At 41.2% G+C, this 271,372-nt stretch overlaps 4 protein-coding genes and 1 long non-coding RNA gene across 12 annotated transcripts; 2 read left to right on the plus strand and 3 right to left on the minus strand.

Moving 5' to 3' along the window:
- Positions 1-27,060: 27,060 nt before the first annotated feature.
- Positions 27,061-34,391, plus strand: LOC309360757 (fructosamine-3-kinase-like). 3 transcript variants are annotated; one of them, XM_081895610.1, is made up of 6 exons: positions 27,061-27,355; positions 28,266-28,417; positions 29,955-30,046; positions 31,383-31,465; positions 32,375-32,497; positions 34,041-34,391. In XM_081895610.1, the coding sequence occupies exons 1-6, from the start codon at positions 27,215-27,217 to the stop codon at positions 34,377-34,379; spliced, it is 930 nt and encodes a 309-aa protein (XP_081751736.1). In that variant the 5' UTR covers positions 27,061-27,214; the 3' UTR covers positions 34,380-34,391. The 3 variants fall into 3 exon arrangements, with proteins under 3 accessions (XP_081751736.1, XP_081751737.1, XP_081751738.1); XM_081895611.1 differs by having other exon boundaries at positions 27,173-27,321; XM_081895612.1 differs by lacking the exon at positions 27,061-27,355 and adding an exon at positions 27,430-27,647.
- A 4,800-nt stretch (positions 34,392-39,191) lies between these two features.
- Positions 39,192-157,519, plus strand: TBCD (tubulin folding cofactor D). Its single transcript, XM_081895015.1, has 39 exons — positions 39,192-39,421; positions 42,671-42,721; positions 43,852-43,949; positions 45,978-46,079; positions 47,358-47,504; positions 48,481-48,536; positions 50,237-50,369; positions 60,852-60,897; positions 63,230-63,362; positions 65,456-65,604; positions 66,455-66,515; positions 67,689-67,763; positions 68,709-68,803; positions 96,118-96,274; positions 102,123-102,180; positions 108,221-108,250; positions 117,768-117,853; positions 121,314-121,394; positions 122,803-122,876; positions 123,409-123,526; positions 124,371-124,431; positions 125,342-125,364; positions 127,334-127,365; positions 128,231-128,293; positions 129,082-129,158; positions 131,047-131,128; positions 133,782-133,900; positions 134,968-135,059; positions 136,323-136,463; positions 139,876-139,959; positions 140,659-140,817; positions 142,060-142,198; positions 145,749-145,870; positions 147,885-147,962; positions 150,171-150,260; positions 151,857-151,944; positions 152,443-152,552; positions 153,222-153,306; positions 157,195-157,519. The coding sequence occupies exons 1-39, from the start codon at positions 39,229-39,231 to the stop codon at positions 157,201-157,203; spliced, it is 3,597 nt and encodes a 1,198-aa protein (XP_081751141.1). The 5' UTR covers positions 39,192-39,228; the 3' UTR covers positions 157,204-157,519.
- LOC309361078 lies at positions 59,076-60,845 on the minus strand. The gene is made up of 2 exons (XR_014164344.1): positions 60,612-60,845; positions 59,076-60,569 (listed from the first exon to the last, which is right to left on the minus strand). It is a non-coding gene; the product is annotated as an uncharacterized lncRNA (long non-coding RNA).
- On the minus strand, positions 69,897-82,268 carry ZNF750 (zinc finger protein 750). Of its 2 annotated transcripts, none has more exons than XM_081895163.1 (3): positions 82,071-82,268; positions 75,778-77,354; positions 69,897-73,616 (listed from the first exon to the last, which is right to left on the minus strand). In XM_081895163.1, the coding sequence occupies exons 2-3, from the start codon at positions 77,181-77,183 to the stop codon at positions 72,911-72,913; spliced, it is 2,112 nt and encodes a 703-aa protein (XP_081751289.1). In that variant the 5' UTR covers positions 77,184-77,354; positions 82,071-82,268; the 3' UTR covers positions 69,897-72,910. The 2 variants fall into 2 exon arrangements, with proteins under 2 accessions (XP_081751289.1, XP_081751288.1); XM_081895162.1 differs by having other exon boundaries at positions 69,897-73,619; positions 82,071-82,259.
- B3GNTL1 (UDP-GlcNAc:betaGal beta-1,3-N-acetylglucosaminyltransferase like 1) lies at positions 148,985-243,343 on the minus strand. 5 transcript variants are annotated; one of them, XR_014164245.1, is made up of 7 exons: positions 202,772-203,034; positions 194,154-194,278; positions 176,393-176,528; positions 169,543-169,611; positions 167,908-167,982; positions 159,001-159,178; positions 148,985-149,779 (listed from the first exon to the last, which is right to left on the minus strand). XR_014164245.1 is itself a non-coding variant. In XM_081895762.1 (7 exons), the coding sequence occupies exons 2-7, from the start codon at positions 202,835-202,837 to the stop codon at positions 159,098-159,100; spliced, it is 552 nt and encodes a 183-aa protein (XP_081751888.1). In that variant the 5' UTR covers positions 202,838-202,867; positions 243,325-243,343; the 3' UTR covers positions 158,549-159,097. The 5 variants fall into 5 exon arrangements, 4 of the variants coding, with proteins under 4 accessions (XP_081751888.1, XP_081751889.1, XP_081751887.1 ...); XM_081895762.1 differs by lacking the exon at positions 148,985-149,779 and adding an exon at positions 243,325-243,343 and having other exon boundaries at positions 158,549-159,178; positions 202,772-202,867; XM_081895763.1 differs by lacking the exon at positions 148,985-149,779 and adding an exon at positions 211,408-211,599 and having other exon boundaries at positions 158,549-159,178; positions 202,772-202,867.
- Between the last annotated feature and the right edge of the window lie 28,029 nt (positions 243,344-271,372).

A 271,372-nucleotide genomic window follows, 5' to 3' on the forward strand; every position in this document is an offset into this window, starting at 1 on the left:
TTGAACATCAGTAACCCTAAGTGGATCTGAGAAGCTCAGTTTGCTACAAAGAAACAGCAAAATGCTCTGATGTGTAGGCTAAAAGCCAGGTCAGATGGATGCTTGAGGACAGTTAATAGTTAAGAACAGGCAAAGAGTCAACTTATCTCAAGACTTGGAAAACTAGGCAAGCAACCAATAAGAACCTGGCACAGTATAATAAGAATTAATACTTTGGTGTTCTTCATAGGTTCAAGAGCAGCTGTGTTTTAAAATTAAACTTTGAGAAGAATAAAAAATGTGTTTAAGTTACCACATGTAAGTTTGTACCAAGGCAGAATAAACTTTCAGTGTTGCACCAGCAAGATTCTGACTGTTCTCAGACAAAATGACTAGCTGGCAATTGCCTGAACTCTTTCTGAGTTAATGTAGTGTGAAGCAAGCTAGCATCAAGCTCTTGCAGAGTCAGTGTCTACTGGGCTAACTTACTGTGTTCCATTCCCTTCCTGCCCTTTTTGTTCCCTCAGCACTTCAGCCAGTTGAGAATAATGTTCATTTTGGAATAATACACATTACTAACTCCTATTAAAGAAAGTGCCAACTGCAGAACCAGTTCCAGAATCTTGAAATTCGTAGAGCTTTCTTTGATCTAAGTGCCTGCAATTAACCAGACAACCGTTTTATGTGCCTTTTTAATAAACAGTTCTTGCTAGGTTGGTCCCAAAGTTTTCTAAGGAAAAGAGCACCCTATATGTTAAGGCATAGAAGTGACTGAAACAGAGCAAAGTGCTGCCTGTATACATGTATAAGGTTTCCTAAGCTCATTGATCTGTCTTTGTTACCTCCAAGATTTATGTACAATATGCACATATCTCCTCTTTGCACAGCACAAGGAGCAGCTCCACTTCTGAGAAAGAAGGAAGAAAAGAAGGGTTGCAATTGGATAGCCTGGCAAAAGACTCCGCCAATGAGAGACAGATAAGCACTCATTGAACAGCATGCCAGCTTGTCATGTAAAGAAACCAGCTGTTGGAGAAGAGGTTGACTCCTTGCATTTAACCACAGCTCCACCCATTACCTTCTCAACATCAGGAACATTTCCAAGCGTAAAAGGGGTGCAGGTAATAGGCTGAGGCTGGCAAAAAAGAAAACTCTTCAAGCTGCAACAAACAACTCTATAATTTATGCAAAAGGAATAAATCTTCCAACAATTGTTGAAATGGAGCCCACACCTGCAGATATTGAAGTTTCTTTTGAGTTTGCGAAAGTCACATGCTCAGGAGCCAAATGGCTGAACCTATAAATCCTGCCTGGGTTGTTTTTTATTATTATTATCAGCCTGTACTGATTCAGTTGCACTGCCATGAACTGAGCTGGTTTCAAGAGTCACCTGTTATAAGATGTGCCAATATCACATTGTAATATGCCATGGTAACCACAGATTTTCAGATGGTTTGCAATGGTCTGGGAAAGTCAAGTGGGCAGCTTTCACACAACCATCCCAGCCCATGGCAATCCAGCTAAAAGCAAACTAAAAGCCATGGCAGCTAAACAGTTATCTGAATGATATGCTGACTTTTTAAAAAGAGGGGGCTGTATACACACGCATTTAGTCAAATTTGTGAACTTTCCAGAGAAGTTCTGCAATAACTTATTTGCATTAAAAATTTGTAAAAGAGATGGATAGCAAGCTGGTAAGCAGCTCCCCATCTCTTGTTCTTTTTCTCCTTTCCCTCTCATTTTACCAGTTAGGCCCCCATCAGTACAGATGAAGGGTGGCTTACAAACCATTTAAATAATAAAACACACAAAGAAATCATTGCAGCCACAACTGTGAGGCCTGTGTTTATGATGACACCTCCCCAGCTGCTGCCATTGGCTATGGACTACCTGTGATGTCAGCAAAGCGCATGGCAACCTCAGCTATAACAATCAGCATTACCTTGTCTTCTTCCTCTTGGAGGAGGTGAATTGGTAGGTGAAGATGATCATCTAGCTGCAGGGTGCTATGGTGTGACAGTTCACTTGCTGAGCGGGATCACCCTTCAAGGTGGATGATATCCAGGGTCGGAAGTTAGCCAATGTCTAGTGATGGACTTGGCAGAAGCTGGCAGATGTTCTTGGGCGAAAGCTACTGGAGCTCACTTTCAGAAGCTGGTGGATGCTGCAAGTCTGAAGCAGATGGATATTTGCGGATGTAAGCTGGTTGAAATTCACCTTCAGAAGTTGGTGGATATTTGTGGGTTGAAGCCAGGCACAAATGTGAATGAATGGTGAGTGAATGTGTCCACTGGCATTCTTCATGGATGCTGGCTGGTGTATGTTTGTGTGTGAGAATGGGAGGTTTGGAGGGTGAATGGTTGAGGCAAATATGTGTATGTACATCAATGTGATATGTGAAAGGAAACTGGTGGGTATTCATGAATAGATTAAACCAACGGAAGTTGGCAGGCTGAAGCCAGTGGTGGTGCCTGGGGGATGTTGTTGGGTGGTAACCATCCCTCTCCTTGTCTTGGTTTTTTTTTCCTTGAGGGATGTCTGACATTGGTTAGGTTTTTTCAAGAACAGTTGCGAAAGCCATGAAGAGAACTGCCACACTTAAGCAAGTCTGCTTATATTTCTGAACAAAATGGCTTTCTAAATGCATCTAGCTTTAGTGTGCATGCTAGCTTTTTCTCCAAAGACAGATAATGGAAGATCAAACACCTGAACATTATGTTATGCTCCCTTGCCTGGTATCAGTACTCATGAAGTGTTGCCTGGACGAGAAGTAAGTAATAAATGAATAAATTGATGTTAAGGTGCCCCACAATTGTCAAGTCTGGGGAAGTTATGCTGATGTTTCCCCTAGCTGTTGCCATCGGCTGAGAATGGCCTGTGATGTCACAAAAGGACATGGTGGCTGAGGCGAAAGAGACAGTTGCTAGTGGAAGGTTGTTAGGAGTGAAAAGCCTCAGGGAAAGGAGGCTATGGGGAAACTGAGGCATGGTCAGCTAGAGACACAGAAAGGAAACCTTGTTCGGCTCCCTCCTGTCTACTTGAGTTGCCAACTTTTTCCCTCAGGGCTCCTGTGACTGTCAGTGTCTCAGCTGCATAGCTGTCAAAAAAAGTCACAACTGATTTCGTCAGAGAATCCAGCTGCCCCAGCGAACAACCGAGGCTCCTTAGTTTGCAAAACTGTCTTTTAGCTGAAATATTCCTGAAAGGTCTCTTTAGTGTTATGTTTCTTAAAAAAGAGGTGCCGGAACTCACCATGAACGCCTCCCTCGTTCTCTTATAATGGCAATGGAGCCACCTGAGAGGCATCGGAACTGAATTCCGGCTCAAAAAAAGCCCTGGGCCTAGTGAGGTACTTCAGGATCAATAGATGAGAGTTTTCAGAAAAGCCTCAGGGAAATGTAGGGGGTGAACTCAATATGTAATCTGTGATAAATCAGAGGCCCAGGCACTTCTTCTTCCATTCAAAAACTGGAAGCATGTGGGTGGGTGTTTGTGTGTGTGAGATAGATTCTTGGTTTAGGCCCATAACACGAAATGGCCCTGTGAGGAAAATAATGTGCTATGAATTAGGTATGAATTAGGTGGCACTGTCATTAGTCTAAAGTTAGGTGGAGCCAGGACTTTCTGTTTTGCTTCCCTCCAGGTGTTGCAGCATCTTCTGACTCCTCTGCTTCACACACCCAGGTGCTCTTTCTCTCTCACACACACCCCAAACCTTCTCCTGTCACAAGCAGTCTCCTATCAGGTCAAGAAGCCTCTTCTGTAAAACTGGAGAGCGTGTGTGTGTGTTTGTCCATGGCCCATAAAGGGATGGAAGAACAGAAGTGGAGCTTAGAAGATGTTCTAGGGTGGGACTTCCCTGAGGAGAAAGGGCTGGCATTTGAAGGAAATAAGTTAAATGTGAATATTTAAACAACAGCAAACCAGAATTGAGAAGGAAGCTGCTGAAATGCGGTAAAATGAATGTAAAGGGGACGGTGTACTTTGAGGTATGTGTAATGCAATTTTTTTTAAAAAAAAAAACCCTCTGGATTAGCAAAATATGCTTAAAGTTGGGAACTTAAAGAAACTTTAACCACAGAATGTGTGGCCACAAGGAGATTTCTGTGGCAAATAATTTCTGTGGCAAACCTCTAGATGCTGCCATTTTGTAAGAGGTAGGCCTCAATAAGCTTCATCCCTCTCAAGAGGGCTCTGCGGCTAAAGAGTTTGAGAAATCCTAGACTGTAGCAAATAGTTGTGATTATCTGATATTTTAAAATTTGCATGTGGCCTCAGCCTGCTACACACAGTCTGTACAAAGTGCTTTTTTTCTAGAAAAAGAGGTGCTGGAGCTCACTATGAATGCCCACCTTGTTCTTTTATAATGGCAATGGTGCCCACCTGAGAGGAGCTAGAACTGAGTTCTGGCGAGTTCCAGCTGAAATAAAAGCCCTGACTGTGCACATTAAGACATGCTTGCCTTTCCTTCCTGCAGCAATTGTTCAGCCTTCTTCTGGCCTACGATCAGCAACAAGATCTATTCCTGAAACATAGTCCACCTGCTAACATAGTGTAGCCAAATGGGAGTGTACCATTCTCATCAACCCTCCATTCCTCCTCTCATGTGATGATTCCCACTCCCTTTTTCTGAGCTAACTGGTTAGCTTTATATTTGCACAATCATCTTTGCTGACTGTAGTTATCCATTCAGGTAGGTAGCCTTGTTGGTCTAATGCAGTTGAAATAAAAATAAAAACATTGTCCAGTAGCACCTTAGAGACCAACTAAGTTTGTTCTTGGTATAAGCTTTTGTGTGTGTGCATGCATGCATGTGTAGAAGAAATGCCTCTACATATCTATGCTGCACCAGCTATTAAATGGACAGATGGACATTATGGTAGAGGACATGGTCTCATTGTCAGCACCTCATGAGGAATTTACTTTTCCTATGGCCTTTTGCCACACCAGCTCTATAAATAAGAAAAGTGTAAGAAAAGGCCAATACAGCTATGTGGGGCACATACAGTCAGAAGCAAGCCCTGCCTTATATACATTATTAGGAAACCTGTTTTTCTCAGTGTGACAGCAAAGGACCATTTGTATGAAAAAGCAACATAGCCACCTCATTGCTTTTTCAAAACATATACAAATGTGAATTCTGCTTGTAGGAGGGCTGGAGCACCTCTGGAAGTCAAGATAAATCTGCTTATACACACATGGCATAATTCTTAGGAAAGGCAAGGTTTATACAAGAAATTGAAGCTTTAAACCTCAAGTACCATAAATAGTATATTTTAAGGGTTTCAACTCAGTTGCAGGCCTGGGTCCAGACTCCATATTTGGCAGCTGTCGTTGTTTTATGATTAATTAAAATGAGGTAACAAACCAAGACATGTCTATTAACAAGGGGGTTTGCAACATCAGTGGAGTATTCCAAAAACTGATCCTTTTGCCTTTTAATCTGCAAATATCTTAGTAGGAAAGCAGTCTTTCTTTCGGCTGCATAAAGAGGAACAAGCTGCAACCTTCATCTCCTCTGGTAGCAAGAGACAAGTGACTCACATACTCAGCTTTATCTTTATTGTTTCTCTTTTATTAAACAAAAAGAAAGCTCAACAAAATTTTTACCAGGTTTTTTAATTTTCTTTTTAAGCTAGTTTCAGTATAGTACATATCTAGGCAGACAAACCTCAGCTTGTCTTGTTTGGCAAAATGTACACATTTATTAGGAAATGAATCTCCCTCTATTAGCACACATATGTAGTAAGTAAGCCCCAACAATTTCTACAGTAATTGTGTACAGTATATGATTACAACCCAAGTATAACGTGCCTGCATTCTCTCGCATTCATATCATGTTACATCATCCTATTCCTTCCATCCTTGTCAAAATTTATCCTTGAAGCAAAGATCTTCCTTCTTGCTTACATTACTCTCCAAAATGCCACGGATGTTATTTGCGTGTTCAGACCCAGAAACCTCCCCTCTAAATAAATTCACACATGACTCAAATTTTGGTTTTGGTTTTTGGCAGAATTTAGGCCACAACTTTATTGATTACAGAAAGTGACTGGTTGCATAGGCTCTGATTTGACTAGCTCCCTGCCATGCAGGTAGCGCTGACCCAGGGTTCCAGCATAGGTCAACCAAGGGTGAACACCTGGATAAGCGGAAAGCCAGGAATGGGCTAATTCCACCACCCAAATGTCCCCCTTTCAGGGGTTGACCAAACCATCGAGTCCCTGGATTCCTTTAATGGAATACCCTTCACAAAGGGATGGCGAGAGCGTTCTCCCATTCCTATCCCCTGAACCAGCCTATTCACAACCTTACAAGTTGTGACGATTTGCTATGTGGCAGGCGAAACCCAAATGGCAACAGCCAATCAGCCAAGTGGGGAAAATTCCTGCTGTGCCCCTGTCCCAACAACAGATGACACACGACAGCATAGCAAGGTCAAACGCAAAGCCCTAAAAGTAGGGAGAGGTGGGCGGGTGTTCTGAATGCACACACCAAAGGAGGAAGCCCTGGGTCACGTGCATGGGCATAAATAGGTCCCTTGAACCATTTGGACTGTGTCCCATTGGCCAGGTTGCACCCAGCTTAGAGGGACCTACCAACTGGGTATTATGGCTGTCCAAGCGTACCCACCCACAACACAGTGTGTCGGTTTTCCAGGTCTCACCGCAATACATGCCCTCTTTAAGGGAGGACCCGATTTGCCACTACTCGGCAGTGTGTGTGTCCAACTTTTGTAATATTAGCATTATACCTTTGCTACTTGGGGGGGGGTGTCTTTAAAAAGCAAAGTAATTAAAACTCCTACCTCCCCAAAATATTGCTCAGGTTCCCTTGATTAAACCATTCAGTAATGCATTATGCTTAAAAGGATACAGTGGTACCTAGGGTTAAGTACTTAATTTGTTCCGGAGGTCCGTACTTAACCTGAAACTGTTCTTAACCTGAAGCACCACTTTAGCTAATGGGGCCTCCTGCTGTTGCCACGTCGCCAGAGCACGATTTCTGTTCTCATCCTGAAGCAAAGTTCTTAACCCGAGGTACTATTTCTGGGTTAGCAGAGTCTGTAACCTGAAGCATATATAACCTGAAGCGTATGTAACCTGAAGTACCACTGTATAAACAAACCACTCAGACAGCCAAACCAGCCATTTCTTCCCTGGGTGCATTTCAGTTCCAGGAACGCCAGCTATTTTAGATAAGTAGTGACTTCCTGTTCCAGGATGCAGCTTTACAGATGCCTGAAAAGAAACTTTCTGTTTCATCCTATACCAATTAATATGTCCCTTCCCTCCCCCCCCCCAAAAAAAAATCCAAAGCAATAAGCTTGCATCTCAGTTCTGGTACTGAAAACAAATTCCTGGGCTGAGCATGTGGTCAGAGGCACCCTGCTTTGGGGTTGCCATATGTCCTCTTTTTCCAGGACATTTTCTCTTTTTCATGGGCAGAGTAATCATAACGATCCATAGTTAAAAGTGGAAGTGGGTAAATGTGTCCTCTTTTTTGCTCTTCAAAATATGGCAACCCTACCAGGCTATGGGTATACAGTATATGCATCTCTTCCTTGAGCTGCTATTTTGTACTTGGCTCTGGTGGGAAGACTTTCGGGTTCTAGTGAAAAGCAAAGCAGATGCCACAACTCCAAAGGCTGCCCTGTAGAATAATGCAGAGAGATGGTATATTCCAGCAGGTATTTCCAGCAGGCCATACTGTCACCATATTTAAAATAATAAAAAAGATAGCACCCCCCTCTCTTTGAGCAATCAGTTGTAATGCCAAGCTAGCTTATCATAGGGAAGTTTGCCCACTTGAAAGTTAACATATCTGCCATGTTTGAGTCTGTAGCATACAAGAAGACAGGTTCACCCTTCTCATGGCTCCAGAGAGTTAGCCACTTGGGAAAACACCCAAGTCTGAGGAAAAAGGAAAAGCAGACTAAAATAGTTTAGTCTTGTTTTATTTTATTTTATTTTTTTCCCTTCACAGAGGCTTCCAGACAGGGTGGGAGTCTTTGGTTGTGTCTGAGCTAAAATTACAGTAAATAGAGTAGTGACTGGAAAGCTCTGTGTTTGGGATAAGAGCAACTTGTACAAATTGCCAAAGAGCAGAAAAGGAAGGGTGTTTTGTTTGAGGGACAAGTAGCTCATAGAATCATAGGACTGTAGAGTCGGAAGAGACCCCTAGTGCCATCTAGTCCAACCCCCCGCAATGCAGGAATCTCAACTAAAGCATCCATGACAGATGGCCATCCAACCTCTTGTTTAAAAACCTCCAAGGAAGGAGAGTCCACAATCTCCTGAGGGAGTCCGTTCCACTGACGGATATTTCTTTCTGTCAGAAAGTTTTTTCTGATGTTTAGTTGGAATTTCCTTTCTTGTAGCTTGAAGCCACTGGTTCAAGTCCTACCTTCCAGACACTGGCAGAGGAAGAGGTGTGCGGGGGGAGCACACTGCCCCAGACAGCGTGATCCCAGTGGGGTGCCATCGCGGCTCCCCCCTGCCCACGCTGGGCGTCACGCTCCCAGGATGCGTGCCAGCCCCACCCCCGCCTGCCAGAGCATGAAGCTCCGCCCAGTGGCGTAGCGTGGGTTGTCAGCACCCGGTGCAAGGCAAGTAATTTGCGCCCCCTAACCCGTGGATTTGCGCCCCCTACCCCCAGATGTTGCGCCTGGTGCGGCCAGCCCCCCTACACCCCCCACGCTACGCCACTGGCTCCGCCACTGCTTCCAGAGCAGAAGAAAACAAGCTTGCTCCATGTGAAAGCCTTTGAGATGGCTATCATATCTCCTCTCAGTTAAACATACTCAGCTCCTTCAACCATTCTCCGTAAGGCTTGGTGATAGAGCACCTATGTAGCAAGTCCCAAATTCAGTTCCCAAAATCTCCAGGTAGGGTTGGAAGGGGCCCCTGAAGTGCAACTGGCAATGTTGAGTTAGGTGTACCAGTGGCATGCAGCAGTTTCCTATGCTTCAGTGTATCACATAGAACCGGAATGGAGGGCCCAGTAGGAAGATTTCAGAGGTGCATCCCCCAAAACAGCTGGTCAGAGCACACATGCTTTCCTAGCCCTGTGCCATGGACACCAGGGTTCTTCATTTGCTGTTCCTACAACTCACATTATTTAGAGATCCTTGTGGAAACATTCTGTATTCAATTAAATTAGATTCGGGGATGCAGTTGCTGTGTGGAAGCTCATAGGCAGTGTTTTAGGGAGCTGCTGTAGGGTTGGGAGGAATCATAGAGTTGGAAAGGACTGTGAGGGTCATCTAGTCCAACCCCCTGCAATACAGGAATCTTTTGCCCAATGTGGAGGCTTGAACCCACAGACCTGAGATAAAAGTCTCGTGCTCTACTGACTGAGCTATGTAGAAGAGGGAAAGGCAAAAGCCAGCTTTATGAATAGCTTTGAATCCTAGAATGCTATTTGTAAAATCTAAATTTCTTTTGCAAAAACATTGGGGAGAGGGAGAGAAAGGGTGGGATTCCCAAATTAGTAAATGCTGTATTAGATGCAGACAGGGTGGTGTCTGCTATTCCCAAGAACATGAAGTCTTCATAATTTATCTTCTAAGGGAAAGGAATTGAAGGGGCATCCCTCCAGAGGGTTTTTACAAAAAATATTGGCAGAAATTTCTGTGTCTGGATTTTTACTTCTTGAAATGTGGCAACCCTAAGTTGGAGTCCAAAAGCCTTTGGAGGGCCACAGTTTAACCACCCCTTTTTTACATTATACCTGATTTAAATTTTGCATACTGCATACTGAAGCAGACCAGAAGCCAACAGGACTAGCAGGCTTATTAAACAAGGAGAAGGAGAAATGGGGTCTAGCTGAGTAGTGTTGTGCCATCAGGATGGTGCCCATCATCCACTGGAAGATACCCCCCCTATAGGATACAGGACTTCTGATATCCTCATGCACAGAGAACACCCTATAATTCATGGGGCCCTTGCGATCCAAAATGAACCTGGGTCACCAGCACATACCTATCCTTTTGCTGTCGCAGCTTCACTTACAGGACTGCATTCTGGAGAGGAAAACAGCAATGCCCATCATGATGACCTATTAGGCTGCCACCTTGCTTGCTGGCCTTGACCCTGCATCAATAACAGCAGCCCAGCACAGAGGTGTTGAGGAGGCAGAAGTTTTCTTCACATATCAGGAAAGCATTCCCCTGCTCAGTTGGAAATCACCAGAGTAAGTCACAGCTTCCAACATTGATTTTGCCCCTAACCGCTGCATAATCTTATTTGTTTCATAGGAGCTGTTCCTGGGTAATAGTGGTGTGTTTTAAACCTTAGGAATGATGAAGACCTATGCAAACCTTTCTTAAGACATAACTAGCTTTGGGGGAAGATATGGGATCTAGTGAATGAAACGAGTTAAATGCTCAGGTGGTGGCAATTAGAGAGCCAGAAATTTGGACTCTGCTTTGCTACTGAACCATAAGAAATGATGAAGGCAAAAACAGCAGCCTTTTTGTTTCTTTTTTTCTTTTGAAAACTGCTGAAAGTTTTAGCTAGGATCTAAGGAACTCTGACTTTTGTGCACCTAAGAGGGATATTTTGGACTTGCATTTCTGAAACATCAATGCTGTATTGAATTGTTACTTCGGTAAAGGGGGAATGTGAATACTGAGGGGCTATTGGCGGGCTTGGCTTTAACCCTCAGCCCTCTTGCTGTGCAGGGTCTTGATGTGATCTTGAACCATGATGGTGCAGGGTTCTAGATCATGTGATGAGCCTATGAATACAGAAGAGTCTCCACTGCAGATGTTTGCCCTGAACATGTTGGAAGTTGGAAAGCACTATTTGATTATGTCTCTCTGTGTGTGGCTAAATGCTTAGTTTCAGTGCAAGCTCCGTGGGCATTACTTAAGTGGTAGTTTGTGGCCAACTGTGCATATGAGTATACTTCCATCTACGATAAGCAGCATAGGTCTGCTGCTGAACTCATGTAGGAAAAGTTTGCAGTGGTGGCAAAAATTATGGACAGTGCTCCAGAGGAACAGCTAACACGACCACAAGTCTATTTCAGCCCAGATTGAAAACAAGCAGGCTTGCCATAAACACAAGGAATGTTTGGATTGGCCCTCAGAATCTCAGCACAAGAATGCTTAATAAACCCAATGCTTAAGGAATCCTTTCTCTTTAAAACTATTTACAGTCCAGGGATCCCCTTCATAAGAGTCTCTCACAAAAGTCCTGTGGTGTGGTCCCCTCCCTGTGTAGCAATCACTGCCCTTTTGCGCCCTCCCTTTCTCAGTGCACAGATCCGAACTCTCAGTGCAGGTGCATTGCGGCTAGGCCAAGAGAAGCTGAAGAGTATCAGAGCTGTCAGATGTGAACAGTTTTAAACCAACAGATAGTATATGCTGCCACCTTGAGGAAGCTTCAACCATCCAGGCAAACTAAACATAGAAAGAGGGAGTGGGAAGATCAGGATTGAGACAGAGCATTAACCTGCAGTCTTCAGCTGGTTTAACTGCTGACCCTTCTTCCCTAAATACTCTGGGAGTTGTAGTTCTGTGAGGGAGAAGGCCAAGGGATCTTATACAGTTTACTGAATACTGCCCCCATCTACAGCTCTCAGGATTCTTTGGGAGAAATCAGGAGAGCTAAACTGGTATAAAACTGATGCATTCCCCGTGTAAGGTTTCTGCAGGCTGTATTAATGCACTAACCAGGATGAAGCACTAATAAATTGTACTTGGTGGTTAATAGATTGAAATTGATGATCACATCCCTCTTATTACACTCACAGGCAGTGCTGGGTTTATAAAAAGGGAGCTGTCGAGAGACAATCCTGCCTAGAAGTAATGCTCTACTTATTCCCCGCCCCTCCGCCCCCCGCTGCCATTGGTGTGTGTTTGGTTTCTGCGAGTGTATTCTGCAACATGTTATTTATTGGTGGATTTATACTGGACTGTCCACACATCATTCCACTATATTAGCTGTTCTGTGATGCTTCCCTAATGCTGCTGCATTATTGCTGCCTGGAAGGGCACTCTTGTGCAACAGTGCAAGAAAAGTGGGACAAACTACCACCAGCCCTGGAACATTTGTGGAATGAAAAGTTATAGGATTTCAACAATGCTGTGTATTGAATCTAGGACTTTCTGCATGCAAAACAGATGCAGTGCCATGAGCTACAGCCCTTCCAAGGATAAGGAGACAGAACCGATTGTCTGGAAGAGAACTTTTGCATAGCAGGCAATCTCCTCTATTCCACAGATGCACAGATACTCAGCTTATGTGGCTCCCTTGTGTTCAGCAGTCTGCAGAAAAATGTGGAATCCATTAAATATTCCAATAGAGACTTTGGACATAGTAAAGGTAAAGGTAAAGGTACCCCTCCCCATACGGGCCAGTCTTGCCAGACTCTGGGGTTGTGCGCCCATCTCACTCAAGAGGCCAGGGGCCAGCACTGTCCGAAGACACTTCCGGGTCACGTGGCCAGCGTGACATCGCTGCTCTGGCGAGCCAGAGCTGCACACGGAAACACTGTTTACCTTCCCGCTAGAAAGCGGTCCCTATTTATCTACTTGCACCCGAGGGTGCTTTCGAACTGCTAGGTTGGCAGGCGCTGGGACCGAACAACGGGAGCGCACCCCGCCGCGGGGATTCGAACCGCCGACCTTTCAATCGGCAAGCCCTAGGCGCTGAGGCTTTAACCCACAGCGCCACCCGCGTACATACTGTAGAATAAAATTCTCATAATAGCAACTAGATAATGGCAATTTCTCCTAAGAAGCTGCTGCTCTCTCTGTGTATGTGTGTGTATCGTGCCCTTTCTATGAAGGGGGGGGCACAGAGGAAAGGAGGAAATGCTGGAAAGGGTGGATAGTTTTATGACACCGAACTCTGATGGGTTCCTGGCTCCATTTCCTGGTATCCTGATTATCAGGGATAGTCCCCGTCCCCCCCCCTTTTCAGTTCAGCAATTTTAAAATTCCTGGCTTGTCTCACCTCTCTAGCATGATAAGAGAGCCATGCCTGTGATAGCAGTATCAGCACACCACAGCTATCAGGTAATAGTTGTAATTGCCATATGGGAAACCTGTCCTGTGAAATCTAATGACAGAAAAAGCCATTTGTGAGATCAGCGCACTGCTGCTTTCCCCTTACGATGGACGTCTGCATACCAGAGATTATGCTAAGCATAGCCCCAGAGAGTTTATCTGACCCACATTGTTCTGGCTTTACACCCAGTCAGCCCAACACGCCAAGATGTGCCTTGCCCTTTTCCACCCATGCATCATGCTGCGTTCAAATCCACTCATTTCTCGATTCCCCGTTGGCAAAAGCAACAGGGCGTGTTCTCAGAGCCCTGCGTAACTGGAGACATGAATCTTTCCCAGGGTGAGCCCTACGTGAGGAATTGTCTGGAATCTCACTTGTCGCTGTGAGCGACAGTGTCAGGGTCGAGAAAGGAGGGTGGGTAGGATTGATCCCGTTTGTTGTGCGGACTTGGAAGGGTGATGTCCCTGAATCCAAACGCAGTCTCTCCATCCAGTTTTGGGAGGTTATTTTGAGATTCGCATATTTCTTTACAAACAAAAATGTCTATTTCTAGATTTGCCGTCCCTGACTTGGTTGGGATTCAGACTGGGGAATGCAAGGCTCCCTGCCAGCACTAGAATGAAGCAAATGCTTGCTTTGGTCAACATGGCAAAAGTGGGACAGAGCGACCGATGCTGCTGTGAGGAGAGAAAGCCAGCCCCAAAGTCTTTTGCCCCCTGGTTGGGGCTTATCCCCCTCAGAGACATGCAAGCGGAAGGCAGACACACTCCCAAGGAAGCCATTCTTCCTGGGAGTGTAGGAAGTCTTCTCTAGGGGATGGTATACACCCTGTGAGTTGTACAGCATATTCCAAGTGGAGCTGGACTGTCTTCTCATCTGATTTCTATCAAAATCTTGCTGGGGAAAACTTGTGGCCCCTGTAAACTTTGCAGCAAGGCAAGGCAAATCCTGCATGCTACATATGATTCTTCCAGTGTCAAGATTCTGCAAGCACAAACTTCAGATTTTGTGTCTAAGCTAACGATTTGTACCAAACTAGTGTTGTGTCTTTATGTCACCTATCTGGTTGCAAAATCTACATCTCCTCTCTCTCCTTACACCTCAGGGTGTGGGATAACATCCAGCGGCTTCATTAACTGCAAATCCCCAAATCTCAGAAGCCAAAATTTTGCAGTCGTTCTGCAGCGAAAACCCTGTGTTTTGCGGCACCCCACAAACAGAGTAATTGATACAGCAAAACCAAGTTTGTTGTTAATGGCCAAAAACACAACGTTGCCCAATTCACTCCAAACTGGCACCAAACATTGGCAAAAAATTGCAGCATTTTGCAGTGGAAACCCCATGTTTTGCAACGCCCCAGAAATGGAGCAATAGCCACTCAAACCTGGGGTTCAAAAGCTCACCGAAAATCCATCATTGTCCGATTCACTCCAAACCGGCACCAAACTTTGGGAAAGTTTTGCAGGAAGAATCCCGTGTTTTGCAGCGCCCAAGAAACGGAGCAATGGCCAATCAAACCCAAGGGTCAAAAGCTCACCAAAAAACCAAAAACATGAGGTGTCCTACTCATATTAAAGTGAATGCAAGAACAAGCCCATGTAACTACTACCTATATGGATAGGCTTGCCTAAGCAAAAACATTTTAAGCAGGTCCCAGTTATGGTGCCTACTGAATGTCAATAGACGGAGTTCCAATAAATTAAAATACCAATGAATGAATATGTCAGCATCCAAAGAGATGGCATTTTAAACTTCTTATTTTGGCATATTGCCGTTGTTTCATGACCAACCACAAATTGATAAAACAGACAACCCTGCTTCCCAGAACAGAAAGCATTTTATTAATTGGATCTATATACATACTGCCTTCCTGCTGTCACCACCTTTCCTTTCCATTGAAAAGCTCCTAAGTTCTATTCCAATTTGCTGTTGTTTTTCGGAGAGGTGGCCGATATGGCCTTGCAATAAATAAAACAAAATATTAGCTAGAAACACTTTCTGTAATGCCATGGCCATGGAAGAGGGGACTTGTGTTGCGCAGTTCTGGTGACACCATAGGCACCGTGCAATAGATGCTCGTTCTATTTGTACATCCACTGTCCACACATAACTCAGCATCACATGAAAAGCATTAACTGGAAATGAGGTGAAAGGCGATTTTCATTTCCCCAATGACACAGATTAGTGTTTTGAGTACAGGGGTGCAAAATGTGGGGTTTTCACTGAAAAACACTGAAAAACTGTTGCCAATGTTTGGCACCAGTTTGGAGTGAATCAGACAATTTTGAGTTTTGGGTTGCCCTTTGGCCCCTGGGTTTGAGTGGCTATTGCTCTGCTTTTTTGGGTGCTGCAGTACACACGGGTTTTGCTTCAAAACGACTGCAAAACTTTGGCACTGGTTTTGAGGTGATCCCAGATTTGGGGATTCATAATTAATCCAGCAATATGATGCGGGCCTGTGAGGCACATCTGCGAACCAGATAAACTGTTGTGGGCACCACACACACAATATAATCACACCCACTTACTTCTTCCACATCACTACACATAAAGTTTCTTTCATCCTATTTTCTGCAAAAGAATGGCACTCTGCAGCTTTTCACCAGGAAAGGCCTCTGCAGATACATGTGCACTAGCAGGCTCCTTGCCGGAGACTGTTATTGGTCCTGAATAGGGTAACTGTGCCCCTGAAGGACCAGGTGCGCAGCCTGGGAGTCATTTTGGACTCACAGCTGTCCATGGAGGCACAGGTCAATTCTGTACCCAGGGCAGCTGTCTACCAACTCCACCTGGTACGCAGGCTGAGACCCTACCTGCCCGTGGTGCATGCTCTAGTTATCTCCCGCTTGGACTACTGCAATGCACTCTACGTGGGGCTACCTTTGAAGGTGACTCGGAAACTACAAGTAATCCAGAATGCGGCAGCTAGACTGGTGACTGGGGGCGGCCGCTGAGACCACATAACACCGGTCTTGAAAGACCTACATTGGCTCCCACTACATTTCCAAGCACAATTCAAAGTGCTGGTGTTGACCTTTAAAGCCCTAAACGGCCTTGGCCCAGTATACCTGAAGGAGCATCTCCACCCCCATCGTTCTGCCCGGACGCTGAGGTCCAGCGCTGAGGGCCTTCTGGCAGTTCCCTCATTGCGAGAAGCAAAGCTACATGGAACCAGGCAGAGGGCCTTCTTGGTAGTGGCGCCCGCCCTGTGGAACGCCCTCCCATCAGATGTTAAAGCGATAAACAACTACCTGACATTCAGAAGACATCTTAAGGCAGCCCTGCTCAGGGAAGTTTTTAATGTGTGATATTTTAGTGTATTTTTGGTTTCTATGGAAGCCGCCCAGAGTGGCTGGGGAAACCCAGCCAGATGGGCGGGGTACAAATAATAAATAAAATTATTATTATTATTATTTACTATTATATTAATATCCTACCTTTTATCCAAGGAACTCAAGGTGGCTTACCCACTTCTCCCCCTCCTCATTTTATCCTTAAAGCAACCCTGCTACTAGAGGGAGACTGTGACAAGCCCAAAGTCACCCAGTGATCTTCTTGGTTGAGTGGAGATTTGCACCCTGGTATCCTAGGTCCTAGTTCAACACTCAAAACCTGACTGACTTATACACTAGATCCTAGTGCTTTGCTATTCCGAACCTACAGGCTAGGTTCTATCCAAATTCTGCCAATCCTTGGAAGTCTTTGGAAAATGTATATGATTGTAAAGCTGCATAAACATTAGTTGCGCGGTCGCACCTCTTACCTTATTAACAAGATGAATCAATAAACATAGTGTAATGGAAGTATCAAGTTCAATGGCAGCTGATGGAGTCTTTCCATGCATAATTTTTTAATGCGTGGTTCATTGATGTTTCACTCTACTTCAAACTAGCTCTACATGACACCAGTCAAGCTTGCAAAAATATATCATTTGCCCGATAATAAGTGTTGGAAATGTAAAGATAATGAAGGTACATTCTTTCACCTTTGGTGGACGTGCCCAAGGATTAAGGCTTTCTGGGAGATGATCTATAATGAAATGAAAAAGGTATTTAAATATACCTTCCTGAAGAAACCAGAGGCCTTTCTCCTGGGCATAGTCGGCCAATTGGTGCCAAAGAAGGATAGAACTTTCTTTATGTATGCAACAACAGCAGCAAGAATACTCATTGCAAAGTATTGGAAGACACAAGATTTACCCACCCAGGAAGAATGGCAGATGAAGTTGATGGACTACATGGAACTGGCGGAAATGACTGGCAGAATCCGAGACCAGGGAGAAGAGTTGGTAGAAGAAGATTGGAAGAAATTTAAAGACTATTTACAGAAACACTGTAAAATTAAGGAATGTTAGAAGGATGCTGGAATGAAGTTATGTGGTTTTAGCAATAATGTTACAAAGGGGCATGTAAAAATGGATTGTTAACAGGTGATAAGGTAAAGTTACAATATATTAAGATAAAATACCAAGATAAAAGCAAAAATGGTAAGGACTTGCTGAAACAACTATTGAACTAGAATACAAAAAAGGGAGGTGTGAGGAGGTCAGGGAAACAAGCAAATGAAACATAAGACATGGAAAGACTGATTTGTTTTTAATTGTTTTTATTTTTCCGTATTTTGTATTTTTTGTTTCTTTCTCTTTTTTCTTCTTTTCATTTTTGTAACTTCTTTGAAACTTTAATAAATATTATTTAAAAAAACAAACAAACTAGCTCTATTCAACATGAAAGACTTGGTATATTTTCTGTAGAACTCAGGTGAGATGTATGTTGCATGGGCGCCAAGGCAGTGCTATAATGGAATAAACAAATGGCACAGATCAAGTCCTAAAATACTTGAAGAGTCTCAAGCCTTATCTTGCTGCCTAGGATGTTAATAGGTTCTTTTAGTCCTGAAAATGGCAGGGCCTCACAGACTTATAGTTAAAGGATCTTAGCTAGTAGTATTGCTAAACATGGTTTCTAGATAACCTGTTTATTGACAACTCAAGAGGCATGAAGAGGTCTGTTTTGGGGTTTCTTTTAGGAGGGGGTGGCTGCTTCACAGTTTTAGCAACTGCATGTATATACACATGGTGCGTACATGCACTCTGCAATGCGTGTAGTGGCCAAACACAATTATTTGAATATACACACACCATAAAAAGACACTACAGAAGAGCTATGTTTCTGCAGAATACACTTGGCAAAATAAATGTGCAACTCTGGCTTGTTGTTCATTATACCTGCAGTGTACCTCATCTACTGAACTGAAACATATTCTTCCTGAAAGTGTAACATGTGAAGCTTCCCTCAGGCACGTAGGCACACAAAATGCACTTTTTACATTGTGTTTTTTATTAATCTTGAAAGGGCTCCAGTGTACCAATGATAACACAGGCTAATCCAGAGTGGGAGGAAATTTGAAAGAATGTGTCTGGAGGGAGAAGTCTAGACGTTCAGCTAAAGCAGAGACCCCGTCCCTGTATGCCCCCATCTCTCAATGGCTACACTGAAGACTGCAATTAGAGATATAAGACCAAGATCAGAAAGCGCAGAGGCTGTGGATGGATGTGCAAGGACATGCAGAACCATTAGCTCAACCAGGGCACTTAGTATTTTGTTCTTTAAAAAAATGAAGGCATGTTAAGAGCTAAAATTGTATGTTGTTTCAGAGTGAGCGTTGAAGAGTGCCTACTCTGTAGGCATTATTACCTAAGTTTACCAAACGTGCCATGGATTTCGCATGCTATAATATCGCACAAAATATATATGGAAAAGTGGAAAGGTTGATTTTCAAACCCTAGAGCAAATCCTTCCACATGCCCAGGCACAGCAGTGGGGAGGCCAACCAAGGACAGAAATAAGACATTGGATATCGGTGTTGGGTTGCAATAGGCCACAACTTTATTGGTTCCAGATGTAAGTAGGTTTTGGTGAAGGCATTGGGTATGTATCCAGTATCAAGCAACCCGCCTGCTGGTTGATCAAATAGGGTGGATCACCCCTGGATTGAGGGTAGACCCTAGAAAAACATCAAGTGTGATGATCCAATTTAATGCATTAAAAATATCTCCCTGGTCCCGAATATGGTCCTCACACTGTGATTGTACCTTTGGGCAGAACACAAATAAACACTGCAGGAGGGTGGGTAGTCTCATGATGATCTGTACAGAAGGAGTCCAAGTGTGGCCTGAATGTAATATGAATAAGTGGACCTGGTTGAAGCCAGGCTGCTGCCATGACCCTGCCCCCTTGTTGCCTTCCGATTGGCCCATCTGAACGGGCTTTGGTGTCGAAACTGTGCGGCCGCCAGGGGAGGTCCCAGCACCACCAAATGGCCTCAGGGGAGGAAAAGGCCCTGACACTGAGCCACGGCTGCACCATGCAGCAAACCACCACTTCCCCGGATCCCCAGATAATCAGCTATTATCACAACCAAGAGTATATGCTGCACATGGCTTTGTGTTGGTCCTCCATGCTGGGAAAAACGTACAGCTCCTTCCAGTCTGAATTAGATTTCCAAGCCTTTATGAAGAGGGTTTTCGTATCACCCATTGAAAAAAGCTGATGTGTGGACATATCAGAGCTTGCATTATAATTAATGCTATTGGCTGAAAGTTCAAGGACAGGGCAGATCTGAGATAGAAAAGGAGATCTAAACAGTATAGGAGCCCTTGGATAGGAAACCTTCTTTTAGCCTTTTCTGTGTTTTCATAGAATACATATTTCTTTGCCGGACCTGCCACATACTGTGTAAACAGACCTTTGGGTAATTCTTTACAGCTGACACATTTTTGCTAACAAATGTCAAAGTCCATTTGTCTCATAAGAAAGGCTCACTCCAGGCAAAAATGCACACACCGCTGTAGCAAAGGTGTGTGCATGTGTGCACAATAGGCAGTGCTCTCTGAAAGCAGGGAGCCCAGAAGAAGACATAATAATAAGGCCAAACTCATGCTGAATTTCAGCATGGATTGCCAAAAGCTGGCTAGAGTAGGTGTTGGGTGGTGCTTTGTTTTTTCAAAATGATAATGCACATTTAAATAGACTAGAAAATACAATTCAGCAGCGGCTTCTTTTGAACCACAAGTGACAACCACACACTACCCCAGCAAAGATCAGGAATAATATGTGGCCATTCATACTGTCATTTAATGTGAATAGGAAGCTTTCTGTGCCTTCATTAATTATCCATTGTCTGTAGGACGCGCAACATGGGGGGGGGCGCGCTCGCACTCGCAGCTCTCTGCCCCCTGCTAAAATCCACGGGTTAGGGGGCGCAAATTACTTTCCTTGCCCCGGGTGCTGACAACCCGCGCTATGCCACTGGTAGAACATCCTCCTCCAAATCTCTTTCCACCACTGCACAAACAATGTGCAGTGTGATAAGGGTGTATAAATATGTACACATCCATGTTATATACATAGTACATAGTGGTGGACCAGCCATCGGAATACATCTACAGCAGTGCAAATATACATGTTTCACATTGGCTTTGAATCGGGTAGCTGGTCAGCACTGTAGATGGCTTAGCAGCGAAGAACTAAACTGCATGTTCCACATGGAAGGACAATGAGCTGATGAAATGGATATTGTGCCAGTTTCCATATGGGGGTCAGGAGTGGTGTTTGCATCAGTTTTCCCCTTAGTGGTGCAGCAGTAGAACTGCTGGTGCATTTGCAAAGCTAAGCAGCGTCTAATGTGGTTTCAATGTTGGATGGGAGATTGCAAGTTGAGATTCTTACACAGCAGTGGGGTTGGACCAGATGGTTCTCAGTGTGTCTTCCAACTCTATCACTATACCATGGGTAGGCAAACTAAGGCCCAGGGGCCAGACCCGGCCCAATCACCTTCGAAATCCGGCCCACAGACGGTCCAGGAATCAGCATGTTTTTACAAGAGTAGAATGTGTCCTTTTATTTAAAATGCATCTCTGGGTTATCGGTGGGTCATAGGAATTCGTTCATATATATTTTTTCAAAATATAGTCCGGTCCCCCACAAGGTTTGAGGGACAGTGGACCGGTCCCCTGCTGAAAAAGTTTGCTGACCCCTGTTCTATACCTGCTTTTACAAGTGTCATGTACAACATGGCTGGCTCTGCTTTTCAGTGCCCTGTCTTGTTGGAACAGAGGGCATATGCTGTGTAAAGACAAGGCATCAGGTAACCATACCCATTTTTTTTAGCCTTTCCACATTTTCATGAAGCAAAGCAAAGCATTGTGCTGCAAGCTAATAGTGCAGAACAGTTCCTATGCAGAATGAGCTAGTTTATTCAAGTGACATGTGGGACATTCAAAACATAATCAGACATTTGGATTAACGGGAATACCATTTACAAAGAATGGCAATGATGTAGAACTGGGTACTTAACAGAAATGGAAATTTTAGACATGGGAAAGAAGCTAATGCATTTGAAATATGAATGTTGGATTATGTATTTAAGACCACTGGTCCTTGTCTTTAGGTAGAGTTATAGACCAGTCTCTGCACAAATAATAACAATATCTAAACTGTGTACGTACCACAAAGCCCCAAATGCTGTGTTCTCAATAAGTTATGAAAATATACAGGAATTGTGTTTATTTAACACAGAGAAGAATGGAATGGTAAAGGGCAAGGAAGAAGGAACCTAGTACTTGAATTATGGGAGAGGAGCAGCAGAGGGTGCTTCACGAGGTTCATAAATCCTATCCTTTTAAAATAATGTTTTTTTATTTATTTTCATGGTACAGAAGACACAAACCCTATCCTTTTAATCAAACCATGTAGCCTTCAGTAGCCTTCTGCAACCAGTAGCTAGGGAGTGCATCACATTTGAGCTGTAAGATCTGCTGGCCTTGTTGTAATGTTTCAGTACTGGGAGGATCCCAGAATGAAGATGGGAAAACATAAAAGAAATAGAAGGTCTAACTCTCCCTTTCCAAACAAATCTTCTTGCTTGGAAATTGAGTTTTTAATTAGCTCCTAAGGAAACCACATAACCAGCCAGATTTCAGGCACATGAATAGTTCAATGTTATAGCGCAACTTATTCAGTTGTATTTGACAATCTATTAGAAAAACAGCTATGAAAGGCCAAACAACAACAACAAGTGCCTCCTGACAATTTTGGTCCAACATTTGGGAGTTGCTGGGCCTTTCTTTCTAGCTGCTAGTTCTCATGTTATCTTCCTTGGCTAAATTAAAGAGCCCGTTAGTACCCAGCATTATCACTCCACAAGAGTACTTAGCCATTGTAAACACTCTGGCATCATCACTGACTTAGCACTGGGAAATGAGAAAAAAGGAGGAAGCAGCTACACCGCCCCCCCCCCCTCACTAAATCACTCTAAGGACTGATGGGAGCACATCTAGGGAAAGAGGAGGCCACATGATCATGTCTTTCTTCTACTATGCTATTTTTATACTCCCTTCCACTTCACTAATCTCATAATGGCCCAGCACTACAAACACCAGTCCTAGAACATGTCAAATGCGAACTCTTACCCAGCAAGCTTGTATGAAAGTAAGTGCTCAGAAAGGTCAGGTGAGGCCTCATGCGGTGGTATGTACGCTGAATCTCACAGTATTCCCACCATATGGTCACTTCAAGTCTCCCAATTAACACGCCGCATTTCTTAGCCTATCTTCAACTATGAAAACTTTTTTACAATGTGTATTTTGAAAGCTGCTGGTTTTATTTATATTGGGTGTGTGTGGAAACTAGGCTAACTTAAAAAAAAATCTAATTTCATTAATAATTTTAATGCATATTTCATATTTTATGTAAACTGCTTAGATGTTTTGATAAATAAGCATTATATAATAAAATAAATAAGACATAATTGTGGGCCCAATATTAAAAATGGCAGAAATATGCCAAACTCCGTCTTGTCTCCTCCACAATAATTAATAGTATTTACATACATTGTGACATCATAGTGTTCTGTATTCCATCAGCAGCAGTAGTGAATGATGTTGATGGGAAACATGACGTATAATGATGTCCTCATGACATGACACAGGTAATTACTACAAGAGAATATGGTGGAAAGAGAAGGGAGTTCAGTGCATGGCTGCCATTCCATTAGCAGACATACACTGAGAATCACTTCAGTCTAGCTAGGTCTCTTACCATGCAGCTTAGACTATTCTAATGTGCCCAACACGGGGATGCATTTGAAAAGTGTCCAGTTGGTGCAAAATGCTAGGTCGATGTTGGGAGTACATCTACACTATACCAAATTAATTGGCTTCTGATCTCTTTTAAGGCCCAATTCAAAGTGCTGATCTTTAGAGACCTACATAGTTAAGGACCTGTAGACCTAAAAGCCGTTGAACTTGCCTGCTTATTTTGTTCTCCACATTCCACTACTAAGTGAAGTGGTGAGTACGTGGGACAGGGGCTTCTCAGTGGTGGCGCCTTAGCTGTTGAACTCTCTGATGTGGAAGATTCAGCTAGTTCCCTTTCTTGCGCCTCAAGATTCTAGCTGAAAACATGTTATTGACATGTGGTTTACAGAAGGCTGTCATTCTTGCCTTTCGGTATTTCTAGTTATTGTTTTATATTAATTGTTGCTCTATGATCATGGTTAGTGCGAGGATGAGATTTTAGGGTGGGAAGATGGGATGGAAATGTAGAAAAAATATTATATAAATGACATGCTGCTGAACTCTCCCTGCATGACACACACAATCTTGGGGCAAAAGGGTCGTCTACATCCAGGGCCCTCTCAGATGCTCTTCTTCAACCGTATTTATTTCTTTGTCCCTTTTCTGCTCTTCCGTGGCTCAATTAGTGCCCTCCATTTCTTGCTCTAGGGATTCTTTCCTCTCTTCATCTTTTCTGACCAGTTCTCTTTCCAAATCATCTAAGTTCATAATTATTTTTGCTGCCCCCTCTGCACCTCCTAATCTTTTCATATTGTTCTGTTTTTCATCTAATCTACTTTTAAATCTGCTCTGCAATAAAACCTTAACCTATAGAGGATATTGGATAAGCATTGTTGTATAGGAGCTTCGGAATTAGCAAACCTATTGCAGTATCAGTGTCATCAGTCGGGTAATGGTGGATGGAGTCGCAGGGATAATCAGCATCCCCGTGTATTTTTGGCTTATCTAGAGGGATATTGCTTTTATATCTCTTTCCATGATATACCTGATGCTATCTCTTAAATTCAATTAGTTAACCAAACCAGGCATTACTCTTGTTTACGGTACAGGCAAAACCAGATGTGGCTTGTTTCAGATTTCTCTCTTTAGACCTGGGACAACATCTGGGGAAATGCTTCTGTAATTACTCTCTAAGCTAGAAGTCATTACCTCAGTTGATCTATATGAGCTCACAAGATTAGACATTAAGGGGAAATTAGACCAGAGTTGACCACATCAAACAACAACTGAAAGGTTGAGCATCTGTACATGTTTCTCTCCCCTCTGACCACTGATTGCCTCATGATCCAGTCAGCACAGCAATTTCCAAACAATGTGAGACTACGCACTCAACCATATAGCAGCCATTGAGACCAAGAGCCGTCAGCTGTGGAAGGAACACAAAATACAGTTTGGGGGAAGAGAATGGGGGGACGGGACATAAATGAAATTCGAAGCTGTTATGATCTATTTAACCCAGTATTGAATCCTCTAACATCAGGATAACCAATTTCTTTGGGCAAGTGGGCACATTGGAATTTTGAGGAGAGTGTCACAAAATGGATGCAATGGGGGCATAAAACTGCTGGTGGTGTAGCATAACACAAAATAGCTGTCACACCTGAAAGAACAGAAAAAGAGACAGCATCACAAAATGGTGTATGTGGTGTGTGTGTGTGTGAAAACATCTATATCAGCCACTGCTGCGCTCACTCACAGAAATAAGCTCTGTGCACTTCTCCTGAATTCAGAATGGAAGGGACAATGGTGTCCAATTCTGGCTTTCAACTGAATGGGGTTATGTTTAAGAGGGAGTGTTCAATGCAGGACATACTGGGACACTGGAAGGAATTCATTGTCATACTCTTCTGATTGTTTTTGTCAGTGCAAATGAAGCAACCCCCCCTTCCCTCCACCAGTGTGCCAGTCTGGGGGTTATCCCAATCCTCCTGAGTCAATTTAAGGGGGCGCAGGGGTACACTCAGAGAGAGGAGGGAGGAAAGCCCCATTATACAAGCAGAAGTCCTTTGTGCAGGGCTTCCACCTATGAGACTCATTAGGTGAATCCCACCCGCTGCAAATAGTAACTGAGCAGGAAAAACAAACAGCGTTCTTTAAATTTACGGAGACTTTTGCAGATGTCATGTGCTGGTGACCCTCTTAGAGTCTCTCCAAGGCGAAGCATTTTCCAGCCCTCCTACCTGAGATCCGTTAAGGGTGAAGACAGACGTACAGTACATAATTTTGGTAGTGAGCCTGATCTGGAAGTGCAATTACCTTGTATTTTTAAAAGTCATAGCTATGGTGTTAATTTCAGATTTCTTGGCTGGCACATAGCCCATATAAACTGGACATGTAAATAATCCTGACTCTATGATTCTATATGTCTCCACAGTGGGGATGCAGGAACGATTTGTAGCTGTACCAGTTTTCCAGAATCCCTGTTTTGGTCAGCCACTGGAGGGCAGTGAGATGACTGCAAGAAGTGATGCTTCATGCAGGCTTTTTTTTGGTACAAAGTCTGTTGCTGTTGGCAGCGGGAAGACAATACTGTATAGATGGCAGAGTACCTTTTCTATCCTGTTTTCTAACATTCCAACATATCTCCTAAAATTCTGGCAAGACTGAGAACAGAAACTCGGAAGCAGCTGGGCAGGAGCAGGCCATATTCTTAATGGCTGAGGTCGGAAGGACTACAAATACATTGTATCTGAAGAAGTGTGCATGCACACGAAAGCTCATACCAATAACAAACGTAGTTGGTCTGTAAGGTGCTACTGGAAGGAATTCTTTTGTTTCGACTACGGCAGACCAACACGGCTACCTACCAGTATACAGACACACTGTTCCTGTGAACAGCTGTTATTTGTTCCTATGAGAGGAAAGCCCAGCACTGCACTTGGGGGCAATGGTTCAGTGCCACAGTGCCAGACTGCTGATGCAGGCAGAAATTCCACTGGAAGAACAGCAGCAATTCCTTTCCCGTCTGAAGGAAGTTTTGGGCTTGTAGGGTTAGGGGGTAGTTATGTTCCTGATGCCCCCTCCCAAATCAGGTGCTTGGTTTGGGAGAGAGAAAGCTGCAATGGAGAAGGTTGATTCTTTCTCACTGAGCAAAGCTTCTGGTTTGAAAGGGGGGCTGTTTTCCTTACACCTCATAACTAGGAGGCCATGTTTGCTTGAGGGGAAATGGGGTTGGGGAGCAGCAGAGCCCACAATAGATGAAGGCTGGAGAAAGGAGGCAGGTAGTTTATGTTGGAGTTCATGGCACAGCAGCAACTAAGATATCATTATCATGCCCCGAGGTATTTGCTCGAGTGTGAACACTAAGCAGCCCACACTCCTACTTGCATTTTCATAACGTGAGCCTGGAATACATAGTTTGCGAATGGTGCTGATAAATGGGGGGCGGGAAGCAGAAGAGAGCCATTTTAGGTATGCAGCCTGCCTAACCAGAATAAGTTTGGGAAATTATAGCTGCAGCAGGAAATGCAAAAGCCGATTTTTGCGTTGTTTACAAAAACAGCTTTGAAATGTCCCAGCCTAATTCTCACTGGGGTTTTTTAATGTCCTTTTTATCCCATCTCGTTGCTGTAATCCCCAGCCGCAGTCTGTAAAATGTGATTCGATGGGTTAAAATTGAGGCGCGCTCCATCTAGTGGCTTGTTTTTAAAATGCTATCTCTCGTGCCCGTGTGAGGATAAGGGAGGGGGGCGGAGTGCGGGGGGGGGAGTAAGTCCAAAGCAGGGCGGGGGGGGGGGAATCAGGCTGACGAACTACAAATACCAGAAGCTCTCAGGGCAGCGTCGGAAGGCCTCGGAAAGTAGGCCGGCCAACCCCGTTGGATTGCAGCAAATTTAATGTTATTTAATTTGCTTTATTGCACGGTTACCCCTTGTAGATGAGAACAGCATTTTGCAGAATAATATCCCCGAATTTCTCTCCCCGCTTATTCATATTGTGCATCCCCCTCCACTCGCCTGCCCGCCCCGCTTGCTTCGCGTCAGCTCTGCTTGCCTTTTGCCGCAAAGGCTGCTGAGACCCGCATAAAGCTGCAGGCGGAGGGAAGGCGCGCAGCGGCCGCGGCCAGCATTTCAGAGCCATGGAAAAACTGCTGAAATCCGAACTGAAAACCACCGTGCTGAAGGCATTTGGGAGCTCGGGAGGAGGGTGCATAAGCCAAGGGCAGAGCTATGAAACCGACCACGGGCGAGTGTTCGTTAAAATCAACAAGAAGGCTCAGGTTCACGGCGATATTGCTAGAGCTCCCTAAATACTAATATATGGCTGCAGTTGGGGATGAGGGGAGACTGGGAGGGGGGCGTAACTTGGCAACAGACGGTGATTGGCTAGTTGAAAGCTCGTATGTTGGGCGAATTCTGGGGAGAGGTCTGTATTCCAATCTGCGTCACAATCAAACTCGTTCGAAAAGAGTTTCCAACTCTTGACTGCACAGGGGGCGCGATAAGTTTTCTATAGCGGGATCATCGAGTGTAATCTTTAGAAGATATATAGCTATGCAGCGATTTTAACGGGCGTGTATGTCTGAAATAAGAATCCAATTGGGGCTGCCCCAAACTTCAAAGCACTTGCCCTAAAAGCCCCATGTTTTTTGCCTCTAGAAATTTGCAGCCAAAGCGAAATACTGTGTTGCAAACATTTAGATGTAATGTTGTAATCTGGATGCCTGTATGGTGGTGGATACCTGCCTCCTCCTTTAACCAGCCTCAGCTCTTTCCAAGCATTTTTTATGGTGCGAATTTTGACGTGGGAAATCAAGCAGAATAAACATACGTAGATTCGTTTGTCCAAAGTGAGAAACGCCTACTGTATTGTGCTGATTTCCCCGTAGGTGTGCAAATGAATGTGCAGATCTATTCAAAAAGAATGTTCAGGTCAACGTTATGCTGATCAGCCAAATGAATTCAAACTGCAGCAGATGTTATCTCACTTTGTACACAAGGCTTAATAATTCTCTCATTGGCCTACTTTCCCCATGTACATTTCTCTCTCTCTCTCTCTCTCTCTCTGTGTGTGTGTAGATATATATTTTCTTGGGGTAGGACAAGACACAAATCTAAATAACTGATGCACACACAGTCCTAATGCACAGCCAAATAAGTGTTCTCAGTAACGTTATTCTTTCTGACCAGGCTAGGACAATGTTTGAGGGTGAAATGGCAAGCTTAATAGCTATTCAGCAAACCAACACTCTGCGGGTTCCCCAGCCCATTAAAGTGATAGATCTTCCAGGAGGTGGAGCAGCATTTGCCATGGAGTACCTCAAAATGAAGAGTCTCGGCAAGTAAGACAGTGCCACACGGCTGTCCCCTTGTTAAAATATTGGCCACTTGGATTTATAGTTCTGCTCTGTTGTCTCTCAGTTCTGAAAAGTGTCTGTTTTACTGTCTTTAAATAACATGTCTCTGGAAGTGAATTTAAGGGAATTAACAAGCGCGCATCCACATCGCATTATGGGATGCCTTCAGTGAAGTTATGCCAGCGGGGGACTTCTCTCTTCACTTGCTTCGGCAACATGTATGCTGTATCTTGACAATTATATGCATCTGTCAGAAGTCTGAGAATGTCCATACTATGTTATCTGTCTTATATGGAATGTTTTGGCTAGATTGGCCTCCTGAGGTTTACTGGGCCAACTGCTAGCATTCAGACTTCACAGAAAAAAATAATCTATAAAATGTTAAAGTTTGATCTTGTTATTTGGTCTTGACTGAAGTGTGGATACAGCTATCCAAAGGCCAGCAATGCACAAGTCATAGCTACGTAAGGCTTTTCTCACTCAGAAGTTTCCAGCCCTTCCACTTCGGCAGTTCAGCTCAAAATTAAAAGTAGATGTAGCACCTAAAACAAAATTAATGCCATTCCTGTTGGAAATGTAAAGAAAATGAAGGTACTTTCTTTCACCTTTGGTGGACGTACCCAAAGATTAAGGCGTTCTGGGAAATGGTATATAATGAACTGGAAAAGGTATTTAAATATACCTTTCTGAAGAAACCAGAGGCCTTTCTCTTGGGTATTGTCGGCCAATTGGTGCTAAAGAAGGATAGAGCATTCTTTATGTACGCCACAACAGCAGCAAGAATACTCATCGCAAGGTATTGGAAGACACAAGATCTACCCACCTTGGAAGAATGGCAGATGAAGGTGATAGACTACATGGGACTGGCAGAAATGACTGGCAGAATCCGAGACCAGGGGAGAGAGACAGCGGAAGAAGATTGGAAGAAATTTAAGGACTATCTCAAGAAACATTGCAAAATTAATGAATGTTAGAATGACGTTGGTTTAGAAATTATGTGGTTTCCAGCGGGAATGGATAAGTAATAAGAAAAGAAGGGCCAAAAAAATTAAGGGAAAGGATTTGCTGAACTAATAAGATAGAAATTGGAATACAGAGAGGGGAGGTATGAGGAAGTCGGGAAAGTAAGTTATAAGAAAAAAAGGGATTGAAACTATACTTGTTGTTTATTTTTGTCTGTTTTTATTATTGTTTTGTTTTGTCTTTATATAATTTCTGAAAAATTAAATAAAAATCTTTTAAAAAAACCAAAAACAAAATTAATGCCATTCCCATAAGGTTTTGGCTTTGAGTTACCTCAAGAGTGCCATGCAAAGACATTCCAGGTTCTGTTGTTTAGAGATAGTGATGCTTTAGCTGAGATTCCTGCATTGCAGGGGATTGGACTAGAATGACTCTTGGGGTTCCTTCTAACTCTTTGATTCTATACGTTGGTGTGAAATGTTTGGTTTGTATATAAAATCAAGCTGGTTTTGAAATTTCCTGATACATAATATTGGGATATGTTTCTTTGTTCTTCTAGATATTCTGCAAAACTTGGAGAGCAAGTAGCAGATCTTCACCTTCACAACCAAAAACTTGGAGAAAAAATAAAGAAAGAAGAAAACACAGTTGGTAAAGTATAGTTTCTATGCACCAACATAACTTTGTACAGTGGTGCCCCGCAAGACGAATGCCTCGCAAGACGAAAAACCCGCAAGACGAAAGGGTTTTCCGTTTGCGAGTTGCTTCGCAAGACGAATTTCCCTATGGGCTTGCTTCGCAAGCCGCCCGCCAGCATTTTAAAAAACCCCGGGACAGCGGAGGAATTCTCCGCTGTCCGGGGCGATCTTAAAATGCTGGCGGGTGCAGTGAAGCCTTCGCTGCCACCCGCCAGCATTTTAAAAAACCCCGGGACAGCGGAGAAGTCCTCTGCTGTCCCGGGGTTTTTTAAAATGCTGGGAAGAAAAGCCCTTGTCCCCCCCCCCCAGCCTTCAGAAGAGGTCGGGGGACAGACTGTCCCCGGACCTGGTCTGAAGGCGGTTTCCATAGGAACGCATTGATTGATTTTCAATGCATTCCTATGGGAAACCGTGCTTCGCAAGACGAAAAACTCGCAAGACGAGAAAACTTGCGGAACGAATTAATTTCGTCTTGCGAGGCACCACTGTAATAGTATCATTACAAAAGAATTGCAGAAACAGACCTGAAAGAGAAGTTGCTGAATTGCAACTGAAAACTATGGAGGGACCTGGTCTTAATAGAGATATTGGATTCCTGTCTCATTACATATGCTAATCATCTGCATACTATCCCTTGCTTTTTCCTGTAGGTCTAATTGCAGTCTTTAACAGTCGTCCACAGGTTTACCATACCCATTGAGTCAATCACGCATCTACTACTACCCTCCTGAGGAAAACCCCACCCCACCCTCCCATTATATATAAGGGTCTGGTGACTTCTGTTTCAGTGTATCTGAAGAAGTGTGCATGCACACGAAAGCTTATACCCAGAACAAACTTAGTTGGTCTCTAAGGTGCTACTGGACAAATTTTTATTTTTATATATATATTTTGACTGCTTCAGACCAACATGGCTACCTACCTGAATTTGTAATAGTAGTTCCTACTTTGGTTGGTGACATCCCAAGAAAGTTGCTTGTTGCACTTAAGTGCTTCTTAAATTAGCAGGACTTGCACACAGCTGTTGTTGTTTTTTTCTGGATGAAAATTGAGGTGTTTGTTAGGTACCACGGTGTTAGGAGCAATTTGAACAGCATGCAGCTAGGGATAGTGGTACAAATAATTTGCTGCTTAGTTCGAGTTTAAGGTTTTATCATGTACTACAACGTCAAAAACACTTTTGCAGATATAATGATGATACAAAAAGTAGCCACTTTCTGCATCAAGAGGGATTGGCTGCTTTTACATTTTGCACCCTTGCTTTGATTAGTTTTGTTGTTGTTGAACAGGGAAAGGTGCAGGCCAGACAGAATCTCATCATGTGGATAAGTTTGGATTCCACATTGTCACCTGCTGTGGCTATATAGCTCAGGTAAGCTCCTCCTTTTATTTATTAAAAAGAAAGAGAAGTTGGAAGGGACCCTTAAAGACATCTAGACCAGGCGTCAGCAAACTTTTTCAGCAGGGGCCTGGTCCACTGTCCCTCAGAACTTGTGGGGGGCCAGACTATATTTTTTTTGGGGGGGGGGGGGAAGAACAAATTCCTATAACCCACAAGTAACCCAGAGATGCATTTTAAATAAAAGCACACATTCTACTTACGTAAAAACACCAGGAAGGCCCCACAAATAACTCAGAGATGCATTTTAAATGAAAGGGCACATTCTACTCATGTAAAAACATGCTGATTCCTGGACCATCCGTGGGCCGGATTTCGAAGGCGATTGGGCCGGATCCAGCCCCCAGGCCTTAGTTTGCCTACCCATGATCTAGACCAGGGATCTGCAACCCGCGGCTCCGGAGCCGCATGTGGCTCTTTTACACCTTTGCCGTGGCTCCGGGGCGGATACTAGCGAGGGGAGGGGGCGCATTGTGCGCCCCGACACTCCCCACTGTGGCGGGCGCTGTACTGGCTGTGACGTCGCATGGGGGCGATGCGTGCGTTAGTCACGCACCGTCCCAACGTCACCTTCCCGCCCGCCTGCCCGCTACATTGTAAGGGGCATGTACGCTGGTCACTGTTTTGAAGGGGAGTGAAGAACACACACACAAAAAAAGGTAACTTGTTAATTTAACGTTTATTGCTATGAGGAGGAGAAATTCTGAGGGGTCAAACAAAGAAATAATAAAAAAGTGACAAAAAAATGTTATTTTTATAATGACGAGTTTTGCGACTCCCAGGTTTTTTTTTCTTTGGAAACGGGTCCAAGTGGCTCTTTTTGTCTTAAAGGTTGCAGACCCCTGATCTAGACCAACCCCCTGGCATATTTTTGCTTTGTAGGTGAATGAATGGCAAAGTGACTGGCCCACTTTCTTCATACGTCACCGTCTCCAAGCCCAAATGGATTTGATTGAGAGAGATTACGGAGACAGAGAAGCGAGGGAATTGTGGTCTCAGTTAAAGGTAGGTGAGAGATGCTAGACTGCCACAATATGAGAAAGAGAGAGTGAGAGAGAAGGCACTGAGGCTAAGTTGGAACCATGCTTGCATCTCCAACTTGCCACCTCACTCTGACAGGATTTTACTATAGATGTGAGGTCTCCTTCCTATCCAGCCTGCTTTCTCAAGCAAGTGCCCAGTCTATACATTTGCACTTTAGTTTGTCTGCTGCTCCCCATCAAGGATGGTATTATTTAGTTAGTTTAGTTACTTTCGGAGCTTGACTAGCATGCCAGTGGGGTTTTGTTTATTTAAATCTTGGACCACCTTTCAAGTAGATACAAGCCAGGGCTGAGCCAAGTTTCCCAGAAGGATGGGCCTAAACTTTGCTGGACTTAAAACCCACGGTCTCCATTGGGTTCCTCTACCTCAAACACCTGTTCCCTGCCGTTTTCATAATTTAGAATTGCATTCACCCATGAATGTATTAACTTTTATTGTATTTGTGTAGCCCTGTTTCCAAATTTGTTGTAATAGAAGAATGAGGGGGGGGGGGCTGGTTTATTATTTTATTTTTATTTTTCAAAATTTATAATTTATAAATGAATAATTTATTATTCAAAATTAAAACAAGGCATATTATCCAAAAGCATACCATCCTTATTTTTTCCCAATTTTCCATTACAAGGTTTTATTTTCTTTCACTGAGCAAGCATAAAGACCTTATGGTGTCTTTGCAATATTTGTTGTATATTTGTATATAAAATAAATATTACAAAGAGACCATAAGGTCTTTATGCTTGCTCAATGAAAGCAGAGCATGTTGGAGGCAAATAGGCACTCCTACAGGATGCAGGAAAACTGATGATCCAGTAGTGGATTCTCAAGAGGGATTTCTTGGCCCACTGCAGGCTCCCTCTCAGCTGCTTCTAATTCAGCTAAAAGCAGAGCTGTTGACCTTCTGATTCTAAATTCTTACGCCACATTTTTCTGCCATTGCCCCTAGCTCTGATCAGTGTCACATTCCAAAGTCAGGTGATAGATTCCCAATTAATGAAGAAAAATATCCCGGTCATTACCCATTACAGTGGTACCTCAGGTTACATACGCTTCAGGTTACATACTCTTCAGGTTACAGACTCCGCTAACCCAGAAATAGTGCTTCAGTTTAAGAACTTTGCTTCAGGATGAGAACAGAAATTGTGCTCTGGCGGCGCGGCAGCAGCAGGAGGTCCCATTAGCTAAAGTAGTGCTTCAGGTTAAGAACAGTTTCAGGTTAAGTATGTACCTCCGGAACGAATTAAGTACTTAACCCGAGGTACCACTGTAGTCCATCAGGCAAAATCATAGTGATAGGTTAAATCATGTTATTCAAACCAGCAAAACTCATAGTATATATATAAAATGTAAAAATTATGCTAAAAGCAAATAAAAAGACAAAACATTCAGGACTTCATATACATTCTGATTTATATGTTTTGAGGCCTTATATTTGTCTTATTAAGCAATGTTCTACTTCTTTTCTTTAGACAGTTTTAAAGCTTTTTTTGTTTATGCTTTTTTACAGCCAAAGATTCCGGAGATGTTTTGTGACCTGGAGATAATTCCTGCCCTCCTACATGGGGACCTGTGGGCAGGAAATGTAGCTGAAGATGACTCCGGTCCAATTCTTTTTGACCCTGCTTGTTTCTACGGTCATTCAGAATTTGAACTTGCAATTTCTACGATGTTTGGTGGCTTTAGCAGTTCTTTCTTCTCTGCTTATCACAGCAAAATCCCCAAAGCTCCAGGCTTTGAAAAGCGTAACAAACTTTACCAGCTATTTAACTATATTAACCACTGGAACCATTTTGGGACAGGATACCGGGGGCCCACTCTTAATGTTATGCGAAAGCTTTTAAAGTAACCCTCAAACATGGTCATCCTGAGTAAGTGATCTCCTGTTTGATGTTAGAACAACATCTGCTACAATGTTTTAAAGAGGATGAGAAGTCACCTGAAAGTTACAAAAGGCAAGAGCTAAGGTGACATTTGTACACATTTAATTCCTCACAAAATGCTTGCAGTGGTTTTGTATTTTTTGCATTCTCTTAATTGTCAACCAGCATATTAATGACCACTTTGATAAGGTAGGAAAACTGTGTGCTGTTTGTTGTTCCAGGGAGTGAACTCTGTAGCAAAGTGTACAAGCAGGATAAATGAGAGTTCCAGAATAGTAGATTTCAAAAAACAGCATTTGCAGAAATGCAGTGGAGAAGATCCCGTCTCTGTGCCAGTGGATGTGATGTTATTCTCCTTCCTCTCCTTCCTCCTGCATTCTTTACTCTGCTCAGGAGGGTCCCACAACTTTATTTTGTGGGGATATAGGAGCAGAAGGGTGGCGGAGGGGAGAATGATGGAGTCATTCCGTTTGCACAAATGGAAGACTGTTGGGCAAATGGGATGTCACAACTGGATATCAACAAAGACTGCAAACCTGAGAGCCCATGTAAACATGTACACCAGCTTGTGTGGATGTAATGACTCCCTTGCTCAAACAGTTTAAAATAAATAACAACAACAACAACAACAACAACAACAATAATAATAATATAATTTATACCCCGCCCATCTGGCAGGGCCTCCCCAGCCACTCTGGGTGGCTTCCAACAGGATATTAAAAACACAAGAAAACATCAAACATTAAAAACGTCCCTAAACAGGGCTGCCTTCAGATGTCTTCTAAAAGTCAGATAGTTGTTTATTTCATTGACATCTGGTGAGAGAGTGTTCTACAGGGTGGGCGCCACTACCAAGAAGACCCTCAGTACATTCGTGATTAAAATAGACAACAAAACAAATACCGTATTTTTCGCACCATAGGACGCACTTTTCCCCCTCCAAAAATGAAGGGGAAATGTGTGTGCGTCCTATGGTGCGAATGCAGGCTTTCGCTGAAGCCTGGAGAGTGAGAGGGGTCGGTGCGCACCAACCCCTCACGCTCTCCAGGCTTCGCACACCTCTCCGCAAGCAGCGGGAGCCCAGCGCTGGGCTCCCGCTGCTTGCGGAGAGTTGCCTGCATGCCGAAGCCTGCGCGCGCTGAGATCAGCGCGCCCAGGCTTCGCGGACCTCTCCGCAAGCAGCGGGAGCGCTCCCATGGCTTGAAGAGAGCTGCCTGTTTGGGGGCTGGGGTCGGGGGAAGCTCGAGCTTCCCCCGCCCCAGCCCCGCGCCTGGGGGGGGGAAATAATTTTTCCCCCTTTATTTCCCCCCCCCCCAACAAAACTGGGTGCGTCCTATGGTCCGGTGCGTCCTATGGTGCGAAAAATACGGTAATTAAACAGAAAACAGTTAAAGCAATAAAATATCAACTTTAATTCAAGGGAATCCTTGCCTAAACAGGTATGTTTTCAGGAGCCAGCAGATTGCCAACACTGCAGCTGTAGTCCTAGTACTATAACACTAATTTCTTCTTCCTTTTTAAAAACCAGTTTAATACGGATAAGGCTGCAGGTTGACAACAGTGATGGGGAACCCACTATGGCCTTCCAGAGGGTGCTGAACTACAACTTCCATCATCCTTGATGACTAGCTGTGCTGGCTGGGTCTAATGGGAACTGGAATCCAGTATCACCAAACACAGTGGGAGTTACTGCTGAATTAAAAAATGGGATTGCATTACACGGATAAACTCATAAATGTTAAAAGGATTGGGTCAATAAATTGCATTCCTTACATACAACTGCAAGTGACTGAAACATGTTAGAAGTATTTCAAAGCGTGCTTATTTTGTTTTAGTGTTAGGGTTGTCTGCCCTGGTTATTGTGCATAATGAAATAATAAAGAAAGTAAGTGAGTACAGGCATACCTCAGAGATATTGCTGGTTCGGTTCCAGCCCACCACAAGAAAGCGAATATTGCAATAAAGTGAGTCGCTTTTTTGTTTGTTTCCCTGTGAAAAGTTACCTTTTCACTATAATGTAGTCTATTGACCCAGCCCGTCCCCCTTGGCTGCATGGGTGGGAGGGGAGAAACCCAGCTCCAGTCCTAGCCGCTCCATTATCGTGGCCAGAAGAGGGTTGATGGCAGCAGGGGGCTTGCTTCCTAATTTTTTAAAAGAGCAATACTGTATCTGCGACGTGCAATAAAATGAGGTATGCATGTACAAGTACTGAAATAAACATTAGGTATCATTGTTGGGCATGCTTTACCCATGATGTGCATTTTCATAGCGCAGGACATGTAGCATGTAGAATTTTAAAGTAATTTTTTTCCAATTTTGTGATAGTGTGAGAATAATCATTCTGGGTTAAATGGAATGTTTGAGCAATCCTCATTTATGATAGGAAAGTGGAAATTAAAGCTGTCAAGTGATCGAAGGCTTAGCAAGCTCACTTTTTAAGTATACAGAATTTGAATGAAAATTGTTGTGCTACACTTACTATGTATGTGATATGCAATCCAAATAAAATGTTGTCATTGCACACAGAATTTGTAACTATAATTGCCATCAGCAAATAAGTGAGAGTGGGTTCAACATACGGTAGTTGTGAGACTGGAAAAATAATTATGAGCGTATATCCCCTCACCATTGACAATTGCAGATTGCAACCAAACCATCCTTTCTCTAGCCATGAAGCTCACTTTATGGGTGATCTCAAGCCAATCAACATATCTATATCTCAGGGTTGTTCTGTAGATGAAAAGTAGTGTGGGAAGAGAATGATGCATATTGTCCTGAGTTTCTTGGAGGATAAGCAGGATAAAAACCATGGAAACAATAGTCTCAAATCTGTTTACAGGTAAGCATAGGGACCTGCAGGACACCTGATGGCAGTATGGTTTACATTAGTTAAGCACTGTAAAGATCTGAAAGGAGCTACAATTGAGTACCACAAAATGTGATTCTTAGCATTGGTAATGATGCAAACGACCCGGTTCCTTAGAGAACAAGTAAATAGATATTTTTGGCCAGATAAGGCATGATTTTATTAGTTTTGGGAAAAAGGGCATAACAGACACACACCAATGCAGGGATTTTTATTACTGAAACAGTCAACACCTGTCCAAACACTGATTTCTTTTTCCCGCCTGCTAAGCTCAAGAAACTGGACTTTCACCGGGAATTGTGATTTCGATGGATTGAGGTCATTTTCAGATCTGTGGTACATGATTATGACTGGCAGTATTTTTTTATTGTTTTCCTTTTCCACCGTTGTTTTTGCTGCAAAAGTTATGCGATCAACAACAACAATAAATGACAATGTCGTTCTACTGCGGGGTCTTCGTTTCCTGCACCTCAACAGTGCTTCCAATCCGGCACATTTATATCCTGCACATCTGTTTTAAAAACTCCCAGGGCGGCTCATGCACCTTTTATGCTTTTTACAGACTCTTATTGTTATTATTTCGCGGTTTATAACCAGCGCTCTAGCATCCAAGGAAACGCCTCCTGCACAGCCCAGGACAAGCAGCTCTTCTTTGCCTTGGCGTTTAAAGCAAGACTTTCCCGCGATGTAGCTCCACCAGAAAAAAAACACACACCTACATCCCGTCCCTGCCACAGAAAGAGAAAACGCACACAGCCGCGCGCTTTCCTCCTTCCCAGCCAATCCCCTTCCTCGCCCGCCCTCCCTCTGCTGCCGGACTCCTCCCCTTTTCGCAGCTCAGGCGCGGACGTCCACCGAGCCCTTCTGTCCCGCGCGAGGAGCCGTACCTGGAGAGGCCTCTTCTGAGCGCAGGCGCCAACGACGAAAGGTAAATCTTGCAAGCGGCGAGCTGTTGTGGGAGAGGCGCTGAGCTTGGCTCGGGGCTTTCCGTGGTTCGCAGGAGCCTGGGCGAGGCGAGGGTAGGGCCAGGGCCTTCAGGGCGAGATGGCGAGCCGCCTTGGGAAACGGGAAGAGGCTCTCTCGCGATAAGGTCGCCCGGGGGGTGTCTTGGACGCCAGGCCCCGGGGAAGGAGGGCGGTGCGCGGCTCGGCTGCAAATGTTAAAAAACCGCCCTCAGCCTCAGCCTTGCAGCTCCATTAAGGCGGCAAAAGGCGGAATTCTCATGCTTTTGAGTTCGTGCGAAGTGCTTTGCCCTGCCTCAGCCCTGAAAAACGAATGCACAGTATTAACTCTCTTTCAGTATGGCAACAAAAGCCCTGGTAATAGGTCGGGGGTTAAAGGGAAGGATTCCAGGTTCAGGGGTGTAGCTTCCCCGCTGGGCTTGAACGCAGCTTCAATCGCTATACATTTTTATTTGCAAAGGAACAGTGCATTCCCGAGCAATCCTCATGGCGTGCATACAGCTATACTGCATCAAGGCCTTATTTATATTTTAAAAGCTTAACTAACCTTCTTTCCATCCCTGTCAAGATAGAAACGTATCCTCTGGAAGCGCATAGGATTTGGAAGAGATGGGAGAACGGGCTCTTGTTAAATTGCGTGTGGAACAAGAGATGTATATAGCAAGGGAAGGAAATCCCTTTTATACAGTGTCCTGTTATTTTTCTATGGGGAAAGAACGGACACAGGCCAGCACAGATTTCAGCCCACTGAAAATAATTGAGCTTAAGTGCAGTTCTCTTATGTGCACTTGGATTGCCTCCATCATGCAAGGCAAATGTGCAGCGTAGTTGTACACAAGTCTACTTGGAAGAATTCCCCATTGAATTCAATGGGTCTTGCTTTCAGGAAGCTCAGTATAGGGTTGTAACATTAATTGTGGAATTTAACTGTAATGGTAAATGCTGGTTTGCTGTGCCTTTCCCTAGAAACTTTTTCACGAGCTGAAGATGGTTTTAAATGAGATGAACGGAGATGGGTCTGAGCAAGAGGATAGCAAATGCCTGGAGCCTGATGTCATCGCCAAGGGAAACATACTTGAGACCTTTTCAGAGAGTCAGGAAATACAGGAGTTGATTAATTCTCTTAGATCAATGCATGGAGACCTATCATTGAGAGAGACGGCGCTTGAAAAATTTAAAGGTATGAGCTCTTCCTTTTAGTATGTACAACTGATGATTGGGATGTTGTCACCAGATCCTACTAAGTGTAATGGTTAAGCATTTGAATTGTGAATTAAGACAACTCTTGTTCACCTTATCCATTAACTCTATAGGCCTACAATCCTCCACACTTACTAAAGAGTAAGTTCCACTGGATACAATGGAACTTATTCTGAGTAAAAGATTGATCAATATTGCCTTGTAGGTGACTATAGGAAAGCAATAGCAATTTACAATATGCAAACAGTAATGCTTATTTGAAATTTTTCAAGTTTTGATAATATTCTCAAAATGTTAATCTCTTTATTGCTGAAATAAATTGCTGAAGTGGACTGGTTGCTCTCTAAAAATGCCATTGTTACCATTCTCTCTGAGCTTTGTTCTAAATAAAACCACAAAGGAAAGTTGGGATACAAGCTTTTGTGATTACAGACATGGTTGCAATAAAACATTTTTGACTGGTCTCGTGGTCTGTTATAGAATATGGCAGATGATTGTCTCCTATAACTCTCCAACAGTTGCATTTGGCAGTTCAACATTACTGAATAATAGAACATTTAAAATGACTTACTGACCTGCTTCACATGTCACCCTGAGCCAAATCATGGCATAGTGCAAATGTGCAAACACTTGGAGAAGAGATCCCAGCCACTTCTCTCCCACCCAGTTTTGTTGCTGTGCTGACCTATGCCATGGTTTGACCAGTGGTTTAGCTCTCACCATAGGTTTTATCCAAGAATGAATGCAGGTTCAGATGGCTTAGCTCAACATTGCGCAGTAGCAAAGTGGCTGGGTTCCCTTGTCCACACACTCCTGTGTTCACATTAAACCATGGTGTGACATGCAAACTAGTCCATTGTGGAAATGCAATAAAAAACAGAGAAGCAATAATAACATTAGAGCAAAGCGGCTAAATGGGGTTGTTAAATTTATACAAAAAATGAATATCCTCTAGCACAGTAGTGGGGAACTTCCATCCCGTGGGCCTAATTAGTTATCTGATTTTGGCTTGTGGGCCATATTCACAAACCACATCCACCTGGTAGTTACTCAGTGTCAGGTGCTGTGATCTGTTAAATCCAATTCAAGCACTTAGTTATAGGTAAGCCTCTGCTGCCACCTTGTACTCTCAAGGAGCAATCACATAATAGCTCTAGTATTGGAGATAAGCCTGTTCCTGCAGCCTGAGTTTAGTGTTGCCTGATGTCACGTGATTGTCAGGTGGATGGATTCGCCCCCCCCCCAATGTCTCAGAAGTGGCACCTTGGAGAGTGGGCCACTTCTGAATCCAGTCCTATGACTCAGTCTAGTTCCTCACCCCTGCTATACCAATAACACCTTTAGAAGGTTCAAAAGAGCATTTCACCAATATTATTATTTATTCATAGATCAAGAACAGGATACAGTCAGAAAATGAGTGTATCTTTTTAGGCATTTTGGTGTAAGCTGCAGTTTTGATTATTAGGGTTTTTCAAATACAGTGGTACCTCGGGTTACATACGCTTCAGGTTACAGACTCCACTAACCCAGAAATATTACCTTGGGTTAAGAACTTTGCTTCAGGATGAGAACAGAAATCGTGCTTCAATGGCGTGGCGGCAGCTGGAGGCCCCATTAGCTAAAGTGGTGTCTCAGGTTAAGAACAGTTTCAGGTTAAGAATGGACCTCCGGAACGAATTAAGTACTTAACCCGAGGTACCACTGTACAGTATTTAGTTGGCCTTGGACTGCCACCTAGTGATGATTTAGTGTAGCATCATTGAAGTGTATGTATTATGAATGAATGAACTTTACAGGAAAATTTTTAAAACATTTCTATTTACCCAGGCATTTGGTGGCTGAAGGAAGGCCATGGCAACTTTGAAATTAGTAACTGTGAGGGTATATAATTTCTAGATGGCTTTTAAATTGTTTTGAAATTGTTTTGAATATGTTGGTATTTTATTTTAAATAGTGCAGTGGTACCATGGTTTAAGAACAGCCCAGTTTAAGAATGATTTGGTTTACAAACTCCGCAAAACTGGAAATAGTGTATTGGTTTGAGAACTTTACCTTGGTCTAAGAATGGAATCCGAACAGTGGAAGGGCACCGGCCGCGGGAGGCCTCATTAGGGAAAGCGCGCCTCAGTTTAAGAATGGTTTTGGTTTAAGAACGAACTTCCGGAATGGATTAAGTTCATAAACCGAGGAACCACTGTATTATTTTAACTTTTTGATGTTTACCAAACTGGGCTCCTGTAGAAAAGAGGGCAGGGATAGAAATGCCATAAATAATAATAAATGTTGACAAAAACTAATTTTGTCTAATATAAAGATGGAACATATATGGAGAAAATAGAAACTGCCATATAGTGAGTCAGACTATTGATCCATCTAGCTTAATATTGTCTGCACTGACAAGCAATAGCTTTCCATGGTTTCAGGGAGAGAGTCTCTCTCAGCCCTACCTGGAGATGTAGGGGATTGAACTTGGGACCTTCTGCATGCCCTGAAACAAAGACGAATGATAAGAACGGTAGGCTTTGCCAACTGAGTGTGAAATAAGAGAGCAGAAGTAACAACAATAATAATAATGATAATAATAATAATATTTATACCCCGCCCATCTGGCTGGGTTTCCCCAGCCACTCTTCCAGCAAAATATTAAAATACAGTAGTCCATCAAACATTAAAAGCTTCCCTAAATAGGGCTGCCTTCAGATATCTTTTAAAATTTGGTAGTTGTTGTTCTTTTTGACATCTGGTGGGAGGGTGTTCCACAGGGCGGGTGCCACTACCGAGAAGGCCCTCCCTGGTATAGACTGATAGACTGCTTGAAGTATAGACTAATGAGCCAATGAGAGGAGCATTTGCTCTGGGGACATAGCACTGGCTAATTATGAGAGTGACTCCAGATCCCTGTTGGAACAAAATTAATTCTTGGTAGTTGGGAAGCTTAGGAAGGGGAATAAGGGGTGGAATGGTCTAGTATGCTCTGGCCTACCAGTTCCCCTGGTAAGAGACTTTTTAGGGATTCAAAAGAGGACATAAATCCTTTGATTTAATAATATATTTCCACTTGCCTTTTAAAAAAGCAAATGGTACTCCTTTGCTTCTCAGGATAACTATTGACATGTTATTTTTTAAAGATACAGTAGTTTCACGCTAGGAATGTTAATGCTGTTTCCTTTTAAAACAACATTCTCAGATTGATTCCAGATTTTCCACTGGATATGCTTTTATCTTTCAGTTATATTGAACAATTATCAGGAACAGCCTCACCTTTTGGATCCACATTTAGGTAAGTTTTGTTGTGCTGTTTTTGAAGATTTTGATAGAATAGAATCTTAGAATACTGGTCAGCATGGACAACAGGTGAAGAAGCTTTGCTTTGTTTAAGTATGGGGCGGGGCAGATTCTCTTTGGTGAGAGTGTGTTGGATTTCACCACACTTCCCCCAGCAGCTTTATCATATTTAATCTAGCAGGCTTCCCTGAAAAGTGAGAAGCAGACTGGGGTAGTTTTGTGTTATTTCCCAACTCACAGGTTGCTGTCCTGGAAAAGGAGAGTTCATCTTGGGGGAGCTTCTGTAAAGATGCATATCTCCTGGGCAATTGAAAGCAGCCTACAGTTCTCTGGGGTGACCTCCTTATTTCTCAGGAAGTGCACCTGCAAAGTAAGAAATGGTGCATTACTCTCTTCTAGGCCTTTTCTGCCTTGCATTTCTTACCTTGCAGGTGCCTCTCCTGGGTTATGCAATAGTTAGTCAAAATGGTTTGAGAGTGTGAGGTGCTGCAGTTGTTCTTATCTTGCTGACACATGAACTTTGAAATGAAGGAACTGCTGTCAGGTAAGACATATAGTAATAGTAAAATAAACTATATTACTACATTGCTAATATATATTTAGCATATAGTACTATACTAAGAATTTAGTTTATTTAAACTGAAATGAGACAACAGAATATAGCAAGAGCATATTTGCCTTTAATGGGAGCTATAGTAATTTCTTGCTGTCCTCTGGCCTTATAAAAGCTAACCATTACATTTTGTAGAATCGTTCTTCCATATTTTATTAGACCGAAGGATATCTTAAATGTATTTATCTTGATTTAAAGGAGGCTGTATTATGATAACTTTGCAAAAGGGAGACAAAGTTCCAGTGAATGATTCAGCAGTATGAGCCAATGACTGCAGATCAAGTCTCTGGCAAGTCTAGTGCCTTAGTCCCCTTGAAATAGATGAGCCAGGACTAAGGGGGGGGGGGGAACCCTTGGCAGCTCCCCAATTATAATGTGTATGTCACTCATTTTCTCACAAATATGTTCCTGAAGTAGTCTTCTGACATTGCCTTTTTCAGACATGTGTAAAAATAATGAAACAAATTTGCAGACTAATGTATTTTCTACCATTTTGCCTGTGTTTCCTCTAGAGTCGATGTTGAATTCACTGCTGCTTATTATCCAGGATGAAGCATCTCCCTGTTCTTTAATTCATCTGACCTTTCAATTTCTTTACATCATTTCAAAGGTAACATGTTAGAAATGGGATTCTCCACCCCAGGGGATATGTTTCAGTAAGCTCTAGAAATATTTGGTGTTTAATCTGGATTTGTTAATAATTTGGGTTCCACTTTCACAGTTTATTATCGGGAAGTCAGTACTTCATGTTTTCTGAACAAATGTTGGTAATAAGAATATTGTTTACAAGCTTGTTGCTTGTAATACTACATACGCATAAATGACTCTAATTATGGGTTATTCCCCAGTTTTTTGCCTTGTGTATTAGACTGTGAAATACAGAAAGACGAGCTTGTGACTGTTGGCACAGGGAAGTGCAAACAGGAAAAGAAAGGAAATGAGACAATGAACAATGGAATGGACATTGGTTGCCATAGTCCTAAAATGGTTCCCTATTCTTTTATGAAAGCAGTTGCTATAAATTCTCAGCACAGCATGACTGATTTGTTAATATCAAATAGTCATACTATCTTTGTTCTGCTGTAATGGCAGAATGCTAACCACTAATTGTTCTGATTTCCCCCCCTCCCCTTGATCTATGTGCCTGACAAAACAAAAAGTAGTGTGAGATTACAGATAATTTTATGTTTTGTTGATCATATGTTTATACATTCTCAAGGGCTCTGGGTTTCCAAAAGTCTAGGTTGGGGACCCACTGGGATTTCCGATGGAGAGAAACTAAATGGCAAGTCCTTGATTGCTACAATCCTTTTTACCTTTTAGAAAACAAAGTGGTACAGAGAAGGTGTTGGTTGGAGTTAGGGAGGGAAGAGATGGTAACAGGATGACTGAAATAGTTTTGGGGGGTATGTAGGAGCTTGGTAGGTACCGTAATACCTAATGAAACTGATTCCTTAATGATTGTGAGCTACTGCCATCAATCAGAAATAAGCCAGAATGTTTTGCAATCCAGTTTCTGGTGTTCCAGCAAAGAGAAACATGCAGAGTTACTTGTCTTGTACAAGTGCTGCAACCATCACAGGCTGGTATTTTTAAGAACATGGCTTCATGGTGGAAAAACATACGGAGGAAAATGTGGATATTGATTGCTGTTGAGGACTTTTCCTGCTACCCTTGTTAAAGTGATACTTAGGTATTATACTTTACCAAGCTCAAATTAAAGTCACATAGCTTAAGTGGCCAAAGAGATCCCAGTATCTACCAGCTACTGATTGAGGGGCACATAAATGGCAGGCATGAGAGACAGAAGAACTAGAAACAGAACATGCTTCTAAAAAATTATTATTATTATTACTATTATTATTATTATTATTGTTAATAATAATAATAGAGCAGCTATACTAGAAGCTGAATGGCTGTGATCCAGACAGCATACCATGTGTTGTCTACACATCTCATCACGCCCTCTCAGTTTCCACAAGTGCTCATAAATCACTCTTTATATGCCTCTGAGTATACAAAAAACGTTTTGGGATTTGATGCAAGATCTCTTTTTACAGGGAATGTCGCTAGTATGGGTTTCTGTTTTCCAGAATGGTTTGCTGCCAAGTCTCATTGCCACAGATGCTCTTCCTCTGCACTCTTCCTGCATCTGTGGGGCCTGATGGCATCAATTATGGGGGTGGATTTTGCCAGGGGACGGGGGACAGACCATTTGCTATCTCTTTTGTCTTCCTTGATGTTATCTTAGCATTCTCTTACTTTGTTTTCATTGTTACAGAGGTGGTAATCCTTTGATTTGCACCACTTCGGATGCAGGTGCCAGCTTACACAGACAACTAGTATATTAGGAAGAATCGTTATAGCCTAGCCTTCTCCATATCATATCAATTTTTTGTAGGAATGTTGATTCATGGAGGATTACCCTATTGTGTGAATCCCTATGCGCAGCCCAAAATGGTGTTGTCTAGACACAAGTTGACCACCTCGGTGAAAACTAGGCCTAGTATACCATAAATTAAACCTGGTACCTCAGGGGTTTTTTTTGGGGGGGGGAGGGGGGAATACTGCACAACCTCATTTTTATAGTACTATAACGAAATGAATTATTTACTTAAGAAACTCTTTTTTTTGCTAGGTACGAGGGTATAAAACTTTCCTTCGCATGTTTCCTCATGAAGTAGTTGATGTCCAACCTGTCTTGGATATGCTGGAATCTCAGAATCCTAAAGACCATGAGGTGAGTTCATGTCTGCCCCTGCTTGTGTTGCTCACCAACCCCACCTCTAATTCTGCCTGCATCTCTCCCAGCAACCCCCCTCTCCCCACCACCACAACTCATTAGACCAGGAACGGGGAAGCTTTTTCTCCCCACCTCATAGGCTAACTTTGAATTACATGAGGTAATTAGGATGCTACATGACTGACAAGCGGGTTGTCCCGCTCACCTGCCCAAAGCCCCACATCAGAGGGGCAGTGTGAGAAGGGTTGCACAAGGCAGGCTTTTCAACTTTTTGTGATCCTTCTCCTTTCCACTTTCCCCACTGACATCAGGCGTGCAGAAGACTGCCATTTCACCCACCCCCACCCCTCACCAAAACCTCTGTATGTAAATGAAAGAGACTGATAGGGGAATGCTATTAAAATTTACAGTGCTTGTATCAAATGTTAATCCTACTCGGGAGAGAACAACTGAAAGTAATAAACCTGACTTAGATCCATGCATTTCAGTGGGTCTACTCTGAGTTGGACTAGCACATTGCCCGTTTCATGTGGAACATGTGCAAATATGATTGCATGTGTGCTGGATGGGGCCATAGCTTAGTAGTGGAGCTCATACATTGTATGCAGAAGCTCCTAGTTTCAGCTCCTAGCGCTTTCAGGTAAGGCTTGGAAGGAACCCCATCTGAAACCTTGGGCGAATTGCTGCCAGTCCATGTGGTTTACACTAAATGGAAGGAGGGGGGCAGTGGTCTGTTTTGCTAAAAGACAGCTTTGTAGGTTCACAGGTGTGCTTTCACTCACACTGTTTTGAAACTGTTGTCATATCTGCATGCTTTATGTACCCTTTTAGCAAAAGTTGTTGCTTACCTTGTATTCTAAGGAGGCAATTGCATTCTCACTTATTTTTTAAAGGTCCAGGGAACTGCACTTTGAAAATTTCAAGCTGTTATCTTGATAAAAAGATATGGGAATGAGCAAACTACTTCTGGAGCATTCAATCTATGTCTTCAGGAGCCATGATTTGTTTGGCAGGGTTCATGGCTTGTGTGTGAATAAAGTATTCTAGCTGAACCATGTTCCATTTAAATTTGTGTAACTGTCCTTCCATAGTCAATTAAAACTAAATCTTGGAGGTCCTATTTCATTCCTACATCTTTCCTATTTTTTGTAATAGTGGTCTACATTTTGCATATGGAGATGGTTTTCACAAGTGTGTGCTGCAAACTTTCTGGGGGCACAAACTATTTTTAAAAACGACTTTCATGATAAATATTTTTTTTCTGTGTTTCGTTAGACCTGGGAGACACGCTACATGCTCTTGTTGTGGTTGTCTGTAACATGCCTGATCCCGTTCGATTTGGCACGGCTGGATGGAAACATCTCTTCCCAAGAAGGATGCCCTCGAGTGCCAACAATGGATCGCATTCTCAAAGTGGCAAAAGCAAGTATTTCTGGATCTGTTCAGCAATCTGTAGAAAGCAGAATGTCTTTTGTAATATTAATAAGCCTTTACGGTTGTTCGGGGTTGTTCTGGGGTACTAGCTTTAGTCTTGGACTTGGGTGTGGGAAACCTCATTTAAAGGTTTATATTTGCCATGATGTTGTATGTTGTTTGGCAAGTCACTGTTTCTTAATTTGAATATCTCATCTGTCAAATGGTAAAACAATAACTTGTATTATTTATTTATTTATTACATTTCTACAGTGCCCTTCAACTGAGGATCACAGGGCAGTTTAGAATATAAAAACACAAAAATACATAACATATCATTTACAAATAAATTAAACAGTGCAGGAGCTAGGATACAACCTTGCTTAACTTCCTTTGTAGCTGGTACGGATCCTGTGAGCTGCCCATTTGTAGAGCAGTGCACCTTCAGCACAGTGCTTTTATATAGATGTTTAATCAAGAACAATAATCTTTTATCTGTACTGGAAGAGTTTAAACTTATCAGAACATAATATATAAAAATATATTTTAGACAAAACAAGATACTTTCCAAAAATACCCCAATATAAAAATACAGTATAAATTCCTCATAATGTTGTTTATATTAAGAAAATGTGTAGTTGGAATCTTATTCATCTGTAAACTTGAATTCTTGTGAATATATTATATTTATTGTGAATTTATTATATTTATTAAATATACCAGTATTTAATTTTCACTTTGAATAAGATGAAACTGAGGGTGTTTGCAAAAGGGCTTCCAACAGCCCTATACTGCACTTTGAAGTTCCAACCATTTGCACTTCAGTTAACTCTCTGTATGAAGTCCATACTTTTATATCCCTTCTGTAGTTTCTCCTCGTTCTGACTTGCATAGATACTTAGGTGAAGTGTTTGCATACAAACATTGTGCACATTTGGTTTTAATGTTGCAAACTCCTCTAACTCAATTTTGTTTTTGTTTTTAGTCCTATTTGATTGTAAGTGACAAAGCTCGAGATTCAGCTGCAGTTTTGGTCTCAAAGTAAGTCACTTAAGCTGATATTGACAGAAAATGTACTGTCTCATTACTGTTGGTGTATGTACAAGAATATCCTCACTGCCTAATGGGAGGACTCCTGTTCAGGGTTCTAGCTAGCCATGCTCTCATCCCACGACATATAAGCTGTAATACGCTCAAGCAGTTCAGTTGAAGCTAGCTTCCCACCAAACTTTCCATTTCTCTTTTTCAATGGACACTCAACGCTCATTGGTTCCTTGAAACCACTGAGCTGTTCACACTGGGCCATGTGTGTGTGTGTGTCTCCTTTTTGTGTTATTTTGAAAAACGTTTTGTTCAGCTGAGCATCACTTGAACCTGCTAATACTTTCCTCTTGTTTCTTTTGGCTGGAACCCAAACAAGGACACTATCAGCACTCAGCCACCTAAATTTGCAGTTTGTGGGGAACAAAATTACACATCTAAACTGAAGCCTCTTCGCATCCTGGGTCATTGAGAATTGCCTTCTTCTTTTCCCTGTCTGGAATAAATGGAGAGTTGCAATATTTCTGCCATAGGTGCTGACTTTAAGGAAGCAATCTCTTTTTCACAGTATAATCTTATGAAGTGATGCAACAATTTATAAGTGAAATGAGGGTTTCCTTATGTTAATGGTGTGCAAGCATATCCAGATATCTTCCACCACTTTTAAATACTCCCCCAACATTTGTACAAAACCTCCCATTGAATTCAGTGATGAGATCCCCTCCCTCCTCCTGCCCAGCACCTATTTGTCAAATGGACTTGTGAAATCCATGGTAAAAATTAAAAAGATATCCTTCTGGCAATGTCTGGCGCCTATCACACTTTGTAATGCTGGTTTTATGGTGGCAAAATTGTTTGGAAGTTTAGAATTAACAATATTATCATTGGCTCTATTGTAAGAATGTGGTTATGGAATATCGCCTGTAGCAAAAGGCTTTTCAGGCGGCACAGAAAATGCATTGTATTATGAAACTGGCCTCAGAGCATTGGAGTAAAGTACCTACATGTAGATTTCTAGTGACATCTAGTGGGAATTCTAAGCGAACTGACTAACATTTTATTTTGGATTGGTCAATGGTACATAGTGACAGATGAACCTTTTGACAGCAGTGCATGTTGGTATATATCTTTGTTGTTTGTTTGTTTAAAAAATATCGCTATAAAGCACTTGTCATTCCAGTTCTGTTTTTGGTAAAAAAAGAAGTGGGGACATATACCTTTCTTGATAAGAATGGTGGAAACTAATACTGTTGTTTTCTGCTAATATTAGCATGTAAGAAGAATAGAAGCTGTCTTCTGCTCCTAAGATTGTTCTGCTACCTTTCTGGTTATTTGCAGTTTTCCTTAGTGGCTAAGTATTCACTCTGTCTCCTGATTTGCTTCTAGCTTTTCAGATAGTAGTAAGGCAAAACACACAACAAATTATTCCCTTTATGTAAATAAAGTGTCCAACTCTAATTTTAAGACAATTTGGCTGTTAACAGTGACAGTATAAATTGTTGGGTTATAAGCTTCTTTAGAAAAAGACAGGGTTATATTGCTGACAGTTGGAATGTTCCCATCCAAAATATGTTGGAAAGCATCCATTGGCCAGTTGCCTTTAGGAACAAAAAAACCAGTTTGTCTAACAGGAAAAATGAGTTACCAACTGAACTGCTGTGAATAGGTAACTTGCAATGTTTCTTTTTTTTCTGCAACAGGTTTATTACCCGCCCTGATGTCAAACAAAAAAGAATGGCAGACTTCCTGGACTGGACCCTTTCAATGTTATCTAAATCCTCCTTTCAGACTATGGAGGGAACTATTGTAATGGATGGCATGCTTCAAGCCCTGGTAAACAATGCTATTTCTTTCAAAGATAATCTGAAATATTTTCCCTCTAAATGCTCTTGTTGGCAGAAATCCAGTAGATGGCATTCAATTACCTTCCCATCCCTTAAGCTTTGGAAACATTTATCATTATTTAAGAACAGTATGTGGTTGCCAGATGCAATATGAAACAAAAATTCTCTGCTATTAATAGTTGCATAGCAGAGAGTGATACAGATACAGGTTTTTTCATCTTGACAACACTGTGGCAGGAGAAGTTGCAGCTGTGAAAGCTATGTAAGTATTAAATATACAGAAAACCTGTTTTCCACTATTATATGCACCATCCCCAGAAGAAGACTTGCACGTTGCCAGTCATACCATTAATGCATTGTGCAACTGAAGGACACATAATTTGCCACTGAAAATGGATTGATTACATTAGTTTTAATTGATCATATTTGCGGCTTTATTTATTACCAATTTGGTTGTGACTGAAATGAATTTGATAATTGCAAATCAACTAAGATAAACATTCTGGATTGTATCCAATGTAGTACTGGGCACGTTGCTGCATGGTAGGTCACACAATATTTTTCTCAACAAATTTTCGCTTTCCCTCCTTCCCTCATTCACTCCACTCATGCACTCAACTTTGGCACTTCTGTTCTGATTTGTTAAACTACATAGGTTCCCTTGACATCTAAATCAGGAAGCTGCATTTAATTGTTGCTTGTAAACCAGCATCTTAAACCGGGATCTAATCTGGGTTGTGTTATAACTGGGCCAGCATTAGGCTTGTCAAATTTTATGTGCAGGCTACGTTCCTTACACACCCATTCTGTATGTGGGCAAGCTGGCCTAACTGCCCATTGCTCTTTGCTGCAATGAACTCAACAGTACAAGGGATTAAAAGGAAGGGTGGATGAAAAATTCTTCCTCTGCTCCACTATACTCTGGTTCATCACTAAAACCATTGCCCTCAAATGCTTTGTTTTCTACATAGTAATGAATGTCAAGCATTTACTTTTATTGAGGAAAGTAAATGGTTGTATTCACAGGCATTACTCAAGCAGTTCTCCCCCCACCACAAATATTAGCCCATATTGTAGTCCATTAATTTCCCCCCAGTAGCATTAATAGTAAACACTAAAGTTTATATTCATCTCATTTATATTCATAGTAGGCTCATTGAAACCAGTAGGCTTATACTATTTGGGTCCATTGATTTCAGTGGATCTAATTTTGTATGGCTTGGTTGGATATAGCCCCCAAACCCCGCTGGCTTCTATATGGATAGCTCTTTGCCTCCATCTGTAAATACCTGCGCAGGTTTCATTGTTTGGTTGAACTATAGTGTAACACTAGTGGAGTTTCACAGACATTTTGCTATTAGTAGTAGAAAAAGCTTTTATATGCAATTCTTTCCCTTTCCCTTTCTTACCCTATCAGATTCCTGTTTTGCAAGTTTTAAGGGTTAAATGCCACCTTCATCCACTTAACAAAGGCTGCTGCTGGTGCATGATGAAACATGTAGGACACAAAATGTGCATCATAATTCCTTTGTTCCGTGTGGTTTTATTTCTCCTGTTATTAGTGTCTGTTAAACGAAACAGGTGAAAACTTAACAAGTTGAATCGAAACTGGAATGATTTATAATTTTCTTGAAACCAGGAACCTTAAGCCTGTCTTGTCTATGTATGGGTTTTGCTTCCTCTTAAGGAGCGGCATACATATTATATTGAGCAACTTCATTGATTAGGTTGCCCTTTTGGTTATATCTCTCTGCTGTTGATAGATTGACTGCTTGCAGCATAATCCTATGCATGTCTATCCAGAAGTAAGTCTCATTAAATGGGATTTACTTCCAGTTTAGTGTATATGATTGCAGCCACACATCCAGGGGGCTAATATTAGTTGCCCAATATATTCAGTGGCTCTTCTCCTTTTACAATGAAAGGTAAAGTTACAGGTGACAGGCAAATGGTATTATGGAGTAGGTGAGTACAGTGGTACCTCGGGTTAAGTACTTAATTCGTTCCGGAGGTCTGTACTTAACCTGAAACTGTTCATAACCTGAAGCACCACTTTAGCTAATGGGGCCTCCTGCTGCCGCCGTGCCACCGGAGCACGATTTCTGTTCTCATCCTGAAGTAAAGTTCTTAACCCGAGGTACTATTTCTGGGTTAGCGGAGTCTGTAACCTGAAGCGTATGTAACCCGAGGTACCACTGTATTATAGAAAAGGAAATGAACAACAATTAGTGTTATGAATGTTGAATGGTGTTTATATAAATATATTACATTTGATATATTTGCTCACGTTGTATTTGCATAGTTGTAGAATTTGCATTGGTTACTCTACACATTTTAGTCTCATTGCTTAGCAGGTGTTTTTTTTAACTAGATGGCCCTCCCTAAAATAATTAAGCCTGCCCAAGTAGGATAACATTCAAGTTCTTCCACTTTTGACATGCCCCAATAGGATAGTATACTAGCCCAATTACATCTGGGAAGAGTATAGAAAGCAGACACTGTCTACACAGAGCACTCCAATCTTGGCCTATCTAGATAGACAGTAGAAAACAGGACTGGAGCAAGGATAGAGATAATATGCAAGATCTGATGCAGAAATAGCTGGAACCCTCCTTCCCTACCTTAAACACCAAACACTTTCCATTAACCCATCCATAAAATTCCATGGGCACTTTGCTAGTGGTAGTGAGTAGTGCTTGAAAAAAGTAGTGTGTTTTTCCTTTTAGAGTTCAGGCTTCTTAAAGCATTACATATGGTGTCCTTACACAAACCTTGTAAGAGATGTAGCTGGTAGTGTGAAGGAAGATTGAACTGAGGCTGAGAAGGCAAGGCTTCAGGGAGTGTGGCATGCCTAAGATAATCTTCTTAGTCCAGGTTCAACATCTCCAGCTAAAGATGACTCAAAATATCAGGTCTGAGGAAAAAGATTTGTATGGTATCTTGAAAACAGTAGATACAGTTTAATGTATCAATGGACTACAGTGGTACCTCTTGATGCGAACGGGATCTGTTCCGGAGCCCCGTTCGCATCCTGAAGCGAACGTAAGACGCGTGTCGCATTTTGCTGCTTCCGCGCATGCGCGTGACGTCATTTTGAGTGCATGCGCGAGCGGCAAAACCCGGAAGTAACACGCTCCTTTTCAGAGCGCAACCTGAAAATATTCATCCCGAAGCTACTTCAACTCAAGGTATGACTGTACCAGTAGTCTGTCTCTGTGTAAAGTAAGATTTGGCTTGGGGGTGCCATTTACAGCAGTTATTTCACATTAATGAATACAACTCCCTGAAGCCTTTGACATATGTTGGAGATTATGAAGCGACATAACTTGCTGAAATGGCATAACAAAATGGAAGAGGGCTTCATTTCTGGATTTAGCCATGTAAAAATAGGTGATAAACAGCTACATCCTCGTGACTTCATCAGAGCAGATTCAGTGGCCAAGTTATCTTGGCAATCTTTATATCAAAGTGGTTCAGCTTTTGTGGAAAGATGCAGGCTCTTAGAGCTTGTTCAGTTGCTACTTTTTATGCAAAGGTGGATATGAATCTTGGGTTTGTGAGCTGCACCCCTGACACCTCACAACGCACGGAAGGTAATGGCTGTATTTAAATGAATGCTATATCTTTCTCCTCAAACCTTGTGATATAGAAGCCACTAGAAAAGCAGGTTCTACCTCAGGGAATCAGGGTCGTACATTTAAATAAACATAGCACTGTACAGATGAAGTATTCTAACTAAAATGCAGCAGTAGCTGCTGAACATAGGCTAAGACACACACTCAGTTTCACCATGTGTTGAAGTTTGACAGGGAGGGGTAGAGTGGGGAGAGAAGTAGCATCTGAACAGTTCCTGAGCTTTGAAATGTTTCTTCCTGAATCGGTCTGAGCAGACAGGAATGCTGCTGTTTAATTTGTAATTTAATGCGTTGTGTTTAACACTGACATAGTTCTTGTTGAAACATGCATTGCATATTGCACAACTTGATTCCACTTATGGGCTTGTTTTTCTGCACCTGTTGATAGCGCACCTGTTGTGAAATGATGGATTGCCAACAGGTAGCACTACTTGATTTCTTTCAGATACACTTTTGAAATAAGGCATGTCTGTATTGAATGTAAAACGCAGCATTGGCTGCTGAATGTACTCTCCTGTTGACAGACAATATTTGCATTATGTGCCTTTGTTGGCTGTGTGTTCTGTGAGCCTGTGCTGGTTGCCAGCATGACACTGACGGAGGCTAGGAAAAGTGTAGCATGAGGACCTATGTGATACTTTTCTGGTTTGGGAAACTTTAGTTAACCTTAGTTAAAGATTTGATGACCAAACGAGATAAGACTTTTAAAAATGCAAATTGCATGGGGGGGTCATTAGTACACTAATGGGAGATGTTCTCTCAGTAACACTAGCTCAGAAAAGGGGTTTTGCTCAGGATTGCATCAGGCAAAGGAAAGGTTAAATTCCCTCTGCATGTCTTTGATCCCATTGGTTTTCAGCCTCCCCTCCCATTGATTAATTTGCTTTAATCTGCACATTAGGTGCAGTGATGCCTGAGGCTCTGATATCTGTGCATGTTGACTTATGGATACGTTTGAAATAGTTTGTGGCAAAGCTCCTGCAATTGGCCTATAACTACGAGAAGCTTCTACTGAATAACTTTACAATACAAAACGCTCTGTGTTGGCAGGCTTTTTTCTAAACCTGCCCCTGTGTAACCAGCAACTTTTTTTGTTAGCCCTGCAGGGCGTAGCACACCAAGTTCTTGCGTGACAGCGATGTCCTCATCTTGAAGTAGCCTGGGGCATAGAAACTTATTAAGTTGTGCTTAATTTCTTTTCATAAGAGATACAGTACACAAATGTGAGTAATGACTTTAAAATAAAGTATTCTAGGCAGCAAGTTAGTGAAAAGAAGTACCTTAAGAACTATTTTTATTTGTGTCTTAAGAAAAGGGCATTTCTCTGAGAATTGTCCCTGCTCTCAAGCACTGTTTGGTAAATACTGCTGTGCTTTGGTAGACTGTGCCCCAGGTTAGAGATAGCCCTGCTATGCAGTTCTTTAGTCCCAGGGGCACAAAAAACAGAAGTGTAGCTATGAGGGTTGCCCATATACCTATGTTTGATGTCTCTAATTGTGAAGAGCCTTTAACCTAGATTTTTAGACACATTGATGTGGAGGTTTGCTGCCTGCCTTTGGCTCTTAGATGGGTGGAGGGTAGGTTCTAAGCTGATTCCCTTCTTTGTCCCTTCCCTTTCTTCTTGGAAGAAAGTGACAAGAAGTGCACTATCCTGCCCCCCACCCTCACTCACCACCAGACCATTTTGGAGGTTCAATTCCAGTTTGGTTTTAATCCTACTTAACAGCTTTTCAGTTTGGGCTTAAATTAAGTTCATTCAAAAATTTATGTGAATTGCTAAGTTCCTGATTTGTATGCTCATTTAAATTGGGTACAATGAAAGTTGTTTTATTCCATGTTGTACCATTGATCTAACCATCTCTGTATGATCTACTCTGACTGGCAATATCTGTGCAGGGTTTCAGCAAAGTTTTCCCCTCCAGTCCTACTTGGAGAATCTGAGGATGAAGTCTGGAGCATCCTCCCCTAAATTGTGTCAAGAAACTATTTTTTATAGAACAATGTTATCGATCCTGTGAGCAGAAGAAAGTTCACCAAAGGGGCCTTGTAGTCCCTTCCTCTCCCCTGTGTTCCCTTAAAGAGGGAAGTGAGGGAGTGGGAAGCTGGTCAGAACTGGATGAAGGTTGCTTGTAGCAGTGGGGTTCTGCTTGCACAAAGTACTTGCCTAAGTTTGGTCACTTTCCCCCTTTCCATCAACATCATGGCCCATCCCATGCTCTTCATGGGGGTCCCCCAGTCCTTTGGACAAGATTTTCAGGTGGTGCAGGGTGCTGCAGAGTGAAGGAGGGAATGGGAAGTTCCCTTCATGTAAGAAAACCAAAGCTGAGAGCCTCCGGATTCTAATAGTAGCCAGCCCAAGTGCATGCTTCCTGTGGCTTATATGAAACTTGTCCTAATTTGGGTATAGGCTCCTCCTTGACCCAGGTGATTTCCTCTTGAAATCATTCCTCAACTGTTATACTCTCCTTCACTTTTAGTAATGTGTGGTGGGCAAATGGGACTAGAGATGGTGAATTGCTTGTCTGACCTGTGAGGGGTGCTGAAGAGCAATTGACTGTGCTCTCTTCAATCTTCCCTTAAGGTTGGGCACAGCCCATTGCTCATAGTTTACTGGAGCCAGAGGGTAACTGCAAATTCCCATCTGTTTGGCAGCAAGATGTACCTGCTGCCAAGCAGTCATGCCAGTCTTAAATAGTGATGATTTGTATAGCTTGGGGAAGATTTCCCAGAGGTAATGCTGATTCTTACATCTTACAAAGGCAAAACCAAAGTGGGTTATGCAGACAATTAGGAGGTGTGTCAGGTTTTACCCTGATTACTAAGAAACTAGTTCTTGTTTGTACCTTGCACCATGTTATTTCAAAAGCAACAAAACCAGATCTGACACTTCTGTCGCTAGGATACGCCAATGGTTTTCTTTAATTTGTAGGTGGTGTAATTATTTAAAAGAGAGAGAGCTGCATTCCTCTCAGCAGGCTGGCTAGTTTGCCACATGTTATGCGCCCCCATTAATATGGAAGGAACGTGGTGTAACTTTGGAATGCCCAAGGCATATAATACACACCTTCCCCTGCTTTAAACATAATGTGCTGTGGCCTTTTAAAGTTCCTGAAGACAAGACAAAGCAAACATATTATTGGCTTCCTAATTAGAAATAGGTTTCTTCAGCTGAGACCTTTGCACACCTTTTGTTGCTTCAGGAGAGAGTCAGTATGAAAGCACCACCTCTCTCTCATCTATGCTATAAAATGAGTTCCAAGTCTCATTGAACTTGGTGGAATGTAGTTTGAATGCACCTGGATAGGCTCTTACAAGCAAATAATCTAGATATATCCCCATGTGATAGTTTTCCACCCTGACTATTTCACCCATCTCTGCTTTACAGTGGTACCTCGAGTTAAGAACTTACTTCGTTCTGGAGGTCCGTTCTTAACCTGAAGCTGTTCTTAACCTGAGGTACCACTTTAGCTAATGGGGCTTCCCACTGCTGCCACGTTGCTGCCGTGTGATTTCTGTTCTCATCCTGAAGCAAAGTTCTTAACCCGAGGTACTATTTCTGGGTTAGCGGAGTCTGTAACCTGAAGCGTCTGTAACCTGAAGTACCACTGTGTTGTCATTATTCATCCAAACTCTAAAACACATCTATGTTGTAACTAAGTATAGAACTCCTGATCTGTAGTTATTGTCAAAGATAACCAACTATTTTATGTATGTGCTTTAGGAACTTTATTAGGCTTTTTTTTATAACAACTCTATGAATTTGAGAAGTACTTCTCCCATGTTACAGATGTGGAGTTGGGGAGAGAGTGAGTCACCTAGCCTGAAAAAATTTCCTCCAGAGAAGCCACGGCTCTAAAAAGACAAGCGAGTCCAAAAACATTTGGGAAGAAATTAAAATCAAATGAAATGCCTTCTAAAAAGGATATTTTTTTTTTACGCTGCTGCAAAATAAAATTGCAGAGTGCAAAGTAGGCTGCCTTAGCAGGGAACCTAGGCCTGGCCACAGAAAAGATCCTCTCCCGTGTCTGTTCTAAGTGCAGATCAGATGTTAGGGGGACACATTGTTTAGCCTTAACTGATGATCTCAATGAGAGAGTAAGCCTGCAATGTGAAAAAACTTTATCTCTTTTCTGATAAACTATTCTGCTCTTGGCTCATGTTAAGTTGATACTTCAGCATGTGGTTCTTAGCCCTATAGTTGATTCACTTCGTGTTGGGAATGAAAGGACACGTTGGGAGGTCCTAAGGGACTTTAGTTCTGGCCTTGAGTCCTGTGTACATATTGCCATCTTAACTGACGGAATGTGGAACTAATTCCAACTCCTTTTAGCTGATTAGAATCATAGAATGGTAGAGCTGGAAGGGACAGTGAGGGTCATCTAGTCCAGTCCCCTTCAATGCTGGAATATGTCACCCACTGTGGGGCTTGAAGACACAGCTCTGAGATTGAGAGTCTCATGGTCTACTGAGTGAGCTATCCCAGACTTAAGAAGAGTCCTGCCAATGACTTGCAGCCAGCCAAGGCCTTATGTTTATGTACACTGACAAACCAAAAGGTATTCTGAATCAGAAAGATCCAGCTATGTCTATGATTACATCTTTTATGCAGTCAAGCCTATTGGTTTAACCTCTTTTCATGGATTTATGTCACAGGTGAAAATCCCTATATAGTCTGGTGATTGCTCAACAATGTTTATGATGTGAACATCTCTCTAAAAGCTCCGTCAAGATCTTGAGCTCCGAAAGATTTAAGTAATATTACATATATCTCTGCAAGGCTCCTGATTTTAGGGGGGGGGACACCCTTCTTTCTGGCACAAATATAGCTGGCATTTTTAACATTGTTAGCAGGGAAGTGTCAAGGTCTGTTGAAAGTCCTCTGCTACTAGCATCCTTTTTATTTAAAAGCCTTAAACTGATCCTAATCCTCAAGGTGTTCTCTGTACGTTGCAATGTAGTCTTCATTAATGCTACTTTTAAGATCATGAAATGCTGTTCATTAAAACCTAAAACAAAGCAGGTGCATAGCCTCGGGGAGTTTTTGTTGCATATGCACTGTAGTTGAAATTACTTAAGTCTGTAAATAGTTGTTCCATAGGAGGAAATACTTCTAGGGTTGGGCTATGTTCCTTTAATTTTAACTCCTGGCCATATTTATCTGGAAGGTTTCCTTCCTACTGGAGTGACAAAACATAGGCTAAAATAAAGTACCCAGTCTGGAGTCTCTGAACATTTAAATGAATGGGTAAAAATGAATAACTCATAGGGATATTCTTTGGGTTGCTTTACTCATTGCTCTTTTAGTTTAAGAAACTTCTGGCACGATCCAGCCCACACTTTCATAATTAAATACAACACTATCATTCAGACTGCAACACTGACTTGCACAGTTTCCCTTGTGAAATGCTTTCTTCTCAGCTCCAATAGAGCTTGTTTTTGTGTCCTATTGAGCCATACCCATGGTGACTTGTATGATTCGATGGTGGATGCTACTGCTAGAAAAAAAAGTGGTGTTCACTTGCAGTAGTATAAAATTTCAGTATATCCATACATATAAGTGTCTCTTGTTCCATGTACATATTTACATATAATAACTTAGGGAAGGAGAAAAGTTCTTTCTTTCTTTTGATATACATTCTAAGGCTAGTTTAGATTGCATTGCAAATGACTGTATCCTCAGTGCATTTGGTTAAACAAACTAAACCTGCTACCAGTCCAAAATCCCAGATAGCAGCCATGATTATTATTTTGTTTCTCGGTTAATTCATGTTGTGCAAGAGCACTGGGAGTAGCCAGAAATGTGCAGTTTGGGTGGACATTGGCTAGTGTGTGTCATAGCTTCACAGTCTTGAGGCTTACATTTGATGACAGGTTTACTGACTAAAACAGGTGAAGATTGCGAAATTGCTTAAATCATAACAATGTATAACAATATATTGTAGACTCAGATTGCATCTGGCCCCTGAGCAGTAGAGAATAAAACCCAAGCGAGAGCCATCAAAATGTTAACATTCTGCTTCTCATATTTTCTTTGCTATCTTGAACATTTTGGCCATGTCTAGTTTTTTCTTCTTTTATGGTGATTCCCATTTTGGCATCCTAAAGCTGTCAACATTTGTTGCCTGTATGTTGGACTCCAAATGAGCATATTTTTGTATTGCTCCCTCCATCCGTTTCTTATGTGGTGAAGATGCATCATAGAGATTTGCAAAGCCATGAGGGCTTTTAAGTCCTACAGAACTAGCAGGGTGGTAGCGCTCTCTGCCAAAGTAGAGAGTGGGTAAATATGAGACTAAACCAGTTTACACAGTTTCCTTTTGGCTAGGCTGAATGATTACGCGTCCGGAAATTGCTAAGGCAAGAACGGAGAAGATAGAAAGGCTTTCAGCATAGAAGTTATTATCTGTAGCAAACTAAGCCACTTAGGTTATAGGATTACTTTACATCTTGCATTTCCCCAAATTTGGGATATGTTTTGAAAATGCAACAAGGTCCCATAGGAACAGGGATTTATCTGAAGCAAGACAGATCAAAAGCCTGAATTTGGAGACATGCTGAGCTAAACCATGGTTTGGCCATTGGAAATGTGACAGGACCAGGACCAGGGGAGGAGTGAAGTGGCTACATTCTCATCTCTGGAAACACACGTTTGTGCTAATACATGGTTTTGCTTGGTGTTCCGTGCGAACCAGACTATATTCTACTTACAGCTTCTGTATCAAGCCTAAAAAAATTGATTCTTTTAAAAAAACAAAAACAAAAAAATCCTGTCTTTTAGGATCGTCTCTTCCTGTTCCATCATTTTTAGTAACACATTTTTTTCTTTCACTTTTCAGGCACAACTTTTTAAACACGGCAAAAGGGAAGACTGTTTGCCGTATGGTAAGACACTTCGTAATATTATAAATATCTTAATTCCCGTTACGGGAATGACAATGATCGTAAGGTAGCCAAAGTTACTTGTTTATTTTATTCATTTATCCGAAGATCGCAGGGCGGCTCACAACATAAAAATACAAAATAAGAACACAAAATACATAATAAAACAAAAACATTGTTAAGTCCTGTTGGTTTCACAGAGAGAGTTTTGAAGCATCTGCTTGGATTCTGAGAACTGTGAACAGGAAAGGTTAACCCCCTGGGTCCCCAAAAGCTTTGGTAGAGGTTGTGGGCCCCTGTTGAACAACATGGGATGGAGTGTGGGGTGCTGTTGGGAAGAAAAAATCACCCAGAATTGGATAGAGGCAACATGTTTGGGCAAGTTTGGTCCAATATGAGTCAATTTCTTCTATGTCTCATCCTATGCTGTTCTAGGGGAGCTTTTGTTGGGAGGAGTGTGGAAGAGGGGAAGTCAGTTTCTATGGACTTTTGCTGATGGTTCTTCAAATCCAAGTCAATGAACTTAAGTGCTACCCTTTGGTGGAAATGTGCCCAACTTTTTTCACTTTTATAGTGAATTTGGGCATGACTTAAAATAGCTAAATTGCTTTATTTTTCTGTACATATTAGCCCATCTCTCACATTGTTTCCTACATAAACATATGTATGTGAGTATGACAGTTGCTGAAAGAGTACCTCTGTTGACCAGTGACATTTTATCACTACTGAATAACACAGATTGACACTAGCCATAAGCATCAATGTATTTATACGGATAGAGGAAAATAGTGGCTGAATTCAGATGATCGTATCGCAGCTTAATAAACTGACATAAAAATGAGCCCTTTTTGCATGAGCTGACAAACAAACCAGTAAAGCTTTCATCAATTTTAGTTTTCTATTTTGTCTGAACTAGAAAGCTGTCATTAACAGCTTCAAAGCAAGCAAGAATATGCAGCCATCTTCATATCTGAATGAGATCCACAGCACCTTTTAAAATCGGCATATTTACTATGTATTCTGGAAGAATGCTAACTGAATTACAGAGCTATGCAGGTTTTCTGGTTCTTCTATTAATATGGTAGCCTTAGGGACATTCTTTAACATAGTTAAGCATTGCTTCAGGTGACAAATATAGCCAGCCTTTCCCCCCTCTTCCTTTGACTATTAGTAGTATCATCTTCACTTCAAGTATATTTTCATTCTCTTATGTATAGGAAGGATTCTAGAGAGATAGTAAAGAAAGTACTTTTTTTTCTATTCACGTTGTAACAAAATCCACAACACACTCAGTGTGTATCTCTGGTAATAATAAAATATATTCTTAAAATCCGTCTAACTAGAGATAGGCGAAAATATATTTATGTTTACTTCAAAAGCCTTCTCAAGGTGGTCCACATTCAGAATCATACAAACCAAAAATATAAAATATGTAAGGTTTTAAACCAGGCATAGGCAAACGTGGTCCTCCAGATGTTTTGCGACTACAACTCCCACCATCCCTGACCACTGATCCTGTTAGCTAGGAATGATGGGAGTTGTAGTCCCAAAACATCTGGAGGGCCGAGTTTGCCTATGCCTGTTTCAAACTAAAACAGTAGCATAAAACTGGAAATAATTATCCTGAGGGAAAGCTATAACAACGGGTGAAATCCAGTGCCCACCGGTAGAATGGGCATCTACTTGTGAAATGCAACTTGCCCTTCCTCTCCTCTTCTCTGCATTCCTGTGCACCCACAAATCTGTTTTGGAAGGTTGCTATGTCTTCTGGAACAGCTTGGGGTGTGTGCGCGCGCAGCAAGTAGAGAGGAAAGGCAAGTGCCATTGTATGAATGGCAAGATTTTGGAGATCACCCAGTATGTTTAAGGATTAAAAAAGGGAAGATATTGTTTAATGAGAACAACTCAAATACTTCTCAACGTTAGTTCCCTTCAGAATTAATCACTCATTTAGAAAAAGGGTGGGTAAGGGAGGGAAAGGTTAGTTAAGCCTTCTACAAAATGTATGGATTTGCTCCTCTGAAACCACAGGTTGCCTAAAGTTTATAGCTAAATGTTTTCCTTCAAAATATGCTTTGAATTTTATTAATCTTTCAGCCTGATCCTAATTGGGGCCAATAGAGTTTATAACACACATGCATGTTCACTGAGTTGTGACTACTATACTGAAAGCTGTAAATATCATAACTAACACTTTATAAAGGAATATAGATAAAAGTCTTGGAGTTAGACTTGGAGTTAGAACTTCCCAGAACCTTGTGTCTATCATGGATTAAAGTAATATGAAAAAATAAAAGTATGTCACATTTATTCATGAGACGTTTGTTCACTGCAGCTTCTACAGTACTTGACTGCCTTGATAACTGCAAGCTCTCTGAAAGTAACCAAACACTCCTTCGCAAGCTGGGAGTGAAACTTGTTCAGCGACTTGGCCTGACATTTCTTAAGCCAAAGGTGGCAAAGTGGAGGTTTGTTCTTTTCAGACTCATGTTTTTACTTGCCTCTTCCTTTTATTGGACTAAGGTGAACTATAAAACTATCTTTCATTGTTAGGGGCGGATGAGTAATATATCACCACATGTTCATTTGGTGATCAGAAGTTATGCTTTAAATATACATGGGTATTCCAGAGATAGAAGCGACTGCTTCCCTGTATTACGATAGATTTGTATTTTTGTATTACATTATCAGTTCAGTATTTTGCATATTTTGTTCTGGATTTAAATAATCTTTCCACGGATAAATTCAGGTCAACGTGGAAACTAAAATCCAAGGTGATACGGTGTTCCTGCCCCACACCTTCAAAAGCAAAACAAAATAAAGTTAGGAATTAGATGTGTGCAGTGTAATCCAACCAGTTTACAGAATTTCCAGTCTTATTCACACTTTGCTTACATTTAAAAAGTCACAATCTCATGGAAATTTATATTCTCAGCCAATGATTGCTTTCTTCATTTTGCTTATTACTTGGGAGGGGGGGCTCCCTCCCCTTTTATATCTCTTTTCATTAATGAGTTACTATTTTTAGCTTTTTCTGTTGTGTTAGCTGGAAAAAGACATAGGAAACAGCTTCAAATGAAGTCCAAGCTGTCTATTTCCCTTTTGTCAAAACTGACTAGCAACAGTTTTCCAGTGTTTCAGGTGGGAATGTTTACTAGCCCTGCGAGGACATACTGGGGATTGATCTTGAGACACCTGTGCAGGCAAAGCATTTGCTTGGCCGCCCAGCTACAGTCCTACCAGTACAACAAAGCATGTTGTACCTTGTCCTGGTATCACTGTTGATGATACATTCCACTTTTTATCCTTAGTGGAGCTGAATATTTTACCTTTAAGAGTTACCTTAAGAAAAGTGTTTATTGTTGCACATTGCGATCTTTTTACTGCAAAACCCAGATCCTAGTTTGGCATCTTAAATGCATTTTGTGTTGCTGTAATTTGCTGTTGTTTTTAATTTTTCAAAATTTAAACATAAGGTTTTATTCAAACACTTGAGTTGGAGAGCTTTATTTTCTATGGCTGGATCTAAAGAAGTGCACTAGTTCTCTATGCCTAGAGGTGGTAACATTCAGACTTTTCTCAAACGATCACCCATCTGTTGCTACGTGTGAAACCTTTTTGAAACTCCCATTTGAAGGGGTGAATATCAAAAATTCCATGGGGCACACCCTAGATGTTGAGTATGCCTAAAGTATATATTTTGGGGTCTGAAAGATTCTCACAGTCCTAATAAACAAAATGAGTACTTATCTCATGAGGACACAAAAGGGATTTTTTTTTAAAGAGTTATGGTTTACATATTGCTTGTATGAATCCCCTGATATTTATGCCATTAGGCATATGAGCAGTCATTGCTTGAATTAATGTGCTGTATTCCTTTGGAAATAAACAGATGAGTGTTTTTGTTATTTAAAGTGTTTTATTATTTTAATAAGTGGGACGCGGGTGGCGCTGTGGGTAAAACCTCAGTGCCTAGGACTTGCCGATGGTATGGTCGGCGGTTCGAATCCCCGCGGCGGGTGAGCTCCCGTTGTTCGGTCCCAGCTCCTGCCCACCTAGCAGTTCGAAAGCACCCCTAAGTGCAAGTAGATAAATAGGGACTGCTTTATAGTGGGAAGGTAAACGGCATTTCCGTGTGCTGCGCTGGTGCTGGCTCGCCAGCTACAGCTTCGTCACGCTGGCCACATGACCCGGAAGTGTCTTCGGCCGGCGCCGGCTCACGGCCTCTAGAGCGAGATGAGCACACAACCCTAGAGTCGGACACGACTGGCCCGTATGGGCAGGGGTACCTTTACCTTTACTTTATTATTTTAATAAGTGATGCAACAGTAAGCAAGCAGCAACTGACCACAGGCAACTTCCCTGAGGAACATTGAAGAAGCCTTCTTAAGTTGTGGCTGCTAGGTGCTATTCCCCACAGAAGAGAAATGCATTTGAAAGTTAATATCTTACATTTTTGAAGTACACTACATTGATGTTTTTGAAGGGGATACGTATAATGTATGAGAAAACTCTTTGACCTTTTCGGAATATAATAAATATTCCAAGTTTCTCTTTCTAGGTATCAACGGGGTTTCCGATCTTTAGCTGCAAACTTGCAGTTTTCTGCAAGTAGTCCTGCTGTACAGGAAGCAATAAATGCAACGGCTGTCAAGGAGGAGGAGGAAGAAGAGGAATATGACATCCCAGGAGAGGTTGAAAATGTTATAGGTGTGTTTGATGAAAATGGGAAGCAGTGTAAAGTCTGATACCATAGCCAGTGTGAACATGGGGTTGTATCCCATTAGTGTAAGGACTTCTGGCTGTATAGCAGGCCTTTCTTTTTTCTTCCTGCAAACCCCCTCCCCCCATCTAATCTGGGGGAAACCTGCAGAACAGATTTGGGTAAGGTGGGGGGGGGCACACAGGGAGAGAAGAGGGAGAGGAAATCACTTTGTGCAGGCTTATCTCTTCAGATGGGATGGCTTCACTAAATACAGCTGTGGTTTCTTTGTTTGCTTCTAAGGATCACCTTCCTCCTTATGGTTAACCTGCAAAGCAAGAATATAAATGATTTAAGCCAAGGTCTCTTTTAACATTTAAGGGGTAATAGTGCTATAATTCTTGTAGGTGCTCTTGACTTTTGCTTTTCTCTCTGCCTCCCTTTTCTGTCGGTGGTTGCTGGTAGCGTCACTTTGTGCTGCGTTGTGCGTCCTTTCCTGCCTTCTTACAATGTTTTGAATGTTCTATCATTCTTAAAAGGATGTATTTCCCCCTCACTTTTTTGAATAAAAAGGTGTCTGCTCACCGTCCATTGTATTCTCTTCAGCAAAGATAAATAAAAGCTTTTATTTCCTTCCAATGCCACCCTCAGGAGGAAGGCACCACAAATACCTTTCATTGAGACGGGTTTGAGGATATCTCTTGATGTGGCTAGAACTAGTGAAGCGGTGAATGAAGGCCACTTATTTTCCCCAGGATAAGGAGCCTGATCTAGAAAAGGCCTGTGACAAAATATAGACCTATGGATGCTTTTAGCTTCCTACTGTGATTTATATTTCAAAAACATATGTTTTTCCAGAGCAATTGCTGATTGGACTGAAAGACAAGGACACCATTGTCAGATGGTCTGCAGCAAAAGGGTGGGTATCCTCCAATCAAGTGATTACAGTGATTAATATGTAAATATCCATTAACTAAAGCCACATGGTTGGTTGGTTATTTGAATTCAGTACCTGGAATTCAGTGCCAGCTCTTACTACCACCTACCTCCTGTTTTCTAGGCTCCCAAGTCCACAGATCTTCCCTTTGTACTAATTAATTACTGGACTTTTTGGGAGGTTTGTCCTCACGCAGCCATATTGGGCAGCTGATTCTAGAGGCGGTACTGTATTCTTTAAAGTATTCTTAAACACTTTAAAGGAAAATGAGCTCCAGTTCAGAGTAAGGAAGCATCATCTTTATTTTTTTATGTCAGGGCAAATGTCTGTTGAGACCTGTAGCATGCAGTGGCTAGGGATGCTGGGAGTTGTGGTTTTCAGCATCTGAAGGGCCACTGATTAGCCCTGGATCTCTGGCCTGGATGTTACACAAAGCAGGTATGGGGGGGTGGACAAGGAAAACAGAAGCAGAAAATCCAAAGACTGGGTGTTGAAGTGAGTTCTGCACTTCAGTCTCAGTCTGAAAATGGAGACTACAGATCAGTTTAGATTCTACTAGGTGCCTTCAGGTATCGGGCTACACCTAGGATGAGATGAAGAAGCAATGGCTGATCCCCATCTTGGAAAATCAGATGTGTCTCATGCCTTAAGCAAAACACACAGGTTCCTGATAAATCAGACAGCAGATGTAAAGTGACGCATAACAGTATTTATATTATTAAAGCCAGATATTAATTTTGGGCGGTGTACTAGGTAAGAGCAAATTGAAGCCAAATAAGTTTTACCTAGTGGTTGGAGGACAGGCACCAAAATGCAAAATTCCTCTTTAGGTAGTAGGAAATCATCTTCCTTTGGTTGCACTTTCCTCCTTGAATGGCTAAATAGGGCTATTATTCAAGGTACATAAAAAAGCAAAAGTAATCATGCTGGTCTACGAGGAAAGAACTCCACAGTTGGGCAAAATCTTTATTAGGACCACCCAAAAAGCTGTGTAAACAAGAACCTGCAAGAATAGAGGGGGCACAAGTTCTGTTCCTAGAACTCTGGAAGGTCTAAAAGAATGCACAGGGTGATACCAGCTTCATTGTAGCATGTGACCAATAACAATTTGTGCATTGTTGAATCTAAGCCTTCATGAATTACTGCTTTTTGCAGGATCGGGAGACTGACTGGAAGGCTACCAAAAGAGCTGGCTGATGATGTAGTTGGATCTGTCTTAGATTGCTTCAGGTACCACTTTACATTGTGTAGAATGTTTTTCATATGGCATGCAAACTGCAGTGAACTACATCTAGCTCTGGTGTAGTAAGGAGGATATGGATACAACAATTAGAGCAGATGCACATGAGTTAAGGAGTGGAAACTCTCATTGAAAACACTAGCTATTTTAAAAAAACATTGGCATGAAGAATGGAAATAAGAATATCCTTTACATTGGTTTCTGATGTTTAAAAATTGCGCAATAAATAAAATATCATCATATTAAATAAATAAGTTTGATATCCCTTGAATATTAATTTTAGTAGAAAGTCCCATTGAATGGGTTGTGCTGTGGGTTAAACCACAGAGCCTAGGGCTTGGTGATAAGAAGGTCGGCGGTTCAAATCCCTGCAGCAGGGTGAGCTCCTGTTGCTCAGTTCCTGCTCCTGCCAACCTAGCAGATCAAAAGCATGAAGTGCAAGTAGTTAAATAGGTACTGCCCCGGCAGGAAAGTAAACGGCGTTTCCATGCACTGCTCTGGTTTCGCCAGAAGCAGCTTAGTCATGCTGGCCACATGACCTGGAAGTTGTATGCTGGCTCCCTAGGCCAGTAAAGCGAGATGAGTGCTGCAACCCCAGAGTCGTCCGTGACTGGACCTAACGGTCAGGGGTCCCTTTACCTTTACCCATTGAACATAATGGGGATTATTTCTCAGTATAAAAGTGCTTAGGCTTGGGTTGCACATTTTTAAAACGGGGGTCAAAAGAAACAGTTTGGGAGAAATTGTTTTGCAGTTAGGGGAAAATTTAATATATTACTGTTATTGTTTGATGCCTGAAATATTTAGTTGCTATTGTCATGCTTTTGAAAGCATGCAATTACTGTGTACAACCAGCTTTCAGACAATAATATATCATCTTATTAAATTCAGAAAAATTAGTTTGAATGCAATCCTTACGTTTTCTAAAATTATAGTTTCCAGGAAACTGATAATGCTTGGCATGGTGGATGTTTGGCTCTGGCGGAATTAGGAAGAAGAGGGTTGTTACTTCCCTCCCGGCTCTCAGATGGTAAGTATCTTGTCATTTAACTAGGTCCTATCTATACTGCTTAACAAAAACAAAACAAAATAGATGACTTGTACAATACAAGGTAATAAGCACAATCAAATGCATGAAAGATTTGATACACTTTTGTCAGCTTCTGGTCTTGAGAATTTCTTACAGACTGGCAAGTATATTTTTCTTCCCTTAGTATCTTTCTCCCCTCCCCCCCTTATATATCTTGCTGACTTTGCTTTTATCTCCTGCTATTTCACAGGATTACAGTCATACCTTGGATTGCAGATGCTTCAGGTTGTGTTTTTTCGGATTATGGACCCGCCAAAACCTGGAAGTACCGGAACGGGTTACTTCCGGGTTTTGGGGGTTGCGCATGCGCAGAAATGCTAAATCGCGCTATGCGCAGAAGCGCTGTATCGCAACCCGCGAGTGTGCAGACGCACCAATGTGGGTTGCGAACGCTGCGGGTTGCAAACGTGCATCCTGCACGGATCACGTTCGCAACCCAAGCGTCCACTGTACAAACTTGCTTTACTTTTTGGATCTTGTTTCCTTCTCCCATATTCTAGTATTGCCAGACTCTGTTACCTCCCCCCTGCAGCAATGCCTTTGATACGCTGCAGTATTCTTTGTGAGTGCTTCCTTTGGAATGTATTTGAAAAAGTCAGTTAGTTCCACAGTGCTGCACTTGAACAGTGTATAAGGAGCATGTGGTTCCCTTGCTAACAACAGTTACATTAGATACCAGTTCGTTTCCAAACCCAATTCAAATGCTGGTTTTGACCTTCATAGCCCTCATTGGCTTTGGACCAGGATACCTGAAGGATGTCTGCTCCAATACGAACTGCCTGTTTATTTAAATCTGCAAGTGGACTCTGTGTCCTGTGAAGTTAGATATCAGTTTAGTGAGAATGTGCAAGAGGGCCTTTTCAATGACTAAATAAATTTTGAAAATGTGTTTGTGTGTGTGTATAAGAATGTGCAATAAACTACAAGAAGAAGTGCAATATCTCTATACAGTACTTGAACAAATGTAAGCTTTCTTTTTTGTAGTCTTGTTTTGGATTTTGTTTTTGATCACAAGACACATAATAAAACAAAAGCGATGTAAACACTTTTATTTTAATTTGCAAGTATAATACAAAGCATTTTACTGCAAGAGTAGAAAAGTTGTCATGGTAAAACTCATGAAATAGAAAATTGCTCTCACCAGGTTTGCAAAACAGACCCCCCCAGCTTAGCATGCCATTATTTCATTGCTTACAAATTAGTATGGATGAAAAGTACAGAAATAACTCCTTCACCACAGTGTACTTTCTTATATGAACTAAAATAAATATCCCCTTGGTCTTGTGTTCAGCAGGTGCTTGGTGTCTAAGGATATGCTCTTACAAGCATGAAAGCATTTGTGCGGGAGCATCACTCCACCTCTGTCATTTCAAACTCCTTTGAAAATCCCAACCTCGAGATTTGAATTAGTTTAAGGTGTGGTTTAAGTAATCCGTTTGTTAAAGATGTTCAAAGGCTGCATGGTAGCCCATTCATATGTGTGAGGTACAAATAGTAAAATTATTAATTAATTAATTAATTAATTAATTAAGATGACAGTTCAGTTGCAATGCTGTAATGCCAGTAAAATCAATTCTAGTTCATAAGCTTACTGTTCTAGCCAAAGGCCATAACAAACTTGTAGCAATAGTATTACTAAAACAATACAGAACATATATCCATAATATGTCAACATCTGTGTTGTAAGAGAGAGAAAGAAGATACCAGAGACGCCAACAAGCTTAAATCTAGCTTGATTTCGGTTTAAACCTCCGAATCAGCACAACATGTAGCTATTTTATTTAACTTTTTTCCTGATTTGTCTTGCAGCCAGTGCATAGAGGGCCACTCTCTGTGTTAGAAAGCTATTATTCTCACTCAAAAGAAGCTGAACCATTTCTGCCGGAATGTTCCCCATTGCTTGTGTAAACAAAGGTTTCAGAAAGCGATCTCTTTGGTTTCTGTATAAGGGGCAGGCTAACAGATAATGAGTGATGTCTCCCACCTGAGGTTGACCACAGATATGAAATCTGCATACAGGAAACATGACTTGGAAACACAGCTCAATATAGGCTTCTCTTAAGGAAACTGGTGTTTCTAATTAGTTGCAGGTGCCTTCTAGATTCTGTGCAGAAGAGCTAATCCTTTAGATAGCACTTATTCAGGGTCAGCACAGAGCCCAGTTCTGGAAAATAAAAATAGTCTAAAGCAACTTGACAGGCTGCTTTCCATTGTTGGTTATCACCCAGTTCCATAACAGAACAGAGCAGGAAAATGCTCCGTTGGCATAGTAGCAATTCCTTTAATAACCTTTTAACTGAGCGCAATCTGCTCTTGCCTTGATTGTTGGCTACCTGAGTTTGGTATGAAGAACAGCTGCTGATATTTCTAATGTTAGTGTGTATAGTTTCTGAAAAAAATATACCGTATTCTGCACTGTTTCCAAAGCTTTAATGGAGTTTGAATCAGATCCCCAGATTTCAATGCCACAGAGCATTTGAGTAAAAACTTTGGTACTAAATATCTTTAGGGCAGTTTCAATCAGCTGCTCTCCCTTGTCGTAACAGAACTTCATCAATGACCCAATATTTTTCTGCCTCCAAGAAGACATTTCCAAGAGAGGGCTTCACTAAAGAGAACACTCTTAATGAGTAAGTTTGTTCTATAGCTGGCAGATCTAAATATCATTTATACCTAGGACTCTGTTAGCCAAGAATCATAATCTTGTCTTAGAGTAATTTATAGATAGGCTTTCTTATAAATAGACTTTCTTGTTTGCAGTATGTGCTGAACACCTGCAAGAGAATTTTGAGGCTCAATCGGGAAAGAGAGAAGAGCACTAAATCATCTGCATACATCATGATTGAGATATTCCTGTTCCTAATTACTGAAGAGGGGCAGTTTTTACTGGTTAAATATGGTACCAGATCATTAATATAATAGCTAAAAAGATTGGGAGCCAGAATACAACCTTGCTTGACTCCCTGCAATGTTTTGAAGGCATAGCACCATTTAAACCTACTCTGACCCTCATTTTTGTGCTGCTTTATAGTTCTTGGATGAATAGCAGAAGTCTGCAATCAATATTGGAAATTTGAAATTTCTCTCGCTGTCTATTTCAATTAATAGAGTTGAGTGCAGCAGAAAGATCAATGAAGGCTTCATAAAGATTATTCATAATATTCTTAGTGTATTTGTTTTAGTATGTTTCAGAGTAGAATGTTGATCAATGGTACAGTGTCCTTCTTTGAACCCCGCTTGTTCTTCACATATGTTATCTGTCCCACGAATAATATCTGTAACATCAGTGAAATCAAACTATTGTAGGTATTGCTGAACTGACAAATGAGTTTTAGGATAGTGTATTAGTGCTGTCCAACATTGCTTCACACATTTCTACACACTAGATTAAGAAGGATTTACAGTAGGATTATAAAAAGACATGACAGCACAGTTTAGATTTTGATTCATGGATGGCATCTTTGCTTTGTGCTGTTTGATTTTGGATAAAACTGACGCAAATCTGTATGTTAGCAAGAATTAATATGAAGACTTCCAGGTCCAGAACTCAGCAACTACTAAGCTTTAAAAGCAAATGGAAATTGTCACAATTAGTTAAATTATAGAATAATCAACAAAAGCATGTTGAATAACAAAAACTAAACTAAAAAGATTTGAGAACATTATGTGAGTCACAAGCAACGTATGATACTCCAATGTCATGGATAAGATATTCTTAATTTTATAGTTTACACCTTTGGTAATAAAGGTGGATGTAAAAGTCATTCCACCATAGTGCATTTTAGAAACATATAATTAGCTTCAGTTTACTTTTAAACGTTCACTCAAAAAATCAGGATACAGTCAGAAAATATTCAGGATGCTTTAAAACATAAATACAAAATTAAGAACAGTTTATATTTACATGTTTCAACCTATATGGATCAAATGAGTCTGCCTGATTGGAAAAATAGGAATTGTTACTGGAAACTTGTCTTTGCTTCCTGGTGGACAGCGTGCTTGTCAACTGCTCTTGTATGTAGTTGGTAGTGGATTAAACGTGAAGTATTACGATACTCTGGTTCTTTTTCTCAGAGTAAATACCCTACTGCAGTCATTTGTTTGTACTCGCTTTGTTCCTTGTTGCAGTTTTGCCACTTGTCTTTGATTGGTCCTTTTTTGTCCTTTTCCTTTTTGACTACTGTGACAGTCCTGAGTATCTGATGGTTCAGGAGCTGAATCTGTATACTGAGAATTGCTGTCCTGATTACTTTTCTGTACAGTCTCTATTTGGACTTTACTAGGACTATAGGCAGCTAACTGACAAAGAGCAACAGCTGCAGTTTGTTTCTGCTCATCACAATGGTCAATTGTCCTAACTTCCTGAATGTCTTTCCTCTGCATCACGGTAGGGACCTTATCACAAGAACCTTTCTCCATATGATCCTTAGGGCTGCAGTCCTCAGCTTCCAAATGTCCATTTTCAGTTTTCTGAGGTCCACTGTCTTCAGCTTCATATGATGACCTCTGGAGGGGTTGTTTTATGTTGCAGTTGTCTTTTACGGAGAGATTCAGAGGCATTTCCTGAAGTTCCATAAAGTTTTGGTTTTCCACATGGAGAGCGTTTTTGTACATATGTTCATTAACAACATTTGCATCTGGCTTCTTGGAAAGATTAAGTGGTACTATCCCCGTGTCGTCATCAGAATTGGACAGAGGGTCATCGTTCTCATTACTTTCGTGCTGTATATTTTCATTTTCATTAGTGACATCACTACTGGGGAAGAAAAGAAAAGAAAAATCATTGAAAAATTCCATTATGTAATTAAAATCCGATATAGGACTAGTATGATATTTTGATTTACATACTGTGGCAGTAAAAGCAATGAAATGAATTGATTTAAAAGGTAACAGAATAAATTGTGCTATGGAGTAAATTTGTTACAGTGAGTAATGTTTGGTTTGCATGTAAGAAACCTAGTTTTAAATCTCTATAGAGATGAGCAATTTTTACATTTTTACTGCGATAAATTAAAATAATTTGTTGCAGCCAACCTATTCTCCTGGAACATATTGAGAAGGAAATATCAACAATGTTTGAGGTCTATGAGAGCAGGACACAATAAATTGTATGCTCTACAGGTATTTTATATTGCAATACAAACAGCTGTTTAAGAGTGACATTAACCCATTTGACCATCCTTCTGTAATGAAAATGGTCCCAGGCTGATCCATCACAGGACTTATAAGATCAAGTTTGTTACACTTCTCTGCCTCGGAGGCCTAGTCTGGATATAAATTCAAAAGTGAAATAAAATAATAAATCTTAGTGTTTATTGGAAAGCTGGCAAGTCGCTGCAGTGGTCCGGTCTGCACATCATTGTAAACCATATTTAATGATTGACTGTGTATATGTCAATCTCATCCACTTTGCTCCTCTCTGTTAGTGCACAGGAGAAACAGACAGTGACTCCTGGCTTAGTGTTACATTTGGACCAGGGATTTTGGTTTGTTCTGTCCAAAGAGACTATGATCTGTAGCCAAGGTTTGTTCTTGGGCTTTCTGGTTATGATTTATTGAAGTGAAACAAACCATAACCCATGGTTTGAGTATAATACGATGGTGCGAATCATGATTTGATCCTCGTGTGTGCAAACAGAGAAGAGTAAAGTGGGCAAAATTGGCAGTTCACTATGTTGTACCATATCAGGAGACCATTACCTTCTACCCTTCTTTAAAGATTGGGAAAATAATGAGAGAGAGAGCTCACCATATCCTTCAGTCTTGTTGCATGGGAAAGCAAAAAGGCTTATTTCATATTAAATGGCCTTCCCACTGAGATCATCAGCAGAGGTCTTCCTCTATATCCCACCACTGTCATGAATGCAGGTGTTAGGGACATAAGCTGGCCTTTGCTGTTCTAGCTCTTGAACTCATTCCCTTAGGAGATTAGCTCAGTCCCCTTCAACAATAAGAAGAGTTACATTTGCCATGCCTATGGCTTTATTTTTTTTCTGCCTGGTATGTTGCTTTGACATGGGTTACTTTGTGCTACTTTCTTGGTTTCTTCCTGGTTGGTATTTTATCATTTTAATAGGTCTCCATTTTTATTATTACAGAATTTAAATCTTTTTTAAAAAAATCATATTCAATAGATGAATGTCTGCCTCTACCTGAAAAACAATAATCTAAGGCTATACTATGCATTCTTTACTCAGGAACAAGCCCCGTTTAGTTCAGTGGAACTTTGTTCTGAGTAAAAGTGCATAACATTAGGTTGTGAATAGTAACATTCAGATTCAAATAGGAAAAACAGCAGAGATGTTAAATGCAACGATGATCAGTATAAAAATTAATAGAGCAAATATCATTTTACTATAATTCTGAATAACCACTATAATTACACCATCTCCAAGCATATTTCATCCACCCTTTGTCCACTTCCATATTTTTTAAAAAACCCAGCTGTAGGGAACCTATGCCCGCCCCAGATGTTGCTGAACCCATCACCTCTGGCTGTTGGCCATATTTGCTGGGACTGAATGGAATTGTAGTTCAGCAACATCTGTAGGGCCAAATGTTTCTCACAACCTACTCTAAACTGATAAGGCAATCCTAACAAAGTTTACTCAGAAGTAAGCCTTACTGAATTCAGTTATATTTACTTGCAGGTAGTGGGGCTAAACATAAGTCTCATTCAATTTGATAGGACTTACTCCTGAGTAGACATGGCTAGGCTTATACTGCTTGCCACTTGCATATGTCCTACCTGCCTTGGGTTTACAAGTTTGACATGTAATAAAAACTGTCCCGGGAGTCCTTGTGTGATGTAACCTAAGGGCATGTTTGCTCTCTCTCTCTCTCTCTCTAGTGTTTTGAAGAAACCCCACACAGATTAGAAATATCTTTATATATATATAACTTTATATATGTACCTCCTGGGTGTGTTTCCTCTATCCTCCTTTGTAAGAGCCTGAGTGGATTCATCCGTACTTTTCCTTACAGGTCTGAACGCCGTGCTGTTTTCTTCAGTTTGATTGTACTTGTTTATAGATGAAGACCTGCTAGAAAGGTCAAATAGGCCTTCACAACCTTGACTTGTCTGAGTGAAGTTTGTTGGGCTGGGTCTGCCTGGGGACCCTGTTGCTGCACTTCCAGCACGGGGGCTCATTTTTGCATTCTCTCTCTCATTTTGTTCCTCTTTGGAATGACTTTTGGCATGTAGCATAGGGCTTTCTTTTTCCAAATCATCTGGTTTTTTGTGAAAATTCAGTGACTGTATCCTGGCAGGGCTTGAAGAAGCTGGATATAGCAAGGTTGTTTCTTCCATTAAATGAGAACTAGAGTCTCTGTTAAGACCTGTAATGTGTGGTAGCCTGTAAAATGCTGATTCTGTTGGTCTACAAAGTCCGTATGGTACTGGGGGATTAGGATGATACTGCTGGAATAAACGGTAATGTTCATAAGTTGCTGGATTTATTGGTTTAGGAAGTGGTCCAGGGTGAGGAAGAAAATGTCTCTGATCTTGAGAGCTGTAGACAGAGAGCACTGAACTTTCACACTCATGAGAGTTTCCAGGAAGAAAGTAAGGTGCATAAATGGCCAATCCATGCTCATACAATGAAGGTGAATACTCAGGAATTATGGGCTGCATATAAGGTGGAATGGATGGGAAACCTTTTGTAGGTGGAATTTTATGAGTAAATTCTGGTGCAATAAGTGTGGACGCTGTTTTCCATGGGTTGTTTGGAGCATGAAATGCTGACTTTGTGTGGATTGAAGGGCCTTTGTTTGAATCAGAAAGAGACGCCAACTGAGATAGCTCAATGCTGTCTTTACTGTGACGATGCTCTCCTACTGGGACAAAGGCAGAAGGCCTTACAATGCCTTCAAGACCAGGCTGTGTGTTAGCTGTATTTTCTTCTTCATGACCGACAAGAGTTAATTCCTTCTGAATTGATGGTGTTTGTCCATTTACTAATTTACCTGTTGCTTGGTTTTGAACCTCCATGTTTTCCTTGGCATCATCTTTGGGGAAAGCACATTGAGGTTTAGATTCAAGATTTGAGAGGGGTTTAGAGGAGGCTGGTTTCGCTCCAGGTTCCGCCTGATTGATCTGCTTAGGCTCCAAGGAATTGGACTTTGGACACTTGATAACCCGATCCTGCTCAGACACTAAAGTAATGGAGTTTTTGCAGAGCCCATACTTCATGTGGTTGAAAAGATGTGATTTCTCATTGCAGGTGAAAGGGCATTGAAAACACTTGTACTTGAATGGTTTTCCTGGAGGCCTTGGGATATAATGAGGTTTTTTTGGCTTACGTTCTTTGAGAAGGCTCATCTTTCTGTTTCAATGATTAGACTTTTTTGTTTTCCTTGCCCTAATTTATAAAATGTGGTTGATATCTTAAGTTTTCCAGATTTACTCCTAACTTTGAGGAGAGTCTCAAAAATAATTATTCGAAGCCATTTCTTCTGGAGACATCAGAACAAAACAGCACGCAACAGGAAACTGGAAAACAGAAATTGTAATATTAGAATTTGAGAACTGAAACAAATACATATGTCAAGTGCTTTATTTAAGTGCGCATTGTGAGAAACCTTCTGGTTCAAACAAAAAAGTCAATTTCCAACCTGGAAGCCTATGAGCAGGGCATGATGCTGATGACTATTTTCTGTTTCATGTCTCTGGCATCTGGTATTTTTAGGTTTACTGTCTTGTGAACATGAAGGTCTCATGAGCTGTCATCTAAGAGTCATTATTTGACCTGTCCTCTACAAATTTGTAAACCCACCTAAGTTAGAAGCCATTACCTCACCCTATGCACTGTGTGAAATAAATTATATTTCAAAGAATTAGACTACCAATGTTGTAATTTCAATTCCTTATCCTAACATTTAGAATTCATTTTACCCTCTATTACTGCTCATTGAGTTAACAATTTTCAGTGAGTTGTCCACCTAAATACCAGGGTTTTTTTTGGGGGGGGGGTTAGTCATAACCAATTAAGACCACATTGGTTTATGGGTGAATCTAGGACTCTTGCCCTAGTGTGCATTACTTTGCACTCACATTGAATTTCATTTGCCATTTTGTTGCCCATTCACCCACGATGGAGAGTTATTCACCGTCTGCTTTAGATTTCACCATCCTGAATAACATGGCACCCTCAGCAAACTTGACAGTCTCATTGCTCACCTAAATTCATGAATTACAAGCATGAGAAAAGTGAAGCTAATGTAGAAGACTCTTAGATGCCTTTGCAAACATGATTATCCTCAGGGAAAGCACACATGTCTGTAGGTAGAGCTCTAATTAACTAGCCTGAAGTTCAGGGGTGCCTACTACCTGAAATTCCTGTTGGATTAATTAGAGAGAACGCATTCAAACAACAGTGGTGGAACATCCACTTAGGATGTGACAGGGAAAGATGAAAGCAAAGTGAGAGAGAGAACTGTAGGTGGAGGAGACAAGGAGGAGGGAGGGTGGTGCTTGGTAATAGTAGAAGCTTGAGTGCAATCCAGTCCAGCCTGTTGGGGAAAGAGGAAGAGATTCCTTGATGGGGAGAAGTAGGGTGGAGTAGGATTGACTCCATCCTGGAGAGCTGACCTAGCTCTGCTATAGAGCAAACAAGCTTTTAAGCAGCCTAAACAAATATTTAAGTACTAACTAGTGTGAGTAACTTTCAACACACTACAACAAGCCAAATTCTGAATGCTTAGAAGAGCGCACTCTCCCAAATCTCTTCTTCTAAAGTTTGAGTGTGTTGCTGTTGTAATGACCTTTCATTCTTCGCTGCACAGCTACTTATAAGTGTGTGTGTGTGTGTGTGTGTTCGTTCGTTCGTTCCCGTATGGCCAGGTATAAATCTGAGTCCACTGATTTATAGGGGCACGATCAACTTGCTTTCCCTTAGAAACCGAAACAAGTGGATACTTTTAATACAGGCTGGTGATTTTCTCGGCAGATAAGTCAGACGGGCTTGTATTGACTTGTTCCATTATGTTCGCTGATTCTGAAGGCGTGAGAATCTCTCAGAGTCATGTTCTCATGATTTTATAGGATGTGTTATGGCAAAGATCTAAAAAGTGATGATTTCATCATGAACTGTAAGCACCATTATCAAAATGATGACTGTTGCAAAACCACATACAGTATCTTGAGTTACCCGAAACTACACTAATACCACTTGTTAGTTTAATAGGGAAGTCTGATGGCTTTTTAGTTTTCTTTATTTTTTAAAAAACAAACCTTACTTACATTGCTGTTTGAATTAGAAATTAAATTAAAGCATTAAATGAATTAATGGGAAATATTCAAATGAGGGGACTGTAAGTAATGATAAAAACAAGAGACCAATAGCATGTCAAAATAAACAAATTTATTACAGTTTGAGCTTTCGTCTTTAATCTCATTAGATTTACATAGAAGGCAGCTTCATATATCTGATAAAAAGCTCATGCCATGAAGGTGTGACATGAGCAGTTGAGTTTTTGTTTAAAATAATAAGAGATATATAGTATTTTAGATTATTTTGTTTGTATTTTTATTATATTATTCAACTAATAATGCATGGATTTATCATTGGTTTAGATTATTAAAAGAAAAGCACACTGTTTAGTCTTTGTAAAGTACTAAGGGACTAATTTTTGTGATTTCTGAGGAGTCTGGGATCCAAAGGACTACTTAAAGGATGCTCAAGAGGGATTTTTATCTGTTTATCAGCAGGTCCAACAAACAAGCAGCCATTTAGTGTGTGAGTGGCTGCTGGTAGGAAAACATTGGATCCCACCCATAGAAATACAAACAAAATAGAATCACGGTTTGGGAAAATTCTAAATTCAAATAAGTGTGTCGCAGAGTTAATGAATTTAATTATTTTGTTTCTATACATGCACAGTTTTATTTAGATAGTATTGTTAGAAAATGAACACATTACTTATTATGAAATGAGATTCAGCAACAACAAACAAACCAGTTTTTGGAGAGTGCAGGTTGAATTTTGAGTAATGGCGTAGAACCAAAGACGGAAGAATTGTAACAGACTTGGTGAGTTCAGTTTGTACCAGTTATACCTTTGTGCTAGCTTGTAAGTCCCAGAGCAAATAATGCTTTAAGTTACTGTTGTCACAACAAACTATTCCCCAGGATTACCAAGTTAATAGACTTCGACTGTTTGAATTCTACAAATATGTTATATAAGTACAATGTTGATATTGATAGATAAATATATTTATTCATTTTCCTAGTGTGCAGAATGCTATATTATTTTATGGAGGTAGATTCACATTTTAATAAATTAACATTTGCACTGTATGATCTCTCCGTGAGAAGCAGAAAGCAGTATGAAACTATATATGCTTGCTAAAGTGCATTAAAAGCAATCCTGGATTTTGATTTTGATTTGCAGGAAAAGTTGTTTTTAGAGGAAAAGTATGCTCCCTTATATCTGAGTTTCCCAGACTAGATTGAGGTATATCATTCCAACTCAGAAAATTCAGTAACCAAACTTATTTCTGGAAGTATCGGCTTCATCAGTTGTTCCAAGTGGTAATGGGAAACACTGGATACAAAGTAACTTTGTTTGCTTAGATGGTTAGGATTTATTTACATTATGTTTAGAATTGCAGCAATAAGCATTCCTATTACTGTACACATTTAATTGGAAGTAGGGAAGTTTATTAGAATTTTGTGGGGAGGTGTTTAAAGCAAACTGCAGTTGTTTTTGCAAGGCAAATCACTGTGCACTGCAAAATGCCACTTGGTGGCTTTTGGATAGGTGTAAAAAGATATTTCCTGCGCTCTACTCATACCCTCCTGGTTGCAGTTTCTTTCATATTGTGCTAAGCTAGGCTGTACTATACTATTATCATTGAACCCAGCAATTGCAGCAAAGATCAACATCACCAGAAAAAAGTATGCAGTTTTATTTGTCTGTCAGTTCTTTTTTGTTTCTTTAAAGATTACAAAACCGGCAACATATGGCTATTACAGGAATATTATGAGGAATATTTTTCAGTGAATAAATGTAATTGTTGCTTTTTCCTTCTGTGTGTAGTAGCTTACTTTTTTAAAAATACAAAGGGACAGCTCCGGTTTTATTTTTTTATTGCAGACAATGCAATGCAGACAATGGTATAATTATCTTGCTTAATAGTTCGATGCTATGAATGGCTGCGCAACCATTTTTGAAGAACATTAATACGCACACGCTTGGCTGCTGTTGCAGCATTCTTTTTGGTGATATTGATCTGGCTGACGAGTCCTCACTGGGGTGGAGCATTTTGAAGGGCATGCTGTGATTAAAATATTGTGATGTGGCATTATTGCATAACTCAAGATCATGCCATTGTCACCTATCCAGCGTTTTGCAAGAACAAGACTTCTGAGTTTTATTTCACTTTAGATTTTACAGTGGTTGACTGCTCTTCCCTTCTGGGCGTTTAATCTTCAAAACTAAAATATCTACTCTTACAAAAATATCAATTTCTGCATGATAGAGGACAACAAAACGACAGACATGCTATAGAGGTCAAGATGGACTGTGAGGAAGAGTCATTAAGATTCAGATATATCAGTGTAGCAAACATCTGGTCCCAATATTAAAAATAAAATTCTTTAAAAATAGCTTAAAACCATTTTGAGCTAGTAAGAATAAGCCCGTAATCATTTTTGAATGTCTAATAGACCAGTGTAAATTCATTTTCAAACTATGTTTTTCCCCTCTTTGGTCCACCTCTGTATATAAAATAAGTATTTCCATTAACTGAAGACCATTAACTAGGACAAATGTAGCAGTTGAATTCTATCTGAGTAAAAGTTAGAAACCTTGGAAATAGTCCCCCCCCTTTTATTTATTAGAAGTAAATACTCCAGTAGAACACAACATAATAAGCTGAACATAATAAGTTAAACAAGGAACCTAAAATACGTACTTTTAACTTGAAAATAAAGCATGGTTTCTTAATCAAGCTTTCAACCTCAAGACTGCCACAGTAGTACAAAAAACAAGATTCTTTTTAGGTAGAGACTAAAATAGTATTTTTTTGCTTTTTAATTTAAACTTGCTGAAGAAATGCACCTGCTCATGGAGGAGTTGCCTTTCTTGAGAGGACAGTAAAACACAAGCACAGGCTAACAACTTAGCTAAACATTCCTTCAGTTAGTTGATGGCTTTTCCTTTTAAATCTCTTGTTTTTTTGGTTGCTGGTTTTAAAGTCCACTCACCTGTGAGTTTGGGAACTGAGGTCCAAGATGTTCCAAGTTGTTAAACTGTTGCTGTCAGTGTTGAGAGAGAAGTACCTGTTTGCTGCTTGATTAAGTGAAACTGAAGGAGGCTGTTTCAATGGGAGGGACTTAAAAGTGTAGGAGTCGAGCCCTGCGGGTGTAGAGATGCACCTGATATTACTTCAGCCTGAAGCTACAGTTCATGTGTTTCCATCTACTCTTTTCATTTGATGTTACCTCAGCATCTCAGCTATCGAGCAGCAGCACTCTTGTCATGTTTGTGCCCTCTAACAAGCAAGTTTTTGTTTCTCCCACTGAGTTAATAATCTCCTGTCAAGGGGAACGGAACACGGTACAGACACGTTTCTCAGTTTAAGATCTTTTAAACCATTTCTGAGTGAGAAGCAGATCATCACGAAGGCTTTAAAAGGTTATAAAACAGTAGTAGAAATTGTAGGCTGCTGCACGGGACGTTTCTTGGTTTGGTTTGGTTTTGTGTGTGTGTGGTGGATTGTGAGAATACTTGAATGCTGCTAGATTCCTCCTCCTCTCCCCCCCCCCCCCGCAGTTGTCCTCATGATAACTTCTGCCTGGGAACGGCGAGACAGAACTAACTCAAAGCCTACTTGCTGTAGGAACCTGCCAAAGCTTGCCAGGAATCGGCAGCCAATTGCATTGTAAGGAGTCACCTCTGTAGGAAACTGAGTATTTGCTTAGTTTCTCTGTTCAGTAGTTCAACTTCCCAGCCACTGAACACACTGCATGGCAATTGTACTATTATTGTTTGATAACTCTCCACCACATGTGAGAGAAGGGGGGTGTCAGTACACCATTGTAAATAATAATAATAATAATAATAATAATAATAATAATAATAACAACAACAACAACTTGCTGCAGATTGGGCTTCCTTACTCTGCCCCATTCAGTCATGCTGTTTCTCCTTGCCATTGACTCTTCTCTTCCCCCGTTTGTGGGCTCTGGGCTATCCTGGTTGCCTTTTTAACACTGGGATAGAGCCACAAGCAACACTGTTGTACAGGGCAGCATTATGGAGGCTACCTGAAAGACTCTCTTAACCTTCTAAGATCCAGTACCATTGTAAGTAAAATGAGAGAGCCATGTAGTACAGTCAGTGTAGAATTGTAGAATTGGTAATGTGCTTTGGTAGAATTGGTAATGTGCTTGTAGAATTGGTAGTGTGCTTTGTGGCTTGTATACAGTTATAACATGGTTAGCTGACTGTAAGTACTAAATTACAAAGCTATAGCTGTGAATGAGTAAGTCTAAGGGTTTTAATTTTATTTTATATGGTTTTTAGATCAGTCTATACCCAAAGTGAAGGCACAATCTATTTTGCTAACCATGCACAATGTATAATCTGAAAATTGTTTGTTTCAAATTGCATAATTTGAAAGTGTTTGTTGTTAATTATATATAAAACCCTGTGTTGTTTAGTATTTTTTTTTTTTGCAAAATCTCCCTCTCCATACACATGAAAGGTGCTGCCTACAGCAGTGTTTGCAAGGGGTGTGAGAGAGAGACAGTGAGAGAGAGAGTGTGTATTTTGGTTACTGAAACAAATGAGCCAATGCTACCTGGCGGAAGCCCATCAAATTTCCCATCCTGTTGAAAGTAATGAAATGTGGGTGGACAACACTTGCAGCAGGATGCAGTTGCCATCCATCTGTAGGATGTGCATCTGTATTCTGTCTCAACTAGTTACGTGCAGGGCGGTCAGGAGGCAAGTAGAGAGGGTACTGATTCACAGCCAACAGAAGCACAGACTTTCATTAAGTTTTTGTGTAAATTTTCTTGCGGCACTAGTTATGGGACTGGAAACGGAAGTGTCAACTTCATCCCTTGTGGTCTATCACAGTGGACACTAAGGCAAAATGTGCCCTCTACTTTAAAAACAACTCAAGATGAATTGTACATTTATGAGTACATTTATGAATTTTGCATTCTGTGCAGCATTCAGATATGCCGGTTCCAGCTCACTGGCTTCTCTTATTTTGACAGATGTTTTGCACACGCTTTTTAAAATTTAGAATTGGAGCCATAAGTAGTATGTGTATGGTTTTTAAAGGATGAGTGAAATTCTTATGAAGCCGAAGTTAATGTCCAATACACCATTTTGTATTTGTCCATCCCACACTAGAACTGTCAAGAAGAGGGGAAGCTGCTTTTGTTCTATATGAGATCTCCCTCGGTTCTTTAATTTCTCTCCTTTACAAGTAAAAAAGGTGCATCGTCACAGGTCTCTGAGAAGGTTGCCACTGAAAGCTAAAATTAAGCTTCTTTGTCACAATGGAAGAACCATACATACACAGATCTATTCCAAGGAATTACAGGGTATTAAGGATCAGAAGGATAATGCACATGGCCAACACATCAACCGGAGGTCAGGCACCAGATCAAATGTTCAAGGTTCATAGAGTCATAGAATTGTAGAGTTGGAAGAGACCCCAGGGGTCATCTAGTCCACCCCCTGCATTGCAGGAATCTCAGTTAAATTATACATGGCAGCTGGCCAGCCAGATGGGCGGGGTATAAATAATAAATTGTTGTTGTTGTTGTTGTTGTTGTTAAAAAACATCCAAGGAAGCAGAACCCACTACCTCTCGTGGAAGTCTGTCCCACTATTGAACAGCTGTTACTGTCAGGAAGTTATTCCTTGTGTGTAGTTGGAATCTCCTTTCTTGTAACTTGAAGCCATTGGTTCAGGTCCTACCCTCCGGAGCAGAAGAATGCAAACTTGCTCCATCTTCCATGTGGTAGCCCTTTAGATATTTGAAGATTACTATCATGCCTTCTCTCAGTCTCCCCTTTTCCAGGGTAACATACCAAACTCTCAACTATTCCTCATAATGCTTGGTTTCCAGACCCTTGATCGTCTTGGTTGTCCCCCTTTGCACACGTTCCAGCTTGTCAATATCCTTCTTAAATTGTGGTGTCCAGAACTGGGCACAGTACACCAGGTTGGGTCTGACCAAAGCAGAATAGACACTAGACTTCTGCAGGGTCTTAGCAATCGCAGCATCCTTTTCTAAGTGTTCACAGACCGACTGTTTAATTTTCTGTTCTAGGACATTTCCTGGTATCGATGTCAAGCTCACCGGTCATAGGCAAGTGCAGAGTAAGAGCCAGGCAGAAGATTTAGTTTGAAGGAAGCAGTAGAGGGCTTGATGGGTGATCATGATCAGAAGGAGCAGGAGAATAAGTAGAATGCTTGTGCAAAAAGAGAAGATGGATGGACTAATGGGCTGACCTAGCCTGCTGATTCACTCGGAGAGTCAGATGACAGTAGGCTAGGAGGTCTGCTGCTTCTTTTCAGGTTGGAATGACAGCCTAGAGGCCTGCCTTTTCTTGTCTGTGTGGCCTGTTAAGGACACAAAGTGCTGAAGGTGCAGAAGGTAAGCTGCTGAAGGCCCTGGTTTGAGATCCCCTGCTGTGCCTTACACAGTGTAGGCTTGTGAACATACCCTAAGGTGGGATTTAACTAATGAGCCCCATCAGCAGAAACCCATGCAAGGACTTCCTCTAGTGCAGCTGTGCTTTCTCCTGTCTCATGTGCCCCATTGGCTGTGGGGGAGGGTTGAGAGAACCCCCAGAACAGCATGGGAGGAAGGAGAGGGCAGATTGTTTGTTCCATCAAGTAAGCAGACATGTTTGTGTTAAGAGGGCATTCTGCTGAGTGAATTCCTCCCCACTGTATTGTCAGTTCCCTTCTTGTTATGCATGTGCACAAGGATATGATCTGTTGTTGTTTTTAACAATACATTCTAGCATCTACTTTCTACATGATATAAATAATTTCTAAGGTGTTTTCACAGCAGACTGTCAACTGAGAGTCCCCAGAGTTTTTAAGGTGGATATACTGTTGACGATTATTTTAGGTGTGTCCAGTTGACATGACATGCGGTCACCAATGAAAAGGTGGTTTTGGATTCAGAAGAAGGCAGAACAGGGATGGGGGGTTTGCTTATACGTGCTCCGCCGATGCACGCGGGGCTGGGAACAGAACCCCTGCACAAAATGGTCACTGCCTGTACTATCAAGCCCACAAAATCTTGCACGCTCATCCCATCCAACAAATACATTTTCCAGAGCCCATGCTCATAATCCCCCTCCCCCATAAATAAATATATAAAACCTATGGTTTGATGGGGGATAGGGCTGATACAGTGGTAACTCGGGTTACAGACGCTTCAGGTTACAGACTCCGCTAACCCAGAAATACTACCTCGGGTTAAGAACTTTGCTTCAGGATGAGAACAGAAATCGTGCAGCAGTGGGAGGCCCCATTAGCTAAAGTGGTACCTCAGGTTAAGAACAGTTTCAGATTAAGAACGGACCTCCAGAACGAATTAAGTTCTTGACCCGCGGTACCACTGTAGTAGGATCTGTAGTAAACAGATCTAAATATACTCGTCACTAATCAACATCGGAATGCCATTGTTCTACACCTTGCCTTTCAAAATTTCTTCATTAGCCTTACTGCAGACCACAGTTGTCAGCTCTAAGCCTGAGCATCCACTGCAGCTTTCTTTCATCCTAAGCGCCTTTCCAACTGTTTACCTTCTAAAATCCTCTTGCATGTAAAAAAGGGTTGCTTGCCTCATCCTGTCAGCTTCATTAATCCTATTATCCATTTGTCCTTTTCCATTGACTAAGGACACCCCCCCATTCCCCCCTCTCCCCTTTTGACTCCACATGTTGGCACATTGAATATTCTTCACTCATTAACTCCTTGCTGTTAATTTTAAATGGCCTGGAGAAGGGAGTTGATGATAGTAGGTCAATCTTTGCCCTGTCTTGTTCTTGACCTGAAGATGGTTCAGTATTTTGTGGGGGGGGGGATATGATTGGGCAGATGTGGCTTGTGCTTGGGACCCCAAAGGACCTGATGAGGCTTGACAACCCTTGTTGTATACTCTGTAAGTTTGTCTTAGTTTTCTTTGTTTCTTGTGCTGTAGAATCAGAGGGAAGCCAGGGTAGCGATGTTGGCCTCTGGGCATGATCCTAGCGCAGCAAAGAGCTTATTAAAAGCCAGCCACTCCCTGGAAGTGGTAGCTGCTAGGCAGACCTGCTCAACTGGGCTGTAGCTGAAGTAGAGCAGAATGTGCAGGTGCAGCAGGCATTGAATTAAACTGGAGGCAATAGAGCAAAATACCGGGATATGCAAGTTCAGGGAGTAGAGCCTTGGAGACAGGATGCTTCTTGTTTTCTTCACTAATGAATATAACTGGTCCTGGTCAAATTGATACTGGCAGCTGTTTTTCCATTGTTGGGGTGAATGTATTGTCCTCTCATCTAGCGTTGTATAATTATTATAAGCATGTAGACCAGTCACCTGATGGGTGACACCCATTAAAAGAAGATGAACGCAATAGTCATATTGGAGGCGATATAATTCCAGGCTTGATGCAACGCTGATTGTTATCATTGTTATTCTCCTAACAGTGCGGCACTTGGGATGAATTAATGCCAGCACATTTGGAGTGTCATTTGGAAATCAAAGCTGCTGTGCTTAAAAGTACACAGGTTCCACTATGTAGCTAAGGACCTGTATCACTTAAAACAAACTTTAGCTTCTGAGATTCAGTGTGCTTTGAGAAAAGGCATTCAGAATGTTTTGGTAGTCTCTGTTCTTCTCAGATGTGTCTGAGAAACGGCATCCTCTCAGAGAAAGTGTATTTTCATTAGTATAAATTCTGGAGACATGTGAAATATATTGGAAGTTCAGTTTTACAGAAGAAAATAACATTATCACAGGCATGGGACTTCTTTAGAAGAATGTAGCCATATTTCAACTTGTCTGTTCCCATATATAATCTTCTCTTGATGGTACTTTCTTACACCTTCAGATCCATTTTATACGACAGTATTACCTTGGATAAATAGCAGAAACCAGTTCAAGAACTAGCTGTACCCCTAAACTTGCAAAAAAAATTACACAATCTCTTTTCAAGTGTCCTCTCTCAGTCCTGTTTGCATAATTGCTGACTTACATTTAACACCTTTTGAGACACTCTTTTGTCCTTCCTAATGACTTCTAATCTCCAAATTTGGTGGCATTTTACAAGTCAGAGCAAGTTGGCTAGATAATACCCTTAGTTTCTAGGTAGTACAAAGGCTTTCTATTGGGGGGAAATGAAAAAAAATGTTTACATCTTGAGTCATCTTAAATTTTCTGACATGGAACATAAGAATTAAGTTGTGGATCACTTGTAGCTGGGGCTTGCTGCTGGCTGATTTGAGACTCAGTATGTTGGTCTGTTAGTGCTTTTCCTATTTAACTTTAGTTAGCAGGGTGCTTTATGCTGTAAGGACACTGAATAGGATCACTGAATTTCTTAGCCATGAAACTTGGAAATGGAGTGTTAAGAGATGCTGTGTCTCTCAAGCATGATGCTAGAGATGGCCGCCACTTCTCTTGTTGTCAGGTTGGCAAAGAATAGGCAAAACGAATATTGAACATATAGAAAAAGAAAGCAGACTGAGATGAAAGAACCACAGGGCAGGTGATAACCAGATGTTGTTGGACTGCACCTCAGCCAGCATGACCAGTGGTCTAAGACTATTTGACTTGCACAGCTAATGATCAGCAGACAAAACTAACCAAGTTACAGTTGTGTTGGTGAGGATTCTTTGCTTCCAAACTTAATTTATCCCACTTGTACTGATCAGTAAGCATTGATACACTAACTACCTATTTATGTATATGTCCTGCTCCCAATTCCTAATTACTTAGATTGGTTTCTATGTTCCATGGAAGCGGTGAAAGGAATTGTATGTTCCCCGTAATTTCAGAACTTTTACAAAGAGTGGGTGCGTATTTCTGCCACTTCATTAGGATAAATATACATACAACTTTTTTGTTCAGTAAACAGGGCATGTGGAAGGACATTTTGCTCATACAACCTTTTTTCTCTCTCTTACCACTTCTGTGAATTAGCCAACATAGCCTTTAATGAAATAGCTACAAGTTGGGAGTCTTTCCCTTTCTCCTTTTCTTTCTGTTGCACATCGTGTAAAGTTTGTCCCAGGTTCAGCACACAAGCATAGGGGTTCCCAAATTTTGGCTTGGCTTGAATTCTCTTGAAAGGATGGCTGGTTTCTTCCTGGAAGCCTCCTTTCACTTCCTCCACATTCTGCCTGCAGATAAGGAGGTTAGTTCTCTTTCATGGCCAGGGCTTTTGCTTGAAGGGAGTCACTTGTTGCTGCTGAGGAGATAAATTAATTTATGGTCCCCTGCACATGCATAAAAAGGCAGAACATTATGCCCTCTAGAAAAGCGGCCTTCCTAGATGCCAGGGGTCATACAGCAAACCTGGAAGAGATTGTATTGTACAGGATCTGAACCAAAAATGTCGTATCTGATTAGACAATCTCTATTTTAAACAAAAAAACAACAACACTTTTTGGCAGATTCACAGAACTTATTCAGCACAAGGAAGCACATTTACATGTTGCTTGCAGGAGAAAGGACTTGGCTAAATAGAATACAATGGGCGGTATTCAATTAAATCCTTTGGCTAGCACCTCAACGTTCTAGAAATTCGTTGGGGATTTTTTATTTTCCTTTTCCTTTCGTAGCTTTATTTAGAAAATGTTATAATGCTCATGGTTGACGGTTGTTCAGAAACTGAGTTAAAGAACACAAGGAAAGGGTGCTTTTCTCATTACATTAAAAAGGTCTTTCTAAACTCTATAGTGATGGAAAGGCAGAAGTTGTTTCTGTGTTTCATGGGATTCAAAGCAGAGCTTCCTGTTGCAACCTGTAGTTAATGTTAAGTTAAGGATGGTCGGATAGAACAGGTGCTCATTAATACCTCTAGGCTACACGTACAGGTGACTGCATTTTAAAAAAGAATGCTGAAACTCAACAAGTGAATCTGGATTCTGTCAGTTTTCCATGTACAATATATGCAATCTGCTAGTCACATAGTAATTCTTTTAATTTGAAAACTTGTGTTTATGATACAGTAATGTTTTTCGTTATGTCAAATTGGTTATGTATATCTTTACCACCACATAAAAAGTTAATGGTACTTTTCCAATTTTGATAATAGGAGTGTGAATTGTTCTGAAATGAACTGTGAATGTTTGAACAGTTGATTTGAGTATAACATTATTTTGAGAGGATATCACAGAGAGGCTTATCCTGGGTTAAGATCAGTTGTTGGTCTGGATACATTGCCAAGTTCAAAATAGCTAATAGCATATATTACCAAAAAAGAAAAGAAAAGAACTACACAAGCCTGGGCAAATTCATGTACATAATATATCTCAGATTTTATTTCTGTCCATCGTTCCAGCACAAAATGTGTGCATGTACACACACATTTTGACAGTGTCTTAGATAAAGGCAGTCATTCTTCTTAGTGGGCAACAACAGAATGGACTAGTGAATAAAACTTGTACTGTATGTCATGATATGTGAGAGCCAGGCCTCCAAAGCAGCTTAATTGTTAGAGCCAGCATACCTTGCTTAGCTGCTGAATGTGTTCTGGGTTATCCTAACAGCAGACCCAAAGATTCCTCAGGACTCATCCTACCTTATTTTCCTCTGATCCTTTGAACTGTCTACTGCCCATATCCTGGTGTCAGAAATTTTGTGGTACTCCTGACTAGTTATATTTGCTTAAGGCTTAAAATGCATTGCTCAGAGTACACCTAGTAAAATCCTCAGAGTTGAGTTACTGGAGTTTATTCTCCCATTATGACCCAGCCTCCTTGACCATGAGAAAATCTTCTTTCATTGGTTATAGGCAATAACCATACCAAAAGTGACACATGTTGATAAACTCTATGGCCATGTTTGGATATTTTGCTATACCATGGCTTAATGCAATGGAAATGAGCTTAGCCACCTCCCAACCTTGGGACTCTTTGCACTTTCAGTCCTGTTATCTGAAGGGAACAAAAACTATGGCTGACATTAATTATGGCTAGTTTAAAAGAAGCCACCTTCAAAACATGGTTTCTGAAGCAGGCTTGTTTAAACTAATCATACTTTATATTTAACCATAGTTTCCAGTTGGAATGATGTAGGAAGCCGTGCTTTTGCTAAAAGCAGAAGTGAAAGCTTCTGAATTGCCACTCTTGTATATATGGGAGGAGAAGAGGGGAGGGGAGAGTGCTTAAGCATGGGGGGGGGAATAACCATGCCACACTAAACCATTGTTTAACCATTGATTAAGATGAGTTCCATGCATGGCCTACATAATCAACAACTTTATTATGACATGCAATTGCTTCTTCAGAGGCCTAACCTTTTCTTGAAGTACAAAACATAGTACAGTGGTACCTCAGGTTACAGACACTTCAGGTTACAGACTCCGCTAACCCAGAAATAGTACCTCGGGTTAAGAACTTTGCTTCAGGATAAGAACAGAAATCGCATGGTGGCAGTGGGAGGCCACAATGGCTAAAGTGGTACCTCAGTTTCAGGTTAAGAACAGACCTCCAGAACGAATTAAATTCTTAACCCAAGGTACCACTGTAGCTCCTGCCTGACACCTTTCATCTGTGTTTCCCAAGATGAAGAATCGTGTAATGATCAATAGAGCTTTTCTTTCTACACTTGTTAGAAAAACCAACATTTCCCCCTCGTTTTATTTAAGTCTGAAGTGGAAAGTACAGCGTAAACAGTAATATCAGTAGCAGTAATGTTTAATCTCCACAAGAAAAAATTTACAGCAGATTTTCAAAAACTGCCTCCAGGGGCTTTTTTGTGTTCTTGTATAACCAGTTAAATCCCTTTTTTCACCAGTTTATTCAACACACTTGGGAACAAGTTAAACTACATTTTTTAAGACAGTTTTAGTGCTGTCAGGTTGTTTTATTTTCTTTCACCAAACAAAAAAGAGAATACCAAACTTTTGGTCCTGCGATGTGGTTTTCCCTTGTAGGGTAATTTTGTGCCTCTTAAAAGCAGTTTCTTCGTCCTCCTTAGAGGATGTGTTTTTTCATCTTAGGCACTTATTATCATTATCATTATTATCATTATTATTATTATCATTATTATTAATCTTACACCCCACCTTTCATCCAGGGACCTGAAGGTGGCACACCCTTCCCATTTATCCTCACAACAGCCCTGTTAGGTATGTTAAGCTGAGCAGCAGTGACTGCCCCAAGGTCACCCAGTCCTGCCTGAGTGGGGATTTGAACCCCGATCTCCCAGGCTATAGTGTGACACTCTAACCACTGCTCCACACAGCTAAAAATGACTTTTTCCAATACAGTGGTACCTCGCAAGACGAATGCCTCGTAAGACGAAAAACTCGCAAGATGAAAGAATTTTTCGTTTTTTGAGTTGCTTCACAAGACGAATTTCCCTATGGGCTTGCTTTGCAAGACAAAAACGTCTTGCAAGTTTGTTTCCTTTTGCTTAAAACCGTTAATACCCAGGGAATCCATGCTTCGCAAGACGAAAAATTCGCAAGACAAAAAAACTTGCAGAACGAATTAATTTCGTCTTGCGAGTTACCACTGTACTGAATTAGTACTAGCCCTGTTCTGTGACAATAAAGCATTATTCTGCACCAGTGCAAATAACAGATCTGTGGCAGCTGATTCTATTCAAGCCTTTTCCAATTTTCTGCTATTGTCTTTCCTGCTGGTCGGAAGAGTTGGGGGAGATTACTTATCCTTGAAAAGGACTGTCTTTGCATCAAATTTTGAGTGCACTGTTACATGTTAAAAATATTACATGTGTCATGAAGAACTCCTCTACACTATGTGATACCATAGGCATTTGCTGGTTCATACTCGTAAGCCATGTGATGCAAAGGATCAAAGCCATGTGATCTCTAAAGTTACTACAAGCTAACACCTTAAAAAAGTAGGACCACAGGGAATAATGCAAGAGTACAGTGATTTGTATTAATTCCCAGACATGAATGCTCGACTTAATGGTGTCAAAGTTGATAGAGAGGCTAATAAAACAAAAACAAAAAACCTTGATATACAGTGCTTTCAAGTTTCAAAAGTGCTTCACATAGTTGCAGTCAATAGGATAGCGGTATTACCCCTTCATTTCAGATTTGAGGACTGCGAGAGGGCAGCTTGCCTAAGGCTGTCTATTGAGATCATTGCATAGGTGGGATTCCAACCAGAGATTTTCCAGTTTGTGGCTTAAACTGCAGTCCTAACTCCACCTACCTGGTAGTAAGCTCCACTGAATTTAGTAGGAAGAAGGCATTGTACAGTCGGATTGCACTGTGAAGTCTCTGAGCCACTATACCACATCACACCACATCTCTTCCTGCTTGGCAGGGGGTTGGACTCAATGGCCCTTGTGGTCTCTTCCAACTCTATGATTCTGTGAGGAAGTTCCCAATTTTAATTGAACACATTACAAGCCTGTGTTGTGTACTTTCTGTGTTTTGTGTTGTGCTGGCATCATCTGCCTTGAGAGACAGTGCAGTGTGTCGTGTGTGTGTGTGTGTGTGTGTAGGGTGGACAAACTAGCCTAGAAGGGGCATGAAGTGTCCTCCATCAGAATGTGTACCTCCTAAAACAGAAATACTTGAAGCTTATGCCTCTTCCCCCCCCTCCCCGGCCCTCACCTGTTCACCACAGAAAGAAGGGGAAGTATAAGAGTTAAGTGACTTTTATTTCCCCTGCAGGCTGTTATTTCTGTAGGCTACAGCAGTTGATTAAATTACATACTGTTCAGTAAGCAGTATGTTTGAACTATATTACCTGACTGGCAGATGCCAAGAGAAAGCCTTGTAGGGAAACCTGTGCGGTTGGTAGGTTTTGGCATCGGACCATTGGAACTGTGTGAAAGGTTTAATTTAGAAGCTTCCTCAGCCTCGCCAAAAAAGAAAAAGAAAAGAAAAACTGTAAGACCGTAGGGTTGCTGTTTAGTGTATTTGCTGTTGTCTTGTCCTTAGTTTCATTGTGTTACACACCCCTTATATAATTTCAACCTTTTGTGCACGATTCCTTAAAATTAGAATGAAATACAGGGGGTGGTTTGAAAGCCAGTTATTACATTTTTTTTATTGCTATCTAGTTCCTCTTTAGCAATAATAATAATAATGGCACATTCTATTTCTTTTTTATTGCTATCTAATTCCTCTTTGAGTTACACTGGTGGCACTGTGGTCTAAACATAAGAAGGTTGGCAGTGCGAATCCCCGCGACGGGGTGAGCTCCCAGAGTCGTCCCGATCAATAGTAGGAAATCCATGGACCATATCCTGCCCACCAGGCTGTTGCAAGTAGCCCACCAGCCCCTGGCAAGATTTGGGTGCCTCTTCACTCCATCTCAGCATTGGGCTGAGAAGAGAGATTTGAACCTTAGCTCTGCACAGTAATGGGCAATATGAAATGCTTTCTTTGGTCTGCCCTGAGTCAGCTTCAGATCAGGCTCATTATAAAGCAGTTTTGCACATTGAACTGATAAATAATAATAAGTATATGCTTTTGAGGAAACGAGAAGTTACCAGTTTGATTTGATGAGAAAATTTGAACAGATACTTAGCTCGCACTAAAATGAACCAGATCCAAAAGTACTTAACTTTGGCCAAACTGTGCACTACATGCATCTAGCAACTATTAGAGCAGGAATGGGGAACTGGATGTGGATTGTAGGCCTGAGCATCATCTCACCCACCGCTTACAGACCATGTGTCCTTTTTTTCTTGTATGGCTCTTGCACCAACAATCAATTGATCTTTACATTTTCACAAGCAAAGTGCTATCTGTAAAGTTTTGCAGCACTGCCAGTCAGCTCATTGGTGGTGTCTGCAACCCCCCCCCCAACCTTTTGGTTTGGCCAAGTCTCGCCAACACCAGTAGAAGGTGGGTCAAGTGCAGAATATGCTAACTGCATCTCAAGAGGGAGCAAGATGTACTCTGCTTGAGGAAGGGAGTTAAGTAAAGCCTCTCTTATGCAATAAAACTAGACAGATAATAGGCTAGAAAGAAAGGTTCTTCAATCAAACTTTAATCTTAATGTTATTGTAGCATTAGAATTTTATCTGTGTTGAGATAACTGTAACTATTGTTTGAATCATTTAATCAGTAAATACAGCATGCAGCCCAATCTACTGCATGTTAACAGACACTGAGTTCAGTGGGGCTCACTCCCAAGGACTTCTGAGTAATAATGCTTTGGCTTGCAATGCAAAAGGCTCTTAACTCTTGTATGGACAGCTGTGGGAATCAGAAATACAAAGCTTGGTTGAATGCCATTAACTTCTTTTTAATGGCATTTACATGAATTTGGCAGGTTTCAAGATACAGTGGATAGAATATATTGTGTATCTATTCTGAAATGAGGTCCCCTAAATGTAAACAAAACACAAGACAAAGCATTCAGATATCACAATAAACAATGGTTTACCATGATGTCTGAACGCAGCCACTGAGTCAATTCTTGGGTAATCTTGACTTCTGAGATCAGGTTTTCTGATTGTTTTAATGATTTTTCTTGTTTTAGCCATAATTGAAAAACTACCTTTGTAAAGAATAGAAACTCAAAGCATATTGTCCCCTGAAGCTGTAGTTGTTTTCCATCCAGGTCTGAGCTGCCTTGTAGAAAGCCCAGGTACTGCTAGCTGAGCTTCCATGCTATTCTACATAAGCACTCATTCAGACCTTCAACATATAGGGAAAATAGGCTCAGGAAAGCTCCCCTATCCCTTGCAGCAATGCTTGGAATTTCTCAATTAGAAAACAAAAACGACGCAATTTTATTTCAATGATTATGTGCACTTCATCCCTTCCAGCACCTGAATGAGCGTTTCCCACTTGTTGAGGTGTTTGTTGCTGCAGTTTTTGTTTAAGTTTCCCTCTAATAGCAAGGCAGTTCTTAACGCCTTCTTCCTCCATTTTGTTTGTACTGTCTCTCCCCACTGATGCAGGATGAGGCTACAGGGAACAAAAGCATCTCAGATGGAACTTGCCCCTTTGCTACAGAACTGTCACCACCTGCACAAATCATTCACCAACTGTCCTTATTCCTCTCTCATTGAATGACTTCCATGCAATTTATTTTTTCTTATTTCAAAAATTCTCCACAGTTGTTCCTGTGATTTTAAAAGGACTGAGCTATGATGAGAAGCGAGGAGCTTGCAGTGTCGGCTCTAACGTTCGGGATTCTGCTTGTTATGTATGTTGGGCTTTTGCTCGTGCCTATGACCCCTTAGAACTGAGACCATTTGTCAATCAGATTTCAAGGTAAGTAACTACAGTGAAATGCTTGGTTTATCTGTTTCATATAGGTGGGGCAGATTTCAGAAAATGAACTATGGAATAAATTTGCATTTCAGTAGTGCTTACAAGTCAATACAGTATAAACAAAAACAGTCCCCTACCACTTTCAAAATAATTTGGTAAAACTGGAACCTGTTATTGTTACATGTCTGTCTCGGAAATCATTTTATTCTACCATTGAATGAATGTATCTAGTCTGCTCTGCTTGTGTGTTTTTTTAATTGTTTTTTGGGTTTATGATGTTTTAAATTTATATTGTATTATATTTGGGGGGGGGGTTGTTTTATTTTTCCTTACCTTTGTATACTGCTCTGGTGTCTTTGTAGATGAAACGTTGCCTAGGAAGCATTTTTAATAAGTAAATGTTATTCTTCTGGGGGCAATTTTTAAAAGTTTTGGATCATGCACGTCAACTCTGTGAGAAACATCATTTTTTTGCTTCTTTTGAATACTTAAAGAAGAATTCACCCCAAGCAATCTTAGCTGAAGAAATGTCACAAGATCTCCAATCAATGGAACATGTGTTTACACAGTTGTTATGTAATCAATTTTTTAGCCAGAGTCTAAAGATATTGGTGGCAACTTGGTGTTTAGCTACAAATCTTCCATCTTGGCAGTGCACTAGTTGAAAATACTTCAACATCCTATTTCTGAGAAATACATTTCTTCTAATGAGGCCCTAAAGCTGTGTGTTTATCTGTCTTTTCCTCCCGGAATAATGTAGTGTGGGAGCAATGAAGCTCTATGCTGAGAATCAGGAACTTTCACAGGATGACACACAGTTTCACCTGTATTAGCACACCTTGGTTTACAGCCAGAAACACTAATCATATGCCTTTACTTTCTTGTCTCTTCAGTTCTAACTTTAGGTGTGTCACTCATTCTGACCGAGAAGAGTCATATATTTAGCCAGAAACAAATTCTGCTACCTTTCAAAATTGAATAATTTGGTATCTTGAAATAGGCTGAACTTCATTGTATAGTTCGCATGTAACTCTCTCTGAAAGTAAACTTAAGGGATATAGGCATGGAGATGGGCTTAATTTGTACAGTTATTGAGATCTATTGTGTCCCTTCGAGATTTTGCAACATATTAATCTTGCAAATGTCCTCATGCCTTCTTGCCTCAGTTATTAATTGGAATAATTGGAAGAAATTTTGCGGTGCACATCAGGTCATAGAATAGTACACCTGCAATTTTTAATTTGCTGCTCATGTACAGTATGCAACATTTTACTGAAATAATGCTTTCATGGTTACATGATGTGATCTTCTAGGACTTTGCATTCTGTGGCAGCAGTTCTGTGTCATAGTAAGCTGCTGTTGCTTCATTTCTCCCCTAGGGTGAGCAGCAGCAACAAACCAAAATCCCTGGTTTAGCATACACTGGAACCAGGGATTTGAAGCAAAGGTTTGTTTGAGCAAAACAAATTATGAATCCTCAGTCTGGACATATCCCTAAGCCAGGATCATGTACTGTTGCTCCTACTTGCACTCGGGCAAGAACAAAGTGTTACTGATCTCTGTACTTGTGGGAAAAAGGAAATTGTAGACAGGTAAAATTCAGAAATGCTGCTTTCCCCAATCTGGCGCCCTCTAGTTGTTTTGGTTAATCAATTTAGGCTGTTCCTTATAATCATGCAGTTGTATACCAAATAGCATAATGTTTTTTGAAATGCTCCTGCGCAGGAAGCTAGGTTTGTTGTATGCTGGGTTTCTATAAATCTTAAAAGATCCTTAAAAATTATGTTTAGTTGAATCACTAGATAATTGTATTGTTGTGTTGCTAATGAAAAGGGGGTCTACTGTTGTGAAGACATGAATGCTCTTCCTTTACTTACGCTTGAGAACAGTACTAACCCGCAGCTCAGAAGAAATTGATGACACTGTGGGAGTGCAGGCAGTTTAGTCTTCCCTGGAGTCGTGCCTGGTGAGAAGAAAAGAAAGGTGTGGCTCTTAGGTAAATGGAGCCACTTGACTCTGGGGCAAGATTAACCTGCAGAATCAGGAAATATGAATATTGCTCAGAGCTACATCTTGTGCTCTGATGAAATGTTGAGAATAACCTGTACATGAGGAATATGATTTGTTGTCTGACTAGTTCGTGCTAAAAGTAATATCTGTTACATATTGGGTAACATATTTGCACTCTCAGACTCCATTTTTCACAACGTGTGTGTCTGGCTTTTGTTGCAGAAATAAGGATTTGTGGCAGTAGTTCAGTGAGGCCTTTTAACATTGCGTCTCTTCTTGCCTACTCATAGTTCTGTCATAATGACTTTGGCATTGCTTTTGACCCCAGTGGCTCCTTTGTACACCCAAGTAAGCAAACCTGTAAAGATCATGACTGTCTCCAAGAGCAAATGAGGGCAAGTGTGCTTCCACTTGGCAAACTGTAATGTGAGTGGTTACCAACAGAGAGAAACAGAGAACCTTCTGTTCAAGGATTAATACCAGAAATGGTGTTAATACTCGCTGTAACTGATGGTGAGTTTGGTGCCCAACAGGATTGCTCTTTTTCAGGGGCTTCGGCCAGCATGGAGACTTGCATGATACCTTTGAAAAAAATTCTCACCCTTCCAAAACCACTTCCACTATTAGAGCTCAGAATTGAGACTGGCTGGTTGCCAGCATTGAACCTGAGCATTTTATTGCTGCATAGCCTGAGAAGCAACATGTGCATCTCCCTGATGCTAATGTACACTTCCAGGATAATATGAATGGTGCTAAATGAATGGTCGGGATCAAGCAGGCCAGCTCCCTCTTTCTCCATGTTCCTCTTCATCTGTCATCTTTGGCATTCCAGGGTTCAGCTGTCCTAAACCATAAAACTAAACACAGAATAATCAAATATATTCATTTCCGTAAATATATACCCTGCTGTTCTTCTCAAACCAAGTCCATATAATAGAAACAGCAGTGATTCCTAAAAAGAAGAAATAACCTTCACTGAAACCACAGCAAAGCAGTAAATATAAAACCCAGCTATCCCAAAGGTGTTTTGTTTTTTTGAAAAGCCATATGTTTGCCTAAACACCTGTGTCAAGAGTCAGATAAGCCTCCTTGGGCTGGGCATTTCTTAAGACTCACGCTACCACAGAGAAGGTTCTGCAACTTGTGGACACCCACACAGCACATAAGTTCTTCTCAGTAGGGAAGACAGAAATGTTTCTCACTTCCTTCTTTTTGTGTAGCAAGGCAGTGCCTGGCTTGGAAAACCACACCTAGTCCTGCCTCTTCTTTTGTCAGAATAGTGGAGGTGAAGGAAGTAGGGGGACAGGACCGAAACTTTCGATTGCTTGCCCTGCCCTGCCTTTTAAACTTGTTGGGGCTTAAATATACAAAATGGAAACAGTGACACCAACTTTTGTTTAGTGAAAGGGTGTGCAACTAAACAGATTGCAGTGGAAAGTGGGCAGATATTTCCTGGCTTTGAATGTTACTGTGTTCAGTAGCAGTGGCACCTAATTTACAAGCTAGAAGGCTATTTAACTTACATATCTAATTTTTATGAAATAATCTGCATCATCATGTACAAGCTCCTTGCTGACTGAACTTTTGAACTACGTTAGATACCCAGATATTTAGCTTCACAGTATGAACCCAAATTTCCATGACTTTTTGTTCACTGTGTTCCATCCAAGAGTCATAGTACTATGAGCTCCAGGACCTTGATTTAGTGAAATTTAAGATGGCTGTCTTAGATTTACTTCCGCATCCATGAAAATTAGATTTGTTGGAAAAACGTTTTTCAGTAATATGATATTTACCCACAAACAGCATTCATTGCCAACCCTCATTGTGGAGGTTTCAGTATACCTTTTTTGTCTCTTGAGTTATGCAAAGCAAATATAATGTCATAACAAAAGTTTTAATATGCTTTAGGATACTACATAAGAAGTATCATTGACACTTGAAAGAGTGAGCCATTCTTTGCCATACCTGTTGGAAATCAGATGCAATTAACTCCTGATATGTCAAAACATGTTTTATTCCTTTCTTGTGAAAGAAATCCCACTTTGGCTGTTCCATTATGTTGGGAAATCCTGGTGGAGTCTCATGTAAACTCCCTTAATAGAAGGGAGGTGATAGCTTAATCAGATGCTGTAAGCATGGGTTCATGGTGTAATTGCTCATTAGTGCATCACAATGCTTTCCTTGCGTGACTATGAACCTTCTGCCTGGTATTGTGGATTTTGTGGAGAGCCCACCTCCCCTTCTTGCCCCTAATTATAGTACCTGCTTAATGACCAAGAGGACGCAGGTGGCGCTGTGGGTTAAACCACAGAGCCTAGGACTTGCCGATCAGAAGGTCAGCGGTTTGAATCCCCACAACGGGGTGAGCTCCCATTGCTCGGTCCCTGCTCCTGCCAACCTAGCAGTTCATAGAATCATAGAATCATAGAGTTGGAAGAGACCACAAGGGCCATCGAGTCCAACCCCCTGCCAAGCAGGAAACACCATCAGAGCACTCTAGACATATGGTTGTCAAGCCTCTGCTTGAAGACCTCCAAAGAAGTTCGAAAGCAGGAAGGTAAACGGGAAGGTAAACTGTGTTTCCCTGCGCTGCTCTGGTTTGCCAGAAATGGCTTAGTCATGCTGGCCACATGACCTGGAAGCTGTACTCCGGCTCCCTCGGCCAATAAAGCGAGATGAGCACCGCAACCCCAGAGTCGGTCACGACTGGACCTAATGGTCAGGGGTCCCTTTGCCTTTACCTTAATGACCAAGTGCCAGTTTTGACTTAATTGACAATACAAAAGATAACATAGTACTTGGCAATTCCACAACAGGCAGAAACCTAGTCCTCTCCCTCAATATTTGAAGAACTAGTAAAAAAAAGATTTATTGGCTCTGTTAACCAGCATCTAAAATAGGACCTAATGGGTTGGTGGTGATTGCAGGCTACAAATTGTCACTTCTCTGCATCTGGGCCTCCTTTCATGATGCACCAAAGGCAGGCTAGAAACTATTTGCTCTGGTCTACCCAGTGCAAAAGTTGCCGACCTTGTTATAAGCAGTGAGGTTCCACAGAGGGTTGGGATGTACTAGCTGTCCTGGTGATGATCACTCAGATCAGGTTGCCTCTGGTCATGTCACTTGTGAACATCTCCCTGCCCCACACTGCGGGTACAAAGGGGAGTTTCCGTCCAGCCAGAGGGAGATTAAGTATGCTTGCCAAGGTTATTAATAAATGTTGTACAGCATTGTAGAATAGACCCTTCTAATTACATTGTGGCCCATTTCTTCATTGTTGCTGTAGTGTGCCTTAAACTATGTAATGAGATTTGTATATCCAGACAGATCTCAGTCAAATAGTGGTGGTGCCCCCAGAATATGGAAAGTACAGAAAATACAGAATACAGGAAATATTCTTCCAAGGAACTTTAAGTACATAAAGCTGTAGCCTCTGGGTTGTATACAGCTAAGTAATACTCAAGAGTAGACCTATCAATATTAATGAACCTTAAGTTAACGTTAAGTTAGTCATGTCCATTAGCTTCAGTGTATTTACGCTGCATAGGAGTAGCATTGGATACAACCCTTGAGTGGTGTACATTATGGCTACAAAGGATACAATAATGAAAAATGAAGCAGAAGATTAAAAAAAAAAAAAACTTGCTCAAAATGTCTGCTGAATGAAAAGTTTGTCACCAAGCACCAGAGGTTCAACAGGGAAGGGGGGCTGCCTGATCTCAGCTACTCGTGATAATGAATGCCTGACTTTGCAGTGGCCTGAGTGTTAAAAAAAATACACTGAAATTCTTACGATTGTCAATTATTCTTATATATTCCTTCTTTCTGTCTTCAGTGCCCTGGTTATAACTGCTATATTTGACCGTGATATTAATTGCAGAAGAGCTGCCTCGGTAGGTTGTGAGTTTGCAATATGTTCTAAATGTTTCTGATACTTTATGACACTACTGTGGCCTTTTTGAGCCGTGCAGTTTACTGGTAGGGAGCTTTTTCTAACATGCAATATCAGTTTGTTAAAGGTTTTATATAATTACTTTCCAATCAGAAAGAAATTACCCCCCCCCTTTTTTCTGTCTGTCAGATTGTAGCTTAACTCAGGTTCTGAGTGTACAAATCTTAAGGTGATTTCTAGTTTAAATATTTTCGTATATCTGGATTATATGGATTTTTATGTTTCCAGTTGAAATAAGCTGCCCACATTTGGCCTGTGCAGGTGTTCTACATTTTAAAGCTGTTTTTCTACCTTTCCTACATGGCTGCCATACATAACATACATTTATTTGTATGCTGCCTTTCCACAGTTCAAACCATCCTCAAGGCAGATCCTAACATGAGGGGAATACATAACTACAACATAACAAAAGTAGTAATGAACAATAAATACAACCCTCAGAAATACACAACCAAACTGAACAATTTCCACATAAATCTCAACAAGATCGAAAATAAAGATGAAAATAAAGCCAACAGCACCACCACCACAACAAACCCCCTCCGAAAACCCCAGCCCAGTACCCTTGACTTTCTCTTTTCCCCAACCTTGTATCCACAAATGGAGAAGGCTGAGGCCATTTTCATGACCTAATGTTTATTCTGTCTCATCTCACAATGGCTATTTTCTCCTCTTGTTTCCTGCTCCCCCCCCCCCCTCTCTCTCTCTCTCTCTCTCTCTCTCTCTCTCTCTCTCTCTGTTTACAGTGTGACAAGCAGTGACACTGGGGGCAGGAGGTGCAGTGGGGGGGGCGAGGTTACCATTGGCTCTGGGAGGGTATCCCTTCCTACACAACAAAAGTGACCCTCTCACAGGGACAGCTCCTACAGATGCCTGGCTCAGTCGTCGTCCCCCCCGCCTCTCTCTGTGTGTGTGAGACACACACACAATCTCAGGATTCAACTGCCCCTCAACAATCCCCTTCTTCCTCTCTTCCTCCTCCTGGGCTGTGGCCAGAGACCCTCCAGCTGCAGCCGGCCAGGGTTGGGAGGGGCAGCAGCAGCAACAGCAGCAGGTGCAGACAGCAGCAAAGATGGCAGCAGGCAGCTTGAAATGGCCAAATGTCATATGCAGGAGTCCACAACCATTGTGGCCGAGTGCTTCTTCTCCAGGTTGTACTGTATCTCATAGCTTGAGGATCAGAAACCTTAATTGAAGAAATCAGACTCCAGCATTTTAATCATACAGATTATTCCACGATGGGTTATGCTGCAATCATAGCTGCAGGCTAACACTGCGCACAGACTGCCTTTCATGTCCAACCCTACTGGCACTCCTTTTTGCAACAAAGAATTGTATGAGATTGAAAGCTTGTAACACTTATAAATATATTCTATGAGATTGAAAACTCCAACTGCATGTATGTGTATAAATTAATAAAATATGTCAAAGTAGTTTTCACTTTCATATAATTTTTTGTTGCTAAAAGGATTGCCAGTAGTTCCTGCTTATAAAGGCTATGGATATAGCAGTCTCAGCTTTTCCTCTATAAGATGGAAATAATAGTCTATCTCACCTGGCTGTTGCAAGACAAACAAAGCAGACTATACACTTTGCACATGTAAAAAGAAATGCTATATATAGCATAAACATTTCAATTTTTTTCCTGTAAACTAAAGCCAAGCACTTTTAAGAGAAGACATTGCCAGCCACTTTGTACCAATGAATTCTATAGACTTCCCTCTAAGAAACTGGACCTTTCAATCTCATACAGTTCTTTAAAATACATATGAAACTTTCTTAGTTATTTTAAAAACTAGATCCTCTTTGCTATCAGACCATCATTGGGATCCTGCAAGACCATGCATGGACCAAGGACCACTTGCTTTTCCATAGTGCAAGCACCTATTCAACTATTGTTAAACAGCCACTCGACTCAAGGGGAGGAACTGAGTGTAGCACTAAGGAGTTTGTTCCATCACTGCAAGCATTTTAGCTTGTCAGGGCGATGAGGGTATCCCTCACTCTGTCTCATCCTCACCAACAATAGGTGTAGCTGTGCATATGTAATGCTTCTGTGTGCGCACACATGAGTGGAAGGGGAGAGGAAATAGAGGCTTTACCTCCTTGCACCAACTGTGTGCATATTCATTTGCATGTTATGTATGTCAGTTTGCATGAATCCTTGGAGTAGGTAGAGATCCATCCCTCTGGCTTCTTTCCTACCTTTGTGAAGTTAACACAGATCCTCTTTTGTCAGTGGCACAACAAGTGCAGAGTGGCTCTGTGTTAGACATGGCACTCTGCACTTCTGTCTTTTCTCTGATGATTTCCCCATTTCTATCTCTTTTCTACTTTGTCTGTGACAGTTAAGAATTATGATAGCCATGCTATTTGACTGTAAGGCATCCAGCCAAGGCCAACAGACAAATTAAAACTCTGTGTGATTCTTTGTGATTATGGCTCGGATTTAAAGATCCTGTTTAGGTGGGCATATTCCCAGCAAGCTTTCAGGGTTTTTTTGCCTACTTCACATTGCTCTTGTAGCACATTATGCTGAAAGCTGCCCTTAGCAGCTTTGGATGCAGCTTGTTGACAACCATAGGGAGGTTTCTATAAGGAGAAAGGAACTCAAGTAGCATATGCTAAGCTGGATATGGAATTCTATGCCTAGAAATTACATGCAAGCCCATATATTGCCACATGGGATCTAGTGCTTCTGGCTACAGTGTCTAGAATTTTCTAAAGAACTTAAGTTTTCTGAATGTGTATAAAATAACATAGTGATTCCCATATGCCTCAGGTGTGGGCATGTTGCTAATTTGATATAGCAAGTAGAATTACCCTTCATATTAACAATAGTGAAATCAGGAATCAGTAACTTAAAGGGCTGCTATTTATGTAGATTATTATTATTTAATTGAATGTAGCATTTTCCCATGACATAACAAAAGATTGTAAGCAGAAATAAGTAGCCACTAGCATTTTGGATATCTACCAGCAATTCAAGCTAAGACAGATTTAAAATGACTCAACACCTAAAGGGGGGTGGGGAGGGAGATTAACCAATTCCCTCTCTTACCTTTCCAACGAAGTCATAGTTTCATTCAAATTTTATCTATGTATTGCAGTGGTTTTATATGTCTTCTGAATTCGTTCCCCCCAATTGTTGTTTTTAGAGTGTAGAACAAATTGATGAGTATAATTTATGTGATTTAAGGCTTGTTACTTTGAAATGATGGGCATGCCGGGATTATGAAATTAAAAATACACTTAACTGTCCCAAGATAGGTGCTCAGTTTTCTTTTGAAGTCTGTGGGAATTGTATTCACCTCATGGATATTTAGAAATGAGCTGAGTTGCAATGTTTGCAATACGTTCCATGGTAGGGAGAGAGGTTTACCTGAAGCCAGTTTCTCCTGCTTAATGGAAGTTGTGTGAGCAGTTTATCCTATTTATTTTAACTTAGGCAAACTTAAAAATAAACTTTCATGAAGCATAACTGCAAAAGCTTTGCAAGCCCTGTCAACACCCTCTGATGAAATGAAAAAGAGAGTGTCTCAGTCCTCTGTATATATGCTGGCCTTGACATTCTTGAAGGCTCAAAAGCCAGATCCCCACTTCCTAATTCAATCAAGAGAACAGTATACCACATCACTTTGCTATTGAGAGCCCTAGTTTTGGTGTGACCTTCTAAGTAGTACTGAAACAACACCCAGCTAGACCTTGGATTTTCAAGTATGTTGAATAAACACATATTTTCACCCCTAAAGGGTGTTAGATAATGGCTAATTAAATTGTCACTGAAGCACTGTGGATGGGTGGATTAGATGCATGAAATTGGTGTTCGTCCTGTTCAGGTTAGGGTTGCAATTCCCCCTGTAATAACAGGTATGCAGTTTGGAGGTACTCCTTGTTCCGGCAGTGATACTTGAGGCCTACATGGCCTCAATTACCCAAAGTGCTTTGGCTTTCTGCTAATTTTGACTGTTTCTGTAGAGGGATAGTCTTCTGTGGTGATCTAATATGTGGTAATCTCCTGGCTTGATTACCATAATGGACATGAGGCTGCCCTTAAAGATGTCTTGGAGGCTTTAGTTAGTGTAGAACTTGCCTGCTTGAACTTTGATAAGTATGGTCAGAGTTGTTCATAGTGCACTTATTTTGAAAGAACTACATTGACTGTCTGCTTGCTTCAGAGCCTAATTTAAGATGCTTTCACACTCTAAATGGCTTGGGACCCATATACCCCAAAGAACATCTCTTCCCATAAGAGCCTGCTTATTGTATCTTAAGTTCTTCTATAGAGGCCCTGCTCCAAGTACCCAGTTTAGTAGAGATTCGCTGTGCTTGTACAAAGGAGAGGGCACACTGACTTTATAATGCCATTATACTTGGGAGTAGGCCCATTGAAATTAATGGACATGACTAACTTGGTCAGTTAATATTTGAGTAATATTTGTATACAACCCTTAAAATTATACAGTATTTCATAGAATCATAGAATCATAGAGTTGGAAGAGACCACAAGGGCCATCGAGTCCAACCCCCTGCCAAGCAGGAAACACCATCAGAGCACTCCTGACATATGGTTGTCAAGCCTCTGCTTAAAGACCTCCAAAGAAGGAGACTCCACCACACTCCTTGGCAGCAAATTTGTGTTCTGTGAATTTTATTCACACCTCTCTGGAATTTTTTCATGAAGGGCAGCTGATAAATCTTTAAACAAACAATCAAACAAACAAACAAACAAACACGACACTACAAAAATGTTAGCTAACAGCCTAGTTCCAAATCTTACTATTCTAGTAAAAAAAATGTGAAGATAAAGTATGTTAAGTTCAGAGCCAGTGTAGCCTTGGAAACTATGGCGCTACACTGCCATTTCAAGACTTCTGCTTTGTTATTTTGTTCAGTTGTTCCCATTTAAATTTATACCAGTGAGTACTTTAGCTATCCATTGTGGTGTGTTTGAGCTTGAACCCACCTAGACAACTAGCTTCTCCTGAATAAACTCTTGTCACTCCAGGATAGCAGTGTCACCCGTATCACCTGTATCACCATATGGGGTAGTAAGGAGAATTTTACCAAAGGGCATCTGCCAATGCGTGGTGAAGTTCTGTTAGGATGTGAAGTAAACTTAGCATCTGTAGTTACTCATGCCTGGAAACTGCCCTGACAAAGGCTACTCTCAGTGTCTTACAATTTGGCAAAGGTAGGGTGAGTGCTAAGGTTTAATAAACAAAAATGTGTGGCAGCTTTGAAAGAACACAGGTTTTTCTTTTACTACCAAGTAAAGTACTGAAATCTCAACTTCACTGCATAATTTAGTCAGGCTGCCTTAATGTAAAAATGCTCCACTACCTATGGTTTACTACTTTCCAATTCTTTCCAATACCTATCTCCTCATCGCTAGAGTGTACTGTTAAAAACAGAAGTTTTGACACGCACACTCACTCTATATATATGTATGTACATGAATAACAAATACGGGTAGTTTAGCATATGAAAGTGAAGTCCATAAAGGAAGAACATTCCAACTAAGCTGCTGACAAGAGAATCCTCATGTAGCTTCTGAGAGGAGGAGGCTCATGAGCTTTGAAATCTGAAAATGCACATTAACCACACACAGGCCTTCCGGAAGCATGTTGGAAAACCACCCTCTCTTGGTACTTAAGTTCTTAGGGCATTGCCTTTTCATTTCTGTTGGGAAGCCCTGTGTCAGCAATAAAGGCCACTGTTGTGGGTGCGCCTATTTTTAATAAATGCATATTCTTAAACAGTTGGCAGGCAACCTGCAGATTTAAAAGAGCATTAGCACATAAAGTAGCAGTGACAACAACTCCTTGAGGGCATATTCATCCAGCAAAGCTGACTTTACTTTTTTAAATAAAACCCATGGGTCGTTTATACTGCTGCATGTTTATTTTGAATTCATGAACTAGTATTTATCTGCAAGCAAACCTGACTCATTTTTGTATGTTTGTTCTTTCTGTTCTTAGGCTGCCTTCCAGGAGAATGTTGGTAGACAGGTATGGTAACTTCTTCTCTTTTTTTTTAACTCTCTTCATTTAATTTCTTGTAAATCTACTGTAGCGTAAAATTAAGTGTAGACATTTTGTCACTTGTGGAAGTGAAGGGAGAGTTTGGTGAATTTGGACAAATGATTTCAAAATGATCTTGGTAATGCTTCATGTGTACCTATTAAAAACCTAATTACGACATTTGAGTATATTCTGAGGGAGAGCCCTTAGCTTTTTAAAAGGCAGCATACCAAATACCACCATTCCGAAAATCAGCACAGTGCAAAAGCTGTTAGGGAAGTACCATATTTTTTGCTCTATAAGACTCACTTTTTCCCTCCTAAAAAGTAAGGGGAAATATGAGGCGTCTTTCTGAGCGAATGCAGGCTGCGCAGCTATCCCAGAAGCCAGAACAGCAAGAGGGATTGCTGCTTTCACTGCACAGCAATCCCTCTTGCTGTTCTGGCTTCTGAGATTCAGAATATTTTTTTTCTTGTTTTCCTCCTCGAAAAACTAGGTGCGTCTTGTGGTATGGTGCGTCTTATAGAGCGAAAAATACAGTATTTTTCTTGAGCAATAGGAACAGCTTCTGCCCCTGTTTCCCTCCTTAATCTGAGGCAGCAGTGGTTGTTGGGTAGCTGTATAAATGCAATGGAGAATGAGGGTTGAGCGCAACTTTGTTGGAAAGAAAAAGCACTTCTAATTCCCAATGGTGCCCACTTCCCTGATTTTTATACAGTTTTGCACATTTCTAGACCAGAATGTAAATAATTTATAGTCAGATTAATTTCACTTTTAAGGGAACCTCAGTGAGGTTGCTTAAAGAAAGACTGATTAAAAAAATAAGACAAAATTGCTAAAATGGTTTTCCATTGGTATGTAGAAGGTAGTAGCCTTGCACTGTTTCTTTTCTGAAAGTCCATCAGTAGTGAATATGTATACATTGGTAAGTGGAAACAGATAAGCCTTTTTGCAGATTAAAGCATTTTTGAAACATGTTTGAAAGCATGGGGACAAAATGTTATTTGGTAACAGACTCACTAGGAGCACTGTTTTTTGTGGTACTATTTCTTAAGGGATACACAATGCTGATGGATCAATCCTGTACTGTGCTTCTATTTCAAAAGTTGAGAGGACTTAAACATTGTTCCTGGTATGCGTTTACACCAACTGTATACACTTCTATTCCTATTCTAGTAGCCCTGGGAGCAATTTTCAAGTATTGTTTGACATACTCCAGAAATGCGCACAACCTGTTAGACTAGAGAGGCAGAGACCATGGCAAGAGAGAAAAACGTAATTTGTGTTCTGTGGTCCTACGATACCACCCCAGTCCCTGGAATATAATGAATCCATATGGACCAGGTGACCATGTTAACTATATCCTGGTGGGTTTTGGCACCCACATTCCCCATGCTGTTAGAATCATAGACTTGTAGAGTTGGAAGGGACCCCAAGGGTCATCTAGTCCAACCCCCCGCAATGCAGCATTCTCAAGTAAGGTACCAATTACAGATGCCATCCAACCTCTACTTAGAAACTTACAAGGAAGGAGAGTCTACCACCTTCCAAGGGTGTCCATTCCACTGTCAAACAGCTCTTACTGTCGGAAAGTTCTTCCTGATGCTTAGCTGGAATGTCCTTTCTTGTAACTTGAAGACATTGGTTCAAATCCTACCCTCCAGAGCGCGAAGAAAACAAAGTTGCTCCATCCTCCAGGCGGCAGCCTTTTAAAGATTTGAAGATAGCTTGGTTCATCATATCCAGTACTGCTGGTTATCTGTTCTAGCATTTGTGAATTTAGTAGATAGTTAATCATAAAGTTTTGAGAAGAAACGTTGATCATTATCCTATTCTACATGGTCTGTTAGATGCCCTTGTTCTTAGCCCCAAAACTTTATGCTATTATACTTTTGGATTTTTAGAAAGCTCTATACTATTCTTTTCGGGGTTTGGTTATCAACACTCTGCACAGTATTCCATGTATCTTTGCACCATAGATATTTATACAGGCATTATAATGCTGAGAGTTTTCTTTTCTGTTCCTTTCTTAATGGCATTCATCTTTTTCACAGCTGTCACATACTGAGGCAATGTTCTTGTTGAGTTATCTACCACAATCCCAATATGCCTTTATTGGTCAGTTATCCACAGTTCAGACTCCATAAGGCATGTGCGATTTTTTTTTTCTATTTCTGTTTGGTCATAATGTGATTTAGTATTTCTTCATGCTTGGAGTGGCCAATCCTTGCTGCCTTCAGAGTTTTGCCAGCTTTTTCATTTAGTATCAACTCTTGACTCCCACTCCATCTGAAACTTTAAACACTCCCTCGAATGTGTCTGCACCCTGGGGTGGCTTTTACCACACTCTTCATTGACTGCTTCTTACTGAGGTGGCAAAACAGCCTGGTGAACATGCCAGTGCTGGTTATGATGCTGCATTATGAGAAAGGGTGCAGTTTGGCTAAGTTCTTCATTTTTACCAATATAGCCTTTTGATTATTTTTCTTTTTCATCAGAGTGACATTCATATATTCCTTTTGGTTTTGTTACACTTGAATGTGTGCAGTCCGCTCCAATTGTTGTTGTTGTTTAGTCATTTAGTCGTGTCCAACTCTTCGTGACCCCATGGACCAGAGCATTCCAGGCACTCCTGTCTTCCACTGCCTCCCGCAGTTTGGTCAAACTCATGCTGGTAGCTTTGAGAACACTGTCCAACCATTTCGTCCTCTGTCGTCCCCTTCTCCTTGTGCCCTCCATCTTTCCCAACATCAGGGTCTTTTCCAGGGAGTCTTCTCTTCTCATGAAGTGGCCAATGCAGCAGTTTACGCTGATAGCGCTGCTGGTAGAATCTTGTACCTCACATCTCATTTTACTCAAATGCTGATACTTAGCGTTTATATAGGAGTTTACATTTTCCTGTAATCTCTAATTATAAATTATTATTAACGAATAATACCTCATCTCTACAAAACATAGCTAATAACTGGAAAGAGAATGTCGCTTTTCAAACAGGAGTTTTGATATAGACCAGGCTGGCGAAATTAGGCCCGTTTGGCTCATGTGGTAGTTTGTGGGAGGTCATGCTCACCTGTAGGGTTTATATTTAGCACTGAATGCAAATCCCTCTGCTTTCCTATGGTCTTGGTTCTTGCCATCTGTCAAACATGGCTTGCAGAGGAATGACTACTTTTTTTATCTGACCTGCTGGCTCTCACTTCTGATATTGACTTCGGTGTGTCCCAAAAAGAACTGTGACAAAGGTGCAGAATGTTCAAATTGCTCTCTGTGTTGTCACTCCAGAGATTATAGTAATGACAAAAGTACTCACCGTTTAGAACTGGATTGAGTAAACACCCTGCTCTGACTTCATCCTGTTTCAAGTTGCCAGTTTTCTTGGGTCTCAAACTTGCAGCTTTACCTTAGCTGGTCTTGCTGAAATTTATTGGTGGCACATGTCCCATGTCCCAATGCAAATACTGTAATTTAACTATGGAAATGGTGATTACAAACGAAGTGATGCTGCCTCAAAAAACAACAACACTTGATTATCCATAGTTCCTTTTGTTCCTTTTTCAGGATGTGCTTTACATCCATTGAGAAAAGCTTCCCTCTCTCTTTTGAGATGCTTCTCTTTTGTGGATTAAGATTAAGATAGATTAAGATAAATTTATTGTCATTGTCCGTATATACACAGTATACACAACAACGAAAATCAAACACCCAAAGACCGGGTTCACATACACATTTGCACGCATCTCCAACACTCTCATCCTATTCAGACATAATCTATAAAACATAACATAATCCAGAATATAACATAACCTATTAAAGGCACAACATAACCTAAAACCTATCTCATTCCTTCCTACTCCCTGCTTGCTATTTCTTGCAACTGGGATCATTATTTAATGCAATCAGAGCTCTTGGATAGAAACTATTCAGAAGGCGTGTGGTTCGTGTTTTCATTGTCCTATATCTTCTGCCCGAAGGCAACAGTTCAAAGAAGTTGTGAGCAGGATGGGTGGGATCTCTCAGGATATTGTGTGACTTCTTCAAACTGCGAGACGTGAAGATCTCATCCAGGGTTGGTAGTTGGAGCCCAATAACATTCTGGGCAATTTAATTATTCTCTGTAAAGCTTTTTTATCCATTTTATCACATATAGTATGGTACCTATACTGATTCAGCAATTGCTTTTTCTAAATATTTCAGGATTTTATACACCATTGCATTTGTGCCCATATTCTTTTAAGATAAGATTAAGATAAGATTAAGATTAAGATTAAGATTTGTATTGCAGTTCAAAATCAGAGGTACTCTCTCCTGTGATTCAGAAGAGCAGCATGCAGGCAGTTGTCAGTGTTGCTAGGACACGGAAGTGAGCATTGATTTATTGTGGGTAGAACTTGGATTAAAAACTAGTGGAAGAGGATTTGAGACAAAGCAGCAATTCCAGTTGCAATACAGGAATCATTTGGGAGCGAAGATGAAGAGAGAGAAAGAGACGGAGTAATAAAATTGCAGCAAGTGGGGTGTGAGAGGCGGGAGAAGATAAATGAGAGAGAAAGAGAGATGGGTATCACACCAAAAGAGAGAGATGGGCTTACATGGATAGGGAGAGCAGAACATGGCAGGAGAGAGAGATGGTTTTACTATTTACTGCTAAGGAGTAATCTGCTGGATGAATAAAAATTTAATCCAGATAAGATGGAGATGCTTCTGTATGTCAGTGTTCAGCTTCTCCTGATGTTGAGATTTTGCTTGTTCTCTTTCCTTTTGGGGGTTTCTTTGGGGTTTTTTTCTGGGTCTGGTTTTTCCCAGTTCAGGCAGATATACCAACTGCTCCCATTTCTGGGGAAGAGTCACGCCTAGTCATAATGCCTTAGTTATTACTTTAATGTGCTTTTTGTGGGGCTGCCTTTGAAAGTGTAAGTTGGTCGAGAATTCAAGCCTGGATGCTTGGCGGATTGTGGCTTTCTGATGGAGAGGCCCTTTGCTGCATCCCAGTAAGAGTGTGTGTTAGATTAATCAGCATGTGTAAGACGTCATTTCTGTAGCCACATCCCAGTGTTGGAACACTTTCCTGCAGAGAGTTTGCTAGATGAATAATTTTTGTGCAGGTGGGCTTTTTATAATTTTTGGTGTTTTAAACTGATCCTGATTATTAATTCCTTTCCATACTGTTTCTGGGCTTGGGTTTTTATTTGATTACTTTATTGTTTGTTAGTTATTTGTTCTTTGACTGTTGTTAGTTGCCTTGAGAAAGTGTGGAGATCAATTATTCTAAATCAAAAGGAAGGAAACTTGGGATCTGTTTGGGAGTGGTGACAGATTTGCCTCGAGCCTTGAGTTTATAAGGAGCAGCTCATTTCACATGCCATAAAATCAGTCCAGAGGACCTGTGTGTTGGGTTGCTTTTCTTGCTGTAAGAGAAGATTTGCTACTGTGTTACAAAAATTGACAGCAAGAAGGAAGTCTATACTAGTGAACCACCTTTTCCCCCAGGGTGGAGTACCAAATTACTCCTTGCAGCCTAAGAAAATGGCTGCTAATTATGATAGGTATGTGTGACCCATTTTTTCCTAATCAGTTTTGTCATGTGAATCAGCCAGACAACTTTCCCCATGACTACAAGGGAGATTTAGGACTTATTTTCCATCGGAAGACATAATGTTCTTGCTGAGTTTTGCAAGCAAAAAACAGTGTTAGATTTGTGTGTAGTCCTTCTGTTTTCTTGATTACAGTTGCTTGCAGGGCTGAGATAATTTTTTCTGGAGTGGGCGTTCCACAATGAAAGATCACGTTTCAGGTAGCATGACATTTTCTCCAAAAGGACAGCTCATCAATCAATCAATCAATCAATCAATCAATCAACCAACCAACCAACCAACTATACTTTTTGCTGTGAAATTGCAGTCTCTTCCTGGCTCTTAGGGAGGTACTTGCCAAGCAATCAGGGAATTTTGCCTTGCTCATACTGTTGTGAGTTACCTATTTAAAGTGACTGCAACAGCTACTTAAATGGGGCAATCAGCAGTGCTATGCTGAACACCTCCTCCTCTTCCTTGAATAGGAGGGAGTGGATCATGTTGCACATAGTGTTGTGGATGACCTCATTTTGAGTACAGTGGTACAGTGGTACCTCGGGTTACATACGCTTCAGGTTACAGACTCCGCTAACCCAGAAATAGTACCTCGGGTTAAGAACTTTGCTTCAGGATGAGAACAGAAATCGTGCTCTGGTGGCGCAGCGGCAGCAGGAGGCCCCATTAGCTAAAGTGGTGCTTCAGGTTAAGAACAGTTTCAGGTTAAGAATGGACCTCCAGAACGAATTAAGTACTTAACCCGAGGTACCACTGTATGTTGCTGCCACTTTAAAGATGACATTTTTGTCCCATTCTTTTTTCTCCTGACAGACTGCAAAAGTTGGAAACCCTTTTTTCATGAGATAGATAGTTTCATATGTCTCCTTTTTATGCCTCAGCTCTATTTCATTGTGCTTTCTTTTAGAGAAGTTATTTTTAAATGCCAGTCTTTCTACCACATTTCTAACAACTTGAATAGTTTGTTTTAGATTGTAAGCTCTCTCTAAATTCTAAATCTGGTGGCAAGTAGAACCTATGCTTTCTTTTAGCAAACCATGACAGTGTGTTGGCAAAGCAATAAAACCTATATTATGCAAATTTTCTGTATTCACATTTCTTTTTTTATGAGCAAGACTTACTGTGGACATTTTTTTAATCTCTGGCATCCCAGCATCTGAAGTCTCACTCTCTATTTCAAGCACTTCAATTATATGGTTGAAACAGTTACATTTTTTACCATTTTACACTTTTATAGCTCTCTGGTGAAAGCATGTAAGCAAAGTTATTTACAAAAATAATTATGAAAAGGTCTAAAATTGATCCATCCTATGGTTTCACTTTTGTTGCATTTTGGTGATTAGTTTCTAGTTCTAGTTTACTTTGTCTTTAGTTGATGTGTTGTCTCCTCTTGTAGGAAAATTTTCATTATGATACTGAAGCAAAACAAGGTCAACTAATAATAACTCTGTGACCTATATATCAACAATTAGGAATGACTCAAGTGAATTTTCAAGCAACAAAAGGTGTGCTAGAGACTTGGGCTGTGGTTCTATACCCATGTGACATTAAGCCTCCTTCCCAGTTAATTGGACCTTCTCAGTAGACATGGGTTTTTCTGGGCGGATTGAATACTGAACTATTAATCCTGAGAACCTACTTTTCTGTACTCTGGATATAAGCCCTCATAGAAAATGGTTGACTAGAAGGAATTAAAGTCTAGTGCTAGGGCAGTCTCTCCCCTCTGTGGCTCTAGCTGTGTTTTGTTGGAGGATGAGCTGCTGTTGGTCTGATAGATTTGTCCCAAATTCTGACACTTTAACTGAAAGACATGAGAGTGTGATGTATGTAACTTTAAAATGTTGATCTGGCTTAGTAGATTGCCCTTGGACTTGGGAAGTAGCAATAGAAACAAGAGTAAAATAAAAGTGATAGGTCCCAGGAAGCTCGCTGGACGCTCGGGTTGTGAACATGATCCGTGTGGGATGCACGTTTGCAACCCGCAGCATTCGCAACCCGTGTCTGCACATGCTCGGGTTGCAGTTTGGCGCTTCTGTGCATGCGCGACCGCCGAAAACTGGAAGTAACCCGTTCTGGTACTTCCGGGTTTCGGCGGTCCGCAACCTGAAAAGACACAACCTGAAGTGGCTGTAACCCAAGGTATGACTGTATAATGATGTTACAGTGTTCAAGGAGGTGGGGGAAATTGCAGCAGTAAAGGTTGGAAAGCTGATGAGTGAGGGAGTGAGACATTTACGCCTTTGAGGGTGCAGTAAACCTGGGGTCACCATGGTAGAGGCATAGGAAGCAATAAATGACATGAGCACCTTTTGTGATTGAAATGGTCACATCCAAATGGATTACAAGTGTAAGAAGTGTTTTGCTTAAGCATTGGATGTGTATTCTAGATCAGCCAACCCTGCTGCTGGCTGATAACTACCTCAGGATCAATCCTGGGTTAAGCATCCCCAGTTGACGCACACCAAATAAGAGTGACCCCTCCAGAATGCCAGTTGGGGTGTTCTGTGGCCTGTTAGCTCCCATCTGGGCATATGGACAGAATCCTTCCCCTTGGGAACAGTTTACCAGGGTACCATGATACTTTCATTCAGAGGAGAGAGGGGATAAGGCTCCTTTCCACACCCACACCCCGCTTAGACTAAGGATCCAACCCAGTGCTTTTTTCTGCCAACAAGTTATGACAATTAGTCTACAGGGAAATTCCTCCCTGTCCTTGACTATGACAACCAATTCAATCCACTGCAAATATATACAGGTTGGGAGGGTGGGATGTCTGATGCCGACTGCATTGCTGGAAGGCAGCACAGCTGTCTTTTAAGTTCTGGAGGCAGACCTGAGTGAAGACGGGCTTACTCAGGTCTGTCTCCAAATTCCTGCCCCACAGTCTGGCCTCTAATTGACCAGTTAAAATTCTGATGGTAGTCTCATCACTCCCCATGGCTGACTGATAACGCCTGCCAGCCAACCATGTGGATGGTTTTGCCTCTCCCCAGCTCACCCACTGGAAGTTTTAAAGATTTTATCAATGAAGGTCGGTGCAGGGTGCCAACATGGGTCTCTACAGATTACCAATGGATGAGGCACGGTAGAGATCTACAGTGCATGGCTAAGCTTAAGTTAAGACATTGATCCAACACATGACACACTCCTTGTGCTCTCCTGAAGAGCGAAGCAGGCACAACTATTTGCCATCCTGAGCCTGGGCAAGCAATTTTGTTCTGCTTCATAGAGTTTGAGGCTACAGTGTTTGTTTGAGCAGGTGCTGTTGCCTCTGCATCTTTGGAGATGGTGGCAAAGTCAATGGAGATGGCTCACTCTTGGACTTAACTCCAGCTGCCTCACCAGAAGGAGAGGCTTTTTCCCCTAACAGTAGAAGGCACCAGGGTTACATGAACAGATGGTGACATTACGCTTGGGATAGTTAATATCACAGGGGTGGGCCGCTCTCCTAACACTCTGGGTGCTGATGAGGGGCTGAAATGGGAAGGGGGTTAAGAAAATTCCTAGTGATGGCAGCCCTGTATCGGGAAAGTTTTAATGTCTGATGTGTTACAATTTTTAATATATGCTGTAAGCGGCCCAGAGTGGATGGGGAAACCTAGCCAGATGGGTGGGGTAATAATAATAATAATAATAATAATAATAATAATAATAATAGTAATAATTTGTTTGGCCTTTTGGATCCCAGCCTTTGTTCTAGATCTCAGTGGGAGGTACTGAAAGCTCAACCAAATCCTGTCTGTGTAGCCACACCATTTTATCTGTATATTTCCTGGTTTGGATTCCATTGTTTTTTGTGATGTTAATATGGGACAAAACCTTTGGGAATTATTCTTGTGTCTACCTAAGTGAAACGTTCCCCAGTATTACTACTGTGATTATATGCGATTATGTGTGATTTTCTCTTCTAACTTTGATAGGGTACTTTCCCACATGGGATTGACATATTGACTGCAGCTGATTATTTTGCTGTTGGAAGCAGAGCGAATTGTTTCCTCAATATAAGGTAAGAGTCTCTAAATGTAAGCACCTCCTCTACCTTAAATTTATGGGTGACACGCAGATAATTTTGGATTTTAAAAAAGTCTTTCTTGTTCTACATATGGTTGCACGGGAAATTGGAGAACATTGTGAACAATATGTACAAGAAATAGGGCATTTACCTACACCAAACTGAGTGGGGGGGAGGAATAATTTTTCTTCTTCAGCGGGTTGCCCTGGATTGTGAGGTTGTCCTTGGCAGCAGGACACAAATGTTGCTTAAGTTATCTCATTAAATCTACAATGGGGCCAGGGGCCAAGCAGAGCCCTTTTAGGTTACTATACTAGCCTCTTTAGGTGGAGGCTTCAAGTGGGATCGCAAGCACTGCCTAGGTGTGTGTTACCTTGAAACCCTAATTAAGAACTGAGTACAAAAGTAACATGATGGTGTGGAAGGAAAACTTGGGGGGGGGAGTATAAGATGGTGGGCAATGCTAAATAAGAGGGAGCTTTAATGTAGATGGGACAACCTTATGTGTCCTCAAGCTGAACACTGTGTTCTATATAGATGTCTTTTCTGGCTCAATTACCTGAGGGAGGGTTTCCAGAAAGAAAGGGGGGTAACGTTACCTTGAGTATTAACTGGTGCTAAGCTTCCTTGTCATGGGGGTGAATATAAATATCTGGGGTGAAAATAGGGTCCCGTTTGCATAATTTGGTTGGTGATTCCTTCCCTTGATGTATGCTCATCAGTGTTGTTAGCTAAGTACCTATACTGGGATGTGTTTTGCAGATAGTTTCCTAGTGCTTCTGGCATGGAGCTTATTTTCATCAGGGGTCTCAGATTTTCGGTTTGGTGGGAATGCCTTGGATGGCTTGACTGTGTTAGGATCTAGGCAGAAAGGAAGACATTTGACATTTCTGGAGTTTTCATGCCTCTGCAAAACTGGCAGAAGTCACTCCTAGTGAATGTGATCAAGGAGAATAGCCAGTGTATGGTGTTGTTTTCTTCTTAAGAATGTAAGAATATGAGAGCTCTGCTACATCAGGCTAAAGGCCCATCTAGTCTAGCATCTGTTCCTACAGTGACCATCACAACCCCAAGATCTCTTTCCTGCCCAGTCACTGCCACTTCAGACACCATCTTCATATATGTGAAGCTGGGAATTTTTTTAGAGAGGTCCTTTTGGATCTCTTCACTTACCTTGTTTTGTTTTTACCACCCTGAATAACTTTATGCCACCAGCAAATCTCACCATCTCAGTGCTCACACCTAAATATGAACCAAGTGAAAAAGTGCCAGTTGCAATACAGATCCTTGGAGGAACCCCTTCCAAGAATAATCAAGTTATAACGAGTGCACTTTAACCAGTTACTGATCTGTAGTGGTACCTCTGGATGCGAACGGGATCCGTTCCAGAGCCCTGTTCGCATCTAGAGCAGAACGCAACCTGCGTCTGCGCATCTGTGTGTGTGCAGGTCGCGATTTGCCACTTCTGCGCATGCGCTTGATGTCATTTTGAGTGTCTGCACAAGCGGCGAAACCCGGAAGTAGCGCGTTCCGTTACTTCCAGGTCGCCACGGAGCGCAAAAGGACACATTCTACTCATGTAAAAACACACTGATTCCCGGACTGTCTGCGGGCCAGATTTAGAAGGCGATTGGGCCACATCTGGCCCCCGGGCCTTAGGTTGCCTACCCCTGGTATAGTGTGTACGCGCGCACACACACACACACACACACACAGAGGGAGAATATTAATGTAGCCCCCTTCTGGTTGTGCTTGTTCATTGCATGCAGGGATTTTGAAAAAGCAACATGGGGGAGCGTTAAAAAATACAACCCCCACTTACTGTCTGAAGTAGTATAGTCCATAATTCTACCAACCACTGTGTTTAGTATGCATATCTGTTCTAAACCAAATGTTTCCTGTGCATCAGCTTTGAAGAATATCCTTAAGGCCAGCAGAACCATATGAATTAATGTGCTTACTGAATACAAGTCAAGTAATGGTGAATTGAAGGGAGGCTGGCAATTTGCAGGCCTTGAAGAAAGTAGCTTGTTTAGGTATCTGCAGTGTGAGCATACTTTGTTTTTGTTACTTACTCAGTTTCTAAATTACCTTTTTATTGTCCCTTTCATCCTTAAGCTGTTCAGCCCACACTCTTCCATGGCACTCCACCCTCCCTTTAGTCTTTGCTTTTTTTGGTACACACCTTCCTCCTACACGCAGCCAATTTCCCAACTCTTTTCTATAGCAAAACAAAAACAAGGAAATGTGATGGGTCCGGAAGGCAGTTCTTTCCCATTTTTCTTATGTACTTTCGAGTTACCAGATGAACAGGTCATAATTGGAGGATTGACTAGGTTTTAACTAAAGTACAAATGTCCCATTCCATGGAGAAAACTGATCAGGGCCTTGATTGTAAATTATTTTTTTCCATGACGCATAAACAATCAGTAATTTTAGAGGGTTTGGCCTACTGTAAGGTATGCTATCCCTTCTCTTGCATCTGTGAGCTGTGTATGTTTCACTACACAGATTCTTGTTGCACAAGCATAGGCTTGCAATACGTCATGTATGGCATGTCCTGGTTTTCAGGTGTAAAAATGGCACCGGGGGAATTTTGCCTAGTCTGCAAAATGTCAGGGAAAACCCGGATGTATGGCAACGTAATGGAAAAAGCAGCAGAAACAGCTCCAAAAGCTTAAAATCACTAATGGGGGGGGGGGCTGGGAGTCCTTCAAACCTTCAGGCCTTAAAATATCCATGATTTTTAGTTTACTCTTTTCATTTGTGCGGTTTAATTAATGGAATGATTCATTTCTATCCATAGAGATTTATCTTGCTAATTTAAACTTTTCAAAAATCTAAGTTGGTTAGCATTTTTACATACATTCTTGGAGGAGAGCAGAAGGTTCTATTTTCTTTCACTTTTTTTTTTTGATGGTCAGTTCTTAATAATGTTGACTGTGACTAATGAAATAGCCTTATTTTACTAAGCAGTAGAAATAAAATAGCAAAAATACCAGGTTCTCTGTTATGTGCCCCAGATAAGCCAGAGAAATGACTAATTTCCCTCCCTGATTAAACATCCCCCCCCCCCAGCAATAGCAATGATGCTAATACTTTCTCTACAAAAATGTATTCACACTTCATTTTAGCCAGCCCCTTTGTTTACATGCCTTTTTAATATAAAGTTTACATGACTTAAATAAGGTCTCATTTAATTTCAGCATTGGCTTTCATAATGCTGTGTTGGTTAAAAGCAGAATATTAGTATATGTTTGGGATGAGATGGCAAACATAAATAAAAAGCTTTATGTGTCAAGCTTGACTTCACATATATGTCTATTAAATTCCTTCCTTAACTTGTAAGCCTTGGACAGTTTGAGGTTATTAGGTTCTTGTTGAAATTGACTTTGAAATAACTTTTGGAGCAAATTTCTGTTTCTAATTTTTGTGTTTTCCACCATCCTTTCAGTGTATATATCTCCGGGTTTCCTGAGTATACACAGTCCATGATTGATCACCTGGTTAACATGAAGATCAACCACTGGGATCCGTAAGTTTAATTATGTTAATATGTGGGGATTCAGTATTTTGATCAGAAAAGTATAGCTGATTTCTAAATTAGATTCGTAGTGAGACTGCTTTTATTGTTTTCAATTTGTTCAATTTGCTAACATTTGTTGACTTTCAGCTATATCTGTTAAAAATCAGGTGTGCTAGTGAAAATTAATTATTAAGACTGGAATAAGTACAAGTACTTAAATGTGTTGTTTTGACCCTAAGAAATGAAATAAGTCTGTGGTTCAGATGCAGCGAGGAACCATTTTTACCTGCCCTGTCAACAAGCAATTGTGAGCCTTGAGCTTACACATCTTCCTTTCCTCTCCTCCTCTCCTGCTCACGTGAGGAGCCACAGTTTGTGAACCTAAATTGTTCTCTATCATTTAAGCCAGAGGTTTTCAACCTTTTGGAGTCCATGGCTCCCTTGACCCAACTACCTTCTTTCTGCAGCACCCCTATGGGGCTCAGGATCCCAGTTATGTCACCCCTTGCCTGCAGAGCTGGCAGCCTCTCATCCTTTTTCAAACACCCTCCCTTGTGGAGTGTTCCCTCAGCCTCCTCCCCTCTCCTTGGCAGTCCTCCGGGTAGCCACGACTGCCACCCCTGGTGTCTGAGCTGCCCGCCCTCCCCAAAGAGAGGTGCGTTCTCGTGCCACCCCACAGGGGCCTGGGCAGAGAATGACCCCAGACGGAGACTGGCTAGAGGTGGACATGAGGCCAGCACCTTATCTTGAGAGGCAGCAGGGGCAGCAACAGGGCTGCTGCAACAAACAGCTGTGCAAGCCTTTGGGAGGTAGAGACGCAAGAAGGCATTAAAGGAGGGAGGGAAGGAAAGAAGGACAGAGGCCAGTGTTGCCTGTGGCACCCCTGATCATCATTCAAGGCACCACCGATTTGAGCAAATCACAGTTCCCTAAATTCCGATATCACAGGGAACTGTGATTCCTTTAAAATCAGGAGCAGAAGGTTCTGCCTCTTCCTTTGCCAAGTGAAATAGGAGAGGGATAGGGAGCATGCGGGCCCAAGGCTCATTCGTGTTGTAGGAAGCCATACTATTTCCCATTCTGGCCTCCTGGGCGCCCAGTGGGGTTAGCACTGCCCATTATCTCGAGGCAGAAACTTTGCTGCCTCCTAGGAACTTGCCTGGCATGCTCTAGTCCACGGGGTCACGAAGAGTCGGACACGACTTAACAACTAAACAACAACACAGGAACTTTTATTGATTATGTTCCTGAAAGCAGCTTCAGTTTTAAGTTCCTCCCTTTAGCTTGAAGCAGCAGCACTGGAAATGTCATTACTCGTGAACTAGGTGTTTTTAGTTCATATGCCAGCCTTATAAACACATCTGCTGCATGCTTCCCACCCCCCACCTCATTCTCTCCCCATCTCTCAATCTTTCAGTGTTATTCGGGATCTTTCAACCAAAGCTCTGCATAACATCACACCACAGGCTCCAGAATATATGGCAAACGAAGGTGAGTGAAAACAAGCTTATGATCTAAAGCACCTAGAACATTACTGCAAAAGCCCTTAATCCTATGTGGCTAATAGAGAAGCAAACTGAATATTTCTAGCAACCAAAGTAATTAAGTGTCTCTAACAGAGAGAGAAAATTATCCTATAATGGGTTAAATGTATATACAGAACTCATTGTCTTAAGAGTCATGTTCACACACTGCAGGCTTTTTGTGGCATTAGAGTAGAATACATGTGCTTGGCTTGTGAAAAGATTTTGTATTTAGCATATGAAGAAATGTGTTAACTTCTTTGGGAAATTAAACCAGGGAACTGCAAATGCTAGTCATTTACATACTTTTGCAAACTTCTCAATGTATGTAAAATGAATTCAAGATATAGCCTTCTCAAACGTGAATAGTAAGCAACAGCTATTACTCCTTTTTTGTCATTTTATTAGGGATCCAGCATCTAGTCTTCAGACTGGAAGGGGACAATTTCTTGTCTATTTGTCTTTAAATTTCTAAGTTATTCATGTTTAATCTCTTGCAGTTTTACCAAAACTGCTGCCATTGGCAATTGGCACAGATCTTCATACTCGCCACGGAGCAATTCTGGCCTGTGCTGAGATCACTCACGCCTTGAGTAAACTAGCAGAAGAAAATAAGAGGTAAAAAGACAAAATCATTACTGCATTGTTTTTATACATATTTTTGAGACTGTAGTGAAACACAGTCTATAAACTGGGTCAATAAATAAATAAGGCTTGGAACAAAGATGAATTCTTGTTGACTACCATTTCCCCCAATGCATTATGGTAGAGTTCATATTGGCATTTAAGCTCTGCATACTAGGGACTACTATGATCAGAAAGAAAACGAGGGTAGTAGAAAATTAAAGAAGAAAAAATAACATCATACTCTTCTTATCTACATCAGTGGTTTTCTTCACTGTGGGTGGCATTTACCAGGGTGCGTTATTGTGCCTCAGAAAGATAATGTGAATTAGCTGGAACTTATTTCAGTGAATAAGCTAAGAGATCTAAGAAAACATAAATTCACCTAGGAAGGGAGTTAAAAGCTAGAATTGTTAATATTTTAATGGCTATAAATATATTCAAGAGCTTTGGTTATGAAACAGGTAATACTAGATAAACTAAGGTTACCAGTTGTCCCTATTTTGCGGGGACAGTCCCCAGATTTACAAATCAGTCCCCATACAAAATCCATTGAAGTTGGAAAGTGTCACCAGATTCATTGAAAATAATCTGGTAACCTTAAGATAAGCTTACTAGTCAATACATGATGATCTCACAGGTAATATGGGAAGAAATACTTAGTGTTGGTTTGGAAGGTTGTGTGACATCTGTCAGGAACTCTGGTGGCTTTAGAAGTTTGACTGACACCTTAGTTTTCAGAGAGAAGAATAAGCACCTATACTTTCCAATTAATGGCTTGCCACTGGCAGATAGGTTTCTAGGACTCCCTCACATGATGTGGCTTTTAACTTTGCAGATCCATTACATCATATTTGGATGAAAAAGCCTTGGAAGGACTTAAACAGATTCATGTGGAGGTTGGTACAAATTCTGTCTTATGAAAAAGAAAATGTTTTTGCACTCTTTAAATAGGAAAGTTTCTTTTGTTAAAATCGATAATGTAAAAACTATTTGGTGTGTGTGCATTGTTAGATGGCATGCCCACCTTCATGCAGCTTACTGAATGTTTGAGGGAGTTTCCCAAAGTGGACCATAGCCCAACAGCTGTGGCTGATAGGACAGATCAATGGCAGCTGCACAGCTGCATGGTGGTAGGGAGGTAGACTATCTGCAGCCAGCCCTGCAAAAACTGGCAGGTGGCACGTTCTGTTGCTCCGCTCAATCTGCTGCCTGCACCAATGGATTTCCTTGGCTCACAGAAGAAGTGGCTCACCAGTAATGCAGACTGGAGATATATTTTATTTTTTCCCATAATGTGCTGTACAAAAGTCTGTATGAGATTTGAAATGCAGTGGATTTTCTTCTTCAACATAAACATGCAGAGAATTACCCTACACTTAGAATATTGTATGTACGTTACTGGAGCTTCCTGGGCAGTAACAGTATAACTAATATTCTTATTAGGAAAATAGATACTATTTTGTTAGCCATCAGTGATAAAATCTGTATGTATGATCAAATATGAGTGAAACAATACTGAATTATGTCGCAAAAACTTAATCCTTGTACTCTTATAAAAAAAAATACTGTGTACAGTTAACATATTTCTGTGGGGTGGAGTTTTGACTAAATTGGTGTTTCTCAGCCATTTTGAAATGGGACCTATTGGTAAATTTACATAACCTTTTGGGATCCAGAATCCCATTGTTGTGTGGTCCACTCAGGAACACATCAGGAACTAGCTGTGGGCTATAACTTGCAATTTGAGATTCACTAAACTAAATAGAACTTCTTTATTCCTTATCTAATACCAGTTTTCTCTTACAGCTTTGCCGTCGTCAGTTGTATCGGTAAGAGAATTAATGCCAAGTAGATTGTTTCAATTGTAAGAACATAGAAAAAGCCTCATAAAATACGCAGTCCACAAAAAAGCTTGGGTGCCTACTTTCAAACTGACTCTGTGCATGGGTGTGCTGCGTTTCCTAAGCGTAAGCATAGCTTGGCTGGCATGTGGCCACAGCAGAACTTGCTGCTTGGAATAGAGAGCATGACTGGAGCAGCCTGTCTTACAAATTCTTTTATGATGCCCATACATAATTACAGCCCAGTGGAAAGTGTGACCCTGTCTTATAGCAACCTGCATAGGCTCTCTGGCATCTCAGGAGATGCGCAACAGGCAGACAAGGGGTGCCATGTTGGGACCATGACCAGCTCAAGGTATTTTGCCACCCTAGGCAAGGTAAAAAATTATAACCAACACTTTCCTTACTCTGTCTTGTACAGTAAACACCATAGCATTGGTCCATGAAGTAGCCAAAAGTTTCCTGTGATAATTTAAAGCCTCCTTCTCTTGATGCTTCACTTTGTAACATTTAAAATTTGGAACATCGATAAAGCGAACTGAAAATACAGAGCCTAGAGGCAGACTTAATGCTTCAAAATTGGAGAGTCTGTTGGGAAAGGATGTAGAGACAGGAAACAACTGATACACTTTCAAGCTTTTAGAATCCCCCCCCCCCTTATATACAGGTCCATTATATACGTCACAGCTGTTTTATTAAGAACAATTCCGAGTTTGGAAAGGGAGAGGAAAGTATATACCAGATGTGTATTTAGTTGCACCTTTTGAATTGTCTTTCTGTGTAGTACATGTTCACTTCCATGTTTTTGAAATGTAAGACTGAACCAGAATTTCTGGGAGCAAAATGACTATTTTAAATACAAACCATTCTTTGAGACAGCTTTCTTCATTTCGCACATTGGTTAATCTGCCTTAGTTCATAATATGTTCATATTTATAGAGGTATCACACTGGCTGTTATACTTTCTGTAAATTCTTTTAACGTCAGGGTGAGGCTAGGGTATAATTTGACTTTCTCAAAAAATGGAAGCTTGCATTTATCGGTTTCATTAGATTCTTAATAATGCCTTTCTTATCAATTAGACTTCAAACAAGCATCATGTTTCTCTTCAATGTAGTACTTTGCATAATAGAGTTATTCACTTGTGAGCATATTAACATAGTTTCAGGATATCAAAATACCTTTTAAATGGTATATAAAATATTCTGCTTTGGATCATTTTGTAATAGCAAGCCACTTAGCTTTTAATAGGCAAGCACTCTGCTAAACAAGCTGAACTTGTTTTCTGAAGAGCAATCAAGCTGAAGTGCCCTGAAGGTGCTCAGCTGAGAAGTGGTTTCTTGGATTTTGAGAAAGTGTCGTCAGCCATCTGTTGAAGAACATACAAAACATTTTTTTCCATGGTTTTCTTTATCTGTTTCTGGAATGAAGATTTCTTTTACAGAAATAGGAGTGATATGAAACACTTTCTCAGAAGAGAGTAATTTGATTTCTGTTTGTTGTGTAAGTGAATGATATCAGCAACAGCAATGAAGTCACATTACTGAGTGATGATCTGTATAGATCATGTGTAATGCATGTGTAATTTCATCTCTCAATGAAAATGTTAAGAGCACAAGGCCATACAATGAAATAAATTTATTTTGGGTATTAGATAAACCAAAGAATTACTTCACAAAACAAAGCACGTGTGGGATTTATGAGATTAACTTCCAAGTCTTGAGACAGATGAGTTTTATAGGATAGCTTGCTCTCTTTTGTCTCTTCCTCTGCACTGCCACATCATGTAAAAGGTTTTACATAAAGCAAGATGAAGTGATAGAAGAGTTAATTTATTTTTTATTTTGAATCTTAACAAGACAGAAAAGAGAATTTTACCTTTCCTTTCCTTTGTATTCCTTGTACAGATAGTGATTTGAGATTTTCAGCCAATACATTTTCCTTTTTCCTTTTTCAGGGGTTTAGGTGGAGAACTAATGAGGCCAGCTGGTACGTCACACCACACACACACACATTTTTAATCCAAATGTTTATTATATAGCATTCTGTGGTATTATGCATTTCTCTGGTTTTTTGACTGTAAGTAAATGTACTTTGGAAATAAATCTTGCATCTTGAACCTTCCTCATTTTTTCAGCTGCTACACCAGTTCACCAGGCACACTGCCAATCTTTCCTTCAATTTCTACCCAAGGTCAAACTTCCCCCTTAAACCATACCTTGTCCACTCACTCTACCCTAAAATACCTCCCCCAGTTGTTGTTTTTTAATGCAGTGCAGATAAAACACAAACAGGTTCCATATTGGTAGTGCTCCTTGGTGGCATTTTAGCAGCCACCATAAAACTTGTTTTCTTGCTTGTTGGTATCAAGGAACGCAGACGTCTCCCTCCAAAAAGAATGATTTTCAGAGGGGTTCTCATGTAGCCTGCACTTAGGGGCTCCATTTGAAGAAGCTCTATACAAGCAGAATGTTCCACACTAACATTAAGTCAAGGAGTACTTGGATGCACTATATGCAGAAACCTAGGGAGCCTTAATTTGGGACTTGCCTGTGCCATTTCTGTATGCTTCAGTTGGTAAGGTTGGGAGTAACTTTAGCTACACTAAAGTGTATAGACCTTGTGCTAGAATAGCTGTTAAAATACTTTTTGTGCTGATCAGTATGCATATTCACAGTGCAACACATCTACTGTGTAGCAATACCAGTATGGCTGTTATTACATTTGCTTAAGCTCTGACCCTGGTGTTTGTATGATATGTATGTACAAGATCCACTGAACGCAGAGGACCATATTTGACACAGGATTGTTCTCTGCTGTTTTCAGAAATTGTATTCTCTTCGTTTTCTTCCAGTCTGCGCTTTAATTGAAAAGTTATCACTTTCAAAAATGCCTTTTAGAGGAGATCCCATAATAGGTAGGTGATGTTTTTGATGTCTTAAATTTATTCTGTCTTTTTATCTGTTGAAGATTATAATTGCATTCAAATGCACAGTCCTCTTGATTTCACTTGCCAAGAATATGGCTCACAGAGATATGCTTATTTTCTATCGTCACAAGATGTTCTTTAGGGTTGTGAATGTCCTAACATGCCTTTCATGACCCAGTATTTTTGCTTGTTGCCTCCTGCTGTCATTGGCATCATGACTGTGTTTGTCATATTCAGTTTAATTCAGAAAAGAATTGGCCAAATTGAGCCCCTCTTTGGGCAAAGAATTCCTGAATTGCACAGGGTTGGACTACATGAACCTCATGGCCCCTTCCAACTCTACAGTTCTGTGATTCGGTGAAATGATGCAGCACATGGAGGAAATTGTATAGGGTAATGTCATCTGCAGGAGACTTGGGACAGCAATTCTACCCCACTCAACAGAATGTTCCATCTATAACAGAATGCTTCTCTCAGTTTTAGTTTTAGTGGGGAAGGGAACCCTGGGTGCCAGGAAAAGGCCTTTGTGGTCCCCGTGATAGATGATGCACCAATCTCAAAAGCAAATTGAAAACAAAATTGAAAGCATTTAATTTGGGTACAAAAATCCATAAGGATGCACACTTAAATTTGCAGAGATCAGCTGGAGTTTTTATGAACACACTCTGGAACCTTTGAATATATTAAAAATTGTTGTTTTTTAAAAGGTGATGAATACTGGTATGTTTAATTTTAGGTAACTAATGTATTATCAAACATGCTTTTTTTCCCTATAGCTGAATGGCAGTCGCTCATAAATGACAGTTTCAAAAGTCTCCACCTTGTTTCAAGCAATGCAAAGCAACAAATAAAGGTATAGTTTGCTGTATCTGTATTGTTGTTGCTTGTTTTGATAAAAAAGAAAACATTCATATTTTCGTATTATGAAAGTTGCTCTCAGGGTATTCTTAAATTACCCAGGTGCTGTATATAACAGAACACAAGAGCACTTTGGGCCTGTATTTCCATGAGATGTAAATTAATTGTGTCTGTGAAAGGACAGAACCTCATTTTCATCCTGAAGTGATCAATTTTATATTTATAATGAGGGTGGCGCTGTGAGTAAAACCTCAGTGCCTAGGACTTGCCGATCGTATGGTCGGCAGTTCGAATCCCCACGGAGGGGTGAGCTCCCGTCTTTCGATCCCAGCTCCTGCCCACCTAGCAGTTTGAAAGCACCCCAAGTGCAAGTAGATAAATAGGTACCGCTTTATAGCGAGAAGGTAAATGGGGTTTCCATGTGCTGCACTGGTGCTGGCTCGCCAGATCAGCTTCGTCACACTGGCCACATGACCCGGACGTGTCTCTGGACAGCGCTGGCTCCCGGCCTCTTAAGTGAGATGAGCACACAACCCTAGAGTCAAGACTCGACTGGCCCGTACGGGCAGGGGTACCTTTACCTTTTACCGTATTTTTCGCCCTATAGGGCGCACTGGCCCATAGGACGCACCTCGTTTTTTTTTGGGGGGGGGGGAAATGAATAAAAAAAATTTATTCCCCCCCCCCCCAGCTGCAGGGCTGGGGCGGGGGAAGCTCCCGCCAGGCTTGCAAGGCTTGCGGAGAGCTTCCTGAAGCCTGGAGAATGAGAGGGGTTGGTGCGCACCGACCCCTCTCGCTCTCCAGGCTTCAGCGAAAGCCTGCATTCGCCCCATAGGACGCACACACATTTTCCCTTCATTTTTGGAGGGGAAAAAGTGCGTCCTATAGGGCGAAGAATACGGTAAATGAAATTTAGGACAGCAACTCAACTCAAGTTGCACTGCTCTTTGAACTCTATATGGAACTGAATAGGCTTGTTATAGAGACTCCATAACAAACCATAGGAAAAGATTAAACCAAGCACATTCTTAAATTGAGATACTCTTTAGTCGAATTCATTTGGGTGGTGGTTGTTGTAAATTTACTGCCTGATCATAAGTGACGTGTGCAGAAAGATAAAATCTTTTGCATGATACTGTATAGTTTTTTCTCATTTGAATAAATAAAATGATGGTCCACTCTTTCCCACCTATCTGTGGGAGTGAGGAGAGGCTCCATAGCTCATGGCAAAAGCTAGAGTCATTTAGGAAGCTGGCTGTAATACAGCCACACCCAAACCTAATGGGCCCTGCCCAGAATGCCATCTCTCCCCATAGGCTATTCTGGAGAGGGATCATTGTGCGAGTATACAATGAAGCTTAAAGCCTAAATATCCTCTGCTGGTTTGACTAGTGTTTGCTTTTAAAGGTATGGAAGGCAATATATACACCATGCCCCTATTCTTGTGCTAAATTGAGTTAAATTAGAACAAATTGTTGAGTAAGCATCAAGTAAATTCTGTTGCAAGTTCAACTCTTTAATTTAAGTCTACTAAAATTAGGTTCAGTGTTGTTAATTTAGCCTCCATAAAATTATACTGATGAGCTTTAAAACAGTTTTATAAGTCATGAGCTATTAGTTACTGTGCCTTCAGACACAGCCCTGAATGAAGAACGTGATCCAAGATACTTTGGAGTGTTATTTTATCTCCTAAACAGTAACAAGCCATGAACTGAAAATCTCCTGGCTTGGAATGCAAAGCTTATCTTCAGCTTTTTTATGAATGGGCCCATAGCAAACTACAGTAAAATTATTTATAAGGATAGAGATTATTCATTGGGTTTTCCTACAATAGTTGAAAGGAAAGATCTTTTGATGGTTACAGAGTTTTGCCTTTGTCTTAGGAATCAGCAGTCGCTGCATTAGCTGCTCTGTGTAATGAATACTACTACATTGAAGAGGAGGGAGCAAATCCAGCTCAGCAAGGTACTGATTCATAATGTTTGTCTCTTGCCTTTATTAAGGGATAGCCTGTGATGATCTTGTTAGCTAGAAAACTTCCTACAGGAGCAGAACTAGTCCTTAAATAAACATCTCAGTGGTTAGCAACTTCTCAGGACCAGCCCGGTTATTTATGTGGGCTTCTAAGACGCACTTAATTGGAGGTGACAGCAGCATTGCTTGTCCCTTTTGGAGAAATGAAAGAATTCTGATTTGCACATGTGTGAGACAATGTTTGTAATATGCCTAGTAAAGTGCCACTTGAATTAAAGCAGTGAAAGTGTGCTTCTGAATCAGCTCTTCACTACAATTTTACTTCTCTACAATGGAGTTAGAGTTAATAAAGTTTTGTAACATGGGAAGAAAATTTGCAGACCAGAGCTTTTATGGTGGCATTTGGGGTGTTCCATAAGTGCTATAATACTGCTAATGCAATGGGAAGCCTCCCTTCTCCCCCCTGCACACATCCAGAAACCTCCTTATCTGCTCTGGAAGCTTGAAGAAACACCTTGGACAGATTTGGGAAAGGGGCGGGCTGCGGAGAAGGGAGAAGGCCTTATTGTGCAAGCAGAAATCCTTGTGCTGGCAAAATTCATTAATTAGCATTACATTGAATACAGCCTTTTATGCATAAAGTAGAAAAAGGTATAATGCATAAAACTGCTGGTGCCGGCAGGCATGATTCAGCAAATGGCACCCAGGCACAGCCTTCTCTCTCTCTCTCTCTCTCTCTCTCTCTCTCTCTCTCTCTCTCTCTCTCTTAACCTACCCTGCAGAGAGCCTGAAAGGGAGAGGAATGCAATTGGAGGGAAATAGGATTAATTAGAGTAAGATTGCTGGTGGGTAGCAACACCCCAACTACTATCCTCTAATTTGGAAGAATTTACAGGGCCTCCACCCTAATAAGTAACATAGCAAAACATGGTTAGTTTTTGTATGCAGTTGGGCATGATAATTTACCTGCAGAGCTTGATACTCTGGGTTTTGGTCATAGCTTGAAGATCTAGCTTACATCTTCAAGGTACAAGCTTTACAATGGAAATGAAGATGCCCAGATTTCTTTTTTATATGTAGTGATATTTTTATACATAATTTCTTTTTTATCATATTTCTTTTTTATATGTAGTGATATTTTTATACATACAGTAATTTCATTCTCCCCATTTCCAGCAGTTTCTTCCCTCTGTAATTTGTTGTATTTTTCTTCAACACTTGCTTTAGCTTGTAGCCATTATTTCTGTTAAATTAACAGTTTAGAGATCATGTATTTCATTGTGTTATCACATTTACATTTTCTTACTAGTGCCATCTTATAGTCCCATAGGCACTGTTGGTACTTATCAAGAAACAGCCTATGCCGAGTTTTCTGCAACCTTTTAATTTGGTTCCTTGTGCTGCTAACAAAGTGTCTTTGAAATTAAAATGAGTGCTGATGAAATTTCATTATCTTGGGTGTTCTCACAAGACATATAGACAAGAGTAGGGTTACTGTGTTGCTTCAGGCCTCAGTGTTTTATATTTGCACAAATAGTTTAGAGATATCTAAAATACCTGTGCTGTTTCTCAGATGTTCACAAAAATAGCCTCTTTGAGATGTGTGTTTGTGTATTTTCCCATTCTATACTTCTCTGAGCATCTTAAAGTTTATGCAGTGGTATACATACACTTCAGGTTACATATGCTTCAGGTTACAGACTCCGCTAACCCAGAAATAGTACCTCAGGTTAAGAACTTTGCTTCAGGATGAGAACAGAAACCGTGCTCTGGCGGCGCGGTGGCAGCAGGAGGCCCCATTAGCTAAAGTGGTGCTTCAGGTTAAGAACAGTTTCAGGTTAAGAATGGACCTCCAGAACGAATTAAGTACTTAACCCGAGGAACCACTGTATAGCATACTGATGAATTGATTTAAGAAGAAGTAATAAGCCTCTGCATGTGCTAAGAAAATCCATCTTAATGTGGTCTTAATTTGAGCCAGGGTCATTGGGCTTGGTTCTACAATCGGTACCAGGGCTTGGCAACCCCAGACAGTGTAAAGCAATAATAATAAAAAGTAAATGCATTTGAGTTGTTGCAGAACTCCTTTCCTTCGGCATTGATTAATCACAACCACCCCCTTTATAGCTATACAATTTCCAGATAACAGTGTTAGTTGCAATTCCAGGCAGGAACGAATGTGGGCATCTCTCACTTTAAAAATCAAGCACTACCTCCAACAGCTGTGCTGCAGAGAAATTCCTTCAGAAATGTCACCTTGTTACCAGGTTCCAGCGTATGGAAACCACTTCCTGGAATCCAGTGAAGCATCTTCCTCAAGAGATGCAAGGCTGGAACTTTCAGTAGATTTATGCTCGTTGTTGCCTTAGAACACATCCTTCAATTCAGTTGTGAAAGGGTGAAACTTTGAAGAAAATTAGGCCTGCACAGTCATGTTGAGTACACTGTCCTGCTTTCCTAACAGTAAAAAAAATCCATAGTAAATCATTTGAATGACTAGACAATGACTGCAGCAATTTGAAATCACCTTTTATCTCTCTCTGGAAATAATTTATGCAAATATTCTAGGACTTTGGCGCAATCTCCCCATTCCCCACCCCATGCCAATTTCTAATTAATGATACTATGACTTGTATTTATCTAGATGAACTGGTGAATCAATACATTTCAGGCCTTCAGAGCCATGAGGAAATGACTCGGTGTGGCCTTTCATCAGGCTTAGGTGCCCTTCCTAGGTTTCTTTTAAAAGGCAAGCTTCAGGAGGTGAGTTAGAGAGTGGGGATTTAATTTTTTTAATTTTTTTTGTAAGTGCTTAAAGGAATATCATGAAGAAACATACAACAATACAGTATTGCTGACCATGTTTGGTGGTTTATAACCAAATCTCCGTCAAGGTTTCTGTGTTAATCATAATTTCTTGTGGAAATGATTCTTTGAAGGGATGAGGGATAGACACCATACTCATAATAGGGCAAAAAAAGGCAACCAAGTAATGGGCAATGGGTAACTATTGCCATATTGTGGAGCGGGGAAATAGTTTCCTCTTCTAATGTATTGCTCTCCAGCAACACTCTTCAGTAGCCCAACTCTTCCTGGGGGTGTCACTGTTTTCTTCCATGGCAAGGGAAGCAGGAAAACTAACAATAAAAAGCTTAGATTTTTTATATATAGTTAGACATTCAAACCTCAGAGTTGTGCCAGGGAAAAGAACAAGTGTTATGCACACTTATGAGGAAAGTGGAAAGAGACAAATTTGCTTTACATCTTTACAGTAGTGATGGGAAACCTCCATGAGGGCCAGCAGTCCTTCCCATTTGGCCCATAGGCCATTTTGGTGAAGCCACACCCACCTGTGATGTCATATGACATTAGATGATGTATTGGTGAAGCTGTGGCACCACATTCCAAAGGAAGATATTGGGAGTGACTATTCTTCCTTTGTAGCTGTGGCTGTACATTTGAATATGATGCCAGGTGGGTGGCCCTGCCCAGCTGTCAAAATGGCCTGAGGAGGGCTGGCCACTTCCCCACCTTTGCCTTATAGAAAGGCTATCCTTCCTTGTCAGATAAAGCATGTTAGTGAAGGAGTATCAGGAGGCTTGCATTGGACAGTCTTTGTATCCTGTACCTGTCACAAAAACGGAGGGTGAATTTAGGATGAAGCTAGATGCCTGGCAGCAAACACAAGATTACTGGTTGTGTGTTCATGTCAAGTGTGCAAAGTAAGTGTGTGTGTGTAGCCACTTTAACTTCTACTGCTTTTTAGATAATTTCTCGCAAGCAAGCTGAGTACAATACTCATATACTGCTTTTGTATTGTGTTGTTCCAGGTTTTAGACGGCTTAAAGGGAGTCACTACCATTTCCCCTCAGTATGTGAGCTTTGCTGAATCCAGAAAAGATGGCCTAAAAGCTATTTCAAAGTATGTTCAACAGTTTGTATATGCCTTTATATTTGCCCTGTAATGTGAGTGCCATTAATGAGGGGAAAGTGTTGGCCTTGTTTTTAAGACTTTGTCCTTCTATATCAGATAATAGGGAACCTTGTCTAGCTCCTGGGGCCTTACCCACATGATCTTGAGTTCTTTGCTGGCACAGGAAGGAACAGAAAAGCAGCAAATTTCAGGCCCCAAGGCCCACTCTGGATCAGGTCCTAGTGTAGGGGATAGAAAGGTTTTTCGCCCCTTTCCCCACCACTGTTGTCCCAGTCTGGATTGGGCTGCCGCACATGTAATTTGTATTGCTCGCAGCCAATCCATTGCAACACACAAGCCCTCCTTAGGTGGTACCAGGAAGGGTTAAGTCATCACGGTAGGGATGGGTGCACTACCTCTGCACCCTCTTCACTGTTCCTGCTGCCCTCTGACTCCTGGGAAATGACCATGTAAAGTAGGGAGGCTCTCCTGTACTTGTGGGGGCTCCCCATGCATTTTAGAAACTTGGACCATAAGGTTTTCAAACAGGTGATGAGCTTCCCTCAGGCTTCCTGCTGCACAAGGTTGCCTTTCCCAAGGTGACTGATGAAGAGACTTTTGCTGAGGCAGGCGGAGCTAACTTGTTCATCCCCACTGCCTCCTCACACATTACTGGAAATGCCTGAAGAAGGTTATTGTGAAAACCTCACTTAGGTCCTATGTGTCTCTGTGTACGTGTGTTTGATTATGGGTGTGCCTGGCCCCGTGGGTTGCTGGAATGTGGCTCCCTCAAAGCTTTCTGTGTGGCGAGTCGCCATGTAATCTACATGGCCACCACAAACCCAGGTACCTATGTCTCTGATAATCAGACCTGCTACTAGGGTCCCTGTTTCTCAGAGGAGTAACCTCAGCACAGTTGAATAGCTCTTCATCTCCCAAGGAATGAGTCACTTCTAAGAGATTCCCCTCTTCCTAAGAGTGACATCCTCCTTCCATAATACCCCAGGTCCATGTTACAGCAGATAATCTGCCACCCTTGGGAGTAAGATGCTGCTTTCATTTTCCCCGAAGACCTTACCCACCAACCGCCTTCCCTCTCTTGCACTCAGAAGATCAAACTTGTTCCCTCTAGGATAACATCCATAGAAAGTACATTTCATGAACATTGATAATTGATACCTTTCATAAATATGTTTAGCAGTTTTGTTTGCTATTAATGCATAAATTTTAATCCGTGAGTCATTTGTGTGTGTGTGTGTCCTCTTCCTACAGGGTTTGCCTAACAGTAGGTGTGAAAGGGGAAGGATCACCAGCTGAAGTTGTATGCAGAAATAATGTCACGGAGATCTACAACATATTGCTGAATGGTCTTAATGATTACACAACGGACAGTCGGGGTGATGTTGGAGTATGGTAAGGCTTTGTTCTTGCTTATTGTCCCATCAAGGCAAAAAGTGGATAGGATTCAGAGAAAGAGCCCAGCAAATATTACAAGGCATTCTGGAATAGGATGCCATTTCAGTTCTACCCCGCCCAGAGGAATCTCTTATTGAACTACAAATGTACCTGTAGAATGAAAATGCTAAAAGTGTGCTAAAGGCTTTTAGCATTTTCATTCTACAGGTACATTTGCCCTACAGCTCCGGTCGGATCTCAAGGTTTCCGCAACCGGAGGGACCGCTTCTGTGCACACACATGCGGCGGTAGAGCGTTTCTGTGCATGTGCAAAGTGGTAGACCACTTCTGCGCATGCGTGGCAAAAACCAAGAAATATACTTCTGGGTTTGCCGCTTATGTATTGCCTGAAGTTTATGTAAGCGGAGGGATATATAAGTGGAGGTACGACTGTAATTCATAGAGCAAGAAGGTTACAGGCTCTCCCATCCCTTTCACCATTCACTTTCATTTGCCGATACTTTAGTATTGTTTTAATACTTCCTTGGGCATATCTATAGCCCAAGTAACAAGATTGACTGCTTAACTCGCATGCTGGTGACTGGACAGCAGAGGGCGCAGTTGTACCAGCTGTTGGGCTCTCTCATGTGTTGCTACCTTTTGCAAGCATTTGCACATATTATTTTAAAAGCAAATGAGCTGTTGCTATCTCTACTATCTACATTCCCTAGAGTGCTAATTTGACATAAACACAATGGCATAAATCCAGCTCTGCCTTGGGTGCACTGAAGCCCATGGATTTAAATGTCATTAATAAACAACCTCCTTTCTGCCAGAAAATTCTCAAAATTCAACCTTTTTTGATAGTTTCGTGTGAGAATTCCAGTTGGTTGGTGTGCAATGTTCACTCTCCCACTGTTACATCGTGTTGAGTCAGGATTACAAATAAATAAGATAAATCGTTACACTTTGTACCCTTTAACTAGTGCTTTCATTCCATTCCAACCACATAACAAGTGTAAGAAACTCAAGGCTTCTTCTTTGAGCCCTAAATCTAAGAATAACTAGTGTAACATCATGTCAAGTACCCAGTGCCTAGAAAACATTAGCTATGTAGCTATCTAAAATTCTTCTTGATTATATTTTAGCGTCAAGAAAATGTATTTATTTAAAATATTCAACACAAGGTTTCAATGTGGGATACAAACGAATACTAATCAAAACATAAGGACATAACATTACAGTCACCATCAGTCTTAAAACTACAGTGCAGCACCTATAAAATTCCCAGCCAAACATTGAAGTTAATGTGGTGAGGCTGAACAAGCTGAAGCTTAATCCAGGCACGACCAAGGTGTATGAGTAGGAGAACTGCTGTCTCTGGATATACAGTTCTAGGTGTTTTGCACTCCCCTTGAAGAACCACACCAGCAGTTCGGTAATGATCCAGAGCTTGTCACCAACTGAGGAAGCTCAGGTGGCAGCTGTGGCTAGGATAAATTCAGCTGGTACACCACATGTGACCCTGTCTAGAAGGGTCACATGTGGTGTACCAGCTTGATAGATATCTTGCCTCAGTTATCTATGCATTTGCTGCAGCCAAACCATACTGCTGCAATGCTTTCTGTGTGCTGTTGCCTGTGAAGGCTGGAAACTGTAACTGGAAACTTGTGGCTGAGGCCAGGTTATGGGAACATCACCTATACCGTACCAGTTTCAGTGGTTGCCCATGTATATCAAGGCCCAATTGAAAGGGCTGGTAATTACCTTTGACACCCTGAAGAATCTGTGGCCAGGTTACCTGCAGGATTGCCTGCGCTCCTAACAAACTACATATACCTTGCAATTGGCATTGGAGGACTTGCTGCATTGCCCACTTGTTAAGATTATCCGGCCCTTGTAACAGAGGCTTCTCACCAGCGGCCCCACGAATGTGGAACTCAGTTCCTTCTGAGACTCAGCAGGCCTCATCCCTGTCGATGTTTAAGAGGGCCTTGAAGTCCTGCTGTTTTCTTGATGGCTTCTGGTTAATGCATACTGCACTTTAATGCTGGCTTTTGGATTTTCACTGTTTTATTGCTGACTGCTTTTGTTGTGCTCTTAAGAGTAGACATGAAATGATATTATTATTATATTGCAATGCTGTTTTGATTTTAAATATTGTTATAAGCTGCTTTGTGGAGATACTTTCACAAAGATCAGTCTGGACATTTCTTCAGTAAATAAACCTTGTTGGTTGAGGAGAGGACTAGAAGATGGGAAAGCTCTCAGTGGTCTTGCCCCTCTTCTTGCAACAAAGATGAGTGGTTTGGCATAAGAACTGGCTGGAAGGGCACTCTTGTGAATCTTGCCTACTTGGTACTGCTCTTTTTTATTTTCTTAAAAGTATGTATTTTACGTATAAAAGTCAAACAGGTTTAGGAAAGAATTGCTCTTGTATATGAAGAAAGCTTTGGTTGGATCTTTTTTTTTAAAAAAAAGATTCGTGGGAAAGCTAACCAACTGTATTTTCCATATGCAAACTTAACATTCCTTTTGACAGTTTGGACATGTCCCAGCACATAAACTGTCTTCAGGTGTTGGATATGAGTACCTTAATAGTAAGATGTCATACAAAAAGAGGAAGAAGTATTCTTTGATGAAAGGTTGCCAAATGCTATGATGCAGTTTATATTCCCTACCCCCTTAATTCTCACTTACTTGTCCACCCATTTTCAGACTTCATATGCATTTGCCTTCTTTTCACCTTGGAAAAGTACAAAAATACAAAAGGCAGGCCACTGTGATAAGGTAGTGATAAGAAGAACAGTTCTCTGTTACTAAAGTAGGTTAATAGCTCTTTAAATACTCATTGGAAGCACAGGGGTAATGCATCTGTAGACCAGGTTTTAGCTTAATTATGTGAACACATATAGTGTATGCATGAAAAAGAAGCCAAACTCTCTATTGAGATCAGGAAGGAAATGTTCTGGGCCATCCCAGTGTGTCCTAGATTAAAATAAGTTGCTTCTGCTTGTGCAAGTTGGGACACCCAATTTCTGCTGCTACCGCCCCCTCTACATACACTGCAGCCCTCTGTACCACATCCTACTCTGTTAACACCCAGCTGAGATGCAGTCCGAATTCTGCTCACCCTCCTCAACAGTTGCTGTCTACTAATAAAATAAAATAAGAACCACATCATTTGCTTTCCTGCAATTAACTGGACGTATAACTTGGCCCTTAGAATGGTCCTTTGTTTTCTACTCTTCCTTTGTTATATGTATGTAAGTATTCTATATCACAGAGACTGACATGGAAGAAAGCACACTGATATATGAGACTGTGGCGTGAAAGTATATTATTCTGATCATAGAAGCAATGTAGATTTACATGAAGCATGTCCGTAAGAAGTTATAAATTTACAATGGCAACTTGCTTATTTTTACAGGGTGAGAGAAGCTGCTATGACCAGTTTAATGGAAATGACCCTTTTGTTAGCACGGACTGAGCCAGAGCTAATCGATGCAAATGTGTATGTATTTTGCAAATATAATCTGTGAATGCCTGCTGTATGGTTAGGTGATGAGCTGTTTCTGTGAAAGGCTCTTTCAGTAATCCCTCTTACCTATGGGATTCAGTTACTTCCATCAATACTGCTAATGAAAGAACTGGAGCACAGCCTATCTTGCATCTGTTGTGAGTACAGGGAATGCAGATTGTAGCTTCTGATTATCCCTTCTTTGTTAAACTGCTTTACATTAATAGCTATTCCCGCTTACGATAGATATTGTGCCTTTCCTGCGCCAAGAAACACTGTATCTATTTTTATATAATTATACATTTGAAAAGTTATAGCTATATACCGGTTATAATAAAAGAATTAAAACCTTAAAAATACTGCGCTAGATACAGTTATAAAGAATAGTCAGCACAGGGAAAGCAGTCAAAACAGCTGTTTTGCCAATCTTGTAAAAAAAGGCAAGCTGAGTAGATGTGCTTCATGGGTCTTCAAAGATAGGAGAGAAGTTTGGTCTAACCACTCCTAGTAAATCTCAGAGTAAAGTAAAAGTATGGCTTCTTTACACAGCTGTTCTCACTTCCTTTGCTGAAGGAATCCTTAGCAGGGTCTGAATGGAAAATGTTAATGGGGATGGGGAGTAGTCATATAGGGAGAGGTTTCTCTGGAATATGTCGTTCCAAATGAATGAGTGTTCTGTGTACTAAACTTTAGCTCCAAGCGGATCATGTGCTGTGTGGCTCAGCAATCAGCTGAAAAAATCGACCGATTTCGAGCCCATGCAGGATCTGTATTCCTCACACTTCTGTACTTTGACGACCCTCCAATTCCACACATACCCCACCGGGAGGATTTAGAAAAAATATTTCCAAGGTAACTAGTATCTCATTTTTTTATCATAGAATTGCACAATAAACATTTGCCCATAAACATGAAAGAACTCTTTATTTAGAAATACGTTTAAAGAGAATATTTCATTCTGTCTTGTAAAGGAGTAGACTTTGGAGATTCAGAGTGGCTATTTATTAGAGAAGGAAAGGGAAAGGCAACCTAAGTTTTGTTCTGGCCGGATCCATAAATGGGGCTTGGGGAACTTCCCACTGTTGTTGGACTCTCACTCCCATCCTACCTGGCCATTAACCATTTGGTTAGAACTGAAGCAAGTTGGGGTTCAACAACTCATGGAGGGCCACAGGTTCCCCATCCCTGCCGTAAGTTATCAAGTGTGTGGGATTTTCCACCTTTGGTCATTTCGTCAATCCAGTAACTAGTCTTCGCATAGGGTGCGAGTTATCAGCAGTTCCAAAAGTAAGTAAAATGTAGTGATTTGTTAAAAATAATGCTTCAGAAGCTGATGTAAGCAAATTATACTTTGTGCATACAATTTAACTTGGCATCTCAAGCATTCCTGCATTTTGCAGAGTGATCCTATGGTGCTGATGCAGAAATTCCACGGTAGAGCTACAACTTGCTGGCTTCCTGCCTTATAGCTCCCTTGTGGTCAGCAGGAAAGAATTACTTATAGGAGCTTCAGGACTGGGGTAGTTGGAGGTTTCTTTTGGGTGTCTGTATGCAGAAAGAATGAGGGGACCAGGATATTCTGGATCCTTGCGCCATTCCTGGTATTCACCCAAAATGTTTCACTGCTCTACCCCCACCCCAGCAGGACATTTGCTCCTGCCAACCTTTCCCTGGGTGTACCTGCGGCACTATAAGTGCCATCCCACTGGCTGTGATCTCTCTCTACCAACAGAATGGGGCATAGCTGCATCTTGTGGCCCCCATACATGTCTTTGACTGAATTTTGGATTGCACTTTCAATTGAATTTTAAAATGCATTAATGTGTAATACAGTTAATGGTAATAGCACATTATGAAAGCCCCATTTAAAATACGGTTATACTGCTGCATTGACAAAGAGCATTTCTGAGTCTTACTGTCAAAGGATGCCAGCTTTGATTTCTGTGGATAATTTTTCTGCTTTAAAAATGGAGATTTCAGAGTTTAGCAGCAGTTTTGGTGAAACAAACCATTGCTCAGGAGGACATAAGGCTTATGTTACCTGCTTTCTATTGCCCTTGCTTCAAAAGTGACCATCTTTTCTGTTGTTGACAGGTCAGAGGCAGTAACCTTAAACTGGAATGCTCCATCGCAAGCCTTTCCCAGAATCACACAGCTTCTGAGTTTGCCATCTTATCAATACCATGTTCTGACAGGACTGACTGTGTCCGTTGGTGGATTGACCGAATCAACAGTAAGTGAATTTTAAGAAAATGTTTGATCGGTAGGCGGTGTCTAAGAATGACTATGTTAAGAGCTATGTATCAATTCAGGTAGTAGTTCATTTCTGGAAGCAAGTTGCTGATGTTTGTACTGCTAAAGTCTTTTATTGGGGTATGAAAGTGCGGGAGGCACCCAGCCTATTGCTGTTTAGCGTGGCTGAAGCCTGGTTTGTTTCCATATCCCTGTTTGTTTCCATATAGCAGTTTTCCCTGTTTGTTTCCATATAGCAGTTTTCATCACTTCACTACATACCTCTTTTCCTTTATTCTAAGGTGCCGCAGGACAGCTCTGGTAATCTGAGAAACCCGAGGCCAAATGAGAGAAGTCCACACTGCAGTTCCTCCCCACACCAACATCTCCTTTCTTGAAAACTGAGGTCATGCTGGCATGGAGAGGACTGCCAAAGAAACATCACAAACATAGCCTTTCACTCCCCCATTTTCCAAATTTTCTATCTAAATTACAATTAGCACCTTGTTCTTGGGCAGGCTTCCGAAATCCAGAAAAGCACAGTTTGAGCACAACTTGACGATCTTGCCAGTCTCTCTGGATAATGTCAGACGCCATACAGCCTTAGAAACCTATTAGTATTCTAACTTTATTTCACTTGCAAATTACTTCAACTGCATTTTGCTTTTAACAAGCATTTCTACTTGTCACTGTGTTCCTTGTAGTTTCCTGCCTCCAGTTGCCTCTGAAAATGAAACTAACTTGGAGGATTTTTATTATCACTACTGGCAGTCACAAGTAAATTAAGAATGTGGGGGAGCTTACAGCTCAGACCTATAGGTTCCTATAGAGGGCTGTGACACCATTGCCACCTAATCAGCATCAGGTAGTGACTGACGGCTTAGTGTTTGCTCTATCCTACTTGCTGTCCTTTCTCTGTACTCCATTTACAAATGGGTGTTGTTGATACTGAAATTCAGCTTAGTCACATAGCTTTGTTTGGCTAGTGAGAACACGATCCCACCTGCCCATCAACGTCCTTGCAGGCTGTTGCAGTAATGTGCTTTGGTTCTGCAAGTCTCCCCACCCAGTACTTACTGTATAGCAGCTTACCAATGAGGCTGAGCTACTAGTGTCTGGGAAGCCTTGTTCTTATTAGCACAGGATTCATTAAATCATTGCACCTTTCTGATCCTGCCCCTGCAACACTATGTCCTTGTCCACATTCATTTCATGCACAGTTGCACTGCCTTGAGTTATTGCAGTGGTGTAATACCACTACTCAGAATCATGCGAGTGCAAGAGTCCTTGAACCTGATTCTGGTCCTTTTCTTTCTACAACAGACCATCAGGCTTCCAGCACTGTTAAGTGTGCTGAGCCTTCACATTTGTAGAATGCTTGAATGTTCAGTTCATGATGTCAAACTCTTGCGGGTTTGCATAATGAGGTGGAGATTAAATTTAATTTTGCTTTAAATATGAGGTTTTTCCTACCCCAAGTTTCACAGACAGAGAAATAGCCTTGAGTTACTTCAAGAGGTCACAGAGAGGTTCTTACCCCCAATATTTTCATGTTGGGTTTTTAGAATTTGTTACACTTAAGTTTTGAAACGTGTAAACAGTTTGATTGCTTCCAGCTCTTTTGATTATTGTTGGCTCTGCCTGCTTGTTTAAGAGAACAACCTTCTGTTCTGCTTCAAAAACACTGTTGAATCATTAGCTCTTTGTAGACCTCCCTAGAATATATCTCAGTTTACTTGGGTTGTAGTCCAGTAATTTCCAGACATGAAAGAACGGCTAGCGTGCCTCTGAAAATGCATTCATTAAATAATTAAAATGCTCCTGTGAGCCCCAAATACCACCTACAAATTGGACTGCTCACTGAATGTCTGAAATATTTCCATTAGTCTCCTTTGGAGCCAGGTAATTCTAACCTATCTTTGCATCAGTTTGGTCAGGCAGTCCTTCCCAGTGCAGATTTATGAATTGCACATTTATGAATTTATGGAATTCTGTGCAACATGATTTGGTGACTGCCACTAGCTTAGATGGTTTTAAAAGGAGATTAGAGAAATTGAGAATAGGTGTATCCATTGCTTCTAGCTATAAAAAGCTATTTTAAACCTCTGTGTTCAGAGGCAATATGTGTTCAGAGGCAATTATTGATCAAACCAAAGGTGAAAGCTGTAGGAAACTATGTAGCACAGGAGGCATTCGTCTAGAAAAACAGCGCAAAGTGTTTTCACATAGGATACGAATGTGGGCTCATAGGTTGTATCTGGTATACGTGACAGCATAATCAAGTGGCTGATAAAGGTAGGAGAGGGGGGAAATACCATGAGTTTTTGTGGGTCAACGTACTATTTTCCCAATCGTGAAATTGATGAGATGGCAACTTCCGACTGGGAACATACAGTTCAGTATGTGAATACAATTCAGAGCTCTAGTATTGTTAGAAAAGTGCCTCTGCATCCAATTTGTCCTATGGCTTGCTTGTCAAGTTTGCAAATGGATATTAAAAGCACTTGAAAGGGAAAGGAAGTGACAGCACTAAGAGGACTGGAAGGCAAAAGAGTAAAGAGGCAGAGGCTCAGTATAATCCTTTCAGTGGATAAAAAGATGCACTGGGTTGGAGCCTAAGTCACACTTCACTCCCATTGATTTTAATGTGTTCTAAGTTAGTGATGTATGAATTTCCATGTTGGTTTTAATGGGACTGAAGTAGGACTTAACTTGCTCTGGATCCAGTCCAGCATGACCAAATGCTAATGACAGGATATTTTTGCCACTTCAGGGTAGTCAATATGTCAACATCTGAAATAATCCAGAAATGATGCTCTCTTTTATTGGCCCTAATGCACTATTCACTGGTCCCCTGCACTGGAAAAGAAATACGACTCGCTGAGTAGGCCTTTATCTTACTGTTTGGAAAATCACTGGTGGTGAGGCATTGTTCTCTTGTGCCTTTATACCATATTAAAAGAACTTTAAGGACTCACAAAACGTGCTGAATTTATTAGAAGTGCAGTAGTTCCTGTGAATCTTACTGCAGTCTGGATCTTAAGGGTTAGTCACAGAGGGTGGACGAAGGTAATGTCCTAAACATAGGCAGGATCCCCCAGTAGCCATAAAACATAGCAGTCTGCGGAAAGAGGTCCTTGTTTTTTCCCTTCCATCCAAGTCTGTTTAGCAGCTATAAACACTGTGCACATGTAGAAGGGACTGTGTTAACAGTGCACATATTTCCTGGATAAAATGCAAAACATGCCATGCCACTGGCTGCTTTTCTTGCTTATTTAGCTATACGTTTAAACATCCAATTACATTTCCTGTTTAACTGAAATGGCACCATGTTACCAGGTTGTTATGGGTCCTTGGTTATAAAGGATGCTGAAGTGTGTTTTTCCTATTGTTCATGTAGTGTCGAATTCCTATCGACTTTAAAACCTCAAAAATCAATTTTCTCTTCTCCCCTGCTCCCCACTCTGGAAAAAAAAAGTCCCTTGGAGATATAGTGAAGGCTGAAGTTAATCTTTTCATGTTTGTTTATTGGAAGTGTTTTTCGCTTGCAGGTAAGGTGCTCATCACAGAGCCTGTTCAGCTATCTGAAGGGAATTCAGAGCAATATGGATGCAATGAACATCTTTTGTGACACACTGCTCAAGGTCTTTGAGGACAATCTGCTGAATGACAGGTAACCTCTATCTTTCTATAGGGGCTTGTTGGGCACATTCCTGAATGTGTTTCCAGATAAATTGCTAAAAAACGTCACTATAGTTTTCCATCTACTCTCTTTGACTTGGAATCTATGGTTATGAAAAAGCCTAAGGCCAGAAGTGCAAGTCAGTGGGCCAAAATTTTTTTGCTAATTTGCCAGGCATAAGAGATAGGAAGGCACAATAACTCGGCTAACCAAATTGCATTTGGGGGATATTTTCCTGAATGGAGCACAGGCTACATAACTAAATGGCAGGAATGGGGAACTGGATCTGGCCTGAGGATCCAGAACTGGCCCCCACCTCTGCCTCCTTGTCTTGTCACCTGACACAGGATATGATATCAGTTGATTCAGTGTTCAAGCCATGGAAGCAGTCACAGGCTAATCTCCAAATTTGGCACTGTATTCTCAAAGCACTGAGAACAAAGCAAAGCCTCTGCTGCTGGCTGCCTCTTAATTATCAAGGAGCAAATGGAGGCTTATCTCTGAACTTGGTGTTATGGTCCCACAAAGCACTCTAGAAGAGAAACGTGCACCTCACTATGTGACACTCTCTGTCTCATGAACTATGAGTCCAAGAAGAACTCATTTGTTCCTTCTGGCATTTATTTCCTGTGCACAGGCAAGAGGAGCCAGTGGAGTGGTAGCCAGTTAGTAGCATGTTGGAGGAACAAACACTAGAGTTATCAGGAAACATGGGATGCAGGCTCTAGGACATAGGTGAGGAAATGAATTGTAGGCCTCTGATCATCCAAGAATATAGGGCATGAGATCCCAAGTGCAGGGAGCAGTGTCACCATGCACAATTAATATGGATACAGTGGTACCTTGGTTTATGAACTTAATCTGTTCCGGAAGTCCGTTCTTAAACCAAAGCGTTCTTAAACCAAGGCAGGCTTTCCCATAGCAGGGGGGGGGACCCTCCAGATGTTTATGAACTCCAATTCCCAGCGGCATGGCCAGTGGTTAGGGGTGGTGGGAGTTGTAGTCCAGCAACATCTGGAGGGGCCACATGCTCCCCACCTCTGCTCTAAATTTTCGAAACAGATGAGGGATAGGGTGTGTATGTTAATGCTTGAACACTGCCAGTAAAACTATTTCCTCATCACATTCTGAAAGGGTATGTAGGCCAACAGCCAGAAAATGACTGTGTGCAGGCACACGCCCCCACTCCTTAATGGGAATATTCAGATGTGTGTCTCAATGTATAAATTACAGAAAGGAATCCAGGAGCCTTGCCAAACTCTTGCAGACTCTTATCTGACCATTCCCTGCGGCTAAAATGGTTGAAGTTTAAACTTCTGCGCTTTGTTTTTCCCATTTCAAATTTTGTTTAGGAAACGAACTAAGTATTGTGTTAGATTCTGGATACTGGAGAGCCATTGCGTCACAAGTTTTCACACTCCTGCATTGTTTGTGGGCAGAACTGGACAGTAGCCTTGCAAATGTGTGGTGCCCACACTTGCCAAGATAGCAGGAATGTGATGGTGAGGGCACTTGCAGGGAAGTTTTTGCAGGAGGGAAGGTGCACAGTCCTGTCTCCCCATCCCTTTCACTGCATGTTGATTCCTTGCAAATGATTCCTACCTTTTGGGCAGACCTGGTTTCAGAACCTGGCATAGGGAGAAAAATTAAAAATCTGTCAGGTTGGTAAATAGGGAGAAAGTATTCCTTTGATTCTCACCCCAACACAAAGAGCATCTAGTTTTGCCCTGTAAACACCACAGTGTGTGATTCCCCCTATGGAGTAAGAATGGTCATACGGGCACTGCAAACATGTGTGACTGTATTACCATCTGACTACTGCTTTATGATCTCACGAAGTGTGCAGTTAGCTCTCTGTCATTCTCTCAAACTAGTTTTGGCTATCTGAAAAGAGAGAAGTGTATGAACTTTGGCAAAAGTTTCCCTTTTTAATCTGAACTGTGAAAGTCCCATTGCTAGTGGTGTCAAACATGTTGCTCTGTCTTCTGTGTGTTTTCCTCAATAGGGTATCTGTACCGTTGCTAAAGATGCTGGACCAGATATTGGCCAATGGCTGCTTTGATATTTTTCTAACAGAAGAGAAGTAAGTACTAATGAGCATAGCATAAAGCCTCTCTTTCCCTGCCTCTCCTCCAATTGCTGCTGTGCTGCGGGAAAACAAGCCATAGTATGGCTGGGTGTGTCATCTGAACCCAGGGTCATGATCAGAAGCCAAGGTTTTTTGCTTATTGTGTGGGGTTTGTTTCTTCCAAACAAACTAGCCTGTGTTCAGACAACACAACAAGACAGACTATGGCATGTTCCCCTGCAACAAAGCTGGAATGGGGAAAACCAAAGGGCCTGCAGCTCATTCACACTGAACCAGTTTGTTTTAAATGTGGTTTAATGTGATGTGCAAACCAGGTCATAAGCAGTACTAAGAGTTGAGTTGTAAATCCTGTTTACAAATTAAACAGAACTAACGATGATCACCTGCGATGTCAGTCTCTTTGTAGAAATAATCCCAATGAACCACTGAACAGTATCTTAGTAAAACTACCTCAAGTGCGTGCGTGCACACACATGCACACTTGATCGTAACAAAATCTCAAAGTAGATACTTGAGTCATGTTGTTCTCTTGTCCTATGAGATACCAAATGAAAGGGCAGGAGAAACTATTCTTTCCAGTTTTAGTAGCATATCCAGTATTTATACCTGAGTGTCAGTTGCAGTTTTCTGTGTTTACTTGCATGTCCATTTGCCGAAGGTGCAGTAATGTGCCATCCAGTGGAGTGTATTGCTACAGGTTTTAAGCAACAAGTCAGTGACTCTTTGACTTCGTCCATAGATGGGTGCTTTCCTTAACAACAGTAATTTCATACCTGTGCAGGCTCTCATCTGGGGGGCACTCTGTGCTCTTGATTTAGGGACCACCCTGAGTGATGTCGTGATTGATCTGGTAAAAATGCTGCTCACCTTTTTTTAAAAAGCTCCATTTTCAGGAACACGTGTGCCCAATTTGCATAACACAGAACCTTTTAGACAGATCCCTTTTCCCTATTCACTGATCCTGTTTCTGCTGGAGTGCTGCCCATACAGGAGAAGGAATTTTCTCAATTTCCTTTGGAGAGGCTGTGCTATTTGAGATCACCCATAGGTTAGAGTTAGTTATTACAAATGTGGAATTGGCAGATGACAGAAAGCAAAGCAGGTCTATTTCAGATGCAGTATCCTACACATTAGACTACATGCACTAAATTTTTTCCAGATGCTCAGCTGTAATTGGCCTCTTTGCTGAATGCCTGTATTGTCATTTCCTTTGGAAATCACACCTCATTCCCCATATTGCCATTGTCCTGTGCTGAAAAGCAGCAAGCACTCCTGTTAACTGAATTAATCTCCAATAAATTCCATCCTGTCTATGCACAGCCTTGCATAATTGCTAACAAAGTTAACCTGGCTTGAAACAAAGAATGCAGAATCCATTCTGCACTCTACCTTGCAGCAATATTATAGAGATAGAATGTGTTTCCCTAGGGGTAATTTACACATGTGCAACTTTGTGCAGCCTTGCTTACAAATGGAGATTCTGGATAAGATTTCACTAAATATGCACACTAAGAAACACTTAATCTTATTGAACCAGCTTTATTTTCAGGGGTGTATGTGCGTCTAAACTAGTTTAAGAGCTACATGAAATCTTTTCCCATTCAGACTTAAAACATAACATTAAAAAATATATATTCAAAGCTTTAAGCATAGAAAATAGTGGTTTATATCATACTAACCAGCATGTGGAGGGACGCAGGTGGCGCTGTGGTCTAAAACACTGAGCCTTGGGCTTGCTGATTGGAAGGTTGGCGGTTCGAATACCCCACGACGGGGTGAGCTCCCGTTGCTTGGCCCCTGCTCCTGCCAACCTAGCAGTTTGAAAGCACATCAAAGTGCAAGTAGATAAATAGGTACTGCTCCGGTGGGAAGGTAAACGGTGTTTTCATGCGCTGCTCTGGTTCGCCAGAAGCAGCTTAGTCATGCTGGCCACATGACCCGGAAGCTGTATGCCGGCTCCCTCGACCAATAAAGCGAGATGAGCGCCACAACCCCAGAGTCGTCCACAACTGGACCTAACGGTCAGGGATCCCTTTACCTTTTTAACCAGCATGTGGTTACTAGGCCAAGATATTAGCACCCCAAACTGAAGTCCACTGTGCCAGCTTAGTGGTTAGTGATTGCTTATGTAACATCCAACACAGTTTGCAACACTCAGGAGAACTGGTCCCCTCTGAAATAATGTTTACTTAAAATTTTCAGCCACCCATTTCCTATGAAGTTACTCACACTCTGTAAAGAAGAGAGCAGAAGATCTAAAGATATCCAGAAACTTCGCTCCAGCATTGCAGTGTAAGTTGGAAAAAAAATTGTAACAAAGCAGAGGGATAACTAGGGAACTATTAAAATAACCTAGTGCATTGAGGAAAGACTTGTCATTGCATTTGTGTAGTGGCTTTGGGGCGGGGGGCACATGAAAATGCAACAAAAAGCTCACCTCCCATTGTAAAGCAATCTTGTGATTTCACTCTGTTGTTTTTTTAAAAAAGTGCCAATGCATTGTTGCCATACTGAATTTAGAAGCACCTTGTATGAGTACTGATTCTAAAGCAAATACTGCTAACTAAAACATCCCTAGTCTGTTGATGTATGGCCTCAACCATAGGGCAGCTTGGATTGTGATACTCTACAGCAGTGGTTTTCAACCAGTGTGCTGTGGCACCCTGGGGTGTCTTGAATGATAGTCAGGGGCAACACCAGCCCCTTTCCCTCTTTCCTTCCCTCCCGATGCCCTCTTGCGTCGCTGCCTCCCAAAAGTTTGCACAGCCCTGGCTATAAGCTCCCCGGGCAAATGGTGCCTCTGGGGCTAGTCAGGGGGTGCTTCCCAGGCCCCTGTGGGGCAGTGTGAGGAGGCCTCTCTCTTTGGGGCAGGGGAGAGACCAGGGTTGGCAGCTGTGGCTGCCCAGAGGACTCCCAAGGAGAGGGGAGATAAGAGAGAAGAGGCTGAGGGAACACTCCACAAGGGGGAGGGTGTTTGAAAAAGGGCGAGTGGCTGTCAGCTCTGCAGGCAAAGGGGTGACATAACTGGGCTGCTGAGCCCCACAGGGGTGCTGCAGAAAGAAGGCAGTTGGTCAAACAAGCCATATACTCAAAAAGGGTGAAAACCTCTGCTCTACAGATACTCCCCACCAGCTAAATAGGCTAGCTGCTGAAATAATCAGCATTCTGAGGTCTTTGTAGGACTTGATGGGGATTTCTAGAACCTTGCTGCTAATGGTTCACTTGTTTTAGTAAGCTGCTTCTCTCAAGTTTGTTCACTTCTTTCATGTAGCCAATCTGCTGCCATTGTAGTTGATTGATTGATTCAACTGAAGAACTAGACAACACTTGCTCTGTTTGTTTGTTTTTTAAAAAAAAACACATAAAATTAATCTTTCTAAGTGTGTGTTATGGAAACTTTTAAAGTTTCTTTTTAAAAAATATAAGACTGTTTTTGCAGTTCTAATAATCAGTTCTAAATCCATCCCCCAGCCCAATACCAGCTTTCAGATGCATGATGAGAGACAGACATGGCAGACAGATTTGTTAAGCTTTGTTTGATACATTCTCAGCAGTACTTCTCTTGTGAAACTTCACAGTTTAGCAAATGCTTATCTATTGTTTTATGCAAGAGAACTTCTTTTTGTAGTGTCTGGTGAGTGTATATAATACCGGCACCTTTTAATTTTTAAAACCTCATATCTGGCACTTCTTGCTCCAAGAATGGTTTCCAAACTCAATTTCCCCCCCATGCATATATTTCTGCAGAGTTGGTTGTGACACTGATAGAGTGCAGCAGAGGGCTTCTCTACATTGCACATCCTTTCTGGACTCAATAATACAATTTCTCCTCTGTGGTAATATGAAAAAAGCCACTGATGAAATAACATTACTTATTTTTTTATAAAGGTTTTGTGGTCTGATCCAGTTTCCAGGCAGCATGAGAGAGAAAGTTCTGTTTCAGCTCCTCCTCCTCCTTTGTCATCCGTTTCCTGTTGTAAGTATTGGAGATGTTGGTTAGGAACTTGGAGGTGTTGATCTTTTATTGCTTGTGTGGTTCTCACTAAATGTAATAGTTGGGCAACTTCATGACTATTTGCATTTCTTCTTCTATAATGTATTTGTAAATCACTACCATCTTCCTTGACGAGTGCTCTCAGTTTAGCAGTTGGGCTCACCTCAGTCCTATTATTTAATGCACAGCAAACAACCCAGCTTTAAAGTCCACTCTTAGACATATCTGGCTATTGAACCAGTATCCTGTTTTCTGGACCTACATAGTTGAAAGTTAGAGTGACTGTGTATATTCTAATTAACTATGCTGGTTGACTCCAGAGTGCATGTGTATAGAGCAAGCAGTACATACAGATATGAGTGTTAATGGTACCCTAGTGCTTTAGAAGCTGTGATTTTCTGGACATGATACAAGGGTGTTCTTAGCCAAACATTTAATGTCTTTAGAGTAATTGAAAGCTATTCCTTTTTCTACCTCCAGATAAGAAAGGCAACAGCCAGTAATGTCTATGAAATGCTCATAACGTACAGTGATATTGCTGAACCGGATATTATAGAGGAGGTCATGACAATTCTAAGTGACACTGACTGGTGAGTTAATGCAACTACACCTACAACCTTATGCTGACTCCCAACCTTTGAGATTTAACCCTCCATGTTGGAGTTGCAGATACAACCAGACAAAGTGTGTTACAATGATGATCGGGGAGGTTTGATGCCAGTTTCGATTCACATGAATCTGGAATACAAACTTCATTTGATGCAAGGAGTGATCTTGAACTGCATTTGCTTATGTTGTAGATTTATACACCACCTTTTGAGCTAACTGACTACCAAGGTAGCTTATACAATTATACAATACAAAAACTATTAACTCCTCTCCTTCGGTGGCTGGCTGCTAAGAGAAACACTCGAGGGTGGGTGATGTTACTGTTGAAGCCTCTTCCTTTTTTTTCTGAAGCGGGGCTGTCACTCATGAGTGGGGCTTTTCCAAAGCTCCTGGCTGTGTGTGTGTGTGGTGCACAGTAGTGAAGAGATATACTTAGGGAATGTGGCATCAAAACCTCTCCCTACAGCTTATTAACTAGCGAATTTAACCTGCATTTATGTTTGCTTAGCTTGTGGACTACTTAATTCATCATAGGTTTACTTATCCCATCTTGGATGGGTTGGAGTAAAGTTTGCTAACTTAAGTATTTGTGATGTGATAGACTTTGAATCTGTCCGTATAACTTGATGCTATTTTCCCTCTCCAAACAGGGATGCAGAATTGTCATTTCTGAGGAAGAAGCGCAACTATCTCTGTGACTTAATGAAAGTGCCCAAGCCACAACTAGTAGCTAAGGTAAAGTTTTTAAAGGATCCATTTAACTGACTGTGAATATTTTTGGGGATTCTTCCAGGAAAGACTTGTGACCTGCACATTTAGCAAAGCCCACAATTTCAGGGCAGGATATTCAGTTTTGCTTCAAGTCTAGCCCTCTTTAATGCATGTGTGGAACTGCCAAAAAGCAAGTGCTTTATAGCTCCCTTCTATTCTCTTGAAAGCATTCCAGACTTCTGGTGCTTAGCTAACTTGAGCATGAATTAATACAGTGCAGCTGGCTCCAAAAGTGGGCTTAAATTCCACTCTGAATTTTACAAGAAAATATGAACATCATAGCATCTGTCTCTTAGATCCCAACTTTAGTTCAAAGAGAGGAGGGTAGGTGATTATTTGTTCCAAAATAATTGCAGAAACACCAGTGAGAGTTTAATAAGTCAAAACATGGATATGTGCAACCCAGGTACTTGTAGCAGAACTCATGGCTCCTTCATGCCCACCCCTCGTCCTGCTGGGCTACGCAAAACTAAGCCATGTGAGCTTGGCTTAATGTTATTGTATGAACTGAGCCATTAAAAAAATTATTTTATTTAAATTTTCCATGAACAAGTGTATACATATACATATTTGCAGCCAAAAGAAAACAGCAGAAAATGACCAACATTCATATATTTAGGTTGTTTGACAGCAGTGGTGGACTTTCCTTCCCTGGAGGTTTTCAAACAGAGGTTGGATAGCTATCTGTCAGTGATTCCTGCTCTGCAGGGTGGCCCTTGGGTCCCTTCCAACTCTACAATTTTATGATAACCGTGACAGAGAAAACAATACGCTGTTGCCATATTCTCTGTTGTTTCTTTTACAGTGGTGCCTCGCAAGACGAAATTAATTCGTTCCGCAAGTTTTTTCTTCTTGCGAGTTTTTTGTCTTGCGAAGCACGGTTTCCCATAGGAATGCATTGAAAATCAATCAATGCGTTCCTATGGAGACCGTCCGGGGACAGAGGGGAAGCGCCGCGCGCCTTCCCCTCTGTCCCCGGACCTGTTTAAAGCAAGGGGCGGCGGGGAGAAGATTGCTTCTCTTCGTTGCCTGCCCCACAATCTCCGGGGACAGAGGGGAAGGCGTGCGCGCCTTCCCCTCTGTCCCCGGACCTGTTTTAAGGGAAGGGGCAGCGGGGAGAATCGCTTCTCCCCATTGCCGCCCCTTGGTTCAAAAGGGGTCCGGGGACAGCGGGGAAGACGCGCTGCGCTTCCCCGCTATCCCCGGAGCTTGCGGGGCAAGCTTCGTTTTGCGAAGCAAGCCCATAGGGAAATGCGTCTTGCGAAGCGGCTAAGAAAATGAAAAACTCATTCGTCTAGCGAGTTTTTCGTCTTCCAAGGCGTTCGTCTTGTGGATACCACTGTAGTACCAAATCTCAGCGATGCTAATTTGAGGTTTTAAACTAAAATAGGAAAATACTGACATTCCATAAAGTGGTATCCCGTTCAGAGTTGCTTCTCAACACTTGAGATTTGAAAAGTGCGACCTGTGTGTGTGTCCCATCTGCTCTTCGCAAAGTAGTTTTGAGTACTGGTTGAATATAGCTGTATCCAACCTGCAGTGCTTGCTGCAGTTGTTTACATTAATGTAAGGTATGTAACCTGTCCCCAATATGCACTTAATTCCAGGTTTCTTTGCGCTGAGGTTTATACTGCTTTCAGGAAGAAGTAATGTCCAGGCAGTTAGTGACACCTGTTAAATGACAAATGGGACAGAAATATCCTACAATATGCAATAGGAATACAACAATACATTAGTGTTCCTGGTTTGGTGGAGGGCAAAGTGGTTGTGCAGCAGCATCAATGGAGGCATGCAGTGACGAGTTGTTGCTCTAAGCCAGAGCTGGGCTTTGTTCTCTGAGGAATGACTGGTGGTGATAGTTTAAGTATGATTCTATTTGCTGGTTGTGTGTGTTTGTGTTTGCCTCCCAAGTGACGATGGAATAGCAATTACAAAGAAATATTCAAGTTAAGATTTCACTAGGACAAAAAAATGCTGAGTCTTGAAAGCTGTTTTGCATTTCCTCGGTATCAAAAGATTTGAAAATGGTCCCATGGCTCTCTGATCTAAGACTGACAGCCACATCTGCATCTCTTTGTGCTGTAGCTGAAGGCTTCTCTCTCCACAAGCTGGAGGAATTTTCACACAAGGTTGATTCCCTACTACCCTGTTTTTCAGAGGGAGTGTATGAAAAATATGCAAGTGCTATCCAGCTTTCAGAGCTCACATTTCACAAAGAGAACCACAGAATGCCTTATAAAATAAGGAAAGAACATTTCATGTGTGTATCTTTTACCAACTCTCTTGACCTCGATTCACCTTTTTTAGCGGGGTGGGGGGCAAGCTTACAGTTGAATTCATTAAATAAACTTGTAGCCATGAAAGACCCCCCTCTTTAATATAAAGAGAAGTGTTCAGAATGAGTATTTTAAATACCTAGTAGTTTAATAAAATGGCATATCTTGGTATACAAAAGTTGCTACACGTGCAACTTACGTAGTGCTCCAGCTGCACTCCGCAATGTATTGGATATAAGCAACTGGAGCGTATTACATGTGTTGCTCTGAACAGGGGTAATAGATAATTTGTAATAATATTATTGGTATTGGAGCCAGGCGATAGATCAAGGAATTGTCTGGAACTGATATGGCTTCTAGATCACGATACCGGCTTCACACTTTTTGAGCTGCCAATACATCATGGCTCTACATACAGCACACATCACCCCCATCTCCCTGCGTGCACTGTGCTGCTGGGAGCCACAACGTACCTGCAGCTCAAAAAGTCCAGCCATGGGTGGCTGTGCGCCTGCCACCACCTCAGGTGAGCTGGAAGCAGGCTTCCTTAAACTACTCCACCGAGGGGTGGGTGGGAGGCTGCCTGCCTGCCACCAGTGGAACAGTTTACAGAAGCTCCCACCTCTGCCTAATGTGAGCTGGAGTGGGGGGGGGGGGGCTTGATCAACTGAGGGGTATGGGAAGCTGCTCACTTACCATATTTTTCGCTCTATAGGATGCACCGGACCATAGGACGCACCTTGTTTTAGAGGGGGAGAACAAGAAAAAAATTTCTCCCCCTCTCTGCTCAGCGTCCCTTCAGTGAAGTGGCAGCAGAAACTGAGCCCCTTCCATTTCTCCTCCTGCTTCGCTGAAGGGGCGCTGCGCAGCTCTTCCTCTCTGCTGAAGCCAGGAGAGTCTTGCTCTCCTGGCTTCAGCAAAAGGAACCCGAAGCCTCCGGAGCGCAGCTGGAGCTCCCGCTATGCTCCAAAGGCTTCAGGCAGCTATCCCTGAAGCCTGGGGAGTGAGAGGGGTTGGTGTGCACCGACCCCTCTCCCTCTCCAGGCTTCAGCGAAAGCAACGCGAAGCCTCCGGACCATGGAGGGAGCTCTCCCTCTGCGCTTTGGAGGCTTCGCATTGCTATCGCTGAAGCTAAGGAGTCTGCATTCGCTCCGTAGGATGCACACACATTTCCCCTTAATTTTTGGAGGGGAAAAAGTGTGTCCTACAGAGCGAAAAATACGGTACCTTATCAAGCCCCTCCCCAATGTTCTTGCTCACACAAGCCAGAGGAGTGTGGCACTGGGTGATGTATCTCTGCTCCTTCTTCCTCCCCTAAGGTGGGAAGGAAGAAGCAGCCAAGATGCATTTCAGACATCGTAATATATCAGTAAATTGTGGTATCGCCCAGCCTTAATCAGTACTGATGTATACACAGTACAGTAGCATCATCCCTTCCATAAGGAAACTTAATTTGTTATGCATAGATTTAAGATGCCTAAGCTAACTGTTTGACACCACATCTGTGGAACTGAGTAATCTATTTTGTTTCAAAATAAACTCTTAATAACTCGTGGCCCTTCCTTCTTTTCTGCAGAGCACATAATTGAAAACGGTCAATATTAGGAAAACAAGTTCTTCAGAGCAGTAGATACAACGGCGGAAGGAACTGCTTTCACAGCAACTTGAAAAGTCAGGATTGTGGAAGCGTTTTTTCAGAAGCTGTGTGCAGAAGGGGTTTTAAACTCAAATGTATGTTAACAAAACAAAAGTCGATATTTCTAGTCACTCCTTAATCTCTAACCACAAGATGGCAGTTTGGCCACATGATATTCTCTTGTCTTTCATGTTCAGTATGTATGCTGATGTTTTGTGTTTCTTTCCCTGAACTGGATTAAACATCTATTGGAAAGAGCATCCTACCAGCATTTCCTGTATAGTCCATCTTCTTCAGCTGTTAGCTTGATTTACAGTGAATATTTAATGCACTAGTAATGCAATTTGTATGCACTAAGGGACTTTATCCTGTCAAATGAAATTATGTACCACTGTTTTGTTAGAAGAACCAATGCATAACTCCAGTTGCTGTGCACAGATGGGCAGCTAAGCAAAAAGGTTTGTTTGTATGCTTGGTATGTTAGCAGAGCAATGTGGCACAATGATGTTCAGGAAAGGGACTATTGATGTTCTTGGCATGTGTGAAGGGCACCAAAACAATGGGATCATAACCTAAATTCATTGTGTGATTTCAACTGGAAAAATGTTACCTCTATAAACAGGAAGTACAGCTGACTCTCCTGTCCCACCACCAATTTGATATGAAAACTCTCAGCCTGCCATACAATAACATTATCTGGCAGTGCTCACAGATACTGACTCTTTTAATTTAGTTTATTATATATTACAAATAATAATATAGCACCCTTCAGTTCTATTCCTAGGGTACTTTACAAAAAACCAAAGCTAAATACCAGAAAAGCAGCCGAGAAACAGTCTGCAGGTTTAAAACTGTGTCTGAAAAGCCTGGGGATGTTTTTTAAATATCCTACCTGGAGCTACCAGGGCAATAAGCTGCTGTGAGCAGCATCCAAATAATGTTTTTGGAAATGTTATTTCCCCCCCCACCCATTTTTGGCTATGCAAAAATGGTACGAAATAAATTTGTCTAGACTGGAGAACCAATGTGAGCGCCTCCCTCTGATACAGAGGAACAACCAGCAAGGTTATGTAGAAGTAGTTCTTGTTACCACAATGGACTTCACTACTATGGAACAGGAGTGCCCTAAATGACTAGTTAATCTCACAATAGGGGAAAAAAATATAATGGAGACCATTTCCAAGCACATTTATGTAAATTATATTCTGATTCTCATGTTCGACTTTTACCTAGCCTGAGGATAACGTGTAGCCTCTTTAAGCCTGCATATAAACCACATGCATCACACAGCCTCCAGCTCTCCCTGCCCATGCTGGAATTACACAGGCCCTCACCACTTCTTGATACAAGGGCCGACTGAAAATGCACCCTTCTAAAAAACAATGCAAGAACAATTGGGTGTGTGTCCCCTACAATGTTAGACGTTTCAGCGTGTTAGCTGGGGTAGGGTGGGGAATCATCAAAGTTGTGACTTGTCTCATTTCACCCAAAGTGCAGGTTGTAATGGATCAGCAGGATCTCATCCTGCTATTCCTTTACAATGTGTGAATAGTGCAAAGGAATGATATCCTTGAAACGCTAGCAACTCTGAGGGAAACTCCTTCTGTACACCTTCAGATCGAGAGCAGCATTCACAGAACAGAGTTTAGATTGTATACTAAGCTTTGCTGTCATTCCACCATCACCTGTCCCCCTCCTTTTTTTTAGGGAATACAAGTAGTATTTCACCTTTTAATTTACTAATACCTGTTTTGAGGAATTCCCTTGGAGGTGGGGGCAGAAACAGTCTAGCGTCTCCTCTGGTTTGTCTAGCAACATAAAGCCTTCCAGTGCGCCACATTCTTCAGTTAAAATGATAATAATCCACAGCTTCCTTCAGATTCAACAGATTCAAGTTTTCCTCAAACTGTCCACCTGTCAAATCCTGTCAAAACAAAAGATCAATTAATTGAATCTGTCTGACATACTTAGATTTCAAAGACCCTTCTTTACAGGAGTGTATATAGTTGGTTTTCTTTTTGTCTGGTTGGTTGGTTGTAAGTCACTCTGGGTTGATGTGGGCAAGTTAAAGACTGTACTAAGAGATACCGATAATAGTTTGCTCTCTCTTCCTTCTCAACCCTCGCTTCTTTTCCTGCCCCGAAACTATGTAAATCCTCTAGCATGAAACCACATCATTTCCGTGATCCAAGCATACAATATTAATGTTTAGTCACAGCAACAGTCATTGTCAGTTGAACTGAGTCCAATACGGGTGTGTAGGATTCTCTTCCTAACATGCTGAGCTTGTAGGAACATTTCGACTACAATCACACTGCAAAGTCCAATAATTTAAGGACTTAAAACTTGAGCATTTCCCATTTCATGCCCTTTTACTGTATGGGGGATACCTGCATATCTTACTGGTAAGCCTGAAGGGAGTTTATTGTCAGTCCAGGATATTTTAGGGGAGGGGGATGCAAGTCTGAAATAAATTTGATCCATGTTATAACCATTGCTATCTATTAATAGAGGTTTCATTATTCCAGATAAGAAATGACCACAGAGCATAGCCAGAGGCTTCCAGCAGTACAATGGGTCATATAAATACTGGCTTATCAGAACACATCAGGTCTCCCATCCCTCTTGACCAGCGGTTCTCAACCTGTGGGTCCCCAGATGTTGTTGGACTACAACTCCCATCATCCTTGAGCTCTGGCCTTGCTAGGTAGGGATGATGGGAGTTGTAGTCCAACAACATCTGGGGAGTTTTGACACTTGCACATGCTAATGACATTGCTGTCCCCCACCCCCAGGACATATAGAACTCTACATATTCTGTGACCTACCCCCATGTCCTTTATGGAGTAATGTAGGGGGAGAGAAGACTTACACTGCTTTGAAGCTTTGTGCTTGAACAGTATCAGCATAAACCTTAGAATGTGCTGTAGCACAGTTCTGATCAGGCACTATCCCTTCCCGTGAATGACTTGGGGGTGGGATTCCATCTGTTGCAGAACAGGTAACAGCAAATGTCCCAGCACCTGATGTTCTGTTATACCCAAACAACGACGATGGATTCAATACTAGGTAATTGGTAGGTCAAGAAGAATGCAAGGCCCTTAATTTGACCAGGAAGTGAGCTACACCAGCTTTCATGGTGATAGTGATTTCAACAGAATGCATAAAAGCAAGTAGGATAGCAAAGGGTAGAGGTTAAAAATGGACAGAGATGGGCTAAGGTGAAGGAAAATCTGTTGCTATTACCGGAACTACTGTCTTGCAGATGAGGACCTAGACCTACGGGGGGGGGGCACGACAACCCAATAGCAGAACTACATTTTTGACCCACAGATGCTACTTTTCAAGCGACTTAAATAACATTCTGATGACAGCTCAACATATTAGTGATTTGGTGGATTTTGCATAATGAATGGGTTCTTTATTGAGAGCTGCTTTCACCAAGCAACTGGACTATTAACTCTGGCTACTGGTGATTCCTCCAAATCCTACCTACTGTATGAAGGTAGGATTCCTCCAAATCCTACCTACTGTATGAAGAGGAACTTTGTGCCTACTTGCCATCCTGCACAGTCTAATGTGATGATCCCCTCCACCCAACCTTGTGATTGGCAAGAAAAGCAGATGACATCATTCGCAACTTCAGCGTTTCTCTTGAGCCTTTAATTTCAGGGTGCTTGTAATTTATGTTTCCAGTGGGATTAGCCTTAAATAATACTCCATCATTAAGATTAGTAACAACAAAGGAGCTACTGCTTCTGAGTATGAATAAAGGGTAATGTAACTCTTTTGAAAAGTACGACACTAACATGAAGCTTTGCCTTAATTCGATAGTCCCAAAGTGCATGCAAATTATACAGATGACAGGAGAACATACCTGCATGGAAGCCTTTACAAAGCTGGATTCTAGTTGCTACTTGGAGATCCTACAGCAATTTCCACCACTTAACAAAGCGTGTTCCCATATTAAACCATGGCATGCGACGGTGAGCCTTCTCTCTTAACACAATCCTTACAGAGCTGCATACAATATCTTCAACCTAAAAACCTTTTGAATCACAGAATTCAAGACATTGTGCTACCTCAAAAATCTGCCCTATTATTAAGCTTCAACTGCGTGGACAAAGAACTGGAAAAGTTGGGTGATGATTGTGCACTTCTCTCTCTGAATTTGACCAAACACAAAAGGAGTGCATAGTCAAACTGGATTAAGGGCAACAGCAAAAAAAATTCTGCTTTGTAAGTGGATAGACTTTAAAGACATGCACAATGAAACACGGAGAGCAACATTCTCTGCTTGATCCAGCTGAAACCCTTTGCCTTCACGTGCTGAATATTTTTTTTACTGAATACCCAGTAGGGTGTGCACTGGGTAATTCTTCCTACCAAGCAAGACTTTAAAGAGAATGCCAAAACAAGCTAGCCAGGAGCTGCTTTCAGGATGGAAGGTGCGCCGCACAGCTGGCAATTGTAGAAGTTCCACCCATAGGTTTAAACTGTTTCCAAAGCAAACAGGCCAGGCCTTATAGTCATCCAAAGCTAAACGAGAGCCTGTTTCTCACATCTTAACACATAATCTCTGACAGACCATTCATTCCTGGGGGTGGAAAAACCCTATTTCTCTCAACCCAAAATGTAGATACTTGCTTCTGGATAATTTCGCCAGGACAGCCAGGTTCCTTCAAAGACAGAGTCTTAATGAGATTCTCCATTGCTAAGTATCTTATTCACAAAGACCTTACAACTTAGTGAGGCCTGCCAGTTTGGTGACACAAAGCCAGATAGCCTTGTGAAGTGAAACTCAGTAAAGATGAGAGTGTGGCAACATGACCAAGTCTGCTGACCTTTTAAAGCCTTGGTCACTCCCTGTCTATAAGAACTGAAATTCAGGGATTCCTTATATGTGGTACCATATAATTCCATAGCAAGGACTCTTGATATTGGGGTTCCTGCGACAACTTACTCACTGAACTAGGCACAAACCAAAACTGGGGCAGAATGGAAACAAAAGCTGTATTTTTATTAACAAACTCAATGAGGGATGAAGCTTGATGGTTTCACTATTAAAGGCACAATACTTATTTTCAGTAAGAAATGCTGTTTCGGGTTTACACAATAACTTAACTTACAATTCCCCACACAGAACTGCTTCTATTAAATCTATTTCTTCCTAGTATGGCTATCCACTTTTACTCTGCCCATAAAACACCTCTAGCACTTTTCTAGGTACTTTCCCCCCATGTGAGGAAACTGAACTGCTTTATCCTGCTTCAAAAACCCCTCAGCAGGCCCTGCCTGCCAGTTAAGCTGTCAAATTCTCTTTTTACCATCCGCATCTCCTGATTGGCCACTTTTCCTCCCTGTCATGATTGACTAATAGTCAATCGCAAGCCCCCTAAGTCAGAGTACTGCACATTATGTGCTGTCATGGAGGCATGCCACATACCTGGGCGAATGCCCATAAAATTGCACCCCAGCACTCCTGTGGTGCAGCTCTGCAATCTATAGGGGTGCAATTGGCCCTGGAGTTTAGGGGCCCAGTTATAGACTCATACTAAACCATTAATAAAACCTAACAATTCCATTAGTCTCAGCCAGTGCTGCATTAAATATTTATAGATCAACACACTCCTGTGACCTTTTCGTAGTTCACACCCTTGTTACTACATGACAGTAATCTGGCATAGCTTCCACTTCTGAACTGGCAAGATAAATGGAGTGAGTGAATGTCTAGTCATTCTGTGCTTTTAAGCTTCTACCGTAATTTCTGAGGCCCAAAGCAGATGGGGGGGGGGAGGAGATGCTGAATAAAAACTGGCCGGGGGGGGGGTGCCTCAGCTACTTTCATACTGAAAAAGTATGTGACAAAACAAAATCTAGCCTATGATATTTAAAAGGAAACTTGGTGGAAATTATGCAGAAAGGAAGGGTGGTGACAGGAAAAAAAACCAGTATAACTGGCACTTGGAAATTACGATTTATAGATATTAAAAATTATGTCCCCCTGCTCCCCTGCCCATTAGCAAGGGAGATTACGATGGAAGCAATGGCAGAGCACATGCTCTGCACGTACACAGCCTTAGGTATAAATCCCTGCCATCTCCTATTCAAAAGATGTCTTTTGTAGCAGGACTCGGAAAGCCTTTCGCCTTTGCCCTTGAGGAGCCATTGCTTATCCCAGCATGTGGTGAGCAGGATCAGCTGGGTTCATGACAATCAGCAGGGTTGCATGGATCTCATCCCTGGGCTGGGGGCGGCATAGCTAATGGATCGAGATGCAAAGTATTCCATGAGGTCTAACCTGCAATGGAAGGTTTGGAAGGAAATGCACTTGGTACAGACTCCTCTGCATCTGGACCAGGACCCTGCTAAGACTATATGGCTAACAACGCTGGAAGTGCTAGAGATGTTCAGGATGCCCAAGGCTAGCTATCCAGGCTTCACTAGACCCTCTTCCCCAGGCACCTCCTAAGGAGTTATCGCTGATTTCTATGTAATTAAGTAGTATAGTTTTTACTGTGGCTGGAAGAACTTGATAAATCCGGAAATGGGCTGGCCATGCTGTGTATGCTTTTTAACCTACTGGTAGTAAAACATAAATGTGGCAGTCGCATGTGAGTGCATAACCCAGATGACAACAACAACAACAAATCAATCATCAATCACTTGCTACTGCCTTCCACGTTTGGCACATTGCAGTTAAAAATACAGACGATAAAGGTAAAGGTAAAGGTACCCCTGCCCGTACGGGCCAGTCTTGACAGACTCTGGGGTTGTGCGCCCATCTCACTTAAGAGGCCAGGGGCCAGCGCTGTCCGGAGACACTTCCGGGTCACGTGGCCAGTGTGACAAAGCTGCATCTGGCGAGCCAGAGCTGCACACGGAAACGCCGTTTACCTTCCCGCTGGTAAGCGGTCCCTATTTATCTACTTGCACCCGGAGGTGCTTTCGAACTGCTAGGTTGGCAGGCGCTGGGACCGAGCAGCGGGAGCGCACCCCGCAGCAGGGATTCGAACTGCTGACCTTTCGATCAGCAAGTCCTAGGCGCTGAGGCTTTAACCCACAGCGCCACCTGTGTCCAAATCCAGGACTGATTTGGGTCATGTGAGTGTCTGGGTACACCAAAACCATACAAGCTTAAGGCACCTGATTAAAGGTCAGATCAGAGCTTTGCAAACTTTTCATGTCTGTTACATACTTTTTAGACATGCATCATTTCACGACACAGTAATTCAATTTTACTAGCAAACTGGAAGTTCAACTAACCCCTTCCCAGCCCACGTGTCGCGACACACAGTTTGGAAAGCTCTGGGTCAGATCATTCAGCGACCAAGGATACTACAAGGTTAAGCTTTATGATACATGGCTCAGTGGGCCATAAGCAGGGATCAAACAAAAGGAGGGTAGAGAAAGCAAACACCACACTGAATCTGGGGAATGTTTTAAAACTGAAACTAACAACTCACACCACCACATCTGCCAAAAATATTTAAAAAAACCTAAGTCCTCTTTATCTTCATCTATCATATACAAGCTATGCTGCTTCTCATCAAATGAACACTTATGTCCAATTCCTCTCTTGCCTCTACTTTCTGACTTTATTTTACTACCAGAGAACTTGCGTCTCTTCTATTTGCAGCAGTTTTAGTACTCATTCCCTTTCATTAGTATGTCTCAACTTTTTCAGAATCCTCTCCAGGTTGCCAGCATGTTTCTTGAACTGTGGTGTCCAAAATGAAACACTGCAAAGCAAGTGTACTGTTGCTTGCCCAATGCAGCAAAGTCCTGGTTTGCAATACTATCTCCTAGATAAGATGTTGACGTTTAAATGCAGCTTATAATGGATGCAGCTTTTGTGCCGCAACATCGCAGGGCTGACTCTGGCTTCCTACTACCCATTAAATAAGGCTGCCTGCCTGTGGCATTTTCCCCTCTTTTGCCCCTCTCCCTCCAAACACTCCCTGCTGTCCTTTGTCTGCAGGGCTTACTGTGTGCTGCATCTCCCCCTTCATCTCTTTCAGGAGTGTCAGCAGAGGCTGGGGAGGAGGAAGGGCTCATGTATTGGGGGGAAATTAAATACACAGCCGTGTGGTGGGTTTGTTTTTCATCTCCTCTTTCATATGTGGCCTGTGCAGAAACGAAAGTTCAAGGGGCCCAGAAATACATCTCGGTCTGAATCCTCGGATTTATCCTTCGCCTGCATTATATCACCATAGAGCAACAAAAGTTCAACTTCTCTCAGCAAGTTTTAACCAGTTTAGAAACCATTTCCTCTGCCATCAGGCCTGCAAAGAGGGGACTCTTCCAACCTTTAGAAACCACAAGTCACTTCTTCTTGCTGGTAAAGAGAGGCGGGGTGAGGTTTTCAGCTCAAACTGGATGCGAAGCAAAACAAGGTCTGCTTCATGCAAAGTGAGAACGGAGGGGAGACAGAAGAAAGGCATTTCCAGTTGGCAAGTCATTTAGCTGCTGTGAAGCGTTTTTTAAAGGGGAGTTTAAAAATTCCTGACATGAAATGCAAGGGGTAACTCTCAATGCAACCGAAGTTTTAAGCAGTAATAAAAAAGGGCCTTCTTGTTGTGCATTCTCTGAATTGATCTATGCTCATCTCCAAGGCATTCTACCAATATTCGATAACCATCTGTGTCTTAGTATACTATTAACCATGTTTCATAGGTGATATAAACAGGTTGGAAAAGTTTTTCAACGTTTTATAGACAAATGATTAAAAATTTCCATTAAACCAAACCAAGGTGATGGACAATATTCCATGTGTTATACATAAGAATGAATAGAAATTGACAGTTTTTGGACATCAGTGTGGTGTGGGAGTGGGTGAGGGTGGGAGAGGCTGTTTCCATGAATTTCTGCAGGCTCCCGGAAACAACGTTTCTTCCCACTTCTCAACACCCATTCCACTCTTGCAATTGATGCTAATTAACCTTATATAATGCTCCAAGTATTCTAAGTGCTTCACATACACTATGGCAAATGAATCCTGGACAGCAGGTATGCATTATCCCCCATACTGCAGAGGCTGAGAAATTGCGACTTGCCTAATGCTATGCTGTGAAATTATGTCTATTATAAGATTTGAATCAGGGACACTTGCATCAGTTCTTACCTAGGAGGAGGAGCATTTTGGTTTAACTCTACTACCTGCCTGCTGGTGCTGCTGCGTTAGTTCTGCTTGGCAACCTCAGATGAAAAATAAGCTGATCCAGTTTAGGTGAAATGTTCAGAGTGGGGGGAAGGACACCCCATCTATGAGTAGCAGGATAATTTGCACAACGTTAACTATCACAGCCCCATCACTAAGGAGAGATATGCAACTTTAATGAAAATCATCACCTTGCCAACAAAGGTCCGCATAGTTAAAGCTATGGTTTTCCCAGTAGTGATGTATGGAAGTGAGAGCTGGACCATAAAGAAGGCTGATCGCCGAAGAATTGATGCTTTTGAATTATGGTGCTGGAGGAGACTCTTGTGAGCCCCATGGACTGCAAGAAGATCAAGCCTATCCATTCTTAAGGAAATCAGCCCTGAGTGCTCACTGGAAGGACAGATCCTGAAGCTGAGGCTCCAATACTGTGGCCACCTCATGAGAAGAGAAGACTGCCTCGTAAAGACCCTGATGTTGGGAAAGATGGAGGGCACAAGGAGAAGGGGACGACAGAGGACGAGATGGTTGGACAGTGTTCTTGAAGCTACCAACATAAGTTTGACCAAACTGTGGGAGGCCGTGGAAGACAGGAGTGCCTGGCGTGCTCTGGTCCATGGGGTCACGAAGAGTCGGACACGACTAAACAACAACAGGTAGTGGCTTCCCTCTCACAGTGCAGGGCAAGAATTAAACCACAGGGGCCATGTAAATCATTCCTCCCCTGCTGATTTCTCAAGAAAACAAAACAGATTTTAGAGCAACACAGGCAAAATTGTAGTGGCTAATGACATAGCTTCCCTCACCCACCTTAGTGTCACTATTCACGAAGTTAGGAAAATACACCTTGTAAAGCCAGAAAAGTGAGCCCTAAAATCCATCCTTTTAAAAGGAGGTGTTTTTATTTCATCAATGCATGCATTTTTATTCTCCTCTTCGGTAAAAAAAGAGGACTTCTAGAGCAGCTTACAAAAATCAGAAATACCGTAAGACAGTCCCTGGGCTTATGATAGAAAAGACACAAAAGGAAAAAGGGGGTTGGGGGAGGAAGGACGCATTATTTATAAAGAATTGGTTTTTTTTTTAAAAAAAATGCAACTGCAGCTGCAGCTCTCAATAACAAATGAGTTTGCTTGGGTGAGTGGTATTGATATGGTGCTTTTCTAGGTAATTTAAAACTTTAGCATTCCTCTTTCTGTGTGTTTCTGACATGACTGAGCACCACTTGAAGGCAGCAAAGAACGCACTGGCTTACCAGGTGGGCTTCAGTCAACAATAAATATAAAGTCAGTAGTGGTGCAGCCCTGGCCCAAACCCTCAATTTCACACTTCCTATTACCTGCCAATATAAGGACAAAAAATTGCCCCAAGTTGGGACAAACGAAACCAAATAGGAATAATTATTCAATGCGTGCTTCATTGCAACTGAAGGTGCAACTTTTAATTTGGTGTGGATTCCACACACTTGCCTTAGATAATGAAATTATACTCACCAACTTCACACAAGTAATGAAAGGTGGGGAAGCATCTCTGAAATGTAGGATAGGGATTCTGGGCTTGGGATTTTCCTATGGGGAGAGAAGCACATTTCTTTTTAGCTTGTATTCCATAGCTGCATTGCAGCCCACTAAACTGAATGGCATAATTCCTGGCCTAATTTGGGTTCTGTGATCGCGAACTGCCCTGTGCGCTACAGTGGCTCACATGCAACAATTTAGTTTTGCTCTCCTAAGCTTATCCTCACCAGAGCTAAGTGGAAATACTCCTATTTCAAGGACTGCCATTTTGAGATGAAGCAGCATTTAGGGCTCCTACCCCCCCACCAAAGATATAAATTATACCCCCATAGATATCTCACTTTCCTCAAAATATTGTTTTAGCCTCTGCATATGAAGTCCTGGTCCCTCATTAAGCAGGCATCAAATTCCCATTGATGCCAGAATGAGCAGAATCCAGCCCCAGAAGCAGCATTCTTCCTTTAGCTGGCCTAATTTATTGACATAACAGAAGCTAATTCACAACCTACCTTCTCTCCTCCCACAAAAAAACCCCAGTTTCCCCTCTTCTACTGTATTAATTTTACAGCCTCCCATTCAGGGTAACTGTCTGGCAAAGAGGAGGAAAAGCAACAGGAACTGGATTTCCTAGTGGGAAATGTTCTGTTTAGAAATTTAGTTTTGCTTCTCATTCTTCACCATTCTGTATTTCTAAGGCAATCTTTTCATTCTGAATAGTTCATTCTCTTCTGACTATTCACTCTCACCCAAGATGACAGCCATTCATAAGGAGAGTGAAGGCTGCCAGCTAGTGTTCAGGAACGGGACAGAGAGCCCTTCATTCTACTATGGGCCACCGATTTGGTAACAAACCAAAACCTCCATTTCTTTGTAAGGTTGTTTAGAAAGCTGCGCTAAGCCGGCCAATAATCTCAAATCAATGTTCATATTACAAGATGAAATATCAGCTTGCATGGATGTCCCCTTGCTTGCCAAATGCGCTGTGGGATCTGTTCCCATCCTGCAGCCCTTCTCAGAATCTAGCTCACGTCTAGGATCTCATGGGCTTAGAATCCTTAGAAACCAAATGTCTCTTAAAAAAAAAAAAAAAAACCCCACCATCACCACCACCTCCCGCCTCAAGGTTTCATGACTGGCAAGACCAGCTTGAAAAAAATATAAGCAGTTTCTGCTCGAGTTTAGAAACAGGAGCCATGTGTTTCTTTCTAGTAGCTGAGATGATTCCCCCCCCCCCTTTTCAAATCTATCACAAAGCATCCTACCATTTCCTTTTCTACTTCAACAGCTAAGGGGCTGACATATAAATCCAAATTCTACAGTGGTTCCCAATTTTGCAGCCCAAATAAAGCAGGCAACATAGAGAATTTTAGCAATATATCCCAATTTGTATATTTAAATGCAACAGCAGTTACATTTTCGGACTTTGTATATTTTGATCCAATAGCAATTACATCTTCTGACTGCAACATTTATGCTTCTCCGTGCAGGATTTGCAACTTCTCTCACAACAACTATATTAAGAGTTAAAGAGCTGATGCATTTTTAGACATTGTTCCTCCACAGTGATTAGACAGAAATTCAGAACATGCATTTATCAGGACAGCTACCAACCTTAGATTCTTCATAAGTATAAAATCCTTTTGAGATTTTATTTGTATCCACATCACAAAATGCAGCCACCTAAAGGAGACCAGAAAGGAAAACAATTAGGGCAACTGTTGATCAAGTGCTATTTAGCAACGATGGAGATACTGAACCTATTTCATTTAATTGTTGCACACATCTGTGCAACACTACCAGACTGTTTTAATAGTAATACAAAACAACAGTTTCATAATAAGTGAGCGTGAATCACAATGAGCAATAATGTCCTTGTATACAAGAGTCATGCGGCAATGAGCATATTTACTTGGATAATGTAAGCAAGTCTAGAGGCAGGGGTGTCTGTATGTGTTTAAAATTAAAATTAATGAACCAAGCTATTTCCTCCATGCTGTTGCCAGGTCCTAGTGAAAGACTACATGTAAAACACAGTACAAGTTAAGACTACAATGATGGACAGTGATGACTTTATTTCCTGGCCTTTAAGTTATTTTAACTATTGCCCAAATGTCAGAGACCATACACACAGCGCCCCTACCAAGTTGCTAAAAATGGTCAAGATCAACAAAATTTCTCCTTCCATACACTGTTCCCATGGGCATCTATGCCCAGCTTAAAGTGGCCACTTTAGCAGTTTAAAATCCATCTGCTAGCAGGATGGAAGATTGATGAGCTCTCAACCCAGAGCCAAGAATATTAGAAAATGTATTCTGAAAAAAAGCAAAACCAAGGAAGCCACATCTATCGGTGGAGAGAATAAACTGTTTCAACTTAAAGTTGGTTCTATCAAAATCGTATCAATTTATTGAAAGCATTTGTATATTCGCCTTTCTGGGTTTTGCTTTTTTTTTTAAGCACACACAACTTACAACGAAACAGTAAAGCGATTAAGATGGTGTGATAACTCCAAGATGGAACATGATGTTTTTGCAGAATCATACAGGGATCTACAAAAAATGTTTAGTAATGCAGTATTTATAGATCAGGCTAAACGAGCAGTGTAATAAAGGGTGTTAACAGCCCAGTGGCGTAGCGTGGGGGGGGTGCAGGGGGGGCCGGCCGCACCAGGCGCAACATCGGGGGGGGGGCGAGCTCGCACTCGCAGCTCTCTGCCCCTACGTTTCCACGGGTTAGGGGGCGCAAATTACTTGCCTTGCCCCGGGTGCTGACAACCCATGCTACGCCACTGTAACAGCCATCTCTGAAGTCTTGCTTTGCCATCTAGGCTTGCATGTTTAGTATTTATTCACTCAATTTTTTACCTTATTTATTGCTGTAGGTCTGACCGAGAAGATGACTTATAATAAAAACCAGAAAATAATGAATATAGAATGCAAATAGTGGTGTGTTTGGTTAAGGTTTGTAGTACCTGAATAAATAACAAGAAACTCCCTTTTGACACAGGTGAAAGAGAAGCCTCCAATTTCTATAGAGTTTTGCCTGGATTAATGGTGCACTTTTTTTTTAAGGGCCAGCACTTGTGAAACACATCATTGTTATTCCCATTTTCACATAGGAAGAACTGAGGCTGAGAGATCAACTTGGCCACAATCCAGGCCTCCCAGATCCAATTTACAAAACTGAAGCTAGAGCACTAATATTTGGCATAACATTGAAAAAACCAAAAACCCAACATAGCACTTGATGAATATTTCTGTCAGTAAAAAGAAGTGAAAGCAACCTACAATACACAATCAAATGTATGAAAGTCTAAATATGAGGCCTCTGTATGCATAATTTTCATTCTTTGGTAGCACAAAAACTGTTTAAAATAGTGCACAAACAGTCTCGGAATAGGTACTTACTGCACTAACCTATATCCCACATGGGTGGTCTAGTCTTAAGATGCTTATTTTTGTGCCATCACTATTTACCTTTTAATTAGAAGGGGGGAAGAGTCATGTAGCAAGAATTTATGCCTAATTGTTTATGCAATAAACAGAACTCTGGTTAAGGGCTTACACAAACTGCTAACTTGAAAATACTAGGATTGATCTATACACTTTATTTATTTCACTCCCATCAGTAGGTCCCTATGTCTTTTATGAAGACTGCATGAAGTATTGCATAATATATACCAAGAAGGCAAATGTTCTAACAATCAGAAAAACACAATATTCCAGGGAAAGGGTCATAATTCCACAGCTCTTGCAATGCCTATATGATCTCATGTTGAGTGAAAAACGGTGTCTGGTATATTGAGCAGACACTGCTCTTGGCAGACACCAATGAGCTTGACTGCCTCCGGACAACTGCAAAATCATCTGAAATAGCCATGCTTTTTTTGGGGGGGGGGGGAGGGAGTGGAAACCAGGATTCTAAATCAGAGACAGGGAACCTTTGGTACTTCTGATGTTATTGGATTATAGTTCCCATCATCCTTGACTATTGGCCATGCTGATGGGAACTGGAGTGCAGCAGCATTTGAAGGGGACCAGGTTAGCAAACTGTCTGCTGCAGAAGAAACTACCAACTACTGTATGGCCATGTTTTCTTATTGCCCAGTCCAACTTCCTTCATCTCCCCACCCCTTTTGTTTGATGCGGAAGGATTCGGGAATCAGGTACATATATATGCGCATGGAAACCCAGGCTCCATGTGCACTAGCTGCTCTTGAGTTCAGTTGAACTCTTCAGCCCTTCAACATAACTGCACGAAGATCTTAAGAGTAGCTGGTTGCCTGTGTTGGGGCCAGAGCTTGCGTAGATACCTTTGTGCATTTGGGCAAAAGCCCAGGAAGTGTGTACAGCATTTCCAGTCCTTCTGATATGCATTATTTTATCCATAAACTCACAGAATAAACTTTACACAAGTCTGAAAAAAATCCAATTGTATAGTATCTCCAGTACAGAAAACTTTATGGACTTGCACGTTCCCATATGTGTAGCCTATGTTGCTTATGTTGTGCTTTTCTCATTAAATCTGCTTGCGTTGAATCAATAAGGGGAATAAGCTCATAAAAGTAACCCAAACATTCATGATGCTGAGGCTGGACTGACAAGCAAAAAGCAGACAAAACAGACCCTTTAAGCATCCAGTAAAAATCTGGGTTTCTATCTACAGCTGCAACCTTGAGGTGAATCGGATGTGTTTTTTTAAAAACAAAAAGGGTCTGTTCAGCTTCACTCTTGCAGAAATGTTATAACTTTGCCCTGTCAATCCCTTGAATCTGAGAAAGGTACAGCTAGGAAGCTGGGCTTCCTTAAAACTGCTCCGACATGAAGCCCATAAAACTGAACGTTAAAGCAACACTCCATGGCATTATGTAGGTTGGTCCATGAAAATGATCCCCAGTTAACGGGGTGTGGGAGACAAAGGTGCCCTGTCTTCCAAGGTGTGTCTTTTGTAGTGTTTGATGTGGGTGGGGAGCAGGTTGATTCCTCCTGTTGTTGTTCAGCAGGGTCTTCAAACTAGAGTTTCTTCTCCTATCCAGGCTACCCTCAGACATGAAAAGGCACGTACACAGCCACCAGTGCGCAATGGGATGGGTGTTTACATCACTGAGCAGCTGTAAAATATCAGGATTGTTGAATTCATGATGCATTCCAAAAAAACCGTCCTACTATTTATACTGAGCCATCAAAATCTTCATGGTCAGCTGCCCAGCATATGAATGTCAGCATGGGGTAGCTTCCAAATAAATGCATAGTGCTTGACAAAGGAGCAAACAAAACAAAAACAACCCCTTGCACCTTGTCATTTGCAACCTTGATGTCAACAGAGAGAGGGAAAAGGCAATGATAAGGGATTACGGATAGGAAGAGCCAAGGACAGCCAAACCCAAACCAGGAGTTCTGTGACTGCTGGACTCTTGTCAGAGGAAAGACCCAATGTATTTGATCCAATAAGAACTTATGTGCTTCAGTTGGAAGCACCTAAGTTCTAACATGCACTGGACTCTTCTGAAAGCTCAGTACCCTGCAGATCTCTACCACTGAGCACAAAAAGCTAATCTCACACACATGTGAGTGGTTGCACTGACCAGAAATCTAGTGAAATGCTCTCCTGTTTAGACAGTTACATGTTAGGGAAGGAGGTGTGTGTCGTAAGCAGTTTCCCTTAAAAAGCTGCAATAAAGGAAACCATCAAAATAAAACAACAATCAGAAATGTAAGGGTTAATGCTGCCAGCTGTTTTCCATAGCAAAATAAAGTAGAAAGAAAAGAGACTAATTGCAACCTTGATACAAGCAAAATAATATCTTGGCCTTAAGTGTTGCCAAAGCAAATGTTATGCAAAGGTCAGCTTGGAAGAATGTCAGCATCTCAGTTAATCAGAGCCACACCAGCACTAGGAAGAGCTTCTCCATTTTGTAATAAGGGGAAAAGCTGACTCGCCTGATGGCGAAACACCACAGACAGCTGCATCATTCTGTTCTTGCACCACGGCTTCTCTCAGTGGGTGGCAACCTTGAGTTTCTAGCATGAGGTTCTATAAATGGCACAAAAGTTTATCAGGGACTAAGAAGCCAATTGCAAGCCAAGTTTTGGAAGTTGTATCTTGCTCACACCAGTGAGAATTTCAGCCAATAAGCGAGGGGGCTAAACAAGCAACAGGCTGGAAAAAGAGGTCCCAGAGGCTGGCTTGCTGTGTCCAGAGGTCTTGCCTTGTGTAAGACTGAATCTCCATCCCCACCCACTGTCTCTGAAACAATTGCATCAGCTGGAATCCAAGATAAATGAAAGCAAATCAGGGGATTTTGTAGAAGGCATTGCACAACGATGGAGGAAAATGATGAAATTTCCATAGCAACGTCAAACCATTTTGCAAACTGCACTCAAGTGACTATGGTGACTCAATATTCTGGAGTGCACAGACTTCAGTCAGCTTTAAAAAGTAGTAATCATTTGCATGTGTCCAGAACTTAAGCTTCTCATGTTGGCAATAATCCACTCAATGCTAAGTTTACAGTGAAGGAAGGTGGCCTTGCAAATAAAGTACTGAACAAGCATTCAGGAGAACTGGGTTCACGTGCAGCTTCCACAGAACACAAGCGAGAAGCTGGGTCCAACTGCATATTCCCTCACTGCAATTTTCACAGATTCCAGGTGATGACATTGCTTTTGAGAGTTTATCCGAAACTGAGTTTCAGCTGACATCCGGAAAATGTACGGAAGTATGCTTTCTTTGTCACTAAGAGGTGGGAAGTGGATATTCAGAAGCAGAATATTCTACAGTCTGGTTCGTTTTCTGGATAAGGGGTGCTGTAAGTCGCATCTAGCTTGCACAGAGCAGGATAGAAATGCATGTATGTTTATCTCCTACCTCTTCCTTCCAGACACTGCCTTGGGAGGCATACTGCTATAGCGGTTTTCAATCCCTTACTATATACAGTGGTACCTCTGGTTGCGAATGGGATCTGTTCCGGAGCCCCGTTCGCAATCAGAGAGGAATGCAACCTGCGTCTGCATGTCTGTGTGTTGTGATTTGCCGCATGCGCGTGACATCATTTTGAGCGTCTGTGCATGTGCAAGCGGCAAAACCCGGAAGTAACCCTTTCCGGTACTTCCAGGTCGCCGCGGGACACAACCTGAAAACTCGCAACCTGAAGCAAACGCAACACGTGGCATGACTGTACAGTGGTACCTCAGGTTACGAATGCTTCTGGTTATGCACGCTTTGGGTTACAAGCTCTGCTAACCCGGAAGTAGTTGCTCCTGGTTGTAAACTTTGCTCCAGGATGTGAGCAGAAGTTGCGCGCCAGAGGCGTGCGCACAGCAGGAGGTGCCATTAGCGAAAGTGTGCCTCAGGATAAGAATGATTTCAGCTTAAGAATGGACTTCTGAAACGAATTAAGTTTGTAACCAGAGGTACCACTGTATGCTTTTATTCACATGGTTAATTATGATGAAATCCTAGTAAGGGCTATATGATTTGATTTAAGTATTTCTTACAATCAGACCTTTCTACAGATGACCAATGGCTGCAGGCAGGACTCCTGTCTTTTAAAATGTTTTATATAGTGTTGAACATCTTTATGCACTAACTACCCTACTTAATAAAAATAATAATATAATCCATGAAATTACAGACTCAATGCACTGGTTGTTGTCTGCTTTCAGGGCCTGGTTTCCAATGCATTTTAACTCCAGTTAATGACAATACATTATTCTCTGTTAACTAAATCTGTCTTGGCGAAATGTGCAGTGCCGCACTTTATGGGCTGTATGTGTCCTTTCCGTTGCCTGGATGGGTGGTCTCAGGATTGCTGATTAAACAGGTTATCATGTCTTCTTTCTCATGCTTTCTCTCTGCATTTGTTTGGGAGTGCATTAATGGTTCAAGGCTAGTTACAGGGGGGAAAGTCATTTGATTCTAGCAGGGTTGCTTCCAGACAACCTGTTTATTGAACGTTTGTCCTGATTTGTTTGCAGGGAGATTAAACAAAGTTGGCTATTTATTGAGCATTATTCTGCTCTGTTCCCGGGAAGGCATCAAAGCAAGCAGTGCTATTTTTCTAGAAGTGTGTGCTCTCTCACACAAACACATGTATAGACACAGCTTGCACCTGTGTTCAGTGTTCACATGTGAGCAAGCCTACAACTGCAATCATGGTGCATGTTTGAAAGGGTAACAAGTCACACATAAACAAGACAACCTGAAACAGCATGGCCAGCTTCACCCAAAAGTATCTTTCATGGGGCATTTAGAATGACATCTCGTCTCAGCTATGCCATTTTGAAACCAATTTTAGCATTAAAAAAACCCCACCAGCAGTGCAAATATGGCTATGTATTTCTTCACACCAAGATAATAAGTGGAAGAATGAAACTTAAGTAAATGGATATTAAAATATATGGCAGCAAGAACGAACATTTATTAAGCGGCATTCATGTGTGCATTTTCCTTGTAAACTCACTTTTTTCTGATTGGCTGGAGTCAAACTCCTAAAGAGCTTCCTTCCCTGTTTGCCAGCATTCCAAATGGTGAAGGAAGTCCACCGACTGAGGATTCTCTCTTCCAGAAACAAGACACGGTGTGTCCAGATGGTTTCCCTGAGAAATAGAGGGAAAGAGTGAGAGACCAAGACTCATCTTCAGTGAGACACAGTGCATTCCAAAGACACTCGCACAGAAAACGGACCAGCAACATTGCCAGAGGAGCCGAAAGCTGTCACCAGGGAAACATTTTCCTTGTGTAAATAGTAAACTCGATGTCTCTGGGAGATGAAGACTCTCCACATGTAGGTTTTAGGACATGATCAGCCCATGCTGCTCAGATCATAGGAACATGAAGCTACGAAATAGGTTACAATTAAGACCATTAAAGCTGCCAAAAGTTGAACAAAAGGAATGGGAGGATGCCCAAGGCATTCTTTGCTCCAACTTGGATGGATGGCCACCAGGCATTGTATATAAGATGTCCTGAGCTGTCTGGGAGAGTGAAATATCTGACATAGATCACACCAAGGAATTGATACGCTGCACTGGTTCTTTTAAGAGCCATTGCTCAGTTGTAAAACATCTGCTCTGCATGCAAAAGGCCCCAGACTCAATACCTGGTCTTTGCAGAGAAGGCTGGGAAAGACCCCTGCCAGAGAGCTGCTGTCAGTTAGCGGAGGCAATAGGGAGCAAGAGGTTTGACTTGGTATAAGGCAGCTTCCTATAATCCTAAGGAATATACCGTACTGAAAATGTTTCTTTTTTTAAGAAAAGGAAGCTAAATGCAACACAACTGAAATTAAAAATAGTTAAGAGGGGAAAACACCCTATTGACCCGAACCAAAATATAATCATAAAATTCTGTAAACCCTAAGCACAAATGTCAAATGCACAAAAACTTACGTTTCTCGGCAATGGGTTGTTGTTTCTAAATTAGCACTGTTGTCAAGTATTATTAAACTGACACCAATATCTGTCTGTGAGATGTTGGTGGAATATAACTGAACAGGATTTCATTCCATGAGAGAGACCATGGGGATTCCATTCAGCACCCCCCAACTTGAGGTGTTTTGTAATTGCTCTTTCTTTAAGTGCTCAAATGCGGCAGAACTAATTGGACCATGTATTTAAAAACATGCTCTTTCCCAGGGCTAGTTTTGCACAAGTTAATACTCTGCGTGTTTTCTGGAACTTAATGGGTGTCTGTTTTATAAGGTGATCCTTAAGAAATCTAAAGGCATTTCAGAAAGGAAAACCAAAAAACAAGGGGGGGGGGCTTCTAATACTTGGTCTTCTGCTCATACGTCTGAAAAGTTGTTTGTTTTCCCCATAAACTGCAGTGTGCAGCAGTGCACACATACAACCCCGCCACCCCATCTCTGAACACACTCAACACTCAAATTCTCAGAAAAATCTCTTTTTTATTTAGGAAATATATAAGAACTGATAATCACAAAGGGCCTTAGAGCTAAATTTCCTTTCACCCCCGAATCGCACTTCCCTTCCGTCCTCAGTTGTTGCTCCCTATATTGTGTTATCAAATGGAAGACACGGTTCTTAGTCTATTAAATATGTGTTCAAGAAGTGAAAGGATAACACAGTCGTAATGGAATAAATATGACAGAGGAACAAACACAGATAGACAGTTTTGTGATGGTGGTGGTTTGGTGTGTATGCATATACTGTGTGTCTGTGTCTGTGTGTGCACACGCACGCATGTGAGAGGGAGAGTGTGAATGATGGGTTGAGGCTGTGGTGCAGTGCGAGGGGCCTTCTATGTTCTACCACATTTTGGGATATGAAGTGCAACTCTAAACTCTTCATCAGCCTGCAACAATACACTAACCAACTAACTAGTCTTGTTAGTGGAAGCTTGCACAAAGACTTCCACTAGTAGCACAGGGGCGGCCAGCTCCCAAGATCTACTTACAGAATTAAAAACTGGCAGTGATCTACCTCTGTTTTTGGGTGGTTCAGTTCAAACTTGTTGACCTTTTTTTAGGGAGGCGATAGCCCCATTTTGGGGGGTTCTTGGGGAGAGAAAGGAACAGCCACTCACTAAATGACTAAACTCCATCTTCCCTTCCGCAGATCGTGAGATGATGGAGGGAGGGGGGAGGGAGGGGGAGGAGCTGGATTCAATTTAACCAACGCTAAGGAAAGGGAACCAGTGATCGACCGTGATCTACCAAAACTCCCGGGGATCTACCACTAGATAGCGATCGACCTGTTGGACATCCCTGCACTAGTACAATAGGGCTTTCCCTCTTCTTCCTCCTCCTCCTCCTCCCCCTCCTTCCATACACTTATCATGTGCCCCCAAACTGATTTGGGGGCAGAACCCCTGGAACAGTGTGGGACGGTGTGGGAGAGGGCAGATCATTCCAGCAGGCAAGCAGGAATGTTTCTGCTGCCAGAGCGATCTCCTTAGCACTATGCTGAATTTCTTCTCATATATATATATATATATATATATATATATATATATATATATATATATTCATGGATGCATATTCCTTCTGAACCTACACATTTTAGATCATTTAAAGATGATGGAAATCAAGCAGTCTCTCCCTCTCCCTGCCCTCTCTTTCACACACAAAAAGAGCACACTGACAGTATAGGAGCCAGAGAATAAATTGTAGTGAAAGCCAACTAATAGCACTGTAAACCTGACAGTATTGCTAAAATGTGGGCTTTATTGCAAGCTGGCAGATGTCTTTTTGTCCAAGTGTATTTTTATGTCCGCACTTTCAAAATAAAATTCCAATTTGGCACATATAAACACCAGATAACATAAGCAAATACTGGACCTATTTGAAATGTTGAATCCACATGCTTTGCAACCATAACAAGGAAACATCTGCAAACGCAGAGAATAGGTTAGGATTATCAATTTTAAGCACCCTCAACAGACCCAGGGCAGACAGTTCTCTCTCCCCCCTCCACCCATCCCTTCCCTACAATTTGGTAAAATCAGTTCTGTTTGCAAGAATTTATGCTCGTTTTGATTAGGCTCATTTCTCACTGTCTTCCATCATGCTTTGAGTGTTTTCTTAAGTAATCATTCCCACCATAAAAGTAATATTTCAGAATGTTATTACCTAGTATGGCATAAAGAAAAATGACCATAGCACAGAACACTAGTTTACACTGAGGATTCTTTCCCTATATTCTAACTAAGTTGCCAAATCATGTTTAAAAATAATCCTGTCATTGTTAGGTAGAATAAATTCATTTCCAATAGTGGGGAGGAGAAGATTTTGGCATACTTCCCCTTTCTCCTGCAGCAGCCATGCACTACCACCCACACAATTCTAGAAAGCACCCCAATCCTCTGGGGCAGATTGAGGAGGGGGGAAGGATGTAAGCCATGGGTAGGCAAACTAAGGCCCAGGGGCCAGATTCGGCCCAATCGCCTTCTAAATCTGGCCCGCGGACAGTCTGGGAATCAGCATGTGTTTACATGAGTAGAATGTGCCCTTTTATTTAAAATGCATCTCTGGGTTATTTGTGGGGAATAGGAATTCGTTTATTTCCCCCCCCCCCCCAAAAAAATATTATAGTTCAGCCCCCCACAAGTTCTGAGGGACAGTGGATCGGCCCCCTGCTGAAAAGGTCTGCTGACCCCTGATGTAAGCAGTTCTACAGGGAAGGAAGAATCTGTCAAAAGAGCTTCCTCCTTCTCTGTTCAAAGAAGCCTCTGCTGAAAGAAAGCTTTCCATGAGTGGATGGACACAACTGGAAACAAACTATTGTGCTTAAATAGAGCAGCCCTATGAAGGACTATACAGTTGTACCTTGGTTTGAAAACAGCTTAGTTCTTGAACATTTTGGCTCCCAAATACCACAAACCTGGAAGTGACTGTCCCAGTTTGCGAACTATTTTTGGAAGCTGAACGTCCGACAGGGCTTCTGTGGCTTCCAATTGGCTGCAGGAGCTTCCTGCAACCAATCAGAAGCCGCGCTTTGGAAGTCGAACAGACTTCTGGAACGGATTCCGTTCAACTTCCAAGGTACGACTGTATAAATTAGTAAACCCTAAGCAAACGTTTAAATGAAAGGGTTCTTTGCTGTCATTCAATATCTCTTTGGGCCACATGGGAAATCATGGAATTAACCTTGCATGCTCTTTTAGGCTGAAATGCTATGTACACCTATCCAGGAGTAAGATGCATTGAACAGTGGAAACCACAAATGAGTAGCCTTTACATAGAATTGCATTAGGCATCTTCTTAGTTAATCCAGAGGTGGGGGGGGGGGCAAACACTCTAAGTCTGTTCTCACAATTACCAACCATCATTTATTAATTTAGTTTGTGTTTACAAAATCATTTAAATAGATGGATTATTTACTGAAGTATGATTGTGAGCTATCTTGGAACTTCAAGGAACCAAGAGGCAGGGTAGAATAGAAAGCATACTGAAAAGGGCAGCCAAATGGTTAAGAAAAGACAAAAGCTGATCTAGGGCCAAGGACTGTCTGAATGTGGTCTACTGGAGGCAAGCAACAGGGGACAGGTGTTGCCTTCATGCCTTCCTTGTAAGCTTCAGAGAGACACCTGGCTGCCATACTTAGAAACAGAAAGCTGGATCAGATAGACTTTGGTTTGATATAACAGGACTCTTCAATCCGTATATTCTAAAGATGAATTCTTGCTAAAAAAAATAATTTTAAAAATGCTCCACTGGAAGCACTGCACACCCCGAAGAGGAATATGCTTCTGTCACTACAAGATCAACAGAGCTAGCTAGATACAAAAATGACTGTGTCTAAGCTAGCACACTTACTGCTGTCAAGATACTTTGATTCTGAACAGAAATTTCCCCACTGTTTCAAATTTGGGCCTCCCATAACAAAAGATTGCGACTTGTGCCAAACTGTTAAATGTGGGAAAAGGGGAGCTGGGATGAGACCAACTAATCAAATTCTTCAACTTTTCACCTAAAGTAAGATTTGTAGCAGCCTGGTCTCCAGGGACGAAAGATTGATTATTGCACTGTTGGCTAGCCAAACCCTTTAAAAAACGACTTCTCTAGAGCTGAAAAGACAAACCCATGTGTGGTTTGCTGAAACAGAAATCCTACTTTCACATTTGACAGTTAAGGCCTCTCCTTCGGATCTTAATTTGGCAGGATAGAATGTCCAGGTCATTAATCACTGCTAAACCTTTATTAAATCTGCAGAAGACCTGTGCAAAATAGCGTAACACTTGGTTATGAATTATCTGAATTTCCAAAATCATTCAGTAACTATCAACATTGTTAATATACAAACCACTGAAATGCAATTTTGGGCAAAGAGAATTTATGCAAGGCAGACTGAAAAAGGCCTCATTCAACATGGAACTACTCTCTGGTTGATTTTATGCTGTGAGCTTTCATGCGCAAAATGGCAACTGGGCAGAGGATGGAAGCGCATGATATGTGAGGAGTGATCACTCATTCCTGCCCACCACATCAGTGCCAGATTGCCACACAATCAATAAACACACACACAAATCACCTCATGCATTGCATCAAATGCAGGCCCGAGCCTGACTGAGTAAAAAGTAACCACAAACAAGTGAAGCAATGGATCATCCCATAACACATGTTTTTACAAGTCTCCAAGGTACAATACCTGTTTTAGTCAAAACTAGATTTGTAGCTTGCCTCACTCATGCTCCTGCTGCTTCTGTCATCAGATCAGCCGTTGAATGGAGATGGATTCACACTGATTGATTGATTGATTGATTGATTGACTGACTGTGCTATATCCCACCTTTCCCTCCAAAGGGCCCTAAGGCAGCCGACAATGATCAAACGCTACAAACCCCATAGTTTTGAAACATTCTAAAAAGCAGCTTAAAACATTCTTAAACAGTGATCTCAGGTTTGCCGGGAATGGTGTCTTTCAGCCATCAAATGGGTAAAAATGAATGCTTTTAAGCTTCCCCCCCTGCAAAATCAATAGAAGAAGAAGAGTTTGGATTTGATATCCCGCTTTATCACTACCCGAAGGGAGTCTCAAAGCGGCTAAAAATCTCCTTTCCCTTCCTCCCCCACAACAAACACTCTTTGAGGTGAGTGGGGCTGAGAGACTTCAAAGAAGTGTGACTAGCCCAAGGTCACCCAGCAGCTGCATGTGGAGGAGCGAAGACGCGAACCCGGTTCACCAGATTACGAGTCTACCGCTCTTAACCACTATACCACACTGAAGGAGACAGAAGCACCTCCCTAGGGAAGAGCTCCACAAATGGAGAACCACCACAGAATAGGTCACCATGAAATACGTCACCACCAACCAGGCAGCCACGAGTGTTGGCACCACCACCAATGCCTCACCTGCTGATTATATGAGCTATGATGAACACACAGTCCTCACCACTACAAACATCATGTCCACATCCTTGGATTGCAACCACTGAAACCATTCCCACAAGTTGTAATTTGATGGTGCTTTAGAGACGTCCAACACACCTGAACCAAGAGTGACAGCAAATTTAGCACAGCCCTGAGCAATTTCCTCCTCAAACTGATTCAGAAATGTCTTACAGGTCTGGATCTGGATTTAAAGAGCTCTGCTGGGTGATGTGGCAGAGAGGGGAGCTCTGTTTGCTACCATCACTGCCATGTGGCAGGGACGTGGAAAGCATTCATGGCTCTATTTATTCTTACTAATATTTATTTACGGCTATTAGCCCATAAAATATGTACAAACATAAAAGCACAGAAGCATAAAAACCAATACATCGAACGACAGAAGAGGAACACCACGATGCAAGAGTGGGACATTGAGCAGTGACAAATAACAGCTTGGGGCCCGGAAAGATCCGAGGGACGGTTCACAGAGAAAGGAGAACTGGAGAGGAGATCCGTCATGCACTCTCATCATAACTGTCCGATTAGTTTTTGTTGTTGTTGTTTTTTGGTGGTTTTTGTGTGTGAGATAACCGCATTCAGGAATCTCGCCACCTGCAGAGTTACAGAAGGATCTGTATCCTGCAGGAGCAGTGCGGCATGTGACTCAACAGGCCTGCCAACCAAGCGCAGTAAAGCAGGACCCAGGAATTTAGTCCTGGCTATGCTATGTAAGGGACAGTTGAACATTATGTGTGGAAGAGATTCAACTGTTTAGTCAGATTTGAACCAGGACTTCTGTTCTAACCAACACCACTCCTGCCTCATTGCCCACAGCAAAGGAGCTTTTAAACCAGACTCCCCAAGGCCAGTGATGGTGCTTAGGAGTGATGTGTAGATGGCCCTTTCCATCTCACTATTCCACAGCGAAATCAGGGCTTTGACAGGATCACAACAGCAGTACATAGTTGTCCTTCTATCCAGTGGTGAGATCTACAAGATTAAATAAAGCAGTGCCAGCAATATATCCCAAGGCAGATGTGGTAGATAATGTTTTGCAGAGGTACTAGTGGTGGGGACATTTCTCCCCTTTCAAAATAATGTCTGAGAGCATTTGCTCTTTGCCATTTGTGTATAGGAAGAACGAGGGTGTGAAGATCCAACAGATGTTATCCTGTATGTCCATGACATACCCAATGAACTTCTAAAACATGGTGTAAATTCACTCACAGAAACAATCTGTGATGGGCTAGATGCATGGAGAGGAACTAGCAAGAGGGACATTGAAACTTAAACATGTTAGAATCATAATCTACACCTATTCAAAAAGCATAATGTTCTGAATTACCTGGCCTGTAATCCTGCACCCGATTATAAATCATTTTGATTTTATGTAAACATATACAATTGGATACAGTAATACAACTGGACCGCAGTGTGAGGTATCTCGATACAAAGCAATATTGATTGCTTTGATGTAAATGCTGAAAGTACTCAAGGTTAAGTCATTTAAAGGATCCTTCCTTCCACGCAAGGCAGAGCTCAGGTGTTAATTCTTTACGTCCATAGAAAGTGCTTTTGCTATGAAGTATTCGAAACTTCTGGAAATGCTTTAATGGAAATAAGTTTGTTTTAAGGAAATATTCTTCTAAACTGCAAAACACTGAATACATGCGTAGTTTTTACGAGTCAAGATTTCACACACCCCTCTAATTATGACATGAAAATCGTAAAGGCAGGAATAATAAGTAGAGCATGAAGGTGTTTTGATTTCTGATGGGAATTATTAATTGGATCTCAGGAGTTGAGTGAACGTTTGTTTCTTCGCGTCTGCAAGTGCAACATGCCCCTTTTATGGCAGTTTAGCACTTCATCACCACGGCGGGTGTCACAACTTGGAAACTCTTCACAAATAAATGCAGCCAATTGGAACAGCCAGTCCACATGAAATTTCAACAGTGTCTAGAGACCAAGGGTTGTAATGTTTACTGCCCCTCTAGCTAACAATGGAATTTTGGACTTGATGCAAAAAATCTCTTAAATAATAACCGCAAAGTTACAAGATCTTCTGATTTGGAGCTTAGCTGCTGCTGGCATTTGTCGACAGATGTCTGTTAATCAGTTTTTATAGGATACACGATTCCCAGAAGGGGGAAAAAATTAATGCACAAGTTAACAAATGTTGCACGACATTCCAAGATTAGACAGTAGTGGAAACTCTAGAACCTTCTTCTAGGTCCTTAAAAGGAGCCAGTTCTGCCTTTTAAAAATACACAAACACAAACACAACACTCCCAAAATCAAAGCAGTCATAAAAATACCCTAATAATTTTCTGCACTTAAAAATCTAAAGCTACGAGAATTTAAAGCCTATCTGAAGGATGAAAACATTTACTTTTGCCAAAAAAGTGACAAACTAAAATCAAGGGCTATAAAGGATTAGCTCTTGTTGTGGTAACCAAGTGCAACAACTGCTAGCTCCTCTCCCTGTGACTGGAGAGAACTGTGAGTAGATTTACAGGTAGGACTGCCACTCAGCACATCAGTGGAACAAAAGGACTAGCTTAATAATGTGTATGCAGTCACCAATGGATACTGAAGATGTAGTTGAAAGACAGGTCTCAAATGCCTAGTGGTCACCATGTAGCCTCACACATCAGATTTCAGCTTGCATAATGGGTATAGGAAACAAAAAATTACAACATGCTGTTTTTTTACCAAACAGTCCTCCCTGGTCTTCTTGTTGAAAGCATACTTGCTGTAGCACTTTGTGCCTGCTGAAATCTGTTTGTTCCTATTTCGAGAACTCTTCCATAGTAAGTATGAAATCTGGGAGGAAAGTTATGTGCCCAAATAAACTTGGATGTCTTCCATCAGCTTCAGAAAAATTATGAGAACAACTATAGAAAATACAAATAGACAGCAAACCTATAGCTCAGTTAGTTGGTAGAGCATGAGACTCTTAATCTCAGAATTGTGATTCTGAGACCCACATTGGGCAAAAGATGCCTGCATTGCAGTTGTCAGGAGCTCGTCCTCCACTCGAGTAGGACCCTGGCAGAGACACATGCCCAACTGGCATGTTCTCCCCCTCCTGGTCGTCTGTTCGGGAACTTCAAAAGCTTTCTTCTGTCCGAACAACACAGTGACCGATGTCAACAGACATCGGCACACTTAGGGATCCGCAGAGTCTTCGCAGCTTGCGTAACAGAACTCAGCAACTCAGCATTTTGGCTGATCTACTTTATTTACATATAAACACACACGGAGCACTGCAACATGGCTCCCTCTCTCTCTAGCATCAGACAGCAAAGAGAAAAAGAACAAAGGACAATAGTCCCACTTCACGGAACACAGTAACACAAACATCCTGTCTCCGTCACTTCCCACTCTGTGGAGTCAAAACATCATGTGATAGACAACAATCTCATGACTGCAATCATGGAACAGGAATCTTAACAGCAGAGGGTTGGACCAGATGACCCTCTGAGTCCCTTCCAAATCTAGGATTCTATATATGCCACTTTTTTGAGCCAGTTCCAAAGCCAATTCAACACATTATCTCCCAACCAAAAAACAAGAGGTTCTATGAAGGGGTTCCCTGTTCTATGAAGGTTTCTGGGAAGCTGTGAAACCCTTCAAAAGAGGTTTTTGCACACACCCCAAACTACAATGCCCACAATTCTTTGGGGAAAGCTATAGCATATAAACCAGTTTCAGACTGGTTCAGATCTTTAATGCAGATATCCCCTCATATAACAGCTGTAAATCATTCAGCAGTAGGCATCCGGTTGCTTTTTCACATAATAATTTTATGTATTTATTTATAAAACTTCCTCCCTCAGAACGACCCCAAGAATATGTGCATCAAATGTAAGATCAAAGTACAGTACAGAACTAAAAACATACATAAACTAAAAACTAGCTACAGACAATAAAGACCACAATCTAAGACAGAGTTAAATGTTCTAAAGACACTGGGATCAATAGACGTAAGCACTGTCTGTTGTTAGATTGTGGCCAAAATTTGTGAGCAGTGAGGTAGAAAGCCAGCAATCCTGATTATCTATAAGCGAAAAGAAATAGACTCTTTTTTTATCATCAGTGCTTCTGAACTAGAATACGAGGCATAAAAAGCATTTCTACATGTTCACACACAAGAGACAAAACAGAATGCCGAGCAAAACTTTAAAGAACGACTGGAAGCGAAGCAGTAATCCAGCTAGCTAAAAATCTTTCTGAATGGTTGCCTCGTTGTATTACAATATCCGTCAGCCACCAAATCCAGACTCATACCAAGGCTGGATTCCCAAGCAGCTATGAAAACCAAGGACTAGGGCTGATGGGTCCATTTGTGATCTATTAAATATAGAATGGTTTGATATGTAAGAATTGTGCTGATGCAGTGCCAATTATATTTTCATTAAAGTAAGTTATAGAACTAAGATACTCTCTACTTCTCAGCCAGCACATTCTCCGCACACATGTTCACCACATTTTCCAGCCCCTTGATTGAATAAAAATAGGTCCAATGACTATGATTCAACAAGTCTTAGTAAAACTATTTAAAATATTGGCCTGGTACAAAAACAGATCACAGAATCAAGCCAAATATCTTTAGATTTATGTTCTGTTCTTGCAAATCAAACCTAAAGCACAGCAGTAAAAAAACACCCACAAAACTACTACTACTAAATTCTGGGCTAGAAACCACAAGTTGTTGTCATGGGGGAAAAGGGGGTTTCATCCAACGTTGTGTGAGCAGAAGGCAACAGGGGTGCAGAAAGCTACCAAACATTGCGGTCTGTGTCATTTGGAAATACATAGTGAGAGGAAGAAAAATTGCCCTGAATCAGAAGGAAGAATATTGCGCCCCACTGAGCAAAATTCTTCCACTGAATTTTTGAACCAGCAGTTTTTGACGGTTCAAAGAATGGTGCTGGTTGTTGGAAGCCCATCATTTTAGCAAGATTCCAATGTGAATCCTCTCCTGAATCAGGAAGGGTTTTGCATTCAAATCCCCTTCTAAAATGAAAGAAAAGGCCTTCCTTTTAGCAGGGGTGAATTTTACAGCAAAATGATGTTTTAGTTTGCATGGTTAGGGAGTTGAGAAAGCAGCAGCCAAGCAGCTTAGCATTCCATTGTACATGCATTATTACTATAACAGTGAGCTTGGCCCTCATGCAGGTAGCGAATTGCCACTCCGGCTCCTACACACCCCTTTGTGGGAGAGTTAAATCAGAAAGTCTACATCATAGAACTTTACCTTGGGAATATTTTCATAGCTTCAGGTTGTGTCATAAGGACAAGCAGTGGGTGGATGTTGGGTTCATGCAGAGAAGTGTGTGACTGTGCCTTCAGGCTAATTATATGATTATTACAGGTGTGGGCTTTGTGAAAACCTGTAATGAACACAAGTTAATGTTACTAATATAGATTTTTAAAAAAACATGTAGCTTAAGGAGTGTCAAAAGAGAGATGGGTTTTTTGGGTTTTTCCCCTTTAGGTTTCCGGTTCACCTAGGTTGCCTTGTACGCTGGGCCGTTCCCAGGGCCAGTAGCTGGGATTCCTGCCTTGGGGGATAAGGGAATGCCACTTTCCCAGACTCCCAGCGCCAAGGCAGGTGCAAAGGAGATGCAGCAACTTGCAAAGAGCAATTAAAGAAACCGCCCGAAACAAATGAAACTAAAAGCAGTTCTTAAAAGTTACATAAGAAGCCACCTCCCACAAAAGATTCTCACTGGTTCATTTCAGTCTTCACATTAACTACTATTTCATAGCCAGAAGCAACATGAATCCAAGGCTCAAGGAGTGCCAAATTGAGACGCTTTATCTCACATTCCCAATGAACAAGAATTTTGCTTTGTTTTTACTATTTCTGCCCTTTCCTGAAAGTGCTCCCCCCCCCCAAATTTCATCTGATCTTGTTAGCAATGAATCTGATTCTAGTAATTCAGAATTAAACTCAAGACAAATTCTTCTACTAGGCTTCTATCTGTTTCACACAGAGCCTTCTTCTATAGAAAAACAGTTAACGTAATAGTGAAAACCACTGACTGTCCTTCAACTACTTTGGCCTAATGGATAACTCAATATGAGCTTTATGGAGAGGAGCTTAACAATGCAAAGCTTCTTGACAAATTTTAACTTTCTTTTCTATTGTGTAAATGTTAAAATATATTGTAGCATAGTCACAACCGCAGGCGAAACATTAAAACGGATAACCATTATATATTTAATAAGATATGAACAAGTTGCTACTATCGTCAAATTGTTTCTAAGCACACCAGGATTCAGATTCTATAAACACGGAGAACATGTCATTTGATAATGTATTCCCATGCTTCTAAGCATAGAAGACGATGGGAGTGAGACTGTTTCCTACTTCACAGATTCCTTTTGCCTTCCAGCAATCTATTCTGTAGGGTAAATTAATTGTGGGAATTACTCATGGGGTGGTGGGAGAAGCAGTAATTAATTCTAAAATTTAGACGTCACCAAACTGTTCAGAACTCCCACTAGCCAATCAGACATGAACTTCATTTTTTCGCTGTAATGAGAGTTGCAAAATAAGGCAAATACTACGCAGTTTCTGCCTGTAGGGCATGGGGGCTTTGACAAACTGTGATCAGTACACTGAAGATCTAGACTTGATTGCTACCTTTGCTGAAAAGATTAACTGACACACCTTTCTTTAAACAAATCATGTTCTTTAGTTTCACAAAGATTTATTTCTTCAACTCTGGCTGTAAGCTACGGGTATTACGAGTCACAAACTTTGTCTTAACTACACTTTCAGCCAAATTATCTGCAATTATACAGTGGTACCTCGGGTTACAGACGCTTCAGGTTACAGACTCCACTAACCCAGAAATAGTACCTCAGGTTAAGAACTTTGCTTCTGGATGAGAACAGAAATCATGCTCCGGTGGCGCGGCGGCAGTGGGAGGCTCCATTGGCTAAAGTAGTGCTTCAGGTTAAGAACAGTTTCAGGCTATGAACGGACCTTCAGAACGAATTAAGTTATTAACCCGAGGTACCACTGTATCTACCTTTCATTACATATCTTTATGCATCTATATTGGGGAGGGTAAATTTTTTGTGGACCCTCTAAATTTGTCCCCTTTTTATCCCACCTCTCCCCCGTTTCTATGGGTATGATGCTATGATACCAAAATACTTGTTTAGGGCTCCCCAAATTTTCCATTTAAAAAACCAAACACAAAATTTATATTTATTTTTACTGACAGTTCTCATATGCCATCTCACTGTGACACAATGATGCCAAAAGTTTTTTTTTAATAGCCCTTCAAGTCCGCACCCCCAAATTTGCCATTATTTTTAAAAAATGCTGCTTCTTCTTTTTTAAAAAAATGTTTTTTTGGTAATGTTTTCCTCTTTGCTCTCATAGAATTTTTTGTGGTCATCCAGCCCCCCCCCCCACTTGTCTTTTTAAAATTATTATCAAAAAGAACATAAGAGGAGCCTGTTGGATCAGGCCAATGGCCAATCTAGTCCACCATATTGTTCTCACAGTGATTCCCAACCAGATGCCTGGGGGAAAGCAGCAAGCAAGATTCGAGCTCAAGAGTAACTGATATTCAGAGACACTGCTGCCTCCAAATACATGGTGTCGGGCCCTTCCTGAGCAGTAGTTTCCAACCCATTTTCTGTCTTCAGACTCCACTCCAGCTGGTTTCACCTAAAGTAATAAGAAGATGATTCAAAATCCCAGTCTTCAAGTGCCACTGAAATCTGATTCTCCCTAGGAGAGATTAAAGAACAGCAGCTCCTCAAAGAACTGCTGGAAAGAGACTTAGAATCCTTGTTTGTACTTTAAGAAGACCTAAGTGGGTTTCCCTGGATTTTCCCCTTAACAAATTAAGAAAAATAAGAGCCCTGCTGGATCAGACCATCTAGCCTAGCATCCTGGTCTCACGGCAATCAACCAGATGCCAGTGAGAAGCCCATAAACAGGACACAAGAGCCTAGGATGCTAGAGTCTAGTCTTACAGTGGTACCCCGGGATAAGTACTTAATTTGTTCCGGAGCACCGTTCTTAACCTGAAACTGTTCTTAACCTGAAGTACCACTTTAGCTAATGGGGCATCCTGCTGCCATTGCGCCGCCAGAGTGCAATTTCTGTTCTCATCCTGAAGCAAAGTTATTAACCTGAGGTACTATTTCTGAGTTAGCGGAGTCTGTAACCTGAAGCACATGTAACCCAAGGTACCACTGTATCTTCTATTCATTTGTCTAACTCGCTCTTATAAAGCTATCAAAGTTGGTGACGACTCCATTGTCGAATTCTAGGTAAGTTGGAATGACAAAATTCCATTTTGTCTGGCAATTTCATTTCTGACCTGACTTCGTAACTTTCTACTGATCCCACTTCGTAACTGAGATTAATCTGGATTACATACACATGCATGTAAACATATCAGGTAACTTGAAGCTTCTTAGCTGGCAGTCCAAATACCCCATCAGAAGCAGCTCTATGACATTTCCACATTCTCCACGTATGCCGTATTCCAGAGGAGTCTGACCCACACAACCTTGCAAAATGGAATCAGTAACAGCTTGCTGTTAATTCGGAACAAATTCCCTTCCAAAAATACATTTTTTTAAATGCCACAGCAACTAGCAATGCGCTTCCAAAAAGCTTGACATGTCGAAATACAGGGTTAGGAAAAGTCTAATAAACTATCAAAAATATAGTTCCATCATGTAGCTAGTAATAAAAGGGAAATACTTTCATAGTTCTTCATCTACATTGCATTCATTATGTGGTTCCAATGTCTTCATATCGAAAGCTATTGAATCAAACACATCCCTACAAAATCATTTATTTACGCTATTTAACCATCTCATTCCATGCAACAACTAGCTACTTCCATATAGCTACTTCCACAAGCACAACTGCAAGCAGATCTCAGAATCACTGCTGTGAAGCAATCATCATTCTGAACAAAATCTCCCCCCCCCCTTTTTTAATGGAAAATATTACATATACTGGGGTATGCTTCTCAGCACCTTTGAGATAAAACAGCTTTACATTAAATAAACAGACAGATATTTTATTATGCTGCTAATGCAGTTGAAGCTCATGATTCAAACCTCACATAACTGTGTGCTGAGCAACCTCTACATTAACAGAACCCCACTAAATGCTGAGCCCCCCCCCTTTTGCAAGTTTCTGTTTTCATATCATGTTGGTTTAGGGGGAAAGTTTCATCAAGCAAATGGCACAAAAGCTGAGCTGTTTTTATGTTTTTTATTCAAGCCCTGGGCACAGATTGTGGAAGCTCCATAAAATCCCCAACGGCTGGTTCTTTAAGGCTTCAAGGAACAGAGCTTGGAAACAGCAAAGCTTTAGGAGCAAGAGAAATGGACAGTCCATGAGCTTGTGTGACCAAAGTCAGAGATGCTCCTCAGCTTGACTGAGCTAAAGCTTCTAAAAGGTAGGGTCTTTTTCTACCCTATTAAGCCATCTCCTTAATTTCCCAAACTTGGGTCTCATCAATTCCCATCATCCCTGACCACTGGTCCTGCTAGCTAGAAATTATGGGAGTTGTAAGTCCAACAACAGCTGGAGACCTAAGTTTGGGAAACCCTGTCTTAGTTCATATAACTGAAAACAGCCCTACCCTAACCCCAGCCCTACCTAGAGGGACACAGAATGCCTATACTATACATTCCAAGACAGCCTTCCTCAACTTTGTGCTTTCCAGATGTTTTGGATTACTATGACAGTGCTAGCTGGGGTTGGTGGGAGTTATAGTCTGAAATTATACATCTGGAGGGTACCAGGCAGGAAAGAGAGAGAGACAATGAAAGCACCCCAACCAAAGAAGGAATCAGTTCAAAAGTTATTGTAGGGCCAATTCAAACCTGCACTTTTAATAGGCATGTTTGACAAGAAGGATTCAAATTTGAAAAAATTTAAATTTATCCTGTGTCCCTCTTGGGTGACTCATAGCTTCTCTGAGTTATTCAAGCCCCTTTGCCACGACAAGGCAGTGATCCATGAAGGAATTTCTTAAGGAAATCAGCCCTGAGTGCTCACTGGAAGGACAGATCCTGAAGCTGAGGCTCCAATAATTTGGCCACCTCAGGAGAAGAAAAGACTCCCTGGAAAAGACATTGATGTTGGAAAAGATTGAGGGCACAAGGAGAAGGGGATGACAGAGGACGAGATGGTTGGACAGTGTTCTCAAAGCTACCAGCATGAGTTTGACCAAACTGTGGGAGGCAGTGGAAGACAGGAGTGCCTGGCGTGCTCTGGTCCATGGAGTCACAAAGAGTCGGACACGACTAAACGACTAAACAACAACAATCCTGTGTCCCAAATCCAAAATACTGAGATCAATACATGACTGCAGAGTGAAAAGGAATTCATCGTGAGAGTGAGAGTCAAAGTAGATGTTATTTTAATTGTGTAGCAAGCAACAATGTCTCTTTCCCCCTTCATTTAATATTCAGGCTCAAAGGGGCAAGAGATTATCATGGCAACATGGAAGAGGAAAAACTTATTCCTTTCCTCCCCAGATGCTATCAGAAGAAAACCCTCACTCCCTCCTGAGCCTGTAATCAAATGAGTGACAAGGGGAGATTTATTCCCCACCCTCAATGTTGGGCCCGGGTGAGTGAGGCATTTTTCTCCTGATCATGGATGGGTAAAGAAAAAATAAACCTTTCCCTGCACAATGTGGTCTGGATGACAATTCCTCCCCTCTCCACACAGGCTTATAATTTAATAAAGAAAAAAAACACAGACATAGCTGCATACTACACATTTAGCTCAATAAGCAGTATACATATATACATACATAATTTAATTTGTATGCCACCCTTTCCGCAGTTCAAACCATGCTCAAGGCAGCTTACGTTAAAAAAAATGTAACTACAGCATAACAAAAGTTGTCATAAACAATAAACACTAAAAACCAACCAAACTGAACAATTTCTACATAAATCACAAGAAATAAAATAAAAATACAAAAAAGCAGCAGCAGCCGCAACAATGACCCTCACCCCCCACCCAACCCGCAACAAAAACCCCTAAACAGTGTGGCCTTGCATTCCAGGGTTTCAAACTTTGAATAACAGATTTGCCTAAGCCAAAGCAATACCAGAACCAAATCACAGGACCACTGAAAAATTAGTTATCCAAATCCACGATGTATTGAGACATAAGGGTGCATAGCTTATAAGGAAATAAAAGAAAGTAGCCTTAAAAGGCCAACATTCTCAAGTCACATATGCTTGCAAATGGCTTGGGAATACAGACAAATGATCAAATATATACGAACCCACATGCATTTTTTGTTGGGGAAGGATTCCCCACCCACCAATGTCATCCAAAACTACAAGCACTTTGATACGGAACATATCTTACTCTAGAACTGAATGAGTTGCCGCCTGTGGATGGTAACGGTACAGAAGGAGGCGCTGGTTGACTCGAAAGACTCCACCACCTTTTCGGAGATGTTCATAAAAGAACAGCAGGTCTTCTGGGGTGCCCTGGGGGGAAAAACACCACATTTTTTTCCAGATCAAAAGCAGGTAATAGTACAAGTGTAACCATACCAAGCAAGTTGTATTGAATTTAATAGGGTTTACTCCAAGGAAAGTGGAGTAAGAATCCTGTGTGATATATTATGTGATTGTGTTCAATGACATCTAAAAAAATCTCGACATTCGAACCAATGCATACACCTATCTAATGGATATATAGAGACATTCCCTAAAGCTAATTTAATATAAAGCGTTACTCTTGCACGGGACATCCAAAGATCAAATGTTATAGGCCTTTTGCTGTACTTTATCAATGTCAAAAGCACACCTGCATGCCCCCTGTAAAAAAAATAAAAAAATACTGTGAATGGCAAACCTTCCAGATCTCCAGTTGCTTCTCGTAAGATTGCTAAGAAACAGGTGGCATGTCCAAATACATCCACGCAACACAGTGCTGAGTGAGCATCTCACCACAAAAACTTATTGAGAATGAGAAAGAGAGATCTGATCAGAAACATCCCTTTGCCATGAAAGTAGTATTTTAGCAAAGTGGGGAGAGGATGTCTATAGTCTCCCAAATGTGCAATATCGCTTCAGGATGAGAGAGTCCATTTCAATGGGTAGGTCTATGGGCATGCCCCAGTACCATCCTGCTGCAAATTAAGCCACACAACCATTTCAAAACCCTGCCCTCTTGTTTTCATATAACCGAAGGTGATGACTAAACAACATCTGTTTGAATTTAGCAACACTGCAGCCTCTTGAGACTATAAAACAGCCCGTATAATTGTCAAATGTTCTCAAAATATTGTTTGTTTCTCATCCCACTCTCGGTTACCAAGCTGTCATGTGATGGTGCTATGTAAATAAATAACTGATTTACTCGGCATGGAGTATTTATTCAAGCATTGTGGCATCAGAATGAAAATGAATCGCCACATGCCTATCCACACGCTAGGTGGCTAAATATTTATTTGAGGAGCATGTTAGCTTTTTATTACACATCATTTAATGCCTGTACAAAATGAAATTGCTAAAATAATTAGAACATTGTGTTACTTTGCTTGATTTTCCTTTGGCTTCAGATTATTAAGAGAAATGTGTATTAAATGAACCTTCGGTACTGAATTTGAGAAATGCTGATTTCTCCCCCCACTGCAGGGTTTATTGGTCCAATGCATTTTGAAATTACAGTTCCTCTTCAGAGGCACTGCAAATAAGAACTTGGAATTCAGTACTTATATGAAGCAAACACTACAGTTCCCAACTGGGGTGGGATGGATGGCAGTCGTCGTGCCCACCAAATGTCTAGATCTAATTACCTCCCTTCTCCTCATTTTTTGAGACAACATTCTAATGAAGCCTTCTTACTCTGATTCAGGCATTTCTCCTTCTTCCAAACATCAGCTGGCTGCTCTTGGCCTCCAATTAATGCCAAATACATGCAGAGACGCTTCTTTTCTAAAAAGTCAGTGTGCCCGCAGCAATTACCCTATAATTTAAGGCTGAATCATACATCTAGGAGTGCCATGGACCCAGACTTTGGGTTTCTAAAATTACTTTTTCTAATTTGAAAGCCTAATGATAGAATAATGGAAACAACAATTACAGAGTAAAATCTATAGTATTATGACTATGGACACATTAAAAAGTATACATATCAACACAACTGGGACAATGAATTAAGAGAAAATATTCCTGAATAAGTATGGAAGTGAGTTTGGCACTCAGACTCTCGGATGACGAGATTGTTCTAGGTTGGCAGGAGTGGCAAAAAAATGTCTAGAAAGGTGCTGCTTTCAGCACACTGAAACCCACCATGCCCTGGGAATCAAAAGAGGGCACCTGAGCGGTAGTCAACAAAATACGTAGTCTCAAACAGCAACAAAAAATTCACAATTGCATATTATCAATTGCAATCTTAACAAAGATGCATCAGGACATCCATAAGTACTGGATTAGTTGTAGTTTCCGTGTCACCTTCAAAGGTAGCCCCACATAGAGCACATTGCGTTAGTCCAAGTGAGAGATAACCAGAGCATGCACCACTCTGGTGAGACAGTCCGCAGGCATGTAGGGTCTCAGCCTGCGTAGAGGGGGAGCTGGTAAACAGCTGCCCTGGACACAGAATTGACCTGTGCCTCCAGGGACAGCTGCGAGTCCAAAATGACTCCCAGGCAGCGCACCTGGTCCTTCAGGGGCACAGTCGCCACATTCAGGACTAGGGAGCCCTCCACACCTTCCTGCCTTCTGTCCCCCAAAAACATTACTTCTGTCTTGTCAGGATTCAACCTCAATCTGTTAGCCACCATCCATCCTCCAACTGCCTCCAGACACTCATACAGGACATTCACCACCTTCACTAGTTCTGATTTGAAAGAGAGGTAGAGCTGGGTATCATCCGCATATTGATAAACACCCAGCCCAAACTCCCTAATGATGTCTCCCAGCAGCTGCATGTAGATGTTGAAAAGCATGGGGGAGAGGAACGGAACCCTGAGGCACCCCACAAGTGAGAGCCCAGGGGTCTGAACACTCATCCCCCCCCACCACTTTCTGAACACGGCCCATGAAGAAGGAGCAGAACCACTGTCTAACAGTGCCCCCAGCTCCCAACTGCTCTAGACGGTCCAGAAGGCTGTTATGGTTGATGGTATCAAAAGCCGCTGAGAGATCCAGCAGAAGTAGGAAACAGTTCTCACCTTTGTCCCTAGCCCACCGGAGATCATCAACCAGCGCGACCAAGGCAGTTTCAGTCCCATTAACTACATATATATAACAGCGTAGCTAATACATTTTGGAGGTGTGGAGCATTGCGTGCTGATATATTCGTATTTTTGGTCATGCCCTAAAATTGTGGTATTTTGGAAAGTTGCAATAAATGAGATTAAACTTATAAGAGGGTATGAATTGCCAGAGGCACAGTTAATTATATTGTTTAGAAATATTAAAGATCTGGTTTTACCAGTGGTGGGAAAATGATGACGAGGGAAACGAGGGGAAAAAACGGGGAAGAGGAGGAAGCTGAAGGGGTAAGGAGGCTTAGTGAGGTGGGAGTCTGTGGCAGAAAGAAGTCCAGAATCGAAGGCAGAAGCTGAAGCAGGGAAGAAGGGAGGCTAAAAGGCGAAAATGAATCTGGCTGGTGAAGAGGCACAAGTGTCTCCCCCCCTCCTGCTGAGACAAGCTCCTCTTCTCCCTTGTCTCCAAGAACCAGAAGAAGCATGAAAAGGGGGGAGGAGAAATTGGCAATGGGCAGTTGCTGCCTCCCTTTGCTTGGGGGGGGGCCTGGAGCGGAGGGGACTTAGGTAGCTGTCGGGAGGCAGGGACCTTCAGTCTCAGCAACGTCTCCATGGGGGCAAGACCTACTGGAGATGAGTTGCTGTGCTGATTAGGCCTGACACTCCTGCGCAGATCGTGTTTTTGCTAATAAAGAGTTCGCTCCAACTTGCGCAGTATGATTTACTGCTGGCTTGCTTCTGACTGCGGGTTTGGATGGAGCTGTGGGACTTGGGGTAAGGGATAAAGAGCTGTGAGTTGGAATGGCGGTAGATGGGGTTGGTTGAGTGGAGCAAGCAGGAGCAGAGCCCCTAGTAAAAAAAAACCACACAACTTTTAATAGATGCAAATAATGGTTAATGAGTACAATGCATTAAGTCCATCTATCTCAGTAATGTCTACACCGACTGGCAGTAGCTTTCGCAAGATTTCAGATGGGGTCTCTCCCAGGCCTACTTGGAGATTGGGGATTGGGACATTCTGTGTGCAAAGCAGTCGCTCTACCTCTGAGCTTCAGCCCTTACATGAAAGATATTGTATTCAGGTTTCTATAATTTGTATTAATAGGTGTATTAAGTAACACGGTGGGCAGTAACAAAACTGCGCTGTGGGAGGGTGAAAGAAGACATAACCGCCAGAAGGAGAAAACCAGAATTCCTTCAACCTACCATCTAGCTAGATTTATGCTTCCCCTGTGCTCAACTCTGTGGTGTTGCTTTGTGTCAACTGCAAAATTTAAACCTGCTTCTGTTCCTCATGTCACGCTCCAAGCTAAGTCAAGTTAGGCACCTGGTTCTAATTATCTAGCAGCTTGCTACCCAAGGTCACATGCCTATTTGTAGATTCCATTACACTACATACCGTACCGAGTACTTAAGGTTCTCCCCCCCACACACACATATGATGCAATTATTTTCATCAAGTTCCATATTGTGCAATTCTTCATCGACCATGTCTGGTGGATGTAAACAGTGGAACAAAGTAGATGAGTGCAGTAAAAAAAAAGGACTGCAGAAGACAGAGCTAGAAATATTCCAAGTGCTCAGAAATCTGGTGCTGATGCCTAAACATTTTTAACCCAATAATGATGGGCATTTAATAGGTAGCCAGGGGAGAAATGATGTTGGCCAGGTCTAGATGCAGATCCTAACTTTCTCTTTGTTCCAGGAAGAAGCAGCTTCAGCCTGCGCATCCACACTTGGCCAGCGTATTTATTACATATGTAATGGTTCAGCAGCTAAGCACCAGACCCACTGGCCATGTATCCCAATAGTGAAAGTGCAGTATCACCAGATGTAAGCACAAGTGCCTGGATACACCCACATAGCCCCAATGAAATTTATGGACCTAAGTTAGTCATGAGCAATACTTTTAATCTGTCTGAGTTAAGAAGCTAGATGACTACAACCCATGGCCTCTTGAATGCTTGTGGGCAAGACTTATCAGGAGAGGAATAATGTGCAAACAGTAACATCACACGAACTTGATTCAAAAGATATCCTTCAAAAGATATATAATACAAAAATTCACCTCAATAGACTAATGCTGAAATCCTAAATGCCCCACTGAACTGATTGAAACTCAGTCCAATACTACCAACTTGGAAGCATTAAAATTAAAGAATCGAGTCTAAGATTGACTTGTAGAAAGAATCAAATGTGCTTCAGACAGTCCAGGTTAAGTCCGTGGAAATGATAACAGCACACAGACTGAATATAGAGATACAAAGTTCAATGTGTATCTGGCAGAGGACATATTTGACCTCAGAAAAAACAATTGGCTTAAGCTGAAGCAAAGCATACAAAAGCCAAGTGGATGGGTCAGAGGCTTGATCAGTGACAGTCTCCTATGCATGTCCTCTAATCATGTACCTGTAAACCAATTGCAGGAGGGTACAGCCCTCACTTAACTGTTGCTTATCTTTGCGTATTTGTATGCATGCCTGTGTTGGGCCTGTAGCAAAATTTTAGTTTCATAGGTGCTTTAAATCTCAGCAGAGACATGCTCACCGGAGACCCAGCACATTAATTTCATGCTTAGACTGTTTTAAAAACCGCTCCCCCAGAATTATACAAATCCTGCTAAGCCTCTTGCTAGCTGTGTGACTGAACCCCATTGTCCTGTCCCGATAGGCCTTTAAATCATTTTGACCTGATCCTAAAACAGGAAATCTGTGATGAAGTTATAATTGCTACATTGTTTGGGAAATAAAGTTAAAGGATTAGTCTCCCAAACAGAAATATGTGAACAGCACTGGCAAACAATGCTCTAATTAAACATGGAAAGCGGTGTAAATTCAGTGACTACCTCAGCATGCTTAGTAACATGTTATCAAGACACGTTGCTAAAAGGGCTTGTTTTAAAGCAGTTCATAAGCCTAATTTATTTGGCTCCAGCACTTTCTTTCTTGGACACATCTCAAGTGCAGATCTCTGTTCAGTTTTACCCATAATGTGCCAAGAATATCAGAGTCTGCGTTTTGTCTTGATTTTTCCCTAGAGCCCCTTGACAAATCATTTGACAACCTTACAATACTTTAATTCAGCTTCTTCTTTTTTAAAAAAAGAAGGCAAAGCTGAACCAAATATTTCCCTCCCATTTCATGGCTTAAATAATAAATAACAACAACAACACTCTCCCACTTTGACTAACAAAACAGAAGTGAAACTATTCTAATAATCCTCACCGAATTACATATTGCAGCTTAGCTCTGTAGATTTATTCCTGGTTACTTGTAAGGAGAAAAACAAAATTAAGGACAAAGCCACTTAATTCACAGGCTGCAGTTGAAACACTACCAGCATCCAATATACTATTGTTCTTGGGATTCATTAAAAATTACTCTCTCCTGAAGATTTTTGAAAACTGACATGCCTAACATTAAGTCTGGAAATAATGAGGGAAGATATCGCATAAGCCAGAGGCAGAACTTCTGGCAGATAACTATAGACCATGGGGATGTCTAGAAAACCGGGGATAAAATGTATTAAAGTCTCAAGCAAAGATCGATGTTTCACACACCTCTGCTAAGCACTCTTTTCTGAATCTGTAAGAGCGGCATCTTTCGCTCTTATGAATACTCAACTTTTCTTTTCTGCTTTAGCACGTAAGAGTACGAAAAAGGATACCATCCCCATCATTCATCTTCCTGCATGGGTTATTGATTTGCGCATGCTTTGAAATGAAAAGAAGGTTACAGAAATGACTTGTGGGGAATTCAACATCCTCCTCTGAGGAGCACAGGAATTCTCTGCATCAGGAGTGATTGAATTACTCAGTCTCCAGCAGAGGCTGACTAGAAGGAGGGAAGGCCAGAAAGGTAAACAATTCAGAATGGAAATGGTTCAAAAGCACAAAAAAGCTACACTTATTGAACTGTACTTATTGAGCAGTAAAAGTTGTGTTTTCTCAATCAAGGCTATCACAGAAAACTCAACTCCCGTAAATTAGGAAAGGCCTCCTATCAATACTACAAAACAGTCCTCCTTACTGACCTATTTAAAGACATAGTGGAGCCTTACCTTGCAACCTGAAATCTTGGGACTTTATAAGGAACAAACAGGTTTATTGTAGTGTAAACATTTGTAGATTAGAGTCTGCTTCATCATCCACAAAGCTTATTTCACAATAAATCTGTTTGTTCTTAAGATGTCACAAGACTGCTGCAGTAACTCCCGTCTCCCTTAATAAATTAACACCGTTCTGAAACTTGGGAATCACACGTTAGCTGCAGAAGAACCCACTACAGCTTTAAAATAAATGTAGATGGAGGAAATGCTATCAAAGGGATCTGCAAAAAGCTTTTGATCATGCATGCTAAGTGTATTACGTAATAAGATCTTTATTTCATGTCTCTGGTGTATGCCTTTCATTTTAACATTTGAAGAGCAGGTGTACAGATTTAGTCACAAATGAGAAAAGCAGGTTGCAGCTATGGAGACTTTTTGGTGCATGGCAATACTGGAATGTAGACGTTTCAGTCTGTTTCTATAGTTATTGGCAGCAACATGACACCTGCAAGTTACTCTGCTAGATACTAAAAGAAGGAAAGGAGATGATTACTTAACATAGCATCTGATAAATTGGGGGTGTTTCTCTTCCCTCATTTCTGTGGCATTTTCTCTCCTGTGGTGAGGCATCCCTCCTAATATTAGGGCTGTAGTTGGTGGGAGAACACTATGCAGTCTTCATCTGCCCTAGAGAGGAAAGTGGCTTCTAAGGAAGAAGCGTTGTCCCTCAGTGTCATGTGTGTACTTTGTTTCCCCTATGAACATAAAGCTTGCACTACTTGTTCAGGCAATAAGTCTATCTTTGTATAAACATGGTCAGGTTATATCCCACCTCTTTACATTTCAGGAGAATATGAGATAGCGAGGCCCACTCCATCGGCCTTGTGGGGATAAAGTGTCATTTTGCTTTTCATTTTCTAGAACCATCTTCTGCCAAGAGCGTTCCATTTGGTTGCATCAGAGTGAAAGAGGAGACAAGAGAGGTCCACTCCATCAGCGTGGCTGGGACCAAAGGTCATTTGGCCTCTCTTTAGGGTTTCCCAAACTTGAGTCTCCAGCTGTTTTTGGACTACAGTTCTTGTCATCTCTGAGCACTGGTCCTGCTAGCTAGGGATAGTGGAAGTTGCAGTCCAAAAACAGCTGGAGACCCAGGCTTGGGAAATCCTGTCCTAGAACCACATTCCTCATTGGCACTTCAATCTGGTACTTCTTGGTACTTCTTGGTACAGCACCTTGACCATGATCTGTAGCCAAGAAGAAACCTCAACTGCACATCAAGGTTAAGGAGCAGAAAGCTTAAACACAATCCCACACCGCACTGAGCTAAAGGAAATGGGGAGGAGGCTCCATGGAAGCCAGCACTTTTGCTTTAAGCCTTGCTTTGGTGCAGTGTTACATATGAACATAGCCAATAAATGGTTCCATACTAGTACCAGCACCTTTGGACACACTCCCAGTGGCAATGTTGCTAATGGCAATGTTATCATTTTTAACACTATGGAAATAAATTCATGGAAACAGATCTGCCCCTTCATTTTTGTCTGCTCATGCATTTTTCATTTGTGTTCCAATTACTGTATGGGAGCCAAGAGGGCATCTTAATTAGGTACAACCTCAACTCTCTATTTGAAGGGGGGTGCCAGCTGTACTTGAGAGTTCAGCACAGGTAACATTAAACCACACTTAAGGTTTTGCTCGTCTTCACAGTGCTTACCTTTCCCGCTTCATCAAATCTGCCCACATGACAAAACCATTCTCGGGAACAGAACCAAGTTGGCATAATTACAGTTGGTCCATGGGAAGTAAAAACCTGAAAAAGGAGCATAAAAGCACACACTATTACTATAAAGAGTCCCATTCTTAACAAGTATGTTCTACAAACCATGCGCACGACAATTTCCTTCATTGACATTAATCTAATAGAATGCATACTGTAGCAAGTGTGGCATAAACTTTTTCCCTGTTATGAGCAGTGTACAAGGACAAATTATAAGAGATGCTGGGATACAATATCTCATGTGCTTCATTTTTCTTAGCTCAAAGGAGCAATGGATGATGGAGGAGGAGCAAGATTAGTGGAACAGGCTGAGGAATGCAATAATGTAAACTTTTCTCTGTTCTTTTCTTGCCCCCCCTTCCCCTCCCAAAAATTCTGTACAGTATCCCCCTATTAGGTAAGCAGTACCTTTGGAGGGGTGTACAGGGAGGGAATTTAAATTAGGAAATTATGACATCCACTCCCCCCCCCCCCACGTGGGGGACATCCACTCCTCTGGCCTGACTCCTTCTACACTCGTGACTTGTTTCAACTAAAAACAAAGCAAAGCAGAACAAAACTCAAGAGTCTCCAAGCATTTTATCCAGTCTACCCTTCTAAGTCGCTGTGTCCCAAGTCATGTGTGTAGAAAACACACACACACTCTACATCACAGTTTACACAATAAATGCTATATTCTGTCCAGAGATTGATTTGCATTCTCTACGTATATTTTTGTTTCTGTGTGCAGCATTTATGAAGAAGCCCTCAAATAGCAACCTGACCATGGGGTTTGCTAAGACTGCTTGCTCAAGCAAACATCTATTTGCTCCTCAGTGGTGTGTAGCAAGATCTCTATAAACCTTGAAGATTTGGGTTCGGAAATGGAGTTCTTGTGAATCAAGCACACCTGGGTGCTTTACTATTTGCAAAGAACATGCCAAAATTAACAGCCAATGGAAAGTACTGACTTGCATGCAAACCAAACAGAAAATATTTGAGCATGTACACACATATGAACACAGATAGCCTTTTGGTACCTGGAAAAAATATATCTGAATGAAACTAGTGTCTTGGAAATACAATGAATGTAGCCCATAATTTGTATATTTTTTAATGTTGACAGCTTCACTGAGTAATACCAACAAAACCAGGAAGGTTTATAATCGCCCTTTTCTGCTTTAAACAAATATGTTTCAAACCTAGTGTTGAAATAAACCAGAATATCCGGATTATGTAAGGTAAACCTGTTCATTCCATTAATACAAGACCAAATGTCTAGTAAGTTTATAGACTAATCTTGTTGACAAGAAGTTAAAGAACCATGATGCACTCTGCCTTAAGTATTAAACAAAGATATTCTATGAGCTGGTTAAGCAGACAAAGACATATAAAACAAAAGGACTGCTTTCTATTCATTGAAAATGCTTTTTCCTCCATAGCGAAACAATTTATTGATGGTACCGCTAGTATTAAAACTTCTAAAGGCTAACATTAACACCAGCTTCCTAAATCTACACTAGCATCCCTATTTTTCAAGTGATATGGAACACATAACATCTGAGGCTAAACTATGGTTTAGCACTGCAGTGGTACCTCAGGTTAAGAACTTAATTCGTTCCAGAGGTTCGTTCTTAACCTGAAACTGTTCTTAACCTGAAGCACCACTTTAGCTAATGGGGCCTCCTGCTGCTGCCGCACCGCCGGAGCACGATTTCTGTTCTCATCCTGAAGCAAAGTTCTTAACCCGAGGTACTATTTCTGGGTTAGCGGAGTCTGTAACCTGAAGCGTATTGTGATGGTTATATGGGGTTGCTCGTGCGTAAGTTGCCGCCACTCCTGGCTAGGTGGCCTGGTTAAACCTTTCCTGGCTGGACAGCCCCTCACTTTGTGGCTGTTCAGTCGCTGGCAGAATCCGACAGTGGGCGTTTCTTCAACGTTTTCCAACATAAAAGTTGTTTGACGCCCAGTCTCCTCCTACTCTCCCTGCGCAGGGAGGGCGTGGGTAGCGGAGGACCTGTGCTCTCCCCGCTGGTGTCCAGTGAAGAGTCTCTGAGCCTGCTCTCTGCTTCCCCCATTGGCCCCCTCCATTCCTGGTGTTGCGCTGATTTTCTTCCCCAACAGGAGACCTGCCTCTCTCCCTATTGGCCCCTCTGCAGCATCGTCGTGGAGCCTCGCCTCCTCCTCTCGTTCCGATGGCAGTTCCCTGACACGTATGTAACCTGAAGTGGATGTAACCCAATGTACCACTTTATATGGGCAAGCCTCAATGAGCCCAAGTGCAGTTCATATGCTCCCTTCTCCTTTTTCCATATGGCTGGGAAAAGAACTGTGACAAAGTTCAGCTGCGCTTCTACAGAATCCCAGCTTACTGTTTATGTTCAAATCAAGGATCCTAGTAAAAGGCACATTGGCCTGACTCACACAACATCGTAGGGCAAACTATGGCTTACCAGGACCAGACTGTGTGGGCTCCAGAAAAGGAGCTCACAGTTGTTTTGCTCTCCCCTGGGCCCCTGAGTTGAGCTAAGCCAAGGTTTGGTTAAGCATGTTGACTGTACTAGGATGCATGGTTAAGCTCCTTCCACACTAACCATGAGCTGTAGCCAGAAAAACAAAACTACAATAAAAAGTAGTAACCAATAATAAATGAGACAAGTATCTATAGATTTGTGGTGGCCTCCTCCCAATGCACATTGCGTGACATCACACACACATGATAGCCCCATGTTGGGTGCAACTCAGCACCTCTGGCTGAAAGTCTTGCACTGATGGAACAACTGACATAGTGCAGTGCAGTTCCTCCCATACACCCAAGATTTATTTAATAATAATAATAATAATAATAATAATAATAATAATAATGGAAGCTGGGCTTATCACAAAGTCATCTGTGCTAGATGCTAGATACTGCACAGTGCACAGCATATATAAAACAGGGGCCTTGTGGATTTGTAGAAAAACGCACGACTGCTCTGCACTTCCCGATTTTTGCTGAAATGCTATTCGTGGAAACCCTTCTGGCTGCCATGAAGGTCTTCAACATACTCTGTTTCTCGCAGCTGACACTCTGCAAACTGGCAGGACAAAGCTTCCTGAGCAGAAAATAGTCTAATTGTGAGGCAATTTTAACAATTTAGGGTCATAATCTGTTAAACCATTTAGCCCTAACAATCTCATACTTTCAGTGTGTTTCTTTCTTAAGACTGAGCAGCCGCAGCTCTCTGGTTTTATGGTTTAATACAGTCTGTGCTCACTAATCATTCTTAGCGGAATCAATACAAATCCCAACATAGAATGTTCAGATCCCAGAATGAAAAAAGCAGCAATTGTATTAATCCTGAAAGACCCACTGTAGAAAAGAAGGCCTTGTGATATTCAACTGCCTCAGGACAATTCGCAATACATAGATATTTGAGGCCACACAGGTGTGTCTCGAGATGATATAATCATCTCACAAAGAAAGACAGCTTAGGCACAGTAAGGGATGCTCATCCGTTTGTAGTTAATCACCAGGGAGATGACTACTAAATTAAAATAACAACATAACTACAGGTGACGTGATACTTTACTAGACCACATTCACTAATACATAAGGGTAAGGATAACAATCGCTAAGCCTACTGGAGCAAAATACTGCTTCAGCAGCCTTAAATATGAAAACAGATTACCTGTGAAAAATGAACAGTAATGTATGATTAGACAAATCAAGGATATATATATGTGTGTGTGTGTGTGTGTGTGTGTGTGTGTGTTTTTCTTCACAAACAATGATCCATGGAAACTTCAACAGAGATTCCGAAACAATATGAAGGGAAGAGGAGAGCGGATCTTCAGATATGAGTTTCAATCAAGAAATACAACCTAATTAGCAGAACAATTGAGATCAATGAATGAATCACCCAAGAGGCACCAGCTCTGAGGTTGATTTTCTAATTATTCCAGAAAGCAAAAGAGATCCATGGTACCCAAATGCCAAGACACCCACCAGAAAGTACATAACTTAAAGTGATCGCACACTTCCCCAACCGACAGCCACAAATCTGGGGAGCCCTGAGGGTTAGAAGTGTTATGACCTCCCAGGAATTTTTCACTGCTAAGACACACACTCTCCCCCATACGGTAGAGTTTGGCTCTCATCATGTACAGTGGTACCTATGGTTACGTACTTAATTCGTTCCGGAGGTTCGTTCTTAACCTGAAACTGTTCTTAACCTGAAGCACAATTTCTGTTCTCATCCTGAAGCAAATTTCTTAACCCGAGGTACTATTTCTGGGTTAGCAGAGTCAGTAACCTGAAGCATATGTAACCTGAAGCGTATGTAACCCAAGGTACCACTGTAGTACACTTACGAAGCACAGCACCAAGTCAGGTTCTTCTCCTGAGCTCCAAGTTCTCATCTCCCTAGAAGCTTATGGGAACATTCTTGGAATCATACTACTTGGAAACAGCATAAAAGCAAGCTCAGTGCTGGAGAAGATGAATGGCATTTTTCATGTTAACGCTGGAATGGAAGCACCCGACAAATCTCAGCTATCCTCCCAACCATGGAGAGAGGCAATTGTAATGGGGCGGAGATTGTCCCTCAAGTTGTTCTGATGTATCTGAGGTACCCTGTGGTAATGATCCCTACTTCCTCTCTAAGGTCACGAGGGAACCCTGGAGGTCACAATGTTCTCTAGAGGGTAGCAGAATACTCACCATGTTGAACATAAATGCATACATCTGACCTATAATACAATATGCTCTTTTACAGTGGCCTGAAATAATTCTGTCAACACTGGGCTGAATGATGATCCTCAACATCTGCCCAACTGTCACAGACTTGAATACAGAAACATACGCAAAGAATCAACAAGACAAAACTGGATGAAAAGTGAGTTCAGACATAGACAGGGTTTCTGGAAACAGACTGAGAGTATAAGGTACTCAAACGAAATGTGGGCATAAAATAGAGTGTAAGAAGAAGCTGCAGGTCATATTTTTATGTTTTATTTTTAAAATGGAACTCACCAAATTCTAGTACCACATTCTGATCAAACCACAGACAACTCATCTGGGGTCCCATTCAAAATCTGTTGAAATACAGTTCTATAACTGTTTCTGTAGCATAAACATTTAAATATTTCACTCTGAATAATAATTAGAGTCATAGAAATAACTGTGACTGAACAGAAGAGGGAGCAGTTTTATCAGTCAGGCACACTGTGAATCATGCATGTCAGGGTAGATCAATGGAACCATTCTTGGCAAGAGTTTGCATAAATCACATTTATTGTGTTCAGCCCACACTATGACTAGGAAAAAAATAATGTTTCTTTACATGAAGATACTCAGTAAGTTTTTTTGAAAAAGCATAGTCAAATTTATACATTAAAATAAGCATCCCACATTAAGAAGCAAGCTGATTACAAATACTGTACATATGTAAAAACATTTGCCACAATCCTATGCACACTGATGCAGTACACAGACTCAACTGAAATAAATGAAATCTATAAAAAAATTAACCAAGACTAAATGACACCAAAAGGGTCCAAGTGTTATGAACAATGACTTGATCACTGGAACAGAGATCATTTCTGAAAACATTCACAGAGACAAACCCCACTTTGAACAAAACACCCTATGTAATACAGACTGTACTATTTCATAGCATAGATGGATCCCATATCAAAGTGAAGTATAGGGAGCTTTCTTTAATCTCAATGCTGAGCTTATCCATTTCCTGTCTCACTAATTAATCTCAATGAGAAATGAGTCCCGGCACCCTCATTGATCCACTAAAAATATGAACAATTGCAACATACTACATGAATTATTCAATATATACACATATATTCTGGGGTGTATGGGGTAGGGTGGGTAGATAGATAGACAGACAGGCAGATAGACAGACAGACAGAACAATGTACGCACACTGTAGAAGTATAGGTGAGCATAGGGCTTGACTTTAGACTTATGTATATTATATATACTTTTGCATACAAATTTAGATATATTGGTCGGTTTTCAAATACCCAGCAATGTATGAGCAGCTTGGATGTAAAACAATGCTCAATATAAGCGTCAATCCAGTGACAGCAAAGCTTAATCATGTTACAGCTGTCAGATTCTGTGTATAAATCCACTTAAAATGGATTTTTCCTCTATCCCTAGTGAGGAAACACATGTCTGAATGCCCTGTTCAGAGAAATCGGCATGTTAGAGAGAGAAAATCGAGGTCAGATCGCTTTTCTTTCATATGCTAACTTTTCTTGTCCAGGGAGTTTTATGTGTGTTGGGGGGTGGGAATTTAAAATGTGATTCCTGCACTCCTTGCAGTCTGAATGTAGTGCAGCCTCATGTGGGCTGTGCTGTTGGCTATTTTTAAACAGCCTGTTTAGTTTTCAATTTGGGAAATCAGGTTAACTTTATTTTGAGGGAAACTTAAGAGACTTGGTTTTTTTCATAGAGTAATTAGCACCTTTCAAGCAGTATAACCCATGCAGATGTAAAATTTCAGAGCTGTGGACACTTCCGCTTTGGGGCACTTGTATGCAATCAATGTGTGCAATCCTGTAAATAGTGAGCAAATTTCTGAAGGGCAAGAGTGCAGGCTGGCTGCCATTCTGTCATGACAATAGCCACACCTGCAGCTCCAGGGTCTTCTGAAGCTGAGAGTCTAAGCTATGTCTTGACCTTGAGTGAAGCAGTGAGCTCCCATTGCTCTGTCCCAGCTTCTGTCAGCCTAGAAGTTTGAAAGCATACCAGTGAAAGTAGATAAAATAGGTACCGCTGCTGCGGCGTTTCCGTGAGCTCTGGCACTTGTTATAGTCCTCCACGTGGCAGTAGCAGTTTAGTCATGCTGGCCAAAACCCAGAAAGCTGTCTGTGGGAAAACACCAACTCCCTCAACCTTAAAAGAGAGATGAGCACCGCACCCCATAGTCACCTTTGACTGGACTTAACTGTCCAGGAGTCCTTTACTTTACCCTTTACCGGCACTCTAAGTGCAGACATCTAAGAGGGTTTGCTCCATTAAGCAATGGAAGGCCAGACTCCTAGTACAGTGGTACCTCAGGTTACAAACACCTCAGGTTACAAACACTTCGGGTTACAGACTCTACTAACCCGGAAGTAGTACCTCAGGTTAAGAACTTTACCTCAGGATGAGAACAGAAATCGCATACCGGCAGCCTGGTGGCAGCAGGAGGCCCCATTAGCTAAAGTGGTACCTCAGTTAAAGAACGATTTCAGGTTAAGAACGGACCTCCGGAACGAATTAAGTACGTAACCAGAGGTACCACTGTATAACATCTACCCTTAGTCAATCTGGAGGCCTCACTCTGACTGCCAGTCACATTAGCTAATGGTCCACAGGCCTTTTCCTTTCTCTACCTAACTAGATACCCGAGACCAATTTTCATACAGTCCTGGATTAGGCCCCTGACTCAGAAAGTCCCATTTCAAGATCTGCATACCCCAACTTTATCCTCTACAATGAAACTAGAGTATTGCTGAGAGTGGAACATTCCTAGGGGCAACACTATCAGCCCCCATTCTCTATTATTGCCTCCCCTTCAGAACACTAAGAATATTCCAACTGTACATGATAATGATATTTATTTCACTGCTCTAAAAAACAGGCTGTTTCTTATTTGGCATTTGGGAACTCAGAGCCCTAAGCACGAAGGGTCCTAATTGCATGGGAAGCTTCACTTCAGGCCTTCCTCTCCCAGTGCACAGAAGGTGGTAGAACGAGGTGATGTGGATACAACAAAGTTTGAAGGCCCTGCTGTTATTGCACTTTTAATGGGTTTGTACACCATGCAGTCCTGCATCCTGGCCAGGCCACAGCTCTGCCGACACATTATTTGGACTGGCGCCGCAGTGTGAAGATACAGCCTTGGAAGAGACAGTTGACATCTTGGTGAGTCCCAAGACTCAGCTACATTGCCAAAGCAAGAACACTTTATATGAACTGTTTATGCATTCTAACACTGTGACACCAGAGGCCGCTGTGGAGTTCAGTTTCTGCTTACTTGATTTCTCACACACAGTTTGCAATGCGTTTCACTGACACACTTCTTTGACGGGTCCAGATCCAGAAAAAGACCCAGTTTGCCACACACCCACACATTGGCACGCGCGCAGACACACACAGGCTGACAGCCTCAGCTGTGCCCCTGCATCCTGCCCAGGCCTGCATTCTGGCCAGGCCTGCATTAAACATGCACTAAACAAATACAGTGGTACCTCAGGCTACATACGCTTCAGGTTACAGACTCCGCTAACCCAGAAATAGTGCTTCAGGTTAAGAACTTTGCTTCAGGATGAGAACAGAAATCGTGCTCCGGCGACGCGGCGGCAGCAGGAGGCCCCATTAGCTAAAGTGGTGCTTCAGGTTAAGAACAGTTTCAGGTTAAGTATGGACCTCCGGAACGAATTAAGTACTTAACCCGAGGTACCACTGTAAACAAATTCTTATTTTCCTGATTTCTGAAGTTATGTTCTAGCAATCTACAAGATCCAGCCCTGAAAGATCAGAAACATTCAATTTTGTGCACAGAGAGAAAATCAAGGTGGCTTGAGGTTTTCAATCTCATACTTACCTCTCATCATTCACACACACACAAAGGAAACAGGGGGAGAGAAAACGCTTGGAATAGGTTCACTCTTCTTCACAGTTTTTTTAAAAAATAAAACAAAACAAAGAACATGAAAGCAGTCTTTTCTTCTTTAAATAGCTGGGAATAACACTTCCCCTAGCATCTCAAACTTCTACGCATTTACTCATCTGCAGCTACTGCCAAACCCTAGAGCAATGGGAACTCTCAAGTTCTGTGCAGTGATCATGAGAAGTGGATAAGACACCCGTACACACGTAAACTATGCCAAGTTCTGCAGTCAGCAAGACGAACTGGTAAAACTGCATTATGAAACACTTTGTGAATTAATCCGTAGGAGTAGATCTGGCTTCTTCAGTAGGATAATAAGTTTATTCTTCATTTTCTGCCTTGCCTCAAGGAAGCTTAAGTCATATTTTTAGCAAACTGTGACTTGGTCAGCCACAGAAAGTTGATTTCCTAGGGTTACAGAGGAAAAACACCAACTGACTATGTTTCAGAGCATCCTCGACTCAGGAGATAAACTGACTCGACTATAATTTCTTTTGGGGGGGGATGAACGGATTCCTATGCCCCACAAATAACCCAGAGGTGCATTTTAAATAAAAGCACACATTCTACTCATGTAAAAACACGCTGATTCTCGGACCGTCCACGGGGCGGATTTATAAGGTGATTGGGCCAGATCTGGCCCCCAGGCCTTAGTTTGCCTACCCATGGTCTACTGGCTTCATGCTAATCCTGTTGAGAATGACACATTGTACTGGCCTGCATACAGAACCCCTGGATTGTGCACTTAAATAGGAAGATGAGCAATCCCCCATCACTTTCATTCGCATCAGCTTTTCTTTAGCAATTCTGGAGATCTCCCCACTTATATCGCCCATTGCCAAGTTCTGCAAACACTGCCTAGTGATGGACACAAGAGCTGTACAGCTCTGTGAGCAGGAGTGACCAGGGAAGATGGAGTGGGGTTTATTAGAGGTGTTCCCATTTTCAAGCTGTTGCAATATTTCTGACCATGTTAACGAAGGGACAAAAGCATTTTTTGCAGGAGCAACTTTCACAGTAAAGGTTTAAACAAAATAACAAGACTACATGGGGGGGGGAATTAATGGAGCACTAAATACACATAAAGCCAATATATTTAGAATATATATTTTTTCTCTTAGTATTTCACTTGCTCTTGCCTCTCCTAAATATTTTTCTAACTCTAAATAAGAAATTAAACATAAAAAAGAAAATGTTCCTTTCCCACAACATTTCTATGCACTCAAACATTTGCAGCCGTATCTCTCCAATGTGAACATTTACTGAGGTAGATGTTTCCATTCCATAAACTATCTTGCAGTATTATTGGGTGGGGGGGGGGAAGTAATTAGTAGTAACACAAACAAAAAATGGTTGTCTACAGATTGTGGCTATAAGTGATCTATGCTTCACCTTTTAAGGGCCAAACTAGACAGGCCAGCACTGCAGTTTTCCGTGTGCAAAATTAGGTTTTTTGCTGAATCCCCGTAAGGTGTTGTGCATAGCTGTCAAGGGTCCCTTATTTGGCGGGACAGTCCCTTACCCCAGCGCCATGTCCCGCTGCTGTCCCTTATTGATGATGTCCCTTAAATTTCCAGGGTTTCAAAGGAAGCAGCTCCTCTCCCTCCCTCCCTGCCGGCCAGGGAGGAGGGAAGCTCCAACTGTGTTGCTTGGCTGCGTTGCTCACCCAGTGAGGAGTCTAAGAACGACTGGGGGATGGAGCTTGCATGCCTTGTGCCGATTAAATCAGCTTCGTTGCCTGGGGACTCGCCTTTGCTCAGCACTTCCCAGCGGAGAGGTGACGGTGGTTTTCCTTGCTGCATCCCCTTTGCCGGGTTGCTGCTCGTTTGGCTGCTGGTTGACTAAAATCCCTTATTTTGGCTGCTGATCCCTTATTTTCGAGGCTGCTGGTCCCTTATTTTCAAATCTGTAAGTTGACAGCTATGGTGTTGTGTGTCACTTATTAGGAGAAAAACTGCTTTCAAATAGAAGGCATTGGGGGATGACTACAGACAGGGGGCAGCACTCTTCTCTTGCCCATGTTGGACTTTAAATTGCCAAAACAAAAACACCCCACCCACACTTTATGTATGTGGGTCATGCTGCCATCAGGTCTAGCTGTATCCTAATAAAGAACATTCATGATGACGCCAATTCACTTGCCCAATTCTAAAGCGGTAAGACTCACTCATTTATCTAAAATACAGTAATAAGGTGCATGATTCAAATAGCTTGGCACTAGGAGCAAAGGGGACGTGCCACTTGCAACCTTCTGAAAAGCATGCTGGTACCTTTCACGTCTTAACAAGTTCCCCTACACTGCTTGGAAAGTTTCCAGATTCAAAGTTTCAAGAGAATTTATAAGCAGGAATTTCCCCATCCAGTAAAGCTAGCAACTCAGCCACTAAAGTGCACCTGCTTTTTGTTTCACTGGGCTAATTCATTCTTTAATATTTTTTTTAAAAAAAGGAATCACTCATATGAAACTAGATCTTAATATTTTGCTTGTGATGCTTTGTACTCTATTGTTACAAGTGCCGTTTCTACTTTTAATCAAATTATAAAGAATTTAGTGGAATCCTTGGATGAACAGATTTCAACATATGACACCCTAGAGTCACAGAATTGTACAGTTGAAAGGGACTCTATTTAACAAGAGTTACATACAATGAGCCTCCACTGGCCTATGTCAAATTCAATTTGACCAAACCACGTGGCTTTCTCTTTTACCTTGATTTTTTCCCCAGGCAGTGCTAAAGAGCAAAGCGTACTCCTTGAGCAGCCAAGACTCCTCAAGTAGATCACCTACTTCACAAAGAATAGGCCTCTATCTTCTCCTGTTTATTGTATTGATATTTACTGGTGCCACATTGCTTTTCAAATATTGTACGCTTTGGGAGGTTTATTTACACCATTTAGATACAACTTGAAAAATAATATATAAATGCTTTATATATTTTTTTAAAAAAAAATTAATATTCAGTAAATCCCAATTAAGTCAACGTGGCATGTGCTGGCAGGATGCATTGAGGACTAAGCAGCATTTAATACTAGGAACAGGAGAACAAGGCTTTACAGAGTAGAAAATAAAATAGCACACCATAACATGGTACTGTAGGAGTAAAAGAAGCAACTTAAGAATCAGGCGCGAACAGCATGGTGCAGCATCAGGGTTAAGAGCATGAGCTATGATTCCACATCATGAATTCACTGGATGACCTGACAATTCTTTTATCCCTCAGACTACAAAACCTACCTTCAAGGGTTGTTGTAAGTGTCGTAATCACTTACTTAGATTTTTGGGATTAGGTGCTATGGCAGTTTGAATGCAGAAGATCCCAGGTTCAACCCCAATTCAGATCTCCAGGTGTGTTTATATATATTTAAATGAACTTGGGTATCAAGGCTGGGAAACCTGCTACTTATATGAGCAGAAAGTAGTTTGGTGAGCGGTCTGTCTCAAAACAAGCCAGCTTTATATAGGGATCAATGGCACTCTATTACCAAGGGAGTATAATCATATAATACTTATTCTGTTTGAAAATGCAGGAACAGCTAACTTGCCCAACAATCTCCCACCCCACCCCTTTTTCATTTTTACTATCTAGATTGATGAAGAGTTCTGGGGAATTTGGAAGCTTGCACACTAGCCTGAGTAATTTTGGCTGGCTTAATAAAGATACTGCCCTAAAATGGATTTTGGGATTTATTAATACTATAAGCAGTCAGGTTATAGTTATTCTGTAACATGTCCACAAAAGAGAAGCATCTCAAAAAAGAGAGAGAAGCACAGTGCTATTTTTCTAGAAAAAGAGAAGCTGGAACTCACTATGAACACCTCAAGGCCTTTGTTCTCTTAGAATGGCAATGGAGCCCACCTGAGGTGCCAGGACTGAGTTCCAGCAAGTTCCGGCTGAAGAGGGAAAAAATACAAACATACTGTCCAAAACAGAACAGGAAAGAACTGGCAGCAAAGTAGTAAATTGCTAGTTCTGGGTGCTTTTCATTGTCATTTCTGGGAAAGCCTGGGAGCAGTAAAGCCTATGACACCACTAGGTTTTTGCAAACCTGCACAAGCCACACAATTTGGCAAAACTAAGTGGAAGTGGGTAGGGAGTCAAACATGCTCCTTGTTCAGGTGCAATTTATTCTAGGCCCAGTCCTATAATACCCCTCCCACCCAATACTTTTTTTGGTCAGTCAAACTACTTTTCTACTTGAGGGCGGCTTTATTGATTTTGGACCTGTGCCTGTCCCACAAACTTCGCATTCTTCACCTGTTGCAAAACTCACCAGAAACCCTTAGGCACTGCCAGGAACCTACAAAAAATCTAATCCTACATAGTGTTGGTTGCCAGTTCATTTTGGAGCCCAATTCAAGACGCTCACTCACATTAATGTTTAAAGCCCTAAACGACTTAGAGCCCAAATATCTGAAAGGCAACCTCATTCCCTATAGATGCTCTTGGGCGTTAAGATGATAAGAAGAGGTCCTCTTTGTTCCCAGAGAGATGTGCCCGGCCTTTTCATTATGTAGTTTTTGTCAGATACTGAAAACACACCTGTTTACTGTGGTCTTTGACACCTGAGATAGAATTTTAAAGACCTGCTCTTCTCTTGACTGCATTCTATTTTAACTATTCTTAATAATGCGTTTTTAAATTGTTGCAAACTGCTCTGGGACTTCATGGTAAAGGGTGGGCAAGAAAACTAGCAAATAGCAGCAAAAGAAACAACAAAAGCAGCCTTGACATATCACTGATGGATTTTGATAGGATTTAACATAACCATGCAATAATCAATATCTTATTGGTGATTGATAATTCTATTTAGAATTTAGAATTACAAACTGTAGTAGCATAAATTGTCTTGTCATGCATTAAACTCTTGGAATATCCTCCATTCCACTCATGTTGACTTCTTAATATCCTTCATCTCACTTAGGGGAAGAGAGAATCCATTATTATCAAAGCCATATGCACATACTCTGAACTCCGAGTTCACGGAAGCCTCTTGACTATGCCTCAATAAAGGAATCCAATCCATATAAGGAAACAGAAAGAATTTCAAAAATCTCCACCGAGACTAGGAACATTGCCTAAAGCCATTATGGTTTTATAGGTAGCAGCAATCTGTAAAACAGCACCTTTTCACTAAGATTATCTGAAATGCCTGGTCAGTTTTTCATTTATTATACACTCCTAGCCCACAGGGAGGCCAGAGCTTCAGGACATTTCAAAGGCACTATCATTCAGATAATAGATCTTAAACTCCATTTCTCTATTCTCAACCAGACTATTTCAAAACACCACCATTTCTACATAATAAAAGCTACCTGTGCTCTGCATTGCTTACTACCTTTCTAATGATGTTATAGGATGGTGATAATTTAGACTTGCAGCTAATTGACATTAAAAGAATGGCATGTCCAAACAACCTTTCTGTAACCTTAAATGCTTTTATAACAATGCATCCAAACCAAGCTGTTAGTCAGTCCTGTCACACATAACCCACAGGAGGTCTGGAGGGTGGCAAAATGAGAACGGGCCTTTTCAGTGGTGGCTTCCAGCTCGTAGAATGCTCTCCCTGGGAAAACTCACCTGGTGCTATCATTACACATTTTCAGGTGCCAGCCAAAACTTGTTTTATCTTTTTTTCATTGTGTTAGTTGTTATGCTTTGTAACTGGTTTGTCTTATTGTATTAAGGATATTTTAATGATCTGATGGAATTGTTATTGCACCTGTTCATTATACATGAATTTTATCGTTCATTTTCTAGTTCTAAACAATTTAAAAGCCATTTTGTCATATATGCAGTTTATAGTATTTTAGTGTTTTGTTGGAAGCCGCCCAGAGTGGCTGGGGAAACCCAGCCAGATGGGTGGGGTATAAATATATTATTATTATTATTATTATTATTATTATTATTATTATTATTATTAAAAAATTAAAAATACAATTATAAAACAAATAAATGTTACAACAATAAAACAAGTGTTAAAACAATTGAAAACAGTTCCACTTATAAAAACAACACAAACATTTAAAATCAACCAATTCTACCAGTCTCCTCCCTTTTAAGGTACCACAATGAAAACTAAACAGGTACCACAAAATCTCTCTTCTAAAAGAGAGGGGTTGATTGCCATTTGTGCAGTCGCGTACGACAGATACAGTTTTAAAGAGCACATTATTCACAATAAAACATTTAAATTTAATGCCACATTTACATCTCTGTAGGAAAAAGTTCTCAGTGTAACAAAAAAAGCACACGTTATTCATTCCTTGATTCTCTAATACGTGCTCCAATTCAGCTCTGAATAACATTTTGGAGTGGGGTGTTCATCTGATCGCTAAGTTATTTATATTTATTAACTATAGAGACAAAACCCAACCACCCCATGCTACCTGTGTGTTTAGAAATCATAATGACACCATGATTTGGCCCATTCAAACATTTTGGAATGAACAATAATGTAAGGATTTGTTTTGTTTTGAAGTAACAGCTGGGAAAATTGAGACCACATGTTTATTGCCAGAACCAGGACGAAAACTGTAGGAAAAATAATATTTCAAGGAACAGAGGACGCCACACATTTATGCTAGGAAGCATGAATGTCTGGAGGCTAAAAGTGGCTGACATTGAAGCTTCACAAATAATGATGTCCAAGCCTGACCCCTTCACTTTGAGGATACAATAACGTCTTTTAAAATATAGTCAATATAGTGTTTCAAACTACAGCAGCATTTGGCTGAATTTTCACTTAAGAGTTCATTGTTCATATTAAGAGTTCATATTTTAAGCTGCCTTGAGCATTGTTTTAACTGTGGAAAGGCGGCATACAAATAAAATAATGATGATGATTCTGGGTAGATGTTTATCACATGTTTATCACATATAGAAAATATATCAGAAGCAAAATTAATATTATTGAATACAAGAATATGAAAAAAGTTGAGAAAAGAAAGCCCAATAGCAATCTTTAAGGGGGAGAAGGGTAAATTCAAAGTGCTATATATTTATTCAAGTGACTTCAATATACAATAAATTGTTGGGAAAGTTATAAACAACTTGTAAGGGTAGGTAGAAAAGAATCTATGGAGAACAGTTCCTGTGCAAAACGCACTGTTCTGGCCTCTTGCTTAATTCCGCTTCCAATTCCACAAGGTTTGCGCACACAAATGGCTCTTGTAGGTTATGCCTATTAAAACCAACTTGGGTAATGAATGCAGATGCCTCTGTATGCTAAGAAAAGGCTGTCCCATCTTGATCACCGTGATCCTCTTGGCCTTTCCCCCCACCTACTTTCACTTACCAGTGGCACCAGTTTGATCTTCTCTGTCTGCCCCCTCTTTTATCTGTTTTCCTCACTTTCTCCTACCCTATCAAATTCATTATAAACTACCAGTGTTTACTTTTCTTTATCTTTCTTCTGTAGTTCTACTATAAAACATATTGCATGCTTCAGTCCTCAGGGACAAGTCATTTCTTTAACCCGGGATATCCAGTTCTAACTCTCCTTTACAGGCCTTTCCCAACAATATAGTGCTGGGATTCGCTGCCCCCCAATATTGCCAGACTTTAAAAAATGTGTCTATTTGTCTTGGCTTTTTGTACCTGTGTTGTCTCCCTTAGCCTCTCCATCACCTTTTCTTTCTCATCATGTTTTATGTTTCATTTAGATTGTAAGCCTGCAGGCATAGCTTGCCTTGATTTCATTAGTTATGCACTGAATTTGGCATTTAAGAATGTATAGTAAATTAATATATTGAAACTGTTGGTTCTTATTTTCTCTCTTTTGAAGAAATAAGCTGGTTCTTGAGTTGAGCTGCAACTTTCCACAGGGAATAAAAAAAGAGCAATCCTTTGGTTTACATCCCAACAAAACAATAAAAAAATGAGTGAAGACAAATAACTGGTTGATAATAAATTTACTGTCCACACATGATTAGATACTTGCCTGTTTTCCATTCCCCCCAAAACAAATCCTGTTATTTGCAGACATACACATATTTATTACATCACATGTGAAGCATTAAGCGGCTTTGGAGACTGCAAAGCTGTATAACAATATACAGTAACTCTCCTTTTATGGAGCCCATAACGTAACAAGCCTATGAACTGTGCTCATAAAATATACAGATTCAGTAAATTCTAACAGAGGTTTACGATTCCCTAGAGGAAAAAAATCTTCATGGGAATAAACAACAAGATTTTGCTTGAGCTGAGTTCTATAACATAGAGGCACACTGTTCTCAAAAACTATCACACCTAGTACAAAACAGCTCAAGCTGTTTCAATTGGTCTAACAGAGTACTGGATTAAAAAAGTAAACAAGATTAAGTGTAACTTCTGGAGTTAATGCTCATGTGCACATTTTAGGTCGTATCTCACTTCTGGCTAGCCTCTAGGAAATACCTCCCAGAAGTCTTTACGGCTGTCACTATAGTTCCCACAGCACCAGTTGTATGTGTTAACACACTCGGTGGATCCAAACCATGCAGGTACTCTTTCTGTTTTAAAGGGGGAAAACCCATGCAGACCCTCCACCAATAAAAACCAAATGCAAGCAATGGCGTGTACAATCAGACAGTATAGGGAAATTTATGGTTTTATTCATGAACTAGTAGAATTGAGTTTTATTTGTGGATGGTTTATTAATATTTATATTAATAGCATTTTGGTTCCAAGAGATATGTCTCAAATGGTTAAATTGAATTTGAACATGCTGATAAAGGAGGTTTCCAATGACCTGGAAAGGCGGGCATCACTTAAATTTAGTATTTGGGGTAAGGTTAATTCAGTTAAGATGAATATTCTGCCACAAATAATATACATACCTATAGTATTTCACTATATATTACCCAAGCATGTTTTCAAAATATTAATTTAGCATTATTATTAAGAATATTTAGGGAGTTTATTGGGGATAATTCTCCACTTTATTTTTAACCTGAGAAAAGGCTGCTGTCAATATCAATATTTTAATTCTCCAGATACTAGTTTATATCATAAGGCATATCTGTCCCATGTACAAATCACTGGTAAGTTTTTCCTGCTAAGAATACCCCATGTGGAATAATTTTAGGCATGGATTATTTAACACCCCCATTTGGATATCTATATTTGAGGTCTACGTAAAAGGTGAAAAAAGTATAATAAAAAGAAAGTACCTATACCAGCTTCAGTTTTAGCAACCAGAGAGATGTGGTGTAAACTGGGTTGTCACTTACAAACTGACCCATAAGCTCACAATTTATGGGGTAATCCAGAATTGAAAGCAGGAGGCAACTTTATGTGGAAGCAATGAGCTGAATGCGGGACATATATATATATTAGATGAGCTGATAGGTTCAGATGGATAATTCTTTGTCATTTCCAATTTTACAGTGTAAATATCGATTTCAATGAGAGCAGAATGGCAGTATCTTCAATTACAACATCTGTTGGTGTCTGTTTCTGACCCATTCTCTTTCAACACTTCAGCATCTTTTAAACTGTTGAATCCTTACAAAATGCTAAAATTATAACTGCTTATAAACTTAGCACTGCTTATAAATGGATATCATTAGGTAAATTTTCATGAACTCAGATAGGTGTGGAATAACGAATTAGAGCCTTAACAATGGAAAACTGCTTTAGAATCTATACAGAATGTTTCCTTAGACTTGTAATTGAGATTCAATCACAAAAATTACCGTATTTTTCGTCCCATAGGACGCTCCGTCCCATAGGACGCACCTAGTTTTTTTGGGGGGGAAATAAAGGAAATTCCCCCCCTTTATTCCCCCCCCAATCAGGTCGGGGATACCGAACCAGGTCGAGGAACAGCGGGATGGCGGCACTGCGCCTCCTTGCTGTCCCCAGAGCTTGTGGGGCTGGCCGATGTCGGTCTGGCGGGCGGGGCGCTCTGCTTCAGGGCGCCCCTCGCGCCGGGCAGCAGGCTGCTATCCGCAGCGTAGGGAACCCTGCGGGACCTCCCGCAGGGCTGCCTAGGCTGCAGATGTGTTCCCGGAGCGCCGGGCGCTCTGCTTTCAGGGCGCCCGGCGCTCCGGGAAGCATGCTGCTGCCCGCAGCCTAGACAACCCTGCGGGAACTCCCGCAGGGCTGCGGATGTGTTCCTGAAGCCTGGAGAGCGAGAGGGGTCGGTGCGCACCGACCCCTCTCACTCTCCAAGCTTCAGTGAAAGCCTGCATTCGCCGCTTAGGAAGCACTGAGATTTCCCCTTCATTTTTGGAGGGGGGAAAGTGCATCCTATAGGGCGAAAAATACGGTAATAATATTTAGAATATATTGGACTCCACAGCATTTGCCTAGGAAGGTACTGCCTAATACAAGTAAGATGTTGGCATGGTAATGCTGGGAATGCCTCATTGAGGCACATAATAAGGACTTGTCTAGTAGTTACATGCTTCAGTTTTGTATCAGCGAAATCCCTAATATTTGCACATGTTCATACAGATTTAAATTAGATTCCTGTAGTATAGTGATTAGTGGCAGGATAATCAAAGTGGATTTTGTAAAGCCTTTATGGTTGCTAAGAGCCTGAAAGGATAAATGCCCACCATCTATCACACAATGGGCTGAGACCCTCTCTGCTTTGACTACATTTGAAAATATTTCATCTATACGTTAATTTCATGTGGATACCTAGTTGGACAACTAGACAGCTGTTATTAATTCTTTTACATATATATATAACTTAAAATGCATGCATTGATAGTTACTGTATCCATAATGTGAACTGGTTAGTATTATTCATATATTATTTCTTTTTCTTCTTTTCCTTTCTTTAATCATTCCCCCCCTTTTCTTTGTTAAATGTGCAAATTAAAACGTAGCTTTTAAAAAAAGAGAGCTATGCATTTTCAACTGCACTTATTCCCAGTAAGTGTGTACTGTACCCTTCCTATTTAAAATATTTATATGACACCTTGATGCATGAAAAGAAGACTCCAAGGTCACGAGAAAAAATGTTTAACTTGAGTCAGAGCCTGGGGAATCATGAAAGTTGATGGAAACTTCTTAAGAAAATGGTGGTGTATACTTATAAGCCAAAAACAAATCTTGGCTATTTATTCAATTACAGGACTAGAAAGGAGTCTTAAATCACCTTCTGGCCCAACTCATTATACTAAAGAAAGTCCAACCAAAACAACTTAAATCGTCTGATATTGTTAGTTGATACGTTTTCAGATGTTTTTGTCTATGAGGAACCTACAACAATTGCCTCTGAAAATGAGAATCATTACGAATTCTGAATGACAGCACTATTAGTTCTATTGTTGGCCTTTTACCTTTCTCATGACATTTAGTTGAATTTCCTTCAATTGAAGCAAATTACATCTCTTACCATATTCAGTTACCATAGAGAGAAAGATTTATCAACTCCTTCTGTGGACAGAACTATGCTAGTTGCTAACGAGCAACGCATCCAAAGATACCAAGAGAAAGTTACTGGGAATGGAGGATCTGCAGCGAAATAGCCACATGCCTAACTTTCCCCCACTTTAATTTCCAGCTTCACTGTTTTTCTGCTGACGGGATTTCAAATGTGTATTTCCAACTGGTACCATGAAATATATAGTATATGGTCACAATTGGCCCTCGATGTTATTCATGGCAAATGACTAATGTGAAGCACAAGAAAAAAATATAATGGAATTCAAAACCTCTCTTCCTTAGCTCAGAATTCCAGACGACACCACGAAATCCTGGAAAAGTGCCACCTCCACTATGTTATTCTTAAGCAAAATACAGCCAACAAAGCCAGCATTTCCCTGCGTGGTTAAAGTCCACTTTATTTGTCAAGAATAAAGCACTGTTTTTGTCTTGCCCCCAAACTACAGCATTGCTATTGGCCTCCTTGAAACTTTGCAAAAATCCTTGATTATGTCAGACCACAAGCTTTCTTCCACAACTAGCTGATTATTTGGAAGAGCATGATTTTTAGTTTCTCCCAAACAGAAAATGCCATTGTGCTCAGCTCCCTCATTTCTTCAGGACTTCATCTTATACAATTTCCGCAATATGCTGGGAGCACAAGCCTCTTCCTTTGTGACATGGAAATTGTATTGTGGGTGGTGGAGCATAACTGGTTTCCTACAACTGTACAACCAATAGAATTTTGTTGCATGGAGTGCTCAAATAGGTAATTGTCTATGTGGGGGCACAGTTACTACAATAGGACTTGGAATTGCCAAGCAGTGGAAGTGTTCAAACTTCACTGTTTTTGTAGATATTGTGTTTTTGGCTATGCTGCTGTTTGCTTTTGTTTCTTCGTAAAATTTATCGGCCACTTGACTATAATCAAAACAAAACACCTCAAACCGGTTGAGCACAGGGCCACAACTGGCTACTCCTTGGATTACTGGCTGCCATCTTAGTGGGACCACAGGTTTGCCTATCCCATGGCGCTGTGCTTGGAAGGGGAAAATTGTGCTGCAGTTCACTAATCTTGTGAAGCATTGCTGAATTCATACAGACATATTCTATACAGGGTTTACAATTGAAGTGACTTGATTAACAAGACCAAGTTCTCACTCATTCAGTTTAGCACACTGGATGCTATGGAACTGTGGTCTCCTGGCCCTGCAAAGGAGGCATTCCCTATGGACAATGTTATTTGCATGTTGCTAAAAATATCTGGTAGCCACAGCATAAGAAAGCAATATAATCATCTAGAAAGTCCTTAGCCCATTTCAAAAATGGTTTCTGGTATTTGATGCCTTGCCTTTTAGAGGTGTGTGGGTATGTGACGAGGAACTCATCTGTCTTCAACACAGCACTTTATTTTTTATTTATTGTTTCAGCTCTATCAATGTCATTATAGTGAGTGACTTTGTAAAAAGCAGCGTCCAGCCCTATTAATTAGCTGAATATGGCTTACATAATTTAAAGCTATATATTTCAGGATTCGACTTGCTAATATCTCTCAGTGCCTGTGCCTTTAACACAGTCTTCCAGACTAATTGGTAAAGCTAAGTAGCTCTCTTCTCTAAAACACTTCTTTATATAAACATGACATTTTCTGAAGAACTTTTTTTTAGTGATAGGTTGGAAAGCTCCTGCCAGAATATTTCAATTAGCACGAAATAGATGTTCTCTGAAATTAACAGCACCGTTGATTTTTCTGGCATCCAGTCTTCCTGTAACAACTCCCAACTATGTTCAATCTCATTTATTTAAAGAACATACAAAATCTTCTTATAAATATAAGTCTGGAGAAATGATAGTGCTTTTTTATGTAGCATTACACTGATTAAGGGGTTCACTGGGGACATCATGAACTGGAAAATTCAAATCATTGATGTTGGGTGGATGGACTTTCTATTGAATCTATCTTCCAAAAAGCAAACTTATTCAAGATATCTTAAGCAGGGAGTGACATTTTTAGTAGGCTAGCTTCAATAAAAGGAACAACCCTTGAAAGGACCTTCAAAATTGTATGCTGCCTGCTCCTTCTCTCCCCTGGGACTATGGGTTGTGCTTCTCCTGCAAACAAAACTTCCATCCCTAGTTTGAAGGGCAAGTACAGGAGCAAACTAAAGGTTTCCCAAAAGCCGGGGGGGGGGGGTAGAGAAGGGATAGCAGCATACAAGCGAAGAGAAGCAAATGTGCAGTGCCAAGGTGGTTCATATCGTGCTAAACAATGGGTGGTTGTTACGTCTGAACATGCCCAGTGACTCCAGCTTCTTGGGTCTTCAGAAAGGAATTTATATTCCACTTTGTGTCACTTTTAGGTCAAATTGGGTAACAATCAAAATAGCATCTTTAGAGCACCTTAAAGGGTTCCTGATCAGCCTCCTTTTCTATGAAGCCCAATGCCTGTAATTCTGTATCTCTTAACCATCAGTTTCCATAGTCACATTATCCATGGTCTTATTTTGAGTGTACAGACATGTGCTTTTCCTTAAGCTACTGGTGGTTTTGACACTATGCTAGATTGTAAAAATTAGAAACCACACATTAATATTTCTATTATATACCCTCCCAGAGCATGCACAAACTAGTGCTTTTAGAATAAATCATATAAAGAACAGTTTAACAAACTATAGGAAGGAAAAGAGGTCTCTAACCATAAACTTTTACAGCTTGACAGAAATTATACACAAATGCAAACATCATTAGAACGGCAATAACTGGATGTCAAGACTTTTGGGTCATGGAAATAAAGCAAAATTTGCGATCTGCCATGGGAAACAATCTGGCTTAGGATCAATTCAGACTTTACACACACCCAAAACATGGTTTAGATGTCCAACTGCAACTTCAAGCTACTTTCTTTGTTTTCATTTTCCATTAGTTCACCATTCTTGTATCTAGTGGTAGGTGCCGCCGTACAGAAGCTTTAACTGTGGGTTGTGAAATCAGACATTATGTCCAACTACATCATTAGCACAAAGCATGGTTTGCCAACCTCCTTCAAACCCTGGCTTATGATTCTAGTTTGCAGGCCAGTTGGAAACCATGATGTTATCCATTCAACAGTGGCAGCCCTTCGCATCTCAGATTTCAGTAGTGACCTGTGCAACACCAAACTCTGGCAACCCTGCCTTCCACTGGACTTCATCATTGCAGCACCTCAGAAGCAATGTGCCCAGTGCAACTGAACCAGTCACGCTCCCCTAGATCCACCTTTGCATTCAGTTATCACATCAAAGCAAAGTTAACCATGGTTTGCATGATACTTGAATTGCCACCCATTAAGAAATTAACGTTCTCATATTGGATTAGTTATTTAATGCTAGGGTTACTTGATAAGTTACTTGGTGTGTGTACTTTCAGAATATTATGTCATACTTAATTTTACAGGATATTCATGTCTCATTGCCTCCAGTTACTACTAATGTAACTGCATACCTAAATCAATATTCTAATGCATCTTGACCACAGTTTCATTTCAATTCAACAAAATAATGTAAGCACCCACACACCCTAACAAAAAATCAACTAAGCTGAACTAATAAAAGCAGTAAAAATAAGAAACATAGCAGCCAGTGGTACAAAACAGAAACACATCCCATACCAATCAATGCACTATTTCCTGTTTTCCCCATTACTGTGAAATGGTTTGTTGAAACACCACATGATAACACATTCATAGACCTCTACTAAACTGGGTACTGGTTTGCTGCTATTATTATTATAAAATTATCATTATGTTTAATGTTTTACTGTGTTTTTATGGATGTTAGAAGTTGCCCAGTGTTGCTGAGGCAACCCAGTCAGATGGGTGAGGCACAAATAAAATTATTATTATTATTATTATTATTATTATTATTATTATTATTATTATTATTATTCAGCATGTCTCATTTGTTCTTTAACTATTAACTGCATTAATTCTGTTGGGGGGAGACTGGAAGCACTCCCCCCCCTTCGGCTTCTTCCTTCTGTCTACGTAACAGGTGCAAGGATACAACGGGGAAGGAAAGTTGCGCCATTCTAATGATTATTTTAAAATAGCTCTCAACAACAAAGAGCCAAAATACTAAAAATAGAAAGCCCTTTCAAACGTTAAAGCTGCCTGCTACCTAACAACATAAAACAAGGATTCTAACACAACACACACACACACACACACACACACTCAGTCTGCCAAATACAGGGGCTATATGCAAAGTCTTCCTGCTTGAATACCACTAGTAACTTCTTTCATTTTATGTTTAAAACCAGCTTTACTGAAATATATATATTAAATATCTCCACGAAACCTCCCCCCCCCCAAAGCTATGGGAAGAAACCAAGCATTTCAACAAAGGGATTTTTTGTCAGTGGGGAGAGGGCATTGCTTGTGCCAAGAACACTCTGATCTGTTACAGCAACTTGTTCTGCGGCAGGGCAAGAGGTGAAGCTTTACAAGTCTTTTACCATGACTCTGAATGAAGCGGAAATAAATATAAAGTGTCCATTAGTTTGCCATGGTCGAAGAAAAGCCAGAGCTGAGAGGAGTAAAAAGCCCATCAACATTCCCCAGTGTCAACCTCTTTAATAATCTTCCGTGGGTTTACTCTCCCAGGATTAGCTTTGCAGCTTCATTCACTATTGTTTGCTCAGAAGCACGGCTGGAAAATTCTGTTTTGTTTACTAGGTCCACCAAAAAAGAAATCCTCCCAGCGCTAATAGCCTGAAGATAACATCTACTACAGGAAGAGAGAGAGAGAAGAAGAAAGAAACAGACACTGCATCTTAAAGTCACTAGCAGTGTTTGTTCCTGCTCTCAATCGTATTTGCCTTTAGTATTCCCCATCACTGACTTGGAATTATGTGACATCTATCAAATAGGCATGCTGAAAACATTCTCTGCTCTTAATATCCTGACAGAGAACGGAAGGATAAAAGGGGAGGGGGAGCCTAGCAAGGCGTTTATCAATAGAAAGCTGGCAAAACCCCTGGTGCTTCTAATTCAATCCTACACTTACTACTGCAGGCTCAGCTATTTCCTCTTTGAACTACGCTGAACTTACCCAACTGAAACCATATGTACTCCAATAATTCTGAATGCAGAATGCTGGGAGGAAGGGGAGATAACCTTAGGAGCGGGTGATGAAATTGCATTGCTCTAGAACTGTTAAATCATTTCTGGTTAAGCAACATAGTGCGGAGGCAGGAGCATGAATGCCAAAAGCTGCTTTAAAGATAAAGGGACCCCTGACTATTAGGTCCAGTCATGGCTGACTCAGGGGTTGCAGCACTCATCTCGCTTTATTGGCTGAGGGAGCCGGCGTACAGCTTCCAGGTCACGTGGCCAGCATGACTAAGCCGCTTCTGGCAAACCAGAGCAGCGCACGGAAATGCCGTTTACCTTCCCGCCGGAGCGGTACCTATTTATCTTACTTGTACTTTGACGTGCTTTCAAACTGCTAGGTTGGCAGGAGCAGGGACTGAACAAGAGGAGCTCACCCCGTGGTGGGGATTTGAACCACCAACCTTCTGATCAGCAAGTCGCAGGCTCTGTGGTTTAACCCACAGCACCACCCGCTTCTGGTCCATCAAGCCTGGTGCTGTCTACTCTGAATGGCAGTAGTTTTCCAAGCTGTCAGACAGAGATATACAACTTGAGAAAATTGTATATAGTGCTCAGCCACTAACCTACGGGCCCTTCATGACACACTTCACTTTACCACACTTTACCCCAAAGCCCTGTACAAAATGACGCAAATGATTTCGGTGAAGCACAGCCTGCTCAAAGCCTTCAACCATTGTTGATGTGCCAGGAAAGGTTGGAGGAAGGATGTCAACTAGCAGGCTCCTGGAATGAAAACACCAAGTTCAGCAACAGTTTTCTATTTGCAGATTACCACAATTGCAGTGTTGTAAAAGCTTCCAGCCTGCCGCTGAAAATAATTAGAAGTTCTTTAAAGGCCACAATGAAATGAGCAGTATATTATGTAGTCATTGTTTATTCCACTAAATGACCAGAAACGTCCGTTTTAAGAAATTGAGAACTTGCTGTGCTAGCTCTCTCCATATATCTCTCTCACACACCCCTTGAACTCATGTGTATGCTAGTAACCTTTCTGCTCCTGGAATGCTTTAAATACAAATTGGTTGTTTCTGTTGCTCTAATAAATGGGTGGCAAAAAGGCTTGATGCAGTTAAGAATGAGCCAGCTAACTGTGGATCGCTCTTGAAATCAAAGTCAGTGAAAGCTCGTGTATAAGGTATCTCTGAAGGCAAAGAGCTATGGAAAAACAGCAAAGGGGAATGTATGGGGGCAGGTTAAAAGTTACACGCCAAAGCAAAGGTAAGAAGTGGTACCTCAGGTTACATACGCTTCAAGTAACAAACTCCGCTAACCCAGAAATAATACCTCGGGTTAAGAACTTTGCTTCAGGATGAGAACAGAAATCGTGCTCCGGCGGTGCAACAGCAGCAGGAGGCCCCATTAGCTAAAGTGGTGCTTCCGGTTAAGAACAATTTCAGGTTAAGAACGGACCTCCGGAACGAATTAAGTACTTAAACCGAGGTACCACTGTATGCTGTATCTAGACGGATTAGAAGATGAAGGGTGAAACTATCCTTTTTCAAGTAGACATGGCCTTTATTTAAGCCATCTACTTTTCCAATGCTCAAAGCAGTTTTAACTATATTTAAAACATCAAAATATTAAAACCCAATAATTTTTAACTGGTGGCATGAGGTCCTTGGCCTCCGCTTCTCATCTACATGTTTGTGGTTGGGGAGTTCTATTTCCTTCCCCAAGAAAACCTCTAATTTCCCGGAGATTATAAACACATATTTTTTAAAAAATAAATGTAATTTGTTCAAAAGAAACATGAGATATTTAAAAAATGCTTGATATATTCATGAACCTCTGGGGCCTAGAAGACACTTGAGGGCATTATCTTGGTGCTAGGGCAGCCTTCCCCAACCTGGTGCCCTCCAAAGGTTTTTGTCTACAGAGGTAAGCAGCAGGTTGTATAGGTAAGGCAAGAGGTTTAATCTTCTTTAAAGTTACAGATATAAATCCAACTTGTACAGAATCAAGAATGAAGATAATTATGGTGCTCAGTCTGAAGAATGGAGCCAATTACAGTGGTACCTCAGGTTAAGAACTTAATTTGTTCCGGAGGTCCGTTCTTAATCTGAAACTGTTCTTAACCTGAAGCACCACTTTAGCTAATGGGGCCTCCTGCTGCTGCCGGAGCCCGATTTCTGTTCTCATCCTGAAGCAAAGTTCTTAACCTGAAGAACTATTTCTGGGTTAACGGAGTCTGTAACCTGAAGCCTATGTAACCTGAAGAATATGTAACCCAAGGTACCACTGTATTCAATAACTTATTTTCATGAAATATCACATTGTTAAAAGTAAACACCAGCCCATGGGTAATTTATAAATATTTACGGAAACCTGCATACATAGGCACCGCCCCACCCCCAGGTTTAGACTCAATATCGTGCTCTACAGGCTGGGCATTACTATTAGATTATACCAGATATTCTACATTCCATTCTCCCTTGCAATGCTTGGAAGGGCTGCAGCCAACTAGCTTGACTTGAAGAACTGTGACATGGATACTTTTTCGTTTATTCATTTGATGATAGGAAGCCATAGTTTAGTTTGAAACTTGATATGTTGATTGACTGATACTATTTCTATGCCATTTTTTATGCAAATAAATCCCAAAGCGGCTTACAAACAAAAGATAAGAATACTGCATAAATAGTCTAGAATACTTAACAAATCATCGGCAAAACAATCACAAATCACAGATAAAACAATTACCATCTATGTTGCACTATCAACTAAACAACTAAAAAATAAGCTAAACATCACAGTTACACCAAAAACCCTATTATAGGATTCACAAAGTACTACAGCATTCATATCTATAAAACAATATTAACGTTAACAAAATAGCAACAAAACAAACAAACAAAGCCCTGTTGAATTTGTACACATGCTCTCTCCTCAAGAGATTGCACTAATATTTTTATTAAAAAATTAACAGGAGCAATATCAGTTAGTATCATGAACAGAACAAAATCCTCAATTTTTCTTTGCCGTGGCAAAATCGCCATATTTGAATAGTCTTTCCAACACAACATCCAACTGCACAAACTCCTTTCACTTGGCTACAAGTGCCTCCTCAGAAAATGAAGACATTCAGCATTCATAGAACATTGAAATACTTTCACAGCTAGCACTACAATACCTTATGATCTTGAATATTTCAGAATAAAAAAAGGGGGGAACGACAAAATTTTAGATTTGAACAAGGCATTCCTTTCCTTGTTCAAGCCTCAGATATTCTTTTGTCAACATTTTTGCCTTCTGTTTCTTTTGGCCATACTTTCCACAGAGCATGCATAGCTCTATTCTTACCAAGTCAAAACCAGGCAGTATTCCATTTTCCATCATTTAAAGAGAGAAATGTGGCCACTCGTGACATTTAAAGATAATGAAAGGTATGGCTTTTGTTTGTTGGTGGGGGCGACTTCCTCAGCTATAGGAGGCATAACAGTGGTGCAGAGGTGAAGGCTTATGGAAAAGCTAAAGAGAAATGCACTATGAACTCTTCCCCCCCCCCCAAGATGTCCCAGCTGTGAATACCACTCTTGTCTGTGCTGGAATACATTTAATCACATGTTTATACAACCATCTTAACAGCCCAGAATAACACAATGCATGTGCTCTAAAGTAACTGTTGCACTTTGGACATTTCAGTCCCATGGCAGAAACCAGATCTAGCCGACTCAAATTTATCATATACATTCCTTGCGTGAGTTTTAATGCATTAAGGTACTTCCAAGACAGAATTTCTTTTTTTGAAAAAGCTGAAATGGAACGCATGTGGTACAGCATATTCTGATCATTAGTAAGGTCTAGAAACGCAACCTTTTCATCTCCCTCCTTCAAAACTCTGGACATGAATTCTGCCTTCACAATTCCAGCAAAGCAAGCCAACACACAGATGGGACTGAGCACTGGGCTATGGGATCAGCTGCCTCAGGGAAGGAGATCTGCTGTAATAGCCAGGAAAGCTAAATCTGTAAATGAGACTTCTCCCTTTCCGCATGGTTTGAAAAATCCTTGGGGTTCTATATAATCTAAAAATCTTAAGGACACATACTGTACTGAAGATGTACTTTGTATCTTGCAAGCAGCAGCCATTGAGGCAACGTGGGTGGGGCTCCATTGCTCTCTTGGCTTCCCAACACAGCGGGTTGCTGGAACCTACCAATAGGGAAAGGGTAGGGGGGCAAGGTGAGCTCCCTAGGGGGCAGCAGGAGTGTTGAATTCACTCTACTGTCAGCTGCTGCATTGTGACAAGCTCCTCATGCCTTGCTTTTCCACACTCTCTCTCTTGGTAAGAGTTAGGAATCCACTGTGTTAGGAAGCCAAAAAAGCAAATGGACTTCCGTCCACGCTGCCTCACCAGCTGCTACTTTGTTTTGTCAACCTTCAGGAAATAATTTATTTTGGCTTCAGATCAGAGGGTTGGGCTAGAAATGGTTTTTTCCCAGTTCTGTACTTCTATAATCTCAACAAGTTCAGGGTGGGCATCAGAAGTTATTCATAGTAATTTGTCTTTTTCTTTACCCTTTGCATACTTGCAATGTACTATACTACATAGCTGCAATGTACTTTGACAATTCCCCCCCCCCATATGTGCTAACATTCTGCCAAAAATGTTCATAAATTTGCTGTTTGTCCTTCAGCTTACAACACATTTAATATTTGCAAGAAACAACAAAATTGTCAAATGCCCCTAACAGTTAAAACAATATTTTCCAGTTACAGATAGGTAGCCGTGTTGGTCTGCCATAGTCAAAACAAAACAAAAAAATTCCTTCCAGTAGCACCTTAAAGACCAACTAAGTTAGTTCTTGGTATGAGCTTTCGTGTGCATGCACACTTCAAATATTTTCCAGGTTACACTGCATTGCAGACAGAAAACAGGATTAAGTTTCTTCACTGATGTGCTGCTTTAAAACAAGTCAGCAAAAGAACTCAAAGGTGTAGAATAGGGAACTGGAAGATATCATACAGTCTAAAGAATGGGAAACTGCTTTAAAATCTATATGAAATGTTTCCGTAAACTTGAATTTGAGAATCAATCAATCAATCTTTATTACGGTCCAGAGAATTAAAATTTTAAGTACACTGGACCTCACAATGTCTGTATAGCAAGGCAATGCCTAAGACAGATAGATGCTGAAGTGTAATAATGACAATGGCTTATTTAGACACATTTTGCAGGCTTGTCCAGTGATAAAATATTTTTGGTCTCAAATTATCTGCCTCAATACATCAGGAGGTGTTTATTGTAATAGCTATGTTGACATTTTCATCTGACATGAAAATTCTTGACACAACCAAGAATTGCTAGATTTTGAGCAGCACGTGCATAATGAAACGTATGCTTTTTACAGAAATTCCAGCCCCTACCAAATTTTTGGATATATGTCAAGGACTATCCATAAGGGTCCGTTTATATTGCTGTGGCTCCATGCAATCACCTCAGCTGTGTGCATTCGTATTGTCAGATGCACACTTTACCAGCTATGTGGAAAGTTTTCAGGTACAAAAATATTATACCTGTGCACAATCCAGGTAGAACAAAAACACAATTTTTTACTCATTACATTTATGTGCATTGATAAACATATGTATATTTCACACAACACACCCCACATATATCTCTGAGCAATGACATGCACGAGCCTAAGATCATCATGAAGAAACAGCCACGTAGGTGTGAACTATCCCTCTGCCTTAAGCTTACTTCCTTCAAGTATTTCCCCCTATACCGCAGGACATAAACATTTGTACATTCTTGTACACAACTGACATTACAAAAACTGTCCACGGTATTTCTACATTTATGCTAGTACCATGTTTTCCAGTTTCCTCTTGGCTTCATCTGAAACTACAGTCAGAATTGCACATCATTGCCAAGACCTGTAAAGTTCCCCAATGGCAACATTTAAAGGAATCACTGAAGTTTTTGGTCAAAAACATCAACTTCTGTAAGACTGCCTGGGGAGGAATAGGCTTCGGTTTAAAATATCCAGTTTTGTTTCATATAAATAGATCTGTCAGCAGAGATGTAAATAACTTAACAGCCACTGCTTATAGGGGACCAGCAAGGTTTGGTGCCTTGTGTCTGAAAGATACCAAGAGAGCTTAAGTCCACAAATAAATTATTATACAACTAGTCTGTCTGCAGGGCCCACCCAAGAAAGTAAACAATCTACTTTTGTTGACTTCAAACTCGGCTAGAAATTTAAGCTTGAAAAACAGAGAGGAGTAACAAAATATAGAACACTTCCTCTGTCCCACTCTTTCCTCTCATCAGGAAGCCCTGTACAAAGGTAGCATGGCATTCAGACCAAGATAAGTTGAGTATACTTATTTACATCTCACTTGTCTAAATAATGTACAGGCTACAATAGATGATAATTCAGACTGTACACGCTAAAAAGGATGAAAATATATCCCCCTCCACTTTTGGTTCAAAGCTCTAAGTTATTGTGGTCCTCTCCCTTATTCCTCAGTGTAGAGGGTTACCACACCTGGGAAGCACTTCTATCTACCACTGTTGATTCACCAGTTGTGTGTGGAGGTTCCTATTTTACTCTCACTCCCAGCATAGTACATACTGTATATTTCAAAACATTCTAATTGCTGGCACCATGTATCTATACTATGCTGTTTACCGACAACTTAAACTATGACCCAGTAACTGAAGCACCTTAGATGTGTTACAAAAGCAGCCAGGCTCACTTTATAAGCAAACAAAAGTAAAAAAGTTTTCCTTTATTTATTATTGACTATAAGGAATAAGAAAGTAAATACTGTTACTGTTTCTAGAAGACTTGTGATCATTTTTATAAAGTTACTGTTATTATAAATAGCAGTTACTTTCCAATGCAGAAGCTTCCATAAGGGTGGCACTTAAAATTCGTATTTCCTCTCCCTATCAAAATTATGTGCCAATTACCCTTTCCCCACCCAGTCAATCTCGCCACCACCAGTGAAAGAAAACATTTGCTAGTTTTCCCTGAGTCAAGCTTGCAGGCAGTTCCCTCTCTGGTCAGCTCCAGAAACTCCTTGCTGAACTCTTCCTCACTGCTCACCAGCATTTGATGGACTCTTTGTGGATATTTGGCTTAAGGCAGGGATTCAGCTCTTTGGGAGCAGGCTATACCTCTAGGTTTTCCTTAGCTTCAGTAACCTCTACCTGCCTGAGCTCCAGGCTTCTCTTCCAGATTCTTCTTCTTCTGGTCCACAGTCTTAGCAGTCGCACTCTCCTGAACAGTGGCAAAACTGGCCTTTTTATGTTCCACCCAGTCTACCCTTCAACTACTCATGTCTGAATGGCACTGAATTCTCTCCCCTCATTGGACCATTTTTTCCCGTCCAGTGAGTGACAAAGAGCTTCAATCCAGCAGGCCAATCATAAGCAGAATTTTACTCAGTATAAAAAGAACCCAGCTTTTCCCAGCCCAGTCTTATGCAAGTAACTGCCACATGCCAGCCGCCATTGGAAACTTAACCCTTCACATAACTCCTCAAACATAATTAACACTTATACAGTGGTACCTCAGGTTAAGAACTTAATTCGTTCTGGAGGTCTGTTCTTAACCTGAAACTGTTCTTAACCTGAAGACCACTTTAGCTAATGGGGCCTCCTGCTGCTGCCGCCGTGCCGCCACTGCACGATTTCTGTTCTCATCCTGAAGCAAAGTTCTTAATCCGAGGTAATATTTCTGGGTTAGCGGAGTCTGTAACCTGAAGCGTATGTAACCCGAGGTGCCACTGTATATGTAAAGCAAACCCAGTCTCAGTGAACACATTATAAAGGGTAATTTCTCCACACCCCTGTATGCTCACAATTATTCAGGCGTCTACACACAAACTAGATGTACTACTCTTTCTTGCACCTACAGTGGAAGATGGGGGTCATGTGAACCTGACGCTCTCCCAGCCTCTTTCCTGTAACAATAAACCATGGTTTATCATAATGTCCTGCGGCCAAAGTCTGTTGCAAGATTTATTAGGACAAGTCCTTCCCATCTTTCTTCAGATGAACCTCCAAGATGAAGTCAGCAAGGGTATAAGGATATCTGCTCCTGCATTTAGAAGATTAATGCATTAAAATGTTTTCAAAATGTAGTAAAAGTGTGGGAAAGATTTTGTGTCAGTTGGACTGCAGTTACGAATGCCAAACAATGGCACTTTTCAGAAGCAATAAGAATGCTTTCCTTGGCCACAATGCAATTTTAAGATGTAAAACATATGCATCCCAAGAGTCATGTCTATGGCCCCATGTAGGTACATTACATGTGCTCCCACTCTACTGCTGGTCCCCTGGAACTGACATTCTAACCGTTGAAAGGCACGTATGGGGGGGGGGGGCGAGAGAGTCTAGAATATCTTACACGCTATTTCTCCAAACCTTTACTAGAACTATGCTTATCTTGGTCACTTGCCCAGTTTTAGCAGCAAAGTTGTTTTACTCTGATTTACCTTCATTAGTCACACTAGAACTCTGCAACCATCCCTCTGATGGAGAGATAAAAATGGAACCTATAAAGTGAAGATCTAGGTTTCAATTATACAAATAGCTCAGTTGGTAGAGCATGAGACCTCTTAATCTCAGGGTTGTGGATTTGAGCCCCACACTGGGCAAAAGACTCCTGAATTGCAGGACTGGACTATTCACCCTTATGGCTCCTTCCAAATCTACAATTCTGATGATTCTATAACACAAGAAGGTGGTCACCTCAGCAAGACTAGGTTTAGTGTAAATAACACTCAAAAATGCTTATTTAACCAAGCAGAACTATCAATTTATGCAGTAGTGTCTTCCCCTGCATAGGGAATTTTTAATGTTTAATGTCTTATTGTGGTTTAATTTGTTGGAAGTTGCTCAGAGTGGCTGGGGTAACCCCGTCAGATGGGCGGCATATAAACAACAACAATTATTATTATCAAGCGACTTCATCAACACACTCCATAAGTTTGTTAGACAGAGCTGTCAGCATTTAACTGCTTTAGAATAAAGCAAGATGCACACCTCTTAATAAATAAATTTAATCTTATTATTTTTCCACAAGAGAGCTCTTCAGTTAGTACAATTTTTAGGTAAGAGAGGGGAAAGAAGAAGAGGTGCCTCCATTAAGCTCTGGATCCTGGTTTCCCCTACTACCAGGTCTATGGTTTGGAGGAGCAGGACACCAGAGCTTCCACAGCTGGGAGCCACAGTTTGGGACTCTGTCCTACCAGGCAAGCTAGAGCCTGGTAGGATCAGTGCCAGCTCCACCAGTCACACCAGGAGCACAGGTGCTCAGCAGATGTTTCTGATCTGTTCTTCCTCTCCTACTCCTATCTCTAACTCAAAATAATCAGGCATATTAATTCTCACATTGAAAGGAGAGGAGGAGTAGGCTAAGGCAGTCATGAAACCACTACAGTTAAGAAATTGCATGGTGGGTATCCAGTTCTGAAAGTGCATCTTATGCGGATTGTGCACAAAACAATATAGCACTTTCAGACTTCAAACACATGACTGTATTGATAAGCTCTTTGTAAGCTGTTTAGTGACCACTGGAATGCTGGTTTTTGAAACTAAAGCAATGTGACAGGGCAGAGATCTGCTTCATATTTTCAGCATTCCGGAATGACTTCAGATATGAGCAAAGTAAACCTTTCAAAGCCAGTGTTCCAGGGGGCCATCTTCCCAGGTATCTGAAGCAAGTAGGTTTGGTGCAAAATTTCATAATGTAGAATCAGAAGTGCAAACAAACTTGTGCACTTTGGAAATGCTGGGCCAATTAGGAACCAAACCAACCTCTGCCCAGGAATTTGGTTTGTAAGTAGTTTGGCTGAGCTCCAGCTACCCCCAGCATTCTTGGGCTTCAACTTCTATTCTTGTCCACACTTAACTTGCAAAGGAGAAGTGAAGAACTAGCTACAGTGAAAGCTGAGGACAACAATTTCTCCTTTTTTTGCTTCCTATCATGCTTAGCAGCTCTCCCTTGCAGCCAAGAACACTGAGATTTGTAGTTTTAAATCCTCCTGGCTGACTCCACACATCCTACTGTGTCCGAGCCTTCCCCAATAATCACCCATAAGTAGAATTTTGGGAAATAAAATGGGGGAAATTCCATGAATGCTACCCTAAGCTCCTTGGCAAAAGGATGAAATTCAACCGATAAATAAAAAATAACAATCTGCTGTTTAGTGGAACATTTGCCCATGTTTTATTTTTCTTTTCTTTGAGATGGTTATGCCCCCACTTCTTCAGTGCAAAATACATAGTTTTTAAAATAATAAAAATAACAACAACCTAGGAAATACAAGTACACCCTTCCCACTGCTTTACAAATTCCATCCCCATTGTGGGGACAGCCAAGCATATCATGCAGCTATGGCACTGAACATGGTCGCGCAAAGCTTTAAGCCACATTTGCATAGGTGAAAAAATATTAGGAAAGAGCATGCATTTAACTTTCTGAGGTTCAGTACAAGACATGGAAGATTCTACTCCCATTCTTTTAACATAAGAACCACCATGCTGGATCAGGAAAAAAGGGTCATCAAGTTAAGCATTCTGATTCTCAGGTGCCTTTGGGAAACCCACAAACATGAGAGCATCAGCCCTCACCCAGGGATTCTTCCTCAGATGCTGGTTGTCAGAAGCACGCTGCCTCTGAATCTGGAAGCAGCATATAAGTAGTCATGGCTAATAAATGGCTTTAAAAGAAATTAAGACAAATTCATGGGGCGTAAGTCTCACAGTGCAATCTAGGCATGCTTACTCAGAAGGAAGCTTTACTGCATTCAACAGTACAGTACTTACTACAAGGGTACGTGTGTATAGGACTGAAACCTATTGGCCACCAAAGTTCTCCCATGCTTGGCGAAAAGCAAGGCAATCTCCCTCTCACAAGATTAACTTTGGAAAGGGTAAAATGTCTGGAACCCATTTTTGATGGGATACTTAAATTTGCATATGTGAAACAGTTCATGTTAAAGTGGTCTACAAAATTTCACCCATGTGTCAAGATTAATCTTGAATCAGTTTTATTAATTCCTCTCCTTAAATTTGTGAAAATATTCAACTTATTCTATCTGTGCATGCATGTTAACTTTAAAGGTTATCCAAAAAACACAAACTAGTTTTCTACAGTTTGATCTGTTTAACCCAAATGCAAACCAAAAAACAGGTACAATGACACAAGAGCCTGCCTTAAAGTATGTCGTACATCAAGAGGGAGGGAAGGGTAGCAAAGGAGGAATTGGCTGGTGGTTAAAATATCACTGGTAGGAAAAGCAGGGTTGAAAAGGTCTTTGAAAGTATGGCATACTTTATGGACGGTCCTTAGTCATTGCAGCATAACTGCTAAAAGACCTCTCACACACTACAACCATTTAAGTTGCTTCCAACTCTTGATACACTAGGATTTTGTAGTTATGCACATGAATACGATTTTCAATAACGTCTGCATAAGCAGTTAGGGCTGGACTTCCAGTGGAAGAGTTTTTTGTTGTTGGCCCATTGCACAACTTCACACTGCAAATTTTATTGGTTATATTTTAATCTATTATACAAGAACCAGGAACAGCAATTATGAGCCTAATATACACTCCTAGAGGGAGTTTTAAGGCAGGATAACGGCCAACTCTTAGTAACATTACTGTAATTTGGTCGTGAAGGGAGTAGTTGAACTTCTTATAGCAGCTGGCTAAAAATGACCCCATGAGCTGTAATGGGATAATAAACCTGCTAATTGTAATCAGACAAGAGAGTGCAGTCGGAGCACAATAAACCCTCAGCATAACAAAAAGGCAGGTTATCTTGAAATGACAATCCAAAAGGTGCTACCCACAAAAACTGTTGGACTGCAGAAACATTTGTGAGCCAATTTCCCTAGGAAGAATTACAGTTCACTATCTAAACAATATATCACATCACACAAGCAGGGAAGAGCAAGAGCATTGAGAGGGAGGGAAGAAGACTCACTTCTTCACACCCTAATGTTCCATGCTATCTTCCACATCTCCTAAAGGGAATGGGTGTCAAAGGGAAGTAGTGGCCTTGCTCCTTCTTTCAGGAGCCCAATCCCACCCTGATTGATCTGCCCCACTCACTGGAATTTATGGGTGAGTTGGTATTGGGGAGGAAAAGCAAACCCCTTGGTGAGTTCCAAGGGCAAAACCCAGCTCTACCCCAGAGCAATTGTGGGGCCATAGCTTGAGCACAAAATAAGGCAACAGGCAAATTCCTTGGGTGTTCACCTTGGTGCTGCAACAACCAACCTCCTTTGCTCCATGAGCGCCTTCACAGAACAGGACACTTGGATTCCAATAATAAGGTTATCTGCTACATGGATTCTGGGTTTCAGAACTCTTATTTGATTAATTACTCTTCTACTTCCGACCCCAACACAGTTCTCTTTCACCATCTTCCAACTGTGCCCTTTTGCACATTCTCTCACTATCCCTCCTTTCACCCAAACGTAATCTGCAAAAATTGATATTCCATAGTACAAAAGTTCAATATAATTCCTTTATTCCATATCACTTTAGCAAACAAGCCATGTTGTTGCATCATTGCAGTTATTGTTCAAAGAGATTTCAAGACGTAGATAAGAGGAGCTATATTTTTTATGAGTCTACCTTCCACTAAACTAAATTAAAATTTTAATTCACCTATGAATTTCCAGTACATGATAAAACAGAGAGTTAGTAATTATGTTTGGAGATTAAAAAAAAGAAGAGTTATAATGGAAAATAGTATTTCTACATATGACCAGTAACCAAAGAACTCCCACACACTTATTCATTATCTCTCTCACACACAGTCTCTTTCCCTCACTTACTTACATGCATGAAAAGTTGACAACCTCTAACATTCCCAATATTGCATTATTATTCAACTTGATCCTGCTCCACATCAACTAATAAGAAGGTCTAATGAAATAAACAACCCAAATACATTACAGATTTTAATTTTCTTTTTACCAATTGATGCATTAATTTTAAATTAGGCATTTTACTGCAGTTTCATTACAATCTATCATTTTCCATCAAAAAATACAAAAAGTGGGTTATTCCTAAACTTTAAATACAGCTCTGAAATATATTTTACAGATTTCATATACTGTGTGCACTACTGCGGAGTTGGGTCAGGTGACATAAATATATCCCACTCTGGAAAAGATATCCCTTTTCCCTAACCCAGAAAAAAAAGTCTGAGAGAAAAAATGGCAATAGTAACAAATCATCAAAGCCTAAACAAAATTATTTTTTGTTTCACCTTCAGCATACCCCTTTGGTTTGAATTTCATAGAATATTTATTCTCTTGAGTGATTGGAATATAGAAGCGTCATGACCCCCCAACCTCTCTGGAATCTACACAGACTCTGAGAAATGACATAAATAAACATTTAAGCCAAGCCAACTGAAAAGTGTTGCTTTGTAATGCCCCTTAACTTCAGAGGGGCTACAAATAACAGGTGACTGGAAATGACCTCTTCCTCCCAAAAAGTGTAATAATTTTTATCAAAATTATTCTTAATTGCAACAAGCAAAAAATGCTCCCAGACACTGAAAGTAAAGGGATATGCTCTATGGCAACCATTCATAAAGTTTTTAATTTACGAGGTTCTTACTCAAGTGCCCCAAAACTGCACATCCTAAATCTGTCAAAGAAAAAGTAATAGTGTAAGGACTATTCTTTTAAGGGGAAAATGCTGTTCCAAACTATCTTTCTTCCAGAATAGATTCTAGTACTTTCAACCATACAGTTCCACCACACAGTTTCAAATACTTTATCATGCACTTCCAATTATACTAAAAGCTGTGCAATATATACAAAAAAGTTATGCCTCTGTGCAAACAGTTCAGAATTTGGAACATATTGGCTTTGTTCATGCTTCATGGTATGACATAGTATAAAACAAATAATGGTTTACTTTGAATGAATGAGCAAGTGTGCTGGTGCATCATTAAGCATTGTTTATTTTCCCCTTCCCATACCTTTTTTCTTCCTTCCATTTCATTTCCCTCTTCTTTTCCTGCTCATTTTGTTTTCTCAAACAAGTTATCTGTAGGTTTGAATAGAGAGAAGACTGAAAGTATAAGGAATGCTCCTGTTCACTGTTCCAGCTAGCCAGCCTTGCCATCTTCCATTCCATCTCTCACCCAGTTTTCATTTTTTCTTGTTGCCCCTCCAGAGTCAACCATCATTCTGTTCCCAATGAACATGTTCAGTCCTTATTGGACTATTTGGGGACTCCCCCCCCCCCGGTTCTTTCTGTTAGAATTCCTGCTCCGTGATTGCAGTCATGGGATTGTTGTCTATCACATGACAGTGAATGTTTTGACTCCACAGAGTGGGAAGTGACGGAGACAGGATGTTTGTGTTACTGTGTTCCATGAAGTGGGACTATTATCCTTTGTTCTTTCTCTTTGCTGTCTGATGCTAGATAGAGAGGGAGCCATGTTGCAGTGCTCCGTGTGTGTTTATATGTAAATAAAGTAGATTAGCCAAAATGCTGAGTTGCTGAGTTCTGTTGCACAAGCTGCGAAGACTGCAGATCCCTAAGTGTGCCGATATCTGTTGGCATTGGTCGCTGTGTTGTTCGGGCAGAAGAAAGCTTTTGAAGCTCCCAAATGATCGACCAGGAGGGAGGGAACATGCCAGTTGGGCATGTGTCTCTACCAGGGTCCTACTCGAGTGTAGGATGAGCTCCTGACACTTTCCCCTACAGCATTGGGAGTTTGGGGGGGGGGGTGACTTCTGCAAACCTTGTAGTTTATCCAACCTACCAATATCTCCATGGTGTGTTAGGATGGTGCCATTTTGTCTACATAAGGGACCAGCACCAGAAACAGAAGGGATGCCATTAAGATAAGACTGGTGGAAGAAAACAATGCATACAAAATTGCATCAAGCAATCCTACTGATTTCTACTTTACATTTACAATTTTAATATAATATAATAATTTCAAAAGGCCAGAAAACCTAGTACTAATTAATCTAATTTTTCATTAAAATATTCCTAATCTATTCCATGCTATTAAATACTTCATTTTCATATCCTTCTCACAAATCCTAAACTTGCCTCCCTACTTCCTCCTCAGTCTTTCGACAGATGAATCGACTTATTTCTATCAACTCTCCAAGACCCCCCTTTCCTGTCTCAAATCACTAACCAAAACCATCAGTATGTTTGTCTTTTCCCATCTGATGCACTCTAACCAGCTCCCCCTCTCTTATCTTTTTCCTCCCCAAGTAATCATCTCCTTTTTCCTTCTCCCACATTTCAGCTGCAGCCTTTCCTCTCACCACTCCACATTCATTCCGCTCTCTCCCCCACGTTCTCACTGCATGCCTTTCCACCTACCTTAAGCCACTCTGCATAACTTCTCATTACTTCCTCCCCAGAGATAAATGCAGACACTGCAGCCCACACTACATCCTAAAAAAAGTATTAACTGACTAGGCAACACTTGCATATTTCTAGATTTTAAAACTAGATAAACATAATAATGCAACATGAGCAAGTAGTAGTTAAGTGAAGATGAAGTTTGCAATTTAGAATAGGAAACTGAGTGTTTTTTCAAATGTATTTTTTTAATCAGATGGTTCTGATTAATTATGTTTTAGGTGTTGAAGGATTAGCTGTATAATAATCTTAGCATAGAATGATCCAAGAACGGAAATGGGATGAGAGAAACAGATCCTTTTGCTAGAAAAATGGATGCTAAATTGCATGGTTTTCACTGATTATGCAGTGATGGAGAGGGGATCTTTGGTATTTCCAGGGAGATTGGGTGAAAAAGAAATAAGATGGAGTATTAATTTATTTCCCAGGTTGCTGAAGTATCCAGTGACTGTGGAGGGGGACAGACATGAAATCCCCATGAAACTTCACTGGACATTTCAGAAACTGTTATTTGTTTCTCATAAATTAAAGAAATCCCTGGTATTTCTAGGAAAGACAGGAGGGATGTTGAGAGAGTGTGTGCATGCATGAATGAATGAATGAATGGAGCTGAATGCTCTGTTTACATGCATGTACATGGATCTGGCCGTGTGCATGAGAGAAAGAATGCATGTAAGAACTACTGCAGGTCTGTGGAATTCTACTTTTTCATATAACGAAGTACAGTGGTACCTCGCAAGACGAATGCCTCGTAAGACGAAAAACTCGCAAGACGAAAGAGTTTTTTGTTTTTTGAGTTGCTTCGCAAGACGTCTTGCAAGTTTATTTCCTTTTTCTTAAAACCGTTAATACCCAGGGTGCATTGCTTGAAGAGGTGCAGTTGTGACTTGACTTCGAGGAGCAACTCATAGCACGCGGTGTAGTAGCCTTTTTTGAGGTTTTTGAATCCGTGCTTTGCAAGACGAAAAATTCGCAAGACGAAAAAACTCGCAGAACGAATTAATTTCGTCTTGCGAGGTACCACTGTAAAAAAAAATCATTCAAGAATGACATTGCAAAAATGGGCAATCATATATTTACTAATACCTCTTAACAATTCCATTTATTGAACAGAAATGAAGTATTTCCGTACAGGTTTTTTTATATGTTCACTGTGGTGAAATTGGGCTTGCAACAAACAAACAAAAAGAACTCACAGGTGCTATTCAACTAAGCTGTTATCAAAGTACCTGCTGAAATAATTGACCCAACTTGGTCATGTTCATTAATTTCAGTGGGTTTATTTTGAGTAAAACTTAGCTGAATATAATCCCATATTTTCTTTTGAAACAAAAGAAATGCTCAGCTGAGCTAAAGAAGCACTTTTCATGTCTTCAATATCCCATGGAAAAAACACGAAGAGACAAGAATGTAAATCCAAACAAGTGATATTACGTTGCCACAAATTAACAGACCATTAACTAGACTCCACTGATCACTTTAGGGTTTTCACCATTACTGTTTTATGTGCCTGCTTGGCAGTGGCAATTTTACATTTACAAAAGTATCTTAGCAGCAAACAGTGCCCCCCCCCCAAAAGCCTCTTGTTTTATTAGTACTCCTCGGTTCTGGCATCATCAGATACCATCTATGACTATAGGGAGAAAATAAGTTTGCCAATCAGAGAGTTACAGTTGTAAAACGAAGCCAGTCCAGTTCCCAAAGGAAGAGTTTGTATTCATAAATCTCAGAGACCGTTAAACACAGCTTATTTTTATAGTTCCTTATAATCCTGAGTCTTCAGAGAAACCAGATCTTTATTGCTATCATCCTCTGGAACTCCAAGAGAGTGTACAAAAAGAAGCTGGAGAATTTGTGAACTTTATAGCCAATATTCACTTGTTACTCGTTCTTTCCAACGACAGATATTCAGAAATAAGTGGGGTTTACAAGAGGCAAACATTTTAAAACACAACTCCTATAAATATTCAAACAAAAATTGAAAAGTATGAATATCACATTAATTTACAAACCCAGAATAAATCTCTTCGTATGAATTAATGCTTCAGTACATTCTCATCTGTAATGTTTGGGTGGGTACACTCCAGGATTCTCAAATTTATCCCCGCAAATGTTAATGTGTGCCATCATCACTCACTCTAGTTGCAATTTCACCTTAATATATAAAATAATAAAATAAGGAACATTGTAAAAAAATATTGTAAAAACAAGTCAAAGAGAACTGCTACATCTGAAGTACTCCTGGGGACTCATTTACCGTACATTCTTGGTGGTCCTGCCCTCGGGTCAATTTTTGTGGATGAATGGATTTCTTATACATCTCAAGACTCCATATACTTCTCATCACAGGTTGTTCCTATTAAGATAGGGAGCTGGTCAAGGATCATAGCCATACATATGGATCAACAAATGACAAGGAACCATTAGGAATGGCAGTGTCAAGAATACCTTGAGGACCTTTTACCCACAACACAGACTTTGTCTTGTTGAAAGCAGGAAGGCGCTTGTTTCTCGGACGTGGAGTCTAAAGCAAATGTGAAATATAAGCCTTTGGCACAACCCACAACTCACATTCATATCAAAGGTTGTTCTGGGGGGAATTCTCCTTTCCATAAGGCTCATTTTCAATGTCTAAACATAGGGGAAAGCAGAGGAAACACATGCACACTAATGGAAGTCCAGCCAACTCCAAGAACATGCATAATTAAAAGCAATAGTTGCAAAATCAATTCATTAGCTAACAGAATGTATGCAGGTATGCTGTTTCAAAATCTACTAGCTTCCTTTGTGAGAAACAGGTATTAAGAATATTAACAGCACTAATAAAAAAATGATATTACAAGCACTAATATCTCATTTTATACATTTATTCATAACTAGGGGCTGCACCCCTCTTCACTTCACTTGCCAACTCTGTTTACCCCCCACTCCCTCACCAACCCTGTCCCTTTTACACCTTGCTCAAAAAAACCCTCACCCTCAGTTCACCATACCTCCAAGGCTTGCCTGGGCCTGCCTGCTCACTCCTCCACCTTCTGGTTCCCTTCTCCTCACCTTTCCTGGACCTCTACCTTTATTCTACATATCCCTCCTTCTCCTCACCTTGCCTAGGAAGATGGCCCAGCAGGTTGTCTCACTGAAGTCTGAACTACCACTTGCCTGTGACTGCAGCTGACAACATGCTTATGATTTTATATATAAGAGAGAAATGTCATTACATGGCTTGTAATTTTGGTGATTGCGAGCACCCACCCCAAAAGAGCTTTAAAGTTTGCAGTTCTACCCTATGGTAAGGTGAGGAATACATAAGCCCCAAATAACTTCATGCACTAGTGCACACAAGCCACTGCCCATCTCTTAACCAGTTATGTGTTAACATTAAAAGGGCCAGAGCTCAGTGGTAAAAGCGTATGTTTTGCATTTTTTAAAGTCCCTGGTTCAATTCCAGGTCTCTCCAGATAGGATAGGGAAGGATTCTTGCCTGATATCCTAGAGAATCATGCCAGCCACGGTCTGATTTGGTGTAAGATAGCTTCATTTGTTCCATATTTAAATAAGTGTGTGTGTGTGTGTGTGTGTGTGTGTGTGAGAGAGAGAGAGAGAGAGAGAGAGAGAGAGAGAGAGAGGGAGAATGAGGAAGAGAGAGCACTATGGGACTTGCACTTTTGTGAGGCCCTCTCCTATCCTGCAAAACATTTGCTCTTATTCTGCTTTGATCCCCATGACTCCACAGCTGTTAACAAAATTTATCTTTAATAGGGATTTAAAGTTGGCTTTTAAAAAAAGAGCAAACACTGGATTCACATTAACTGTAGTTAACAGCATTATAATTAGCCATAGTTAAGGCTTACACAAGAAGAAAGGGTCTGGGGGAAATAGCATGTAATCCTGAGTTTTGCACTCTATGGCCAAAGACTGGGAAACATGTTTACGATGCACCTACAAGTGCAACTCAAAATAGATTACACAGCTAACTGCAAAAATGTCATTCTAGCTTCTAAAGCCATTGAGCAGGTGGCTACAGAAATCCAATTATCATTATTTCAAAATAAAAACATAGTTTTAGGTATCAAATTCTATCATATGGGTAGTATTTGTTCAGACAGACCATTTACATTAACTCTGAAACACAACTTGATATAACATATAAAAAGGGGGCTGTTTCTCTGCTTTAATATATATTACATGGTATTGCGATATTTTGTAGACAGAAAAATATACCACGGGATATAAATATACCATGGGACGTAGAAGCTGAGCCCTGTCCACCCAAAAGCATCACTTCCCTTAGCAACCAGCCCACTGTTGTTGAACACTGAAGTCTTTGACAACTTCTCTGTGTGTCACACTGCTCTAAGCATAATCTGAAAGAATTGCTTGCAAATTCAACACTGAGACAGGAAGTGAGATTAAAAATAAAATTCTTCTGCAAAGCTGATATTTCTGCCAGACCTAGCAAGTTGCTTAAAGAAAGCATTATGCACATAAAAAGTCCCGTTATTAAGCAACTTCAGGCATACTGCCTTGTGGAAATTCTATTTTTTCTGCATAACCAAGAATCTCTAAATCCCAAACAATTCTGAATATACCCACAAAAAAGTTTAGAGAAAATCAATCGGCAGCATTTAGCCTCTTCCTGTGTTAATGTTTTATAGTCAGCATGTGTTTCCCTCTTTATTTTCTCTTCCCCTCTCCTTCATTGTTTTCACAGCAGCAGATGACGAAATTCTCTCTTCAATGAACCATTTTCATCAATTTGTATGCCAAGAAATCATGGCATTACTGATGTCACTCAAATCCATCATGTCCTTGTTTGGACTATAAAGTGAGATGAGTATTACAGCCCCACGAGTTCTTTTCCAACCAGAATTGTAATATGAGAACTCCTCCCTCCTTGCCTATCCCTCTTCACTCACACCTGCCTTTCCCATTTTATCTTGTGACAACAGGCACAATAACTTGGAATATTCCAGGCATTAGAGATACGGGAAACTGACTTTTTCCCAAGAGCACCCCAGTTCTTTGTATGAAGGCCAGGCACTCCTAAAGAGTCCTGAGATGTAGATTCCAAGATAACTTAAATCCAAAGAACTCAGGAATCCTGGAAAAACTACATGTTGCAGAGTGCAGAGGTGCTACCACAGCAGCATTTCAAAAGACACAGGTAGGGAGGGAAGTTGACCTACAGCAGTGCCTCCATGCTACCATTACCAGACGAGGTAAATGGGAAAATGGGGGTGAGGAGGTCTGAAATGAAATTGGTTTGTAATAAATAGAACAGCCTATGTATGCTGTGGAGCTTATGTACTGCAGGTATACTGAATGAACACAGACAGGACTCAAAGAAGTGCCTATGCTGAACTACTTCTGCAAAGTGCCTACATATTGCAATAGCAGCTGAAACGGGCAATACGGCAAGACCTGCATTGGCCATGTCAGGCCAACAAACCACATTCATTATCTGGCACTGACGTATAAAATGAATATCGCTGCTTTCTTCAAATTTACAGAAATAATTTAGAGTTTCTCTGTTCCCCCCACCAAAGGTAGCGTATATGGGAGAAAATCCCATTAAGATCCAACAGACAGAACTAATAAGCACCAAAGACTGTTTGCTGCTTAAGAAAAATGTGATGGGAATCTGGATACAGGATAAGGATGCCCTCAGAAAGGCCATTTTAAGTCTCATATTGCAACAAAATGCTTTTAAGTCACTTGGAAGAGCTGCCAGGTTTTCTTTAATAACCTCAGAATTATAGAAATCTCTGGAATAATACAATAGTACTGCAAATCCTAAAATTACATTGTAAGACACTAAATATTCCTTGGCAAATGCAAAAATAATTGCCCAGTGAAATCAGAGGGAAAGCATCTGGACTTGAGGAGGTCTGTCATCTTGGCTATCCATCATCTTTATTTTACATGGCTAATTGTGCTAGGATCCTACTTGAATTTATTTCTCCTTTATAAATAGACTAATTTAATGTGTGTAGCTTGCCTTGCCTTTCTTCCAAACATAAAAAATAACAAGTCAAAAGTATTATAGATCAGATATCACCAGTAACCTGAAATTTTAACTCACTGTTAGGTATTCAAAACAATTGTACTGAATACTTGCACACTCAATTTTGAAAAACACAACAAAACAATGAAAGCTAAGTTGTTATTATTATTATAGGATAATGCTGTGCCAGAATTCCCTTGACCCAAACAAGTGCTTCCATGGCTAAACATGGCCAACCGTGTTTAGCTTATAACATGGTGTGGAAAAATGTTGAAAGTATGATTTAATGCATGTGCTTTGAAGGAAAATATATTGTGTGACCTCTGCGACTGTCGAAGTTCAGGGCCTTGTACTGTTCCTATGTTGCCTGTTTAGCAGTAGCTGCTTGGTGACAGGTTCTGAGAGCGGAGAAACCATTGCTTTGGTAATTTATTAGGCAGGGCCTGGATCAGGCAAATTCATTGCACTTGCTCTGGGCGATAGGAAAGACTGAGTAAGATTCGAGATTCTAGTCAATTGAGAGTAAACTTGTTAGTGAGGGAGAGCCAGTTGAAATTTGACAGTTGGGGAACTGGAGAGAAAAGGAGCTGATAAGGGAGGTATGAGGGGGAAAGACAAGGGGAGGCAGAAAGCTGAGGCCTAAATATTAATATCAAGTTTGTCTCTCTGTTATAATAAAAACGGTAATAATGTCATTGGAGGATTTGTAGTGATGCATCGCAATGCTGGATTTGCAAGAAGTCAGGGCAGGATAGGGGAGCAAAATTGAAGGCAGGTTACACAACAACAGTGTCCATAGTGTGGTGGTGGTGGCCCAAAGGGCCAAAATAAATGTGATAATGTGTACCCCTGGAAATCCTAGAGTGCGCTTCTAATAGAGGAGTTACGGTGACCTGTTGCTTTATGAAACTGATGATTTTGCAAGTTGCTGCACCCCCCCCCCCCCGGGGCAGGAATACAGCTAATATGTGAATCACAAAGATGTAGCTCAAAGCTAGAACAACACTTGCTACATTGTGCAAATGGCTACACGTAACACAGGTTCCCAACATGCATACTAATATAATGTAACAGCAAACGGTGGGAATCAAAGCTTAGCCAACAGAAATTGGTAAGAATCAACCTGAATCACCATAAATTGCCAGTGCCTATTGCGCATGCGTATTAAACATGAAATGAGGTAATGATTTATTTGCTTGGTGAAAACTGAAATGCTTTGTTTGAAATGTTACAAATACCACTGCCGGACCATTGGGCATGGTTCAGTTTCGCAGAACAATCTGACTGTAACCTATTGCTTTGCAATAAACAATGATGGACTCCTAACTCCTTACGTCTCTGAGTTTTATGGACATAAACTCAGAAGATAAGGAGCAAGTAGGTATGAAGACTGGGGGGGGGTGGTTTATAACAATGGCAGATTGTGTAAAGCAAGGATGAAATGAAATATTTGAGGGCTCTGCATCTTTTCTCTCTCATGATTAACTGGTTAACAAAAGCAGCTTCTCTCCATCTACAGTCTTAGAATGGTGCCTGCATGCTTTGCTTTCTAGCTTTCTTCACAAATGTCCAAATGACTTACTTTCTTAAATGAAAGCTAAGAGTCTGGAGCCCCTGCATGCTTAAAGCCTGTTACACGTGTGACACACCCTGTCAATGACCCTGGTTGCAAAGGATGGGGCACTACATTTTTCAGTTCTATGAGAAATCAAACACAGAAAGGGTTACAAAACCATAATGCTAGGGACCTTCAGCACTGCTTGTTTGTTAATATTTCACGTATTTCTTGCTCTTAAATATCACATTTGCTCAGGTAACTCCTGTAATGGATTTCACTTTTCTTTACTTTTGAAACACTCCCCAAAATACGATTTTGGAATGCAGTTTTTGGCTATTTGTGGTGGCAAGGATTAAACAAGATGCACCCTTCGACTGCTTTTGGATATTAGTTTTTGACATAGTGCAGTTTTTACCACTTGTTTGCCTTGTACGTAAATAAAGGTCGACTGCGCCACTAGCACTTGCAAAGGGTTTGGAGAACAAAGGATTGCTGATGGATTTCAGTCAATGAGGATGATATTAACTTTCAGCAGAATGAAGGCAAAGAATGAATTAGAATTCCATGACTTGATTAAAAGCCCCTAATTACACAATTATTGCTTGTTAGGACAAGTCTCCTATACAGCTTCTGTCATCAACTAACAATCAGTTGTGCCCACCTGAAAATTGGGATGTACTGGTAATAATAATTAAAAACCGCTACATGAATATGTTCTTTGTCCATTCCAATACTGTAGCTTCTGGGTTAAATGAAAGGCATGGATCTGTCAAAATAGCTATTTCTCCTTTACTGATCACTTTGCTGCACGTGCCTCACTTTTTGGAGAACTAGCATAAATAGAGGTATTGTTCTGGAATACTAACTTGATGTACAGAAGATTTCCCACTCCATACAACAAAACTTAAGACCTACCAACAACCCTTTAATATCTGGAGACACCATTTGACACTGTGGAGAAGAGTGTGGAGAAGAAATAAGCAGCCTTCTTGCCTTTCTGATATCTAGTCAACATTATTTCATCCAATATACATGTCTAGAGCACTCAAAAAAGAAGGTGTTAATTGAATAGCCTCATTCCTTGCCAACTTTTAAACCACTACTTTATCCAGCTACACTGCTGGCATGTCCTCTGCATCAGGCTTTCAGCTATGTTTCTTTGTGTTTTTCATCAGCCTATCCCCAAAGAGACTATTTTACAAATACTCAATCTCACTCTGTGCTGTTTACCAAAGCTGTGCGCACTCAGACTTCACAGCACGAAGTATCCGCACAGATTTCCATCCTACAGTGATAAAAAAAATGTTTATTAAAAGAACTCTGCAGTTGAAAAACTGAAACTGTAGTGGTGAATAATGTAATTCAACCGGCTGAAGACAAGGCAAATCCAACCTTCTTGTTCTCTGCTGAAAGGATCTTCCTCCATCCCTTTCCATTCTCAACACATTGCATGATCTCAAGTGCCACGCTGTCCCCGTCTGCCCACCACTACTCCAGGCCCCCAGCCCTGCATGTTGTTGCACAGCTCTGAGATTGATCCTGGACTGAGCAATGCTCATCTCAGCATAAATGCATGGATGTTTCTCCCAACACACTGAAATGCTAAGACCTATGAATATGGGGCTTAAATCCTATTTAAGCTACCTATGAGTAGCTATTTTTTAAAAAATAGTGAAGTTTATCTGCCTTGCAACACAGGAAAATGATCACATAATGTTGAACACTGGAAGCGGACTGGACTGCTTAAGGCAGGCATGGCCAAACTTGGCACTCCAGCTGTTTTGGGACATCAATTCCCATCATCCTTGACCACAGGTCCTGTTAGCTAGGGATGATGGGAGTTGTAGTCCCAAAACAACTGGAGGGCCAAGTTTGGCCATGCCTGGCTTAAGGAAAGTGTTCCCTGTCAAGTGGGAAGTGAATGTTTTCTAAACAAGAGGTGGGTAAATTGAGTTTATCTAAAATCAAAGAGAGATACAGTGGTACCTCGGGTTAACTACTTAATTCGTTTCAGAGGTCCGTTCTTAACCTGAAACTGTTCTTAACCTGAAGCACCACTTTAGCTAATGGGGCTTCCTGCTGCCGCCGGGCCGCCGGAGCATAATTTCTGTTCTCATCCTGAAGCAAAGTTCTTAATCCGAGGTACTATTTCTGGGTTAGCGGAGTCTGTAACCTGAAGCATCTGTAACCTGAAGCGTATGTAACCCGAGGTACCACTGTACCTTATCACAATCACAAAAACACATCCTATCAACCAAGATATTCTGACTTCTGTAGCAGCCTTTGATTGTAGAGAAATTGCAGGTTATATACACCTTCTTCTTCCTAGTGGTAACAGACCTGAACATAAACTTGATAGTTATCCTTTTATATCTGAACAGATATATTTGTTTGTAACCTTTTAAAATCTTACACAGAAAGCTGTATGTAAGGGGTATCATGTGCCCAAACTAAAGACATGTGGCTGTTGGAAAAGTAACCCTCTTTCCACCATCATAGCTGTTCCTTTCTCATGTGTCAGGACCGCACTGGATCTACTGCCAAAAGTACTGATCCACATTCAGCCCTCAATCTCTGGTTCCTTTTCCGCCACAGCTTCAAATCTGGAGCACTCTTTTTTCCTGGTTGCGTTTTCTGATGATATGTCCAACATCCTTACAGGGCATACTAGTGAAAAATGCAGCCAATAGGAACAGCTGTTCTGGGCGATTTGCCAGGATCCACTTTGGCTAGGGATTCCACTGCCCTATAACCTCTTCCCTGCCCAAGGACTTTGCGATGGAGACGGGAAAAGAACTGTGAAAGTGTTGCTGCCATTTCTTGAGTTTGCATGCGATTAAGATATTACCAGCTAGATATGTCAAGACGAGACAGCTCATCTGAAGACTCATTTTAAATGTCTCTTTCGATGAGGAAGTAAACATGAACATGTTCTGAGAAACAAGGATAGAATGAAACAATCCTATATTAACTGCTTGAAAGGCTGAAAGTGAAGGAGAGAAGACTGCATTTATGCAGGCAACTTTCCACTTACATGGGGGTTACGTTCCCGGGGTAGCGCATAAAGCCAAACCACATATAGTCAAAACACATTGGGTTCAATGGCAGGTAGGATTGCCAAAATCCTTTTTTCCAGACCATCCCCTTTCCTCCCATATATATATATATATATATATATATATATATATGCAGGTTTTGGTGTCCTCGGGTGTCTTCCCGTGTAAAAGTTGGGGTGTCTAGGCGACGTTTCGACGAGGTCTCACTCGTCATCTTCAGGCTGGTGCTTTCGGCTTCTTGTTACTGGAACAGAGCAGGATCTCAGTGTTTGAGTTCCTATAAATACTGTTGAGGGGGTGTGGTGTATAGCCTCCAATGTTCTGGGCAGAGAGGAAGTTCCCAGGCTAGTGTGCCTTTTCTTCTTTTGTTCCTTAATTACTTGAGGGATATCTTGAGTGATTTCTTGAGTGATATCCTGAGTACCACTTAGGTGGGTCATTAGGTGTGGATTAGTTGCTAAAGTCTTTGTGTCTTGACCTCTTGAACTTTGTGAAGAGTTTTTCTGAGAAGATGGCTGTACTGCACTTAGTTGTGCTCTGGCTTGGCTTCGTGTATAGGGGCGAGCTGTGGTTTTGTGGCCTGTGTCAGCCAGATCTGTGTAGGGATTGCAGGGGGGTGCAGCATCCGGAGGTGCCACCATGGTTTGGCTACTGGATGGTGTCTGTAATTTATCTGTGGAGAGGGTCTGGGTTTGGGTCTGGTGTGGTTGATTGGTGATGGCGTTCTGTGTGCCTCTGGATCTGGTGTCAGTTTTTGTGGGGAGGGCTAATTTCCAGATGTCTGGCAAGCGGGATGTGTCGTCACGCTTGTTCATGTTGTGAGGGTGTTTCTCTATCTCGATGGCTTCCATGATTATTCTCTTGTGGTGATGTTCCATGTTAAAGAGCAATTTGGAATCTGCAAAATTAATTTCGTGTCCTGTTTCTTTCATGTGTTGGAAAAGAGAGGAAGTTTTTTCTTCTTTTTTGACGGCATTCTTGTGTTCTGCGATACGTGCATTTATTCGTCTGTTTGTTTGTCCAATGTACGTGGCTGGGCAGACTTTGCAGGGTATTTCATAGACCCCTTGGTTTTCCAACTGGAAACCCCAAGGATAAAATCCAGTTGGAAAACCAAGGGGTCTATGAAATACCCTGCAAAGTCTGCCCAGCCACGTACATTGGACAAACAAACAGACGAATAAATGCACGTATCGCAGAACACAAGAATGCCGTCAAAAAAGAAGAAAAAACTTCCTCTCTTTTCCAACACATGAAAGAAACAGGACACGAAATTAATTTTGCAGATTCCAAATTGCTCTTTAACATGGAACATCACCACAAGAGAATAATCATGGAAGCCATCGAGATAGAGAAACACCCTCACAACATGAACAAGCGTGACGACACATCCCGCTTGCCAGACATCTGGAAATTAGCCCTCCCCACAAAAACTGACACCAGATCCAGAGGCACACAGAACGCCATCACCAATCAACCACACCAGACCCAAACCCAGACCCTCTCCACAGATAAATTACAGACACCATCCAGTAGCCAAACCATGGTGGCACCTCCGGATGCTGCACCCCCCTGCAATCCCTACACAGATCTGGCTGACACAGGCCACAAAACCACAGCTCGCCCCTATACACGAAGCCAAGCCAGAGCACAACTAAGTGCAGTACAGCCATCTTCTCAGAAAAACTCTTCACAAAGTTCAAGAGGTCAAGACACAAAGACTTTAGCAACTAATCCACACCTAATGACCCACCTAAGTGGTACTCAGGATATCACTCAAGAAATCACTCAAGATATCCCTCAAGTAATTAAGGAACAAAAGAAGAAAAGGCACACTAGCCTGGGAACTTCCTCTCTGCCCAGAACATTGGAGGCTATACACCACACCCCCTCAACAGTATTTATAGGAACTCAAACACTGAGATCCTGCTCTGTTCCAGTAACAAGAAGCCGAAAGCACCAGCCTGAAGATGACGAGTGAGACCTCGTCGAAACGTCGCCTAGACACCCCAACTTTTACACGGGAAGACACCCGAGGACACCAAAACCTGCATTCCTGTACCCGTGAAAATCTACGAAAGCATATATATATATATATATATATATATATATATATATATATATATATATAGCCAAGTGCACAAAGCTGAATGCACTAAAGTTAAATGTGTATAAGCTGCGAGCTACTTATTACAATGCATTTATTTGCACGCTTGACTCTCTCTACAAGCAGGAAGAAGGTGAGGAAAGATGTTGGCTGTTGCGGTGGTCTTTGAGATTCGGGATCTCCACCTCAGGTACCAAAATTGGCCTAGAACATCACGCTTACTGTTTTATAGTAATTACTATGAGGTGGTCTGGATGCAGAAAGAATAAAGACTAGTTCCCCAAAAGCTAAAGAGTTGAAAAGTTTCCTTTCTTCCATTGGGGGATGGTGATTGTCATTCTTCTACCCTACTTTGAGAAAAGGAGATAAGAGACATCATGGGAGAGCAAGAATGGAAGTGTTTTGAAGCCATGGTTAAAAGTGGGATATCTAGGGTTACCATTAACAGCAGTGCATATTACCAGCCAGATAGATCAAGAAGAGGATGCCTTTTGCTCATTCCTGTAATCAATATGTGTCATCTTCTTTCACAAAGAAAAACATGAATTGGGGGGGGGGGGGGACAGCCAGCATTTTAATCTTTCCCGTTATATCAATTAATGTTTTGCTGCATTAGCTAATGGGAGCAGGTCACAGGAAGTATAAAGTCATTGCAGTCAGCAGCACAGGTGACCTGGGAGCAAAACCTGCTCTCACCACCAGCCAGTACTGACTTTGCTGCCTGGGGCAGGGGGAGGTTTTGCCTTTGTCTCAATAGCATCATGAGCTGCAGTTCCCTTACCTCCTGCCACAGAAGTAAATGACTGTGTTCATTTATACAAGAGAATATAAAGCAGGTGCAGCTCTCTTCCCCCCAAATAAACCATATAATTATTGCCTCCAGGCCACAGGCTTTCAATCAGTGCCAATCAGTTGAACGGTTTTTGGAGCCTTTCAGTGAATAGTTCATTGACCACAAACAAATGACAATTATTGCTTATTGTGTACAGCATGCAGATTGATTCAACTTCAAGCTACATGCTGATGCTCAGCGGATCTGAACTACATTATGGGATGGCAGTGAATCAGTACATACGATCAAGTATGTACTGAATCAGTATGAATCAGTACAGTATGATCAAGCTGGTAATCTAGACTCTAGCACATCCTAACTAATGGTGCAATCACATATCAAAGGCCTACAACAGCTTTAGCATACACCTCACTTGCTTTCAGTGGTACAAAGTACCTTTCCTTGGGCTTCACAAAGTACCAGAGCTAAAGAAATAGCCATGAAGACAGCCAGATATGAGTCTGAATTGAAACACTGATGTTTTGTCCATATTGGGACTTGTTGATTCCACCACTGAAGGGGCTAAAAAGGCAAATACTGGAAAGTTGCTTGTAGTTTTGATCAGTACTTTCAGGAGATGGTCCTAGACACTGCCATTTTTCTAGAAAAAGAGGTGGTAGTATTCACCATGAACGCCTCCCTTGTTCTCTTAGAATAGCAATAGCGCCCAACTGAGAGGTGCCGCAAATTCCAGCTGAAAAAAAGGCCTTATCCTAGGTTGCATTTTATAATGCACTGCAAAATGATACAGAAACACCCTGCCTAGTTTATTTAGTGTTTGATTCCACTCCCTGGTGGGAGGGGGAGGTTTTGCCTCTCCTTGTTATTAGCTTTTGCTGAGAAGTTAATTCTAATAACATACGCAAATCACAACCAACCATCATAACAAACATTACCCAAAAAGCCATGAGAATGCAACACTCATCGTTCACTTCTCTTTCCTCATTTTGCCCTGGCTCAGCTCAGTTATTGCTTTTCTCTGGCTGCATGGACATTGGAGGGGTGTACACAGGTAGGAAGAGGTGTGCCATTGTATGCTAAAAGAACATTTTTTGTACAACATGTCCAAAAGATAGTAAACAGATGTTTAATCTTAATTAGGTGGATTTCTCCGGAACAGTCTGTACTGATGGAACGGACCCACCCCCAGCTTTCCCAGAACCATAGAAAAAAGGAAAGAAAAATGACAAGGCAGCCCTCAAGTATGAAGCCTGCTGCATCAGAAGGCTCCTGCCGTAAAGTCAACGGGAGAGTCTTTAATGCCCATGGAGTTTGGAACCTTTCATGAAATGCCAGAAAAAGCAAGTGTCCACCCTGAGAAGAGAATTCCTTGAGTGTGAAGCTCTGGCACAGAGGCAACCACTGTGCTCTTACTGAACATTTAAGGCATATCATTCCACACTTCAGTAACATAAAAGCCTCCTAAAGAAAATGCAGCACTGTTGTTGTTTTTTTAGAAAATGTGCCAGGCAGAGATAAAGTTTTAGCAATATTTTAAAGTAAAAATGGTGGGAGACAAAAAGCTTAGTATGGCATCACATCTCTCCTTCAGATTACTGTAAACCAGTCTTTTTCACCCTTCGGGTCCCTAGATGTTGTTGGAGTGCAACTCCCATTATCCATGACCACTGGTCCTGTTAGCCAGGGATGATGGGAGTTGTAGTCCAGCAACATCTGGGGACCTAAGGTTGAGAAAAGCTGCTGTAGGCTATGATACATGGATATCTGCCTAAATATAAGACTCCATCCCAAAGAAAGAAGTACAAATAATCAGTGTTAAAATGTTTCAAGTGTTTACACAAAACATTGCTAAGATACTATCATAAAACAAACGCAGAAGAAAATGGTTTGTAGAATACACAGAAAAGTAATAAATCAACCCACACTGTTATTTGTTCTGCATCTAGCCAAAGGAAAAGGAAATGATAAGTACATGACAGACTCATCAGAATAAACTGTACCAAATTTAATCTTCTCCTTTGATAATAACTGATGGATAGATAAGAGGTACCGGTACATACTGGGCATAAATATATCTCATTTTCAGTAAGCCTTCTCTGACAGTTCCACACAAAATGGTCATAAGCAAATCATTTGCACATCAACAAGGATGATTAAGAATTAGGTAGATTTTACCATTCTAGCAATGAGTGTCTTAATTTTAAACAAGAAAGGGACACTGATTAAAATCTTAAAATGGGGCACACATGAGATGAGGATTGGAAAATACAGTATTAACTCAGGTTAAGTACTTAATTCGTTCCGGAGGTCCGTTCTTAACCTGAAACTGTTCTTAACCTGAAGCACCACTTTAGCTAATGGGGCCTCCTGCTGCCGCCGCGCCGCCGGAGCAGGATTTCTGTTCTCATTCTGAAGCAAAGTTCTTAATCTGAGGTACTATGTCTGGGTTAGCGGAGTCTGTAACCTGAGGTGTCTGTAACCTGAAGCGTATGTAACCTGAGGTACCACTATACCTTAAAACAACTTTCAATATAATATGACAATTCAAACTTGTCCTGATTAACTAGAATTTAATTTTTGCTGCATTTCTGAAACTGTCAGCCAGTGGAAAGAGTTGGAGGTAGGGAAATACACAAACCGGAAGGCACACAAGCAGGCAACAGATTCTAAAGTAACTAGTAAATCATAATGTTATCTTTCAGACTATGTCAGCAATAAGCTGCTGCTGTTAAAATAATAAATTTTATTTTGCAACCATTTGAAGCAGTACTTTTGGCACAGGCCATGTTTTGTCAGAGGGTGTCTGTCTTTATATAGTTTCCTCCTGCTGGGGAACTCACCAGAACCCAAGCATGTTGTTGTTGTTGTTTTTTAAAAAAAGCACTGCAATATTTTGGTGAAATTCAGTGGTTAAAACTCAATCTGATAGAGAGGCTGAGGCTTCTAATATATTTTAATCTGTGTGAGTTTCATTCGAATGTATTTGCTGCTTTAAAATTACTAACTGCCTTAAGTCTTCAGGGTGAAGCAGACTGTAAAAAATGAAGAGTTGGGTATACTTGAATCAGATTGGGTATACTTGAATCAGGTCTCAGCTGAATTGTCAGGCTCAGTTTTCAATGTTATATTAGAAGTAGTATGTTAATCATATGGCAGTTTCAGACCCAGGACCTATGAAGAAAGATGCAAATAAAACGATGACTACAGCTGCATCCCTCTCTCCTCTTCCAATCATCTTGCTTCTACAGAAAGCAACAACTACAATTTGGGTCAAGGCCAGCATCAGCACTCATCAGAGGACCACCAGCACCAGGGTCATCCTTCTTAAGTGGCAGAAGCATCCATGCAGGTGGTTATCAACAGGTGGCGGTCCTGAGAATGAACCTACATTTTACAATAGGTCACGAAACAAATGATCCCACACAAATCAATACAGGCCAAACTAAACATGACAAGCATGTTTCTTTTCAATGCCTTGTCCATATATAAACAAGAAATTCAAAAGATCTTTTAAGTAACAGCAGTTTACACACTCATTTTACAGGTAAAGCAAAATACTCTCCTGTTCACTGCTTTACATGGGAATGTGGCTGATCTCGAAGTTCACCTTGATCAACCTGACACACCTCACTTGGCCTTAAAAGGTCTCCAAATGGAGGCACTTTTCAGGGGGCAGGGAACAGTACATTAGTCATGTGTACTCACTGCTCAACACAAGAAAAAATGAGAATAAAGCTGAAAAACAGATACGGCTCTGCTGATAAAACAGTCTGTATTTTAGATGTTTCTTGGCACATAAACATCTGAGAAACCAATCCTAACAGGAGGAAGATGTTGGAAAAGCATAACTTGAAGGAAAACTGCAATGTTGCTTGATGTTTTAAAATAACAATATAAGGGAAGCTGGAACTAAGAAATCTATAACTTTGAGGGAAATGGCATTGATTTGGTAAGTTTAACAAAGCACAGTGCTGAAACAGAGAAATGGAAAAGCTTCTAGTAGTGAGCCAAAAACAGGAATTAGGAGACTGAGTTTAAAGCTTTATCTTCTCTCTTCCTAGAGCTAGACTCCAGTTGTCACACAACGCTGCTCTCTGTTTTTATTGGCTCAGCTCCTTCCCAAAAACAGAGTCAAAACTTTCTAAAAGGATTAAAAGTTTACTATTCCATTGTCAGCCTAAACTACTTCTATAAGCGTAAATCTATGCAGGTATTATGTCCCGTAATTATTTTGTACTGTAAAAGACACGCCACAAAAAGACATAATAAAAAGACACACAAAGTGATATTTGCTTTGTGGCAGGTGGACTAAAGAGAGGAAATCCCTTTGTGTATTTCCGTATTTGTTACATAGCGTACAGTAACTGGCTTGGTGCCTATGCCACAAACAAAATCTTAATTAATCTACCTCACAATAAGTACAGCGCATGAATGTGGCCAAACCCAAGCATGGAACTCTGTGTTAATACAAACCGCTCTATTTTAGTCCTTAACTGCCACTGGAATAGGAATGAAGCAGTGTGACCGTTTACCAGAAAACTGTATCACAAAACAGAACAAACCCCCTGCAGTCTTAAAATTCATTGTATCTTGAAGTTGGCCTTGAATTCTTTGCAGCTGGCAGAAAGAAGAACAAACATTACTACATGCAGAGCACTGACACCCACAGCACTGAGCAGGCTGATCTCATGTGCCTGCATAATAACTGCAGTCCCCGGTGGCATTTTCAACTTGGAAAAGCCCAAGAGTCTGTTAACTGTTAACTACTGAGGGCCTTATTCATGAGACTTTTATTCTGGGAAATGCCCTGAAAGCACAGCTTGTACTCTTCCTATGGAAAGAACCCTACTATCGTCTACAGATTTATTATATACACTTCCCAATAATATTTTACGCTCAATAGCTACACATAGCCAAGACAGGGCAGATAAAAGTGAAATCAGAACTAAATGTACAGACTGGTATAACTCAAGTTTGGTATTTCTCCTCCTCCTGCATGCACACCATCCCTTCCCAAAATTCATGCCAGTTTTAAATTTAAAAAAATCCAGTGCAATGCTTTGTGTCATTGATCTTCGATTTGAGACAGTGATCCAACTGGCTAAGCATGTTCATAATTGTAGTATTATGTTTAGGGGTGTGTGTATCATTTTATTTTTCCTTTGTATTTATTGTCACACCAGCAATTGAATACCACATTTGGAAGATAATATTCTTATGGGCTTGCACAGCAACGTAATCTGCCAAACTGCTTGAATTTTTTATTACTGTTAACCTTTATGTTTCACCTTGTTGACCTTTTGGGTGAAAAAGGTGGCATAGAAACAAACTCTTACCCCCCCCAAAAAAAAACCATACAGTGATTTATCACTATTAATATTTCCACTATTACAACAACTACAACTACTACAAGAAAGCATTTCCCTTTCTAAAAACGAACCGTGGATTCAAGTTTTGTCCGAACACATATTGCACCATACTCTGCTTTTAGTTCTCTCTTTATTTTGGTCAAAACGACCATCGCAATGCAGACACACAATGTACACTAGCTGATGTTCGATATTTTCAGCTCAAATGATTTCTATCAATTAAATAGGAATTTCAGGTACAGGAATAATAGAAAATCTACACAGAAAAAAGAAAAAAAACCTCTTCAGAAGCAACTATAGTTTATTTTCCCACATTAATTAAGAAAGCAACAGTAAACAATTTTTGTAAGTGAAAACTTTAGATATAGAAATAACATAGAATAACTTACATAGATAATAAAGCAATAACTGTAAATATATTCATGCTGCACTCTGATTACAGCTTTCCTAACAAGCAAAGCTATTAATAAATTACATTCTTCAATTTGTTCTATTTTTGGCTTTAAACATACTTAAGGACTCAGTTCTATAATATACATTCTAACAGTTGTGTAAGGAGGGCAGATATGTTCTCCAAGCTCCACAAAGTAGCTACTGTTAGAAGGCTGCTTAAGAATTAATTGACTCCAAATGCAAATGAAAGCCCCATCAATCCTATTTAGCTTCCTGTTCTGCAGTTAAAATTGACTAATACTCTTTAAAACTGCCACTCTGTGGATTCCTCCTCAATGCATTCTTCAACCTCCCTCATATAAATAAGACTTTGTGGGGGGGAAATAATTTCAATATGCCTGACAAAGCAATGTTCCTGAAGAGTACACAGTGTATGGTATTTTTTAAGTATAAAACAAATTCCCTTTTATTGTTTCATAATGAAAACCCTTCAGACAAGCATGCTGCTCTTACTAGTATTACAATGTGAAATTAACATCCACATTGAATTTTGATATAAAACAATATAATCATGCAAATATTTAAGGGTTGTTTGTATATTCCCCACTACAATTGCCTGTACTGCTGCTCCCTCACAGTGTCCTTTCCTCTGGCCTATAAAGCAGCTATTCACTAATCTCATTTTAAGGACTGCAGATTCCTTAAAGCAGGGTGGGGAACTCGTGGCCCTCCAGATGTTGTTGGACTACAACTTTCATCATCCAATGGCCAATCTGGCTGGGGCTGTTGGGGGTAATAGGTTTCCCACCACTGCATTAAAGATAGGCATGTGTCATGGCAGTAATTGCAACACCACACTGCCAACTTCATATTGCATCTAAGAAACCTATCAACCTAGTATGGGGAGAGACAAGTACATCAGGGGGTGAGGCGTGGGTAGTTAACAGAATAGGTGTGTTTCACATATGCTATCGATTCAATTTGTCATCACTCTCTCCTACTTCATTAAATGGGCTTGTTTGAGAAAAGCTAAGGGACGCGGGTGGCGCTGTGGGTTAAACCACAGAGCCTAGGACTTGCCGATCAGAAGGTTGGCGGTTTGAATCCCCGTAACGGGGTGAGCTCCCATTGCTCGGTCCCTGCTCCTGCCAACCTAGCAGTTTGCAAGCACGTCAAAGTGCAAGTAGATCAATAGGTACCACTCCGGCAGGAAGGTAAACAGCGTTTCCGTGCGCTGCTATGGTTCGCCAGAAGCGGCTTAGTCATGCTGACCACATGACGCGGAAGCTGTACGCCAGCTCCCTCGGCCAATAAAGCGAGATGAGCGCAGCAACCCCCGAGTCGGTCACGACTGAACCTAATGGTCAGGGGTCCCTTTACCTTTACCTAACGCATCACACTCTCCATGTGTTGTTGTTCTTCTTTAAATATTTGTTTATTGAGGTTTTCCATTAAGTATTGAGAAAGCAGATAATGTAAGAACCCAATAACGTAAATATGTACATTAGCTGAAACATAAATTAACAAACATTTCTTCTGTATGTGTCAACTTAAAAGTGGATATCCTCAGAGAGGAGTCAGTTCCTGTGAACGGCTAAGTTCAGGTATGCATATTAGTAAACCCATATAAAACTCCACCAACTGCAGCAAAGGAGTCTTTTCCAAATGGAGGAGAAAGAGATGCTAAACCAGCCTGCCCAAATCAGCAAGGTGTGATGGTAGTTAAAAATCCTGGAGGTCACCAGGTTGGGGAAGGCTGTGCTAAGCTGTTGCTTTTCATGGCCCTAACACATAATTCTGGCCTCACGCTTATACCGAAGGAAAGTCTCTATTACTGCAATTGCAAATCTACCTTAAATATTACTCAAATATTGGCCAAAAATCATCTAAAAGCATTTTGCCAGCAACCAGCAGGCCTCACAGAGTAAGACTATGGGCAAAGTCGTATTATCTTATTTTAAACATAAAAACATTCCAAAGAAGAAAGAAGATTTTCTTTGGAAATAGTTTTGATCTAACCTCCGACGCTGAGCTGTTTTTCAGGCTTCAAAATTATCTGGCCTTTATCAACTCCAAATGGGAAAACATGCCCTTTGCCAATGACACATATTGTCAGCTAAGCATTTTGGCAGGGAGTGGAGGCCCAAAGAAAAATAAGATTCTACATTTCCATTATTATTCTACAATTTGATCCACAGACGTTTTACCGTCATAAAGTGAAGGCTTCAGCAGGACTGTTTAGCACTAGTTCATAAAGGTCAATGAAATGTCATGCTATTTTATTTCCTGTGGGTGATATCCAACATCATGTTAGCTGATGCAATGGAATCCCCCTTCCTCCCCTACCCCCTGCAGCCCCCACACCCGCCCATTCTGCTCCAGAGGACTCCATTTAATTATCATAGCCAAGTGCTCTTGATAGACCCATCCTGCTACAACCACATCTTATGCATTGTGTGCTACCCTGTCTTTGGTTGGTCATGCATCTACCGCCAATCAATTTTGTTAGATGCTCCTAAGATCTTGTGTTGTAAGAGAGGGAGAAATAGGTCTCTATCCAGTTCCCTTTAATGTATTTATTATATGCAAAAAGGTCATGTAAAAAAAATTCACAAAGTAGTATCCTAAGCAAACCAGGTTTATTATTATCACACTCTGGACTTACTTCAATTCTCTGCCTCCTAATTTATAATATAACCAGTTTTGAAGCTTATCCTCAATTTTCCAGTATGCCAGCTAGCACCATACTACTCACATGGTGTTATATATAAGAATTTGGGCTTAATAAAGTAACCAACATGACAAGAAACTGCTTCATAAATACCTCTTCAAGGAAGTTAGATGAGCACACAATTCTCTTTTGAAGAGTAAATTATAAACAGAACTATTCCTTTAGTAAGATGTTAGTCTCATCCCTTAAAGTTAGCTATATTCTTTACAACATAATCATTTTACACCAGATTGGAAAAATATTAACATACTTGATGGGTGGGGCAGATCCACTTCAGTAGCTTCCTATCCTAGCAGGTGGGCCATTGTAGCTTCCTCAGACCGAGGTCACATGTCAAATAAAGCTAAGCTAGCAATATGTGTTTTGACTGCAAAGGGAAGTTCAACCATCATTCTCTGCAATGGCACCATACTCTCAACTTTTGTATTGTTATTTGTCATGACAAGATTTGACAAACCGGAGTCAGAATCTGACACAGGTATAGTATGGGGAACCTACAGCAATCAGCCCAAATTAGATCCACCAGTGTACTAATTTGGCCCATGGGGCAGTTTGACCCCAGTCATGCCCTACACCTGACATGATTTGTGGGGCATGTAAAGCTATGGCTAGAAAGGAACAATTGGGAGCACTTTTTAAATTTGGCACCAAATGCCTCCATACAGGAGCTCTCAGCACAAGACCCCAAGTGGAGCAGATCCCTAACATAAGGAGGACTTGCAGTCTTCTGTTGCACCCTTGACTTGAATTCAAGTCAGGGATGCAAAGGCTAAATTCAAAGGCTTCCAGGGAAATGATTGCTTTTCTTTGGAAGCACAGCATGAACTCAAGCGAACTATGTCCTCCCGATTCTTTCCTCTGAAGTGAAAACGTGTGATGTCATAGTGATATTAGGTGATTGTGACACAAGAGCAGCTCAGCACCTGGTCCACCAGCCAGAACTTATTCTCCACTTTAGTCCTTCATTTTCTCATTTGGGCCACTGAAGTTGTATCTCAGTGAGTAGATATGAATGAACTACGTACACGACTCCTTTAGCTCAACAGATAGTTAGAACATAAAAATACACAAAAGGAAACAAAAGCATTGAACAGACTTGGACAAATATTTAGCTGTACACTAAGCAACCCCAAACGTGTATCTACGACCACCATCTTTTAAACATGGCATGAAAATTATTCACCCCTGCAAAATCTTCAGTAGGCACCTCTCACAATTTATTATCTCATTCAGTCTCTCTGCTGTCTGATGGACATAGTGAATTCTTCTGTTCAAATCCAACATGCTCTTAGGGAGTCCCTTACAAGTTTCTGTGCCTTTTGGAAGCTTAATAAATGAGATTTCAATGAAAAAGTCTTTCAATGTGACAGGCAAGACAGGAAGTAAGATGGGACACTTAGAAAACAAAACAGTCCCGTTTTGCTTCCAGTAAGTAAACCTGAATGGGGGTTGCAGTTAGATTACACCACAAACATGCCGTTCACCTTCTTATGCACCTTAACAAAAAAAATTGCTAAAGCTACTAATAGCAATATCAGCAGATAAGCAAACAGAGGAGGTGGTGTTAGAAAATGCAGCCAGCTAAGTGAATATTTTTGCAAACTAAAGTGGAAAAGGAGGGAGAGATCAGCAGGGGCGGGGGGAACCATGACTGACAAAACTAGATAAATTATCAACATTTGGAAGACACACAACACTAAGAACCTTGAAAAACCAGGAAGGAAGCATCTATATGGTATTGCCTGAAGTGGGAAATCCCAGAAAACAAGGCAGAAGAACAATATGTAGTATACAAAGGGAAGTACCAGCACACACGTAATGTTCCCTCCTTTCAAGTATAAAATCCACCACTTGTTTCTTCAGCTAGCTTTAACCACATGTCAAGCATATACTGGCACTGACAACCATAATTAACCCTAACTAGTTTTCTATTTCAAATCCTAGGGAAAACTCCAAAAATAACCACAGAGAAGGCCAGTAAACTACAAAAGGGGAATGTTCAGGTTGGTAGGGGGGAGAGATATACTGGAACAAGGGAGTGCATAATTCCACATTTATCTCTTTGACCACAGCTGAGAGACTTGGGAGTAGGGATGGATGAGAAATTCAATTCAGTTTGCATTTAAAGCTAAATTTATGAAATTCACGCTTTCCAAAACAATAGGAGAACTGAAACACAGCCATCTTTCAAAATTCACACTTCTCTGAAATTTGCTATGCAGTTCTGCAACCCAAGTATGTTTACAAAAATGCATATATTATGGGAAAGTGAGCATTAAAATGAATACATTGGTGAAAATAAGATACAAAATGCATAATATTAGGAGAAACTGCTTCTCAGCTGTTTTCTTGAACCTCTAATGTACCCCCATGAGCCCATTTCCTTCCAACTCGGGTTACCATGCCCCTAGTTATCTGCATCTCAACCTATCCAGCTATTTATGCTTCTTCCCTCTTGTGTTCAAGCATGACACCATGCCCCGCTTCTCAAAAAGCACTCTCTTGACTCTTAGGTTACCCTCTAATTATCCACCCTATACTTCAACACTTTATCATATTGCATCTTTGCCTATGAACTCTGCTCTTCAGACTCTTAACACCCACCACCAAGAAGCCTTTCGCTCTATAACGCAAGGAAGCCCATTGTTGCCCCGTCCCCAGGAGCAGAATATATTCCTTGAACATGTGCATAGCATGTTATTTGCCTTTCCGCAGTCTTTGGCTTATCTCTTTAACTCATTCTCAGATATAACCAAATTTTAAGTACACGTAACTGCATTTACCCACATTTTTCTATTCCTTGTCTATTCTACATTCCCTTGCATTTTCCCCCTCCACAATAATCCACTATAAACTATTATTTCCTTGTAAACTGTTCATTTTTGCCTATGAAATGATGTCAGGCGCCATATACTAGGGTTGAAGGATTAGTCTACTTTCGTCCTTCTCACTTTCAACATGTATTCTTCCCCCAAGTCAGTTTTCATTTCTATTTTCTTTTTTTAAAAAAGCCTGCATATTTAAAATCTGCACTTTAATTCATATAAAATATGCTAAAATAAAAATACACCCCCCCATATAAAGTCCTCAGAAAAGAATGCTCCCTCCCTCCCAACAACACTTGCAGCTGTGTTTTTAATGTGCAAGGCAGCAGCCATGCCAACAGTCAGGATTTCTAGTCACTAGGAGTGTCCATTGCACATTTTTAACAGGAATGGAAAAGCTTAAAGGCAATCCTCACTTTCTAAAAGCTTTGATGTGCATAGATAAGACCATGGTCAGCACTGCTCTAGGTTCTTGTATAGATAAGACTGACTGTTTTCAGATAATGAGTCTATGACATATTGAAATTAATTACAGAAGTAGGAAACGCAAAACATTTTGCTATTTAATCACTGTTGTCCATGCACGGGCAACCTTCAATGCTTACTTACCGTGGGCTTGCCCTTGAAGTTCAGTTAGAAGCTGCAGCTAGTGCAAAATGTGGCAGCTCAGTTGCTCATTGGGTCAAATCAATATCACAATGTTATACAAATTTATGGTGAGACCAGGGCTTTTGTTCAGCTGAAACTCACTGGAACTCAGTTCCAGGACCTCTCAGGTGGGCACCATTGATATTATTTTTCTAGAAAAATAGCATTGAGTGAAACCACACATGGACTACTGGTCACCTCACATGAAACAGAGCAGGACAAGGACAACCAACATGATCAAGGGGAGACAGCAACGCCCCTACGAGAGCAATTCCCTTACAACATTTGTGGCTTTCCAGTTTAGAAAACCTGAGTAAGGGAGGATCATTGTAATGGTGTACAAAATGATGAACAGCATGGGTAAATGCTTTTGTCTTTTGCACTTAATGCTAGAGCCTGAGGTCACCCAACAAAGTTGAATATTCAAAAACTCAAGAAAGTAAAAGGAAGTACTTTGCCACACAGCACATCGTTAAACTATGGAATTTGCTCCCACAATATGGAGCAGTGAACACCAACTATGAGGGCTTTAAAAGCCTTATCTTCCTTGCATCTGTCTATCCATGGCTACCATTTATGATCGCTCTACTACTTCCAGTATCAGAGGTGGTAGGCCTTGGGCTGACAGTTGCTGAAGAGCATGAGTGGAGAGAGTACTGTTGTGCTCGTGTCCTGCTCATGTGTTTTCCAGAAGCATCTGATTGGCCACTGTGAGAACTGAATGTCGGACTAGCTGCACCTCTGACCATGTGCTACAGAGCGCTTCATATGCCCTTAACAAATGTGTACTTTGGATTGTCTAGAAGCTCATTAGAGGGGGGTTCCTTTTAATGCCCCCACAATAACCTGGTAACCTTAATTCTGTCATTGCTCAATGTTCATTTTGCATTCGTAATGTTTCATGAACTATTTAAGTTTCTTTGATAAAAAATGATTCATGAGGCTACATAAAAAGTCAGAGGACTTCACCAATTCACCATGTAAATTGACCCCTATATGTCACAATCAATAGAAGACCAGGCAAAGGCCATATCTACTTCCCACACTGGTCATTAAATTTAATTCATATACTTAGCCAAGATATTTAATCTCACGGTATCATCATTTCATAAACACAGATGTTAACCTTTCAAGCACTACATGAGTAGGAGGGCATTAATTGACCAAACTACAATATGCTTCTAACATCCATGTTCCATACTCAAAACCACAAATGACAAAAACCAAAATGGAATATTGTTTCAGATAATGCATGTGCCATCATCTATTTTATTGCAACTGTTATGTCTGTCCCCTCTGTTTTTTAAAAAAGTATTTGCCATAAACATGATGTTTTGAAGCAAGTTTATATGATCCCTGAAAACAAGCCGAAAGAAAGAAAGAAAGAAAGAAGAAAGATCGGGAGGGGTGCTGTTCTTGAAAGATGAATGCTATAATGCAAAGAGTCTAGAAAGTCGAAGCCAGTGCAAGCAGCCTTGCTGAATACAAAAACCACACAGCCTGAGAAAACAAGTATCACATAATCACATATTCAAGGCTTGTATATGTTTGATGGATGATCTTTAGGAGCACCTTTATATGCATAGATTTAAATATACTGAAATATTTCATCTGAGCTGCTGGGTGAGCTTCCTGGCACATGCTTCTGTGTATTTACAAACGGAATTACACACTGAGCTCTTGCACCCAACAAGTGAGCATAAATGTTACAACACCAGCAGTTTGTCATCACTGCTGAAATCATGTGATCATCTTCACGGAAACAAAAGCTCAATTGTTATTGCAGCTAAAGATGCAAAAATGTTGCAAAAAGCACATATTTAACTCAAACGAATGCTTTAACTATACAATCATAGTTAGTATGCATTTACTCCCTTGGAAGAGTTGAAACATTTCAACCTCTTTGCACTTCTTTCACTAAACATTTCCAGTAGAAGCAAAAGAGACAGGAGATATGCAATGTTATCAGAATTCATTAACGGCTGAAATAATGAATGAAGCTGCTAGGCAATTCAAATAATAAGACAGCAAAGTGCTACCACTCTGACCACTGATGGGATTACATCCAGGAAACATTTGGTTCAGACTTGTTTCTACCTCGAAGGTTCAGCTCAAGAGTTGACTAAGGCATAGCATGTGTACAATCGCTCCTGAACTATGCTCCACCTCATGTATGAATGCAACCTATAAACAAAACAAAACAAAAAACACCTATGTGGATAGAAAACAATATGCTATAAGGTTCCTACCCTAAGTGTCACCCTAATTTTCCACACAGAATGGCCAAAATCCAGCAGAGATCAAGCATGCTTTATCAATGGGCTATTAATACCAAATGACTAAAAGCAGGAGGGTGTCAACACTCTTAGACCAGAGACACATTTTGAATTTTGGGAATGTGTTGTGGGTGCTAGTTACAAAATGGCTGGCTGCTTGGGGGGCAGGGGACACAGAATAACACAAAACCAGTGGCCGCACCACTTAACTCATCCACCCGCCACTCCCACACCCTAATGCACATC

This window comes from Podarcis melisellensis, assembly GCF_964234715.1.
Source record: "Podarcis melisellensis genome assembly, chromosome: 2".
NCBI lineage: Eukaryota > Metazoa > Chordata > Lepidosauria > Squamata > Lacertidae > Podarcis > Podarcis melisellensis.

Bases quoted from the DNA above. Each gene is read 5' to 3' on its own strand.
- B3GNTL1 (XM_081895761.1), bottom strand. From the start codon at position 202,987: ATGCATTCTATTAGATTAATGTCAATGAAGGAAATTGTCGTGCGCATG. The intron at 194,279-202,771 runs GTAAGCACTGTG...TTTTCCCCCCAG, and splicing joins GATTTGATGAAGCGGGAAAG to GGCACCCCAGAAGACCTGCT. The intron at 159,179-167,907 runs GTGAGTATAATT...TTGTTTTGACAG, and splicing joins TCATTACTTGTGTGAAGTTG to GATTTGACAGGTGGACAGTT.
- LOC309360757 (XM_081895610.1), top strand. From the start codon at position 27,215: ATGGAAAAACTGCTGAAATCCGAACTGAAAACCACCGTGCTGAAGGCA. The intron at 28,418-29,954 runs GTAAGACAGTGC...TTGTTCTTCTAG, and splicing joins AAAATGAAGAGTCTCGGCAA to ATATTCTGCAAAACTTGGAG. The intron at 31,466-32,374 runs GTAAGCTCCTCC...TTTGCTTTGTAG, and splicing joins GCTGTGGCTATATAGCTCAG to GTGAATGAATGGCAAAGTGA.
- ZNF750 (XM_081895162.1), bottom strand. From the start codon at position 77,183: ATGAGCCTTCTCAAAGAACGTAAGCCAAAAAAACCTCATTATATCCCA. The intron at 73,620-75,777 runs GTACATATATAA...TTTCTTCCCCAG, and splicing joins AGAGGAAACACACCCAGGAG to TAGTGATGTCACTAATGAAA.
- TBCD (XM_081895015.1), top strand. From the start codon at position 39,229: ATGGTTTTAAATGAGATGAACGGAGATGGGTCTGAGCAAGAGGATAGC. The intron at 48,537-50,236 runs GTAAGTCACTTA...TTTCTGCAACAG, and splicing joins GCTGCAGTTTTGGTCTCAAA to GTTTATTACCCGCCCTGATG. The intron at 63,363-65,455 runs GTTTGTTCTTTT...TTCTCTTTCTAG, and splicing joins CCAAAGGTGGCAAAGTGGAG to GTATCAACGGGGTTTCCGAT.